Source organism: Peromyscus eremicus, chromosome 1 (assembly GCF_949786415.1).
Source record: "Peromyscus eremicus chromosome 1, PerEre_H2_v1, whole genome shotgun sequence".
Lineage (NCBI taxonomy): Eukaryota > Metazoa > Chordata > Mammalia > Rodentia > Cricetidae > Peromyscus > Peromyscus eremicus.
Window position 1 is genome coordinate 131,648,931 of NC_081416.1, and position 259,348 is coordinate 131,908,278.

At 48.5% G+C, this 259,348-nt stretch overlaps 2 protein-coding genes across 2 annotated transcripts; both read left to right on the plus strand.

The window, feature by feature from the left end:
• The first annotated feature begins 9,594 nt into the window (after positions 1-9,594).
• On the plus strand, positions 9,595-44,089 carry Aldh1a3 (aldehyde dehydrogenase 1 family member A3). The gene is made up of 13 exons (XM_059273218.1): positions 9,595-9,754; positions 14,347-14,451; positions 16,826-16,966; positions 22,815-22,944; positions 23,460-23,521; positions 24,250-24,378; positions 26,118-26,231; positions 27,369-27,471; positions 29,232-29,416; positions 33,440-33,604; positions 34,926-35,083; positions 36,208-36,282; positions 42,183-44,089. Exons 1-13 carry the CDS (start codon positions 9,656-9,658, stop codon positions 42,253-42,255), a joined length of 1,539 nt encoding a protein of 512 aa, XP_059129201.1. The 5' UTR covers positions 9,595-9,655; the 3' UTR covers positions 42,256-44,089.
• An 8,432-nt stretch (positions 44,090-52,521) lies between these two features.
• Positions 52,522-183,188, plus strand: Lrrk1 (leucine rich repeat kinase 1). Its single transcript, XM_059273225.1, has 33 exons — positions 52,522-52,733; positions 87,596-87,759; positions 99,114-99,285; positions 99,762-99,941; positions 100,694-100,842; positions 125,537-125,763; positions 128,133-128,260; positions 128,389-128,552; positions 129,944-130,081; positions 132,446-132,558; positions 134,176-134,252; positions 138,988-139,117; positions 139,711-139,823; positions 140,236-140,450; positions 142,772-142,936; positions 143,475-143,647; positions 144,648-144,768; positions 145,125-145,284; positions 146,840-147,116; positions 153,367-153,538; positions 156,007-156,170; positions 156,610-156,749; positions 158,691-158,940; positions 161,526-161,692; positions 165,887-166,084; positions 167,805-168,082; positions 169,987-170,181; positions 171,028-171,179; positions 172,885-173,002; positions 175,892-176,008; positions 178,459-179,300; positions 179,710-179,811; positions 181,841-183,188. Exons 1-33 carry the CDS (start codon positions 52,637-52,639, stop codon positions 182,016-182,018), a joined length of 6,036 nt encoding a protein of 2,011 aa, XP_059129208.1. The 5' UTR covers positions 52,522-52,636; the 3' UTR covers positions 182,019-183,188.
• The last annotated feature ends 76,160 nt before the right edge of the window (positions 183,189-259,348 follow it).

The window sequence follows — 259,348 nt, forward strand, 5'->3', positions numbered from 1 at the left end:
TAGAGTCCCCAACAGCTAGTTACTTAAACTGTCTACACTGAGAATGTGATATGGGGGAGCTGTCTCCTTGCTGCTTCAACCATCCACTAGCCATATCTGTCCCACTTCTGGCATTCTGAGAAATCAGCTTGCTATAACCTTTGCCCCTAAGGTTCACGTCCCATGATCCATCCATCTCTCCAATTGTCCTAGGACAAACCCTCACACTGCCCTGAATAGTCTTTAAGCCTGGCTTTCTTAGTAAAAGAACATTTTTATCTGCTACAGTGAAGACATAACCTCTTTTTAATAGTTTTGCCTTGGTGTTGGTAGACTTGGCTCTTGTAAAAGTATTAACTAAAAATCTCTAATGCTATCTCCTGGGAGATGATTGCCTAGTGCCTCCAAAGAGCAGGGCCTCAGTTGGGTGTTGAGCTTCCCTTCGGCTCACAGGGGAACATGATGCCATCCTGACTGAAATTAAGCCGAAAACTGAAAAGAGAAGAAGGATTCATTTCATCCCTCCTGATGAGGTGGGGCCAAGCTGCTTCCCTTAAAAGAATTAACCCGACCAGGCCCGGCAAGCTTTCTCACACTACCGTGCAGAACTGAAGTTTCTGGAGATCTTATCAACTTGCAGATTCTGTCTCAGTGGGCCTCGGACTGGGCCCAAGAGTCAGCACTACTTACAAGCACCCATACTGTGCTGATGTAGAGAGGATGTCTGTTACATGTGTGTTGGTAGCAGATTAGAGTGTCCAACTCCTGAGATGTCCTCCTCTGACTGTGAATGGAGCATGTCCAGCAACAAGATTCTAGCTTCCAACGCATGTTCCAGAGTGACAGGCTGATTTCTTTGGCTTAGATTCATCTCTTTATCCATGGCAGACATAGCTAATCAATCAAGATATTACGATGATCCTTCTCAACACAGCATTACTGTGCCAAGCATTGCCCGAGAGGCAGCCTAGGAAAATACCTTGCAGCTAAGTCTTGAGAAAAATCATCCCTGACTTGGCTAAATAAAACAGAGGAAGAGAAACAGGCAAAGGCCAAGTTGGCCTTTCAGAAGCTCGTCAGGGAGATTTCTAGAAAGTACTCCAAAGTGTCTACAATGTCAGATGAAACATGCGTACACACAAAGCTCTCTGAGTTCTCCTGTGATGGCCTCCCTTCCCATAGTTCTGAAATTGCTGGAACCCACCTGTGGCTGCTCATGAAGAAGACCAGAAAAAAAGTTCTCGAAAGGCTGAGAAACTACCCACCAGTCCAGGAGTTTCTTGGCCTGTGATGAAGGAACGGCCTAGAGTCTCTCTCTCTCTCTCTCTCTCTCTCTCTCTCTCTCTCTCTCTCTCCCAAGAGGGTCTCAAGAGACATAAACGGACTGCCCTCCACTCACCAAGCAGCAACTGGCCTTCCCACACCAAGGATGTCTGTGAGGATTCTCATTCCAGGAATGGGTGCCAGCATCACTTTAAAGGTGAGGACTCTGAGGTAAAGGAGGCCGGGTAACAAAGCTGGCAAGTGCCCAACAGGAACCACCACCTTCTGTCTGCCTGTCAGGCTGGCCTTCAGACTACACACAGTACCTCTTGGCACTTAGAACCATTTTGCAATTTCTTGGCCCATTTGTTTTTACAGGGTCCTTGCTTGTCATCCTTCAGGAGAAGCTTTGGGGGATAAGGATCAGGTGACACTCAGGACAGTGCTTTTCGTTGGCTCACTCAAGAGTCGGGCTGCAGCAATTGCTTCTTGCACACTGGGTACATGACATCTGCTGTCTAATCCCCATGACCCATTTGCTGGGAGGGAATCATCATTCCAAAGTTCAACAGAAGAGCAGAATGGCACAGAGCAGGTGTCAGGCCCAAGTCCATCCTGGCCCGTGATTGGCACCTCTGTCTCACTGACCTCAAAAATGGCAATCTGTCGGACTCCTGGTGAAGCCCACGAGGCAGCAGTTCTGATTGCACCTACGGCACACTGAAGTTTGGGGCTATGACTTCAATAACCTCTCACACTGCTGTTTGTCATTGGGAAGTGAATGCCTGTGTGTCTTCTCTATAGAATATGTTTTTGTGGCCATTTCCTACTCAACTTGGTCCCATGACATCTAGTGGCCAACAGAGGAAGTGCAATGTAGTCACTGTGACACAAGCAGGTGCAAACGCACACTGGTGTTTCATAGGATAGTAGATGGGCAGAAATTCATCATTAGCTGAAGTCTCTGTGGACTTCGTCAGATGCACATTTAAGCCATGAAAAGCCTATGTTTTTTCCTCATATTTATGCTGATTTGCTATCACCAATGGAAACTACCCTACATGTAATTTGTCCCTTAATTGAGAAACTATGTTTATAGTAACACAATAAGTATATGATACATAACATCATGATATAATGCAATCCAAGCCCAATGCTTGAATGCCTGCTCAAGAACGAAAAGTGTGATCAATTGGAAAGTGCTGTAGTCACTTGTGAAGCCAGTCCAGTCCCCTGGGAATGGGGTGAGGGTATTAGGATCATCATAAAGCCATATGGAAGAGTTAGGTAAAGAATAGCACAAACAGGCGTGTTACACCTTCAGACATGATATGCTGTACAGAGGAGTGTAAACTCTACCAAGGAATTCACAATCAGGGTGTGGTTACAGGAGGAACCCCAAGAAACCTCATGACAGCATAGACTTCAGCAGTCACTTCCCCCCACCACCATCTCCACCCCAGGATCCAAGTAGTGGCAAAACTCCAAGGAAAGATTCCTCAGAAATCTGTGCTCCTTTACAGCATGTCCCAGCTGAAGGGCAGGGGGACAGACTTCTCACTGTGGGGCCAGCAGAGATGAACCCAAGAGCGATTTGCCAAACCTTAACATACTCAAATTATTTTTCAAACATTTTCGGTTTGGCAAAACGTCTCCTGCTAAGTCCCCTTTCCCGGCATTCTTACACCCGTGTGGATTTCAAAGGAAATCTAATATGTATGTTTCTGATTCACTGGGGCCTAAGTGAACAACACCATTGTTCAGTGAGAATCACTCTGTGTCCAAGACTCTCCCTAGTCCCTCTCTTCTATCGGCCCCTTAACACTTTCTCTTCTAACCAGGAGGCCTGTTTTGTCTTGATCAAATTTTCAAATCATTCTCAAACATTCAAATCTGCTTCAAACCTGAGAGCCTTTCAAGTCTGACAATGTCTGAGAAGTTTGTGCAAACGGCTCCTGGCATCACTGAGGATGTCCAGTGATGGTTCTGAGAAGGGTGGGGTGCTGTAAGAGCGGCGCAGTGGTTCGACACAGTGATATTGTGTATCCTTTAAAACTGAAACCCTTGCCTCTTATTCTCTAGCGGGAGTGCCAGCCCAGCCACGCACCCTTCAGGGCTGGGTGGCACAGAAACCTTGAAATTCAGGGCAGCTCTCTCCTAGTGTCGCGGCTTCATTCAGAACACAGTGAACCCCAAGAAGGGGCTATGGTATGGAGGGCTGCCTGCCCAGCTCTGTTGGGACGTTTGTACCAAGCTGTTCTCTTCCTTGGGTGGTATCCCCCTGTTCAATTTAGGCAATGAAAGCTGTGAATGAGTCAGTGAAGTAGATTCATTTATTCCTTCTCAGGGTTGGTTTTGCCATTGTTTTAAAGTTCCTAGATGATTATAAACACAATATATCGACACCATTTTAAAAATTGGTGTGTGTGTGTGTGTGTGTCTGTGTGGGGTGTGTGTGTGTGTGTGTGTGTGTGTGTGTGTGTGTGTGTGTGGACACGTACATGTGAACATGTGGAGGTGCCTCTCTCCTTCCAGTGGGTTCCAGGAATTAAGCCAACGGGGAGAACTCAGCAGCACACACTTTCACCCATGGAGCCATCTTGCAGCCCTAGGGCATAAGCTCCGGATAGCTGACGGAGAGAACCCTTTTTTTAACAGGCTGTTCTTTTGACATAAAAATGATATAATTACTCCACTGGAGGCTTTTGGTTGTTGTCCCAGTGATGGGTTGGGTTTATACACCCAGTTCAGGTGGACAATCTCAACAGGAGTCTTTAATAAGACAGGGTCTAGCCTTTGCTCATGTGGAAGAAAGCCAGTGAAGGAAATCCAGAGCAAAAGGCTGGCTCCAGGCTCATCAGGGTCTAGGTTCTTCCTCTGTCTACTCCAAAATCCTTATCTTAGCATCCCACTTCGCAAGTGCTGACCTGTCACAGGACGGCTGCTGCAGGCTCAGCTCTGTGTCTGTGTTCCGGGCAACGGGAATGAAAGGGTCTCTGCCCTGAAGCCAAGACTTCAGTTTATATTTCTTCCACCACCTCTGTCTGCAAGAGAAACTGGTAAACATGTTTTATCAAAACATATCGCTGCCCCTGGTAATGTAGGGTTCTTATGGCCAGAAAGAAGAGAACATTGGAAGGTCAATCAGCTGTCATCCTTACCCGCATGTTCTTCCCTGGCCTTGTCACAACTCCTAACCACTGGAAGACAGGAAAGTTCCAGAAGCCATGTACTGTCAGACTGTATGTGTGAGGTCTCATCAAGGCCAGACCCACAAATATTGTGCTGTATTCTCTTTGTTTTTATATGATTGGTTCTCTGTTTGCTTCTGCCTGGTTGGGGTTTTGATTTACCTCAGGTCACTGTGTGTTCATGTGGAAGACATTTCCTTGGGATCGAAAAGGGCAAGCAGGGTTGAGGAGAGAGCAGCTGAAAGAGGCAATGGTAGTCCTCCAGCCTTCGCTTTGCTTGTGTTGGTCAACACACCTTCCTCCTGCGTGGGCTGCCTCTCCCTCTCATCATCCTGGTTACTGTGGTTTGAATATGTGATGGACCCCAAAGACCCATGTGTTACAGCTTTGGTCTTTATCCTGTAGTGATACCTTTAGTAGGCAGGGCCTAATGGAAGGCACATTGGAGGTGTGTCCTAAAGGGGTTATTAGGCCCCTGGCTACATCCTATCTTTCTTTTTCTTTTGCTTCCCAGTCAATGTGAGGTGAACTCTGCCACCTGCTCCAATCATGATGTGCTACCTCACCACGGGCCCAAGCAAACAGGCCCTATGGACCATGGAAGTATGAGCTGATATCCAGATACTTGTCCTAGGCATTTTGTTTCGGAACCAGAAAGCTGATTAGTTGTTTTTTTTTTTGTTTTTGTTTTTGTTTTTTTTTTTTTTCCTGACACAACCTAGAATCGTCTTAGAAGAGGGAACTTTAATTGAGGAACTGCCAAGATCAGATTAACCTAGGACCATGTCTGTGAAAGACTGTCTTCATTGGCCATTGATGCAGGAGGTTTCAGCCCACTGTGAGCGGCACCATCCCTATGCAGGTGAACCTGGGCTGTATATGAAAAGCAGCTAGCTGAGGATAAGCCATTGAATGAACCAGGAAGCAGCATTCCTCCATGGTTACTGCCTCTAGGTTCCTTCCTCGAATTCCTGCCCGACTTCCCTAAATGACTGATTGTGGCCTGGAAGTATAAGCCAAATAAACCCTTTCCTCACTCACCTAAGTTGCTTTTGATCAAAGTTGTTTTTTTTTTTGTTTGTTTGTTTTTTTTTTGTTTTTTTTTTGTTTTTTGTTTTTGGTCCCAGCAAAAGCAAACTAGGAGAACATAGGAAAGCAGATTCGTTTGCATGTTCCCACAAAGTTGTAGCATCGGGAAGGAGGATGTAAGGAATCATAATTTATAAAATTTGAATGGTAAGAAGTTGCCCGTTCAAATGAATTTAGTCAATATTGGACAGTTTCCACAAAATACAGACAATGCTTCAGTGATCCTAGTAAGGAAGTACTCATAATGAAATCAACCTTGCCTTAGTATTAGAGCACCTGTCACCCCCATTTATAGCCAAAAAAACTGAGGTTGGGTTACTTGTCCTGAGCCACCAAGGCCGCCTAAGAATAACACTGCCTTCCGTTTCTCAAAGAACCTCCTTGTTGGAAAAGCTCAGCTCTCTGGGAAGTCTTTCAGGGCGCACACCCATGGACCTGGATTAGGTCAGACTCCTAGCTGCCGAGTGAGGTGAGTGGTTTGGGCAAAGAGAGACAGTTCTGGGATGCTAGAGACCCCCAAAAGGTCCAGACACTCCTCACAGAGGCTCAGACACCAGGCTTGAAATAGAGTAAAATAAAGGGTGGATTCTGTCCTACCCATTATGAATTACGTTTATTATAGATTTCAACATCCCCCACAAACACTCACGGTTTGAAAAGGGAATTAGGTTGGGATGTGAGAGACATTATCTGTCCTCTTTCATCTCAGTTTTTCCGTCATGCGTATTTGTGTGGAGGCCGGACATTGACATCAGGTGACTTTCTCATCACTCCTCACTTCCAAGAGACTGACTGGCCAGTGACCTCCGGGAATCCACCTGTTTCCACCTACCCATCTAGTGCTGGGATTACAGGCACATGCTGCCTGCCGTGAAGAGCTTTTCCACACAGGTGCCGAGGATCCCACTCAGGTCCTCCTGCTCCGTCAGCAAGCACTGAGGTGACTGAGCCACTCCTCCAGTCCCCACGCTTTGTAAAACTATTTATTTATTCATTCATTCATTTATACGTGTACGAGTGCTTTGCCTGCACGTCTATATGCACACCGCATATGGGCAACAGCCACAGAAACCGGACAACAGTGTCAGATCCCCTGGAACTAGAGTTATAGACAGTTGTGAGTGGCCATGTGGGTGCTGGGAACCAAACCGTCTCTCCACACTGCCCTCATGATGCTTATTTCTATTGCATGTTTATCACACCAACAGGCCTTCAATGTAGTCCCAGATCACATCACACACACGCCAAGAAGCCCAGTCTCAGACAGGGCCAGCACCACCAACCTGAACACAAAAACAATGAAATTAGCAGCAAAGTGTGGGCTGCAACAGCTCCATAAGCCACGAAGGAATGAGGGCTGACATCTAAGGAGAAACGTCTGCTAGGAAATACGGGAGAATTAAGAACAGACCTGTACACAGCACTTTACAGTTTATCCAGTATTCTCTTGCTTGAGTCTTCCCAAGTGCTGGGAAGTAGGAAGGGGGTCACAGGAAAGGAAATGAAAGTTCAGCGCTCCAGTGTGCACCCCGTGAACACACAGCTGGGGTTGAGGGAGGGATGGGGGAGGGAGGCTGGGCCCTCACCAACCACCAGGCTCAGGGAGCTCCCAAACACCTTGTGACCCACTGTGCAAAGTAATGAGTCCCTCCTCCTTTAATCCCTAGGGCCACGACCCTGTGGCCAAGACCACGACTTTGGTTCCCAGTAGACACAGCCAGAAGGGACAACCCCACTGTTTTATCGCCCCATAAAGCACTTATTATCTTAACTGCATCGGGTGACATGGGGCCACCTTGGGACACAGGCATACCCTGGGGTGAATAAATGAGACAGAGAAATTTAAGAGGAACCTCTCCTCACATCCTGCACCACCCGCTCCCACTGTTTGCCTTTGGTTCCTCTAAGACAATGATGTCTAGGGCAAGTAGCCACCTGCCTCTGTTTACTCACCTGTAAAATGGGAACTTGAGCATCTCAGCTTCTCCCCGCCTGCTGAATGACAAGCCAAGGGGAGTGGAGGAAGAGCCTTCCAGTCAGGACAAGCCCAGAGCCAAGTTCATCCCACCCCCCACCCCCCACAACTGCTCTTTGGGAACTGCCTACTACAGGGAAGGTCTATAGTTGAGTGTTCTGCTCTGACTTCAGGGTCACATGGGAATCAGCAAGAAGAGTCAAAGGTGAGCTCTCTGTCTGTGGCACTGTCACTGACTCAAAGGCTCTGCAGATGCCACAGGTCCGGAGGGAGTCTTGGGGTGTGAGTGGAGGCTACCTGCATTACCCACTCTGCAGCTGGTGGTGACCACTATCCACCTTTGAGCAGAGTTCTACTTCCCAATCCCATTTCCCTCCCCCATCCGTCCAGCCGATTATTTAATAAATACAATGTCCTCTGTACATTTTTGGAGTTTATATTTTCTTAAAGACCTGACAAACTGATAACCCAGGCAGGATCTCAGATAAACTTGTGGGATGAGAGTTATGATAGGCTTGTGACAACTACCAGCCTTTGGTCCTTGGCCACTGCACAGGGGAGGGTCTTTTACTATTTCAAAAACACTCACATGATGGGACTCAGCATCCAGGGACCCTGGTGGGAGACATCCTAGATGTTTTCAGTAGACCAAGGTGAGAGTCATGGGACCAGCCACACAAGCAGAGAGCCCAGAAAGTGGCAGGGGAGATGAGGGGTGAGTGTTGGTCACCTTAGTGTCAAAGGCAGATTCTCAGATGTCTGTCAGTCCTCACTCATTTGGGGGCTCACAGTCCTCCTCCAGTCTCACTTGTGTGCTCAAACCTATAACAGCAGAAGACCTTCCCACCATCAGAGAGAGCAGAGCTCCAATGGGACCTTTCCAAAGGTTCACAGCTTTTTCGACTACAAAGAAGCCCCCCTAGTAACACTCCAGTGAAGACACAGAGAACAGAGATGGACACTAGAACAGGGGAGCCATTTCACCATCTCCCTTAGGATTCCTCACAGAAGGAGATGGCTGAGTCTCTCGGAGATTGTACCACCTCTCCTGTGGGGGAGTTCAAGCCTCACTCTTTGATGAAAGCACCCTATACCTGGGTGAGACGCTTTCCCGAGTTTCATATGGGGCTTAAGACTAGCTCCTGGGATGAATGGATCACTCCCTAAATGGCAAAATAAGAGGAGCTGGACATGCCTTCATCCCTACCCCTTCTTGGCAGTTTTGAGAAACAAACATTAAGAGCTTTGAGTCTGAAAGCAGATAGCTGCAAAGATCTCATGTCTTTTGTGTTTCTTTCCTTTTTTTTTTTTTCATTTTTAAAACGGAGATTTAATTCATGCGTTTCAAATATAAAATAATAGTCTCCCTTGGGCTGGGCCTGAGGGTGGTGTGTGCTTATGAAGATCAGAGGACCAGCAGCCGGAAGGCTCCCAAGTGCGGTACATAAGAGCTGTCGCCTAGCTTTTGCCTTCTTTCATGGGTGTGAAGGAAGTTCGCTGCCAGCCCTGCTCGGAGGCCACTGACGGCCCTAGCTTGGGCAGAATGGAGTGCAGGCGTCTGGCCCCTGGACCCCGAGCCGAGGCAGCGACGGGTGGTGGCCGCCCGATGCCCAGATTCCGGGCGCAGCGGAGGGCCCCAGAGAAAGAGCACTCGCTCCCGCCAAAGTTGGTCAAGTGCAAGGAGCCGCTGCGGCGGCCGGGGACCACAGGTGCCTCCTGCAAAGTCTTCTGATTGCCTGGAGAGGGAGGGGTCAGTTACCGCGATCGCGGCGCGCCAGCTCCCTGACCTGACTAGTGTCCGAGTCCTGCGAGTTCCAGGCCCTGAAGTCCCTCTCGGAGCCTCCTGGGCTGCAGAAGCCCGCGGTGTGGCCGCCCGGCGATACGCAGAGCTCACTCGGGCCGCAGCCCAGGTCGCCGTCCGGCTCCCGCAGGGGCAGGGACCGCGGGAGGGGTGGCTGCTGCGGCCGGGTCCCCTCCTCCCCTCCCGCGCCCGCCCTCCCTTCCTCGGTCCTGCAGCCAATTAGGCGGCCCCTTGGGCGGGAGGCGTGGGTGCTCATAAAGGCGCGGAGCTGTCACCCGGAGCAGGCTGCGCACCGCCCAGGCAGAGCCGGTGCGTCGGGGACTCGGGACGCCTCGGGCTGGGGAGCGCAGACCAGCCATGGCCACCACCAACGGGGCTGTGGAAAACGGACAGCCGGATGGGAAACCGCCTGCCCTGCCGCGCCCCATCCGCAACTTGGAGGTGAAGTTCACCAAGGTGAGGAGGGCTCCCCTTCTACCCGACGGCCTCGGACTCCCGCGCCGAGCAGTCTGGTAGGGAAAGCGGGGACCAGGAGCCAACCCTGCTGGGAGTCCACAGGGAGCTGCCCATACCTGAGAATCTCTGGTGGGGTCCGGCTCCTCGGAAACCTCACTTTTTCGGGGGGCACCCGCGCCTCTGGCTCGGCGATTTAAGCCCCAAAACCTGAGGAGCAAGGACGTAACTCCGCAAGCACCCAAGCTGCGAGTAACAGCCTGCAGAGGCCCCGATGTGCCCGGGCCATCGCCTACTTTGAGTGCTGGTCCTTGCCGCAGTGACTGGGTGCACAGGGACTTCTTGGCAGAGGGGTTTCTGGTCTGGAGGACCTGGGCTGTGGGTAGGGCTAGAGGTGCCTGAGGACTCCAAGATGAGTTTCAACTATGCGCCACTTTGGGAACTGCAACTGGGAGGTAGGTCTTCCTGGGCAATGAGAGAAGGATCTGGTATCTTCTGTGTGCTCAGCCTGAACCCAGCTTACCAGTCGACCTGAGGAGGGGGATGGAGATCACTGGTGAGCATCCGAGGACTGGGCCTAGGGAAGCTGAGCTGCGAGTTGAACGAGGCTATAGACAGTGCCCAGGAGCAGTGGCCTTTGCCCTTTCCTGGGAGGCTGGAACAGGCAGAGTGATGAGATACCTGCTCTGAGCTGCAGGGACAATGGTGATATGTGGGAACAGAGCAGAGTCCCCGGAGGAAGGACAACCGTGAACTCTGGGATGCGCTGCTCTGTGCCTGCTGCTGGATGCGGGGTGTCTGAGGGACTCAGATCCGGGACAGCTTTTGGCTTCAGGTCTGGAAACTTCACCCCATCTTATTTGCACACCGTATCCATAGCTCCCCTCCAGATGTCCCAATGCTCAGAAACCACCCTCATCAATTTTATTTTCAAAAGTAGCAATTATCCCTCTGGAATCATTTTAATCAAAAGGTGAAAGCGGCGGGCCGCGATGTGTGGCCTTCAGACTTCGATCCGTTGGCATTTAATCCCCACAGTTGTCCATGCCGACATATAAATTGCATGGCTTTTACATGAACTGTTTTCCCAAGGAAGGCTCTGTAATCAAGAGAGGCACAGCCCTGGAAGGTCTGAAAGTTTTTCAAATGTAGTTTCCTTAATCGTATCGGCTTTGGAGGGAGGATTCCAAGGCCAGCGCTGGGAACGGTAGGAATAATGGCTTCATTTTTCAGACCCAAACCGTGATGTGGCGGCTTTGTTTTGTTTTTACAGTTCTGTAAAACACCACAGCAACCAGAAAGTGAACAGGACTGTCCCTTTGCTTAGTGTCTTGTGTCTTCCCACAACTGGGAAGAGACCAAAAGTTGGCCTCTTCTTAGGCGAATCCCAGGAACACTTTTAAGGTGCCTTTGCAGCCTTTAGGGAGGGGATCCTGGGAGGCTCTCAGGGGAGTGATTGCTGTCCTGACGGAGCCCCCCTCCCCCTTTGCGGGTTGAGGGTGCGGGTGTGTCTGATGAAGGCTGAGGAAACATGGTAAGACTCAGAGGACCGAGAGCTGGGATCCTTGGAAGGTTCCGGGAGATACTTTCTCACAACAGCCTGACATCAGGGTACACCTTCCACCCCTTATTGTTTCTGCCTGCTCCCTCCTTGCTCCTTGAGTGCCTCTGAAGAGCCCGCCTATAAGAATTAAAAGGCCAAGGTGAGCCTTGTACTATCAGGGTGCCCTGGGCGACAGAAGGGAGCCAAAGATGGTGGAAGAGCAGATTCCAGGCCTGGGACACACAGTCGGCTGTGAAGCATGGGAGCCAGCCAGGGTGTGCGGTTTTCCTGACTCACCGTACTTGTACTTCTCCTACATGGAGGACCGGTTTGAGCTCAGGCCGTGGCAGGACGATCTACCATGACTATCAAAGCTCCTTCCTTTTCCTCAGATTTTTATACTGGGCATAGGGTCATGTGAGTGATTCTGGTGAGGAGAGGGAGGGGCCTCTGGAGGGTCTCCATACTGATCGTAGAAGATGGCAGCCCCTTCCATTTTAGGGACACATTTTCTTTATAAAATGTCTTCCAATAGCAGAGGCTCTCTTTCAAAAGTGTTTTAATTCACAAAAATACAAATCTTACTATCTCTTTCATGAGAAGTAAAATTCCCCCAAATCTCCTGAAAATGTAGGCATTTTGAATTTAGCTGAGTCCAATGGAAGTTGCTTTTGTGACCATCACCTTTCCCTCTATCCAGCCCAGCACGCCTTCCAGGTCCTTTGGTAAAACCTGAATTCTATTTACATCTCAAAGTATCTTCACCCTTATATCTCAGTAATGTCCTGTTCCTGCCGGTTCACAAGTCAATGAAGACAGTCTTTTTCTAGACCTGTCAGCTAGCATGTTATGATTCACAACAATTCAGCCAGCATCGGTGGTGGGCCACGCCCGGGACTGTTTCTTCATTTGTGTTTATGAGTTGCTTTAGTGGAAAAAAAAAAAAACCAGCAGTGGGAACCACTTACCAGATCACTTACTAGTGGGATAATGAAAACAGTTTCGCTCAATGAGAAACACTGTGATGGAGAAATATGGTCAACCAGGCTGGAGTTTTTATTTGAGGTTGCTGGTTGGCAAGGTCTAAGGACCAATGTCACGAACAACGAGGTAATATGTATATTTTTTGAAGAGTGTGTCTAGAGATGAGGTACATGGAGCAGACATCCGATCACTGCAGTCTGCCTCCATCCCCTGCTCTTTAGACTCTGTTTTGCCACCTTCTCATTTTCCCTCCCCCTTGGAATTGATACCAGGAAGGACCTAGAATCAGCAGTTTTCCCTGACAGTCTCTATTATCTAACCGACGAAATTTCATCTTCCTTCAAATGGGCCTGCTCCTGGCTTCACTTTCCTCTCCGCTCTAACTCCTTCTCTGCTTATTAATTTCTCGCTGTTGCCGAGTAATTACTTGCTGCATGGCAAAAGTGAACACTTGGATTTGGTTTCAGCTGGAAGAATAAACCTGTAATTGTAGCCAGGCCTTTTCCTCGCGTGCTTCCCTGGGGGCCTGGCCTCACATGGAAGGCTCTGAGCTTCCAGAAGTTGGATGGGTATGCCCTCCTGGAACTTCATGCTCTCGGCTCTAAACTCCATACTGAGGGTCTGGAGTAGCCTCTGCTCACCTCCCCGGCCAGTGTTTGAGGTTCACTCCAGAGGTAGCCTGAGTTGATTTCCTTCTGCTTCAAAACCTATACAAGAGAGTCTAAAGCAATGGCAACCAAGCCACGCACTCAGGGATGGCCGCTCTCACATCTGCTATCCGCCGGGCTTTGTCCTGTTCCAAAGGAATTGACTTCCACTATTGAAATGAGCTCCACGGCGAAAAAACTATCATTATCATTTGACTAACTTCCATAGTCATGTGATATGTTTTAGGCTGGAGAATTCAGGCAGGCCCATGACAGCCTCTCCTGTGGGTGGGCTGCATGAATGAGGCCCCAGAAACTGGCTGTCCTGGTGGCTGACAGTCCTTCTATGCCATCAGAACCTGCTTTGTGTATTATGGGTCCCCTCTGTTTCTGGTTCTTTCCAAAAGCCACCTTCTTTTTTTAATTTTGTATTTCATGTGCATTGGTGTTTGCCTGCATGTATGTCTGTGCGAGGGTGTCAGATCCCCTAGAATTGGCATTACAGATAGTTCTGAGCTGCCATGTGGGTGCTGGGAATTGAATCTGAGTCCTCTGGAAGAGCAGCCAATGCTCTTTACTGCTGAGCCATCTCTCCAGCCCCCCTCCCCCCCAAAGCCACAACTTTTAACGTCATCTTTTAAAGGTGATTAGAGCTTAGAAAAAAGTCAGAGGAAATCAAATGGGTCTGAGCACACCAATTTGATGAATTCTTTTTAAATACTGTATTTTCAGCTATGTTTTGGATAATTGAGGCTTCTATAAAATAATGTTTTGTGAGCTACTTATTTCTGGATGTAAATGGTGGTTTTCTATATCCCTTAATGTAATCTAAAAGGTTTCTAACCCAGATAGTTAACTCTGTGTTCCAACACTGGCTTTGTAAAAGGCCCCGGGATGCAGAGGCCAGAGACCATGCCACCGTGTGGCCTAACAAAGCCTGAGGAGTAATGGGAAGACCTCCAATAAACCTAGGTCCTGGGGGTCTTGCTTGGAAGCAGGAAGGGGTGTGCATGGCTTACAGCCTTTCGGGACCCGGCAGATTGTACGTACACAAGCCTGCCCACCCTCCCGTTAAAACCCTACCCCTAGGCAAGCTTCAGCGTGCACATCCCTTGTAACCATTTAATTCAGGTGTTCTTTGGCAAATCCATGCTATTGCTACAAACGAAGATGTAATTTAGAAAAATAACTCGAAAGGGCTTTAGATTAATTATGTCAAATTGGTTCTAACTGTGAGGCCATTCCCCGTCGGTTGCTTCGTGTGAGTCCGTGTTCTGCCCCCTATTCCATGTCTCGTTATAAAGCATCCAGGGAAGGGGGCAGGGAAGAAAGCGGACAAGACGTTACCTAAGATCCTTAGCACGTTGAAATTGTATGATTTTGATTTAAAGCTAATTTGTTGCACTTCCTTTCCCGGTTAGATATTTATCAACAATGATTGGCACGGATCCAAGAGCGGAAAAAAGTTTGCCACATACAACCCTTCGACTCTGGAGAAAATCTGCGAGGTGGAAGAAGGTGATAAGGTCGGTCCTCTCCGCCTTTTCTAAGTAATTCGATTAAAGAGACGTAAGGGCTGGGGAGGCCGTGTTGCTTGGCTGTAAGACGCATGGGCCCACCTCCAGGTAGGGCCAGGGCAACCACAGCAGCTGGTCGGTATGTGCAGCTCAGACACAGCCGAGCATGAGATCAATTACAGATGGTCTTCTGCAAAGAGTCACCATCTTTGATGGATGTTTCTCCATCTCTGAGGATGACCTCAGCTGTCTTCATCACACAGCTAAAGGGAAGGGTTTTTTGTTTTGTTTTTTTTTTTCAAATCAATTATTTCAACCTGTAAGCATTAAAGATTCTTTCAAGAAGGCATTTCCTGCTGGTGTGTTTCACCAAAAGTAGCATTCTGGCAGGAGACACATAAAAAGGGGGGGAGGGGGACTTGAAGGATGGGGAAGATGCTCCCAAATGATCCTGGCGGTAGTAATATGTCACATGACTGCTTGATTTCTTGGCTGTGGAAATGCACATGAAATGAGACTGTAGTCTGTGCAGACCTTTTTGCCTGGTGTAAGGTCTCCTTTATCACACAGACATGGAGGGACCTCTGCATGTAGCCTTTTTTACCTTTCAAGGCCATAAATGTGTTTTAAATAGAAGGGCCTCTAAAGAAAAGTTGATTAGGGTAACAGCCTCCTACAGAGGGAAGAAAAACATGACCCTCTGTTTAACCACTGGAGTACTGGATGGATCGTCTGCCTGCCTTTCTTCTGCTTTTCTTCCTTCCTCTCCTCCTTTTTTCTCTTCCCTTCCCCTTACCATCCCACTTCCCTTCCTCCATTCCCCTCTTTCTTTCTTTTCTCCCCCATCCGCCATTCTGAGACACCAGCTTGCATTATTTTCCAGGCTAGTGGAAAATTGCTAGGCTTCCGGGGATCTTCCTGGGATTACAGGTGCTAGATAATTTGGGGGGCGTGTTGCAGGTCAACCCAGGGCCTTTTGCATGCTGGGTAAGCACTCTAATGCTGAACATCACCCTCAGCCCTTGGTTTCTTGAGGTAGTTCTCACCATTAGGCCAGTCTTGCCTCTACCTCCCAAGCGCTGAGGTTATAGGTGTGCACATCACACCTGCTGAACAGATAGCCTTACTATGTGCATTGGTGAGGCCAAGTAGGTGAGGAAGACTTGGATTTTCTTGCACAGGTGACAGCTTTTGTGTGTGCAGAAAGCACAGTGGCTCACCTGTATAGACCCGGCTCCCTGTGGTTCCCTACATGGAAAAGGAAAGAAATGGGGAGCAGCTGGGAGGAAGCTGGCTGGGTCTGGCAGAGGGGGTATGTAGATGTTAAACCCCTACTTCCTAAAAGTAGGAATCCAGTGGCAGGCTCTGGTTCCCCCCATCCTCTGGACAAATATTTTGCTCAATATACTCAGAGACAGAGACTACACATTCCTTGCAGCTAGAGAGGCCCCGACCTCCCCTTGGGAACCAAGACAAGAACCACAGTGCCTAACATTTCCCTTGCTAAAGCTTGCCCTCACTCTGTGAAGGCTTTGGTGATGCTCTTGGCAGAGGCCTCTCCTGACTGGGGTCCTTCCTCATCAACTACCTGCCACATCACCCTAGGGAGACAGGCTCAGTGCAGGGTGAGACAGTGTCTCTCAGCAACCAGCTCTTCAGAGCCCATTTTCCTGAAATGAGGACAGGTGGGTCTCCTCTGCATACCTCTCACTTCTGTCCTTTTAAAAGATCAAGGGCAGGAGCAAGACTCTGTAGTGGAAGGCTTGTCTAGCAGGTTCAAGTCTCAGCATTAAAAAGCAAAATCACAAAGACCTGTGGTTGTTACTCGTCCGTAAGTAGCACATTGGGTGTGGAAATGGTGGTCTCTGTGTGTGTGGAGATGGAGCTGACAGATGGGAAATCTTTTTAATTTTTTTAATTTACTATTAGTGTGTATGTGGCATGTGTGACTGCAGACACTCCTGTGTTCACTGGGAGGTCAGAGGGCAGGTTGGGGGAGCCGTTCCTCTCTTTGCATTACGGATTCTGGGGATTGAACTGGGATCTTCAGGTTTCACAGCAAACACTTGCCAGCTGAGCTGCTGTTATCTCACTGCCCCGGAAAACCTTTCAGACCTGGGTCAGCCAGAAAAATATTTGAGGTCGACGGGTCTATGAAACATTAATATGTCAGAAATGTTTTACAAGACTTACCATGTAAAGAAAAAAAAAATTACTCGGAGGCCCCCCATCATGCAAGGGATTTGAAAACTCGCTGCCTGACGTTCTGGGCTGCCCCCTCCTTCCTTGGCTCCACGGCAGCAAGTCGCCCTTGTTTCTGTGCCCTCAGACTGCGGTGGTGGCCGGGAAAGTGACACTCTCTCTCTGTTGTTTTGCTGTGCAGCCCGACGTGGACAAGGCTGTGGAGGCCGCACAAGCCGCCTTCCAGCGGGGCTCCCCGTGGCGCCAGCTGGATGCCCTGAGGCGAGGCCAGCTGCTGCACCAGCTGGCTGATCTTGTGGAAAGGGATCGTGCCATCCTGGCCGTGAGTACCAGCACTGGGCAGGTGTGGGGGGACTGTCCTCACTGGTCCCCTCACTGAGGGGACCGTCCCCATGGGATGTGGTCGGAAACATCTGAGGTGCTTGTTTGGTGTGGCCATGGGTCTATTTGGTCTTTGGACATGGGGAGCAGGTGGGCATGCCCCAGGACTTCATCCTTTCAATCGTGCAGTCAGACTTTCTCCCCTGCATCTCAGCTTTGTGGTCATATTTTGTTTGTGCTCTAACAAATATTACCATACAGCTTCTTGGCCAAGCTGCATAAAGAAGTTCTCTGGCCTCACTAGTTTCTAGACTAGGGACATTCACAGAAAGAAGGTCACCAAAGCCTGAGCTCACCTGACCTCACCTGGACATTTATGTATTAACTGTTTTCTTCTTCATATTAAGTTCCTTGCTAATATAAATATAACCTCATCATAGGTATGCTAGTCTCCCCTTATCTGAAGTTTCAGTTATCCAGAATCACTCCCCCCACACACACCCTGCTCAAAAATATCACGTGGAAAATCCTGGAAATAAGCAAATGGCCTTGTATTGAGCAAACTGTTGTAATTTCATTTATTAGTTGCTGCTTCTCATCTCTTAACAGTGATTTACAAGCTAAGGTTTATTGTAGGAACTTAGTATCGGAAAGAATGCAGTATGTATTTAGGGATTAGGCACTACCTACAGTTTTCAGGCATCATAGAATATAGGTGAACCCACAGGCTTAACGAGTTGGTTGTAGTCCTTTTGTTTTCAATATTGAAACAAATGACACTGTTTATAGAACACCAAAGACCTTGTATTATCTAAATGCATTCCTGTATCACCCCTGAACTGGACAGTGGTGAACACATCCAGAATGTTGACAAGGACAAGATTTGATTATCAAAGACCCACAGCATAAGAGGTATGGGTTCAAATCCTAGCTTCACCACTTACTAATTACGTGCTGGTTTCTTAACTGCCTGGGATTTATTTCTTCAGGTAAAATGTCAGAGATAATGATATCCAAGTGTTGGGAAAAAGCCATTTTAAATCCTCAGCAGAGTCCCCAGCATACAGGAAGCACCGATGAAGAGATAGCTGTTATAAATAATAGCAATCATCATGTTGATGCCACATAAGCCCCAGGCTCTGACCCGAGCTGCCCACCTCCCTGCTGGCCAGTGGCTTTTGGAGACCTTAACTACTCCGCTAGGATGTAGGGACAGGGATAGTAATACAGCCTACTCATGGGTGGGACTCATCTATGGGGCTGGGAGGCCTTAATAAGTTGTAAGCCTGTTCTGCAGCAAGATTCAGCCCTCCTTTGGTCCTGAGGTAGATGACCAGAAGGCCTCTGGGTCCCAGGAAGTCTTTCGTTTTTTAATGCTTTCAGTTATTATTATTTGTGGGGGATGGGTGGGTGCATGTGTGGGGGTGTGCACTTGCCAGGGTGAGCATATGGAGGTCAGAAGACAACCTTCAGGAGCTAGTTCTCTTCTTTTACCATATGGATCCCAAGGATCCAACTCGGGTCCTCAGGCTTGGTGGCAAGGCCTGTACCTGAGCTGTGTCACTGGCCACACGGGGGTCTCGGAACCATGACCACATTCACTCTAGCTGTTTGCTGGACAGGTCGATTTCTTGGTTAAAATTTTGTTTCAGACCTTGAGGCCCATTTTGTAGGAAGGGACATCTCCTTTTTGGTCATTGATTTGGAAGAATTTTTTTTTTCTTTCTGATGTTGAGAACCAGGAGAGTAGCCACCCTTCGGAAGAACAGTATCAGGCTGGACACTGAATTGCTTTTGTCCTGAGTGTACTCTTTAGGGCTAGGGGAGGCCCTTCTCGAGAGGGGTCTGTGGACACCACGGCCTCCGCTTCCCTCCTCCCCGCTGCTAGGCCTCCTGTTCCCAGGAATGAATCTCAGTGAGTGTAGCTCCCTCCCAGGCTAAAAGCTCCAGAGAACCTCTGCTTTCTTCCTGCACCGAAAACCAGCCACACTGTCCAGGCTGCCAAACTGGCTTTTTCAAAAACATTTCTGTTTTCCCCCACATGAGCTCATCAGTCTGCAATGTCCGTGAGTACTAATAGCAGGCTCAAGAGGATGTGCCCTGGGCAACCCTCCCCGCCCTGTCCTCAAGTGTCAGTACCATCTGTGGTGCAAGCGGCGCAAGGCCACCTTCCTCTCCAGCCTGTCCCATCGCCCGATATGGCACGATAGCATTTTGATGGCGGACAAACACAGGTGGGAGGGATGAGGAACAGCACCCAGCACATCATGCTTACCACTGCAACCTGCTCGCCCACAAGAAATGAGATCCAGCTCTTGGCCACAACATTAAAGGGACCCAAGAATGACTGGGAAACATGGCTTTGAAACTTGTGACCACATCATAGGAGGGCCCCCCTCGCTCTCCACCTTGATATGGTTTCCTGCCTTTTTGAGCAGCAAAGTGCTTTATTTTGTCGTCTTGCCTTGCCAGCTCAGTGGTTTGATGGAGCTGGGTGTTTATTCAGTGTTCGAAGTTTGGAAACAGATGTGGGGGCCTCAGTGGCTCGTGGCTTTCTAGCTCTGTTGAGGCCCAAGCTAGGCTCCAAGCTGCGGCCTTTTGGGTGCTTATCCAGGTAGGTGCCAAATAGGGCTCCCCCCCACACACACACACCCGATGGAAGATCAACCTTCCGACCTAGGTACCATTTCCAGACCCTCATTTACAGTCTGGGTGTACCGGCCTTTGGGGCAGCCATCCCAACTTTCTCACCCTGTAGCATCTGAACGTGGAGATGCATTCACCTTTCAGAAGGTACATTTTTCTCTTAACAAGCTAAAGAAAGTAAGCCTGGGAATGGCTGAGGTGGCTCATGTTTGTATCACAGCAGTAAGTCACATGACAACCACCTGATTCCGTCAGAAGCTAACATTTGATTTCTCAAGCTCAGTCCTCTGACTGTCTCCAATCTCCTCCTCCTTTTCGCTTTTCCTTGTACATGTGAAGATGTACATGTGTCTTAGTTAGGGTTTCTACTGCTGTCATAAAAACACTATGGCTAAAACGCAACTTGGAGAGGAAAGGGTTTATTTCCGCTTACAATTCTCAGGTCACACTCCATCACTGGAGGAAATCAGGACAGGAACTCAAGGCAGGAACCTAAAGGCAGGAGCTGAGGCAGAAGCCACGGAAGTGTGATGCTTACTGGCTTCCTCTCCATGGCTTGCTCAGCCTGCCTTCTTATACCATCCAGGACCACCTGAGCATGGTGGTCCTGCCCAAAGTGAGCTGTGGGTCTTCCCCATCAATCACTAATCAAGAAAATGCCCCCACGGACTTGTGTAAGAACCAGTCTGGTGAGGGCATTTTCTCAATCCAGGTTCTTTCTTCCCAAAAGACTCTGGCTTGGGTCAGGTTGACAAAACACTAGCCAGCCCCACATGTGAGTATAGATGTAGTGTGTGTACATGTTTCAATGTGTGTGAGTGGAGGCCAGAGGTCAACATCCAGTGTCGTTCCACAGGAGCAATCCACTTTGTTTTTCATGTTGTTTGTTTTGGTTTTGGAAACAGAATTTCTGATCTGCTTGGAGCTCACCAATTAGGCAGGGCTTGTTGACTAGTGAGCCTCAGGGACCTGTCTTTGCCCCTTTCATGCAGGAATTACAAGACTTTGCCACCATACCTGGCTTTTCTTAAACATGGGTCCTGGGGATTGAACTCAGGTTCACACACTTGCAAAACAAGCACTCTACCACCTCCTTATCCTCCCCGCCCCCTCTTTTAGAGAATTTGCTGTCTAAATTTATTGTGAATTGGGTTTTGTTTGTACAAAGTCTTTACAACCAATCTAGAAAATTCAAGTTATTACTCTAAGCGATCTTGCCTAAGTTAAGGATTTAAAAATCTGTGGGCAATGCTTATTAAATGCCCTCCAAGATGCTGACTTGTAGGCTCTGGACTTGCAATATGTATTATCTCATTTCAAAATCAGGAAGTTGAGGTCCAGAAAAAGTAAGCAGCCTGTCCAAGGCCACCCAGCCAGAGGTAGAAATTCAGGATGGGAGACAGATGGTTGTCACGTCTCCTCAGAAAACGAAAGTACCGACTCGGATGCCAGTCCACAGGGTCCGAAGGCACAGGGTGCTGGGTGTCACGTCAGCCTCCAAGTGGGTGATGCCGCAGGTAGGACTCAGGCCTCAGTCAGATGTAGCCAAGTTCTGTCATCTCCAGCAAGTCTGAGTCCTTCCTCCTCAGGACACCGTCAGGATCACCTTGCCGAGTGCATAAGAGAAAGCCGGACTGTCCACCAGTTACCACCTGGACAACTGCCCTGGGCTGCTTAGATGAGTGCCATGTTCCCGATTCCCTTAACTCACACACCAGGCCCAAGAGGGTGCAAACGTTAACATCTTCACGTTACAGCAGAGGTAACTGGGGTGGAAGACATCTGGGGGGCTCAGCCAGCATCAGTCAGGGAGACTGCCCCATGACTAGGAGATGACTCGGTCCGCACAGTGTTTGCTGCACAAATACGAAGACCCAAGTTTGAATCCTCGGCACCGCTTAAAGAGCTGGGCACGGCAGGGTATACCTGTAAATCCCAGGGCTGGGGAGATGGAGACAGGAGGATCCTTGAGCCGCCGGACCAGCCAGTCTAGCTAAATAAGTGACCGCCAGGCTCACGGAGACACTGTCTCAATAAGTAAGGTGCCAAGCGATTGAGGACGCATCTACATGCATAAGCACCCATAGGCACATGTGTCCGTGCACACGTGAACATGTACACATCCGTACATACCACACACACACACAGGAAATGGTTGTTTGTTTTGGTTGTCTCTGAAGCAAAGGTCAGACAGAAGAGCCCTGAATATCTTAGGCCTTCCAAATGCCTAGGGATGCCTAACCGGTGATGGCTGAGATGGCTGAAGTCAGTGCTGGCTGGCTGGTCAGCCTGAAGGAGTCACCGGGTCCTGTTGTGAGTGTCTGCTCCTTCATCTTCTAATGGGAGCAGAGACATCCAGTACGTGATAACACACAGGCAACTGCTCTGGGGATAAAGCCCTGGGTGAGGAATGAGGAGGCGCCTCCCTTCCTCTGTCTAGCATCCTCTAGCTCCATAGACACTTCAGCAGGAATCCAGCCCCAGGCAACGCATCGGGTGGATACTTCCTGCGAAGCAGGATAACTGGAGGTTTCTCGAGTAGTGCTCCACAGGGCTGCTTGTGTGAGGGACAAAGGGGTCTCTTTCACCCAGGCTAGAAATAGAAAAGAATCCCAACATTGAGCAGCGGCACCCTGGCCTGGGTGACCGCCTCGTCCAGTCAGCTTGCCCTCCCTGCTCTGTTTCCGCATCCGGCCTGCAGCCTGCTTGGGAAGCATTGCATCTTTGTGCTGGCGGCTTGACCCTCATGTGCTCCATCGTTCTTTCCACTGCCACACTAACCAGCTCAGCTGAGAAGGAAAAGCCCACGTCTCCCCTTTCTCTTTTGTTAGAAGAAACCACCCTGTTGGTAGCCAAACTTCTGGAAGCTCCATGGGGTGCACGAATGTACGTGTCTGGATGGTACAGTGGAGACTGCTCTGGAGGGACTAGGTGGCTCCTAGCACACCTTCAAATGAGCAGCAGGGAGAGAATGCCCGTACTTCACCAGCCCTGACTCAGGCACCTGGCTAAAAAGGCTGGCCAGTCCTGGCCAGTAGGGGACAGGTCCATTTCACTGTAGAGGCAGGCTTTCTGAAGTGGCGTGTAGGGACTGAGGTGTAGAGCTATGCCCTGGGGTTGTGTTTTCTCCTTCACCCCTCTACTTAACCACCAGAAGATAAAAGAAAACTGTGTCTACCAAAGCAGCCGTCTTGTTCTTGCAGACCCTGGAGACCATGGACACCGGCAAGCCATTCCTTCACGCCTTTTTCATGGACCTGGAGGGCTGTATTAAGACCTTCAGATATTTTGCCGGGTGGGCAGACAAAATCCAGGGCAGGACCATCCCCACAGGTGAGCCTGCCCAGGATAGACTGTAGCCTCGCTTGGGTCTCCTGTGGAATCTGTCTTCTCCTCCCCCCCAGGCCCTTTCCCCATGGGGCCTCCTTCTCAGAGCCCTCTCCCCACATGGCGACATGCCAATGCCTCTAGGGAATTCTACTCATGTTTTCAACTTAAGCTCAAATCATTCCGCTGTGTAAGAGAGAAGAGCCCTGCAGGTGTCTCCATTTCTTTCTTTCAGTTTTACCATGTGGAATTCTTTTGTGTTTGTTTGTGTTTTTGTTGTGGTGGTGGGGTTGTCTTTTTGTCTTGGCTTTTGTGTTTTTTTGAGGCAGAGTCTTTCTATTATATAGCTTTGGCTGTCCTGGAACTTGCTATATAGACCAGGCTGACCTTGAACTCCCAGAGATTCACTTGCCTCTACCTCCCAAGTCCTGGGATTAAAGGTGTACGCCTCCACCAAGCATGGGTCCATGTGAAATTCTTAACCATGATCATGTTCTTTTCCTGGGTCGCCTCTCTTCCAGATAACAATGTTGTGTGCTTTACCAGGCATGAGCCCATTGGGGTGTGTGGAGCCATTACGCCGGTGAGTGTGGGACTTTTCTGTCACAAACTGGTTCTGCCCACTACAACCCACCTGACTGAGTGCAGGCTGGGGGGATGGGGCTCCATGCCCGAGGGTGCCCGTGATTTAGGGTGTTTGGCAAGGGGCGCAGTAGATTCCAGCAGAGTGGTCAGAAGTGGCCTGCTCCTTTGGGATGGAGAGTCTCTTAACTGGAGCTGGAGAATAGGAAAGTTTGGTCAACAGAGAAGAGGGCTTTGCAGGCCGTGGGACCTGCCTGGGTTGGCGGCCTCCTTGGAAGGAAGTGGAGGAAGGCTGGTGAATGGGAGCTTAGGCTAGGATGAACACACCTGGCAGATAGCAGGGCCCATTTCTGCAGCCCAGGATGCCAGGTCGCTGAGACCTGCACGTGTTGGGGGAACTCAACACTACCAAAACGTTTGGGAAGCCCCGGGCCACTTCCACAGCAACTGGGTGAGTGAGGATGGAAGAGACGAGGAAAATGTCACCCCTTTGGCAAGCATTTTTGAGAGAATGGGAAGACCCATAGGATAGAGCTTTCTCTGCATTAGCATCTCCAGGGTGCAGCTGAGCAAGCCCTGGGCTTCGGTAGTCTTGCACATGCCAATGCTATCCTTCGAGGCCTGATCCAGACCATGCAAAGGAAGTGTCCTCCATAGAGCAGGGTGGGCCCAGGGTTGGGGGCACAGTGGACCTGAGCCTCATGGTCCCCTTCTTGTACTCTGGCACAGTGGAACTTCCCCCTGCTGATGCTGGCCTGGAAACTGGCTCCTGCCCTGTGCTGTGGGAACACCGTGGTCCTGAAGCCAGCTGAGCAGACACCCCTCACCGCCCTGTACCTTGGCTCTCTCATCAAAGAGGTAAGAAGCCTGAAAAGAAGATATTATATATTCCAGATAGATCCCCATACCCAGGAGCAAGGCACCATGAAAATCTGTGACAGCAGCCATCAGCTCACGGTGCAGAGGGAAGAGCATGACTTTTTTTTGCATGGAGTAGCTGATCTGAAAGCTGCTGTTCCTCCCCACTGTCCTAATAAGACCCCTGCTTCTCTCATTAAGTCGCAAACTGACAGCACTGTTTTATCTAGAGCATTTGCAGGAGGGGGCCAGAAAAGGAAGCCCCAAACTCCACAGTCTTGGGCTCAGTGGCCATGAGATGTGAAAAGGTTCTTCCTCCTCTGGGAAGGGTGGCCTGGCCAGCTAGCCAGCTAGCTGCAGCTGTGCGTAGGTCCCCAAGAGCCTCCACACTGCCCTCCCCACCCCAAGGGAGCCACAACTCAGGGAAGCAGTGGCCTAGAGGGACACCTGCCAGACACACCTGGCAGCATATTTCAGCCATTCCATCATCAGCATGCGTATAGCAAAGACCGAAAGAACAAGAAAGGCCACCACTTTGCTCCCAGCCGGACTGAGGTGCCTGGGAAGTACCCGCTGTACTGCTGAGGGAGGCTGGGGCCTCTGGAACCAGCTGGGTCTCACCTCACCTCACTGGCCACATACTTATCATGTAAAAGAGACTCCAGGGTTCCAACATCACAACTGTTACAGAATTGTGTCTGGGAAACTAAGATTCAAACATTGTGCCCTAAAACGACATTTTAAAAATAAAGTCACAGACAAGACCCAGCTGTGTTGGGAACAGCACCTTCTACCCCATTAGGTTGGGGAGAGTCTTGTTAATGGGAGGTCTCCCATATGTGCCTTGCATGAGTGTGAGTATGGAAGAATCAGCAGCCCCCTGCCTCAGCAAGTGTCAATCCTGGATGAGTCCAGTGGGACTAGCAAGAGGAAGGATTTCTCATTTTACCTGATGAGGGTGGGGCAGAATAAGAGCCCACATTGGCTTGGCAAGGGCACAGATGCTCTAGATGGGGGTGTGACCAAGGTACTGCTCCTTACCTCAACACACACACACACACACACACACACATGTTCTCATATTCACATGTTTACACATACAAGCACACACAGACTCACATATGATCACTCACACACATACAGGTGCACCCATTCACACACTCATACTCATACATTCATACAAATACACACTCTCCCACAAATACACATATGTGCTTTCACATCCCCATGCTTTCTTACACCCACACGCACATATTCACAGACACAGTCTCACATATGCACATTCACATTCACATGTATACACATACAGACATACAAGCACACACACACACACACATACACACACACACACACACACACACACACACACACACACACACACACACACCTTGTATAAGAGGCAATCTTATACAAGAGGGCTACTGCCACCTAGTGGCAACCCTGAGCCTTTGCCCCTGAGCCCTGCTAGGGTGAGAGGCTCTTGGGGTGGGGGTGGGGGATGATCAATTCACTAAAGTGCTTGCACTCTTAGCTTGCAGCAGAGGATTAGGAGGTGGGTATGGGAGGGGGCGATGCTGATGTGGGTGTGTCCTGGCCAGTGTGACCCAGCTTCCCTTTGAGGATGCTGCTCTGCTCGGGGACATCACACAGCTACAACTCCTGCCACCCCTGCGGGTGGGTCTGCAGCTGCAGCTGGTGCTGTCCCTTGGATCCTTCAATGCCATTTCTGTACCTCCCAGGTCGGGTTCCCTCCGGGTGTGGTGAACATCGTGCCAGGCTTTGGGCCCACAGTGGGAGCAGCAATCTCCTCTCATCCACAGATCAACAAGATAGCCTTCACGGGGTCCACAGAGGTAAACCCTCTTCGGGAGCTGCTGGCAAACACAACTAGCACTCTGTTATTTGAGACCCACAGACATTTCCTTGAGAAGCTCAAATACGATTTTTTTTCCCCCTGAATCTAACAATGTTCTAACTATTAGTAAAATGCCACTGTTCCAGTTTCCAAACTAAATAAATAGTTAATAGAATGTGGAAGCCTTAAAAAAATAAATGAGAGATAAGATAAAATAAAAATGTAAAACATCTGTATAGTCAACACTATCATAAGTAAGGCTGAGAGATGATAAACAGACTGGTAGAAAACCAGTTGTACTGCATGTAGCTCTCCAAATGTTTATACATCCTTCATGTGAAAAGCACCGAAAAGTCAATGAAGAAAAAAAAGAAGACAGCAGAACGACGGGAGAGACGGACTTCTCTGTGATATCTAGTCTGGCTAGAGCTTGCTACCCCGCCCTGTCCTCCCCTTTGGCAGCCAGGGTGAGCATCCTCAGAGACCCTAGTCACAGTTAGACCACAGCCTACAACCACCGTTCCCCTGCTCGGCATTAAACAGTCCCGGCACTGTGCACACGGAGCTACCCAGCTCTAAGTTGTGGGGTCTGCCCTGGTCTCCTGGGTCCTTCCCAGCTCGCAAGTTCTTGGTGTCTGGCTAAACTTGTTACCAGGATGTGTCCGGAGGCATGCTAGGCCAGCTGTACCTCCATCTGCATATCCAGGGCACAGAGAGCCCCTGTCAGGGTATACGGGCATGTTGTCCTGTGGTACCATATCAGCTACCAGTTCTCACTCCTCCTCCCAAGGAGGGTTCAGTCTTCAAAGGGCTCCAAAGAACTGGCCACATGTCTTCACAAGGATGGGCCATCTTTGCTGATTCCCTAAATTGACAGTCCCCTCAAATCAGCGTGACCTCCATATCGGGCTGACAGAGTCTTGGCTGTTACTAGCAGGAGTGGAAGGTCACCCTCAGCAGGGTGCCCAGCGGCAGTGGCCAGCTCAGGGAGCCGAGGCTGTGTGACAATACGATGCATCAGGCCTGGGGTGCGTCACTGAGGCAGGTGACCACAGTGCCACCAGGCATGGCTCCATCTCCTGGGGCCAAGTTCACCATGTCTAAGAGTTAACAAAGCCTGATTCTTACCCTGAAGGTTGGAAAGCTGGTTAAAGAAGCCGCCTCCCGGAGCAACCTGAAGCGGGTCACGCTGGAGCTGGGGGGCAAGAACCCGTGCATCGTATGCGCCGACGCTGACCGTGAGTCACTGGGGCGATAGGTGTTTCCTCACTTCCTGGTATGTGTTCAGGCCTCATGAAAAGAGGAGCATGCTCACACAATGCGATACTTCCCCCATGGGATGGGCTGCCTGCTGTCCCCACAGGCCCAGCCTATGGAGGGAAGAACACCAATTCTGAGATAGGTAAGCCTGTGGCTTACAGGTACTGCACGGTCTACCCCTGAAGGCTAAGATCACCTTCCTGCACCTAAGAAGGTAGAGGGGGTTGTGAGGACCCCAAAGACCAGGTCCAGTTTCTCCTGTGGAGCCCTTCTGGGCTGGAGAAGGAGGAGGCAGGCTCCCCACTCTGGGCGTCCATTTTTCTATGCTTCAAGTCAGTATCGACGCAGGGCTCCCAGGCTCTTGAAAGAGTTGAAGTGTTTCTCCTTTGTCTTGGGTCTTGCTGACCCTTCAGAATGCAGAATAAAAACATGCTCTGGGTGTCATTCCCGTGTCACCTCTTCCCTGGGAAAGCCGCCTGCACAGCAGTTGGGAGCAACTAGTGTCTGCCAGAGCTGTATGACACAATACTAAAATGTGGGTTATTGTTGGCTGCTGTGTCCAGAAGAGGGCAGAGAGGACCACACTGGGCGTCCATTCACCTGATCACTAGCTCACCTCCCACAAGGTGTGACTCCTCAAAGACCTTAGCACACCCACGCTTTAAAGGACAGCCTCCTCCCCTGTCCACTGGTGCCAGAAATCTCTGCCACAGAGAACAAAGACTGCAGTGCCCCACTCAGAGAAGACCGGGATCGCAAATAGCCCTGAGAAATAATGACCCTGCTACAATTTCTCACTAAGATGTGAAGGATGGGGAGCAGTTCCTGTCCCTAAAGTTGGTTTTCAGTGGGAGAGAAGAGTGAGGAAGAAAGCCAGGGAGGCTGTGGAGAGGGACTGCCCGTCTCTCACCTGAGCAATGTCGCTGCTGGAGTCTCTTGGAACAGTTTTAGATGTTTCCCTACTGCGACTCACATTTGGGGTCCCAAACTCCCATCCCAAAGAACCAGGGCTGCTTTGTGTTCTTAGGCCACCACAGTGGGCATCCCACCTGCTGTCCACTCTGTGACCCGAACCCCCACAGCAAAGCACCAGAAACAAGCTATGTAAGGGCTGGTTTTCCAGGCTCTCGAAAACAGAGCCTGCCCCCTTCCCCCCCCCCCCCAGTTCCCCTGCCTCCTCCTCCAGGCAGCGCCATTTCACAAAATTAAATCCTGACTTAATGTCCAGGGTGTCACACACCATTCTGCCACTTCGGTCATCCTTTCTGGCTCTCATCAGGGACCAGGAAATGAATTGGTGTCTTGAGGAGAGGCATTTGAGCCTAGCTCCGGGCCCAGCTGCAGGGGTGAGGTGCAGGGAGGAACGAGAGCCTCGTGAGACTGTCCTGTTACAACCCTGCTGGGGTACAGTCCCTCCAGACTGTCCCCCGTTTCAGACAGGAAAGCTGGGGTGGAGGTTCCATGGACAGATGAACTGGAAAGTCTTCCGGCTCTGCACTCACTAGCATACTAATGGCGCTGAGAAGTCTTGCTCTTGGACTTACTCAACTCAGACTTGATGGATCTAAAATCCCTCCCCCGCTCTCCTCTCCTTTGGGAAGCGCTGAGAAAGAAAAATTAGTTTCTGAAATGCAGTCATCTGGGGCCTGTTTTCTTGTGGGGGCAATTAGAGCTGCAGCTGTCGCCAGGGCCTGCTGTAACAACTTAATCGCTTCCTCTCGCCTCCCCCGACCCCCAGTGGACTTGGCCGTGGAGTGTGCTCACCAGGGAGTGTTCTTCAACCAAGGCCAGTGCTGCACAGCGGCCTCCAGGGTGTTCGTGGAAGAGCAAATCTACGGAGAGTTTGTGAGGAGGAGTGTGGAGTATGCCAAGAAGAGGCCAGTTGGAGACCCCTTCGATGCTAAAACAGAGCAGGGGCCCCAGGTAACCACCAACAAGCATGTCTTCCAGTGGGGTGCTCCACTGGGGGCTGAGCGAAGCACAAGTATGGCCACAGACAGGTTGCCCCTCCGAGGAAAAGAGCTAGCTTGTGCTGTCACTCAAGGCTTTCATTAAGAAGCTGATGAACTTGGGTTTGTCAGGAAATGGAGCTGTAGTCATGGGGAAGAGGAAGGAGCCAGTGGACTGAGACACAAGGCCATCTGTGCATACCCTGTAGCCCTCTTGGTATGATCACCTTCAAACCCTGGGGACAGGTCACATAGAGAGTTTCTTGAACCCTGCAGAAGAGGGGTACAGCCAGGGCACTGACTGGTAAGTCTTGATTCAGGGACCCCCAAGGCCTCATGCCTTACCTCATGAGATAACCCTCGGGAACCAGAGGGCAGAGAGACTCTAGGGACAGGACTATATCCTGGGCAGTGGGAACAGGTTTCTGCCGGCCTGGTTTGGGAAGCCTGGACAGGATGCAAACGGCCGTAACCATGAAGTTTAATAACATTTGCAAAGGGCACATCCTGTGTGGCTTTCTTGCTAATGGTAAGTGAAGCTGATGGGCAGATATTCAAGAGGGCGGCCTGGCCACCCCTGCACTATCGGACCAGAGCATGGCGGCAGCTCTGTGATTTTTGCCAGACTTCAGCTCAACTCTCAAGTTTCTAGCCATATCCGTGACTTACCCACAGCTGTCTATCCCAGAAGTTCACTGTTGACCACTGAGTTGGCACCAAATGTTTACACAGGAAGCTGCTGAGCTCAAACTAGACTCTGGGACTTTGCTCCTTCCAGTCCTCAGTTTCCTCATCTGGAAAATGGGAGCAGTAGAAGATGTCACATCACTAGGAAGTACTCAACAGAGGGAATTTGTTCTAAGGGAGAAGCACTGACTGGCAGCTCTCTGACCTAGGAGGCACACACACATCCCTGTGTAATTTCAGGATATCTCAGTCAGTTTTGCCCAACCATCCTGTGTGGCTGCTGGCTAGGGAAGAAATGGAGGGAGATTTTCTGGCCAAGGTAACACCGACCCTGACCCCAGTCCATATGCTCTGTGGCTCTGGTGTCATGTGTCCCTGGTTGGGAAGCTGTGTACAGTCCTCAGCCCCAACCTCAATCACAGACTCCGAAGTCTTAACACAAGGCAGTCCATGGTCTCAGGGCAAACGTGGCCCCAGATCAGTATCAAATCCTTAAGTTTTAGAGTTAACCTGGAATGGTTGGGGGCACACTAAGGACAGCTTTTTCTCCTATCATTCCCGTCCTTTCCTTCCCAAGTCTCCAGTGTGGCGTTTGGAGCCAGACAGACACTTCTTCTGGGAAGTGGGTGTCCGTCCCTCCCGGGCTCTGCTGTGCGAGGTCGCTTTGGAACTCACACTGTCTAACCTGGACATTATGTCAGGATCCTAGTGATGTTCTTCGTCCTTCCAAGACCTTTGAGGTTTCACTCGGCAAGGATGTCCAGCTGCCTAAACACTCCTGTCTGTCTCGGGCCTGTGGAAGAGCTCGCTGACCTAGATCGGGGGCCGGGGCTGGAGACCGCTTGCTGGAACACTCCATCATCTTTCGGGTTAGCTTGGCAGACACGCAAGGAGGCCACCTGGCCCGTGCTCGGGATCTGGCGGCGTCCTCTGCAGAGCAAGCACAGCCGTGGATGGTCCTGCGGGAGCCATCTTTTCCCACTTCTGGTGCCGTGCCCTGCCCTGTCACTTCACTTCCTGCCAGATCTTTCTCTTCCTGTACTGTAGGCACCAGCTGACATTTCATGGATGGCTATTAGATTTAAACAACGTGTTTATGAGGACTCATCGGGAGGAGTGGCGTTTGGGTGTGTAGGGTTCTGACAGGGACCCAAGCTGCCTGCAGAGAAGATGGGGTCTGTCAGGACAACATAGTTCCAGCTAGCCGAGACCTGAAGCCTGGTGAAGTTACTACAGTGAGCTACGTCAGCCCCCTAGGAGGAGAGAGGTTTCATAACATATGGGACTTTTTTTTCACATTAAAAAAAAAAATGTTTTATGTGACTTTTTTTTTTTTTTTGATTTTTCGAGACAGGGTTTCTCTGTGTAGCTTTGCGCCTTTCCTGGGACTCGCTTGGTAGCCCAGGCTGGCCTCGAACTCACAGAGATCCGCCTGGCTCTGCCTCCCGAGTGCTGGGATTAAAGGCGTGTGCCACCACCGCCCGGCATTTATGTGACATTTTATTTATTTAATTTGTATGTGTATACGTTTGTGCATGATGTGTGGGGTGCACATGCCACAGTGCTTATGTGGAGACCAGAGGACAGCTCGGCAGGGCCAGCTGTCACCTTTCTACTGTGTGGATCCCTTGCCCAGCCCAGGATTGAGCTTAAGTTGTCAGACTTGATGGCCAGCACCGTTATTTGCTGAACATCCCACCAGCCCCATCTGGGACTTTTAAGCCAAGATGTGGTTCACCCAGAGAAAGGCTGAGAGGGCTTGGAACGTGTGTATTGTGGCTGCTTTCGTGGCTCTTCGTGGGTGTGTCAGCACGTGGCTCTAAACCCCTAACCATGTCCAAAGGACTACAGCGAAAGGGTTCCCCCAGCACCACCCCACCAACACCCTTTCTTACCTCTCCCCACAGTCGGGCCCCCATCTCTTTATTCCTGGAGCACCCCTCCAGGGTTTCCTTACAGGTAGGCATCTCTCTGTAAAAGAGATCATGGGCCTCCACCATTTCATTCTTTTATTACTGTTCCTTAAAAAGAAACTCAAAGAACTTTCTGTACTTGAAATGGGTTTATTTGCTTTTCATCCTTTTTCTATATTGCATATTGGTGGTATACGCATGTGTGTAGGTTCATGTGTGTGTGCAGCCATGCTTACATATGTGTGTGCATGTACTATAGGTTTGTGTGGAGGCCAGAGGTCAAGGTCAGGTTCTTCCTTTTTCGCTGTCTACCCTAGTCTTTGAGAGAATTATAGGTATGGGTCACCATGCCCAGTTTTTTCGATGGATTCCAGAGATCTGAACTCAGGTCCTTAAGTTTACTGACTGACCCTTCTCTTCAGCCCTGGATTTTTTTTTCCTACTTAATGTTACTGGAATGGAACCAAGTCTCTTATCTAAAAGTCGCAGTAACAGTGTATTTGCTTAAACTCCATCTCCCTCAGCCTGGGAGGGAGGACACCGTCAACTGGGTCACGATAAGAGCATTTGGGTATGAAGAGGACAGGAAGAGCATCTTCCACGTTGAGCCATCCCCAGGAGGGGTGGCCGTTTGACAGATAGTTGAGTACTGTGTCCCACAGCTGTGTGTTCATCTGTGGCTTGTGGCCTAGGGCACTTTGGAGCCAATGAGGAGGTAGCAGGAGGCAGAACCTTTCTGAGTTCGTTTCCTTCCAACCAAGAAGCAGCATCCATGCTCTACTGTGAGGCCCACTCCACTGTCCCCAGGGATGCTGCATCAAATGCTCAGCCCTTCCTCCTCTGCACTGTGATGGGATAAGTCCAATAAGTACCCACCCCCCATCTGTGGCGCACAGGTAAATAGTGAGACCACTAGACTTGACTTTTAGACAACCTGAAGGCGTCTTAGCTTAAGTATCTCCCAAATGCTGTTTGGTGTATACTTACAATAAAGCGATCATGTGTTGTATTTCTGATAGTCACATTTAGCTGGGCATCCTGTGTTTCTACTTGTGAAATCCAGTAACTCTAGCAGAATGCCAAGACCTAAGAGAATGCAACCATTTCGGAACCCATTTCACCCTTACACTTGACCTCTCAGCATAAGGACGGGAGTTAGACATGTGAATAAGGCCTCAAGCTGAAGGTGAGAACAGCCGACCTTCCCGTGGCCCCCAGTTCCAAAGAGCCCAGGTTTGTGCATGGGAGGACTATCTGCCCATAAGGCCGCCTGTGTGCTGATCTAGGACTTGACAAGGACACAGAGCAGAGGACCACTGGTGGTGCTCGGGGCCATTAGAACTACAACAGTCCCCTCCTGGAAGGAAGTGCTTATAATTCCCTTCTGTGTTTTGCAGATCGATCAAAAGCAGTTTGACAAAATCCTCGAGCTGATCGAGAGTGGGAAGAAAGAAGGGGCCAAGCTAGAATGTGGGGGGTCAGCCATGGAGGACAGAGGGTTGTTCATCAAACCCACTGTCTTCTCAGATGTTACCGACAACATGAGGATTGCCAAAGAGGAGGTAGGTGTGGCTACAGCCAAAACTGGGGCCCCAGGGGTCCTCCAAAGAATTCTTCTGGGGCCCCAGGAATCTCGGAAGCCTTCACAGGACGAACAGCTCCATTTCTGAGTGGCCCTGCTGTCCTTTGGGGCTCTGGTGCCTCTGGTGAACCTCAAGGCCTACAGCAGCTACAACTGCTACAGCCCAGTTTCTGTCCTGGTTCATGGTCTCCGGGCAGCCGCAGTCCATCCCCAACTCATGCACAGCCCAGGTCCAACACCTCTTAGCCTGGTGGGTGTTACCAGACACCAAACTATGGATTCGGGACCTGTGGCTGCTTCACACTCTTCAGACTGTCCTTAAACAAGTGTCCTTCGAGGAATGTGTCCCAGCTGTAATTCTCACGGACCTTTCTGCCACAGAACCTTTCTGTTGTTCTGGAGAATGATGGAGATAAAGCAGGCCTCCCGTAAAAGCGGAAATCTCCCTTTGCCTCTCAGTCCCAACATTAGACACATGGTTGCTGTTCCTGCACAGGATCAGTAAGAAGCCAGTCTGAGGCTGAATGACTAGACCTTTAAGAATGTCCATGTGAGGGATGGGCGTGGGCTTCCCTGTAAGGAGGTTATCTGGTACTTTCTCCTTAAGGTGTTGAAAGGCTTCTCACCTCTCTGCGGTAGTACAGAGCTCAGATCTTTATGCACCTCTTTTTAAAATGGTTCTTTCACTGCTGTTGCTGTTTTGCACACTTCTTGGTGAGATGCCCCAAGGAAGCGGAGAAGCCGTTCCCAGAGACTATGCGCTGTCCTGGCATGTAATCCTGCCCAGGGTTGACTCAATCACAAGCTCCCTTCAGAATCCTTCTAAATGGGCAACCCCATGGCTCCTCTCTCCCTCTTCTTTGCTGCCTGACCACTGGCCCCTTCCTTCCCCTGGGACTCACTACAGAAACAGTTCAAGTATCTTCATTAAGGGACAGAAAAAGACACCAGGAAAACAGTGGTCACCCACCCATGGACACCCTTCTAGAGGACTTTCCAAAGAGCTAGCCAATGGTTTTCCTTCTGTATACCCTGCTATACATGGGTTTTCCCAAGGCTCTGAGACTGACAGCATTCAAAAGCAGTGCTAGCATGGAGGGATCATAAATGCAGTGTATATATTTTTGGGCTATCTTCCATTTTTGTTCTGTCTTAATCCCCTCGTTCAAATTCAGCCATCACACAGTTACAGAGGTCTCGGGGGTTCTTTGTCTTGGGAGAAGGAACTCTGAAACTATGAAAGCCGGGTGCCTGACCTCACCTCACAGGCTTCCTCCTACTCTCCTTGTAATTGATTACAGATTTTTGGACCAGTGCAGCCAATACTGAAGTTCAAAAATCTCGAAGAAGTGATCAAAAGAGCAAACAGCACTGACTACGGACTCACGGCAGCAGTGTTCACCAAAAACCTTGACAAAGCCCTGAAGCTGGCTTCGGCACTGGAGTCGGGCACAGTCTGGTGAGCCAAGGACGTGTAACGAGCATTTGCGTTCTCTGAGCCCCTGGCTTGCTAGCTTCAGTTTTCTTTCACGTGATGCGCTCTCCCTGTTTTGAGTGCCTTGCTGACTGTCCTCTGAAATGGGTATCCTATGGCCTTAAGTCCTTCATTTTTCACACGAGGAAATCAAGGCATAAAGAGAGATGGAGTGACTTGTCCAGCATCACACAGCTAGTGCAGTCGGCCCTCCGTCTTTAACTGCAGAGGATTCAGTCCTTGCTGAGAGGCCCAAGTCCACGACCACTCAAGTCTCTCGTGTGTGCAGATAGCTTAAGAACATCCTCCAGCTTGCCTGCTTATTTGTTATTATTTATTTATTTATTTATTTATTTATTTATTTATTTATTTATTCGTACCATACTGGCACTCTGGCCCAGGACCTGGAACATACATACTAGAAAGGCATTTTATCACAAAGATATACGCCATCCCTCCTGCATACTTCAAAATCATCTACATGCTTTTCAACACCTAATACAAGGCTGTATTGATACTTACTGTACTGTACTATCTGTGCAGAAAAATAATTCTGCACAAAATCTTTGTATCTGATGGCGGTTGAGCCTGAGGGTGCAGAGCCTTTGGTTAGCAAAGGTCACGGGACATAGCCGAGGGGACTCCAAAGCCTGAACCTTTGACAGCTGTGTCACACTGCCTCTCTGATTGTGTCTCTGGTGGATCCTAAAGACAGCACATAACTAACCTGCAGGGTACGGATGCTTATCTCTGCACTGATAACTCCGCAGGTTGGATACTTGTGCCCATCTTCCAGAGGAATGAAGTGAGGCTCAAAGAGGTTGAACAAGCTTAGGGTCACGCGCATCGTCTAGGAAGCAGAACTCTGAGGTCAGGGTTGCATCGCTGCACAGCTAACTCAACCCCTGGCTCGCTTCCTCTGTATTTTCCAATTGTAGTTTCCAGCAGGAAGAAAGGAAGTAGACGTAAAGAGCATAAGGGGTGTGCTGTGTCCAAGTTATGGGGACTTTGCCCAAAGGCCGGGTGTTGGGCATCACTGTGCCTCCAGTGTCTCAAGATGCAGGCGAGTGTTCTCCAGGTAACAGGAGCACCTCTCCCCCTTTCTCTAGGGTCAACTGCTACAATGCATTCTACACACAGGCTCCGTTTGGTGGCTTCAAGATGTCTGGAAATGGCAGAGAACTGTAAGTGTTTCTGACCCCTCACACTCCCCTCTTCCATGAAGGCTGGTGGTCCCTCAGTGGAGGCTGCTCAGGATCTGTCCCTTCTTTCCACCCTTGTACCCCCTGACCCCCAGAACCAATCTGCAGCCTCAGCTTCTTGCCCTGCCTGGCGCCATCACCCTAGGGACATTCTACAGTTTTTTGGCCTACGATAGCGGCATGAGGGCATGGCAAATGAGGGTCTTAGGACACATATCTCCACTTTGGGCAGAGAAAGCAGACTGGCTCAAGTCAGGCTCTGAATCTGCCCACCTTTGCTTTCAGAGCCTGGCACAAGCTTTGAGGTCATACCGTGGGTGATTCTGCTTCCTCCTGGATACTTTTTTTTTTTTTTTTTTTTTTTTTTTTGCGGGGCTGTGGTGTGCCTCCATGGCTCCAGCAGAACATTATGGGCCTGAACAAGTTTCTCTGTGTCTCTTTCCTGCCTGGCCTCCTAAGATTCATAGATGGGCCATCTTGCCTCTGGCTCAGGCCAAAAGCTGGGTGGAGATGCTGAGGTCCCCTGCCACATGAAGGCATCTCTCTCCATTCCCTCTTCCTGGGTTTTATTAGCCAGTGTGGACAAACATCTTGGTAGGCACAATGTTCCCGGGGAGCCATCTGTGACAACACCCCAAGGCTGTTCCTGGACGTTTCTGAGGGCTCGTGTTCTCCCTTTTGTTTAAACAGTTTGTGTCATTTATATACAAATGCTTTACCTTCTCCACGTCTGCACTTGTAGTCAGAGCAGACCCTGGGCACTTTTCCTCAGCCTACGCCTCAGCGGGGACACTGAGCAGCTCCGCTTGTAGATCCTTGAGCCTGTTACAACAGGGAGGTGCTGGCTTCCACTGGCTCTTGACTGGTCTACATGGAATTGTGGCCCCTTACACCACCTCAGCTCTGTTCAGACCATCCCCAACGCATGACAGATGCTCAGGAGTCATCTGTGCACATGAGCAAAGACCACAGAGTGTCCTTCGGCCCCCGCCTTGGTCCTATGACTGCTTCTCCTGCACTAACTTACTGACTCCTGGCCACGAAGACCTGTGGCAGGAGCCTGGTGCTCCTGTGGCAGGAGCCTGGTGCTCCTTTGGCAGGAGCCTGGTGCTCCTGTGGCAGGAGCCTGGTGCTCCTTTGGCAGGAGCCTGGTGCTCCTGTGGCAGGAGCCTGGTGCTCCTTTGGCAGGAGCCTGGTGCTCCTGTGGCAGGAGCCTGGTGCTCCTGTGGCAGGGGCCTGGTGCTCCTGTGGCAGGGGCCTGGTGCTCCTGTGGCAGGGGCCTGGTGCTCCTGTGGCAGCCTGTTACGTTTGCTGTTTTGGAGTCTCCGATTCGTGGTCTCTCAGAGGAGCCTTTCGGCTGAGGCTGGGAGGCCAGAGCTAGGGTCACCTGAGGTCCTTCCAGGCTCCTCCAATAGTAACAAGGCTGGTGACAGCTGGCATTTGCTGAGCACAGGCTCTAGAAGGTTTTGTCAGAGCCCCTGCACAGTCATTCATGTTCTTTCAGAGACAGTCCGTGAGAGGGGATATCAGCTTTCAAGGGATGGTCCAGGAGGCTAGCAGGTCATAAGAGTTAAGAGTAGGGCTGGAGAGATGGCTCAGCCATTAAAGGTTAGGCTCACAACCAAAAGGACAAGAGTTAAGAAGAACACTGGCACCCTGACCTTTGGCTTCCCGTAGCCCAGGCCTTGCTAGGCAAGAATTTTGTTTTGGGAGATTTAGTTTTTGTTTTGCGGTACTGGGAATTGAACTTAGGTCATCCAGCATGTGAGGCAAGTTCTCTACCACTGAGCTAACCCCTGCCCTAGGAGTTATCTCTCTAAGCCACTTCAGATGAAGCCACCAGAGCTTATGAGGTCACGTGTCTCCTCTGGTCCTCTGTCTTCAGCCAGGTGGGTTGTAAGGACGGAGAAACTCAAATCCCTCACAGTCTTCCTTCTGGAGGCTGGGAGGCAGCAAGCACCCCAGTCCCCTGAGGGAAGGTCATTGGAAGGACACAGAGTGACTGGAAGGCGTACAGGGGACACCTGTTGCCTGGCCTTCCCTAGAACCACTGTGGATGCACTGCATAGCTTTCTTACCTGGGCCACTCCTATCCCTAGGTGTGGTTCGTGGTCCCTATGCCTGCCACGGAGTGGCGTGGTAAGCTCACAGACCTCAGTCATATTTCATCCTGACAACTGTCCTGGGGACTTTCTTGAATGGCTGTTTTTTTGTTTTGTTTTGTTTTGGTTTTTTTTTTTTTAAATGATGAAATATTTTCAGATCATTTGTAAGGAGCCTGGAAACTGCCTTGAAAAAATAATTTCTATTTTCAGTTGTTTCAAATTAATGTCTCCTTGTGGCAACAAGTTCCCCTTTTCTATGCTGGAGCACCATTAGATGGATTCCATGGTTTTCCCCAAACTAGTCACTCGGGCTGGGCTGGTTACTGGCTGTACACTCGCCAGCCCCTCCAGGATGCATTTCAGGGCTGGTCTTGGATGGAGTCTGAAAAGCCTGTTCCTCTTGGTGCATCCTGGCTCTTTGCTTTGCAGTGTAAGTAAGGCATCCAAGGCAGCCAACAAAGACTCATACGGCAGAGATGCGGCATGGTCAGACCTTCCTCCCTCCCTGGCCCTTAGTCCAACTCGTTAGAGGGGCCACTGCTTGCTCACTGTGTTCATTTCCTCGTTAGTTCACATGGCAAATATTTGTGTGTGTGTGTTTTTTGTTGGTGGTGGGTTTTGTTTGTTTGTTTCTTTGGTTTGGTTTTTTGGAGATAGGGTTTCTCTGTGTAGTTTTGGTGCCTGTCCTGGATCTCGCTCTATAGACCAGGCTCTCCTGGAACTCACAGAGATCCGCCTGCCTCTGCCTCCCGAGTGCTGGGATTAAGGGTGTGCACCACCGCCGCCTGGCACAAATATTTGTTTTGGTTTTGTTTTTCTAAATTAAAAAGAAATAATTTTAAATTAAAAATATTTTTTTTTAAATTTAATGGTGGAAACAAATATAAACCTAAAACCAAAACTTCTAGAAAAAGCATCTGTTAGCCGGGCGGTGGTGGCGCACGCCTTTAATCCCAGCACTTGGGAGGCAGAGCCAGGCGGATCTCTGTGAGTTCGAGGCCAGCCTGGGCTACCAAGTGAGTGCCAGGAGAGGCGCAAAGCTACACAGAGAAACCCTGTCTCGAAAAACCAAAAAAAAAAGAAAAAGCATCTGTTCTGGCTTGTCTTGTCTTGCTCTTCAAACTTGACCTTGGCCTCCCACCTGGCCTTGAGTCTCCCAGCTCTCTAAAGACACCCTTGATGACAACAGTTTGTCCAAGGGCGTATCCACAGCAGACCCTGTGGGCATGAGGTGAGTGCAGTCACACACTTCCCCAAAGGACAAAGGACACTTCCACGAGGACAGGGATTTTCCTCTTGCAAGTCTTTGCTGAGCGGTTTTACTGCTCCAAGCTTGGTGTTAAGTTCTGGGCATTTCTCAGCAGACTGTTATCAGTCCTTGTCGCCGTTGATATCCTAGGGAGGTTTATTAGGAGGAGGGCTGAGCTCCCAAATGGCTTTGGTTCCTGAGGTAGCAAAGACTGGGTGAGGGGGTGAATGAGGACAGCAGGAACTTGAACCAGAGCAACAGATGAGGAAGTAGAAAGAAGAATCTACAGGCTGTGTCCTGCAAGAACATGCTGACACTTCTGAGCTTGTTCAACAGGAGCTAATTCAGAAAGATTTCACCCCTTCTCTGTACAATACTATTTGCTCATTTTGAAAGTTTATGGTACATTTTCTGTGGATAGGCATACATCCACTCATTCTTTTCTGTTGGCTAATGTGGAAGCAAGCCACTTTTTGTCCTCAGAGATGAGTTTTGAATATCTCACAGTCTTTTAGCCACCCACAATGGACACTGGTGTTACATCCACAGGCCTTTATTATTATTATTATTATTATTATTATTATTATTATTATTATTATCATCATCATCATCATCATCATCATCATCATCATCATTATTACAAACCCTGCTTATAAGCTTCCTTGTGTATAAATATTTATGCACTTAGGGTGGTGGTTCTCAGAATGAATTCCTAGAATTCCGTGCTCAGCCACAGGAAAGTGTCTCTGTGTGGGTTCGAATGTCTTCAAGTGTGAGACAGTGTGTGTGCCCCTTTCACACTTATAGGAATTTGCATTTCTTTTTCTGCAAAAATGAGTGTGTCCTGTGTAGCATTTTCCATTTGGTTGCTTGTGTTTCCCCTGCTGCTCTGTAAGAACGTTCAGGACATCGAAAACAGCATGCCTTCTTAAAGGTGACATTACTTACTCAGCACAGAGTGGGGGCCTATGTGAATTCTCTCTAGTTGGAGCAACTGAACAGGAGTGGTGGTGTTCCCACGGCACAGTTGAAACAATCTCAGGGATTTCAATCAGCTTGACTCATCCACACGATCCTAAGCCTAAGTTGCTCTTATACTCAAGCAGGCATCAGAATCACCCAGGGAATTAACTCAACACAAATTTCTTGACTCTACTGTAGAAATTTCTGAAAAATCAATGTCTTAGGTGACACAAACATGTGACACCAAGCCCTACAGGGTAGGTGCAGCTCTCTCTGAGCTTAAAGGAGGTGTCCTCTAGGACACAGGCTGTGAGGACTGAGTTTCCTAGCCTTTCCCAGCCCCCAGAGGCTTACCTCATACTTGGCTGAAGGCCTCGGCCATCTTCCCAACCAGCCCAGTGGTACCTTTTGGTGACTTGTATCGTTTTTTACTCAACTCTCTTCTTCAATTCTTAGGGACCGTTGGGCCACCCAAAGGACCCAGAAAACTCTCTGTTTTAAAGTCAGTCGATTAGCCACAAGAGTCCCATCCCCAGCATTGGTCCTCCCTTGCTGTGTAACCTAACACATGCACCAGGACCGGGAGCAGGGTGTGGACACACTTTACTACTTTGCCTTCCCTGTTTTACCTGCTACAGTAGTCCCAGGTGAGGCCCGGGAATCTGCATTTCTAACACATTCAGAAGTCAGGCTGATGATGCTGGGCTGAGTAGCTCACCTGCAGGTCTCAGAGATGAGGTGAGATTATGGGTCAGATCTTTTCATATAGAGACTGGAGAGGCTGTTTCTACCTCTGTCTTTTCTGGAACTGGATTTTTTTTTTTTTTCTGCAATTGCTAAGCGTGTACTATGGAGGAATTCTCCATCTAAGTTGCCTCTTGGTTCTGGGAAGGGGATCTCCTCCAAGGATGGCCCATGATACCTAGGAAAGATCCCTGGCCCCTGTAAGGCAGAAGGGAAGGAAAAATACCAAAGATGCTAACCTGAGGGCCGTCACCTTCCTGAGCCCAGCCTGTGCCAGCGTCTGTTCCCTTCCCCTGCAGTCTGACCCAGCTCCTCTTGTAGCTGTGTCCTTCAGAGCCACATGTCCCTGTGGCCCGCTGGCCATCTCCTCGGGCTCAGACATAGCCTTTTCTGTCTATTCAAGTAGTAACAAATGGCCACTTAAAACTTACATAGTCAGTGCAGGCCTCACACCCCAGACCCCCCCTCCCCACTCACCTGCAAAGGTCCCTCTTCTGCAGCCACCCCCCTGGCCCAGAGAACTGCCCTGAGTTTATGCCCTTGTCTTCATCTCTCATGGTCCAGAAGCAAACCCTTCGTTCTTTTAACGGCTTCAAAAGCATCACACACAGGACCTTAGCATGTAAACTCACATTTCCAGTTCCCGACGCTTAACTAAGGGCATCATAGTGCCTCCTGCCCCTGCTACGGGCAGGCACCACCTGGTGCTCTGTCGCACAAACCCCAGCACTCAAACTGCAACAGAGGCCTCAGGCATTAGAAGAGTTTCCCCAGAACCATGAACTGACAGTGTGAATGCCCCCCTTTTTCTGTCGTCACAGAGGTGAATATGCTCTGGCGGAGTATACAGAAGTGAAAACTGTCACCATCAAACTCGATGACAAGAACCCCTGAAGGACAGACCGGTCTCTTCCTCAAAAGCTGGACAGCTGTCCTTGGCGACTCCAACCTGCCACAAGCAGAAAACAGGATGACAGTGCTCAGCTTCCCAGGACCTTCTCTTCGGGACACTCGGTCTACTAGAGCTTAACGGTTTTGATTTTCCCTCTCACACTCATGCTTTATGGACCAGACTGTGGGCGGCTGGCTGTTATGTGTGAAAACTGCAGGCCTGCCTGGGGGAGAAACTGGTGTCCAGCTGCCATTGCTTCAGACTCCGTGCAGGACACAGCAAAGACACCCGGGGCTCTGTTAATATGAGATGGTCTCTGAAGTGTCCCGCAGTTATTTTAAATGCTTTTCTGACCCCAGGAGGAATGTGGAAAGAGCTCACGGCATGGGCTGCAAGTGGATCTGCTCTCACGGGCTCCTCAGAGTCACCTGTGCACAGAACAAGTCCCTCCTCATTCTGAGTGGGACTATTCACAAGCAAGGGATTAGTGCTGGTATGAAAGGAGGATTTCAGGGACCCCGTGTGGAGAGCTTAGGGGGAACATACTCCAAGGGAAGGCTCCAGAAGTCTTTGGTTTGCGGGGGTGCCAGTCCCGAGGACTGCATATTGACATTGACTGTGGGATTCACCTTGTAAACAATCCTGACTTTGGAATGACCAAATCCACATCCCAAAGAGTCTGCCCTACAGTTATGAGACGGTCAGTCAAAACCAAGGCCCTTCTTAGGCAGAGAACATCCTTAGTGTCACCTTTGCCCCTGACGACTCATTTTAGAACTGCCACAGCAGAGCAAACCCTGGGTGACTGAGCTGCACACTTGACACTCAGAGCCATCGTTCACTTTCACAGATCGTTCACTTTCACAGATCGTTCACTTTCACAGATCACCCGTTTCTACCACCTTCGGCAATGGGTGTGCCCACTCCCTTTCTCTTTTCCCCAGCTCCATTACCTGTTTTAGATGAGCAAAGGGCACGCCACTGAGAGACAGCTGCACTGCTTAGCTCCATAGTTGTAAAGTCCCGTTGGGGTTTTCATTTCCGATTGATTAACTAATAACACCCGGGTCCCATAGGGGGACCCGGTCACCAGCCAAGTGACCTGGATATTTCATTCACATTATGACATTTTTCTTTTCCTCTTCGGTGTATCCATGTGATAGGCAAAGTCCACGTTTTAACTTGGAAAACTAAAACCGTTCCCACAATAGAACAGAACCAAACCCACTGGGTTGAATGCTTTTGGGCACTTTCACTCTTGGTAACATACACCTCTCTAACTGTCTGTGACGCTTACACTTAAGGATTAAAGTTGGACTGAGTAACAGTGAGAATGAACCCTCATATCAGAACCAGTGTGTGCATAAGGAATGGGATGCGTGAACTGGGGCTCTCAGCCCTGTCAGAGACAAGCAATATTCCACTCGCCTTCTTTCTCCCCCTCAGCACTTACACTACCAGTAACTTGTTAAATCGGGACTTGGCCTCATACACTGAATTTCCAGCATCTCAGTAACTCTAGGCACCACCCTTCACCATAGTACATTAGAGGGTTGCTATTCCTCCACTGTACAATAATGCCTTTAATATGAAATGTTACATTATTTATAATTGGTATCATTAATGTATCTTTTTATAGCTGTAAGTACACAGAGGTAGTATATTTAACCTTCTGTAATATACTGTATTTAGAAATGAAAATCTATATAATGTTAGATCTCACGTCTTTAAGGTTTACCCCTGTGGTATGGTTTTTCAATTGATTGGACTGGGAATTCTGATCCTAACTTTGGATTGTGTTCAGCAACGATATAATAAAATTGGACATTTGAGAAACATTCTTTTTTTTTTTTTCACTGAAGGACTAAGCCCATTTGAATTCTGTGGCAGAATCTTCTCTCTCAGACTTCTGTGTAAAGGCAAAAATAAAACTATACTCCTCCAGTCGGCCACACACAGGGCTTCTTTTCCTGATGGTAATGTCCATCCCTATAGTCTTGGATGTTGAACAGCCCTGTGCCTTATAGGCTAAGTGTAAGGTGCTTTCTACACTGCCCAGGCCCCTTTAATCACAAAGCAATGGTGATTGAGTACAGAAAATGAGGATTTAGGGAAAACGTCTTATCCCCAAATAGTGACCATGTTTTTTGTTTGTTTGTTTTTATTTGTGTGTGTGTGTGTGTGTGTGTGTGTGTGTGTGTGTGTGTGTGTGTGTGACTTTTCTCTACGATGATCTAAGGGTCTGGGCCTAACTTAGCTGAAGATCTTAAGGCTTCTAACTGCCTAGAAACGTCCGTCACCCGGTTGTGACCTGACGTTGATGCTGGAGCAGAAACCCTCACTGGACTTGGATAGGTCTGGGAAGACCAGACTGTGAAGTCAGTACCAAAAGCCCAGATGACTGACATGTAGAAAAGCACCACCCCCTTAAAAAGGGCACACAGGAGGCTGGACGAGACCTCTCTCAGTGTGCACTTTCCCATGTGTTGTGTATTTATGAGCATTTCATTTCTCATCCAAATGTGAACAGATGATATAAAAATGACATTTTCTGTTGTTTGATGAATTAGAATACGGCTGCCCGAAGAGAACCACTCTGGAGACGATAGGTGTGATGGCGTGCGCTTGTGTATGTGTGCATAAGGTGTGCAGGTGCATGTATATGTGCACTTGTATGACTGTGGTTGGGTGCATTCTCTAAAAGAAGACACTTTGGGATGCTCTAGCTCCACTTCTCGGCAGGTGGCTTCTTTCTAATGTTCACCTCTTGTTAGAATCCATGTAGCAGACAGTGCTTGCAGGTAGAGATTGGCGGGGGTGGGGTGGTGGGGGAGGGTGTTTAAATCATTGTTTCGGGGATATCAGAAGAAAGTGAGGATTTGGCTGAATAAAGACAACCATCAGGAGACAAAAAGAACAGTTAGCCTCAGTGAAGCGGCGTGGAAATTCAGAGAAGTAGGTGGCTGACCTACCTCTGACCATGGTCTTCCAGCTGAACCCCCTTGGGGAAGGTCATGTCAACCTAAGGCTTCTGAAAATCTGGGTGGGATGCGAGCAAACGCAAGAAGAACATGGATCTGCGGGAATGAAAAAGAAGCAAGGAGGAATCTTAACTGGGCTGGAATAGTCTCCTTCCTGACTAATGCACATCTACTGGGTAAAGTTGAAGGCTGGGATAAGGCCATACATGTGGCGAATGTTCCAGATGTTTTTTGGAACAAAAATGGGCATTTTTCCTAGCCTATTTCCAAGCTTGTTTGAAGGGGGAATTTTCTTGCCACAGTAAGCATTGGCAACACAAGTGCCCTGGTGTCTGTCCTGGCACTCGGCATGGAGTTCCTCCTAGTGTCGCTAGGTGGCAGCAATGTCTGCTCTGAAGGCGACACCAAACCAGGCTCTCCGCTAACGCCACGCCTTGTAAACTATTAGGGACTTTTCCTTAGCAGTCAGTCACACGGCTGCCCTTGCTAACTGGTCTGAGAACCTCGGTGGCGTGGCGGGGCGAGGGCAGGATTGCAGAACCACGCCTACTTTTTCGGAAGGGTGTTCGGTGGAGAGAAAGTAAAGCATAGGCTGCGAGGTAGTCCCCTTGCCAACCAGTGATCCAAACACCAACTCTAAGTAAACACTTGTGGTGCTCCTGAAGTAGTTCAGAAGGCCCACAGCTGCTCAGGTTCTGTGAACTGGTAAAGAGAGTTATGACGATCTGTCTATGTGCTCTGCACATGGTCTCGGGAATATTCCTTGTTACCTTACCAGAAAAGCGTCTAGGTGCAGAACCGCTTTTTCTGCAAAGGACTGTCCTTTCTGAGTGAAAATCAGAGCCGAATCGGAAGCCTGTCTGCAGCTTAGCCACTAGGGTCTAGCCTGCGTTTGGTTTTTATCTCAGTGGCATCAGTTGACACAACATCCCACCATGTTGTACCCCTCCCCACCATAATCAGCCAGGCAATGTGGCATGCACATTGTAGTGGCAGCTACTCCAGAGGCCGAAGATCTAAAAGGATTCACCAACTACTAACATCTTTGCAAATGTCCATAGTTAAGTTGGTGAACCAGTGGTTGAAAGGGTGCGGTTTACAAAACATCGACATTTAAAAGGCTGTTTCTGTAGGGCTCCCTAAAGACCTGCACACACATTAGCATCCTCATCCTTCTATATTCACAGCCAGGGTATATGGCCAGCATACAACATAGAAATTAATCTGTTACTAGAGCAGAGAAGGAAAGGCTGAGCAGAGAATGGAGCAATCTTGTCACTGTGTTTGTCCCCAGGGAAGACAGCAGGGGCTTCTGAACTTAGGACCCTACAAAGCTCCAGGGCCCTAGCGTCTACCGAAACAGGAGCAGTGAGCTTAGTCACCGACATCTAGCAGCTAGGGAAACCGAGGCAGGCCATCGGGGGACCGCATCCTCATCTGCGGAGGCCGAGGGGCAGCCGACCCTCTGGCGAGGGCCTGCTTCCGCGCCACCCGCCCTCTCCGCCCGCCAGGCGGCCGCAGGATTGAGGAAGTGTGTCTGGCCCCGCGGCGGCCAGAGCCTCGCAGGGCAGAGCACGGTAGGACCTGCAGGCCCCGGCCCGCCGCTGTCACCGGCCCGCCGCTGTCGCCGGCCTGCAGCTCCCCGACTCCACCGCCGCAGGTAAGTGCTGCTCCGGCCCGCGCCCTGTCCGAGGGACACGACTGAAGCCAGCGGCCCGAGAGCCGAGTTTCGCCCGCGCCTCCCGGACCCGTGCTCGGGTCCCCGCGTGCAGCCGCGGCCGCCCGCCCTGCGCCCCGAGTCCCGCGCCGCAGCCCCCCGCCCCGCTCCCAGGCTCGCACCCCGCACCCCAACGGCCGCGTGCTCCGGACCCCGGCCTGTGCCCGAGACTCGCAGGTCACAGCTCTGGGGGCGCCTGGATTTCGGGACGACCCGGGTCTCCTCGCCGCTTCTCTGACTACGCCGCGACCCTCGCCCCTTGAAGGGTTTAAGCGGGTGCGGTGCTGGAGCCCGGGAGCCAGGGAACCCCGAAATCCGGCGCGGGACCGGAGCGGAACGGAGCGGGGGCGGGGAGCGGAGTTCAGAAACAAAAGTAGGAAACACCAGGGCCGCTACAAAGTTCTGCGTTTGAAGAAAGCCTGACTTCTAACCTAGAGCAGGGGTCTGTCTGAGCGTGTGTGCGCATGGGAGTGCGTGAGCGCCAGTGGCGGGAGGCGACCGCCCAGCAGGCTCTCCACGCGCTGGGCACCCGGGTGGCACGGGGTGGCCTGGAGGTCTTCCCCTCCTCCACTCCTGGGGCGCGCTTCTGGACCAGCCGTCGCCTCTTTGTGGCTACTGAGAACTCTCCTCTCGGTTGTTTGAGCCTGCTGTGGTACCCAGTGCAGACCAGGGCAAGAATCCTAGGAGGGCGAGGGGTGGTAACAAAGACAGCGATGGGGAGACTCTAAGGATGCTGAGAGCCAGTTCAGCCTGGCTTTTCATAGTTTGAGGCCATTACGTTTTTCTCTTGCATGTGCTCACCCCTGCAAAGACTGGAGCACGATAAATAGAGTCCTAAGAGCTAAGCTCTTAGCAAATTCTCACCAAATACCTCATCTTTATTGAGCTGGTCACTTGCATAGATGCCTTAAAGGATCCACAATATGTACATTTTGAAAAACCTTAACATTCAACTCTTGCTCTGACTGGGTTTTTGTTGTCTTTGCTCACGTTCCAGAAAAAAATAGCATACCAACACCTAATTTGTCCCTAAAGGAAGTTTTAGGGCCAGCCAAGTCTTTCCTCCACCCAGTCTTCTACGTCTCCTTAATAGCTATAATAATAATAATAATAATAATAATAATAATAATAATAATAATAAATCAGCTGGAGAGATGACTCAGTATGTAAAGCATTTGCTGATCAAGTGTAAGGATCTGAATTCAGATTCAGAATCTGCATAAAGGCAGATGTAGTGAAGGCTGTAATGCCACATTGGAGGTGCCCAGGAGACTTCTTGGGAGCTCACTGGCCAGCTAGATCTGCATGGGCAGCAGGGAAGAAGAGACTGGGATCTCAAACATGGTGCAAAGCAAAGAATACACCAGAGGTGGTCCTGTGACCGACACACACACACACACACACACACACACACACACACACACACACACACACACAGGAAAGAGAGAATTAAAAATAAGAACCCTAGAAATTCTCTTCATCTCTGAGTCTAGCCTACTGTCTTGTTGGCTCCATCCCCAAAAAATATCCTGGTCTGGTCCCTTCTTCTCACAGCCTCCTCCATAGTCCAAATTGCCACTGTCTCTGCTATATGATCACAGCGCCCCCCCCCCCAGCTCTAGCTGGCAGGCACAGCGATATAATATATATACATTCTTTGTTTTAATATTTATTCTTTAAAATTATTTATACCATATATTTACCCTATTATTCCCCCCCAACTCCTCCCATAGACTTCTCCTTACCCACCCAACTTGATATTCTTTCTATCAAAACACTCAATTAAGCAAACCAAACAAACAAACAAACTCACAAAAATGTACACACAAAAAACTTGGAGTCTGCTCTGTGTTGATCAACTGCTCCTGGGCCTGGGGCCTGGCCCTGGAGTGTGGCTGAAAACTGATTTCCCCTATCCAGCAGGTATCACAGTTGCAAATAGCTTCTCGGTTGGGAGGTGGGACTTGGTGCCCACTTCCCTTTCTCAGGGCTGGGATTTTTGTCTGCTCTGCACCTGTGCAGGCCCTGTGCATGCCACCACAGTCTCTGTAAGCTCATGCGCACATCAGCCCTGATGCGTTTCAAAAATGCCGTTTCCTTAGAGTGGTCTACCACCTCTGGCTGTTACAGTCTTTCCACTTCCTCTCACCCATACATCCCTGAGCCCTGAAGAGTATGACAAAGACATCCCATTTAAGACAGAGTGCTCCAAAGTCTCATGCACCCTGCGTTGACCAGGTGTGGGTCTCGATGTTAATTCCCATCTGCTGCAAGAAGAAGCTTCTCTGATGTGGGTTGAGCTGTGCACTGATTTACGGGTATAGCCATGTGTCATTGGGAGCCATTTTATTGCTATGCCCCTTTAGCAGCATAACAGCTGTGGGTTTCCCACTAGGAACAAGACAGTGTACATATATTTCTTAATGGCTGGGTGGGATGCGTCCCCCCTCTTCATGGAGTCTTCAGTTCTCTCTCTTTTCCTTTCATTCCAGCCCTCTGCCATCCCACAGCACCAGGCCACTGCCTCCAGTCTCCCTGGTTGAGCTCACTCTGCAGCTGAAGCCTCTGCTTTGCTGGCCCATGTGACCTCCCAGGCCTTCCTTGGCTACGAGTTATCTACCCCGGCTCTCCCTTCCTTTCTTCTAGATTCTCCTTCATGTGTTTATCTTCTGCTTACTTACTCTGGGTCTCCTTAGGGCAGAGACTGTCTTGTTCACTGCGGCATCCTCTCCTAACCATGCGGGGAGGCATCTGTGAACGGTGGTGTGTACAGTGATAGAATATTGAGAATAGCCATAAGGCAGATGTGGCATCAGACAGGTGGACCATTTCTGCCCTCCAACCTTTCTGCACTTTTGTCGGGTTTCAAACAACGGATTTGACATCCGTATTTGTAGGCAGAGGATGCTGGAAGCACTAGAGGTATCTGCAATTATAGACTGTCCATCTCAACCAGGCTTTGATTCAAAAAGGAGCTAGCTGGTGTGAGCAGTCCCAGCATGCTTCACTCGGATATTCAACGCTCGTATTGACTGTCCTCCCCAAACTTTCTGCAGAGACACCGTGGCTCTCCTCGGTCAGGAACCTCACAGTAATGACTTGTTAGTCGTCTTTCCTCTCCTCCGGCATCACAAACTCATCACTATTCAGAATGAATGCCAGGCTCCTTGTTTTTGTTTTTCAATCATCATTTAGATATGTTCATTCATATAGGCGTGAAGAGTTGGCAAAAGGAAGTAGGTGGCATAAACACATTGTTAAAGTAGTCACAACTGAAGAAAACTTCTTGAGGCCCTCTGCAGGGGACAGAGTGGAAATTCAATTCACCACAGTGATCTGTGGCATTGTTCTGCACCTAAGAGAGGCAGGAGGAAGCACTGAGCTGTGGGAGGGCAACGATGGAGTAACTCCAGATGCCTCATCCTGAAGCCCCGACCTTAGGGTGTAAAGCCACAGATAACCTACAGTTTAAACGCCGCTGCTGTGACAGAATCCTCCATCTGTGGAGTGATTTGCAGAGAGAAACTGAAAGGGGAACCAAGTATGCTGGGTGAGAATTAGCCTAAAATATTTTAAAGTGCGTGTGTGTGTGTGTGTGTGTGTGTGTGTGTGTGTGTGTGTAGCTTAAATATATTACATGCCGAGCCGCTTCTGTTCTGAGAAGGAACATAGGAACGTCTGCCATGGGGGAGTCTTTGAAATGTATCCTGTGTTTGGTGGCTCTAGAAAGGCGTTCGGAAGCAGCTGATAACGATGGTTCTTGGTTTCTGGGTTTTTATGTGTAATGTGGAGCCTTTATTTTTAATCAGCTCTGTCTTGGTATTTTCCCTCTCTCTCTTCTCCTAGGCTGTAGAACTTACAGAGGTTCCAAACAGCTTCCGAATTTTGCCTGGCTCTCCTGTGTTTCCTCTCTTCTCTTAGACTTCTTATCTCTAAATACCTTTCTCTGGATGGTTGGTCCTCTGGTTCAGAGAAGAGTGGCTCATAGGAAGACCACTAACGAGGACTCTCTCGGTCACATACGCTCCTGCCTGGAAGAGTCCACCCCAGCCCCATCCTACCCCTGTCCCTACCACACCGCCCCTCAAGGGCAGGTGCCTCATTCCTAAGCATTTAGAGGAGAAACTAGAAGCACCCTTTAGCTCTTCTTTGTTTTGTGGCTTGCTCAGTGTTTACATGGTTTGGGGGAAGCTTCTAGAACCTGTGTGCTGGGACACTGTGATATTCTGAGTGTGTTCATCAATAGGGGGCATGAGACCCTGCTGACTTCCCAGGTCCTCGCTCTGTTTTAAATGCTGGCCACACTACCCCTGTTGGAGAGAGTGAGTATTCAAACTCTGTCTCACGTGAAGGCCCCCAGTAATTCTGTGATTTGCCAGGGGGTGTGGGGGTTTGTTCTCAGCAGATGAGAGAAAAAGTTTCAACTGGATGTCACACTGCTAATACCTAACAGAAACAACCCACAGTTTGACAGCCACGGCACATGTCGTGTCTGAGCTGTTACTTACAGGACTTAGTTCTTCTTATTGATATTTTCGGTTATGTTCTCACTCCCAATTTTAGGGTTGTCTTAAGTGCTTATGGCCCTGTACTTTATGTATAGGATGGATTATGGGAGCATGCAAAACATATATATATATAAAATGTGTGTGTGTGTGTGTGTGTGTGTGTGTGTGTGTGTGTGTGTGTGTTAGCTAGCACCTTCCTGTCCTGGGCCAGTTCTAAACAGGCCTTTCAAAATAGGTCTGGGCCTTTCTTCAGCAAAGCAGCATGGGCATTCATGTTGGAGGGCCTCCAGGGTCAGTGGGAATCCAAGCAAGGAAGAGCAGTGTTTAACCGCAGTTCAAACTCTGCTCAGTTTTAGTAGATGAGTCTTAATTTGGTCAGAACTCTATGTGGCCAGATAATTCACGCATGGGAAGTTGTTTAGCCACACATCTGACCTTTACCCACTATGTGCCTATAGCACCCCTCTCTCAAGTTGTGACAACCCAAATATCTCTAGATATTGTCAAATGTCACCTTGGAGAGAGTTAACCTTTACAGGGTTCATTTGGCATCATAGCTCCTCCTAGACCCCTTCTCTTTGGGGCCGTAGCCTGGCTCCCATTTGGGGATCACATGCGCACCCCCGGGCATCCATAGGTATCAGTCCTGAGCAAGGGACGGCCTTATATTGTGACCAACCGTGTGCCTGCCCCTCCCAGTGGAGGTGTGAGTCCTGCCAATAGGAGCCATGTTTTTGCAGTGTTGGTGGCACCGGGTTCCACACAGGGCCTGGCTGTTTGCCAGATAAAATGGCTAAGTGTTGATTGAACAACTGAATACTACAGGTGATGCTTTGGGATAATTTTGAGTTTCTTTTCACATAAACAAGATCTGAGCACAGGGTCATGGTGGTGTGGGGGTGGCATTGTACTTTCAATGTCCCTATCTGACAGAGTTGGCCAGATACATGAACTATGAAGAAATACTGCAGAGAAAGAGGGGAAAGCCAATGAAAACAGTGACTATCTACAAGAGCTTTCAAGAGAGGAGCTTTCTAATATGACGTCTTTTGCCACCAGGATGAACACGTGTCTGTGGCACCACGACTATGTGTCCATGCATTAGCCTACCTGCACAGTGGCGGTTGGGGTGACGTCAGCAAGACCTTCATTTGGAGACCTGCTACCTCGGGGGTTGATGGCTGGCACGTCACAGCGACCACCCAGTATGTACTGGTGTGTGGGGACAGAGGGATCTTCCGTGTGTCCAGGACGTGCCATGGAGACCCATAATGGTAAGTGAGGGGCTGAGCAGGGTCTGCCATGCTTGGCCTACAGAGAGCTTAGACTCACCAAGAACAGATATTTTCAACCAAAGGAAATAAAATAATGATTATTTGGTGCTTTGTCTATATCTTGGGATTCTCACTTAAATTCTTAAAATGGAGAGGCCATGTACAAAATTTATTATGCTTCAAAGATTTTTGAAAGTTGGGACATTGTACTGGCCAAGGGATTTCTTTTTTTTAAAATGGGGATTGCTGTTTATTTTCACACTATAAAAAATACTTGTGGGTTGGGGATTTAGCTCAGTGGTAGAGCGCTTGCCTAGCAAGCGCAAGGCACTGGGTTTGGTCCTCAGCTCCGACAAAAACAAACAAACAAACAAACACTTGTTTACCAAAGAAACACTGAGAAGAAAAGAGAGAAGTTTAGAAACAACACAAGCTCACCTGAAGTTCCATCACGCCAACAGCAGCACAGTCCATGTCTTGCCTGTGTCCTTTTGCCCAGCCCCTACCCATTTCTGACTTGCATGTGTCTAGGGTGGTTTCAGAGCTCATGTGTGTGCAAGCACAGACCCAACTCTGGCATCGTGGCAGGTGGCCTGTGTGCTCACCAAGTGTCTTTGCGGCACAGATGTGAGCCAGGAAGGTGTGCCATGCCTTAGTCTCATGAGAATCTCAGAGGGGAGCTCCCCTGAGGTGCAGGAGGCGTGTTAGAAAGGCTTGGTTTCAAAGATGTTGATTAGCGGGAGGAATAGTGTGCCCTTTGCTGGGCTAGAGCTGCTAGAGTCTAGCAGCTAGACAAACTCCTAGACAAACACCACATTAGATGTTCTTCTGTATGCCCGATACCAGCTACAGTGGAAAAACCTGCTCTTCCAGTTGAGGTGAGGCACCTGGGAAAGTAGAAGCTAGGAAACTTCCAAGTATTGCAGCCTCTCCTACACAGCTGAAGGTGTGTGTGGGGAGGGCCTCGAGGGGACATCATCTTTGTGTGAGGGTCCTGCCCTTGGCCCCCGAAAGGTCTGACACAGCTGCCTACCTCTCAAAGTACTACCGACTGCCAGACCCAGCATGAACGGAAGGAGATGGAACATTCCAGAGGGTCTTCAGATCCCAGGTTGTTACATAGATGCTTGAAATAACCTGTTCTGTTTTTTTCTTTTTTACTTCCTTTGGCTTTTAAAAATATGCACTCACTATCTGACGTGTTACTAAGTCGTAAGGTTTACTCGAGTGGGGACTCATCTTGCCTTCCAGGAAGAAGGAACCAGACTGTATTAGGAAATGCCTCTAACATGTTAGCCCACATCCTTCTCATATCAGTGTCCCGTTATACCTGCTGGGATGTGTGGGGTACATGGATAGATGGTACATTTCTAGCTAGATCACGGTCAGTGGAACCACCTTCTCCAACCTGAGTTGGAGTACAGGGGCACACAGAGCCTCTCCATGAAGCATGTTGAGGGTCAAGTAAGTAGTCTCTTATTAATCGGGCAAAGGAAGAGTGGCTGGGAGATGGCCTAGTTAGTCACGGTTGGTCCATGCAGGCGGCAGTTAACTCAGCAGCACCTCGTTCCTACAAAGCAGAGTCGAGCTATGTACGCTTTGGGGCTTGACGAGTCTTACAACACTTCCCTTAATCGGAGGTTAGAGCCCCGCTTAACTATCAATCTGAAATATGCTTGCTCACTTCTAGCAGCAGGGAGCTCCCTAGCCATGCAGTGGTGCCAGGCTTTCTTAGGATGTGGATGCTCAGGAGACTGTCAACCTGCTCCACCCAGTAAGATGACTTCAATCCCTTCAGCCCTTTCTTTAGGGACTAAATGCTCTTCCTGCTAAAAGCCAATACCTGGCTCTCCTTGCAGATTCCTTCTTAGGCTAACTCTTCCAGATGCTCTGAAGGGCAGTCCCCATGACATGTTCAGCTCCCATAGTGTTTAACCTTTTTCCAACCTCAGTCTGTCTGTGGTGCAATCCTTGGTCGGTGGTTTCCTGGGTGCAGGGAGAAACCAGCTCCCACCTTCTCCAGCCTGCTGAGTGAGGGTTCTAGGAGGGCTCCTACATGCCCTTCCCCCATTCTGAGTGGCCAGAACCTGATTCAAAGAGCCTCATTCAAAGCCTCAACCCTCCCCTCTTCCCTCTTCCCTAATCAGTACTTGCTCTCTGTGGTCTCACCCCCAGCGTGGGTGGGCAGAGCCAGCCCTACCTGATGACCTTTGTGCTGAGGCCCAACTCAGGCCCATTCGTCACGCTCAGCAGCCAGCAGAAATGTTCATTCCTGCCATCCATGATGGTAATGAGGAAGAGGCCAGTGTCCTGTGAGCATGGATTCCTGTGCAGAAGGACAAGGAGTTTCATGTCCCTGTTTGGATTCCTGATCCATATGAGTCAGACTTAGGAAGAGGCCATAACTAGAGCTTTTAAAAAAAAGAGAGAAAGAAAGAAAGAAAGAAAGAAAGAAAGAAAGAAAGAAAGAAAGAAAGAAAGAAAGAAAGAAAGAAAGAAAGAAAAGAAACTCTTTGGTTCTCCAGCAAGGGATCCCTCATCTCACAACATAAAAACCTCAGCTCCAGGGTGTGAACGCCATGCACATTCTATGGTACTATCTGGGAACTGTACTGAGCATGCAGTGTGAATTCATATTCTGTGGTACTGTCTTGGAACCATACTGAGCACACGGTGTGAATGCACATTCTGTGGTACCATTTTGTGGGAACTGTGCTAAGCACGTTGATGTTTTATTTTTTTTTTCCTGGGCTTTTGGTTTCTGATCCGGGTCTCTCTGAGAATGCTGGGCAGCAGCGAGAGCCTCACCTCTCCCAGTGAGCAACAGAGTCTCAAGGAAAATAATTGACTCTCTACAAGACTGTGTTGCTCACTTGTGATGTTCCACAGCTGTGTGCGGTGGAGGCGCTTCCCGCTGGATATATTTCCCATTTGTGGTGAGTTCAGCAGGACCTAACCCCATCATAAACTGAAGTTCTTCGGCCTCTCTCTGCAATATTTACCATCCACGCCACCCTTGTCTTCAATCTATCCAGAGTCTATTTAATCACCACTCTATTTATTGAATGATATTTGCATGGGGGTGGGTAGGAGCTATAAAATGAAAATGTACTTCTCAAGCAACATGCTCTCCCTGGACTCCTAGCTCTGATATTGTGGGAAAAATCACACATTAGTTAGACACTGTATTTTAGCAATATGGATGATTTCAGATTTCAGTTTGCTTTTCCAGTTCCTACTAAGGTTGGACCTTCTCGGCCCTCATCCGCCACCCAGAAACAAAGGGTGTGTTGCTAAGAGTGTCTTAAAAATCACTTACCTGGCCCTTTCAGGAGAGAACCAAAAGGAAATGTTTAACTTCTGTGACACTTGGAGCGTTTCAAAGACTCAGAGATATTTAAAAGCCCCGAGGACTTGTGGTCTGCTGCTGTAAATATAGAACTGTTCAAGGGTGCCAATATGGGGTTGGAATTTGAATACAAAAGACAAGAATGACACTGGGGCTCTGGACTTGAGAGGGTCGTGTGAGCACCAGAGACAAGGGGGTGGTTGCAGGTGGCCCTCACCTGTGGGGACCAGAGGCGGAGGAGCAGGGCCGTGGCTCTGCGGTGGTGCTCAGTGGGAGGAGGCGTGGCAGGCCCCCAGGCTTCCCACTCCTGCCCCAGCTGCCAGGTTCAAACAGCATCAGTGAGCAGCTGTTCTGCCTCTGTGCAGACATCAGCAGCACCTCTGGATTCCAGCCTAAAAGGCAAACCAAGGCCTCCCCACAATGGGCAGGGAGCATCCTCCTAGGCCCAGTTCCTGGAACAGACTTTCTTTTAGGCCACCCACCAGCTCCCAAATCACGACACAGAGACTGGTTATCAGTTATGAGTGCTCGGCCTAGCTTAGGCTTGTTTCTGGCTAGCTCTTTTAACTTAAATTACTGTTTCTCTTTATCTACCTTTTGCTTTTAGTTTTCTTTCCTTTTGTGTATCTTACTTTCACTGCTTCTCTTGTCTGTCCGTCTGGTGGCTGCCTGGCCTCTTGCCCTGGGCATGTCCCCTCCTTTTCCTCGTTCTCTTCTTTTTCTTCTCTCTCTTTTCTTCTAGAGCCTAGATTCCTCCTCCTACTTATTCCCTCTGCCTGCCAGCCCCGCCTATCCCTCTCCTGCCTAGCTATCGACCATTCAGCTTTTTATTAGACCAATCAGATGCCTTAGGCAGGCAAGGTGAAACAAACGCAACACATCTTTACATCATTAAACACATCCTTACACCATTAATCAAATGCAGCATAAACAAATGTAACACATCTTTGCCTAGTTAAAATAATATTCCACAACAAGTTCCTATTTGAAAGTTCAGGAACACAGGCATCTGTATGTAATTCCATACATTCCCACAGGAGATTGAAATAATACAGGGAGAGCCATGGTACTTGTTGACACTTCTCATCTTGTGTAGGGCTGGCACGCACACGCACACACACTGTTCTTGCACACTGTTATTCAGGTCTTGACATGTATGACATTCAGTTGTGCTTTTTTTTTGGGGGGGGGGTTCAAGACAGGGTTTCTCTGTGTAGCTTTGTGCCTTTCCTGGAACTCACTTGGTAGCCCAGGCTGGCCTCGAACTCACAGAGATCCTCCTGGCTCTGCCTCCCGAGTGCTGGGATTAAAGGCGTACGCCACCACCACCTGGCCAGTTGTGCTTTTTTGTGGTCCTAGAGTCTTACCCAGGGCCTCATGCATCCTCAGTCAGTGTAAGCTATCCCTTAGCTGTATTCCCAGCCCCATTAAGTATGCACATTCAACATGCAGCTTTTTCACCTGAGTGATATCAGAGTTCACTCCCTATGGGCCATGTGCATAAATACAACCCTATTCTTTCATCATTCCCTTAGTGGAGTGTCTCTAGACTCCCTACATTTTGCCCATTATCATAACAGTTATCACAACAGTTGAGTACTACTGTATATGCTCTAGCAGAATTGTGGAATACAGAGTAATCACATTAAATGTTATCAATATCCTATGTGTCCCTGGCCAAAGAGACCACAAGGACACGAGGAGCCATGATATAAGAAGAATAAAGAGCAAAGCCCTGTCCTGGTCTCTGCTGCCCAGTGGTCGTGTGTCCTGTTCCTGGGTTTCTTATTTGGAGAATATGCTTGTCGCTCTGCCTGGTCCACCAGGACAATCTCTATGGACTTCTAGCCATAAGCATCTCTGTCACCTTCCCGAGGACCACATTTCCTCCAGGACTCACTATTGGCACTGAGTCATCTCCATGTCACATGTGTAGCTTTGTGGATGCTCTCATTGCTAGGACTCCTGCTTAGAGATTTGGCACTGGTCTCATCCTGCGAGGTCCCAGTGTGTGCCCCCTGCCTTTTCCTTGTGCCTTTATCCAACTCCCCCTCCCTCCTGAACTCTTCCTTTGGGCTGTTTGACTAGAGTGCCCCAGAAAGAAAGTTCTTAAGATAGGCTTTGAGAGAGACCCCTGCCATGGGACTGTGTTCTGGGAGGCATCTTCAGCCTCACTCCCTGGGACCTGCTTTGGCCCCGGCTGCCTCTGGGTTTGGAAAAGCCTGTTCTTGTTCTCTGATGTGATATGTCTCTCTCCGTTCTGTCCCATCCACCTTCCTCTTCTCCTCCATTGAACATGCTGGGCTCTTCCCTGCTGGCTCAGTACGCTGAAGTGTAATAACGAACAACTCAGGTAAGGGTCCTTTCTCCTCTGGCTTGTTGGCAGTGGATAGGCCAAGGGTGAACTCCTTTCAGGCCTGGAGATTGCTTTGATACTGTTCTCTCCTCTGCTTCCTCTCCTTTTTTGTGTGTTTCTGCTCAACTCCTCTTGGTTAAGATGCATGTCAATTCACTTTGATACTTGTTTTTGTTATTTGTTTGTTTACTTCTTTATTTACATAGAGGGTCTCACTCTGCACCTCAGGCCAGACTGGAAGTCACTATGAAGCTCAGGCCTGTAGTGTCCTATAACTCGTGGACATTCTCCAGCCTCAGCATCCTAAGTACTAGAATTACAGGCACAAGGCCCCACTCCCGGCTTGTCACTTGTCTTGTGCTTAATTTCCAAAACCATTTTGTCCTTCACTGTCCCGTTCATGTGTTCTGCTCTTCTGTTATATGTATGTGTGATATGTTCTTGAATTCTGCAGGGAACTATAATTGGAAGTTATTTATTTTAATGCCAATTATTTTAATGTTTTCTTGGTTAGTTTTTATCTTTTAAATGTTAAGTGTATTTAAAATTAACATATCTACAATGAATTCTAGGTAAACCAACAATTGTGTGATATATTCCAAAGCATCTTCCCATCCTCTGGATCTTATATTCTTTCCACCCCCTCTTCTTAAATGTTCCGTGAGTTTAGGAGAGAGTGGGTTGGGATATCTGTCTCATCTACAGCTGAGCACTCACAGTTACTGGGTCTCAGCACTTTGAGCAATACTGTGGCTCTGCATTCAGCAGTACTCAGTGCTGTAAGAAGTTTCACTGACCAAGACTGAGAACATCACAGTCTATGAATATAATCAGAAATATCTAGAAGGCAGTTTGATGACACAACCATTCAACAAAATAACATCAGTAGGGTTTCCCCTAGGGACTAAGACTCCCCTAGTGAGAGAATTCTACTGTGTTTCTAGTACCAAGCATAAACTCCTTCCTATGGAACAGGCCTCAAATCCAGTCAAGAGAAAAGTTGGTTACCCCCATAAGCTGTCTTATCGCTGTTGTGCCAATGGAGAAGTCTTGCCTGGTAGGTCGTGATGTCGTGTGAAGGGTCCAGCTCTGAGTAAGACCATGCATGGCTTTTCTCTCTAGCAGCCTGCACAGTGCCTTCGAACACTTTGAAAGCTAGTCATCAAGAAGAGTTAGTTTCCCTATCAGTCAAGACTGGTTTCTCTGCATCCTGAACCCAAAATGTGTGGTGTCTTCAGCGGTAGGATCTTACCATCTAGTTATTATGGGACACCAAGAGCCATGAGGCTCTGTATTGTTTGGGTACCTTGGAGCCTCTCTGGCCAACAACATGCAGGGAGGTAATCCATGTCTGGCACTGAGAATTTCATTTAAAACACGTCAGTAGATGACGTAGGCTCTCAGATTTTCCTGGTTGACCAGAAGGAGGGAGCCGTGAAAAGGTAGAATCTACATTTGTTGAGCATTCTAAAAACAAGAGAGAATGGTGTGCCTAGCCCTCGTTCCTTTGACAATTTATTCACTGCACAGTATGCCAAAGCCTGCTGTGAACCAGGCTTGGGAAACCAGAAATGCCTTCCTAATGCTTGGAATCCGGGGAAGAAACACAAAAGCAAGAACTAATTAGCCTGATACAATAAATTGTCCATGATTGCCTAGGTTTGTCTGGGTCAACAGTCTGGGCGGGGCTCAGCCAAGCAGTTCTTGCTTCACCCGTATGGCTGGTGCCTCGATGCTCCTCTGTATGATTTTGTTCACTTTTAGCATGTTCTCTTGTCACCCAGTCAGTCACACAGCCCCAGGTCCTTCACAGCCTGCAGTTGAGAGTTCCAGAGTTGCAGAGATAGAAGCTTCTAGACTTGCAGAAGTCTCGGGTCCAGAGCTGAGGCAGTATCACTTCAGCCGTTTCCCACAAGTTAAAATAAGTCAGAAAGGAAGTTCAGATTCAGCCAGCATAGGAGATAGGCTCCATTTCTGCACAGGAGAAAGGGCAGAAAGTTAATGGTTATCTTTAATTTGGTAACTTTTCATGCGGCATTTATTTTTAGTTACTCTAAGTCATTTTGAACAGATTTCAAGTGTACAGGAGGATGTGCCTAGGTTATATGTAAATACTATATGATACTTTACATAAAGGCCATAGCATCCGTGTGTTTTACCATCCAGAAGGACTCTGGAAGCCATCCCTGCAGATGCCAAGGGACTGTGTATATTACATTTTCTAAGGAGAGACATGCATTATTTTGCCTACTTGGGCATTTATGAATTTGATATTTGGATGTGTTTTTTAAAGCCAGGTTGGTTTTGATTATTGCTTCTCTTTGTTGATGTGTGTATTTAGACCACTACTTCTTGAGTTGACTTTGTCAAATAAAATTTCCCAATGTTTTGGCAAAGAGAAATCAGGATTTACATAAATACTTTTAATTGTTTCTGTTGACATCAAATTCAAAAGCATAAAAGGAAATACAACAAAAACCTCGCCTTCCCACCTTCCCACCCCCTCCCTCCGTGTGCTCTAGTTTCCTTTTCTTCCAAAGAGCTGACAGACGCTTAGTTCCCCTTGTTCTTTTTTAACCTCAGAAACCACAGGTTCTGTCTATGGCATCCCACCCTGAGACCATCTGTTCTCATCTGATTTCAGAAGTTAAGCCGGGTAGGACCTGGTTAGCATTCGGATGGGAGGAATCACATGTTCTTAGGCTTACATTCACAGTGGTGGTTTTCTCTTTCACAAACCTTTAGCCTGTGCAAAATTTTATGCTTTATCTCCATTTTTTTTGTATTGTGGAAGTTTTGAGTGCATCACAAAATGAAAGAGACTAATATAATGAACCCTGTTGTACCCGTCACACAGCTTCAGCTACTTTACACATGGCCAGTCTGGATCTGTGAATGTTCTCCCTCTCTCCAGATGTTTGGGACCTATACACAGACTTATAGCTTCAGAAGTCGAAAAACATTCACAGCACATCACATGCATACTTTAAAAATAAAAAAAAAACATGATTAATACTATCTAGTCAATAGTCAAGTGTTCCTTGTCTATTAACTGGTTTCTATTGCTGTTTTTCTCCATTCGAGTTGGCCAGATCATTGTCTCTGTGTTCTGAGGATCAACACTGTCCCAAGACTCTTAACTTCTATTTTCTCCCTCATTTCTGTTTTCTGTGCAGTTTCTTTGCTGATAAAGTCACATGATCTTTGGCAGCTCCCACTGTCTGGATTTTGGCTTTGCGTTCTTGTGGCCTGGCATGTTCTACTCTTCCCTGTGGTTTCTTTGGACCTGGAGGGCTGGTTAGATTCAGGGAGATTTGTTGGCAACAGCACCTGATCATCTGTGTATGTCCCTCCTACTTTGCCTCAGGAGTTAATGATGTCTGCTGTCTCTCTTTGTTATTTAGATTTTTTCCCCAGAGATTTTAGCTGGTGTCAACTTGATATTCATTATTAAGGTACTGATGGGTTTTCCAGTTTTTACCCAATGGTTTTACCAACCCTTCATTATTGCTTGGATTATTTATTACATTCAAGTTTACAAAATAGTGAAGCTTTTTCCTCATGTAGCTCAATTGGTAAAATCCTTCACTGTCATGTGTGAAGTCCTGGGTTTGATCCCCAGTTCTGCCTGAAACCAAGTGTGGTGATGAACACCTGTAACTCCATCACCCAGGATTCAGAAGCAGGAAGATTAGAGGTTCAAGGTCATCTTTGGTGACACAGTGAGTGGAGGTCAACCTGGGCTACATGAAATCTGTCTCAACACGGCGGGGAGGGTGCTTAAAGCTTTCCTTTCTTTAGGTATAAGCAGAAAACCATTTCCAGATAAGCATCTTCTCTCTGTCCATCATTAACCTGTGGTTTCTTTGGCCACAGCTGTAGAGGAATGTCCGGACTGACGCTTAGCTTTTCCTCTGTTCGTTTTTCTAGAGTGAGTCAGATCCTGAGTACCTTTCACGGGCGACCAATGAAGGCGTTACCCTCTCGGTATCACTATGAGCATGTGGATTTGAGCTTCTTGATGGTAGATTGTTCCTCTTTGGCCAGTAGGCTCCTTGGGCTGGGTTCTCTGTCTTTGGCACGAACCCAGCAGTCTAACGGCACCCTTGCTTTCTTACCTGACAAGGCCACCAGGGTTCGGCTTGTCCCTTCCAGACCCTAGACATGCACCCCACTGTCTCTCCAAGGAGTCCCGTTTTCTCAGCTGATGTCATGATTTTTATTTTTTGGGCATATTTTGTCTTATTGCAGCTGCTGCTTGAGAAGTCTCATGTTTGTATCCCTGTCTCCCCACCTCCCTCTGTCCCACACCTTGGCCTCCGTGTCTCAATTTTTGTTAATCTGTCTTTCGTTAATATTATTTATTTCCTTAAGGCTCCCTTAAAAGACTACCTCTGGCCTTTTTTCTCTTTGCTTTGTGTACTTCTTTTCTTCTTTCTCTTTTTCTACATTTCCCACTTCCTTTTCCAATGTCTTGCCTAGTATCCAATCACTTCTGAGAATTTGTCTTACTCAATTTGGAAATTATTCTCACTGATTAGATTATATTCTTAGAATAGATTAGATACTTCTGAAATTTTTTGAGAGTTTATTTATTTATTATTTTATGTGTATAAGTGTTTTGTCTGAATGTATGTCTGTATACCACATGTAAGGCTCTGGGAGGCCAAAGGAGGCCATCAAATCCCCTGGGACTGGAGTTACAGATGGTTGCAACCCACCATATGGGTGCTGGGAATTGAACACAGTCCTCTGTAAAAGCATCTGGTGCTCTTACCACTGAGCTATTCCTCCACTCTCCTTTCTTAAATTTTTATTATAGATTTATTTTGATAAAAGGAGCCTGCATGAGCCCTTTCCCTATCCACAGCCTCTATCTGTACAGTCAACTAACTGAAGGTCAAAAATTTGTAGGAAAAAAATAACCTCTGTGTAGAGCATTTTCAGACTTCATTCTCCTCAGTCTTCAATAGAACAGCTGTTAGCACACAGTTACATAGTGTTAAGTGTCATAAGAAATCTATGGAGAGTTGTACTTTGGGCCATGTGTATATGTTACATCACTGTATAAACCAGGTTGAGCACCTGCAGTTATTGGTATTGAAAGTATTGGGTTCACCTTGAGCACATATGAGGACAGGTGACTCTACCCTCCATGTCTCTTACTTTCTTGTCTCTGCTTCCAACCCTGCCGTCTTCACGCTGCAGCCTCTTCTGGGCCTTCCCGATGACATTGCTCTCAGTCAGCCCCATTGCTTCTGTTCTACACCACACCTGCTTCCCTACTGTCCAGATCCACTGGTTTCATTTCTCAGGGTGGTTGGTTGGTTGGTTGGTTGGTTGGTTGGTTGGTTGGTTTCTCTAACAGTGGTTCTGGGTAGAGATGGCTCTCTGAGATGCTGGGAAGCTGGGGCCTGAGACGGTGCATGGGAAAGTTCAAGTGCAGACTTGTTCTGTCCCCCTGGGATGAAGGTGACATTTGCTGACAGCACGTCTTACCATGAGATCCCAGATCTCACCCATTTCAGTGACTACCTTATGTGTGTAGATTTCCCCACCTGGTCTGGGGTAGCAACAGCGGGATAGATCAAGAAATTTATACTCTTAGGTCCAGCCAGACTCTGCTTTGGACAGACACTGTCACCGTGAGCTGCCCATGTTCCCATGTGAACTCTAAGGCTCAAGGGCCATACCTGTGACGTGTGTCACATCTTCTGGGCTTCCAATAAGCACATATTCTGGGCTGAATACTGACTTCTCTAGCAGTTTGGTTCATCGCTGACCCTCCTCAAATGTTGTGGCTATCTAGTTGGTTGGCGCTCTTTGTGTTGGAGATTTCCCCATAGATTTCTGTCAACCCAACCTCAGTCCCTAGAGCTTGCAGGGAGGAGGCGAGGAGACTGTGGCAGACTCCCTGTGGGGGAAGCCAGAGCACGTCTCCTGAGGAGGGGCGTCTAGCAGGAGGAGGGGCGTCTAGCAGGCGTCTGGGTCTTGCCTCCCACCCTCCCTCTTTAGTGCAAATGGGACAGATCTCTTGGTTCCTGCTGCCCGGCACAGGCTGGACTAAGCCACAGGAACTTGTTCACTAGGGTCCCTCTCTGAGTCCCCCCCACCAGCAGCCCTCAGTTCCTCCTGCTTCTGTGATAGCCTGGGCAGCCTCAGAACACCCCAAGCCTTCTCCAACCCCATGTGCCCTGACTTCTGGTCCTCCTCTTATACTAATATGACTTTTGGTATTTCTGATAATTTTATTTAAATTTTTTTGATCAAATTTATTTATTCTGTATATGCGTGTGGATACATGCACCGCAGCATGGATTTGGAGGTCAGAGGACAACTTGCCTGAGTCGGTTCTCAATTTCCATCTTTGAGTCCTGAGGATTGAACTCAGATTGTTAAGATAACATTAATTCTTTTGCTTTGTTTTGGTTTTTTGAGCCAAAAATCTCTCTATATAGCCCTGGCTGTCCTAGAATTCACTCTATAAACCAGGCTGGCCTTGAACTCACAGAGATCTGCCTGCCTCTTGCCTTCCAAGTGCTAGGATTAAAGGTGTATGCCATTGCATCCAGCTGAGATAACACAAATTCTTAAGGAAATTAATGACATTAATCTCGTTCATTTGAAGCTTGCCGCCTTCACAAAATAATGCTTTTAGTCTCTTGTTCCATAAAATCTCTGAGAAAGTAAGACTTTCTATCTTTGTTGTTATCAGCCATAATAATATCTACAAATTTAAAGAAATCCATGGTGGCTTTAGGAAGTTGCCAAGACAAGCTATCTGAAACTCTTTTTTCTAAATTGAACCTAGACAACATCCCTTTCTCTTACTCATTTTTTATTCCTTAAAAATTCTTAGCTAGAAATAAGCACAGTTCTCCTCCTTCCTTGGCCTTTCTACGCTCGTTTGTTTGTGAGGGATGTTGTCTTAAATGTGCAGCCTCGGGCCCCTCCTCCTGGACACAAGTCATAGGAAGATCGAGAAGGGGGCTATGAGTCAGGGTTGACGGGGCTTCAGGCCTTGAGAGCAGAGTCAGGCATTCCCCGGATATTTGTGGTTACTAAGGAATCTTGGCGTGTGCTTCAGTTCAATAACCAGAGACAGACAGACAGACACAGAGAGAGACAGACACAGAAAGAAAGAGAGACAGATAGACAGATACACAGACACAGAGAGACAGAGAGAAAGAGAGACAGAGATACACAGATAGACATGACACAGAAAGACAGACAGACAGACACACAGAGAGACAGGCAGACACACACACAGAGATAGATAGACAGAAACAGAGAGAGAGAGAGAGCAAACATGTTACTGCCAGCCAGCCAGAGTTTGCTCTAAGGAAGTAGGTCTGTACTGGAAAACTGTTGTGGCAACCACAGAACTCCCAAGGAGCTGTGGATGCAGGTTGCTCGGCTGTTCAGTTTGTGCCTGGGGATGCAGGTGTTAACTCTGTGAGTGCTGTCTCCATGAGGACGGGTTGGGTCCCTCGGTTTTACATCCCAGCCATGCTGTAATCATCCATCAATGCCATCTCAAACCCACGAGTGAAACCCATCAACTTTGATTATTGCTGGTTCAGAAGCCCCCAATCTTGGCCTGTGTAGCGTCCTTGCTTTGGGTTCGGGAAGGTGGATGACCAATCCCACATTAGTGAAAGTTAGCCAGACTCAGTTTTTGTTGTTCGACTTGAGGGTGTTGATCTCTGAAGACATGGAGAGAAGGAAGAGTTAATGATCTTACGTTTTTCCCCTGACAACACAGGATTCACTCACCAATGCCACACATCTGGGAAATGTGTGTTAGGCAACTTTGTTCTCGTGTGAACATTATAGGTTACATAGACTTACACACATGGTGTAGCTGAATGCACCCCTAGACCATTGGGTATCCCTCTCTACGTGTGCATATATGTATAGAGTTATATTTTGTCTGGATAAATGTAAATGTATGCGTATATATATCACATACATAAACACACATTTATGGTGTAGCTTGTCCCTCCTACGGCCATACCAAATACAGTAAGAATAGTGAAGAAAGAAAATGATATAACCAAGAGATGCAGGGAGCATGAGCTGTACGAGCCGTTGCTGTGGTGATAACTTGTTTACAGGGCTTTCGTGCAGCTGACCATGTACTACAGTACAGGCGTACAGGATCGTACAGTAGGTATATGAAACAGCAACGGTGAGTCATTGTTCCCATCACATCACCAGGCAGGATGGAGTACTGTGCTTTGCAGGAGATTCACCTGCACCTGCATCATCACAGACACATGAACGGCATGTTACCATCCCATGTTAACATGGTTTTGGTGACACTGGGAGACAGGGATTCTTCAGCCACGTTATCGTCTCATGGTCCAGCATTGTCAAGTGTCAGCCATCATGGCCATGGTCATCAATCAATGACCAAAGCACCATTAGGCTTCATGACCACACTTCAAAACTTACTGTTTGAATCTGTAATATAATCACATGATTAAAAAATCTTAAGTATCAGTCTTTAGCTCTTAGTTTTCCTTCTTCCAGGATGTATTTTAATGTAAGCAAGCAAAACAAATGTAGACTCTTACCATTTTCCTTTTTTTATACAGAATAGAGTTAATTGCAAATGCTTGTCTGGGTTCCACCTGTTTCTTTCATACATTTGTACATTTGATGTTCTTTTTGACGACTGTATAGTATTCTGCAGACTATATGTACCACATTTTCTATTGGCAATCTTTTGTTAATAGACTTTGGGCTATTCCTAATATTTACTATAAGAAATAATCCTGGCTGTCTATTCCCGTGTTAATAAGTCGGTGCATACAGTAAATTCCAAAGTGTTATGACAAAAGGCACGTGCTTCTCAAAATCAGACAGATGTTGCCAAATTGCCCCCAAGAGCGAGTATTCTGTTGCCTCACAACTTCAACAGTGTTTAGTCTTGCCCGATTTCCCATAGGCCAGACAACAGTGTTTGCCCCCAAATTTGGGGGTTCTCCTAATTTCCTATGTGAAAAGTTGTCTCCGTGTAGACCCTTGGTTATAGCATAGCAAGCATGTGCTCCATCATTGAGTTGTGCCCCAGCATCCAGTACCTCTTCAATGTGAGTGGGCGTATTCTCTCCTGATGAGTCAGGCAGGGTGTAGTTTAGAGTGGAAGAGTGGGTTATATGCCCTGCTGGAGTCTCTCTCCATGTCCCTTGCCCGTCAATTCCAAGGAACTCTTTGACCTTTTTTACAAGTTTCAAAGCACCTCTCCTGTAGACGGTGGGTCTGGTTAACACACAAGATGCCCTGTCAAATCCCACGAGATCACAGAAACTGAAATGGAAACTTTCGATGTTCACAGGGCTATAAGAAGAGAAAAATCTGTTTTTTAAAAAAACCTGCCTTATTAAGTGAATTTCCAAATATAAAATTAATATGAATAAATAAAAGGCCTACCACAGGAAGCTTTAAACTCTGAGCATGAGAACTATTTAAATAAGTCAAATACTGTCATAGTTAGGGTGGCTTAATATCACTGATCCTTTCTCAACTCATATTCCTCTGACTTAATACTATTGATTCCTTTTTAAAACCATAGTCCTTCTTCTATGTATCAAAACTCATACTGAAGAATAGGTTGTTGTGGAAGACTCATCTTTGCACGTATGTCTCGGGCCTTTGTCCACCCGTTGAACAAACACATATAAGCATTATCAATATTCTCTTACTATTGTCAGTTCCCAACAAATTGGAATTGCAATTCAGGGCAAGAACAATTAAAATACAAACAGGACTTCTTTGGGGAGCATGAAAAAATACACTGAATTTTATCTAGAAAAATAAAGCCATCAGAATAGCTAGGAAATTTCAAATAAGGAGGGGCCAGGGGGAGGGGGACAGTTTGCTACAATGTCGCCACCATGAAGCAGGTTGAAAACCAGAAAGGACTGGAGAAAGATAGGAACCAAAGGCCGGCTCGGAGCGTGTCAGGATGCACACCACTTTGCTTTGCTGGCTTTGTTTGCCAGTGGCATAGGATGCCATGTTGTTTCCTGTTCTGCACAGAGGTCAATTTCAGAGTAATCAAATATTTAGGTGTAAAATTTAACCAAAGTCTAGGAAAGTTACTGAATTAAAACGGTTTAGGAGTGAGGTATTTTTCTCAAAGCATAACACAAAACCTGGGCATGATGGGAGAGAAAACGAAGGACCCTGGCCACGTACAGTTAGCACTGATTTGTCGCAAATCACTTTTCTGTGTGCCAACTGCCAGAACAAACCAGTTTCCACACATTAGCAGAGAGCTAACTTTGTCATCTGGAAAGAGCACTTGCGAACCGGTGTGGAAAAGGGTGCTCCAGTTTTTACATTAATGAAAGGACATTACGAGTGAGGAGTTATTCTAGTTCATAGACAAAATACCAAACCAAACAGACATGATCAATAAACACTGAAAACTGATAGGTGTCATTCTATGGAAACAAATGCCAATCCAGTCCTTTGATTGGGACATGCATGTCCCTTGGCTTTACAGATATTTAATAAGAGAGGGAAGTTTATTATCTAACATAAAGAGGGTGTGATTTTATTCACCTTGCCTTAGATTTTTTTCAGCTGATACTAACATAATTTTATAATTGATGGTTGTGCTGTGGTTTAAATATGAAATGGTCTCCATAGACTCATGTGTTTAGCCACTCAGCCTCCAGCTTATTGAACTTCTTAGAAGGTTGTGGAACCATTAGGAGATGGAGTCTGTCTGGAGGAAGTGAGTCACTGGTGGGACTTGAGGTGTTACAGCCTCAAGCTGGTTGAGCATGCTGTCCACTCTGTTTCCTGACTATGGGCACATGGGATCAGCCACTTCCAGTTCCTGCTTCCATGCCTTCTCCACAATGGTGTGCTACATCCCTTCAAACTGTAAGCCAAACCAGCCCTCCCGCCCTTAAATTGTGTGTTGTTGGGTGTTTGATGGTAGTAACAAGGACAATAGTTAATATAAGTTGACTAGTATGGACTTTGTGAAAAACTTGTAGGCTTGTTTGTGTTTTTGTTTTGTTTTTGTTTTGAGACAGAGAATTTGCTCTGTAGACTACTGTCTTAGTGTTTTGTTGCTGTGAGTGGCAGGACACCATGACCAAGGGCAACAACTCTTATAAAGGGAAACATTTAATTGGGGGCTTGCTTACAGTTTCAGAGGCTTAGTCCTGAACCTGTAACTGGAGAAACAGCTCAGAGTTGCATCCTGATCTACAGGCAGAGAGGGAGACAACTGGGTCCAACATGGATTTTTGAAACCTCAAAGCCAACCCCCGGGGACACACTTCCTCCAAAAAGATCAGATGACTTCAAAGCATACATAATGGCCGTGCTGAAGCTCGTCGGTTGTGGTGCCACATTATTTGTACTTTGTCTCACCTGCCTTTTTATCTCATCTGCATTATCACTGACAATACAAATGTCAAGGAGCTTTGCCCTATATTTCTTCTGGAAGTTCTGAAACTTCTAGACATTTAAGTCTTTAATCTATTTCAAGTTGAGTTTGGGACATTGTGTAACATACAGGTCCAAGTTCACTCTTTTTTATAATTAGATGCTCGGTTTTCCCAGTACATTTTGTTAAAGGGACTGTCTCTCCATCTTTGTACACTCTAGGTGCCTTGTCAAAAATTAGTTGATTGTGTATGTGCGGGTTTTATTCTGGACTCTGTTCTGTGTCACTTGTATGTGTCTGCGTGAATGATAGAAGCATACTGTTTTGATTACTGCAGCTTTGTGGTGTAGTTTGTAACCAGCAAGTGTAATGCTTTGAGTTTTGTTCTTCCACAAGACTATTTTAGCTATTTGGGGGTTTGGAGTTCCAATTAGTTTTAGGAGGTTTTGTTATTGTTGTTTGTTTTTTGTTTTCTATCCCTGTATGAAGTGGTGCTGGATTTTGATAGATGCTGCACTGAATCTCAAGGTCACTTTGAATAGTCTAGAAATTTTTACAGTGTTAATTCTTCCAGTCCAAGAGTATGATACACCATTCTGTTTGTGTCTTCTTTGATTTCTTGCATGCACTTTGCAATAGGTCTTTTAATTTCTGGTGTTAAGTAACAGTTTCCTCTGAGATTGAAACATTCCATCCTGCAGGGAAGGGCCTTAAGCATGAAGGTACACAACTCAAAACATCTTCAGGAAGTCCCTGAAACTAACTAGATTCACTAAACCCCTCCCTGCCAGAATAAACAGTAAGAGGTTGGGAGTCTCCCTCAAACAGAAGAAAGCTGAGCCTTAAAAACCCTGAGAACAGACAAGCTATCTAGAAGGAGCAGAAACCAGCCAGGACGCCTGGCAGAGGTTTACAACATCTGAGGCACCTGGAAAGGGCACTCTCCAGCCTGCTGGCTGCCTGCAGACTATGCAGTGTGCTCCAGGTTCCCAGCTTTTATTAGCTGTCACCCGTGCTGGGGTGGGTTTTGGTGATACAGCTGTCCTTCAGTCATTTCTTCTCCTGTAAGTAACCCTTCACCCATATCCTGTAAGTAACCCTAAAAAAGTCTCATTGGTTCACCAAGTTGGACTTGGGTGATACCCATACTTCACCCTGTCATGGGATCCCTGCCTGGGATGGATAAATTTGTGTGCTGTGTCTCCTCAGGAAAAGTTTTGTCACACAGTGTCTTGGTTAATTTTACTAGGTATTTTTGTAGTTTTTGTAAGTGAGAGTGTTTCCTTTTTTGTTTTTGTTTGTTTGTTTGTTTTTGTTTTTTTCAAGACAGGATTTCTCTGTATAACAGCCCTGGCAGTACTGGAACTCCCTCTGTAGACCAGGCTGATTTCGAACTCACTAAGATCTGCCTACCTCTGCCTCCCAAGTGCTGGGATCAAAGGCGTGTGCCACCACTGCCCGGCAGTGAGAGTTTCTTGAATTCATTTTCTATTATTGTGCAGAAGTGCAGGGGATTATTGTAGGTGGATCTTGTGTCCTCTAACTATGCTGGATCTTTTGTTAGTTCTAACGGTTTGTCATCTACAGAGATCATTTAAATCCTTCTTGATCTGGGTGCCGTTGTTTCTTATTCTCCCCCAATTGATCTGGCTAGGACTGCCAGTACTACTGTGAATAGAGGCGGTGAGACTCCTTATCTCATTGCTAGTGGTAGAACATTGAGTACGATGAATACGGCGGCCTTGCTATCTGTGGCCTTTATTGTGTTGAGGTTCTTTGCTTCTATACTTATCTCATTGACAGTTCTTACCCTGAAAATACATCGCACATTGTCTGATGGTTTTGATGTGTCCACTGAGATGATCTGTCAATGTGTGTCACTGTTATCATTTAGCACATGTAGAGTTATTCTTGCACCCAAGAATAAATTTCACTCTCAGTTGATCATGGTGTATGGTCTTTTTTATGTGCTGCTGAATTCAGTTTACAGTTATTTGGTGGAGAACATTTGCACCTACAATCATCATGTCTATTGACCTGTAATGTTCCCTTTTATTAATTGATCCATTGACAATTTCCTATGTGTATATAATATTCTGGTCACCCACTACTCTATCCTCTTCCCACCCCGCCAGCTCCCCTCCTCTCACCAAGTTCCAGTCCCACATTCATGCCCTGTCTGTGTGTTACTATGTGACCCACTGGGTTTAACCGGGGCCACCCCATAGTTGTGAAGCTAGTCACTGAACTTTGAGTAACCCACCTGTGACAACATCACTAAAAACAAAGGCTTCCTCTCTTCTAAGAGCCCTCTTCTGGCCTTGTGGAAGGTGACCCATGGGCTTCTCCCCATCTATGGCCGAATGTTTAAGGCCCCGTCTTCTGCAGACCCCATGGAGTCAATTCCAGTTGCCTGAGTTGTGAGTGCCACAGCCGTGACAATGCCTCAAGGGGACATTTCACAGCCCTCCTCCCCATCATCCAGTTCCTACATCCTTTCTAACCCCCTTTCCCGTGTTCCCTGAGCCGTGGAAGGGGTGATCTCGAGCGTCTCATTTAAGGCTGAACAGTCCACAGTTACCTTTCTCAGGGCTCTGACGGGCCTTGAGTCTCGGCTTTAACCACCCTTCACTGCGAAGAGGTTTCTTTGATGGAGGCTGAGGGCAGCACTAGTCCCCAGGCGATGGACAGTGAGCTCCTGTAATTTCATTTTCTTGTATTGCCCTTGTAGTTTCTTGGCAGGCCAATCTCATAACGTGAGTTTGAAAATCTTCCATCCTCTTCAGTGTTCGGACAGTTTTGGAAGTACTGTCATCAATTCTTTTTTTTTTTTTTTTTTTTTTTTTTTTTGGCCCTGGTGTGGACCCGTATCAGCCCTGTGTGCTACCTGCTTAGTCTCTGGGAGTTCGCATGAGCTTTGCTCAGTTGATTTAGAGGGCCTTGTTCTCCTGGTGTCCTCCATCCCCTCTGGTTCTCATGCTCTTTCTGCCTTCTCTCTCACAGTGAAAAGTCTCTTTCAGTCCCCACTCACAAGGAATACCTTTGACCTTTCACTTTTAGCCTATGCCTGTCTCTTGGGGGAGCAGCGCGTTTCCTATTTTTACCTACTAGGGCTTTCTCTACCTTCTGATTGGAAATTTTAATCCATTCAGATGGAAGGTAATTATGAATGTTAAAAAGGTTTGCTCTTGGCCTGGAGAAATGGCTGAGTAATTGGGAGCACCTGCTCCTTTTCTAAGGGGCCTGGGTTCTGTTCCCAGCACCCATGAGTTAGCTCACAACCACCTGTAACTCCTGCTTCTGAGGATCAGTTGCTCCCTTCTGGCTTCATGTGCACATATGTATATGTGTGTGTATATGTATGTGTATGTATGTGTACTTGTATGTATGTATGTATGTATGTATGTGTATATGTATATGTGTATATATGTATGTGTATGTATATGTGTATATATGTATGTATGTGTATGTGTATGTATATGTATGTGTACATGTACATGTATGTGTATGTGTATATGTATGCAGACATTAAATAAAATACATTATAAAAAAGATTTACTTGTGCCATTTTGTTACATTTCCCCACTGGTAGTTCCTTTCCTTTTCTTCCTGGTGTTGTTTTTTTGTGGTAATATTAAGTGGCATTTTAAGGTAAGGGCACTGTCAGCGTAAGCAGCTGGGGTGTTTTGCTTCTACATTTAGCATGATTGGGGAAGTGGTTGTTGTTTTCCCTGGGGTGGGGGCAGGACAGCATCTTTACTGTGCATCCCAGTGCGGACTTGAAGTCACAGTCTTCGTATCTCAGCTGGCCGAGTTCTGGGACCACAGGCATGTCATGTACGGCCACACCCAGCTCACCTTGAATGTTCATCGAGCTTCAGCTGCCCACCAGGCCTGTCTTACTGTGCTGCGGCTCATGCTGCCCTGCCTGGAGTGAACACTTAGGGAGCTTAATCCACCTTTACTTCTGCTCCCCAGCACTGTCCTGTGCTACGTGTGACCTGTTTGCCGACTTCTTGGCTTACGTCACATCTGACTCCAAGCTGAGTCACGAAAAGCCACCAACTTATCTGTGTCATTGACGTTGCCTGATCTCAGATGGCTGAGGAATAAGATAAGAACCTCAAACCTCATAGTTTCTGCAGAGGGGCAAAATTTCTAACTTAATTTTAAGTAGTGACAATGGCATGGGGTTTCTCCAGAGCCCAGCAAGGGTCAGGCAGTGTTCTAAGCACTGCCCACACCTTCGCCCTCTTGACCCTGAGCGCGGAGCCTCCGACCTAGCGAGGCTCCACCGGTCCCTCTAGTTTTGTGGTAGAGGAAGAGAGGCAGTAGAAGGACCCCAGGGACCCCAAGAAGGGGCCTCACAACATGAGAAGAGGGGAGAGTGACAGGTGTGTGTGGCTTGGTGGTCCCATTCCTCTGTTCCGGTCTGGAGCTCTCTGAGCTTGGGGTCTCCTTCCCCAGGAATGCTTTGTCCTTCTAGCATGGTGTATTCCTAAGCGTATGGTTAAGTTTCAGATCCTTGTATGAGCTGGAAAGCCCCAGAATATTGCCTTGAAATTGTGTAAATTTTGATCTGACAGGAGACCTGTAAATGTTGTTCTGAAACAGCCTGACTTGGGGAACAGAGGGGAAATTGGGGTGGGGGAGGTTGTAAAGTGATTCTTAGAAAGAAAATTCCAGAAAGGGCCTGAGTATGTTGTGATTGCCCTTCACCAGGAGACTCCGGTGCCCCTGGACCATGCAAATGAACTGCAGGTGGGCAAGGCTGTAGTAGAACCCCTCCTGGCATGCAGAAAGCACTGAGGACATTTTAGGTGGGTACCTGTTGTGTGCAGGGCATATTGCTATGCACCCACAGCAGTGAGGGAGTGGGGCCCGGCTTGAGGGAAGCCTGGGCAGATACTCTCCCAAGGGGGCAGGATCTGGGTCAGACCACATGTAGACAGAGGAAGGAGAAGGAAACCCAGAGGGAAAGTCCACAGTCTTCTGGGGACTCCCATCTATGGTGGCTTCCGGGCAGAGGAGAAGGCTGACCCAGCAGGGAAGGTGTGGAGACTCTTCCAGGGAAGGAAGGAAAATGGGGGTCCATGGAGGAAGTGCAGACCCACTCAACTGCCTCATACAGATCAAGTGGGAAGAAGAGGCCTGGCCCCTTTGCGTGTATCCGTTCTCTTTATTGACATGTGTGGTACACTCGGTGCAATCATTCATAGGTTGCATTCTAAAAAAGGTGAGATTCAAATATCCTGCATGCTGGCCAAACGCTGAGAAACTGAGAGTCAAGCTCAGGGCTTGAACCCCATTCCGACAACTTAATTACAGTTCTTTTTCTGTCACCCGGTGTTCTACTTACACAGTTATCAGTAGAAGTTACTGGAAATGCCTTGGGGTCTCGTCTTAAATGTTTCTTTTGTTTACTTTTTTTTTTTCTTCCTTTGGGCCTATCTCTGTTGTGAGGAGGTTGGCTTCTGTTAGAAAACTGACCGTGTGAACTGGAAAAGCATACTTGGAGAAATTTTGACATTTCAGTAGTAACAGAGAAATAACTGGGAAATGGAGAAAAGAGTTCTGCGAAGATACCCGAGGTTCTTCTAGGAAAGAAAAACCACTTTGAGAAATGGTTGTCTTGTCTGCTCCCCGTGTGCTGTGTGACGGAATGTCCACCTTCATTCACACATCTCAGTTTTCACAAGCATCAGAACTCACAGTAATGAGTGCGTGTGTGTGTGTGTGTGTGTGTGTGTGTGTGTGTAGGTATGTGAGTGTGCATGTGTGCACATGAGTGTGCGTGTGTGTGTGTGTGCGTGTGTGTAACATTAACAGGAGCGTGCGGGCTTACCTTTCTCTTATTCCCCATATTACTACCCTGAGATGGGGTCTCTAAGCCAGAAGCTCCCCGTTTCAGCTAGGCTAACTGGCACTGACTGAGCTCTCAGGACCTCGCTGACTCTGCTCCTAAGTGCTGGAATTACAGGCACTCACACACATGCCTGGGTATTATTTTATTTTATTGTATGTGAGTGTTTTTTCTACACACACATTTGTGCATCACATGTATGCCCGGTGCCCATGGAGGCCAGCGGAGGGTGTCTGATTCCCAGGAACTGAGTTACAGTTGGGTGTGAGCTGTCATGTGGGTACTGAGAGTTGAACCCAGGTCCTCTGGAAGAGCAGCCAGTGCTTTTACCCGCTGAGCCATCTCTCCAGCTCATTCTTCTTTAGTTTCTTTTCAGGGCTGGGTGTCAAACCCATGGGCTCACACATGCTAAGCACATGCCCCACCACTGAACCTCTATCTTGCATGGAGTTTTTAAATATGTGGAATTGTTCCCTTGGAGTCAGTTCCAAGCAAACAGGACCTCCGTGTCAAGAATGTTCTAACCTCCTGGCATTTGTAAGCACAACCACCTCAAATTTCGGGCTAGGAATTATGTTTTACCTTTTATATCTTCAGATTGGAGCATTTTATGTTGTGCTAGAGGTGTTGGAACTGCCTTTCCCCTGGGCTCTCACTCTCTCGGACCAATGGTTCTTTCTTTTCCAAATCTGCTCCTGTCTGCTGAGCATCCCAAGTCCTTCCCTAGTTGGAAAAGGAGCATGGTTTCTGCTGCAGGTGTTTAGAAGTCAACTCCAGGAAAAACACAGCATCGACTCAAGCTGTCTCAGCAAACTCTGAACCCAGGGTCAGCACATACGAGGTTTTAAATGTCCAGAGAACGAAGGAGCAGTACGTAAGCGAATATTTGGAGAAGGAGCTAAATTTAGGACAGAAGTCGTACATTTATGACTGTGTCTTGCTGTCTGTCTCTTGCTGCTGCAGGAGTAAAGGACAGACTGCTTTTACTTCCACCCTGCATTTCCATCCAATGAGACGGGACCACTCACCTCTCAGTTACCACTCTCTGGCCGTGCACACCATGCACAGCTTGTGTTAAATAAGATCTAACGTTTGGTTGGGAATGCACAGCCCGGAGTGCATTCTGTGTGTTCTGATGGCAAGAATCCAAATATTAGCTCTGCTGTTGAGGGCTGGGTCCAGCCAGCTTCCGAACCACTCCAGCCCTGGCTACCTCATGGTAGATGGTGATGAGATGTGTGGCCTTGCACGGGTGTTGAGTGGAAGACGTGTGTGAGCGGGACATCTCCTGGAATACCCGGCGAGACTGAAAAAATAACAAAACCAAAACACAGTTACTTTACCTGCTGAAGGCAGGCACCATTCTGGTTTTTTATACCCCTTAGTTCATATTTCTAAGTGAGAGAGCAGAAGGAAGGAGAAGGCAGGGGGAGGAGCGGAGGAGAAGGCAGGCGGGATGGTGCACGGTTTCCTGTGGTTCTTCCTTAGTTAACATTCTCATGGGACACAATGCCTGGCTTGAGCAACCTAAAGAGGAAAGTTTAACTGGCTTCGTGCTTTCAAAGGATTCGGTCCATCGCATGAGGAGAGCCATGGGGGCAGATTAGCACATACCATGGCTGACAGGAAATAGAGAAAATGCCTGTACTTTGGGCTTTCTCTTTTATTTCACACGGGCCCCTGGCTCCAGGGGGCATTTCCCCTTTTAGTTATTCCTCTGCAGAAGCCCTCCACGGACACTTATCTACTTACCCCTCAGGCACTTTTTAGTCCTTCAAGATTTACCATCCCAGGACTAGGGAAGATAGCCAGGTACGCATACTTACTACCATCCAGCCTGGCAAACTGAGTCTGATCCCTGAGATTCACATGATGGAAGGAGAGAGCTAGCTCCTAAAAGTTGTGTTCTGACCCCCACAAAGACACAAAAGCACATGTACACGTGTACACACACACACACACACACACACACACACACACACACACACAGAAAGAAATGTAAGGGAATATAAATTCACCACTCTTACACTTTACAGGATGTGCGTGGGCACCATGTTCTGTATGCTAGCATTATGCATTTTAATGGCTCATTTGGAAGTCCCAGGAGGTCCTACATTGTCAAGCAGAGCTGTGGACACTCCATGCTGTCTAGAGTCAGAAAGCACCATTTCTCTTCCTGTCTTGTCCCTATAGATTCTGGGAACTTTTAGTCACCCTCTTGGCCTCCTTCATTTGTACATGGCAGCCAGGACTTCTCCCTCAGAACAGTTGACGTAAGCCAAGCCCCAGTCTTGTGGGGGAGTCCCAAGCGTCTGCCTCCCTGGCATTTCCCTCTCCCTGGCTGACTGGTACTCTGCAGGAAGTATACTTGTAGCTTTTTGCTTGTGGTATGTTACTGTGCAGGTTAGTTCCTAAGAGAAAACCACAGGTACACTATTAGAACCTCTCCTTGGGTCTGGTTACATGGGATTTTCTTCTTGCTTTATGAATAGTCATGATATGGGGCTAGAGAGGTGGCTCAGAGGTTAAGAGCACTGGCTGTTCCTTCAGAGGTCCTGAGTTCAATTCCCAGCAACCGCATGTTGGCTCACAACCATCTATAATGAGATCTGGTGCCCCCTTCTGGCCTGCAGGCATACATGCAGGTGGAACACTGTATACATAATAAATAAATACATCTTTAAATAGGCATGATATTCGCAAGGTCTCCAGTGATGACAAATATACCAGAAGATATGCCAACTTCACCACACTGTCCCAGCAGTGAATTTTGTAAGCCTTTCCATTTTTCACTGTGTCTGATAAATATAACATGACATTATAAGATTGTTTGCTCTGTGTGTGTGTGTGTGTGTGTGTGTGTGTGTGTGTGTGTGTGCACATGCAGACCCGTGCCTACCATGGTTCACCTGTGGAGGTTAGAACACAACCTCCAATTTCACAACTTATCTTTCTACCCCCTGTGAGACAGAGTCTCTTCACCAGTGCTTAGCCAGGGCAGCTGGCCTCTCCCCACCTGCCATCTCTGGTAAGGGCATGCTGGGATTACAGGTGCCTGTGCTTCTGCCTCTGCCTTTTAGGTGGCTTCTGAGGATTTGAATTCAGGTCATCAGGCTTATATAGTGAGTGCCTTTACTTGCACTATCCCCTCAACCCACCAATTATGTTGTTTTTTTTTTTTAATCAAAGAAAATAGGTCCTTTACATGTGATAAATTTCTCCCAGTGAGCAGTCTGTATATATGACCACCAATCTCTCTTTTATTCATGAACATTTCCAAAGATTGGATGAGAGCAGCCATGGAGTTCTAAGTCTATCTCTGGGAGCTTTGCTGGGATGAGATTTGCTCACCTCAGGATTACAGCTGGTCCCCAAGCTCCCAGCTCAGCTCCTGCTTTGCTCTCTCTGCTGATGCTGGTGCAGCAGCTAGTAGGACGGAGCTGAGTAGTAGCCATCTGGAGCCAGGAGGAATCGCCTCGGAGGGTCACCTCCCTCCCCTGGCATCCTGTATCCTCTGCCTCTTCCCCCAAAGAAATAAAGGCTTGGATTTCACCGTAATGCGACCCAGAGATGAAAACTGCCACGGAAGCTGAAACCTTCCACTGGTGTCTGGGAAGAGAGATGCATCTTGCTCTCCGAAGGGTGCTAAAGCCAGGGTCACCAAGGCAGGCCCTGGAGTGCAAAGAGGGTGTCCCCTCTGAGGGGGCCTGGCCTTCTTTCCTGGTGCTGTGGCCACCTGGGGACTCGGTGGAGGAAGGTCATTAGACAACTCTGACCAGGTTGGTAGCATCCTAAAGTGTGTTTGTCTTTGTTCTGCAATGAGCTGAGGGTCGATGGGTCATTTGAACTTTTAACTGTTCTGTTGATGGAGGGGAATGCAGCCAGTGATGTCATGGATATGCCAGTAAAATGGCAGTGCCTTTTCTGAATGTCACAAACGTGTCTCTCAAATATGAAGACACCATACATTTTAAATGGGCAAATAGTCTTTGCCTCTTATCATATACATTTAATTTAATTCTAATGAGAGAAATAGCTCACACATGCATACATGCATGCATACATGCACACATGTGCAAACACACATGCTACGCACATGCAGTCAAAATTAGAGCTCACAGAATTCAATCCACTTTTATATAATTTCTCCATTGTCCTAGATTTGTAGAATAAGACAGTAGAGAATGTTTTTAGTTATTGTGTCAGGGGAAATGACAAATTCTGTTCTAGAAGAAAAGTTAAGAATGGCATTGAGGCACAGCATCCTCGGGGACCGAGAAAGAAGAGGCGGTCCTGCAGTGTGCCTGGCGTCACAGGAAGCCCCGAGGATAAGTTACAGGGTCACAACACCCTCGCGCTGTAATAGCCATGGAATTCTGTTAACAAATCCCTGACAGACGAGAATCCTTTCTGCTAGTTTGACTGTAGTCAGAATAATTTGTTTTTCTAAAACAAGAGTTATGTAAGTCCTAGGGACTGACTTATGGGCAACAAATTCATTTCAATTAGATGGGCTGAGGATGTGAAATACTGTGTGAGTCTGAAAGTGTAAGTAGAATGTTGAGTTGAAAGCAAGTATCAAACAAATGATGTTCTCTTTCTATGGGTTTTAAAAGATTTCACTTCTTTTAGCCAATAGTTCTTCACACAATGAACTTGAATGTACCACCCATGTCTGGAGCATCCAGGGTATTGGCTGGTAGGGACGCATGTGCTCACGAGCTCAGAGCTTACCTTAAATGTTTCCTTTTGTACTCCTGGGTAGCTCCACGTGGGCCGTGTCTGTAAGTCTTGCCAGGCACACATCTCTATTCTTCCCCCAGTTGTTCTCACTTCTAATGGACTCTCCTAGAACCTGACAGAAAGCAGCAGCCGAGTGCTTCTTAGAGGAGACAATCAGTTTGTCCTCTCCCTCTGCGTACCTGGGTAGGCGCATTAATTTGCGTTAAATGCTAATGACATGCTTGTTTATAGTTGTGTGTGTTGGAGAAGATCATTGTTATTTAGGAAAATAAAGTCTTAATAAAGAGACTGAGAAGGATTTTTAATATATGAAGCCAAACTCTTCAATATTCTAGTTTCATGCTAGTTCTTGCTCCTTGAGACATTCATGTTCTGTTGAATTAGAATCCGTTTGGGAAGTCTCTATGTTTTCATATGACTTTCAAGTGTATATGAAGAATACATTCATCCATGTGGTATTTTACTGTATATAAGAACAGTGTTATTTTAAGAAAGGTGATAAGTATAAATATCTGAATAAATAGGTAAAATATCTAAACAATCTCAACTATTTTTAAACTTTGTATCAAAGTAACCAATTCACAGATAAAGAACTGTGGTGTCTTGGATTTGAGCAATAGAAATTCTGTGGAAATCTTTACCTGTTTAAAAAAAAGGTGTCTGCTCATGGTAAGGCAGGGCTTCTATCTTTAACGGGAGGTGTTTCTGTGTTACTTATTTTTCCCCCCCACTGGCTTTCTGTTCATAGAGTACGTGTAATTTCTCTGCCATTTAAAATTAAACAGCCATGCCATTCCAACACAAGAAGCCTGGAGAATAATTTAGAAAACCTCCTCTAGTTCTCCTGTTCATCTCTCATGATCCATCCTAATGCTTGTTGTGGGAATCTCATTTTTTCTTTCCGTATGAATTAGTGTTAACCACCGTGTTCGTTATTTCTGGAAGCTGCACGGGATTGGCAGTAAGTTGTGTGCGTACATGCATTAGTACTGTGCGCCCCCCCCCCCCGTCTGATTAGGCTAGCACCCCAGCTCACAAGGGCCGTGAGAGTGGGGTGTTCATACAATTTAAGGAGATTGGGGACCGAGCTGAGAAACCACCACTGAGGAATGGGAAGAGAACAGGGCAGTTCCGGATTCCCCTGACATCTGTTTTTCTATGCACACCGGCATTATTAAAATGAAAGCACTCTTTCCGGTGTGCTGTAGACCTATGTAGATAGAGGACCTTCATGGTGCTCCTTTACTTCAATTCAAGATCTGACTGCCTTTATGTTTCTAACAAGAGCAGGGGCAAAGGCACACAGGCACAGTTTATGAAACAGCCGCTGCTTGTTTAATTCTGAAAGATGAGCTATGACATGATGAAGTACCAGTTCTGATGGAGGCACCAGAGTGATTCCACCTCCTCCTCACCCCTGCTAATGGCCCTTCCCCCACCAGCACTCTCTGCTGCCTGGGGTCACAGTCTGTGAATAATTGATGGGGACTGTCCTGTGTGTTGGAGAGAGAAGCTGCCATGTTCATACTGTGTAGCCACATACATGCAAAGCTTTCTTGTCTTTCCAAAAACAGAAGCTAGAGATCTCCCCTCAGACCTAGCTAGCCACACGTGTTAGGGATGCCGTCAGTCATGTATGATGATAGACTTTTCATGGACTTTTCAGAACAATTGCCTTGGTCAGATCCCAGCTCAGGGTGTGTTGTAAAGACCCTGGATGAGATTAAGGACTGTGGCTTTGTAAGCAGCTTGCCTTGGCTTCTACGGAGCAGGTTTGGTTTTTCTGTGTTGGTAGGGAAGCTCATAGCGTATGTCAGCTGGTGGGCCCTGCATGCAGAGTCTGACACTATGAGCCTCCTTTTCCCCAACAAATTGTTGTGAAAAATTCCCAACACACAGTAATACCGAAGGAATTGAACAATGTACACCTATACACCTACCACCTAGAGTCTGGCATGGGCCCATCCCATTTCTAATGATTTGAAAGTAAGTTGCCAACATCTATACACTTCACCCTTAACTACTAACATGTATATATGACGTTTATAACAGCTTTTTAGATAAAATGTACACAAAGGGTAATGCACATATCTTAAATGGACTTGTGATAAATTTTAGCAAATGCAGCACCCATGAAATGCAAACTCCATCAAGATCTGGAGCCATCAGCACAAGCAATGTCCTCATGCCCTCGTCCAACCAAGATTAGCACATCATAGAAATAGCATCACTTTGCAAGGTTTGATTTTCTCAGCATTTTGTTTTTGAGATTCATGTCAGCCATCAGAATGATCGATAGTTCATTCCTTTTTATTATTGAGTAGTTATGGCCCCACAGTTTGTTTATTCAACAAATAAACAAACTGGGCTACTTGAAGCTTGGAGGTATTATAGCTGCCACTTTGATGAGCGTTCTTGGATGACTTTTTTGGACATACTGCTTCTGGGTAAAAAAATCAAGAATGGAACTTTTAGATCATAGGTCAGTGTGTTCAGTTTTCAGAGAGACCACCAGAGCTGTCCATAATGTAATTTACACATTCTACATTCCAACCCATCAGGCCTGAGCACCCTGGGTGCTCACGTCTTTTTAAAGTATAGCGCTCTGGTGGGAGTGTAGTGGGCATTGCTGTGGCTTTTGCGTTTCGCTGATGAGCAATGGTATTGAGGTTTTTGGCTGTCTTCCAGTATTCAAATCTTCGACTATTTGTAATTGTATTGTATATATTTTTGTTACTGTGTTACGTATTTTATATTCTTTGTGGTAATCTATACACCATTTATCTTCAGATATGCCGTACAATATGACTCAAGAACCTACGTGAGCCCACCCTGGCTTAGCAGAGGTGGGGACCTTCTGGTGAGCGCCAGGCAGTCCTGTGTGTGCGGGAGCAGACGATCACATCCCAAACCATGACAACCACCTCTCCCTTATGACCTAGACCTCCCCAGAGGCTCAGCCCTTTCTAGCTTCCCCTCCTGCAGTAGCCATGTCCTGCTACCATTCCTTAAATTCCCATCAGACCCGAGCACCAGGAGGGACCTGGCTTCCTCTGAAGTCCTGAAGGTCGTCTACACGTTTTCCTAGGAGCCTTATAGTTTTAGCCTCTATATTTTAGGTCCATGATCCACCTCAGGTTAACTTTTGTGTACACTAAAAGACAAGCATCTTATAAATTTGTTTTGATCTTATATATGTAAGTGGTTTTGCCTGCATGGGTGTGTGCAAAATGGGTGTGTAGTGCCTACAGAGTCCTGAAGAGGTCAGGTCCCTGGGACTGAGTTACAGACAGGTGTGAGCTGCCATGTGGGTGCTGGGAACCGAACCTGGGTCCTCAGGAAGAGCAGCAAATGCTTTTAACTGCCAAGCCATGTCTGCAACCAAAGCGATGAGGGTACCCAGATGTGCTGGTACTGTCTGCTGAAAACCTTTCTCCACTGTGTTGTTCTGGCACCCCTGTCAAAAGTTAATTAGATGGCCAAATGATGAGTCTTTGTGTGATTGTTATATGTATGTGTTCATGTGTGTGTGTGTGTATATATGTATGTGCGTGGTATGTGTGTAGTGTGTGTGGTATGTGCAGTATATGTGTGCATATGTGTGGTGTGTGTATGGTATCTGTGTGGTATGTGTGGTATGTGTACGTGGTGTATGTGTGATGTTTATGTTATATGTATGTGTATATGGTATGTATATTGTTTGTATGTATACGGTATGTGTTTTAGATATATGCATTGTGTGGTGTGTGTGTGTGTGTGTGATGTATTGTGTGGTGTTTGTGTTATATGTATGTGTGTGTATGTGGTAGGTATGTGTGTGTGTAGTGTGGTGTGTTTGTATGTATGTGGTATGTTTGTGTGTATGGTGTTTGTGTTATATATATGTGTATGTGATATATATGTTCTTTGTGTGTGTGGTATGTGTGTTAGATGTATATGTGGTATGTGTGGTGTATGTGTGTGTGTGTGTGTGTGTGGTGTCTGTGTTACATATATATGTGTGTGTATGTGGTGAATGTGGTGTATGTGGTGTATGTGTATGGTGTGTGTATGTGGTGTTTGTGTTGTATATGTGTTATATGTATGTGTGTGTGGTGTGTATGTATGTGGTGTTTGTGTTGCGTGTGTGTGTAGTGTTTGTGTGTGTGTGTGGTGTCTGTGTTATATGTATGTGTGTGTATGTGGTGAATGTGGTGTATGTGGTGTATGTGTATGGTGTGTGTATGTGGTGTTTGTGTTGTATATGTGTTATATGTATGTGTGTGTGGTGTGTATGTATGTGGTGTTTGTGTTGCGTGTGTGTGTAGTGTTTGTGTGTGTGTGTGGTGTTTGTGTTATATGTATGTGTGTGTATGTGGTGAATGTGGTATATGTGGTATATGTGTATGGTGTGTGTATGTGGTGTTTGTGTTGTATATGTGTTATATGTATGTGTGTGTGGTGTGTATGTATGTGGTGTTTGTGTTGCGTGTGTGTGTGTGGTGTGTGTGTGTGTGTGTGGTGTTTGTGTTATATGTATGTGTGTGTATGTGGTGAATGTGGTGTATGTGGTGTATGTGTATGGTGTGTGTGTGTGGTGTTTGTGTTGTGTGTGTGTTATATGTATGTGTGTGTGGTGTGTGTGTGTGTGATGTTTGTGTTGTGGTGTGTTATATGTATGTGTGTGTGTTTTGTGTGTGTTGTGTGTGTGTTGGCCTGAGCTCAAAATCAGATGACTTCCGTGATCACTCTCCACCGTTTTCTTTTTTCCAATTTTATGTGTGTGATGTGTGTGTGTGTGTGTGTGTGTGTGTGTGTGTGTATGTGTGTGTGTGCATGTTCACATGTGGAGGCTTGAGGTTGATGTTGGGAATCTTCCTTGATTGCTTTTCTGCGTTATTCATTACGGTGGGTCTCTGTCAAACCCCGGGCTGACTGATATGGCTAGTCTCACTCGCCAGCTTTCTCTGGGGATCTCATCTCTGCCTTCCAAGCCTGAAATGCAAGAGGGCTGCCACCCACCTAACATTTGTGTGGGCTCTGGGGGTCCAAACTGTGGGCCCCATCCTTGGCCAGCAAGCACGCTAACCACTGAGCATCTCCCTAGCCCTTCTACATTACTTTTTGAGAAGGTCTCTCTCACTGGACTCAGCTCTCATGGATTCAGCTAAGCTGGCTGCAGCGAGCTGTCTCCGTTCCCCCAGCACGCATGGAGCAGACTGTGGCCACTGCTCCCGGGTTTCACTCAGGTGCTAGGGATCTGAACTCAGGTTCTCACGCTGGTGTGGGAATCTGAGCCATCTCCCCAGCCCCATGAGTCTGTTTCTTAACTCAGTTCTGCCCTCTGGGGCTGTCTATACTGGTATCAAATTGCCCGCTTATGGCAGCCTAATGGTGAGTTTTGAAATCAGGTAATGTATATCCTCCCATTCCCTTGTTCAAGATTGCTTTAACTATTTTAGGTTCTTCAAGTTTTCCGTACAAGCTTGAGAATCTGATATAATTTTATGAGGGGAAAAAAATCCAACCGGGATTATAGTTGGACTGAAATTGAATCTGTGCCTAAATTCATGGGGACTGGCACCTTCCTGGTGTTTATTCTCGAACCCATCAACATGGGACATGGGAGGTCTTTCTGGGTGTACAAATCTTCATTTTCTTGGCAATGTTTTTTTCCAGAGTTCAGATTTTACTCATCTTTTGTGAAATTTATTTCTAAGCACATAATTTTTGTGCTTTGTTAGGTAGCTAGTTCCTCCCCCCACAATAACAAAATACCTGAGATAACCAACATTCAAGAGAAAAGTGTTATTTTTAGCTCATAGTTCTGGTCCAAGACAGGTTGGCCCCTCTGCATTCAGTTTGTGATGTGGTAACGCATCCTGAACCAAAACTCTCAACTCATGGACTGAGAGGGAGCACAGAGAGGATGAGGAGGGGCCCGGGGCCCCAGATCCCCAAGTCTCCAGCTACACCTGTCATCTCAAGGTCCCTCCCACTGTGCAAACTTAGCCGTGAATCACAGACTCCTCACCTTATTTCTCCCGTCCCTCAACACAATTCAGAACTTACCTTCTCATTGGCTACATACAGCATTTCTGTAACATCTGTAGAGAGAAAGCTTTCACTTTCATTTCCCAACCCCTTTGGACATGTCACTGGGGCCTCAAATTTTCTTTCCAGAGAAATGTACACAGACAGAGAAACAGTTTTGTGCAGAACTTTAAAATGCTCAGGGACCTTCCAAAGCCTGTTGGTCAGCCTTTGGGACCTTGCAGACCTCTGTATGAACCCTTGTTCCGGAGCAGAACCCTGATGGAGGACAGTGGTCTCCTTCACTGGTATCTCTCCACCCAGTGTGGTGCTAGGCTGTGTCCAGCTGCTCCATAAGTACCCACGCACTGAGTCCTCGACAATGCTGCAGCCCCCTGCAGGTCTCTCCTCTCCTCCCAAGCAGCACCAGACGCTCAGCAGACCAGAGCATCCCACATCCCCTCCTCTGCCCAGGACAGGTCAGCACGCCTTATAGAGAACAGGAAGGACTATGTCTACCGGAAGCCACAGTTCAGATAACTAGAACAACAGGGTCACCAGGCATCTTAGAGACAAGGTGGGTCAGTCATATACATGGTCCAAGAATGTCCAGAGACCCAGAGTTTCAAAGGATTGATGGAGATACTAGGGTGGCATGTTAGTGCAGAGGCAAGGGTTATCAATCCTAAATCACTTGATCTTCTGAGAGTTTTCTTAGTAGAGAAGGGTTTGGGAGCCGTGTAGATTCCCACACCCGCGGTCTTAGCTGCTCCTTCCCCTTAGAGGGACACAACAGTGGAGCCCTTAGCCTGGGACCATCAGCTCTCTCAGCAGAGTGCTGCCTGCCTCCCGTTGCCCAGGGCACTGGAGCGACTCCAGTTGGCAGTCGGTCGCCTGCAGCCATCACCAAGCTGTGCTAAACTTCTCACTGCCCCAGGAAATGTCTTCCAACATGGCTGCCCATCCCCCAGAGAAACGGGCACTTGCTGACGGGAGCAATTCAGGACTTTATCTTCCTTCACCCGCCACAGTCATGTTATGGGGTGTGCATTCCTCCACTGTCACCTGCAACCACAACCCAGAGGTCACCAGCGCAGTGACACCATCGTGTCCTCCCACGCAGGTACCGAAGACATGGGCAGCAAGCTCTCTGCACCAGGCGGCAGCTCCTCGGCACGGTCCCCCAGCATGGAAGACATCCACACCGCATACAAGCAGAGGAACTTCTCCCGGGCCCGTGACCTGCTCAGAGAGGCATGTGAGGACACTGAATCCCCGCAGGAGAAGGTAGGGTGCATGCCTGCCCAGAGTTGCTATTCTAATCATGTGTGAGACTGTGTGTGATGGGGGTGTACACTTGCCTGTGTGTGCACATGGAAGCCTGAGGCCGACACATGGTGTCGTCTCTATCGCTCCCTACCTTATTTTTTTAAGATTTATTTACCTTTACTTTATGTATTTTGCCTGCAATGTGTGTAAGAAACACCATGTGCTTGCAGTACTCAAGGAAGCCAGAAGAGGGCGTAATTCCTTGGATCCCCTGGAACTGGAATTATGGACGGTTGTGAACCTTGATGTAGGTGTTGAGAATCCACTGAACCTGGATCCTCTGCAATAGCAACAAATGCTCTTAACCCCTGAGCCATCTCTCCAGCCCCTCCACCATAGTTTTTGATGAGTCTCTCACTAGAGTTTGTTATCTCAGCCGGACTAGGCTGTCCAGAAAACCTCCAGAATCATCCTCACTCCACACCTCTAGAACTGAGGTTACCAACATGCAGCAATGACATGAGTACTGGGTATCATTCACACAACAAGCACTTTGTCCACTGAATAAACCTCTGTAACCATCCCAACACACACAAGTCTCATGTATCCCAGGCTGGCTTCTAACTCACTAGGTAGCCAAGGCTGACCCCAAACTTCTAATTCTCCTGCCTCCACCTCTGGGCTAGGACTGCAGGCATGTACTCTCATGCAGTTTTTTGTCGTTGTTGTTGTTTTGGTTTTTTTCTCGAGACAGGGTTTCTCTGTGTAGCTTTTAAATCCCAGCACTGGTCTACAGAGCAAGATCCCATGCAGTTTTAAGATGCTGAGAATGGGTTAGATGCTTGGTGCATTCTAGCCAAGTGCTCTGCCGACTGAGCTGCATCCCCAGCCTGTGGGTTATCCTCTCGTTACCAGAGTCTTCATGGGTCTCCAGTGTTGGAGAATCCCTCGCTTAGCACATGAGCATGTGCCTGGCCTTCCTTTCCGGTGTCTTCAGCAGCATCACACAGTCATCTTCCATGTCAGACCTTGGAGGGATGTGAATGGGTTCATTTAAAGAACCAATGCCTTCTGCAGAATTTATCTACCGATCTTACACTTTCTTCCGTTATAAGAACAGCATGTACTCAACATGAAAGAAGAGAAATCTGTAAAAGTAAAGGGGGGGGGAGAACAAAAACTAAGCATATCCCTAATATATACCAACACTCCCTCATCTGTGTCTCAGTGTGTTTTCTTCTGGCCCACTGGTCTGGGAGGAGTGTTGCCATTTCTGATAATATATAATGTATTATGTATGTAATATAAATACAGATTATAGTTTTGCATATACTTCTTGTTTGCTTCTATTATATCAAGAACTATACATTCATTTTGAGCATCATCATTAATGGCTGCATAATATTCCATGTGGTAGGGAGAACATAATTTAAACTTAATCCATGCTTCTTATTGGATTTTTGGATTATTTCAAATTTCTTACCAATAATACTGTATGGGAATTTTTTGCCTAGTCATTTTCTTATTGGAAGGTTATTTTCTTAGCATAGTTATGCCAAACGGAATGTATAGGTATGAACAGTTTTTTGTTAGCACATTAGTATAAAATAATGAGTATCACTTTAACATTTTCATACATGATATTTAAAGTTTTAGAACATATGCCAAACTGTTTGCTAAAAAGCGAGTCCAAAATCACCCCCCACATACACCAATAGCTCAAAGGGGTAAGAGTCAGATGTTACCATGGAAACACTTCATCAATACTTCGTTTGCATTACTTTGATTAGCATAGGCTTAACCCATCTACATTTAAATAAAAGTTAGAGATGATTCTATTTTGAACTTCTAGCCTGCTTTCAGAAAAGTAAGAGATTGGGGGACAATGAGCACCACTGACAGGACATTTGAATTCACCGTGTACATGACCAAGGGCCACACCTGTGTGTGGGAGATGGCCTGACTGTTCAGTCCACAGGATGAAAAAGCTATGTGATCATCAGGGACCCCAGGCCATAGGCTGCTGTGAAGAATACCCCCTGTGTGTCAGAAAATGTCCCGGAGTGAATTGGAAAGCTCTCCAGTGTAACTCCAGTAAACAAGCGAATCACCTCTGCCTCTATTAAGAAGGGGACTGGGTGCAGGTATGTGGTGCATAGACACTCACACACAGGCAAAACACTAGTGCATATAAAATATAAAAAGAAATCATTCTTGAAATCAAATGGAAGGGCAATCAGGTGTGCTTTTCAACACTCCCCTCTGCGTGCACCTGAGAACTCTGGACGTCCCATACACGGCAAGGAACATTTTGACACTGGAGAGAAAAGACTGCTAGTGAGTTCAGAGCTCAAGAAAAACATGGCGTTGCGTTTCTGGGGGTCCTTTTCACCTTTTTTACATCCCAGGCTAATATGAAGAAGCTGGCAACCCAGACACAAACTGATAAAAAGAAGCTCCAGGGCTGTTGAGGCAGCCAGAGGACCAGGCCAGAGCAGCATGAAAAGACAGTTTATCGGCAGCACCCAGCCGGGCCACAGCCAGGCCCACAGTCGCGTGCCCACCACTCTCCAGCCAAGGCCGGGTGGAGAGACTAACCTGCCAGGCTGTGAAAAGCTGCCCTAGTCATCTGAGAAGGCTGTGGAGAGCTGGGGAGCTAATTGGCATTAGGTGGTAATGTAATAACCCCCCACTGCTCCAACTGGAGACCGAGTGAGCAAGGAGACCTTCCTGCCCAACAGGAACCAGGAGTCCATCCCACGGGTGGCATCTAATTCTTAGTTCCTGGTTTTCCATCCCACCAGGAAGTGATGAATCTGTACCACTGTTCACCGACCAAAGCTAATAAGAGTCCAAGGCCAAGACTCAAATAAGATCCCAGTCCTAAAATACATTCCCACTCATCGCCAGATCCTAATAAACAAACTCTCCTCGGGAAGCAGAAAAACATCACACAAACAAAAGGCCGTAACGGATGCCAGCAGCTGCATGGGTCAGATGGTTGAGCTCTGACAAGACTCTAAAGCAGACAGAACACTCCAGTGAGCAAACACAGCAGAAGTAAGTAAACACTAGGCGTCTCCCAGGCAGACGTGTCTGCGGAGAAACGAAAGGCGGATTAAATGGAAATTTTAGAGCCTCTAACATATACGAGCTGAAGTTTTCTTTTGTAGGCAGACTCAACTCTAGAATAGAGGAGGCAGAGGAAGGAATCTGTACCCTTCTGGTCTGAGCCCACGGAGGGAGGGAGGGAGGGAGGGAGGGAGGGAGGGAGGGAGGGAGGGAGGGAGAAGAGAGAGAGAGCGAAAGAGAGGGAGACAGAGAGAGACAGAGACAGAGACAGAGACAGAGACAGAGAGAGAGAGAGAGAGAGAGAGAGAGAGAGAGAGAGAGTACAGAACCTCAGAAGCACATGAGGATTTTAGCTGAACTCATGTCCTCAGTCAAGAAGGAAACACACTGGAGTGTAGTTAAGGAAACTGAAAACTCCCACCAAGTGGAGAAGACACCACCAAACACAGTGAGGAATCCAGAGGTTCCCCAACAGGGTAGAACTCAGCGACCCGTGCTCCGCACATATCACACTCAAACTATCATGAAAACCAAAAAAATAAATAAATAAATAAATAAATAAATAAATAAATAAATAAATAAATAAATACTGAAAGCAGCCAGTGAAAGCTGAAAAGCAGTCCAAATGACATCATCAGACACCATGGACCGAGAGGAAGTGACACCCAGTGCTGAAGAGAAGAAGAAAAAGTGTCCACCTACAGTCCCATAAGCTGGAAAATACCTTCCAAGAACGAAGAGAAAATAAATACATCTGGAATAGGGGAAAGCAAAAGAGAGCCAGTGTCTGGACGGCTTCCCTAACGGAACAGCTAAAAACAGCGAATAACAGGGTGAGGAATGCTGGGTAAACAGGAAACAGAACGTGGTGAGACTAAAACACAAATACACAAAGCAGATCGTTTCTTCATCTCTAGCTCTGTAAGGAGCTGAAGGAAAACGTGTAACCTCACTTAATACAGCTCTTAATATAGAGAGGGGGAATCTTTAAAAGCAAAACAATTATCTAATGAATGTCAGATTTTAATACGTCACTCAAACTGATAAAACACTGAAAACAGTATATTTGTGTAAGTTACATATCTATAATGCAATAGCTGAAGCAACCATTTACTACATATAACTGGGTACGGTGCTGCGTGCCTTTAATCTCAGCACTTGGGAGGAGGAGGCAGGCAGATCTTCAAAGCGACCTGCGGAGAGAGTTCCAGGCCAGCCAGGGCTACGTAGTGAGACACTGTCTCAAAATAAATATTAAAACTATACATACAGCTATATTAAAAATGCTATAACTTAATAAAAATGAAATTCAAAATATATCAAGTTGCTCACAGGGGGAAAAAAACAAAAATGAAAGTAAACAAAAACAAACAAAATTACATGGCAGACTTACACTTCAACATCTAAATAGTTATATTAAATATAAATGACTTAAGTCCATACTTAGTTCCAGTTAGGATTTCTAAAAAAGAATAAGAAAATGGATATTGTCTATGAGAGACTCACTTTAAGTACAATGATATGTGTATGTGTGTCTCTGTATGTATATGTGTGTGTATGTATGTGTTTATCTGTGTGTGTGTGTATGTATCTCTGTGTATGTGTGTGTATGTGTTCTGAAAGTAATTAGAAGGGAAAATACAGACCATGCGAACATTAAGCAAGAGAAAGCAGGAGTGGCTATGGAAATATCAGATAAAGTCAACTGCAGAGCCAGGAGAATTACCATAGGCGGGGAGGGTTAGTAACTAATAACAAAGGACTGGATCCCGAAGACAGCAATCTTCAGTGTTTAATGCACTGGATTACAGAGGATGAAATCTGTGAGACAAAAGCTATGATGTATCTTAAAGAATGAGATAAATCAACATGGTTGCAGGAGGTTTGGCATAGTCTCAACAAATGATAGAACGATCAAACAGAGAATCTCAAGGTTACAGAAGAACGCAAGGCCACCACCCCTAACAGGATCTGACATTACCAAAAGCACTACATCCAACACCACCAAGTGCACACTGTTTTCAATGTCCACAGGACATAAGCCAAGATAGACTGTGTCATGGGCCATGAAATAAACCTCAACACATTTCCAAGTAATTGAAATAACGCATATTGCGTTCTCTGTCTTCAGTGGATTAAAACTGAAGTCAATAGTAAGAAGTAATGAGAAAAATCTCCAAACACTTGGAAGCCAACAACATACTTCTAAATAATCCGTGGGTTAAAGATGGGAATCTAAAACACATTGAATTGGGTCTGGAGAGATGGCTCAATGGTTAAGAACTTGTATTGCTCTTGGAGAAAGTTTGGTTCCCAGTGCCCACGCCAAGCAGCTCACAACCTCTATGCTCTAGCAGATATGACACTTTCTCTTTTGTGGGTTCCACAGGTACCTGCACTCACGTGTGCACATACTTACACACAGACACACTTACACACACCAATGTCCTGTAAGATGAGGAACAAGGCAAGGATGTTATTCTCAATATAATTCTGGAAGTTCTACTTAAGAATAATTATAATTAATTCTCATCTGGCAAGGGAGATGCCATAATCATAAAAACAGTTTCCCAGGGCAAGACTTAATCTGTTGACTCTAGAGCAGCGATTCTCAACCTTCCTAATGCTGTGACCCTTTAAAACAGTTCCTCATGTTGTGGTGACCGCCAACCAGGAAATTATTTTGTTGCTACTTCATAGCTGTAATTTTGCTATTGTTGTGAATCATAATGTAAATATTTCTGGAGACAGAGGTTTGCCAGGGGGGTCATAACCCACAGGTTGAGAACCCCTGCTTGAGACGCCCTGTCCCCTGCCATTTCCCCAAATGTGGAAAATTTGACTGCATAATTTGTGATAGTGGGAGACTGCACTCATGCTCTCCTTTGAAATGAAAAAGAATAATTATAATCAGTAGAGTATTCTCCAGTAGACCACTTGATGGTCAAGCCAGGGAAAGTTAATTGAAGAAGTTAAATGAAACGTGCAGATGTGAAGAAAAATTAAAACTGTCCTCTATTTGCAGATGGTATGGTCTGCATGGTACGTCCATAAAAGGAAGGATCTAGAAAAAAGGAAGATAGATAAAGTGTATATTGCCAAAATTAGAAACGTAAGCTCTGAGGAACACTCTGTGAACTGAGGCTAGAAAGGAGGAAGTATTTGCTAAGTACATCTCTAACGTGGGATCCATTCTGTGAGACAGAACCTGGAGGGGTGGACGTGAAACAAACACTCCATGCTCAGGCAAGCAGCCCTACTCCACCCGGTGGGACACACACACACACAGACACACAAACACACACACAGAGACACACACACACAGAAACACAGACACACAAACACACACACAGACACACACACACACAGAAACACAAACACACACACACACACACACTCACACACACACACAGACACACAAACACACACACACAGAGACACACACACACAGAAACACAGACACACACACAGACACACAAACACACAGAAACACACACGCGCGCGCGCACACACTGCCTTTCTCCCTCCTTGCTTCTTGTTATGACGAGGTAGAGAATCCTGGTAAAGAAGGCATGGGGCAGCAAAGCTGTTTACCTCAGGGCAGCCAGGAAGAAGGGAGGAAAAGAGAGGAGGAGGAGCATAGTGGATCAGTGACGGGACACACAGTCAAGGGAATGTCCCCTAGTGACCTCTTTCCTGCGACTGGGTACCACTTACAGTCTATTCCACTGCGGACTGACGGGCATTGGTGCACAGCATGACAGAGGTAGAAGAGGTCAGTGGCTGGCAGTGTTGGGCTGGCGGAGTGGCTGAGCCTCTAGGAGGTAGCAGGGGCAGATTTCCTGGCAAAGGAAAGCCCTGTGTATCATGAGTCTACACTGTGATATTGTCCTGATACCACATCACTGGTTTTGAAACCGTGGACAGTTGTGAAAGATGTCTCCACCAGCATAAACTGGGTGAAGGGTAGTTGAGTCCTCTCTGCTCTACATAGGGACTTCTGGAATCTCAAAGTATTTCACGGGGGGAAAAAAGGTTTTAAAATGAGAAGACTATAATGCCACTCCGTAATGTTTGCAAACTGGCAAAAACGAATCAATTCATGGTGTTTGCAGTCAGGGTATTGAGTCTTCCTGGCAGGGCAGAGACGGGGGTGGGGGTAGTGGAGAAGGGGCAGAGATGACACAGTGGGAGCATCTTAGCTTTTGGATGTGATGACAAAATACCCTAGAAAGACAACTTAGGGGAAAGGGGTTTTTGTCTGCTTATTTTTCGGTTTGTGCTTTTGTGAAATTCAGCCCATTGCCAGCTGAATCTGTTCCTTTTTGGGGTGAGAAGGCCCAGGGACACAATGCTGTTCACCCTGGGGCTGCCCAGGAGAAGAGAGGAAGAAAGGCGTGGGGAAGGGCACGGGGAGCAGTGACCAGATCCATCCATCAAGCGTGTGTCTTCCAGTGACCTCTCTTCTCCAGGGGACCACCTATTCAGGGACCAGTCGATTCCACTCTGAACTGAACAGGATATTAAACCTGCTGAGGAAGTCAGAGCCCTCAGGATCTGGTCACCTCTGAACACCACCACCGGCCTGGAATCAAACCTTCCCTCAGCACAGGGCTCTTGGGGACATTCTCTAAACTATAACAAGGGGCTTCTGAGCTACATTCCGTTCCTCTGCCTGCGGGCCGATTCCCATGGGAGTTGGTGGCAGTTCATGAAATGGAATGATTTTTTTTCTTTTCCCTGTAGGCATATCACACCTGATAAAAAGCTATAAAGCATGAAAACCTAAGTTTAGATCCTCATCACCTGTGTAAAAGTGAGGTGTGGGTACATAGGCCTGAAACCACAGTGCCGGGGAGGGGATGGAGACAGGTGGATCCTGGGGACTTACTGGCCAGCCAGCCTGGCAGAAATGTGAGCTCTGTATTCAGTGAGAGACCTTGTCTCCAAAGGTAGGTTGGAGAGCAGTAGAGGAAGACAAGTCCGTCTCCAGCCTCCATCCAAGCACGCACGAGCAAGATCCTCCAAACACATTGGTGTGTGCACACACAAGTAATTAGCTGAAAAGCACACTCTGTTTTGTGCGGCTTCCCTATGAGTGTGTGTGGATAAACATACCCTAGAAGGCCATGTGGGAGCTTTCCTTTACAAAGGGAGATGCGGGCATAGAAGGAAGCTGGCCTTTTATTTTATACTGAATTAAAGACTTCAGAGCCACCAGGCTGTCTCCAGCCAGAGAGGCAGCTCCTGCCTTCCCTGCCTTCTGGGTCCCTCTTGTCTGTGGCCGGCTGTGACATCACCCATCACCTTGTGAGAATGGGGCTTTTAAGCCTGTGATGGACAGGAGTCTAGACAGCTCTTAGTCCTGTTAGTCGGTTAATCAATCACTTGTGGCTTTTTTCTCCATAATGCAAGTGCCTTCCAGGAATGGCTGGGCTTCTGGACCCCACGTGGCCAGAGTGGTGGTGGGTTTTTTGTTTTCTAGTTGCATTTAAGCAAGTAAGTCCAGTCCCCTCGCTTGCTTGTCAGACATACCATCTCTAGTCTGTTCACACCATTTACAGAACTCAGCCATTCCTCCGAGAGTCCCACACTACCCAGGAGGTCATGAGTGAAGTGAAGGTAATATGGATTTCAGCCACACAGACTGCAGTTCAGATCCAGGGTAGCTCTGCTGATGACGCAGCTCCCATCTGAGGGTTCCATGTTCACATTCCTGTCATGGAAATACAGATTCCTTGCGTGGCCACACTGAGGACGCATGTGACTGTGCAAATGCAGTACTTGGTGCGGCACCCACTCTCAGACAGAGCTTGGTGAACATCCGTCACTTTCTCCAGAGCTCCACCTACCCATCTTGCTCTGACATACTTTCTGGAGATGTTTGGTTTCTGAACGGTTGGTTATTTGATGCCCATCCCTACTGTGAACTCACCTGGAAATTCATGAAGGCCAGCAGTCCTCCCTGACATCCTCTGTGGTCAGCCCCGCCCCTTACGCATACAAGACTTCCATAAACATGAGCAGAAGCACGGATTGACTGGTCCTTGGTTGCATTTTTCCCTTTGCCTCCTTCGACATGCTAATGCTGGAGATCTTGGGAAGCAGCCATGTTGTAGGAAGGACCAAGATGTCGGTAGTGTATTCCCACACCGTGCCAGTCCTTTGGGCGGACCTAGGCCTGTGAGTTACTACTCTGCCTACCTTACAGAGCTTTAAATGCCGGTGTCTGGAATGAGGTTGGAACTCAGGCAGGGGCCAGTGTCCACTCTGTCAGTTTCTTCCTCTGCACTCAAATCAAGAATTCTGCTGTTGTTTCTTTGTCCCTGGATCCTGGTGTGTGGAGCCCCATTATCAGTCACATTCCATTTATCAATGACTTGTAGGGTGGTGTCTTAGTTAGGGTTTCTACTGATGTGATGAAACACCATCACCATGGAAACTCTTAGAAAAGAAAGCATTTAATTGGGGCTGGCTTACAGTTTCAGAGGTTTAGTTCATTGTCATCATGGTGGGGAGCATGGTGGTGTGCAGGCAGACATGGTGCTGGAGAAGGAGCTGAGAGTTCTTCATCCAGATCTGCAGGAAGAGAGTGAGACGCTGGAACTGACTTGGGCTTTTGAAACCCCCAGTGACACACTTCCTCCACCAAAGCCACACCTACTCCAACAAGGCCACACCTCCTAATCCCTGTCAAGTAGCCCCACAACCAAACCACCACAGGTGGTCCTCAGGGAGTTTGGTGCCTTCCCCCTCTCTAAGGTTCACAAATTGTCCTGTGGCAGTTGAGCACTGGCTCTTGGCTCCTACGGTGTCCATCTTCATGAGGCAAGGCTGACAGCAGTATTGTACTCTGAAGGTAGAATTCACAGATGGGGCAGGGTTTCTTTTAAAAAACATGTATTTCTTGACAATTTCATACATACATAATATTTTAAGGCCCGTCTAACCCCCTCATTACCCCTTCTATCTCCCCCCTACTTCCACTGAACCTCTTCTTCCCAACAAGCTACACTCCTTGTTTTATGCCTTTTTTAATCACCCACTGGGTTTAATGGCCTGCCAGAGCATGAGTGTGGGGTTATGTTCTGGCTCATGAGCACCTTACCAGTGGGCATGTCAAAGTAGAAAAATTATTCCTCCTCCCCTAGCAACTTTTAACTTCCAGTAACTCCTCAGGAAGGGTGGGGTGCATCCTGAGACCCTCCCCCATTCATAATGGAATCTAGATGGGCCCCATCTTCTGTAGGTCATATGCAGGTGACCACAGCTTGGTTGGTTCATGAGTTCACGGTTGTGTCGTGCCCAGAAGTGTGTCACAGCACTCCCTTCCATTCTCTGGTTCTTATAGTCTTTCTGCCTTCTCTCCATGGTGTTTCTGGAGCCTCAGAGAAGGTGGTATACATGTCTCACTTAGGGATGAGCACTTAACACTCATTTATTCTCAACACTTGGAAAGTTGGATTTTCTTTTTATTTTTTGGATATGTTCTTTTATTTTCCATGACGCTCATTATTTGTTTTTATTTATGTGCATTGGTGTTTTGCTTGCATGTATGCCTGTGTGAGGGTGTCAGATCCCCTGGAACTGGATTTACAGACAGTTGTCAGCTGCCCTGTGAGTGCGGGGAATTGAACCTGGTACCTTTGGAAGAGCAGTTAGTACTCTTAACTGCTGAGCCATCTCTCCAGCCCTAGAAAGCTGGATTTTCTAAACCGTGTTAGGAAAGTAAACAGAAACCAGAAATGTCAATGAAGTCTTATTGAACTTGAATGGACATTCTCCAATTTACAGTGGTCTGGCTTGACTTTTGAATTTTTCTAATGTGGAGAAATAACATGCATTCAGGAACAGTCACACTGGATTTTGAATTTTTTCCTGGGACAGGGGTGTGTGCGATTCACTCTGTGACACAGAGCAACCATGTCAACCGCAAATCCAGGTACAGTGTGGCTAAGCTGTGGTGTCCTGGATTAGGTAGACTCGGTGCATTGCACATGGAATTTTCAACCTCTGGGTTTATACCCGAGTCTAAGTTGGAAAGCCTTTCTATGTGTATTAAAATCATTGTTTCCACATGTGGTAACACAGAACTCCTGGTGTGCTGGTTTCTGTATGTGTGCTAAGTTTGTGAAGTTGAATATGGCTGCCCACGCTCCCACAGCCACGGCCCAAGCATGGCGCCGCAGCTCGGGGTGGGTGTTGTCCTCCTGAGCAGCTGAGCCATAGTCTTGCCAGGCTCCGGGAAACATTGGAAGAGACAGAGTTGGCCTCACTGACCCCTGCCCCGTTTTGAGCAGGGTCAGTTACTGAGCATCTCGGCAGCCCACGGAGATCTGGAGACCGTCCGGTTCCTGCTCACAGAGAAGCGCGTGGAGCTGCCAGTGGAGCCCACTGACGACAACCCAGCTGTGGTGGCTGCACATTTTGGACACACCGAAGTCGTGCATGAATTGCTGGAGTCCTTGTCAGGTAAAGCGCTGTCGGCGTGTGCGCTCCGTCACCGCTGCCCTTTCTTAGCTTTGCCTTCTCTGGAACACATTTGGAACCACATCCTTAGGCCATCTTCTCAGATCAGTTTCTCTCACCTAGCAATATGCGTTGAAAGTTCTGCAGTGTCTTTTCATCACTCAGTAACTTACTGTTTTTATAGCTAAACAACACTCCATTGAATGGCCGTACCATGGTATGATGCATTTGTAATTTGCCTCTGGCGAACTCAAGGTGTTCTAGTCTCCTATAACTTCCTTGTCACTTTGGCTCAGCAGTCTGTGTAGAGAAGGGCTGGGTGTGACTGGGGGTAGGGACACTCTCCACTTGGCAGAAGCATAGCTTCCAGTCAGAACTAGAATGGCTGTGTTTTATTCATGGCCAATGGGATGATGAGTGCGGGGAGCAACCAGTACCATCCAGGGGCACTTAGCCTCTGCCCCCTCTCACCCCTCCAGGTCCCTGTAGCCCCCAGCGGCTGCTGAACTGGATGCTGGCCCTGGCTTGCCAGCGAGGGCACTTGGAGGTTGTGAAGCTGCTGGTCCTGACACATGGGGCTGACCCCGAGAACTACGCCGTCAGGAAGAATGAGTTCCCGGTCATTGTGCGTCTGCCCCTCTATGCGGCCATCAAGTCAGGTGGGTCCCACACACTCAACCCTGCCCTGCAAAGTGTCCCGCTTTCTAGTGTGGGACTCCAGCTCCACCACCCCCTGCCACTAACTCTCCAGTGGCCTGTGAAAGGACTTCTGCAGCTCCTTCCTGTGTGTGTGTGTGTGTGTGTGTGTGTGTGTGTGTGTGTGTGTTGCATATGTGCAGCTGTGTATGCACACTTGTGTGTGGAGGGCCAGAAGACAACCTCAGCTGTTGTTCCTTGGGACAGAGAGACAGGGCATCACACTTTTGCCTAGAGTGTCCTTTTGTTCATCTCAGTTGGCTGGCTATCCATCCCCATGGATCCCCCTCTCCCTCTCCCTGTTTCTGGGATTACACTTGTACTCCATCATGGGCAGTATCTTTTTCATGTGGATTCTGGAGATGAAACTTGGGCCCTTAGCAAGCACTTTGCTGACTTAGCCATCCCCTAGCCCCGTTCTCAGTTTCTTTTTCAAAACAGCTGTTCCTCCTTTCTAGGTCCCCCACTGGGTGGCAGGGACCCACCATGGTAAGTGGGACCTCATGTGCAGCACTCAAAAAGCCAAGTCCCAGAAACTCTTACTGCCAAGAACTTGGTGCATCTGGGAGAGTAACCGGGAGCCTGCTCTCCTAGCCAAGGCCCCGCCAAATAGAGATGACCACTGGGACATCATCTGAACACCCCGAGCTCTCTTGGCTTTGTCCCACTGGGACATCTGAACACCCCTAGCTCTCTCTATGCTTTGTCCCATCAGGGAATGAAGACATTGCTCTATTCCTGCTTCGCCATGGAGCCTATTTCTGCTCCTACATCCTATTGGACAGTCCTGACCCGAGCAAGCATCTACTAAGGAAGTATTTCATCGAAGCCAGTGCCTTGCCCAGCAGCTATCCTGGGAAAACAGTGAGTGGCATGGCCTGCGGGCTGGGTCTGGGACACAGCTTTGGACAGGACTTTCTCCAGGCTTTCTTTACCATGTTTCTGAACTGGTTAAGTAGATAATTTTTTTTTAAAAAAAAAATATTCCCTTAAACTTAATAAGATTTTAAACTATGCAAGTAAGGTGTATTTGTAACTAGTGAAAACTCCAGGGTGATGTAATGAAATGTATGAGTCGTCTCCTCTTCTAATAAGTAGTCCACCAACCTAGGAAGGATCCCTTCATACACTTCCATAAGAAAAGCTGTGAGCCAAGACCAGGTGCTGGGCATGATGGTGCAGGGAGCTGGGCACGGTGATGTAGGGAGCTGGGCATGATGATGTAGGGAGCTGGGCATGGTGATGTAGGGATTTGGGTATGCTGATTTAGGGAGCTGGGCATGGTGGTGTAGGGATCTGGTTATGGTGATATAGGGAGCTGGGCATGGTGATGTAGGGATTTGGGCATGCTGATGTAGGGAACTGGGCATGGTGATGTAGGGAACTGGGCATGGTGATGTAGGGAACTGGGCATGGTGATGTAGGGAGCTGGGCATGGTGATGTAGGGATTTGGGCATGGTGATGTAGGGAACTGGGCATGGTGATGTAGGGATTTGGGCATGGTGATGTAGGGAGCTGGGCATGGTGATGTAGGGATCTAGGCATGGTGGCACAGGAGCTGGGCATGATGGCACAAGCCTCTGATCCCAACAACTGGGGAGCAGAGGGACAGGAAGATCAGGAATCCAAGGTCGTCCTTAACTACATAGAGTAACCTGGGTGCATGGGACCCTGACGAAAATCAAGCAAAGAAACAAGAAAAAAATCATGCCATTTATGTTACCAGCAAATTGGCTTTTACAAACATCATCAACATCTCCTTAGCTCATTCTTCAAAATGTACGCTTTAGGGCAAGGTGGTCTCAGCCCTTCTCTTGTGGATATGCACTTGGGTTTGCTCTGGGTTCTGGGGTCTGCCTCTTCTTAGGCAGCCTCATTTGGTAGGCTGTGTCTGCTTACATAGATATGAGCTCCTGAAGTGGGTGATTTGGAGTCCCAGCCGCCCACAGCATCTGAGCCTCTGCGGCCCACACCTTGGCCAGCACTAGATATCCCACCCAGAACCTTCTCATTCTTCCCAGCCTGTCCGGGGAACACAGCTAGCAAGTGTTTTCATTTCCATGTTTTATTAATAATACTATTAAATTTTCTCACACATTCATAAACTCTTTACATCCTTGCAATAATGAGCTGCCTGCTGATGTTTACTGATTGCTTTGCTGAAGTGTTAGCTTTTCATTTTCACGTTGGAAACCTCTTGTATGTTAGAGATTTGGAACCTTTGTGGGTCCTGTGTGTCGCCAGACTTTTCCCTGATCCGTTGTTTTCTTTTTGCCTGTTTTGCTAGTGCTGACATAGATGTGAGAACATACAGCCACAGAAGTTCATGTCCTTTATTGGTTCTATGGAGTCCGGGGTGTATAAAGGGGGCATTGCCAGTCAGGGTTTATAGAAATACTCTGCTAGAGACTCTGACGGTATTTTTATCCATTTAGTTTTGGTTTTCCTGCTATTCATTTCTGTGTGTTATGTGGGGTCGGGGGGGGGGGGGGGTGCAGCTCTCATACCTCTAGGTGGATAGCTGGTTAATCCAGCAGTTTCCAGGAGAAGGCTGCTAGATGTGGTGGTGAGCTTGTCTACAATCCCAACTTGGGTGGGAACATTTTCAGTTTGGGGCTAGTCTGGGTTCCCTAGCAAGGCCCTGGCTCAAATATAAACCAAAGTAAACTAATAAAAATGGAGCTTCCGCCGGGCGGTGGTGGCGCACTCCTTTAATCCCAGCACTCGGGAGGCAGAGCCAGGCGGATCTCTGTGAGTTCGAGGCCAGCCTGGGCTACCAAGTGAGTTCCAGGAAAGGCGCAAAGCTACACAGAGAAACCCTGTCTCGAAAAACAAAAACAAAAACAAAAAAAAAATGGAGCTTCCTTTCTCCTCTGGGTTACAATGTCATGGTTGGTGTTTTCATATAGATATTGGTATGTGTTTGGGGCTTCTGAGTACTGACTGGTACAGAGGGACCAGCCCTCCCTGGTAAAGCCTTGCTGTTTGAATACAGGTGCCTCGTTTCATCCTTACAGTCTTTACAATCAGTATAAGCTTCCTGCTCTTTTGTTTTTCCCAAAGTTAGAGTTATACACATTCTACTCTGTGCCATTTCCATGGGCACCCATTTTCATCATATCAAACAAACGCTTTGGTTGTGTTCACACATCTGTCCTAGCAACAGAACCTGTCACCTTCAGTGGCCACACTGACAGCATGCATCCCCTTCACATCAGTCTGGGATGGGTTTCCCGAGACTTCTGCTTGGAGTGCTCTGATCAGCCTATTTATATGTCTTTATGGATATTGTCTAGCTTTTCCCAAAAGGTCTCGATGGCTCTTGTTGATTTGTGACCTTTTTATTGCTTGGCACTATTTGAATGGGATGTACATTTGCATGGTTATCATCTCCTTTTCCAGCCTGGTGGGGAAGAGGGTTTTTCTTTTGTGTCTTTGGACAATCTCCTTACCAGCTTCCCTCACTAATTATAAGTCCAACCTCCTTCAGACTGAGTAATTCATCAGCAGATTCAAAAGAAGTCGTCTCTCCCTTTCCAGTGTATGTGTAACCTGTTTAGTCCAGGTCCATACATCACTAGGAACAGTAAAAGTTGAACAGTTGTAATGCAAGAGGTACCTCTCCTATGCCCCTGGCATTAAGATTTTAAGGGCAGTGGTTTATGAGCCCTGACTTTGGGTTTCTTGACATAAGCCCTTGTTATATTTAGGTAGTTTTATTCATTTATTTATTTGTTTGTTTGTTTGTTTGTTTATTATTTTGCTTAGTGTTGCATTAAAAAGGTTGCTGAATTAGGTCAAATCATATTTGAAGCTATAGATTTTCTACATTAATTCATTGATTAAATAAGTGATGATGGTAATTGCTGACCCAACTTTGAACTCTTACAGGAAATACTAATTGGTTTGTTTCCTGTGGCTGGATTTGAACTACTGACATGCTATACAATTTTTTATATCTATATCTGTAAATGAAATTTTCAGTCTCTGTTGTTTTGTTGAGGTGTGCTATGTAGTCATTCTTGCTTCTCACAAGTTTTAGGAATTTTTCATTGTTTCTCTGTAGATGTTTCATCAGAACCATTGTCAAAGTTTGGATAAAACGAGTCTTTGTTTTATTTTTGCTTCCTTTGAAGTCATCGTTCAGTTCACTTATATTTAGTTTAGATTAAGTTTTTGTGGATCAACACGCATTTCCTTCAGATTTTGGATGTGACATTTAGTGTTCACTTATGCTTTCTCAAGCATTCTTCTATATCTGTATTTTATTATGTTAAGAAGTTCAACTTTTTCTCTTTTTCTCTTAAGCAAAAACACCTAGTGATTGCATTTTAGTGTCCTGCGTTTTAGTTGAATAAAAACTAAATTTTATTCAACCCCTAAACCAATGTTCACGCATCTCTCTTTTGAGTATTCTGTGGTTGATGATGAGGTTTTGACAAGGTCTTATCTGTACCAAAAAGAGAAAGCCAAGAAAGTACTTGTCTCACAGGGATGCCTGGCAAGTAAATGTGGTTAACATTGGCAACATTCTAACAGCAAGGATTGGCCCAGAGCAATATATAGATTTTATATATAGACATTATAATAGACATTACCTGTTAATTGTGGTGTGATCATCCCTCTGTATCCTTAAGAGTGAGTTTCAGGATCACAGAAGATGATACCAAAATCCACAGATGCTCAGGTCCCTCGTAGGAAATGTCCTGGTATTTCTATATGACCTATACACTCCTTTCTGTACAGTTACATCACGTCCATGTGGCTTAGAACACCTAATACAAGGGAAAGGGAAGCCACTGGTCCTTACAATGTAGCATTTAGGGAGAGATGGCAAGAAAGAAAGGCTTTCACTTTTTAAAATTAATTTTGACATGGAATTAGGTGAATCCACATGCAGAGCCCATGGATGAAAGGGCTGCCTGTAATTCTTTTTCAAATGTCTTGAGTTGAATATTTAATTATTTATTTATTTATGTTTACCTTGCTGATCACATTAATCGAGTCCCTTCCACGCTGCCTATTTGTTCTTTACCAGTAATGTGGATACAGAAACATGTCCTACTGTATCAACATAAATATGCATGTGATTGTATGTCCATATGTATCTCCTACTGCTACTGAGTTCCTGTCTCATTCCTGTGTTCTACAAGGTTGCCTCACATATGTGTTTGATATCAAATAGCCATGTGCTGGCTAGAGTCATCTGAGAGGAGAAAACCTCAATTGAGAAGATGCCTCCATAAGCTGGGCTGTAAGCAGACAAACCTGTAGAGCATTTTCTTAATTAGTGATTGATGCGGGAAGGCCCATCCCAATGTGGGTGGTGCTATCCCTGGGCTGGTGGTCCTGGGTTCTATAAGAAAGCAGGCTGAGCAAGCCATGATGAGCAAGCCAGTAAGCAGCACTCTTCCATGGCCTCTGCATCAGCTCCTGCCTTGAGGTTCCTGCTCTGCTTGAATCTCTGTCCTGACTTCCTTTGATGATGAACTGTGATGTAGAAGCATAATCCAAATAAACTCTTCCATCCCCAACTTGCTTTGGTTATGATAATAGCAATAGTAACCCTAAGTAGGACAGAAATTGGTACCAGGAGTAGGGTATTGTGACAGACCTGACCATGTTGTTTGGGAAGGATTTTGGAAGGACTTTGGAACTCTGGGAGGAAACGCCATTGAATATTCAAAACTTGGTGAGCTGTTCTATTAGGGCTTGGAAGATAAGAACGTTGAGAGAAATGCAGAGGATGGAAGACGGACTTGTAAAGTTCCAAGGGGAAGTTTGAGAGTCACTTGAAGACTCAATCAGGACATTGAGTTTTTGAAATGAGTATCTGTGATTCTGGTCAGCTAGGGCTGAAGAATCATCTGTAATGAACCAGGAACCGGCACTACTGAGGTAAAAAACCTTTGCTTTACTAGGATAATTGATGCTGCTTAGCTGGAGATGAAAAGTTAGTGGTGATTAAAAAGACCAGCATCACTGAGTGACATCTTGGAGCGTTTCCTCAGAATCAGCACACAGAAGCTGTGTTCCAGAGGTAGCCAAGCTTGTACCTTGTGCTGCCAACCATCCTTGGTCATGTGTCAGAGTCACCCAGATGGTACTGGTTTTGAAGTCATGAAGGGATCATGGAGAGAAGCTGAGGCTTGGCACTGTGTGGCAGGGCTGGAGTCCCTAAAGAGAACCCAAGAGAGGCTGTTGATGAAAGTGAAGACCAGTTGCAGCAAGGGACCCCAGCATTTCAGAGATGCCAGTACCATGGGACAACAGCAGCAGCGGTGGAACCAGCCTGAGCTTAGGAGACTGTGTGTGTGTGTGTGTGTGTGTGTGTGTGTGTGTGTGTGTGTGCGTGTGCGTGTGCGTGTGCGTGTGCGTGTGTGTGTGTGTGTGTGTGTGTGTGTGTGTGTGTGTGTGTGTTTTGGAACAGGAGGCTCCCCCATTTCACATTTGCATGAGACCTCCCTAGCGGGGCCTTCTTTCCATCTCTTTTACATTTATTGCTCCTTTATTTTCACTGTTCTCTTATTCCTACTTGTTTCCTTATTCCTAAAGAAGATTGATATCCAAACCTCTGCACGCTGTTACCTCTCTATAAATTTCGTTGGCATTGGCGTTATCCACTATACAACAGGGAGAAGTACAGTGCCACCATGGAGGTGATTGTGTGCTCAGCACAGGACTTGGCATACAGTACACGCTCAAAAAGTTAGTTGTTATCTTCATGCTGCCAAAGGAAATGGCATCCTCTAACCCTGCATTTGTGTAGTACTTGGTTGTTTTTCTGCTCTTTCTTTTTTTTTTTTTTTTTTCTTTTCTGGTTTTTCGAGACAGGGTTTCTCTGTGTAGCTTTGCGCCTTTCCTGGGACTCACTCTGTAGACCAGGCTGGCCTCGAACTCACAGAGATCCGCCTGGCTCTGCCTCCCGAGTGCTGGGATTAAAGGCGTGCGCCACCACCGCCCGGCTTCTGCTCTTTCTTATCATATTAGTTCATGCAGCACAACATGAGACTATTGCAGGGAGTGCAGTGTGTCTTCCAAGCGGGAATATTAAGGTACAAAGACATTGTTACCGGCCCTCTTGCTGTCCAGCAACCAGACAGTGTTGCTGCCCAGACCACAGCCCACCTCTCCTGTTCCTGTTCCCCAGATCTCAGTTCCTGAAGCAGGCCATGCAGGTCTCATGATAGTGAGTGGGTCTCGCTTTCCTATGTGCTGGAATGCCCAAGGATTTCAAACTGTACCCTACACTGACCAATCCACACTTCGGAGGCAGGACCTGGCCTTAGGAGTTTTTTAAACTCTCCCAGGTGATTCTAGTGTGCCCCAGATGTTAGTTTTCTTGGTACAATGTTGAAGCAGAGAAAGCCAGAGATCTCTGACCCCTTCTGCAAGATGTCTCCCGCCTTATGTGCCAAGGTTAGCCATAGGCGTGGAAGTGATGAGCACATCTTGCCAATGAAAAGACAAAGAAAAGGCCACACTGCTTTTCCCTCTCCTGAGCTCTTCTGCTCACATCAGAAGAGGAAATGAAATCATAGCACACAAAGCCTGACTCATTCCAGCTCCCGGGCTTTCCCGGAACAGGTATTATTTTTGTGACTCAAATGAATCTCAAAGGCAAATGCCCTGGAGTGGGTGCATTGGGCTCTCTTGTAATCTGTGACCTGCAAGGGGACACTCCTTCTGTGCTGCCACCGAAGAGCAGAGAGGGGTGATGGCCCAGGAGGTCCAGGTAAGCTAGACACCTTTCCAAGTATCCTGTGGGACTGAGCTGAGCTGCTGCCGGTGGTGGTGTTATCATCCTTCCAAATACTGAGCCCCAGATGCTGGCCACTAGAAGAGCACTTTGCCCATGTGATACATTGCCTGAAAATGCCTTGGCTGTGTTGCCATTTTTGAAGTGGTCCAGGAAGGACACTGGTGATGGAGCTTACCTTCAGTGACACTTTTAGGGTGTGCCATCTTGTTTTGTGTGTGGAGCCTGCTTCCCCCACTGGTTCATGTGATGGGGCTTTGTTTGGGGACACAGGGTTTCATTGTGTAGCTCAAGCTGGCCTTGAACTTGCAACTCTCCTACCTCAGTACCCTGAGTGCTGAAATTGCACAAGTGCACCTTAGTGGATTTTTTTTTTCTGGTGTATTTGGGCCGGCTCTCACATAACCCAGACTGGCCACGAACTTGCTGTGTGTGTTGAGGATGACCTTGAACTCCTGCTCATCCTGTCTCTGCCTCCTAAGTGCTGGGATGGCAAGCATTCCCTGCCATGTCCATCGTCAGTGGGTTTTGTTTTCATGTCATTTCTGCCTCTCTGGAAGCCGCAGCTAACACGGGTAGAGCAGCCGTCCTTGGTGTCTCTGGGTCGAGCACCATTGGTTCTGCTGCAGTCCACCTCTGCTGGCTGAGTGGGAGCTGCAGGGAAGCCCTTGATTGTATTCCACAGACAGCATAAGCCTCCTCGGACTCTGTCGATGTTTGGGTAAGGAAGGTTACAGAAGCCACAACACGTGATCGGATCTGCTCAGACACACTTTTCAAACAACAGAAGAGAAGCCAAGTGAGACCTGGCAAAGCCATTTTCCTAGTCCTTGGTGTCCATCTTAAACTGCCGGATTCTGAGAGCCCGGTTCGTGATGGACAGCTGAACAGTGTTGTGCTGTTTTGCAGCAAAAAATAGCTTGTTGCTTTGACACCTAGAATAGAGAACTCATAAACAGCAGGAAAAGCTTAGCTGGGTTCTGGAACCTTAGCTGTCATCCTGGCGCAGCTGTCCGTGCCAGGCCAGAGGGCTTGCTGGGCAGTTTTAAGGGTTGGAAATAAGCAAGGACTGAAATTAATTGTGAAACAGCTCAGTGGAGAAATCATTTCCTCTTTCACATCTCTCAGCTAAGTAAAGACAGAGGGCCGTTTAGATCTTGCCGTTCATATTCGGCTTTGGATTGGCCCTGACTTGCATAGTTTGACCATTAATGACTCCCAGCTGTCTCCTCGATGGAACGGACCAGCAGGTAGTCAGTGCTGAAATAGGTCTTCGCCAGTGTGACCTGGGGAGGCGTCTTTATCTGCAGACTGTACCAGAAGGGCCAGAGGCATCCAGGGAGGCTTCTGCCTCTGCTGGCCCTGTGGGAGCTGCCAATTGCTCCAGCTGAGTAGGGGCTGCATGCTGATTAAACCTTGTGGTCATGGGCTGGAAACTTTCTTTTGGAAGATAACCAAGGCCTTTGGGGAGCACTGTCTTCCTAGGTAAGGCCTCACACTTGGTGCAAAGGATTTTCTTCAAGAATTATATGTAATTGAGATTCAGAACATTTATGTATGCATTGCTATCATCCTCATTCCTTGACCCTCTGAGTGGCTGAAGGTACTGTTTCTTGTGACAGAGGTGGAAATTAGCATTCTGGGGTTTAAGTCTCAGGATTAGTGAGTCTCCAAAGGGGTAGAGGCGGTGCTGTCAAGATCCTGGGTTCCCTCAGCCTGGCCTGTTCACCCCCTGCCTTGTGAGAGGAAGAGAAAGCCATTTGCTACCTTCAGAGGATCACAAAGCAAACTTCCTGTCGATTTTGCTTTTCCTGGTCTTGTACGTTGGTCCCTCATTACCTCCGGCTCTACTTTCCATGGTTTCAGTTACTCACAGTCAATTCTGGTCCAAAAATACTAAATGAAAAATGCTAGATAAAACCATGCTTAAGTCTTAAATTAGTATGCCATTCCAAGTATCATGGTGGGTTCTTACACTCTTCCAGTCCATCCTTTCCTGGGTGTCTCCATGTTGGAGTTTATACATGATCAATGGTCACTTGGCAACTGCCTCAGCTCCCAGATAGACTCTCAGGGTATGCTTAAGTAATCCTTATTTTACTAATAGTGACCCAAACACACAAGAGGAAAAGCTGGCAGTTCAGATATATACCAACACATTTCAAGAGAATGACAACATTTACTTGACTTCTGTTATAACTTTTTATTGTTATTCTATTATTAGTTTTTGTTGTTGATGTCTTACTATGTGCAATATACAAATTAAACTCATAATTTGCACACACACAGAGATAGATGATAGATAGATAGATAGATAGATAGATAGATAGATAGATAGATAGATAGATAGATAGATAGATAGGAGAGAACAGCATAGCCATGGGGTCTCAGGATATCTCCCCATGGATGAGACAGGACTACTGTGTTCTACACAGGTATTATTTTTTCTGATCTTTTTTTGTTTGTTTGTTTTTTTGAGACAGGGTTTCTCTGTGTAGCTTTGCACCTTTCCTGGAACTCACTCTGTAGCCAGGCTGGCCTCAAACTCACAGAGATCCGCCTGCCTCTGCCCCGTGAGTGCTGGGATTAAAGGCGTGTGCCACCACCGCCCGGCTTATTTTTTTCTGATCTTCACAGACTCTTTCTAGTAGATGTTCATCTTGTTCTGTAGGACGTAATACAAATGGAGCTGTCCTATAGAGCAAGGCCTCTTAAAGAGTTTTTCCAATCAAAACCTCTTTTAGCCCAACAAATTGTTACAGGTGTATAGTTGTATAAGATAGGTATACAAATCAAACATTTACTAGCAATAAATCATAAAGAATTTTATTTCAAAACAATTCTTTGTTATATATATAATTTACCAGTTACTAGAAATTAAAGCAGATTTTTGCATATTAATAAGGTGGATGTGCTTGTTCATTTTCACATAAAGAATTAAATCTCAGTTGGACATTTGATACTGCAGGACTTAGAGCATCACCAGTATTGTTCAGAAGTGATTTTTGATTTTAGATGTCACAAAGACCATGTCACATAAGTATGTAGTATAAGGTAGCAGAAGTATGATTAGGGCCATCTCAGGAAGTGCTAGAAATTCTGTCATAGTCCCCAGCTGAAACTCATTGAATGGTTATTTTTTAATGAAACTTGTCAGCAAATCAAACTACAGTTTCAAAAAACTCCCACATTCTGTCACAATGCAGTCTAAAGGTATTCTTATTATACTTACATGGGAAATGGCAGTGGGAACTCTTAGAAGTTTTTGTTCTCCTTAATTAAACCTTTACATCTCTGTAAAATTTGCATATGTAGTAAAAGCACTGCGTTTCCTAGTGCCGTAGTCCAGCCTGAGGCTGAGGGGTTTCAGGAGCTTTTGTTAGTGTGCTAGGACAGCGCTAGGTGCAAAGTGCCTGTGCTGTGTGCTTGTGCCTGAGACTGTAGTGAAGTCACATGACATCGCACAGGTGAGCCCAGGTTGCTCTGCTGGAAACAGCTCAGGTTCAAGATGAGGAGTTCCATTTGGAGCTGCTTTTCAGTCATTACATATTCAGAAGCCTTTTACTGTTGCCAAAGGTTTGTGATTCCCCCAACTCCCCTGCCACCCCCGTGGCCCCACAGGGGTTCACAAGTCACAGCTTAAGAAGCTTGGCTGTAAAGCAGTAGTTATATAAATTACTCGTATTTAATTAAGAGCAGGAAAATGATTGATAAACTGGACACGCCAAAAACTGTTGCTTGATCTTACATGACAAAGTGGAAAACACACAAAGACTAAGAAAGTGAATGAGAAGCGTTCACATGTTGGGCCTGCTGGGTATAGCTCGGAGGTTTCGGTTAATTATGGTGCAGGCAAGACTGCAGACAGGCTAGAGCTAAGCTCGGGAAACTCATCAGAATTATCCGACATCCATCTATTTCATAAATATTGAAAAGCACACATCAATTATATTTTTTAAAAAAGGAGATGGTTGCCATTACCAAATGTTAAAAGCATACTTCCAAATATAAAGACATAATATGGATGTATTTAAATAGTAAAGTTATTTATACTAAAAGTGTATTTTTAAAATAAAACATTTTTAAAAGGGGAAGTAAAGCCAGTGAAGGTCAGATCTGAAGTCTCACTAATTAGGAGGCTGGGTAAGGAGAACTGAGCCCAGGAGTTCTAGAACAGTCTAAGCAACATAGGGAGATACCATCTCAACAAAACAAAGGAACAGAAAGAAAACTGACAAAAATTTAAATCCAAAATAGATCATTACTCTATATGATTGATGCCTCTCGTGGATTGGGATTAATTTAATTCAATTCAGCTGAGGTCTATGAGTCATCTATGATGCTTGGGACTTCACAGCAGCCTGTCCACATCCACACCTCGGCAGTCACCTTGGTTATAGGTCCCACTAGATACAAACAAGAGCAATAAGCAATGAATTCATGTGTGAGGAGACTCGGATGACAAACCACCACAGGAAAACATACACAAGCTTATTAGCAATCCTGGAAACCAAATTAAAGCGCTGTCTCCCACCTGTTAAACCAGCACAAATAAACAGAAATGCTCCGTAAGACATTTGGTGGGGCCCAGAGCAGTGGGCACACCAGTGTCATGCTCCTGACACTACAGATTGGTTCCATATGGGCAAAAGTAATTGGCATGGCAAAGACTGTTCAACTTCTTTTTCTTCCAGTAGACTATTCTGAATTTGGTATTTCATTTCTCAAATCTATCTCTAGGACATTAGTGATTACCACAAACAGCTGAATCCTGCCATTTGTAAGAAGGAAAATTGAGGGACAAACCCCCAGTGTCCAGTAGCAGGGAGAACCTATGTTAACCATACTATACCACCTGGTGAATACTCCAGCCGGGGAAAATGGCCCTGCCTTCTCAATACGTTATTAACACACTGCGTTTTGTCCCCGAGGCACTGTGCAAACCTCAGCCCCACACAGTATCCTCGGAAAGGTCTTCCTTAATGCACAGTGGGAACACATACCTTTCATCTCTCAGAACTTCCTGTCTGCTTTATTCTTAGCCACATCTAGAGTTGACTCAGAGGATAACATTCCCATCTAATGCACTCCTGACCAGAAGCTTCCTGGAAGCTGGGTGCCTGGCCGTCTTTGCTCACTCCATGGTTGCCATTCAGGAGAGATCCTGAACATGCTTGGTAGATGGTTGGATGGATGGATGGATGGATGGATCATTGAATGTATTAATGAATGCATTTGGATGAATGGGTGGGTGGGTGATAGATGGAAGGGCTGATGATGAATAGATGATTGGATAGATGGGTGGATGATTAAGTGGGTGAACGGGTGAATAATTGGCTGCATAATTGTTGAATTTTTAAATTTTAAATAATATTCTTTCTGTTTATAAATGATATCATAGCTTAAATGTACTCTGCTAAATATTGTGCCTTAATCTCTCACATAATTGTGAGGCAAAAATCCTGTGTTGGGAGGCTCTTAATAATAAATTAAGGATCTTTGTTAACTACACAAGAATTTTCATATCTTGCTTTTTCTCTTTGTCTACTAACTGTTAGCCAAGTAGTGGGAGATTTCTTATAAATTTCCTATATTTTAAAAGAATAAAATAGTATAAGAAAAAAGGGGGGCTTTTGTTGTTTGTTTGAGACAGGGTTTCTCTAGGTAGCCCTGGCTATCCTGGAACTCACTCTGGAGACCAGGTTGGCCTCAAACTCACAGAAATCTGCCTGCCTCTGCCTCCTGAGAGCTAGGATTAAAGGTGTGCACTATCACTGCCTGGCTTATAAAAGGGCAGTATTGATTGGGGGACCCTCTAACTTCTTAAGAACTTTAGGGGCTTAGGGTAAAGTGTCTGTCTGGCATATAAGAGGCCCTGGGTTCTACCACCAGGGTGGAAAACCAGAGAATTAGTGAAGATGGAACCAGGCTTTCCTAAGAAGCGTCTAGCATCCAGCAACCTAAGGAGCACTGGGATCTTTTCCTTCATAAAATCAGCTGTGGCTGTCAGGGTCTCGGTTACCACCGTGCTAGGTTTCTGGAGAGGCATTAATTGGCTTGGGATTAAAATAGTTGAGTTTGGTTTAAATTATATTCTATTTTTAAAGATGTTATAGCAGTTTTTACATCCATGTACACACATGCAATTGACCTGGAATTTTAATGGCTCTTACAGAATTCCTAGTTGTGACTCATAAAATGAAGTGAGCCTCTATATTAAGGAACCATTTACACAACATGGGGACTGTTTGTTCTTTAAACTTTTACTTAAGAACGATTTATATTGAATTAGGACCTTTGGGAATGGCTCTCTGGTTATCTCCCTTGGGTCCATCATTTCACATGTACTTTTATTGTGTTGCTTTGGGGATTTTTATTTTTTGTAAGTCTTGTTTACAGTGTAGTCAGGGGCTTGCTAGCCCTGGCTAATAACAAAATCTCTCATACTTTCAACAATCATTTTACACCAGTTTTTATACTGACATTTTTACTCCTAGGTTATTAGTGTATTTTCTGTTTTAAAATATCTTTTATTTATCTTTACCAATTTTGTGCCTACATATGATATATCTTGATTAGATGCACTCTCAACTCCTCCCACCTCCCACACTTCCTAAACATCCCCCACCACACACACACACACAGAAACCCACTGAGCCCCAATCTTGTTGGTTTGATCCTGTACAAACAGCCATAGCTTTCATGAGGTCATAGATGCAACTGCTATGTCATATCCAAAAGACAGCATTTTATAGCAGTCCTCTTCACCCCCTACTTTACATTTATTTCCACCCCTTTCACTGTATGCCCTAGATTTTCAGGGAGGGGTGGAATAGCTGTCCTGTTGAGGGCTGAGCACTTGACTCCCACTTATCCTCAGAGCTTTCACCAGCCGCCCGCTGCCGAAGAAGCATCACTGCCCAAGGTTGAGAGCAACACGGACCTACGGGTGTAACCCTGACTGTTTAGAAGGAGGTTCCACGTGGCCATTTAGTAAACCAGTGATAGAAAGTTCCCCCCTTGGGCCTCCAGCCTCCCAAGGCAAGAGCTTTTGACCAGGTTTGCAGTACTTGACCTGACGCCCCCAGGGAGCCAGCCTCAGAGCCCATCAGGAAGTGAGCGAGCTTCATCTTTGTTGGTTTCTGAGAGATCCTCCACTTGATTTTCCTGGTCAAGCTCTTGTTTTCCATCTTAGCCTGGCTGTCCTTGATCTTCTGCTTTCTTTCATCTCCCTGTGCCGAGTCAGCACAGAACATTCTGGTGTTTCTCTGTGTGTTCTCCGCTCATTGTGAGGCTTTCATTGCCCTAAATGCCTGTTGTCCTGTGTTGGTTCTTCCTCTCCCCGCCACACATTGTTTAAAGGGGGGATTGAAATATCCAAATTCTTGGGCACCGTTTAACCCCCTTCTCCTGGCTGGTCATTGCTTTCCTTTTGCCTTTGTCTAGGCATGAGCTGTGTAATAGGGAAAGGGACGAGCTTGCAAGCCTGTCCTTTCAAGTTTCTTTGCCTTTGTGTCTCAGAGTTGAACCAGTTGAGGAGAAGGTTCCTGTGTGAAAACAGAACCCGTTCTCCGGCCTCTGCTCTTCAGTTGTCTCTCTCTATTACGTGATTCCCTGTTGGGTCTTTGCATATTTCGTCTTTCACGGTCTACTGTCATTGTTTCCCATGCTTACATTGACTTTTCTGTTGTCGTCTCTTCTGTCCTGTGCCAGGCCGTAAAGACTTAGCATCGTTGTATTTTGGGGTTGTAATAATTTGTGTTCTATCACCACCTGTCCCCCTGATGTCCTAGGTGTCACTGGTTGGCTGTCAGCTTTTCCATAGCCCCGTAGGCATGCAGGTGTAGCAGAGAGGGAGCCGTATCAAACACTGGGCATGTAATTGCGGTTGAGTCTGTTACAGGACTAGGTCACCCCTAGAGTTCTTTCTGTGCGATGGCACCAGCCTCCAGAGATGCTGTAAATGGTCAGCTGAAAGTGCTTCGTGTGCACTGCAAGGAGCTGCTGAGCACGCTGCCATCTGATCATCCGTCTCCACTGTGCTTGTGTTAGTCGGGGCTCCTCAGACAGCGGAGCCAGCAGGATGGATGGATGCATTATGGGTGAAAATAGATGGATATGGGCGATAGGTAAATAATAATGATGGGTGGATGGATGGATGGATGGATGGATGGATGCATGCATGCATACAATGCATAAATACATAGATAGATAGACAAATAGATAGATAGATAGATAGATAGATAGATAGATAGATAGATAGATAGATAGATAGATAGATAGATGATAGATAGATAGATAGATAGGTGATAGAAGGACAGGTGGATGGATGTATACAAACATGCATAAATACATAGGTAGATAGACAGACAAATGATAGATAGATAATAGATAGATAGATAAGTAGATGAGAGGGGACCCACTAGGGGACTTGGCTCATATAACTGTGGTGACTGAACAGCTCCTTGATCCTTTCTTCAAGCTGGAGGCCATGTGTCGCATCCGCCTCGACCAGCAAGGAAGACGCAACACCAGGCTCTTCTCCAAGCAATTTATTCAGGAACCTTGAACAATCTTCTGACCCCGGGGAAAGCCATCTTCTTCTTCTTTCACTCTCACTCTCACTCTCACTCTCACACTCACTCTCACACTCTCTCTTTCTCTCTCTCTCTCTCTCTCTCTCTCTCTCTCTCTCTCTCTCTCTCTCTCTCTCACTTTCACTCACTTCCTTGGGAAAGCCAGCCCACGCCCTTTATAGCCACTGGGCAATCAACCCCGTGGTGCCACGTGGACAATGCCGCTAGGGTCAGACATACGCAAGCAAGCCAGATTAGGTCCAGGTGCGCAGAAGCAAGCCAGATCCTAGCCTTAGCCAAATAAGGAGCACCTGCCATCGGGAAGGCGGAAGCCGGATGCCGGTGCCATCTTTGCGGCACGGCCGTGCACCGCTCTCTACAGCCATGGATGCTGATAACATAGCTAAGCTTGATGGGAAGGTCTGAGAACCCAGAGGACACTGGTGTAAAGTCCTAGAGGCCCCCAAGCTTGGATTTCTAATGTCAGTGAGGACAAGGGGAATGTCTCAGGCTGAAGCAGACAAAGAAAAAGACTTCTGCTATTCCGTTCTGTCTCAATCCCCGGCTGATGGGATGACACCTGCCCACACTAAGGGTAGATGCTCTGCACCCACTGATCTCCCTTGAACCCTCACAAACACAATGAGGAATGCTCTACCAGGTTTCTATGGATTCTTTCATCAAATCCAAGCCTGAGATTAACTGTCACAGTACCTAACAAGAACAGACAACTGGAGTAGATTTTTTTAAATATACCATTAGCCTTGGACTTCTAAGTTATTTTTGTATTTAACATTTTTCAATAATCTGGTTTCTATGGTAATGTTTCCTCTACTTTATATGATACTGGCAGCTAAGTACTATTATGTCTGATACAGTATATTTTAGCAGACATGCTGTCCTCAGAACTGACTTGTTTTTTCTCTCATTCAGTCAATTACCAAGTAACCCCTTTCAAGATTAGGAGGAACCCCTCTTTTAATCTCTCCCTTCCCTGCTCTCTGAAGCAGATATTCTTTTTTTAAAAACTTTCCTTGTACACCACAGGTTCGCAAGGCTCTCCCCAGACTGGGTGGCCGACTTTACATCATTTTCTTTACCTGGAAAACTTGCTTTCTCACCTACACTCTTGACAGGTGTCCTTTGGGTTTTCAGAAGCTATTTCTTCCTTTTTGCTTCCCACAAAGGTGGCACTTACGTGTGTGTGTGTGTGTGTGTGTGTGTGTGTGTGTGTGTGTGTACACACATGTGCATGTGTGTGTCACAGTGCACATGGAAGTTAAAGGACAACTTGTGGGAATTGGTTCTCTCCTCCTGCCGTGTGTGTCCTGGGAATGGAACTTAATCACTGGTGTCTGCTGATGGAATGATCTGGATTCTCAGTTTTGATTCCCTATCATTAGTTAGCTCTCCTTTACTACCACAGGGTATCCAAGAGAAGTCAACTCATGTGGAAAGGTTTGCTTTGGCTCAAGGCTTCAGAGGTTTCAGGCCATGATCAGCTGGCCCCAGCGCCTTGGCTTGGCACCCCAGTGAGAGTGTGCAGCGGGTGGGGGGGGGGGGCATTTGATTCCCAGCTGGAAATTGAAAGAAAGAGACCAGGAGAGGTGGGACTGGGTCCAGATATCCTCCTCAAGGGCATGCCCCTGATGACCAGGAGACTTCCCACCAAGTCCTACTTCCTGGTTTCCCCCCACTTTCCAGTAGCACGCCGGAGACAAGACCTTGGTCACTAGACTTCAAGGCTATTCCAGATCTGAACCACGGTGCCTTCTGGCTTTGCCTGACTGGTTACCGGTTGCTCTTTTCCTGGGGCTTTCGTAACAAGTCACCAAAGCATAGGCTGAAATGAACACAAGGTTCCCCTCACCATTCTGAAGCCCCGAAGCCCCAAACCAAGGAGAAGCCACCCTCAGACATTATCTGAAAACTTCTGCCAAACACAGAGAGTCTGGGGTTTGCTGTGGGCCACAGACCAACATGCAATCCCGGAGCATTCTGTGTGTCCCCCCATTTTAACACGTGTGTCATGAATGAACAAATCTCTGTGGATTGCCTCTCTCGATGTGTTCTGTCCTGCTGCACTGAGGAGCGGTCTGTCCTGTCAAGGGGTTTATAGTCTCTAGGGGTTACAGTTCGGACTCAGCTGTGAGTCCAGCAGACATGGCTGACATGACCAGTGGGAATGGGGAGGCAGAGCTGTGGATTCCACCCTGAGGGACAGCAGAGTCCCGATAAGGAACAAACATCAAGGGCCCCTCTCTACCAGGTGACCAGGTGACCAGCCGCCCGACCTAGCCCGTCTCTGAGCCAAGTCCTTTTCTGTGTCTGTCCCGGACCTGTTCTCCAGCCTCTGTCACTGGAGCACCGATGCCAAGCTAAAGCCATCGGAGACCCCAGTCCACCTTTGAATACCTTTTTCTTTTCTTTAGGCAGTAGAGTTGCTGTGACATAAAAATAAAAGTAAGGGCCGGCTAGATGGCTCAGTGGGTCAGGGTGCTTGCCTCTAAGCCTAACAGCTTGGGTTCCATCTTCAGGCCCCACATGGTGGAAGGAGAGAACCAATCCCTTCAAGTTGTCCTCTGACCTCCACACATGCGCCGTGGTACGCGTGCTCACACAGATGTGCACAAACAGACACAAAATAAGTAAAATATAATAAAAAACATTTTTTTGGGGAAAATATATCTTTGTGGCCAGTGGCTTCTAGAACATGTCGAGTCAGATAATGCCTCTGGGATACAACCTTCATCTCCAGATCAGGAGAGCTTTCTCTACAACACTCTCTACCCATGGCCCAAAATAAACATGACCCTTCAATGTTTTTATTTTATGTATTATTATTAACCTGTGTGTGTGTGTGTGTGTGTGTGTGTGTGTATGTGTAGAATGGTGTGTGTGCAATGATATGTGTACAGTGTTTTGTGGCATACATGTGGCCCTCTGAGGACAGCTTGTGGGAATCAGTAGAAGGAGCCATTTGATTCATGACTGAGAACAGAAAAAAAGGGAGTAGGGCTTGCATCCCAATATGTTCCTCCCAATGACCAGAAGATTTCCTGCAGGGAGACTTAGCAGTCCTCTCCTTCTGTCCTTACTTGGGTTCTGGGAATCAAACCCAGGTTTCCAGACTTGCATGGCAAGCATTTTATCCACTGAGAATCTCACCAACCCCCAACCCGACCCCTTAACAACCCGAGTCCCCACCACCACCCTGGAAAACAACTTTCCAAGCCATCCCTTGGTGCCTGTGTGGGGAGGCAGTGCTTCCTCTGGGCTCCCTTTCATTTGGCCAGCGTTTGAAAGGCTTGGAGACAAACGCCAGGACATTTTTCATGTGTTCCCCTGGTGCATGTGGCCTGACCACTGAGCTGTTGAGCAGTCCAGTGCCAGCTGCCTTTGATCTTTTGGTTCAGCATTCTGGGTCAGGGTTACGCAATGGCTGCCTGTGCTCCCTCAGAGCCTGGTTTGTGGTAATTCTGCCCAGACTGATACAAACAAACAATGATGGCTGTGGGCTTGCTGAACCTGTCTCTCTCAAGTGCATGGACGCAATTGTTATTGGGTGTTCTTTGTCTCTCTCTCTCTGGCACCTAGGAACACTTAGGTATCCTGGGTACCTGGGTACCAGAAATAATAATAATAAAACATGTCAATCTAAAATTTCAGTGTAACCCAAGACCAGGTAGAAGGCTTCCGTGTTTGTCTACAACATGCTCCATCTAACTCGGCATGTATCACTCTACAAGCCTGTCTGTCTGCCAAGAATGTCGTGTAACAGGTTTTCTTTTGGGCCACGAACCAGCTCCCAAATCATGATACGGAGACTTATTATTAGTTATGAATAACTAATTCGGCCTTAGACTTGTCCCACTAGCTCTTATAACTTCAATTAACCTGTGTTTCTTCAGCTACATTTTGCCTCAGGGCTTTTTACTTCTCTTTCATTCTATACGTCCTACTCCATGTCTGTCTGTCTGACAGCTGGCTGGCTGGCCCCAGGTGTCTCCCTCTCTCCCTCATTCGCTCCTCTCTCACATCCTCTTCCCTCGAGCCTAGATTCCTCCTCCTGCTTATTCTCTCTGCCCACCAGCCCCGCCTATCCTTCTCCTGCCTAGCTAGTGGCCACTCAGCTTTTATTAGACCAATCAGGTGCCTTAGGCAGGCAAGGTGAAACAGCAACACATCTTTACATAGTTAAACAAATGCCAGTGTAAACAACAGCGCACATCTTGGGGGAGTTAAAGTAATGTTCCGCAACCATATCGTCCTACCTTCAGACTTCCTCCACCTCGTCTCTCTGGACGTAAGTTTATCAGATGTCAGTTGTGAAGAAACTTGTGCTGATGGGACCCAGACCTGGTGGCAACCACTGCTTCCCCCTCTCCTGTGGGTCTGGTGAAGTCAGTATTACACACTGCACTCCTCTCTGGGGGTGATTTCCTTCCAATAGAATGGTCACTGTGGGAAAAGCACAGGCTTCCATACAAGCATTCTTTCTCTGCTAAATGCGTTCATCATTCACTCATGAGTCCACGAAGATCAAGAAATTTGAGCTAAGGCAACCAGAGGCTCACCAACCCACACATGTATGCACACAGGCACACACACACACTCGCCTCTGAACCCAGAACTCCCCGATCATCTAACGGAACAGCAGGCACACTCAGCGCTACACAAGAAAAGTGCTGGCCAATGGTGGGAGGCAAGATGGTGCCCTCTTCTGTAATAGAAACGCATGCTCCATCTGGGAGATAGAGGAATGGGTGCTCCACCTGGGAGATAGAGAAATGGGGCGCTCCATCTGGGAGATAGAGGAATGGGGTGCTCCACCTGGGAGATAGAGGAATAGGGGGCTCCACCTGGGAGATAGAGGAATGGGGGGCTCCACCTGGGAGATAGAGGAATGGGGTGCTCCATCTGGGAGGTAGAGGAATGAGGTGCTCTACCTGGGAGGTAGAGGAATGGGGTGCTCCATCTGGGAGACAGAGGAATGGAGTGCTATGGTGGATCTGCTTTGTCCTCCAAGGGTGTCTGTGCTGGAGAACTAGTCCCTAGCATGGGTGTTTCCGGAGATGGTAAGACTTTGCAAAGGTGGGACCTGGTGGAAAGTGTTCAGGTCATTGGAAGCATCACCCTCAGAAGCAATCAATGCTGGGTCCATGCGGTGAGTTGTTACTGAAAGCAAGCCAGGCCTGTGAATTCCTTTCTGATTTCCTTCTCCTCCCATTATCTCCCTCCCTCCCACGCTCCCACCAGGAAGCTTCCTGCTGTCCTGGAAGGTAGCCAAGGAGTGTCTCCCCAGGACTCAGGCAAGGCTATGCCTTGCTGCCCCAGAACCATGTGCCACACTGAGTTCTTTTCCTTAGAAACCTCCTACGCTCAGCTTGATTTTTCTAGCCACAGAAAACAGACCATTCTGTGGGATTTACAGGGGTAACAGAATTCGGCAGGTAACAGAATTCCTGAACTGATTTTATTTTATATATTTGATTAAAGCCAGCAATGCCCAGCTAAGGTAAAGGGCAGGCCAGCTGTCTGGGTATCAGAATGACTAGTGTAACCACAGAGCTGTGTCCAGCCAATGGGCTAAGACATGACACTACTCCAGCAGTGATTAGCACACCTAATGTCTTCATCTTGGTTTCTAAATAGCATTTTTCTTGAATGAGAATCAAAGATGAGGCCAGGACTTGCCCTGGGCAGCATCAGAGGAGCCTGGGATATCTGATTTTGCCAGGAATCATCACCCTAGTAACCAGAAAAAGTCAAAAGAGTACAGACATCCTCACCAGGGACTTCCCCCTGGACAAGCTGGGACACTTGGGCATCCAAAGAAAGTGTAATGATAATAAATTGAAACACTCTAAAGAATTGACAGTTCATATAAGGGACACTTTCATGAGGTGGGCACCTGGGGGCAGGAGAGATACTCTTACACAAAGAATGATAGAGAGTGAACGTAGGAAGGTAGTTTGGGGAAAACACCACTTGGCACCCACCACTGTATTCATTGATTCCGACCAAGATCGACAATGTTGAACCCACTCAAAGTCAAAACAATTATGCAGGAACACAGAACGCAGACACACACACACACACACACACACACACACACACACACACACACACACACACACACACACCGTGCCAGAATATCACTCTGCCTAGTGCTTGTGAGGACTGGAGATCAGGCAGGCACTACCTTGTCTGGAGATCAAATCTGGTCCCAGTGGTAGAATCACTTGGTGTCTCATGCCCCCTGGTGGTATATGGTGGAAAGAACCCAACATTGTCTCCAACCTTTTCCTAAAATGCTTAAACCTAAGTCTCAACTGACATTTTACTTACACAGTGTCTAGCCAGATGAGATTGGGAGATTATTCCCAAAGATTTGGAAAATTGTAGTGCCAGATTCAGAAGAACCCCAAAGGCATGAGGATGATTCCAGATCAAAGAAAGAAAGCAATTCCTGATCAGAACACAAACTAGTTTTTAAAATACATTTCTGGGGCAATGGGGAATCCTTGAACATGGGCCATGGACTGCATAACCTTGTGCTGCTGTTACGCAGCTTGAAGAACTAATGTTCTATGTGAAAAGATTCCTGTTCTACTGAGATGTGTGCCGAAGTGTTTAGGGTGCCATGCTGTCCTGGTTGGTTTTATGTCAGCTTGACACAAGCTAGAGTCATCAGAGAGGAGGGAGCCTCCATTGAGAAAATGTCTCCATAAGATCCAGCTGCAAGACTTTTTCTTTTTCTTTTTTAAGATTTATTTATTTATTATGCATACAGTGTTCTGCCTGCATGTATGCCTGCAAGCCAGAAGAGGGCACCAGATCTCACTATGAGTGGTTGTGAGCCACCATGTGGTTGCTGGGAATTGAACTCAGGACCTCTGGAAGAGTTGCCAGTGCTCTTAACCACTGAGCCATCTCTCCAGCCCCACAAGGTATTTTCTTAATTAGTATTGATGGAGGGTCTAGCCCATTGTGGGTGGGGTCATCCCTGGGCTGGTAGTCCTGGTTCTATAAGAAAGCAGACTGAGCAAGCCATGGGAAGCAAGCCAGTAAGCAGCACCACTCCATGGCCTCTGCATCAGCTCCTGCCTCCAGGTTCCTGCCCTGTTTGAGTTTCTGTCCTGACTTCTTTCAGTGATGGACTATGATGTGGAAGTGTAAGCCCAATAAGCCCTTTCCTCTCCAACTTGCTTTTGGCCAGGGTGTTTCATCATAGCAGTGGAAGTCCTAACTAGGACACATGTTATGTTGTACTATTCACAAATGGTTCAGCAAAAGTGAAGAGTTTTGATTTTGGTTTTAAATATGTTTGTGTGTGTGTGTGTGTGTGTGTGTGTGTGTGTGTGTGTGTGTGTGTTGGGGGGGGTATATGTATGTGAATTCAGGTGCCCTAAAATCCAGAGGCATAGGATCCCTGCAAAGCTGGAGATACAGGCAGATGTGAGCCACTCAACATGAGTGTGCTAGGAACCAAACTCAGGTTCTCCACAAGAACAGCAAGTGCTCTTAACCACAGAGCCATCTCCCCACCCCTGAGAGCATATGGTTTTGTGTCTGGAAAGAGCTGGGAGACAGCCAATATGATGTTGCTTTGGCAGCTGGTGACTCCAGGTCCGTAGGGTTCATTGGGTCCTAGTTCAGCTCTTTGGCAAATTTTAGATTTTTTTTTTTTTTAGACTTAAAAGTAAGTGAGAAAAGACAATAGAAAAAAATAAAAAGGCAAGCCAGAGTAATTGTATGGCCTATCTAACAGAATTAGCTGAGGCTAAGACTACTCTCTCTGGACCTCTCTAGCTGTTCATCCTTCTTCATCTAAACTAATAAAGAGGGAGATGAAAGTTGGAGGTTATTCCCTTGGAAGGGCAGGCACACAGCCTTTCCAGGATTTGGCTAAAGGGAGCTAAAGACAATGTACACACCACCACCTAGTGGCCACATATGGTCACCTCTTAGCTGCTGCCAATTGCAAAGGCCAATTCAACCCACACTATTGGTACCTTTCCCACAGTTCCTGAGGTTCTTCCATTTGTGAAACACTCATTTTTGTTTATATTTCTGGCCCTGTGATTTTTTTGTTGTTGTTGGTTTCCAGTTGCTTTGGATAAACAAGCCAAAAAGCATATTTCTTCTCCCCAGAAACCCAATCGAGTCCTGGATTCTTTAATGACCCTGAAGACAGAGGAAAGCCTTATTCTTACATATTTAACCAGGACCCATTTGCTGCCCAACAATAGTAAACCACTGGGATTTCTGACTTCCTCTTGTTAAAAAACAAAACAAAACAAAACAAAACAAAACAAAACAAAACAAAAATGACCAAATAAGGAACCTGTTCTGAGTTTGCCACAGCAAAGGGTTTGAGTTGTCGTTCACATGTGGCAGAGACTTGCGGCACGGAGGAGTGGGTAAGCTTCAAAACATAACCAAAGGGAGGGTCTACAATGTCCTCACTGGAGGCTGTTGTCTGGGGAAGCCAGAGACACCTGGAAGCAGGATCCCTGTGTATCTGTGTCAGGGCTGTACATGGCTTTCTCAGGTTAACCTGAACTGGAAGCAGGGCCCAAAATCAGGGAAGTTGCCTGTTACTGATATCATCCCGGTCTGTTACAGAAGAACACGTTGAACTCACTAGTTTGATACTGTAGCTATCACTGGCTATCTGGCTTCCTGGGCTATTTGCTAAGGGGGTTGGTTTCTTGCTGTGGGTTGTGGACCAGTGTTTCAGATTTCCATTTGGTGTGGCCTTTCGTCTGGAGGCAGCCGGTCCAGAATGAGGCTGGGCACAGGGCCAGGTGGCAGCAGACATTGGCTGCCTAGATCACACAAAGCGAGTCAAGAAAAGAGATAGTAGACCATGTTAGGACCCTGCCTGAGAAGAGGCCTTCTGAGCCTCAGTGGGCTTCCTATGTTCCCACAAGCCCTTGCTGCTGTGATGCACCCCTGTGAGAAATTCTCAGGAGTTGGCTCTGGGCCACCAGCATGCTCTGGAGGTGACTTGGAGCCATGAGCAGGTGACTTGTGCAGATCAGACTAGCCCCCGCCAGGTGGAAGCCAGGGAGACAGGGTAGACATGCTCCCAGCATCTCAGGACAGGGCTGCAGCTGGAGGAGGCACACAACCTCACTTGAACATTTTATTCCAGGCCCACCTGGGGCCCAGACTCACCATCCTTACGTGTTGTTCCTTCCTGTCCCACCCCAGGCACTTTGTGTGAAATGGTCCCGTCTTAGGTTGCCCTGGGTGGACCTGGACTGGCTTTTAGACATCTCCTGCCAGATCACAGAGCTCGACCTCTCCTCCAACTGCCTGCCTTCGCTCCCCTCCATCATCCCTTGGGGACTCATCAACCTGAAGAAGCTGAACCTCTCAGACAACCACCTGGGGGAGCTGCCCTGTGTGCAGTCATCTGACGAAATCATCTGCTCCAGGTGGGCCCGGGAGTGTGGACCAGGCCTTCCACACAGGTTCCTTGGTTGAATTCTGGGTTTTGGAGAATGAGCAGGTGGCAGTAGTGAAAGGACTGCTCTCTTACACGAGCTCATGAGAGCAAGGCATCAAGGCCTCGGATGCCTCATGAGCCAGAGAGGTCTGAATGGGTAGTCTGGGCTAAGAGTTTACCTCAGCTCATCCACAGCCATGCAGAGCTGTTGGTTCAAATTACACAACTGTGTCCTGCACAGTCGGGTGGCTGGAGGCTTCCTGGGATGGTAGAGGGGTTTGTCCCACCTCCCAGAAAAAGCTGGGTGGGCCTGAGGAAAGGGTCAACTCTGGGAATGTGGCCACACAGGAACACTGGTCACTGGGTCACTGCGTGTCTTTCTTAGAGCTCTGAGCCCTGAGGCGGCATGGCAGGGGAAAGATATCTATGAATTACTTTTCTCATCGTGACTAAATACCCTGACAACGTTAAGAAGGAAGGGGTTATCCCGACTCACAGTTTGAAGGAGCAAGTCCATTGTGGTGGAAAAGGCATGGATGCAGTGTCAGAGGTGGCTGGTCACACTGCAGCTGCAGCTGGTCACACTGCATCAGTTGCTGGTCACACTGCAGCTGCAGCTGGTCACACTGCATCAGTTGCTGGTCACACTGCAGCTATAGCAGGTCACACTGCATCAGTCACTGGTCACACTGCAGCTATAGCAGATCACACTGCATCAGTCACTGGTCACACTGCATCAGTCACTAGTCACACTGAATTGGTAGCTGGTCACACTGCATTGGTTGCTGGTCACACTGCATTGGTTGCTGGTCACACTGCAGCTATAGCAGGTCACACTGCATCAGTCACTGGTCACACTGCATCAGTCACTAGTCACACTGAATTGGTAGCTGGTCACACTGCATTGGTTGCTGGTCACACTGCATTGGTTGCTGGTCACACTGCAGCTATAGCAGGTCACACTGCATTGGTTGCTGGTCACACTGTAGCTATAGCAGGTCACACTGCATCAGTCACTGGTCACACTGCATCAGTCACTGGTCACACTGCATCAGTTGCTGGTCACACTGCAGCTATAGCAGGTCATACTGCATCAGTCACTGGTCACACTGCATCAGTCACTGGTCACACTGCATGAGTCACTGGTCACACTGCATGAGTCACTGGTCACACTGCATCAGTCACTGGTCACACTGAATTGGTAGCTGGTCACACTGCATTGGTTGCTGGTCACACTGCATTGGTTGCTGGTCACACTGCAGCTACAGCTGGTCGCACTGCATGAGTCACTGGTCACACTGCATCAGTCATTGGTCACACTGCATCAGTTGCTGGTCACACTGCATCAGTTGCTGGTCACACTGCATTGGTAGCTGGTCACACTGCATTGGTTCCTGGTCACACTGCAGCTATAGCAGGTCACACTGCATCGGTCGCTGGTCATACTGCATCAGTCACTGGTCACACTGCAGCTGTAGTCGGGAAGCAGACAGCAATGACTACTTGCTGGTACTCAGCCTAGGACACTAACCATGGAATGGTGTCACCCACATTTAAGGTGCTCTTCCACCTCAACTCACCTAATCTAGACAATCCCTCACAGACTGTGTCCAGAAGTTTGCTTCTCATCAAATTTTGACAGTCTCAGGACTGTACTTGAATTTCTTGAGGCTGTGTATGTGCAAGGCTTCATTGCAGAAAGGGTTTGAACTGACTGAAAAAGCTAAGTCTGGGGCTAGAAGATGGCCCAGTGGGTAGAGGTGCTTGCTGGCTAGCCTGGTGACCTGAACCTACATACTGGTGAGAGAAAATTGACTCCTAAAAGCTGTCCTCTGACTTCCACCTGGGTGGAGTTCATGGCACATTGGCTCACATGAGTGAGTGCATACACACAGTAAATACATGGAATTTTAAAAAATACATTGGGGGTTTAAATGTTGTAAGAGGCAAGGATTTTGGAAAGAGCTTGAGGTTAGTTCTTGGGCCTCATAAATGAGTTTTACAAACCCAACATGTAAAGAGCAAGTGTTAGCTGAGCAGGCTTCTTAACCTGGGTCAGATGGGTGAACCCGAAATCCCCAACAGGTTGCAGTCCTGCTCTGTGGCCTCTGAGCAGCTCCAGGGCATTCTCGCTTAGCATGGGCAAAGGTTTTAATCCCTGGATGTTCAGAAGAACCACAACCCACCAAAGTCAGATTCCATTGTCGTAGCAGTTCACCAAATAAGTGAAAAGCCAAGATTCCCACTTGCTTCTTAAACTGTGTGTGTAGAGAGAAAGCGTGTGCCTTGCCTACAGAGCGATCTTTATGTACTGCTACTGCTTTTCCGGTGCCCTGACTCCCTTCTCCCCCGCCCCAGGTTACTCGAAATCGACATCTCCAGCAACAAGCTGTCCCACCTTCCGCCTGGATTCTTGCACCTCTCAAAACTTCAAAAGCTGACTGCTTCCAAAAATTATTTGGAGCGGCTTTTTGAAGAAGAAAACGGTATGTGCCTCCATCAATGACCGGTATCATCAGTCACTTCCTTACTGGTCCGGATACTTGACGGTTCACAGCTTTTTTTTTTTTTTTTTTTTTTTTTTTTTTTTTTTTTTTTTTTTTTAACCTCACAGCTACTAACTGGATCGGCCTGCGGAAGCTGCAAGAACTTGACCTTGCTGACAACAAGCTGACGGAGCTCCCCGCCCTCTTCATGCACTCCTTCAAGTCACTCAGCTCTCTGAATGTCTCCAGAAACAGCCTGAAGAGCTTCCCTGATCCCTGGTCCTGCCCTTTGGTTTGTATCCTGAAAGCCACAGTCGAGTCTGAAAACCACTCTGTACATCCTCACTTCACCTCCTTTGGGGTCACGCTGTGCGTCACGAGTGCCGTTCCACATCGTAGCCGGGGCCCACAGCACTCAGTCAGTAACACCTGTAAGCCAGTCAGTCCGTCTGGCTCCAGATATAAGGGACACACGGTAGCCACTCCAGAGCTTTGTACGGCAGCAGCTCGTACCCTGACACAGGATGATACGAGGGATGGGGAACTGGCTCTTTTGGTAAAGTGCCTGCCACACAAATATGAGGACTTGAATTTGATCCCCAAGAATCCACATAAAAAAAGCCACGTGTGGGTCTGCAGAGACGGCTCCGTGGGGCAAGTGCTTGTTTATGCAAGCATCAGGAACTAAGCTTTTCCCAGCACCCAAGACGCAAAGACAGGATCCCATGGGCAAGCTGGCTAGCTAGACCAGACATTTATGAGCTCAGAGTTCAGTGAGAGATCCTGCCTCAGTATATAAGATGGGACGTAAACTAAGAAGACGCCTGCCGTCAACTCCTGGCCCCCACGTGCACACATGTGCACACATGCATGTGAGCACACATACATACAGGTCATGCACAATTTATAGAAAGCCAGGTATGGCAGCATGTGCCTGTAATCCTGGCACTGAGAAGTGGGGATAGGAGGATCCCTGGTGTTGTCTGGGCAGCCAGTCTAGACAACTGAGGGGCTCTAGGTTCAGTGAGAGACCCTGTCTCAAAATAATAATAATAAAAAAAAAAGATGGTGGAGAGCTATTGGAGAAGACAATCATCATTAACCTTTGGCCTCTACATGTATGTGTGTACACACACAATCCTGATGTACCCTGCATACGAACACAAATGCCAAAGTGGGGTGCAGTTCTTTGGTGCACACAGGAGTCTGCATGCACAATGCCGCAGACTAAAAGAGGTTTTTGTTTCTTGGGAATCTGGCCGGTTGAAGCCGATGAATAACATGGGGAATATTTGTGCTTTGTTGCTGTTGGTTTCCAACCAGGAAATTCTCCATCACGAGAATAAGCATTTCTAGTTTGACCATATGCGTGGGGAAAGCAGTGTCTCCCGAGAACACGGCTCTGAATCAGTCTGTTATTTCCCAGGACAACGGACCGGATGGTGACGAGGGGGAAAAACTATGAGCCACCTCTGTCTCCCCCAGGAAACACTATCCCTGCTCCCGCAGGACAGGACAACGCAGGCATGGAGCGTTTGAAGCCTCTCCCCTTACCCTGCACTATGCTCACGGAGCCCTGCCTGATAGCCTCACTTCTGACATCAAACTGACAAACAGACTTCTAGGCAGCGCAACACTTGGAAAACTACTTACGATTCTCCCCCTCTCTCCTCAAACTCCTAGAGATGTTGTAAAGCCTCCAGAAACGCCCTGGAATCGCTGCCAGACAAAATGGCTGTCTTTTGGAAAAACCACCTTAAGGATGTGGATTTCTCCGAGAACTCGCTGAAAGAGGTGCCCCTGGGGCTTTTCCAGCTTGATGTGAGTCCAGCAGTGTTTCATTTCTCATTGTCCACATTGGTAAGAGAAAAAAAAATCACTCTGGGCTGCAGGGAGTCTGTGTGCTTTTTCCAAGTTTGTGAAACACACACACAAAAGTCAGGGATAAGTTCGCCTACCAAAGACACACTGGGTCTTGAGCAAAGATGGACGTGAGGGAACAGTCACCATGGAGACAGCTATGTCGGGGAAGGGCTTGTTTCCCTGTGTCAGTCACTTCTCATTGCTGTGACGAACACCTTGAGAAACCAACTTACATGTGAGAAGGGCTTGTCGTGGCTCAAGGCTTGGGAGGAGGTACCAGTGCGTAGACGCATCCACCATGGTTGGTTCCAGGGTTTGGGGACTGTGATGAAGTAGTGCAGCATGGTAGGGCAAAGCTGTTCACCTCACAACCAGGACTTGAACTCAAGGGGAGGCAGAAGAGGTGTAACCCCAATGTCCTCCTCAAGCGCACACCAGTGATGAGCAGAACACCTCCACCACAACACCTCCACCACAACACCTCCACCAGGACACCTCTACCACACCTCCACCACAACACCTCCACCACAACACCTCCACCACAGCACCTCCAGAACACCTCCACCAGAACACCTCCACCAGGACACCTCCACCAGGACACCACCAGAACACCTCCACTACAGCATCTCTGCCACAACATCTCCCATCAAAACACCTCCCTCCAGAACACCTCCCGCAGACCCTGGCTCTAAAAGGTTCCACCACCTCCCAGTCGCTCCAAGAGACGTAGTGTCCACCTTTACTGGTTTTTTGTTTAACCCATGGACCTTTAGGGAGTGTTCCAGATCCAAAAGATCAACCCACAGGACTTCATTTCTCTGTGGAACTTTTGTTTTGCTTTTGGTTGTCCTGGGGATTGAACCTGGAGCCTCATGCATAGCACAAAAGTGCTCTCTACCACCGAGCTGCAGCCCCTGGCTTCATGTTGAAGCTTTGAAGCATGATGGAGAGATGACTCCATCTGTCCCTGGCACTCTTTCCCCCACTCCTAGAGACCCCACTGAGCACCACAAACTCCAGGAGGAGACTCTGTACCTACAGTACTTTACTGTTGCCTACCCTTCAGCAGGCTGTGAGGCCCTAGGCTAGTCCCAGAACAAGGGATTGCTAGCTATTCACCCAAAGCATTAGGATACTCCCTGGAGAGTCTCATGGTGGAATCACAGGCCAAGTTGCCCGGGAAAGGTGCCTATGTTTGAACACACAGGTGCAGCCCCTAATCTTCCTAGACCAGCCAGCTGTTCAGATCATCCAGAATGCCAAAGACATCAAGGGTCCCTTCAGTGTGCATATCTCTGAAAATAGGGGCCATCAAGTCATAGACCCGTAAGCAAGCATGGGACACAGAAAGGGACCCACACGTACTCACAGCCAGAGGAAATGGGAGTGCTGCTGACTGAGAACCATGTCACTGGTACCCACAGGGATCAACTGGCCATGAGTTCTTACCATTCACAGCCTCCCAACTCTGAGTCCAGTCCTCACAGCATCACCTTGCAGGGTAGCTTGGCCAGCAAGGAGGGATAGAGCCTCGTCAAATCTCACCACCCTGTTCTGTGGCATCCCAATTTTCCCCTTGTCTCCGGATTGGGGATTGGGCAGGCCTTCACATCTCAGCCCAAGCCCTGGGCTAATCCCTTGAGGAGGTTTTCATGGAAATGCAGGGGGTGACAACCATCCTGGGCCTAAGAGTGGGCCGTGGCATCACCCCTCAACAACAGGAAAGCAAAGCATGTAGAGGCTTAATGTGGTACAGCAGTGTGGCGGCCCTCTAGTAGGTGGACCTGTGATAATGTCATCAAGAAGAGCCATGGTGTGTCTCTGGGGCTCTCATTAAAGAAAAACATCCTCCAAGTGAGTAGGGACCCCAGTAGGCTTGCATACAGCAAGGCACAGGGATGAGCCGCCTATGTGGGGACCCCAAGGAGTCCATACTGACATCTGAGAACACGTGGCTAAGGCAGACCACCCATGGTCTTGTTGCTTCTCTTTGGGGACCACCCAAGAAGGAAGTCACCAAGAGGCAGCAGGTACCCAGCGTCACTCGACCACCTGATGATACCCTGTGTGCTCCAGGCAGGTACCCACTAACCATGACTCTTAAGAACCTTTGGCCTCAAGATTCTACAGTTCTCATTGGCCTTGAGGGAAAGTCTGAATGCATTGTTCATCCTCTCTGCTTGAAACCATTTGGGGAGTCTTGTGAATAGAAAGAGGCTGTGATTGTCTGGCTGTACGTTGACAGGGAGCAGACTGACTTGTCGCTCCATCTCCTCCCTTTCACGGTTGACACCGTCTCTTCCTCTCTCCTCCCTCTTTCAGGCCCTCATGTTCTTGAAGTTACAGGGAAACCAGCTGCTGTCACTACCCCCTCAAGAGAAGTGGAGCTGTCCACAACTCAAGACCCTGGACCTCTCCAGAAACCAACTTGGCAAGTAAGCACGGGATTCTTTCCCTCAGTGTGTAGAGAACCGGGGTAGGGGTCTCCATGCCCCCAGATATGTGTCTGCCTGCAGGTGAGCAGGAGAGGGCTGAGCCCCGGGCTGCTGTATCCCAGTCAGGCAGCACTGAAGGTCTTCTGGAACCATCGTGGAGGCTGCAGATCTGAGAGTAGGGCGTCATCAAGTCCTTGGCTTGTTAAAGTGGCCATCCCTGTACATCTCCACGATCATCCCCTTTACCCCCTCCTCTGAGCACCAGCCATATTAGACTAGGTCCCATCCTAATGAGCTTATGCCGACATAATCATTTCTTTCAAGACCCTGTGGATGAGTCTCCTTTATTCAAAATGCCTGGGACCAGAAGGGTCTCAGATTTTAGATGTCGTTGGGAGTTTTCAAGTATTTGTATGTATCCCGAACATCCTGTGGTTGGGACCCAAAGCTAAACACAAGACTTATGTGTGTGTCACACGCCCCCATCCCCAGCCTAAGGACAATTTCATGCAGCAATTTTAGCACACTGGAGTTTTAATTGCGGCGCAGCTCTGTGGTCAGGTCTGGAATTCTCTCCTTTCAACATCACACTGGTGCTTACAGGGTTGGGCTTCAGGAGGCATCTGGATTTAAACTTTTGGATGAAGGATGCTACTGTGTGACTTCTTCTGGGAAGAACTGACCACACGTCTTTCCCCATATGGCACACTAATGCAGACCACAGAAACAATCTACCCAGATAGAGCTTGAAGAACTGATGTCGGAGTCGCTTTCAGGGCCCTGGTGACTCAGAGGCACTGTCTCACCCCAGGCATAAGTGTCACCTCTCAAAAGCTGCATCTTGCCCACCTTACAGGCCGCTCTACCAAAGAGTCTCCTGTTCCCCAGCAACTGTGACTTGTTATATAACCTGCGAGGGTTGGGGGTTTGTGAATGGTATAACGTTCCCACACTTCCTGTGTCTTAGAAGTTGCCCTCTTCCCTCCAGGAGGGAATGTTCCAGTTCAGAGGAAGTGGGCACTTACATAATTGAGTCTCAATGTGTATTCCAATTTCCAAAATCCTGGATAAGGATTCCAGGGGACATCGTGCAGCCCGTGAGCGGGGGCCTTCCATCTGTAACTGTTACATACAATACAGACCAGACTAGAAGTCTATAAATCCTTTACCAGCTGCTAATGTGGTCATAGGTGGAAGGAAATGGATTCACCCAACAAAAGGTGAAAGGTTGAAGGTGAGAAAGCAGACCTTGGGGTCAATGGCTCGAGGTTACCCCGAAACATCAGCAGAGCATACACCCCCAAAGGCAGCCTCCCTGGAGACAGTGGACAGTGTCCCCGCCACCAGAATGCCACATACAGAAGTACTTGCCCCTGCTTGAAGCTGGAAAGCCTGAGAATGTGAGACTAGCAGTCGTGGCAGTTAGATTATCCTTTCTAATTGCTTCTTCTAGAAGACCCCTGAGCTCCCTCACATAAACTGCAGGAATGCCAAGCACCTGCTGATAGAATTTACTGCTGTCCCCATGGTTCTGTGTTATGTAGTCAGAGCTAATATACGCCATGTCGTTGACATGCTGGCCTCAAATTTCTGAGGGTTCTTTTTCTCCCTCTACAGAAATGAAGATGGGCTTAAAACAAAGCGGATCTCCCTGTTCACCACCAGAGGGCGCCAGCGTTCTGGAACTGAGGCAGGTGAGTGCTGGACTGGGGAGACGGTGGCATCCTGGTGATGAGGCAAGGCAGGGTAGCCTTATCTTCTTGTCATATGTTGGGTTTTTCTTTTCCTTTCCCTGTTGGAATGTCAGAGGTGGCTATGGTCAGCTGAAACGCCTCCCAGTAAGTAAATGATGACTGCTAACTCATGTCACTTGTGTGCACGCCTGTGGCCCTGTCTCCCCACCTGGAGCCCAGCAATGCTAGCAGCTATCCACCACATACAGAGAACTTCCCTACACCTGCATGCACAAGAGTCTCAGTGCTCATGGGAGGTGGACAAGGCCATCTATGTTGCACATAGGGAAACTGAGGCTCCCCATGTACCCCAGTCATCATAGACCAGTGGCTCATACCATAGATACTTCCTCCTCCAAGTTCTAGAGGCTGGAAGCCATGTCAGGGTGCATTCATGGCTGGGTTTGGGAGAATCAGGCTTTCTAACTTGCCCACAGCTGCCTGCTCACTCTCACTCCACCCACACATGGTGGAAAGTCTCTCCTAACAGGATTCTTCCATCATGAAGAACCCACCCTCGTGACCCCATCTAAACCTAATGCCTTCTTCCCAAAGTTCTGGTCTCCAGATCAAGGGTCAGGGCTTCTGGGTATGCTCAGTGTTTCTTGACTAGTTCTGACCCTGTGATAGAGCCAGGCTTCCACGCAGACTGTGGGAGTCCACTTCTGGGGGCAGGACCAACGCTACCCAGTCCTTTCTGCTGTATCGTGACATCTGAGACCCATTAGAGGCCACAGCCACACTAGCTCATGGGCTGAAGTGTGGCAGAGGGGCTCAAGAGCTTCCCAGGGCTTCAAAAGTAGAACTTTGCCTGGAGTTTATGTTTTTGTCCCTCATATGGCCTGTGCCGGGTAGGGAATTTCTCAGGAAAGACCTTTTGTCCTTCAGTGAAACCCTGCCCAGTGGCAAACAACTGGCCCTCCACTATAACCCCAAGTGGTAACTTCTTCTTATTCTTTGGCTATAATAGAGGGGTGTGTGTGTGTGTGTGTGTGTGTGTGTGTGTGTGTGTGTGTGTGTGTGTACACAGTGGTTTGTAGAGTCATATATGAGTATGTGGGTTTCATATCATTGAACAGAATCCAAAAATAGAAGTAAGTAAATGCAGTCTACCTTACTGTGTCTGTGATCAACTAACAGCTGACTGGAAAGTGCATGAGAAAAGTCACATCTATCCCAAGCCTGTATGCGTGTTTCTATTGTTCTCTAAACAACGCCATGTAACAGCTATTCCCTCCACATCCCCAGTGACGGACAACACAGGTCATCTAGACATGATTTGAAGGCTGCAGGAGGAGATGTGTGGGTTCTTGCATCTTTACATAAGGAACTTCAGCATCCGTGGATTTTGGTAGCTGTTATAGAGGGGGCAACCTGGAACAAGTTTCTCGGGGTTTCTGTGTACTAATAGAATTAATATAGAGCGAAGGTGGCATTGTGAAAATACTGTTTTCAGGTTTTAACAAATAGTGGTGGTGTAACCAGCTAGGAGGGAATGCAGTGATAGTGTCCTTTCCTTCTGTCAGTGATAGCAATGCCCATACGGATAGCAGGCTTGTGTATATAAAGAAAAATCACACTTTAGAGGACACTTGCGTGGTTTGGGGTTGGGAGAGACCTTTAAAAGCTGGCTAGAAATCTTTTCACTTTCTGGGTTTTTTTTTTTTTTTAATATTTATTGTGTATACAGTGTTCTGCCTGCATGTGTCCCTGCAGGCCAGAAGAGGGTACCAGATCTCACTACAGGTTGTGAACCCCCATGTGGGTGCTGGGAATTGAACCCGGGTCCTCTGGAAGAAAAGTCAGTGCTCTTAACCACCATCTCTCTAGCCCCTCATTTTCTTTTATTTTTATACGTGGCTTCACGCTGTAGCGTAGGCTGGCCTGGAAATTCACTCTGTAGCCTCAAAGGCGATTGTCCTGCCCAACCTCTCAAGTGCTGAGATTATAGGTGTGGGCCACCAGGCCCCCCAAAAACATTTTTAAGGCCCCAAATCTTGGTTTTGTAAAACTTGAAAATTTTTATTTGGTGGAAGACATTATAGACAAAGGCTTCCTGCAAACTTCTGAGAACTATTTCCCACAGAAATCACTGTGACACAGATCGGCACACAAGTCTCTAATATACAAAGAATGCTTATAATTTATTCAGATATGTTCATGAATATACATATGAATATGACAACCCCATAAGAAAAAAAATAGCAACAAAAAATAAAGTTTTGAAAAATAAGTCCAGGCAGCCCGGAGACAAATAAAGGGACCTGTTTCCGTGCCGATAGGGAAATATAGAATTTTCGTAACTGGGCCTTTCTCTTTTATTTTTTTCCTGTGTGTGAGTATAGGACCCAAGGCTTTGGGCATACTGGGCAAGTGCTCTGCCACTAAGCCATCCCCTCAGCCCAACTGGCTCCTTTTTAAATGGAAGCCCCTCAGCCTTGGGAAATTGAGTACAGATGTAAGGATCTCACTTGGAAAGAAAGAGAAACAGACACTATAGTGTCCCTGGTGCCAAGTGGGACAGTGGACAAGAACATAGGCTGGGAACAGTCTTGGTCACTGGGGCCACTTGCTGGAGGCCACTCGTGTGCTTTGCCTTCTACTCAAGCATGTGGGACCCTTTTGGGGACCAAGGCGGTGTCACTGGAAGGTAGACCAGTTGCCACAGCCTGTAGAAACTGCGTAGGAAGGTCAAGCCGCACAACGAGAAGGTCATTAGAGTGAGCTGGTAGCCAGTGGAGGCCACACCTTCCAAGGCTCCCTGGTAGAGGGCATCACGGCGTGAGTAGATGACAAAGGCCTCCTGCTTTTTCAGTTGCATCTGGAATTTTGAGGGCCACCCCTGAGTGAAATCCAGGCAAGGTGCCCTTGCCAGCTCTGTTCCTCAGCAGAGTTGTTCTCCCAGGGCGGTTGACCTGGGGTAAAGAGTTATCTATAAAAGACAGCTTGTGTGCGTGTGGACAGTTAAATTCCAGGGAGGTTTACGTACATTCAAGCAGTCATATTTGTGCGGTTGCCTTGTCCAAAAATAATTTGGATGACCGTTTTTTACGGTAACACTCAGACGAGCCGAGTCATAAATAACTTATGAATAAATAACAGTTCATAAATACCTCTAGCTGTGTTCTCCCCAGCCTAGTTTCCACAGTTCCCAGCCGTTGGCTGGGGGTGTGACAGGTGTTGCCTCCATTCAGAGGTGTGGCTCCTTATTCCCCTCATCCGTCACTTAAGGAGACTTCATAAACACCAGGGTGAAACTTCAGACTTGGCCGGCCCCACGGCCAGCTGCTCAGTGTTCCCTCCGTGGGCAAGAAAGCACGCCTTTCCACTCCTAGAAAAACATGAAGCCATTTCATCGAAAGGGGAAAGAAAGCGCTTTTGAACATCTTTCTCCAGGACGAGGTGTAGGACCAAGTCGCCTGGGCAAGCTGCTGCAATGTTATTTCCACAGCTGCAGTGAATCCAGCTCACAGCACAGTGGCGAGCTGGGCAGGGTTTTCTTAACGTTCATCTTAGTAGTCTGGCATTGTCTCTCTCCCAGGATGTTCTCTGAGGCCAGGTTACCTCATGGCCATCAGTACTGCCGCTCCGTGGGTGGAGAGATGCCCTCGCTGAGGGAGGTAGTTGTATCTAGGTAACTGAACATGATTTCAGGCCCTGACAAGAATGTTGCTTTCTCTATCCTCTACATCATGCTGGCTGGCAGTCTGTCCCAGCAGGGAGCTTTGAGGCAGAGCTTGCATCTTGGATCCCCTGTTTTCCAGTGGGATATCCTGTCCATTCTCTTTGCTTTTTGAGGAAGCGGGTATGGGGGATAAAGGTTCCTCAGAGATCCTGCTATAGTCTAAACCCCTGAATCCCATTAATGTGCGTTTCCAAGCTTTGTATGACATTCTTTCTCTGCACAAAGGCTCGGGTGCTGTGGAAACAGCAAATGTGACGTGATCTTAATGGTAATCTCATAATTAGCCTCATGAGTGAACTTACTTGAATACTAAAGAGTTGTCTGGTTTTTCAGAGAGTAATATCTTAAGGAACATTTATATATTAAAAAAAACCAACTTGGTTCATATGTTTCTTTGTTGATTAGCTTTTTCTTTCATTGAAGAGGGAATGCTGTATATTTTAAAACAAAATGGGTATTTGGCTCTCTAGTAAGTTCTTCTCTAGATGTGACTATGAGTTTGTGTGACATACACACATGCATGTGTGCATCTGTGCATGTGTGTTGTATGTGCACGCATGCATATAACACTCACATACTTGGTTGATACACGTGTGCATATCTGCAGATATTTTCTGTCACACTAATAAGCCCTTTTAGGGACATGGTTCTGCTCCTGGCTTTTCCAAGTCTCCAGAAGTCATCACTTTACATACACGTGACCTGCACCATGCTTTGTAATCATTGCACATTATTCTATTGTTTAGCAAATCCCCTGCGGACATGTATCTATGGAGGATATGCCGCTCTCCTTTCTCGATGGTATTGCAAGCAATATGTCACCGAGGGTCCCTGTCCTTATGTCTCTGTCACATGTGCATACAAGAATTAGAATTGATAGGTAGGTCAGGAGGTTGAGCCCAGTAGGCTTCCCAGCATGCTCTGCAGACATTGCAGCGATTTGTATACCACCTCCACACTGCAGTCATCCGGACGGTTCAGAAGCATGGTCTCTTTTGACTTTATTGGCAGCGTGCATGCTAGAATTCCCAGCTTTCCTGAGTGAATCTTTGGAGGTCCTTTGTCTGAATGAGAATCATCTCGATGCCGTCCCTCCGTCCGTCTGCCTGCTGAAGAACTTATCAGAGCTCTACTTGGGCAAGTAAGTTCATGTCAGGGCAGGTGCAGCCCAGCAAAGCAGAAAGTCCTCCCTTACATCACCGGGGACCAGAAGCAGTAGCGCTGCTTTCCGATTGGGTGGGATGTGAAAGGTAGAGGGAGGAAGGTGAGGGACCACAGTTGGTTGCTTGGCTGGGGGACAGTGAGGAGGACAGCTGTGTCCCTGACCCCTTTGTGCAGTGAACTTCACCGTGTACCAGGTCCCGTCAGGGGCTTAAGAAGCAGGTAAAACTTGAGTGCCGTAGAAAGTGTTGCATTAAGGTTGAAAATGGAGAGGCTTTGCAAGAGGAAGTAGTGGCCGTTCGGATGATGGTAGTGTCATTAGTGAAGGAGGGAGGGTAGTTGTGGACGGGGACTCAGTGGAGACTCACAGAAGTCAGAACGAATGTTTCCATCCTGGTGATGCACGGGTGTCATGGGCATAATGTTTAAGTGGAATATTGAGATGAAGGCCCAAGGCACGTGGCTTGGATCAGAACTTGGCAATGGCCCCTGCAGACTGCGGAGGCTTAGGAGAGCTGTAGACCTGTGTGTCCACGTATCTGCTTGTCTCTCACGGTGACTTGTTTGCTGCAGTAATCCTGGCCTCCGAGAGCTCCCTCCTGAACTAGGCCAGCTGGGAAACCTCTGGCAACTGGACATTGAAGATCTGAACATCAGCAATGTGCCTGCAGAAGTCAGGAAAGAAGGTAGGGCCTCCCCAGCCCTGTTCCAATCACTGCCTTGGGAAGATAACTCAGGTCCCTTGGTAGACCTGAAGGGACCAGTGGGTGAGTAAACTGTGGGGCCCAGCTCCAGCTCAGAGTTGGGGAGATGCTAGGGAACTGGCCCCAACACAGTAGCTGGCAACAGTCCCAAGACTGAGAGTGGCTAGGTAGTAGAGTGTGCCGACTAGGGCGGCAAGGACATTGTCCCTCAGGCCTGACTTTCACACTTAATTTGGGGGGTAGTTATCATCATCCCTTCCCTCTCTCAGACTCCATACCTTCCCTCGAAACACACAGAAATTGGGACGGAATTTGGCCTCCTAAGGAATGTGAGTGCACCCCCTTTATACATCATCTAGGGTATCCACTTTTCTCCTCTTCTGATTTCTCACAGGCCCCAAAGCAACACTGTCTTTCCTACGTGCTCAGCTGCGCAAGGCAGAGAAGTGCAAGCTAATGAAGATGATCCTCGTGGGTCCCCCACGCCAGGGCAAGTCCACACTCCTGGAGATCTTACAGACGGGCAGGGCCCCCCAGGCAGCACACAGCGAGGCCACCATCAGGACCACCAAGTGGGAGCTCCAGAGACCAGCAGGCTCCAAAGCCAAGGTGAAGGGTGGTGGACACACAGTGGGTGGGAGGGACCTCCCTGTGGGCTGTTCTCCATTCCCCCGGAGACCCTGGACATTCTGAATCCAGGGCCCAAGACGTTCCGAGCTGCTTGCTGTGCACTAGCCCTTGCCAAGAGTGACGAATCAGTTCTTTCTGTGACCTTGTATTTTTCTGTCAGACTGAAGTCAAGGCTCTGGGCCAGTGGTTCTTGACCTTGCCTGTCTGCTGGATTCCCTGGGGGGCTCTTAATGAGCACATGCTCAGACTTCAAAGCTGGCCTCCAGAGACTTAGATTCAAACAGGGGCTCCCCTAGGGCTAAGAACAAAGGACCACGGCAGACAGGGAGGTACACCTCAGCATCTCTCAGCCCCCTTAAAAGGAGACTGAGGAGGTACCCCAGGAGCCAATGCCCGGTCCTGCCTAATTCCTGCTTTCATTCAAGCTCTGAAAAGGTTCCATTAAATAGCCTGTTTAAAATGAATTCTTCACCAACTTGCCCATTCAGGTCCAAGCGGCTAGAAATAAACCTTTCTTTTTTTCTTTTTCTTTTTTCTTTTTCCTTTTGAAGCAGAAAAGAAACTGTAGGATCTTAGCCTGGTGCTTCTGTTAGTTATTTTTATGTTGCTGTGACCAAAATGCAAACTACCCATCAGAAATGACTTAGAGGAGAGCACACGTATTGGCTCATGACCCCAGAGGTTCCTTCCACTGTTTCTTGGCCGTTCTATTGAGCTGATCATGGAGGTTGATATGTGTGATGAGGATCGCACCTGACCATGGGGGACAGGAAGCAGAGGGTGACAGGAAGGGGCCAGGATAATACACTCCCAAGGACCTGCCTCTAGTGAACTGCTTCCTCCATCTAAGAAGTCTCTAGAACTTCCTAAGATTTCACCAGCAGGGCACCAAGTATTCAAGACATAAGCCCCCAGCAGACATTTCAAATCCAAACTCTAACAGCACTCCATCCATAGCACACACAGAGAGTGCTTTTGCCCTGGGTGCCAGACAATGCCATCCTCATCGGCTGAATATGCGTCTCTGCCTCGCTGTGGTGATTCAAGGACCCAAGGTGGAGAAAAGTTTACAGGGTAGAAAGCCAAGGGGCTCTGTCCAGCTGGGGCATGGTTTTCTTCTCCAAGCCCAGTACAATGAGAGCTAAGCTTGATTGCAGAGTTTTTCCACATAAAACCTTCTTCCAAATCAGGGGACTCCAGTTTGAGAAATGGAGCCTTCTGAAGGTGTAAGCTAACATACTCGGAGCTGGTCCTCCTAAGAATGGGACCCTTGGGGCTAGGAGTACACATCAGTGGGGCAGCCTTTGATGAGCATTGCAAGGCCGTGAGTTCAATCCCCAGCACCCAAAATAAACATAAGAGCAGGGTCCTGCCTGTGGGGTTCAGAACAGTGAGCTAATGAATCCCAGGCCCACTCAGAACAGACAGGGAGTGACTCTCGCTGACTCACGTCTGAAGGTCCTCTAAAATAACCAGAATTTTCTACAGTACCCTTGGCTTTGCTGTTTTGACAATGACTCAGTCACTTTTGTTCCCATCTGTTATTCAGTGAATGGGTGCCCAGGCTTGAGGGGTGGACGGCATGAAACCGCCTTCCCTCCCTTGGAAGCCATTACTGCTCTTGTGAGCACCGAGGCCCATCCCGCCCTGTGCGGCTGACCTTTAGCTGGCTGAGAACAGCTGTCTGCTTTCATCTTTATACAAAACCAGGTCAGCACGCTGTCTACAGCTTGGAGGCCAAATGCTGCCTCATGGAAATGACTCCTGGCTACAGCGAACTGTAGCCTTGGCTTCTAGGTCAGCTCTGAGCTCATGCAGTGATACAGAAACTGTTTCCACAGCCTTCCTGGCAGCCCGCTTCCTGTCATTGGATTCTCACGTCAGGGGTGTTTCCCAGCCTTGTTGGTGGGCGCTAACCTTTGACCTACACAAGTTCAGGGACGCCGCCACCGTTTGGGCCCCTGCACAGAGAGGGTGGGAGCCATGAGGTCAAAGTGGGGCCCTCCCACCAGATGTCTCCCAACTTCGGAGAGCCTAAGATAACCAACACAACAGCCCGTGATCTCCTCAGATGCCCGACTCTGTTAGCAGCAAATGGAAGCCCCCAGAAGTCTATCTTTGGGCCACTGGGCTCTTTTCCCTTGCCAGGATTGCTAATTTAGACGCCCTGGAGTCTGTAACTTTTCCATAGCCATGTCTTTCTGAGATGCATTCCACGTTGTAAATTTTTTTTGTGGTTCACTCGCCTCCCCCCCTCGGTCACTCAAATGCCCCCTTTCTGTGCCTTGTTGCTCAAGTAGGTTGAATCCGTGGAGTTCAACGTCTGGGACATTGGGGGCCCGGCCAGCATGGCCACCGTCAATCAGTGCTTCTTCACGGACAAGGCCTTGTATGTGGTGGTCTGGAACCTGGCACTGGGAGAGGAAGCCGTGGCCAACCTCCAGTTCTGGCTGCTCAATATCGAGGTGAGCGGCTGCCATCTTTGCCTCCCGGTGCTCAGGACGCAGCACCCCAGGTTCTGTGTCCTGAAGCATTGTGTGGATTAAGAACAAAGGGACAGTGGAAGGGGAAACACTATTCTTCTGGAAGGCCCCAAATCCTGGCCTTGATTGAGTTTCACACCGAGAACTCAGAGGCCTCCTGGGCCTTAGAGCCCAATGCTCTTGCCATGTCTTATTTACCTCAAACCTAACAGCCCCGTGCATGCAAGACAGACAGCACTCCCTCCCCGTGGAAAGGTGCCACTGCCTGGCGTAGGCCTCTCCCTCAGGTGGTTAGAAGGACCGGACATCCCTCCCCATGGGCTTTAAACTGCATGGAGTGGGTCACAGGGCACCTCAGTTCATAACTGGCCCATAGCATTCAAATCCACAGGATGGTGCCTGAGTGTGGGCCACTAACACCTGGGGTTGGCACATTTGCACACTGAGGAAACTGTTTCCCACTCTTTATTCAGGGGGCGGCAGGGGATGCAGGACTCAGCTGTGGGATTCTCTGTTACAGGCCAAGGCTCCAAACGCTGTTGTGCTGGTGGTCGGGACACACCTGGACCTAATCGAAGCCAAATTCCGAGTGGAGAGGATAGCAACACTACGTGCCTACGTGCTGGCACTCTGCCGCTCGCCGTCGGGGTCCAGAGCAACCGGCTTCCCAGATATCACTTTCAAACACTTGCAGTGAGTGTCGCCTGCCTCTCGCTTGCTGCCGCCGCCACGTGTGCTCTGTTCACTAAGACCGCAGCTCGCCTGGCATCTGTCCTGGGGATGGGCCAGGCTCCTCTGCACAGAGGGTGGTACCCTGAGCAGGGCTTGGCCCACTAGGTGACTAGAGACAGGTCCTGGAGACACCCTAACTGTGCTTCCTTTCTGGGCCCTCTCCTTCTATCAGGGCTAGTACCAAGAGCACACAGCTCCCATGGAGCAGAGTATGAGTTCAAGCACCATCCACAGTGTTTGCAGATCACTGATGGAGGACAGACATCCCAGTCCTCGCATTGGATCCAAGTAGATCTGAGAGCGACTGTTGAGTCTGAAAGTAGCGGCCGAGTATGGAGGGGGTGGGGCTGGTACGGATGAGACTAGCCACCCTGGGTGCGCCACTCAATTTACCTCTTGTCTGTAGCCATCACAGTGTCGGGACTCTGGAATTCAGACCATGAATCTGAGGCTTAGTAAAGGAAACCAAGATCCCTGGTCAGAATCGAATGTGCGTCGTGGCAGCTGCTCTTGGATTCCCTCACTCTGGGTGGGATGACATGGGTGCAGGTGTTCAGGTCAGGATGGCCTGCCAGCCTCACTCATAGTGCAGCACCAGGATGTTGGGGACTCCTGGTACACCCCAAGAAAGATTTGGGGGGGGTCTTTAATAACAGGAGTGCTGGCTGGTTCAGAATCATAGCCTCAACATGTACCTGTCTCACCCAGACAGCACCCTTGGGAGTGCCAGGACCTCTGGGCCCCCCTCTTCCGCTGTGAACTCAGCATACTGGGAAGACAGACCAAAGGGTGCCCAGCCTAGGGCTATGCACAGAGCAAAGCCTCCAGAACCTTCTTGTTCTCTCTTTAATGACTTCTCAAGACTTGTCGGCGTCTGGGACAAACCTCCAGGAAGACGGGGTGCTCTGTGCCCCCAGACAGAGAGGTGGTATGTTGATTAAGCCCCCTTTTGCACACACAGCGAGATCTCCTGCAAGAACCTGGAAGGGCAGGAGGGGCTGCGGCAACTGATTTTCCACGTCACGTGCAACATGAAGGACGTGGGCAGCACTATCGGCTGCCAGAAACTCGCCGGCAGGCTGGTAAGTGTCCCTTCATCCACTTAGGCCAGAGGCTCCCACTTCCCACTGCCGGGATCCAGCTGACACCTTTACAGCCATTTGCTGTAAGGCATATGGCTGTGTTTGAAGCCAGTAGTTCCAGGCGGGAGCAGGGCAGGGTCGTTGGCCTATCACAGTAGTCCTGGCATTACTAAGTCTGTAGTCACCTTGTCTGTGTGCCTATCCCCAATGGAGGCGGAGCAAAGCCACGCTCTGACTCCTTTTTGCATCCTGTCAACGCATGTCCTCTGACCCTGGGACCAGACAGTGGGGTGGTGGTGAGTGTTGGTGCACGCTGCGTCCCGTGGACCTGAGAGCCTCGCCCCACCCGCACGCAGATCCCCAGGAGCTACTTCAGCCTTCAGGAGGCCGTGCTGGCTGAGCAGCAGCGCCGCAGTCTGAGCGATGAAGTGCAGTATCTGACCGACAGGCAGCTGGAGCAGCTAGTGGAGCAGACGCCTGGCAATGACATCAAGGACTACGAGGATCTGCAGTCTGGTAGGTCAAGAGTGGGTACCCGGGGGCATTGGTATGGGGGACCTGAAGGTCGGGCCGAAGTCAGTCCAAAGCCCTTGAGTAGGGTAGGGTAGGGTGAGCCACCGATGAGGTCCCAGCTGCACCTGGACCCTCAGCTCAGCAGACTCGCAGGTTTACATGGTAGCACTCAACACGGGGCCAGTGTTCTGCCGCCTGCCTCCACGCTTCCTCCCTCCACTTCTCTTTGCTGCCGCCATCCCCCCAACCATCCCTCCCCTGTGCCCTTCGCTCCTTGGACAGAGACCATGGCAGCCGCTCAGCAGAGGATGCACACGGGCACAGCCTCTGTGTCACCACCCTCCAGGACCTCGGTCCAGGAAGATAGCCAGGTTAAACCATTAGAACCAGTTCTTATTATTCGTGGTACTTAGCATCTAAAAGGTCACCACAACTACTGCATTGGCAGATATGAGACCATTGCTCCTGGAGAAATAATAGGGTTAGGTTCCTGACTGCCTCTGGTCACATTGTCACCCACGAAGCAGTCAATAACTGTTTATTGTTTCACGCCCGCCTCTGTTCTATATTGTTCTGGTTTATTTATTAAAATACCCTGGCCCCAAGCAGCTTAGGGGAGGAAAGGGTTTGCTTGTCTTACAATTCCAGGTTTCAGTTCATCACCCAGGGGAAGTTGAGGCAGGAACCCTGGCATCTAGTCACATCACATCTAAGTCAAGAGGAGAGAGAAACAAATGGACCCCTGCTGCCTGGGTGCTCAGTTTCTTGCTAGCTTTCTTTATTCTTAGAGTATTTAAGACTCCCTGCCTAGACAATGGTGCCGCCCACAATGGGCTAGGTCAATTAATAATCAAGACAACCTCCCACAGACATGCCCATGGGCCTAGGAGTGATCCAGATCATTCCCCAATTGAGACTCTTCCGGGTGATTCTCGGTTGTATCAAGTTAACAATAAGAACTAGCCAGTGCATATATCTTATTAGTTATTAAACATGTATTATTGATTTATTACCTCACGCAGTGGCCTCTATAGTTTATGCCTAAACATTGCTTATAATTAGGCTATCCAATGCCATATTTTCTCTATAAATCACAGTCTTGTGCTTAGAAAGTTTAGCCCTGTGTTGGAGGGTCATTTTAGACAGCAAAAATTATCCCAAACGCACAGAAACATGGCAACAAATAGACCATAGAATGGGCATTCGCGGGATGAGAGCTCAGTTAGGAACATGCACACAGGACAACTTGCATTTTTCCCACAGCTTGGCATATGTCTACACATAACTATAGAAGCACCTCAAGTGTTGTTTTGTTGGGGGATGGTCATAAGCAAATTCCATCAAGCGGTGAAACTTACAGTCTGAGAACAAGGATTACTGGTCGTCAAGCCAGGACATTGGCAAGAGTCATGGTGTGTCACCAGGCTCCAGCTGCCCACCCTGTCTGATGGGCCTGGAATGCCAGAAATACTGGTTTCTTCCTGGGAACAGGGTCATCACTGAGTCCCTTTTGGTCCCCCTGTGATTCTGACCCAGTTTCCTCCCTCTCTCCCTGTAGCCATCAGCTTCCTCATAGAAACAGGAGCCCTGCTACACTTCCCAGACACGAGCCATGGCCTGAGAAACCTCTACTTCCTGGACCCCATCTGGTTGTCGGAATGCCTACAGAGGATCTTTAACATCAAGGGCTCACGGTCAGTGGCGAAGAACGGGGTGATCCGAGCCGAGGACCTCAGGATGCTGCTGGTGGGGACAGGCTTCACACAACAGACTGAGGAGCAGTACTTCCAGTTCCTCGCCAAGTTTGAGATCGCCCTCCCTGTGGCCAATGACAGGTGAGGACACAGCCCGGAGGAATAGGGTCTGAGGACACTGGTAGCCTCAACAAGATTTCCGGCATACCACCACCAGGATAGCTAGCTCCTGGGGACGGCCAGTTGTCTAGCCTAGGTCAGCAGGAGGGTAGATGCAGCAGGGCCCGCTTTGACCACCTCCTATCTGGTGCCGTGGGCTGCTCTTTTCAGGCAGTTGGAAGAAATCCACTTATTGAAAGGGGTTAGGAAAACGTGCAAGGGGAGCTCTCCTTGGGGGCAGTTGTTGGCTTGGTAAAATGATGAGTGAAAACAGTCTGTGACGTGGACATCTGTGTTAGCCACGCAGCTTCGGAATGCACTCACAAGTGATTAAGGGTGGCTGGCTTGACAGGCTCAGGCCTGGACCTCCACAATGCTGCTTCCTGGAAGGCTGGTGGAACACTCAGAAGCATGTCCAAGACCCCTGCTTTCTCTCCTCTGCTACCTCATCTCTCTGGGCATGTCATCCACACTGCCCAAAAATTCTTCTCCAGGCCCCTGTTTCTCACCCCATGCCTCCACTGTATGACTCTACAATCTCCCTAGTGCTATTCTTCTGCTCATACTGAGAACATCTACAGCAGTCTCCCCTCATCCAGGGTTTCACTTTCTACAGGTTCATTTACCCGTGACCAGCTGCAGTGTGAAAATACAGAATAAAAAATACTATAAACAATTCCTTCATTTTTAAATGCTACAACATTGCCAGCAGCATAATGAAATTTCTCAGCATCCTACTCTGACCCAACTGGGACATGACTCATCCTTTGTCCAGAGTATCCATGCTGTATAATCTACCCGCCCCTCTGCTAAGTAGCCACCTTGCTTATGAACTTAACCATTCTGATATATTTAATTCCCCCCATTTATTTACTAAAGGCCCAAAGCACAAAAGGTACTGATTTGGAAATTTATGACAACATGTTGTTATAATTGTTTTGTTGTTATTTCATTGTAGAGTGTCTCTCATTACTTAGATAATATTCTCATTCTTGAAGTCCATTTTGACTGATTTTAAAATAGCCACAGACCAGCTTTGGAGGTCTTTAGCTTTTAACTACAACTGTCCTCCTTTCCCCCCAATTCTTTTATTATAAATGTATTTGGGTATTTATATTACAATGAATATCTTATTGTCCATGAATTATCTAATCTGATGCTCTCTGTCTTAAATAGGAATACTTAGCTCATTTACATTAAGTGATTAGTTTTGTAGGTGGATTTAAGCCTAGTAGCTTGTCACTTGTCTTATATTTATACCATTTAGTTTGTTGTGCCTTCTTCTGAGTTAGTCACATACTCAGTCTTTTTATTCTATCTATTCTTGGGGTGGTCTTCAGTGGTCCCACTGGGTATTGCATCCTCAGTAGTGTCTTGACGCTTTCTTCTTCCCTCAATCACCCACATGACTCCATGTCAGCATTCATCCTCCTGAACATGAGATCGGCCAATGCCCCAAACCCTGAAGTGGGACCCCGAGAGGGCTGAGAAGAGCACATGGGGACCAGAGCTCTGGTGGCTACCCAGTCTCCACTGATGTCCGGGTTGTTTCATCCACTTCCTGGGTTTAATGGCAGCAGCTGCTATCCCACCTTTATGATGCACTTGCCCTAGAACATATCGTCTCTGTACCCCAACTCCAGAGCCCTACAGTGGTGCCACTAGAGACTTCTGGGGAGCTGGCTTGGTCCCTGGGCAGCCATTCTAGAGACTCTGTTTATGTAAACCAGCTGTCCACAGAAACAGCCCTACTTTACACTTGACCATATGGGCTTGGGAGTGGGAGCAAATTCAAGACCTTCTTGCTCCATTTGTATGGGGCCATGAGCAGAATCCTAAAGAGAAAAACCTCAAAAAGGATTTCAAGGTCTGTCTCATGGCCTCTCATTCCATATCCTTGCTATTGACCAATAGAAGCTCAAGGTATCAGTTTACACTGCCATGATCTAGCAATATTCTGGTTTTATCTATTATCAGTGGATTAAAGGAGTAAGGATATATTATATATTAGCCTTCAGTAAGAGTTTCGTGTGCGTGCGCGTGTGTGTGTGTGTGTGTGTGTGTGTGTGTGTGTGTGTGTATTATTCTGCCTATATGGTTGAACAATAAAAATCAGCCAGATTATTGCCAAGTGCAGAGAAGTTCCTGCACAGTGGTTTGCAGCATGGAACCAGACAGCCTGAGAATGAGCCCCAGGTACTTTTTTCTCCCCTGCCGAATAGCGATAATCCTGTTACCTACTATTATTATCCTTGTTGTCGGGAGTAAATTAGATTGTATTACATAGAACAGTGTCTGTTACACCTAGCAGCTCCCGGGATGGCAGGAATCAATAGCACTGTTCTTACGGTTTCTTCACGTTGAGTCCTGTGGCCCATATGTCTGGGTCTGCACAAAGCTGTGAGGAGCAGAACATTTTCCATCCTAGCACAGACATCAATTTCCCTTGTGCCCGAGGTGAATTCCAGCTCCTTACGTCATAGGTTTTCATGCATCAACCATGCAACTATGGTCCCTAGATCTATACAGACACAGACCTTAGATGCTCCTTCGGGACCTGGGTCTTCCACCTGCAGTCTGTGAGCCATACCGCACCCCTGCCAAGTCCTTCAGAAACTCTCGGGATTGATGAACCTCCAAAACCTATCCTTTGCAGCATTTTTGTTTCTTGCTGGCAGTAATGTCTTAGCTCTTACCCATCTCTGGAAGGCCCCAACCCCACATCTGAGGCCATCTCAGTGGAGTGGCATTCACTAGCCCGTCTCCTCAGAGGGGACACTGTGCCCTGCCCAGGGTTCATCAGCTGATTGATATTCATCAGACACAGGAATAATTCACTTCTGTAGTCCAATCTTGTTTATCCCTTGGGACAGCCTTTCTGATTCCTACTGTTCTCCAGCCAGGTGCAGTGGTCTGCCCAGGGACTGCTCCCTTTAAGATCTGTCTTCCACAGCCAGTCATATTTCAAACTCTTCCTTTGCTGTCTACATTACCCCTGGGCTTAAAATTCTCGACTAGTGCCTGTTCTATGTGCAGACACCTCTCTCCAACACACACCTACAGAGAAAAGGAAAAGCCAGAGTCACTTGCATGGAGCATGGCGTGTGTGTTAGGGGCCCAGACTGAGGAAGCACAAGTAGGCACTTCTGAGAGTCTGCTGTTCAAAGAGAGGGACTCTGCACAGGGAATGATAAGGAACTGTTAGGATGTAGGGAGGCAAGGCAGGACGTTGGGGTGGAGGAGCAGAAAGGCATCATCCCAGGTGGTGTAGCATGTCCTTCACCCAGGACCTGAAGGGGTTAAAGAAAACCTAATGCCCCACCACCCCTGTGTGCACCAGCTCACCTGTGCAGCCCTTGGCCAACCTCTCTAACTCATCCCTGTAGGCATCCCTTCCTTCCCCACAAGACTCAAGATACACAGGCTGCCAAGTCAGTGCTGAGATGTGCACCTAGGTGGTGGGGGTGGAGGGGCAAGCTGTCATTGAATTTCCCTTATACAGCTGTCTCTTGAACCCATGAAGGATCAACGCCAGGACACAGGATGTTCAAACACCTCATGCAAATAGCATAGAACCTACATCCGCTCTCGGAATGCCTAGATGTCTTAACACGCCTTCTGCTGTGTACCTGCTCCATCAGTTATTGCTAAGGGAATACTTACTATAAAAGAAAGAAGTCATGTTAAGTAAAGACACAATTTACACACACACACACACACACACATATATATATACACACATATATGTTCAGCCCAAGACTGGTTGACTACATAGGTATGGAACCATGAATCCGAAAGGATAATTGTATCAAATGTTAGGAGAGTCTCATCTAAAAAGTTTCAAAGATTTTTATTGTACTTAAACAGTTTTATTTTTTGTTTTAAATAAAATACAATTACATCATTTGCCCCTCCCCTTTCCTCCCTCCAACCCCTCCCATGTCCCTCCTTCCAGTCCCTCTCAACCCCCCTCACTTCCTCTCAAATTCATGGCTTCTTTTTCTTTTGTTATTATTGTTACATATGTATAAATGATATAAATACATAAATAGAACCCGATGAGTTTTTTAGCATGGCAGGTATATGATTTCAAGGTTGACCACTTGATATTGTGGCCAGTAAAAGGCTCATCCCTGGGAAAGATTAGTTCTCACTCTCTCTGAAGTCTCATTAGTTGTCTCTAGGTTATTTGTCTGAGGTTGGGGCCCCGTGACATTTCCCACTTCCAGTTGGTGTTGTCATTGTTCAGGTCCTACTTGGGTGACCATATTGTCGAGGTATCATGGGTATAGCTTCCATGTGATTTCTAGGAGATGCAATCTCACGCGGACTTCGTGGTCCTCTGGCTCTTAGAGTATTTCTTCTCCTTCTTCTTCAGTGTTCGCTGAGCCTTAGGTGTGGGTGTTGTGTTGTAAATGTATCCTTCTCATCTGGGTAACCTACAATCAGTTGATCTCCACATTTTGACCACTTAATGGTATTCTGTGATAGCCTCTGTCAGCTGCAAAATGGAGCTTCTTTAATGAGGGGTGAGAGCTACTCTTATCTGTGAGTATAAGTTTTAGAAATCCTTTAGAAAATTTTCTGGTCTGTTTAAGTGACAGTAGTAGGTAGGTTCGCTGCTAAGAGCCATGACCTCACTAGCCCCAGGTCGTGGGCCAAGTTTCCAGCAACCAGGCATGTTTTTCTTCCCGTTGACCAGGCCTTAAATTAGACAGCTATTGGTTACTGCCAAGACACGAGTGCCACTATCGCACACTTAGGGGTATCTGGCTGTGCTGGTGATTGTGGTTCATAAGCATCACACCTGTCGATTGCCTCCCTCCCTTGGCAGCTTGCATAGTACTTTCTGGAGCTTTGAAAGCTAGACCTTAGGAAGAAAACTTTGGGGTTAGAGCCTGTGTCTGAAGTGTCTGAAGTGTGTGTCTGCAGCAACAGGGACTTACCTTAATCCTTTGGGAAGCAACTAAGGGTGACAGCAGTAGCCTATGTTGTCTTGAGAATCTCTTGGATTCCCTTGACCAACAACTTGACAGAGGGTTTCTCGTGTCTGGTGCTAACGTGTTTTGTCATGTGGTCTACGGCTCTTGTGGGGGCGTTGTCAGCAGGACTGGGGTTGCCGAAGGCAAGGCCTTTGTTAAGAAGTAATTCCAGGTGCTGTACATATGGCTCAGCAGTTAAGAGCTCTGGCTGCTCTTCCAGAGGACCTGGGTTCAATCCCAGCACTCACATAGAGGCTCACAACCATCTACAATTATAGTACCAAGGGTTCTCATGCTCTCGTCTGGCCTCCATGGGCACTATATACATGCAGCACACAGAGATACATGCAGGCAAAACATCCAAATTCATAATAATAATATTTTTTAAACATTTATTTATTTATTATATATACAGTATTCTGTTTGCATGTATGTCTGCAGGTCAGAAGGGGGCATCAGATCTCATTTCAGACAGTTGTGAGCCACCATGTGGTTGCTGGGAATTGAACTCAGGACCTCTGTAAGAACAGCCAGTGCTCTTAACCCCTGAGCCATCTCTCCAGCCCAATAATAATATTTTCAAGGAGGAAAGAATCCAGCCTCTGCATTGACAGGCTGATGTGTGCCTGCCCTGTGCCTGCCCTGTGCCTGCCCCTCAGCTCACATCTCATAGCACATAGTAGATGTCACTTTCCAGATGCAATTGTGGGGAGGGACTTCCTGGCTGCCAGCTCTTTAGCATGACAATAAACAAGAACACCTAGGTCACACAGTGATACAACATTTTAACGATGGCTATGTCCACTTATGTTCCCATAAAATGTCATTTGTTTTGTGCAAAATCACCATGTTCTGATTTTTAGGGCAGTTGTGTTGTTTTAATTAGCCAAGAAGAGTAAACAGCTTCGGAGACCAAGAGAACAGTTGCCCTGACCCCAATATCTGCATTGTCCTCAGAACCATGCAGCTGTATTTATTTTCCCTCCACCAACCAGAGTCAGCGTTAAGTGATTTCACAACCACAACCCAGTTTTCTGAGAAGAGACTCTGATTTGCTGCGTCTGGCATTTTTAGGTCTTCAGATCTTTCCCTCCACGTCACTCTAGTTTCTCGAACTCTATAGGGAGGGGGCCCCTGGCAGCCTGAGCTTTGTCATCAGAGGCCTTCCCACAGTCCAGCCTCTGCAGGGACCAGGATCCTGCCGCAGAATCTCAGGCCACGATCATCGTCTCTCCCCTTATGTGTTTCAGCTACCTCCTACCACACCTCCTTCCATCCAAACCTGGGCTGGACACCCACAGCATGCGGCACCCCATGGCTAACACCATCCAGCGGGTGTTTAAGATGAGCTTCGTGCCTGTTGGCTTCTGGCAAAGGTTCATAGCACGGATGCTGATCAGCTTGGCCGAGATGGACTTGCAGGTAGCTCCAGAGAGGGGGAGGCGTGGGGGTGGAGGGGCTCCTAAAAGCACACTCTTGGGGGGGAAGACTACAACTTCCGTGCTAGGGAGACTTCACTGAAGTTTGCTCTTCCGCACTGAGATGATGGATGCGGGGTGGAGATGCAAACGTACCTTGAATCCATTGGCCTAGGCTGGCAATACCAAGTTTGCACCCATATGACTTACCTACTCCCTCCTGAAGTTATGGTCGTCCCAAACGTTAGCCACTTCCAAGTCACCAGGGAGCTTGTTCTAGCAGATGCAGAATTCCCCCCCACCCCCCGCCTCCCACTAAGTCACCATAGTTTCAGTACAGCAGCTATGAGCTGGGCCGAGAACTAGCATTTTTAATCATGCCCCAGAGCCCCGACTTCATGGTCTTGCTGTCCTGACTGTATACTTTAACTTACCTGAGAGGAATCTCTAATTGACACAGCACTTCTCACATGACCCAAATGTAAAGTCTTGGTTGTAAGCACCCATACCTAAGGATCATCGTAAGGACAACTTACAGGAACTGGTTCTCTCTTTCCATCACGTGGGCCCTAGAGACTGAACTCAGGTGGTCCGTCTCAGTGGCAAGCATCTGCCCTGAGCCATCTCACTGGAGAATCTGAGCACTGGAGTTAGATATGCATCCCATGGCCAGCTTACATCATCTAGGCTTTGTAAAGCTCCCTGGTGATGCCACTCTGCAGCCAAGCATGGAACCACTACTTTGGTCCCAGTGAAGAGCCAGCCCATGGATTGTGTTCTGTGGGTCCAGCCAGAGTCATGGAGAGGCGGCCCGGCCGTCAGTCAACACTAGTTTCATGCGAGACAGTAACACAGAAGTAATATTTGCCTAGAGCAGCAGTTCTCAAAGTGGGGTCCCCAGACCAGCCAAACTGACCTCACCTGAGATCCCGTGAGAGATACTCATTGTCCAGCCCCAACTCCAGATCTACCACCTAGGAAACCTCAGGATGGAGTCCAGCCATTTGTTATTGACAAGACCTCCAGGGGATCGTGACACGCCCTACAGTTTGTGAGTCCCTGGCCTGCGCTCCAACTGTCGAACTGTTGAGTCTTTTTGACATTGATCTCTGCCTGAGTTTGCCTTTGCCACCCTCTAATTAGAGCGCCCTTATTGAATTATAACTTCTTGGCTCAGTAGAGATGTTCTTTGATCTTCCCATTTATGGGAAGAAAAATAAACGCAAGAGGCTGAAAGTCAATCAGAGCAGTTACAGCCTGTGTTGTGGACCTCTCGGGGGAGGGGTGTCTCTTTATGATGCCAAAATGATGCGCTGGCTAACCGAGTGGGTGCTGGCATTGCCTCGCCTAGGGTTCCATCTGTCCCTCTGTCCTCCATTTGAACTGTGTCCTGCAGTGTTCTAAGTGGGAGGTCACCGAGCCCCCGCATTGTGGGAGGCTGAGCTCACAGAGGGGGGCCCAGCTGGGTGGGAGCACCAACAGCGTGCCTGTCTGAGAAATCAATGCAGAATGAAATCCTGTTAAAATTCAGATGGAGGACAGAGGGGAGAAGAGGTCAGCCTCAGCATTCATCAAAGACATGCAGATTCCCACAGCAATAGCTTCTCTATTTGTAGATCTGTCAGACCCACAAAGAACCCAGCAAGATGCCCAGCCCTGGTGGCAGTGGCTGGGATGATAATCTCTGCTTTTCCAAACCTTGCGATGCACCCAGAGCTTAAAACTGTCAGACCCTACACCAGACATCCCACTGCTGAATGTCTAAACAGAGGGAACCAGAGAAACCCTCATGCGTTTTCCATATCCACAGCACTGTATTTTGGAGAGAGCAGAAACGGGTGGAGAAATCACTATCATCGCCTTAGGAAAATGAATTTTAAATGAGTTTTTAATGGCATGGTAACCCCGACGTTTTCAAAGCATACCTTGTTTTTCAATCCTTGTGATTCATGCTAGAGCCTGGGGCATGGTGGGCAAATCACTGAACTATACCCCCACCCCCACCCTGCCAGCCAAAAAGCATACAGCATGAGAAACACGAGCTGAATCGCTGTTTTTTACACATATGCGTAGTAGGAAAAACTCCTGGACTCGTACCTACCCAAATCTTAATGTTCTCCCTTCTGGGTGTTAAGTTGTCCGTTGTTTATTTTCTCCATTATATTTTTCTGTCCTGTCCATGTTATCTAATTAAACGCTCACTTGTGAAGTCAGAGAAAAAAAGTGTGCAGAGAAGAACAGCCTATTTGTAATCGCTTGGAAAGTCTGTTCCCAGGGTACCCTGGAGACCCTTCCAGATCATGTGGCCTTTGACTTGGCAGCAGGGATGAGCCACAGGGCATTGGAGGCGCGGGTGGGAAAACGGTGGCAGGGATTTATCACGACGGGGCCAGGCCGGCCTCCTCAAGCGCTGCGCGAGGCCAGTGAGGAGCTCGGAATTCTTAAGCAGGGTCTTTTCTCTCCGTCTTTCAGCTTTTTGAAAACAAGAAGAATACAAAAAGCAGGAACCGGAAAGTCACCATTTATAGTTTTACAGGCAACCAGAGAAATCGCTGCAGCACATTCAGAGTCAAAAGAAACCAGACCATCTACTGGCAAGAAGGATTGCTGGTCACTTTTGATGGGGGCTACCTCAGGTGAGATCATCCTGTCCTGCCCGCTGGGTCAACGTGGTACCCAAGCAGGGGCCCTGTGAGAGCCCTGACAGAGTGTTCTTCCACTTAGAGTCAGAATTCTGCTCCCGAAAAGGGTTTATCTTGATAGCTTGCTAGAAACAGAGACCCTCCCTGTGGTTGTCCTGAGGGCCCCATCTTCCCACACTCCCTCCACACCTTCTGAATAGGCTGAGGACAGCCACAACCCAGGATTTGAGTTCACTCCTGTTGGAGAAGCAGGGACAAGGGAAAGGCTGGTCATAAACACAGATACATAAACACGAGAGTCACCCCAATATCCTGCAGGGCACACAGACCCTTAGGGTCCCCGAGGGTTAAGTCCATCCTTGGAAGCAGGGAAATCCACCCCCCAGCTCCTCAATAGTTTGGCTACGGGCTCCTTTTCATTTCTGGCTTACAGTGTGGAATCCTCAGACGTGAACTGGAAAAAGAAAAAAAGTGGAGGAATTAAAATCATCTGCCAGTCAGAAGTGAGGGACTTCTCAGCAATGGCTTTTATCACAGACCATGTCAACTCCCTGATCGATCAGTGGTTTCCTGGTAAGAGAATATTCTGGAGCCAAGCTTTTGACCATGCTTAGAGATAAGTATTTTAAATGAGAATGAGGCCGTCTCTTTGAGAAAGTGAAGTTGCCACCAGGATTCAGCCCTTTGCTCAAAGGCTCTGTGGGAGTCCTGCTCTGGGCTGAGGCAGGAAGTGCTGTGGGAACAGTGTGACCTACAGGAAATGGAACAGAACCAAGTCTCCTGGCTGCCTACAATATATGGGGGCGGGGGGAATCTCTGAGTCCCACACATGGACCAAAGATATGTTTACTGTGAGCCATATGTATGTCTCATGTAAGTTGAAGACATATGTGTGCTTGACACCAGGCGGACCCAAGTGTGGAGGTCTGTCCCTGGTGTCGGGGACAGTGCGGGAGGAGGTCAGTGCTGCAGTACCCTTTCCTCCTCGGCTGCTCATCCAGGTGGTGATCAAGTCACCCATACAGCCCTTCTCGGACTCTCTGAATACATTTCCCCGCTGACAGTTTACCCAAAGAAAATAGTTTTTGAAGCGAATCCCTTGGGGTCCTCTGTTTGTTTTGCTACCAGGGTGGACAGAGAGTGGACAGCAGGGAGAAGGCTGTGGGGGCAGCCGCAGGAAGGGAGCTGTGGGAAGAACCTGCTGAGTGAGCGCTGCCCCCCTACCCCCGTCCTGCAGCCTCTGGTTTCCAGAGGCCAAGGAGTAGAGGGTGGATTCAGGATACCCTGTCTGTCACATGAGACTCTATGAGCTGGTCTACTCACCTGCCCCCAGAGCCTTCCATCCCAGGAGGACAACAGGACAGACAGTGCTTAAGGATGCGGCAGGATGCCGCTGGATACTTAGTCCAGACATGGAGTCTGGCTTCTTAGCATGTTGCTTCAAACAGTGACCAACATGGAAAATGGCTTAGGTAGAGCTTCTCAGAGAAAATCAACCAGTGTGTGAGTCAAGGTGACTGGAGGGCTCTTAGCCAGCCAAGCCTCTCCCTCCGTCCCCCCCCCGCCCCCCTCCCCCAGCCTGTATCAACACTGACCACTTGGTAGCTCCCTACCAGCCCAGGCCCCGCCTCAGTAGGTGCTGGGGATATGGCAGATAGACCAAGTAGACAGTAATCTGAGACAGAAGAAACTTGGCCAAGTGTTTGAGACAAGGTACCCTAGAGCCAGCACCAGGAGCCAGTGGCCAAGAGTCTCTCACTGTGGATACCTGTGAATGTCAGCTACATCCAGGACATCTAGGAATCCGCACTGTCTTGTACAAAGCAAGCCACTGCCCTGCCCCAGGGTACTTTCATGGGTGTTTTCTTAGCACTTCCTAATGAGAGGGACACAGGAACGATGTATCTCCCAATAGGTGAACCTGTGTCGTGTCCAGCTTTCCTGTGCTCTTTGATACCCATCATCCCCTGCATTTGACTTCCCCAGAGCACTGCGACAGGCCTTCTCTTTCTCACCTGTACTGACTGTGGTTAGGATAACGGAGTGTCGCTCAGATTCAGCCCCAGCCACGGCAGTAAAGGCCTCACCACTCTTGTCTTGCCCACCTCCGCCAGCCTTCCGAGGGCTGCAGGATACTTTTACTCTGGGTCTAGACCGTGGGGAAACTCCTCCCTGGCAAAGCCTTTGGGATCAACAGTTTTACTACCCAAAAAGTCACCAGAAGGCAAGTATGGTTGGAAAATGCTGTAACCCCAGCATTTGGGGAAACTGAGACCAGAGAATCCTGAGTTTCAGGCCAGCCTCCGCTACACAGCCAAACCCTGCCTTAAAATCAAAACCAAAGAAACAAAGCACCCCAGAATGGTACCGGATTTCTGGCTCCCTGGGGCCCAGGCAGGAGTAGGCAGGCCCTCTGATGTAAAGCCAATGAGGCACAGGGTTGTAGGGTACAGCTCAGAGGACCCACTCACATCCGGTTCACAGGAGCTGTCTCTGCCTCTGTCCCCCATTTAGCCCTGACAGCCACAGAGAGTGATGGGACACCGCTAATGGAACAGTGTGTTCCCTGCCCCGTCTGTGAGACGTCCTGGGCCCAGCATGCAGGTCCGAGTGAGAGGTCAGAGAGCGTGCAGTACTTCGATATGGAAGACTGTGTGCTGACAGCCATTGAGCGGGACTTCATCTCCTGCCCCAGACACCCAGACCTCCCAGTGCCACTGCAGGAGCTTGTCCCAGAGCTGTTCATGACTGACTTCCCAGCCAGGTATGCTCCGCGGCCCCTCCCAGGACAAGCGTGCAGGCTGTGCGCCTCTCCTACCATCTCACCGCCCGGTGCCCTAACCATGGGGTGCAGCAACTGTCCAGCCAGTCCTTCCTGCCGGTCTGGGGCGACTTCCATCCGAGCCCTCAGCAGGCCCTGCTGCACACAAAGGCACAGGGGCAGCGGCTCTTTCTGCCCCACTATGGGCTAGCACTCCCTTCTGCTGAGCTGGCCCTCCTCACATGCCCACTTTGTTGCTCACTGGAGGACAGAAGGTTGGCGAAGCTGTTCACCGGCCTTTGTGGAAAGGGCACATTCCCACACCTGCACATTCCCGTTTGGGGGGCAAATGCTGATGCCCTGTGCTCCAGACACACGCTAACTCGGTTCTTCCAGTTTATTCTGCCTCCATCCTTCCAAGATAACTGGAGAGGGAAATACTGTGGAAAGGGACCTTGCTGGTCCCTTCCAAAAGGAAATGGCCACAAAATGTAAGTCCTCCATAAAACAGACCATCTTTAGTGGATGGGAACCCACTCCTGTGATGTGGACTCTTGGGGACAGTCCTTCAATCATTTTGGATTTCATCCATTCCCAATCATTTTGTAGTTGTGGTCTATGATCACTGCCAATGGCATGCTATATTTGGTTTCTTTAACTTCCTCCTCCTCCTGCTCCTCCTCTTTCTTCTCCTCCTCTTTTTATTCTTCAGGAGATCTATTTTTTTTTTCATGTTTCTGCACTGTTCCTAATGTCCATGGGGCACTCTCTGAATGCACAGCATTGCTACTCCACATCCCACTTCCAGGGATCTATTGAGTCTAAGATGGGCCTGGGAGGTGGCTCAGTGGTAGCACATGAAGCCCTGTGCTCAACACCCAATGGTAAAGGAGAATAATTAATCAACAAAGCCTCACCCAGGCTCTTCAGTGTCTCCAGCAGCCTTGTGATGGATTAGCAAGCGCCACTCTGCTGCAGAATGGTTTTTCTTCCCTCCTGGGTTCTTCATGGGCATGCAATTGTGTATAAGCGTGGATCACATGTTTTGAAAGGTGCTAGGTTAGGCACCCCTAAATACAAACCTTTACGGCATGTATTCCTCAGAACAGAGACACCAATTAGAGAGCTTCAGAATTCCCTCTGTGACTTCAAGAAGCCAGACTGTACGGTCTTTGCTGCTTTGGATCTAATCTCGGGCACAGTAGGATGCTGAGATGAAGTTACCTGTTAGGAAGTGGAAAATCCCAAGAGCCTGAGCAGGAGTCTCTCCAGATAGAGGCTCAGGCTATCAGCTGGGGCCCAACCAGCCCTGGCAGGGGAGTTTGGCAGGCAGAGCTCTGCCCTGTGGCTCCTACAGAACCCTGCACTTTCTAAGCTTGCCTAAGCACCAGCAGAAAGCCCTAGAATGGCCCATAGCACTCCCCTGGTTCCCATAGTCCATCTTAGGTAGCTCCCGTGTACCTGTACTTCCCAAGCAAGGGTCTTATCAGGGCACTTGAAAAACACCCCCAGACCATGCTCAACCATGTGCCCAAGGCTGCAGTGGGTACAGGTGACATGATTGATCTGTGCTAAGTCTGGGCAGCTACAAAGCCTGTGCCTGAAAGGTGCAGAGAGCAAGTGCATCTATGGGCCTGGGGGAGCTTCCAGTCACCCTTGACCTGGGTGACAGGCACCTGGCTCCAGTCCCTGATGAGGACCTGCATGGACCTCAGTGGAGTGGGCTGCCTTTCTCCTCCCCGCCCAGCCCTCTCTCTCTTCTTTGCTTCATGTTTTGTTTTTCATGCCACTGCTTCTGAAGACAGAGAGGAGTCTCAGGAAGTAAGAGGCTAAGGGGTCCTGGCGCAGGCCCAGAGTCGGTGAAGGGGTGAAGAAGGATGCCCCACCTCAAAGTACCAAGCCCTGCATGCTAGCCCCAGCGTCATTAGAGCCAAAGTCGGCACCTCTGTCCCCACAAGTCTCATCCTGTCCCATCCTCTATCTGAGCTTTGTGAGAGGCTCCAACTCTGTCCCATGCTCCTTAGCTTCTTACTCCAGAGCCATCGGGCCCAGAGGTTTCCACAGAAGGCTGAGGGGGTCAAGGAACAGCAGCCGTATTTTCTAGAAGCCCACAGAAATCTTGATTTCCACAAGGCTCAGAATACACAGAGCAGCACAGTGGCTAAAACTGTGAAGCCCTCGGCTCCCGCTGTGGAGACACCAGCTCTATATGACAGAGGATGATCTCACCTAATAAGAAGTAGAGAAAAAACTAAGCTAGCAGTAAATAGTACAGTGTACCCCAGGGACAACAGCTCTCAAAGCACAAAAGCTTCATAGTAAAACGCAGAGAGGGATCTTAGTCTCTGCCCACTGTTATCAGAGAGCTCCCCTAAGCCAGGCTTCCTCAGCATCTCTCAAGGAGTCCCTGTGACGTGTCCACCACACAGAGGAGGAGAAGGAAGCTTGACAAGACTGCATAGGCTGCCCAGGTTGACTGCCCCAAGTGCCTTGGAACTGCTATTCTCCCAGATGGGAAGCTGTCCGCTGAGTCCAGGACACACGCTGCCTGAGGTTGGAGGCTAACCCCTACGCCGTATGTGCCGCAGGCTCTTCCTGGAGAACAGCAGGTTGGAGCACACGGAGGGCGAGAGCAGCATCCTGGGTCAAGGCGGCAGTGGCACCGTCATCTACCGGGCCCGGTACCAGGGCCAGCCTGTGGCTGTGAAGCGGTTCCACATCAAGAAGTTTAAGAATTCCGCTAACGCCCCAGCAGGTAACGGGGGTCGTAGCCAGCACTTTTGTCTTCAGATCCGTGAACTCTCTTGCCTCCAAACTCCAGGCCACCGTAGGGAGGACAGAGGCCATGCATGCACCTGGGGCAGGAGGTTAGGAGGACTGGGGGGGCTGGTACGGCTGGTGCAGCTCTGCTTTGTGCCTGGCCTGACAGGTTGTGGAATGCAGGTTAGGGATCCAAGCTAAGCGAGCCCTGGATGTTGCTACCTGCCTAGACAGAAGTGCGTGTCAGCAGAGACCACTCCTGCTATTTCTGTCAGCTTTGCGCCCACCAGAGGCCTGGCGCACGTGGGAAGAGCAGTCGGTATCAGGCAGAGTCCTCATCTGCAGGGCTCCTCCAGCCTTCTCCTGTGCAAGCAGAAAGCTGTACAATGAAACGTAGTTGATTTTTTTTTTTCACTCTTTGGGGGCCGGTGACCCAGCTCCCAAATAAACACACAGAGAGACTTATTCTTACCTATAAATGCCCAGTCTTAGCTTGGCTTGTTTCTAGCCAGCTTTTCTAACTTAATCCTATTTTTTTCTCTTTAACTATGTTTTGTCTCTGGGATCTTTACCTTTCTTTATTCTATGTATCTTTCTTCCCTTCTTACCTCCACAGCTGGCTATGTTGCTGGGTGGCTGGCCCTGGCATCCTCCTCTCCTTCTCCTTTTCTCCTTCTCTTTCTTCTCTCGTTTCTTCCTATTTCTCTCTGCCTGGCAGCCCTACCTACCCTCTCTCCTGCCTAGCTATTGGCTGTTCAGCCCTTTATTAGAACAATCAGGTGTTTAGACAGGCACAGTAACACAGCTTTACAGAGTTACACAAACGGAACATAAAAGAATGCAACACATCTTTGCATCATTAAACAAAAATTCCACAGCATGAAAAATGTAACGCATCTTCAACTAATATTCCACAACAATGAAAGACAAGAGATGGGGTAAATCCTACAGCTATTTGGAATGCGCTCTTCCCACTACCCCCACATCCTACACCCCTCAAAGAACGCCACCAAGATGCAGCACACTCAGATCTGCATATCATATGCAGTCCAAGAATGTTTTCCAGGGGGACGGACCATCAGTACCCCTGTTAATCCATTTCTGTTGCTACCACAGAATACCACATGTTTGGTAACTGCTACACAAAAGGAAATTATTTGGCTCAAGGTTCTGGGGTTTGAGAGAGCCAAGCCCTTAATGCTGGAGGGTCTCCATACTATGGGATCATCCCAGAAGGCAAAGAGTGAGAGAGTGGTGAGCCAGAGATCAAGAAGGGGGTGGATTTCCTTTTCTAACAAGCCCACTCCCGTGATAACTAACAGTCTTGAAATGGCTACATTCAGTTTTCTACACATGAACGTTGGGGGTGAATGGGTGGGGAGACACATTCTAACCATAGCACCATGCAGTGCCCAGCCCAGGCCACCTCACTCCAGCCAGCTGAACTGCCCCTTGTTCAGGATATCATAGAACCGATGTATGTTCTTTGGTAGAAAAATTAGAATCATAGAAAATTACAAAGGAATCAGAAAGGAAGAAACCAATTTGCGATTCTTTGAAGGGAATGTAGTTTTCTGCACTGGTCTAAACAGACTTGGTTGACATACCTCAGACTAATAAAAGTACCCTGAAAGTCCTGGACATGAGCAGGATATTAGAATTCAGTGGCGTTCCCATGCACAGCAGTGACCGTTAGAAAATAACCGCCATATCAGTAATTAAAAACATTTGGAATTATGATTAATCCTGGTATCTGACTCCCAGCCGGGCAGTTTGACTAGGGGACCATCAGATGCACATGTGCTGAGCCAAGGCCAAAGCTGACAAAGGAATGAGGCCAACCTCACAAACGTCACAAAGAAGTCTACAGGGCTCATGGCCAGTTTCTTCCAGGGCTTCACGCAGGCCTGCCTAGGAAGCAGAAGAAGTCTGTGGGCTCAGGAAGTCAGCACATAGCATCGCTGGTCAGAGAGAAGACAGCACACTCACTAACTGGGGTAGAGATTAAGATCTTATCCACCCTATAATAAAAAAAAATAAATTCTCAATGGGTTAAAGAGCCAGCGAGATAATGGACCCCTTCCCTTAGGAGGCAAATGGCCAGCCCACTCACAGTCTTGCACAACCAGGGAGTGGACCACTAAGGCTTTCGTGGTGCTTGACTTTTCACCCCAATAGTCACCAACTTTAAAATCTGTGGGGAAGGAATGCAAACAGGAAATAAAACGGTCAGGACTTGACTATACCCCACCTAGCCGCCTCAGAGACAGAGGATCCTCTGTGGACTGGCCACAACCAGGGGTGCTGTCCCGAGCCTCCAGGGTCTCCTGCAGGCCATCATATAAGAGATGCATGAATGTCAGGGGTGGTGGAGGAACTTGCAGCATGGCTGAATTTCACTCATCCCTGCTATAGGCCTTTCTCCTCTAATGTGAATGTCACAGGCCAGTAGCCATGGACAAATGTCTCACCAGCTGATGATGATGGTGGTGGCTCCCACCTTCAGTGGCCCTGGCTACTTGGTAAGGAATAAGGGACCCTGAGGGGGGAGGGGACTAATTATATTCCAGATAGTTCCTGGGCCAGGCTTTGAACAAGGTAAGGGATGCAAAGAGAATGAGGTCACTGGCACCTCCAAGGGAATGGCAGCTGTGTGGCTGAAGTGAAGGGCAGCTGGGTGGCTGAGAGCTGCAAGGGCACTCTCTGAGCCGTGCGGGTAGAGCCCTGTGGTGGTCCTCCCTTGAGCGAGCCAGATGGGACTCGGTGAGTGCCCAGTAACTGTCACAAATGGCAAGCCACATTAGCTCTTGAGAAAGGAAGAAGCTTGCTTGTTATCATTTGCAGCAGGAAGACACAGTCCAGCAATAGCCTGAGGACCACCCTTTGGGGTCCTTGAGTACAGCACAGAAAAGGGTTTCAGGACGAGTCACAGTGAAGCAGAGTTACAGAGAGTTACATCTCTGTCTTTATAGAGACAGAGATGGTGCACACTATAGATGGGGGGGCGGGACACAACAACACGCAGACAGAGACAACCATGGGACACACACACACACACCACACACACACACACACACACACCACACACACACATACACACACACACACCACACACACACATACACACACACACACACACACACACACACACACACACACACACACACGGATAGATGGATGGACAGACAGGACCCTGAGACCACTCAAAAGAGTCAGCCCTTAACTGCCACTGTGGTGTGTGTGTGTGTGTGTGTGTGTGTGTGTGTGTGTGTGTCTAATTTTGTATCTGAAATTTATAACCAGGCTCAAAAATTAAGCAAAGTTTAATTATTAAGTACAAAAATATGGTCCAGTTCACCTACTTCTCCCATCTTCAAACCTCTTCCTTCTTGCCGAGGAAATCACTGGGTGCTTTCACTGGGTACTTGTTGAGGGTTAGTGTCACTGGGTGCTTTCACTGTGTACTTGTTGAGGGTTAGTGTCACTGGGTGCTTTCACTGGGTACTTGTTGAGGGTTGGTGTCACTGGGTGCTTTCACTGGGTACTTGTTGAGGGTTGGTGTCACTGGGTGCTTTTACTGGGTACTTGTTGAGGGTTGGTGTCACTGGGTGCTTTTACTGGGTACTTGTTGAGGGTCAGTGTCACTGGGTGCTTTCACTGGGTACTTGTTGAGGGTTAGTGTTGAGAGAGGATACTGAGGTAGGTAGACTCAAAGGTCTCATCCGTTCTGTCCTCAGGCAAGCAGAGTCTTTTGTCAATTTGAATACTCCTTTTAGAAGTGCTGCTTAGGGACGGGAAAAACGTCCCTGAAGTCACTCTGGGTGGCTTCATCAGTTGTGATGAAGTTTTTGGTTCCCAGTCTGAGGCGAGGTAGCCAGACCCGGAGTGAGGATATTCCCCTCTGTCAACCCGACACTTCTCCCTGACTTTCTACCTTAGTCTCAGCCCCACCCTTTAGGGCCAAATCCTGGCCACTGGTATTACAATCCCTCGTACAATGTGTACGTTAAGATAGAACCCTGTCTGACCTTACCCAAGTCCCTGTAAGTGTAGCAGGCCCCCTGTGCCATGTGGCCCTTAACTCACCTGGCCTGGACCTGGGTCTACCTTGCCTTGGTCCTACAGGGAGGCCCATGCCCCGCAGCTGACATTCTCCCTGGATAGCTGATGGCCTTGCTTTGTCCTGCAGACACCATGCTGAGGCACCTGAGAGCCATGGATGCCATGAAGAACTTCTCAGATTTCCGGCAGGAGGCCAGCATGCTGCACGCCTTGCAGCACCCCTGCATCGTGTCGCTCATCGGCATCAGCATCCACCCACTCTGCTTCGCCCTGGAGCTTGCCCCGCTGAGCAGCCTCAACACTGTGCTGTCTGAGAACGCCAAAGGTACCGCCACTCTGAGAACATCCCACAGGGGCATGCCTGCAGCCTTCTCCTGCGAGGCCAGCAGAGCCCTAGTGCAGGACAGGTTTCTGGAAAGCCTTGGTCCAGTAGTTTCCTCCTATCTCACATGCCTAACTTGGTTGTAAAAGCAGAGTGGTGAGTGGCTTCAGCGGGCCAGGGTATGCCCAGCTCCCGAGCAGGTGCCTTGTCAACTCCAAACGTGGGTCAGGGCATGTTGGGGGAGTTCAAGAGCTCACACTCTGGGGTCAGACAGAGACAAATTTCAAGTCCTATGAAAGGAAAACTTCCTCAACTGGGAAGACACAGAGCCGTAGATGAGGCAGCACCATTGACCCAAGAGATAGCAGCTGGTACCCTGAGGCCCATCACCAAGTCCCACCTGTAGCCACATGTACCACTAGGCACCAGTTAAGATGGAGCCTGGGATCCCTTCTGCCATATCTTATTCCTCAGAGAAACTTCAGAAGAATTCTCCTGAAGGAGTGGATAACCCCCCACAAACTGCTGCCAGAGATGGGGAGGTGTCTGCCTTCATTAAGAAAAAACTTCTGTGAAACCAGGCGCTTCTCAACCTCGGTGAAAATGGAAAAGATTTAGGAAGTTTCTGTACCTTTAGTTTACCCTTGACCGCAGGACGAGATTGGCCTGAGATTAGTTCCAGAGTGCTTGAATCCTTAATGAAAACACCTGCAACTTCACGTGTGGTCTATCATGGAAGGATCACTAAGAGTGAGACTTTCTATCCTAAATGCATACCACCTCACTTAAGGTCATTTTCTGTCCCTTCTGGCATCTAGCAGGAAGAAGAGAGAGAGTGTATCTAGGGACTTTAAAGTATTAGGGGGATGTGTTACTCAGTTGTCTGTCACTGTGACAAAATGCCTGAGACAAACAGCTTAAGAGAAAGAAGGGTTTGTTTAGCTCATGGTCTTAGAGATTTCAGTCCATGGTCGGCCGGCCTTGTCCTTTGGACCTATGTGGTGCACTATGATGGGGTCACGTTACAGAAAAGGCGGCTTATGTCATGCCATCTAGGAGGTTAAGAAAAGAGAAAGAGAGAGAAACGTTAGAGTCCCGATGGCCCCTTCCAGGGCATGTCCCCAGTGACCTCACTTCCATCTGGGTGGCCTGTCTTCGTCAGGGTTTCTATTGCTGTGATGAAACACCATGACCAAAAGCAGGATGGGAAGGAAAGGGTTGATTTCAGCTTACAGCTGTCATCCCTCATCTTAGGGAAGTCAAGGCAGGAGTCTGGGGGCAGGAACTGATGCAGAGGCTGTGGAGGAACACTGCTTATGGGCTTGCTCAGCCTGCTCTCCTATATAACCCAGGACCACCTGCCGAGGGTGAAACCGCCTAAAGGGGGCTCATGTCATGCACCCCCCCACACATTAGTCATCAATCTAGAAAATGCACAACAGGCTTTTCCACAGGCCAGTCCAGTGGGGGCCACTTTCTCAAGTGAGATTCTCTCTTCCAAACTGACTCTATCTTGGATCAAGTTGACATGAAACTAGCCAGCACAAGGCTCCATCTCTTGGAGGTCTCGTAACTTCCCAAGAGCGCCATGCAAGCCAACCTGTTCACCCCATTCAAAAAGTAGGGGAGACAGAGGGGAAAATGAAAGACAGATTCCAGACTGCTACTTTGATTGGATCTTAAGTTTGATAAATTTGAACATAGGTACTGTTTTCTTTGCAAGATTCTTCCTTTATGCCCCTGGGACATATGCTCACCCAAAAAATAGCCTACCAGATTGCCTCGGGCCTGGCCTACCTGCACAAGAAGAACATCATCTTTTGTGACCTCAAGTCAGACAACATCCTGGTGTGGTCCCTGAGCGTCAAGGAGCATGTCAACATCAAGCTTTCGGACTATGGCATCTCACGGCAGTCCTTTCACGAGGGTGCCCTGGGAGTGGAGGGCACCCCCGGCTACCAGGCTCCGGAGATCAGGCCTCGCATTGTGTACGACGAGAAGGTATCCGCCTGTCCTCTATCATCCCTAAACCCAGCTGTGCAGAGCAGGAGCCCAGGTCCCATGAGAAGCCAGACAGGCAGTCCTGGGGCGCCAGGCTCACCCCCACCAGTGTGTGTTCTCGTTCTCTCTCTCTCTCTCTCTCTCTCTCTCTCTCTCTCTCTCTCTCTCTCTCTCTCTCTCTCTCTCTCTCCTATGTTCAGTGAGGGAGATTTTGGCTCTGACCAGAAGGTGCTGGGGCCTGTGGTCTGCCTGCTTGTTAAAAGGCTAACCTGTCCTTAGCTTTAGATGTTTTTTTGTTTTGGGGTTTGTTGTTGCTGTTGTTGTTGCTTTAGTTTGTGTGTGTGTGCACAGGTGTATGCAGGTGTGCTTGCCCATCCATCAACGTTAGTGTCTTCCTGTCACTCTCCGCCTTAAGTTTTAAAATAAGCTCTCTCACTGAACCTGCTGCTAGCTCCCTGATTGACTAGGCTTGTTGGCCAATGAGCTCCTGGGAGCCTCCTGGCTCCACCCCCCAGTGTTGGGATTCCAGACACACACTGCCACACCTGACTTTTATGTAGGTGTTGGGGATCCGAACCCAGATCTTCATGCTTTCACAGAAAGCACCCTACCTACGGAGCCATCTCCCCAGCCCTAGCTTCACACTTCGGTAACTTCGGTTCACAAACATCACACAAACTATAAACTGTGGACAAAGAGTCTGGGAAGGAAATGCATCTGCATTTAGATCCTGACTATCGAATTTGATGCACAGAATGGGAACCACCCTTGCAGGGTGCTCTTGAGAAGCACCAGATAAAGGTGATAGAAGTTCCTGGTACACAAGGTGCTGGTTAAGTGCCAAGCCAGGAGAGAGCGGGTGCTGGGAAAATGAGTGTGGCTTCCCAGGCAGCTGTGCAGCCAGCTGTGGCGTGAACAGGGGCTGAGTCCAGAGAGCTGCTCTGTAGATGTGTGTCATGCCAGCCTGTCCATTCACCTCCCCCTTGACTCTGACTTATTTTTATTATACCTATTTACATGTGTATTTATTTAGCGGGGACCTGTGCATAGAAATCAGTGTATGACAGTTTGCAAGAGTTAGCGCTCACCTTCCACAATCTGGGTTCTGGGGATCGAACTTGGCTCATCGGGCTTAGCAGCAAGTGCCTTTACTGGCTGAGTCACCATCTTACACGCTCTCTGATTTCTTATTAGTGCCTTATTTTCAGATGGGCCATGGACCTTGAGAATGACCCAAGCTGGCATGGGCTAACTCAGCACCTGTGGCTGTTGCCCAAGCTGGAAAAGGGCAAAACGGAAATGAGAAGCTTCTCAGTAGCTGCAGACCCAGACAAGGTCTTCACCCAAGAGGCTGTGATAAGAACAGTCACATAAAAACTGCCAGCTCTATCTCAGACATTCTCTTGTGAAAGATGTTCCCCGACTTATACAAGGAGTCTGTGAAACTCTTCCCTTGCTGGGTCTTTCGATGATAATTAAAATGAGAAAACAAAGGAGTTACAATCTAGGAGACACTCCCCTTTTTATGAGTTTCTCGTACAGCCCTCTGGTGCCTTGGTTCTGGAGCCCTTAATTGGTGCCTGGTCGTTAGTAATTTCTGTGTGTATGTCTAGAAGATGGATGGAAAAATGGATGAATGGGAGGATATGTAAATAATACAGGAGGAAGTAAGGGTAAATGGATAGGTAGATGGACAGAAGGACAGGTGTGATGGCTGACTGGATGTTTGGACAGATCAGGGTAGATAGATGAATTGATGGATGGACTGATGAGGATCTCCCTTCGGGGAGATCCTATGCTTTCCTTATCTAATCATGCCTTCCTGTTCCTTTCTCCTCAGGGCCAGCTTTCTACCTTGGCTGGGCCCAGGCGGGAGACCTAACTTGACTTGCCTTTCTGCCCAGGTAGATATGTTCTCCTATGGAATGGTTCTGTATGAGTTGCTGTCAGGACAGCGGCCTGCCCTGGGCCACCACCAACTTCAGATTGCCAAGAAGCTGTCCAAGGGCATCCGCCCAGTCCTGGGGCAGCCGGAGGAAGTGCAGTTCCATCGACTCCAGGCGCTCATGATGGAGTGCTGGGACACCAAGCCGGAGAAGGTACGTGGACGAGAGTGGAGCCGGGGCCCCTCTTCCCCTGGTGGTGGGGGCTGTGGGTCTCCAAAGCACACGCGTGCCTGCTCACCCACCCTCCCTAGGGACAGCTGGGCAATCGTCTCTGTTTGTCTCCTCTAGACGGAGCTTTAGTTCCCATAATATACCTCCCAGGCTTGGTGTGTATGCACATGCACATGCCTGCATGTCTGTCTGTCAGTCTGTCTGAGGAAAAGTTACCTTTTTCTCCCCAACTTGTGTACTCCGGACCAGAAGTATTTCAAATTTTGGAGTTTTTCAGATTTTTGGAATATTTACATGTTAGCTGGACATCTCCAATCCAAAGATCCAAACTCTCAACACTCCGAAATCTGGAGATTTTTTAGTACCACTCAGTTTGTATATCAAACCCACTGTGGCAGTGTAGTCCCCATGGAAGAGCAGGGGGAAGGCACGCATCTCTTTGGAAGTTTTGCTTGTGAGAAGCAGGGACCCTGTTACGTTATTACGTTGTTGGTCAGAAGAGGCCCCTACTATCAAGCTTAGCCCTTGTCCATCAAATCAGATAGCTAATGCAACACATTGTGAATACAATCTGAGACAGATCTCTTACAAAAGTTTATGTCCTGGGATTAAGGTGGGACACAATGGGCCTTTGATACCAGACCAACTGAGCCTATTACTGTGGCCATGATGACCCAGAGATTATGAAGGGCCTTTGTGTTTTGGAGTGGGAGGGTTTTCTGAAGACTTTTCAGTCAGGTTAACCCTAGTGGGAAGATGCTCATACTCCCCTGGCTGGTGCCCAGGGAAACCGCAAAGCTGTGCTCACTGGGGACCTCTCTCCTGCAGCGCCCACTGGCCCTGTCTGTCGTGAGCCAGATGAAGGACCCAACCTTCGCCACCTTCATGTACATGCTGCCCTGTGGGAAGCAGTCAGCCTTCTTTACATCCCAGGGTCAAGAGTACACTGTGGTGTTCTGGGATGGGAAGGAGGAGTCCAGGTAACGTCTCCAGTCTGTCCTTCCCTGCTTATATCTTGGGTGGCACTGGGAACAGAAGGGGAACCATGTCAGTGGCACACACTATGTGGCAGACAGCAGAGCCCAAGCCTGGTTAGAGCACAGTGGAGAGGGAAGAAGAGAGGAAACAGATCGACACAGGCACAGTTTTGAAGTTAAGGGAAGTAAAGAAAGGGCGAGCTTGGGTGTGTCGGGAACCCAACTCCGGGGAGAGTGCTGCTTCAAGATGAAGTTGTTCACACCCTGAGCATGAAGGACATCAGATGATGCTGAAGGTGGGTGAACATAGCAGCCAACGGAGTGGCGTGAGCGAGGCAAGGGACCAGAGCCCAAGGGTCACCCTGTAATAAGTGGCCACAGGCAGTGCCTTCCAATTGTAACTCGTTTTCATAGCGAAGGGGCAGGAAGGAAGTGAGAATGGGGCCGTGAGATATCCCAGAAGAAAAGAGAGAGCCCAGAGCGGCCACCGTGGTCTGTGGAGCCAGGACGCCTGAGACCCATTGCGAGCTGTGGTGAAACCCACCAGCCTGGCTGGGCGGCTAATGCTCCCAGGTTCCACTCAGCCCAGCTTCCAGACTGCAGAGGGTGGTTTACAAACCTGAATGTTCCACCAGGAAGGAGAGAGGGAACAGGACTTGAGGGCCTTTCAAGGGAGCATTTAGAGAGAAGGGCCATGGGGCCTGAGACCATAAAATGGGGAGGACACAGAAACGGCCCTAGGAAGCAAGAAAGGTCCCCAGCTAGATATGACCCAAGGTAGAGCGAGCAGAAGAGCTGAGAAAGGGCAGGGAGGCCGTTGATGGTCAACGTTGCGTAGCCCAGAGAGCGGTCAGCAGAAGAGGGCAAGGTGTCTGAGGTAGAGTGGAGGGAAGTCCCACTGGGAGGGGGAAAGAATTCCTGAGACCCAGAGGCAAGAGCACCAGAAGGGGCGTGGCAAAGGCTGGAATCTCCACGGGATCAGGGTCCCATGACGGCCCGCAGGGTTGGCCAGGGCATGTTATCCGTCCTGCTCCCAACGTGAGAGCTTCGCAGGCTAGAGTCGTCTTCAGATGGTCCCAGGAGAACGCACTTGCTGGTGTCGCAGACTGGGGAGGCTTAGACAACGTGAGACTTAAGTAGGGTGGGATCGGTGCGGTGGACGCTGCCGTCTCCCTGAGATCAGTCTGGTTGAAGTTTCCGTGGATCTTATGCTCTTAGGCTCGCAGCGGGGAGGCGTGGACAGAGGGGAAAATAAACCATTTTCAGTTCTGTCCATTGCAGAGGACTGAAAACCAAAGCCAAAGAAATGTCATGAGTACCCCAGGATCGGGACATGATCTCTAAGTACCAAGGGAAGCAGCGTTCATCCTATGGCTGACTCCAGGCCTGGGCCTGGAGCGTTTGACACAGGAGAAACAAGGAAGCTGGTAGAGGCTTCTGGGAGCATAGTATCAGGACTCCAGAGCCAACCTAATCTGTGGGTGCTGGGACAGACCCTCCTTCATCTACTTGAGGATGCTTGCTTTGCCCTCTGCCTCAGACACAAGCAGGAGTGTCTATACCTGGGAACCAAATCTTTAAAATATGAGCCTGTGGCAGACCCTTTATGCCTATATGATTGTACCTCTTCTAAGGCCATTGCACCAGCCTGGGGAAGGAGGTGGCCGCTGGCTATCTGGAACTGACCACAAGTTGTTGCCAACTGCAGGAATTATACAGTGGTCAACACAGAGAAGGGCCTTCTGGAAGTGCAGAGGATGGCCTGTGCTGGGATGAAGCTGAGCTGCCAGCTCAAGATCCAGAGCTCAGTATGGATAGCCACCGAGGTAACTGCCAGCCTGCAGGGCCCATGGCAAGGTGGGCTTGGGGGGGTGCAGCTCCCAAGAAGACCAGATTTGTGAAAATACAAGGTTTCCAGGTCAACTTGACTATCAGGTAACCCCAGCTTATCCCTGAGCAATCCCTAGAACAATGTCATCAGTCCTGTGAGGTAAGTCACCAGAACTGTTGCCACTGCTCACCACCAGCTGGGTGGTGAGGACAGGTTGGATACTCTCAACAGGAGAAACTGGGTGTGTTGGTGGTGTGCCGTGTTTCCTTATAACACTGTTAGTGCCGCAGAGCATAGTTCATCCCTAGACCTTTTGGCCCCATATCCATTGGAAGACCCAAGTAGCTGTCTTGTGAGAAATCCAAAGACTGCCCCAAACCACATGCTCGGGGACTATGGTCATTGCAGTTCATCTACATGACTATTTAGAAGTATGGCTAAATATGGACGAGATCTCCAAAAGTGCCCATTCTACTGAGACCTCAAGAATAAAGAATTTGCTCTAAGAGAATATACTACAAAGAGAGATCTCTAAGAATGCCTATCCCAATGTAATTGTTAGTAGCAACAACAAATTCACTAAATATGTTAAAAGGAACCTGCACAGTACCAAACTAGGCCCTCTGAATGTGGGTAACAGTTGTGTGGCTTGGGCAGTTTGTGGGGCCCCTGGGAGTGGGACCAGGGTTTATCCCTGGTACATGAACTGGCTTTTTAGAGCCCATTCCCTATGGAGGGATACCTTGCTCAGCTTCCATACAGGTGGGGAGGGTCTTGGTCCTGCCTCAACTTGATATGCCAGACTTTGTTGACTCCCCATGGGAGGACTTACCCTCTCTGAGGAGTGGATGGGGTTGGTGGAGAGTGGGAGGAGGGAGGGAAGGGGTAACTTGGTTGGTATGTAAAATGAAAAAAAAATTTTAAATAAAAAAAAAAAAGGTGATGGACAGGGGAGTTGACCCCATATTGACTGTAAAGGGAGTGAAGGGCTCTGACTATGGCACAGTGTCATTGTCTTGTGACCCCACTCTGATAGTGACATGTTCATGCACACCCACAGCAAGTATCAGAATTTTCCCAGGGGCTTGCCCTGAGAAAATCCTTCCCAGAGTCCTGGGGAAGACACTACACCCAGTGTAGGGCTATCTGAGGGAAAAGAATCTATGTACACCATGTTCTTTCCTCTGTTTACTTTATTTCTCTAAGACAAAATTTTGTCTATATAGTTTCAGCTCTGTCCTCATACTCAGGATATTGGAATTTTCCCAGCTCTGTCCTCATACTCAGCTCTTCTCTGTACCTGCTTTTCCTGTCCTCTCATAGCCCCAACTAAACTCTTCTGCTGTCGATCTCATCTTCATCTTCCATTCCTCCGTTTCCCATGTTCCCTTCCTCTCCTGACCTCATTCAAATCCTCCTACAATCTGCAAAAGCTTTTCCTTGCTCCTCTCTCCTCCAGCCTTGTAATATTTGCCCTACCATCTACAGAAAACTCTGCCTTGTTCCTCTCTCCTCTAGCCATGCAACTCTGCCTGGACCAGGAATTCTGCTCCAGTCTTTACTGCCCCTGGTTATGCAAAAAAACCTTTTGTTCTAAGAAGGTGCTCTAGGGCTGTAAGAGGAGGGGGAGATCCGAACTTGATTTGCACAAGAAGCAAAGCTATGTACCTAGGAGCCAGGCACTTAGCCTAGGAGCCAGGCTGTCTCTGAAAGGATATTTTACCTTAGTTCAGGGCCTTCAGGCACCTAGCAGGTGGTCTGGCCAGCTATCCTGTTCATCACTTGTCCTTGGATGCTTTTGTCTGGAGCTGGCCCTATCTTTGGATGTAGCTAAAGGAGATATTTGCAAAAGACAGATACCCAACACAAATGCTAAAAAGGGAGCAGGGAGCCTGGAGGCAGGAAGCCCTGGCTATGTGACCTTACCCAAGTACTTTGAGCATATATGTCCATACACATTGTTCTTGGGGAAATTATGAGCACAAGAAATTCATAGCAAGAAGCAGATGAATATTAAAAGCTGAATGACACCAAATATTCCCTAATAAATGGCTTCTCTCTGGAAAGATTCCGTGGCCTTTCTAGGTATAGCTTTATTATATACAGCTGAATTTTTATAATATATTCTTGTGGCTTTCAGCAACCAAGCTTCTGAGATGTCATGTCCTCCACTCTTTTTTTTTTAAAAAAAGATTTATTTATTTATTATGTATACAGCATGTATGACTGCAGGCCAGAAGAGGGCACCAGATCTCATTACAGATGGTTGTGAGCCACCATGTGGTTGCTGGGAATTGAACTCAGGACCTCTGAAAGAGCAGTCAGTGCTCTTAACCTCTGAGCCATCTCTCCAGCCCAAAGAAAGCATACTGATAGTGGGACTGGATCAGATAGATGTCTTAACTACAGAGCTAGATTTTTTTTTTTTTTTTTTTTTTTGGAGCTGAGGATCGAACCCAGGGCCTTGCGTTTGCTAGGCAAGCGCTCTACCACTGAGCTAAATCCCCAAAGCCCCTCCATTCTTAAGGACTATCAATGAGTTAATTTTCTTCCAGACTGTTCTGTATGTCTTAGAATTTCTACAAAAAGCAGAAATTTCTGGGCAGTGGTGGCGCACACCTTTAATCCCAATACTCGGGAGGCAGAGGCAGGCGGATCTCTCTGAGTTTGAGGTCAGCCTGGTCTACAGAGTGAGTTCCAGGACAGCCAGGGCTACATGAAGAAACCCTGTCTCAAACAAACAAACAAAAACCAGAAATGAATAGCCAAACAAAATGCTGCCTTTTTAAGGTACAAAGGGGTTCCCCAGGCTGAAAGCATCCTACTAGGACATGCCAGTCACTTATTTCTCTGGCTCTCACAGTGGGCTTGTCTCCTTTTGTAGGACCAGAAAATCTATATCTACAGTCTTAAAGGCATGTGCCCATTGAGCATGCCCCAGCAGGCCCTGGACACTCCGGCTGTCGTCACTTGCTTCTTGGCAGTGCCCGTTATTAAAAAGGTAAGGTGGGAGAGAGGGCTGTTCAGGCCAGTCACTCAGTGTGGGAGGCTCTCCTTGCTGGAGACCACGGATCGAGCTGGGGACAGCAGAGTCACACCTTCCTGGACCACCTTGCCCAGGTCACAGTCGGCTTTAGAGACACAGGTGACCGTCATTAACATGGAGTACCTACTGTCCGTGAGCAAATGCCAGAGCCCCTGCCTCAGATGAGGTTCAGGGTGGGGTAAATGATGAAACAAGCTGTTGCAGATGGTCGCTTCCCCAGATAGGGGCATCAGGAGCCTCTCCCCAGCCTGCCTTGGCACTGTCTTTCCTGATTACTGGGGCAGCTGGTTCCCTTCTGTCAGTGTGTGCCTCCTCTCAAAGACCCAGCACTGCCCAGCATTGCCCAGAAGACCCACTTCCTCACCCTCCTGACCCATCCACTCAGTGTACTCCCCATCCCTAGGCTAAGGCAGCTCCACCACATCTTGGCATTGAATCCTGCCTCACCAGGGCTGGCCAGGCCACCACGGCACTGGCCCTGGGCCTTCTCCTCCAAACATCAGATGCAGGGCCTTCAGCTTCCCTGCCTTGTCCAGGAGCAGTCCTCCTGTTGAACTGTCAGGATCCAGAGTCATGACCCCTCCTCTGACAAGGTGTGGGGCATTGCCTGCTCTCCCAGGTTCTGCTGCCCTCTCTGGATCCAGAAAGGCTATGGGGGCCTGTGGATGCAACGGATACTCACCCCCAGTGCATAAGGAGCACCTCCTTATACCGCTTTTTAGGATGCACTGACTATCCTTATGTGATCCCCATTTGTCTATATGCAATGGGGTGATAAGAGTAATGAAACAGGTCTCTGACCCTGCGGATCCCAGAGTCCTAGGCTGGGCACTTGGCGACTAAGTTACTGTGACTTCCTGATAGTTCCCACATCCGTGGGCTCTTCTCTTCCTGGTGCTGTAGTTTCATTTCTTTATAAAAGGGAAAAGGAGAGGTGCAAATAGGTATGAAATGAGCCTTAGAATCATTTATGGCTATTGCCCCAGGGGCAGGCCTGGGCAGCTGGGATCTCCCTGCACCGTAGCCTGGGAGAACCGGACACAAAGCATTATTGAAGGACCCCGACGGCCAGAGCCCCAGCCAGGGCGCACCTCCTGCCTGAGCAGGGAGAATAAAGCAGACTCTGTGTGAGCCTCCTGTACAGGGTGCCTGCCCCCATGGAGGTTGTCCTGCAGAGGCCACACAGGGCAGACCCGTGTGTTCCTGCACACGTACGCTCACATCCCGCCGGACGTGGTGTTCCTCACGCTGGCCAGCAGAGCCAGGATCCAGAAAGACTTACGGCCTGTTTGCTCTGGCTGCTTTATCGACCTAAATCCTGAAGATGGATTTTGAGAAACTTGCTTAGGGCTCCCTACTGTGGATGCTGAGTGAGAGGTCACTCATCCACCATCCTGAACAGCCGGGCCACCCCTCTATACACACACACACACACACACACACACACACCCTGACTCCCAAAGTAGTGGCTCTCTGCCATCCCTCCTGGTTGGAACAAGGCTGGGATCCTGTTCTGTCCTGAACTCTGACTTGGTTCTGTGGTGCTCCACCTGGCCTACTGCGCCCTGTATCTGTTCGGGGGAGATGCCCCGGGAAGCCTGCATGTGGCTTTGTACCTGCAACTTTGACCTCTGCGTGGTGACCTCTGGTGGGTGGCTACAGAGGAAATCATGCTTCATGGTAAGTCAGAGATCCTCACTCGTGTCAGCCCAGGCTTTTCAGAGTGTGTATGTGGACGCCTGGGGCCAAGACATGCTTGTAGGAGAGTTAAGTTAGAAACTGTTTCTTCTAGAAACATACGTTGTCTACTTGATGGGAACAGTGGAGTCCGGGGCCAGAAAGATGAATGAGACTTAACCCTTTCTAGGCCAGTCCAGTGCCAAGGTGGCAGTGGTGGGCACAGAGATCTGGCCCCTGCTTTTCTGGAGCACTCTACCTGGTGTGGGCAATGAGCACTCCACCTATTGTGGGCATGCCCACAACAGCTGTCGTATTGATAAGTTGTTTACAATAGGGAAGACATCCTGCCCTGCCTTTCAGTGAGGCCTTCCTGGCATCCAGGGAAAATAGCTCCCTGCTGCTCATGCAGCAAGGGACCAGTCCCAGGTGGTGTCACCCTTGCCGGATGCCCTCAGCACTATGGACACAGTTCCTCCCTGGTGCATCCCTTGCCTTATAGCACCAAGGATGGACATGGCTCTGCTGGGGCAAGGCCACATCTTTTCTAGACAGAGGCCTGAGACTCCTGAGCGGATCAGGATTGCAAAGGCTTTACTTCTCTGGGGCATTAAGGGAAATCATGGGCCCACTTGAGGTACAGATGGAGATGAGTCCAATGCCTGTGGTTTCTCTCCCAGAGCGTGTGACATGAAAGAGCATCATGTATCCCTGTTCCCTCCCCACAGAACTCCTTTCTGGTGCTGGCTGGCCTGGCTGATGGACTTGTGGCTGTGTTTCCTGTGATACGGGGCACCCCAAAAGAAAGCTGTTCCTACTTGTGCTCACACACAGCCAACAGGTCCAAGTTCTGTATCCCTGATGAAGACTCACGCCAGAACCCCTACCCAGTGAAAGCTATGGAGGTGGTCAACAGTGGATCCGAGGTCTGGTACAGCAATGGACCTGGCCTCCTCATCATTGACTGCACAGTCCTGGACATCAACAGGCGGCTGGAGCCCTACGCGGCCCCTTCGGTGGTCACGTCACTTGTGTGCAGCTCAGACTGCCGAGGGGAGGAGGTAGTCTGGTGCCTAGATGACAAGGCCAATTCCTTAGTGATGTACCATTCAGCTACCTACCAGTTATGTGCCCGGTACTTCTGTGGGGACCCCAGTCCTCTGAGGGACACGTTTCCTATGCAGCCCTCAGTCCCAGAAGCCCCAGGCAGTCACATAATCACCTCAAAGGAGCCTGAGGAAGAGTGCATTGCAGATGTGAGCATCATGTACAGTGAAGAGCTGGGCATGCAGATCCTGAACCACCAGGAGTCACTCACTGACTACTGCTCCATGTCTTCCTACTCTTCGTCCCCACCCCACCGAGATCCCAGATCCCCTTCCAGTCTGCCCAGCTCCCTGACCAGCTATTCCAGTGTGCCTTTCTCCACGGATTATGAAGACCCAGACAGGCCCAGTGTCACCTCTGACAGAGCTGAGCCTGACCTGACCCCCATGGATGGGGAGACGTTCAGCCAACACCTGCAGGCTGTGAAGGTTCTTGCTGTCAAGGACCTCATTTGGGTCCCTAGGTAAGTTTTTTGATGTGGGACTGCCATTTCTGAGCTGTCCGATGCGCTTGCTTTGAGGCTGGGGTGAGTGGAACCCATGGATTCTTAAAAGATTCCCAAATCCTTCTGGGCAGTTCTCCCAAGAGGGCTTTGCCATTCGGTTTTAGAATTGGGAGTGATTTGTCAGAAAAACCTAAGAATGTCCACACAGAAGCTCATCTGTCCATCAGAAAATTCAAGATGCCCCTAAACAAGAACCATGCCCAGGTTTCCTATAGAAGGTCCTTCCCTGTGTCACACTGCCTCCCCTCCCAATTACTCCATTCACAAAAACATCAGGCCCCTTGCCTGCCTACACACTGGTCCTATCCCCACCAGCGAGTACAGCCTCCTGAACAAACTCTGCCCCTTCTTGGCTTTGTTTTCTTAGGCATGGCGGAGATATCATTGTTATCGGCCTGGAGAAGAACTCGGGTGCCCAGCGGGGTAGAGTCATCGCTGTCTTAAAAGCCCGAGAGCTGACATCACACGGGTAAGATACTGAGAACCATTCTGTGGGGCCTGGGGGAGGAGTGTAGGGGACCTCAGAGCTAACATGTCCACTAGATAGCACAACAGCCCTGCCGTCCCTGTGTTCTCACAAATAAGCATATGGATTCACCAGTGTGGCCATACCGCAAAAACTGAAGCAAGACGGGGTCCTCCAGGCAGCTCCTGAGGCTCAGCATGACAGCTGACTAGAACTTCAGCCACCTGCCCAAGGATATCTGTTTTGGGGGTGTCAGGGTACCTGTGGATCAAGTACCTTGCCAAAGGTGTGTCTCCAGGGCCAGATTCAGCTGTGTTCGAAATGATAGTTCCTCCAAATGATCACTGTTCTTCCTGCCAAACAGGAGAACCTTGTCAGGGAACCCACCAGCCCATGAAGCACCAGACAGGGCCAAGTGACATGGTCACATTCTGCTACTGTCCTCTCTCAGCCTGAGAGTGTGACTCAATACTTATCTGCAGTGAGTACCACTAGGAGACATACCAGTCCCTGCTGTGGGGACGTCTGGGTTGGATGCCAGTTCAAGGCACAGTCTTCAAAGCCAGAGGGACGGGAGCCTGGTGTTAAGCCTGAGTTCCTGGCCATGTTTATACCTTACCAGGACGCTCCCCATGAAAAGTCCTGAGTTCAAGCGTGTATGCACTTTGGAGTATTTCACATCATAGTAGATCTGCTGGAAGCATAGACTGTCACTCATCATTGGGCAAAGGTTTTTATTCATCTTTAATATCATTCCGTGGTCCCATTGTACCCAAAGCAGGATGGACAAGCCGTCAGTCACTGGTGGTACTTCCAATCCCTGCCGGCAATGAGATTCCTCAGTGAGTCCTGGGGCAGTGGATCTTTTCTGTGAGCAATTCTGGAAACAAGATCAGTCTTTGCTCCTGAACCCTGACTGCCCTGGTAAAAGGAAGCCTTGTGCCAAACTAGTCCCCAGCTTCCAAGCTGGGCTTCTGGGAACAAATAGGTCTTCAGAACCCAGGTCAGTTGACCTTGGCATGCCTGGCATCTTTGTCTAGTCATCCCCCCGAGAGGTGGGTCTTATCAAGAGTCAGACACATTTGCTAGAAGGAGAAAGACCCGAGCTGGCCAGTTGAAAAAGCAAGGAAGGATCAGAGATTCTAGATATATTGGTCAAAGGGAGCCTCGGTGTGCAGTGGGACTCAGTCATTGGTCACAGCAGGAGGAGGCACAGCTAGACCACAGATGGGCCACCAGCGCCACAGAGACACCACCAGGGTGGGGAGGCTGCAGGGAGCCATCCATTGTGGTCTGAGAGGAAACATATTGTACGCCCACAGACCATGCAAAGCAGCCCACAGCCTCAAAACAATGTAAGCAGGGATGGCTTTGAGGCAGCAGGTTTTCTGGGTAAGCTGTTCTCTGAATTTCCTAAGTGTGTGGGGACAGAATGAGAGGAACCTGCAGCAGGGACCCCGGCAAATGTAGCTGCACTCATGGGCCGCTCTTTGATTTTTTTTCGTTGTGGGGTACAGGTACATGTCACGTGTATATGTGGAGGTCAGAGGACAACTTTATGGGGGTTGGTTCCCTCAAGTTTTTACATGAGTTCCAAGGATTGAAATCAGGTGGTCAGACTTTCTTCATAGGGAGGCCAGCCCCTTTACCCACTGACCTTCATAGGTCATTCTTGAACAGTAACACTCGGTTGGCAGTTCATTAGCAACACCAGAATTCCAAAGAGAGGCATGGATGATGCGGGCTATGCTTGTATCAGTCAGGGCTTCTGGGGGTTATTCTCTTACAGCCAATGCTTATAATGTGAACTGATGCCCTTGGCCTTTTGTGGGACTTTATAAGACCTCGGTCCATAGATCAGACCACGAGGATGTACTGGGACCTTTAAGTACATTCCAGAGCCAGGCTGAGCTATTTATGACAGCCTCCTAGTAACCCCACCCCTTTCAAAAATGTACATGAAGAGGGAGACCCCCCCCCCCCGACCTAGAGAAGACTCCTGTGGGTGTTCTCAGACCCCATCTCTCTGCAGGGTCCTGGTGGACGCAGCCGTGGTGGCAAAGGACACGGTAGTGTGCGGCTTTGCAAACGAAAACACAGAGTGGTGCCTGGCTGTCTGGAGGGGCTGGGGCACCAGGGAGTTTGACATCTTCTACCAGTCCTATGAGGAGCTGGGCCGGCTGGAAGCTTGTACGCGCAAGAGAAGGTAATGCCCGTGGAAGGGCCTCCGCGTGGAGCCAGCAGGTCCGAGCCGCTGCTTGACCCCTCGGCTACAGCCCTCCAAGGGCACAGAAGACAAATGGGTTCTTTGCTAACCCTGTGCAAAGAAGGGCTGAGAAGCTAGTAGCTACTGGTGGTTTGGGAGTTCTCAGGTTCTATGGGGAGAGTTACCAGCCCAAGGGAAGCCACAGGGTCTGGTTGAGAGAGGCCTTCCCTTGTCTCTTCCATGGGCTTCCAAGAGCTGGGGAGAGTGACCCCATTCCAGGCCTTCCTGGCATAATGAATGGGCCTGTCCGTTTTTATCGCCAGGCCTCAGATGGAATTACACTAGAAACTCGTGGTTGAGGAGCAGTTCAGGGCAAGGTGGGAGGAGGGCTGGGACCCCTGGCCCTCCTTCCCCAAAGACCCCAAGCTCTCAGCCTGTTTCACAAGGCTCTGAGTCCCTGGAGCGTGGGGCCCAGCCTGGTCCAGCTGAGATCGAATCTCCTGCTTGGCAAGGGCTCTGTATGGGAAACCCCAGAAGGACCCTGGGCAGGCAGCATTGCCCAAGAGTGGGGATGAATGGGTTCCTTCAAGAGCCCCAGCCGGAAAGCCCGGTGAGTGGGCTCCTGCTCCCCCTTACATTCTTCTCCCCCGACAAAAGGAAGGAGAAACCCAATCAGCGGGCCTGGAGAAAGGGCCTGTGTTTATAGCTTGGTAAAATAAACTTGGACGCAGCTGGAGCACAAGCCTTGTTTGTTTGCACATCATAATCTTGTTTATCACTTTAACAAATTAAGTAATATCTCAGCGGTTAGGCCTGGTTGTGAAATCCCATCGTATGGGACTTATATTGAATTATGTATTTGCCAAACATTTACTGCCCACATGGACAGCAGATGATGAAAAGTGAAATTGTTAGCAGGGTGTATGGGTACAAAAGGGAACATTTTATAAATTCTGTGCACACATGTGCACACACACACACACACACACACACACACACACATCTTTGCCAAGCAGTACCCTCGGAGGCTGCTTAACCTAGAACTCAAATTTGAATGTGAGGTTGTGCTTGGCACATGTGATTGAACCTTTTCTAGAATTAAATTATAAAAACCAAACTCCGGATTTGCTGGGGTGTGCAAGCTGGTGTGACTCCCGTTATCTAAAAATAAACAGACCTGGAATGAAAACACAGCCTCTGTCTCCTGAATGTAGCACAGTCTCTGGCCTTCCCAGGTTCCCCTTGTGCCCAGGGTAGACACGGGCCACCCTTCTCTGCCCACAGCTGGGTAGCTGCCCTGTAGCTGTCTGTGGGCAGATGCTTCTCTGTCAGCCCCAGCTCTGGGGAGAGCTAGTCCCCCACTTCCTTTTGTGAGTCAGGCCCTGTGAGGGTCTTGATCTTGAGGATCAAGGCTCTGTGCCGGCTGCTTACCCCATCACCGCTTCCCACCCTGATCCCTAAGGTGAGCCATGGGGGTCACCGGTTCTCTCCCAGTGTCCCAAAGCTGCCTGCTTAGATCTCCAGACACAAACCTGGTCCTGTCTGCCCTGCGCCTGACCCCTGTGTCACTTGCTGTGGGGCAGCTGGGCTGACAGCCAAGCTCCCCTACCTCACAGACTGAGCCCACCTTTAACGCCTCATCTTTTCCTGCCCAGATGCAGCCCTAACTGAGCCTCACAGTCATGGGGGTCTGGGGGTGTGAGAGCTTTCACATAACCCTGGGAACATGGAAGAAAAGGCTAATGAGCTTGGCTACTGAAGACTTAGAAACCTGGAAGGAAGGTGGGCCACAAAGGTAAACAATAACTGGAATAAAAACAACAATGAAACATCCACAGGGCTGATGAGGAGGCTTAGCAGGCACGGAAGCATGTCAAGACCGAAAGCCTACGTTCAATCCCGGGACCCACATGGTGGAAAGAGAATCAACTCCAACAAGTTATCCCTCTGACCTAGACACACTCCTGCACAGGTGCGCGCGCGCGCGCACGCGCGCGCGCGCGCACACACACACACACACACACACACACACACACACAAAGTTAATAAATGTCATTTTTAAAAATATATTTATAACACAAATGAAAGATGAGCAGTTCAACTATCTTCTATGCAAAATTCATATTCATCAATGAAAGAAAACGCAACTGGAAAACAGATACATTGGCAGGCACAGGCCAGTGACATAAAGAAACACAGCCCCTCAACAAGATAAAATGGCTTTTGCCCTCCTTGAGTAACAAGGATCGAAGGACCAGCCACGATTCTTGAACTCTTGCTAAGCCTTAGGCAGTGCCACCAGGACACGGTGGCAAGCACCCAAACAAGACACTCTGCTGCTGGGACCCTCTGAGGGCAGGGGTGACCCTGGACACACAAACAAAATACAGAGCTAGAGAGGAAAAGTCAGGAAACCAGCAACCCGTGAGCGGGGCTGGAGGAGGCCCAGATTAGGCAGTGCTGTCTGAGAAAGGGCGTTATGTGAGGTCTCAGGGTCCCACATAGGAGAGCTTACACGCCCAAAGGCCCTGTGGAGAAGGAGATGGTCACAACCGGCATGCCTGGAGCACCATGAAGAAGGGAACGCCCAGTCTGCCTCCACCCCCACCCCACAGACCCAGCACACAATTACAGGTGTCCAGTGCAGCTACTGGGAGTGAGGAACAAAAACATTGCCTCTGGAGGACACAAAAGGCCTAAGAAGCAGAAGGCGTTTGGGGAAGGTCTGTCGAAGTTTTGAGAACACATGCCCGTGACCTAGGAGCATCTCTTAGGCATGTGGTACTGCAGTGTATGTGAACATGTGCAGAAGTACAGAAGAAGCATGCTCATCACAGATTGCTCATGATGCCCCATGCAGAGATCAGCCCAACCCTCTCTCCAGAGGAAAGTCGTAAAGTTCCTATACCTGCAAAAGTGCTCTCTGAGGTATAATAAGTGAACTGGTGTTTTGTTTTTGTTTTATTTATATTTTTTTTATTTATTCTTTGAGAATTTCATACAATGTATTTTGATCATATTTATCTCCCTCCCTAGACTGCTCCAAGGCCCTTCCCTATCCTTACCCCTTCAACTTCATGTTCTATCTCTTTCTGCAAAACAACAACCTCCTCCAACAAGTCCAATTTTTGTTGACCAGCTACTACTCCTGGCCATGGGGCCTGCCCTAGGGTGTACCCAATAGACCAGGAGTCGTTCCATTGATGAAAACTGGCTTTTCAGCTCCTGGCAGTAATCAAGTGCCAACGCTTTTCAGCCAAGCGTGGGACTTTGTGTCCACTTCCCGTCCTCCGTGCTTGGATTTTGTCTGGTTTGAACAGGGCAGGTGTGTGCTGTCACGGTTGCTGTGAATTCGTACATGCACCTGACCTGTTGTGACTAGAAAACACTGTTTCCTTGGAGTCTTCCATCACTTCTGACTCTAAAATCTTTCTGCCTGTCTTCCAAATAGATACCTGAGCCCTGAGGGAAGGCCTGTGATATCAACCTCCCATTTATAGCTCAGTATTCCGAAGTCTCTCATTCTCCACACAACGACAGAACTGGCATTTTCAAAAGCAACTTATGGCGCAGTACATATTGCGTTCCTACTGGTATAAACAGTATTGTAGCTCTGCATTCTGTGTGTGGAAATGTCTCAGCTTCCGGTGCTCAGGAAGCTGGTAGACATGGCTGCCTCTGGGGAGGAGAAGTGTAGGCTAGCATCGAAGACAGGGTTTTCATTTTTCACTTCACACCCTCCACCTTGCACTTGAAGCATGTGATTGCTTTTTTTTTTTAAACCGTGGTAAAAATCCAGCAAAGAAGACATCTTCTCTGAGCTACTGCCACCTTCCCCAGGCTTCTGACGGGTTGCTTAGACCTACAGGTCTCTGTGACAGCACACACAGAGCCTCTAGCACAGTGGTTCTCAACCTGTGGGTCACGACCCATGGGGGATCAAATGACCCTTTCACAGGGCTTGCATATCAGGTATCTTGCATGTCAGATATTCATATTGCAATTCATAACAGTAGCAAAATTAGCAGTTTTGAAGTATCAACAAAATGATTTTACTGTGGAGGGTCACCACCACATGAGGAACTGTATTAAATGGTAGCAGCATTAGGAAGGTTGAGGACCACCGCTCTAGCAGGGTCTACCTGCCCGCACTCCTGCTTAGAGTCTCCAGGATGGGAGCACATGCTGCTGCTGGCATCCTTCCTCATGAAGAGAACATTTGGGGAGCACCATGGGAGATGTGGCAATATGAAACAACCCCCAAATCTCTGGAAAGCTAGAAAACGTTGAAATACCTCTGGATGCGAGCAGGCTGCTGCCTAGAAAGCTGTGTCTTCCAGAGACTCAGAGCTTGGGGCTCCCAACTGCGCCTCTAAATGGCTAACAGCATCTCCCACTCAAGGAAGAATTGAGCAGTCTGAGGAGAAACAGGTGGAGCGTTAGTCATGGTAGCTGTACCCCCTTGTGCTCAATAGCTTATTGTTCTGGTCCACCATTTCCCAGATGCCTTTGCAGGTAGTAGGGCTGTGCTCTATTTGGGTGCTTTGGTGGTGGTCAAGTAGGACTCTCCAGAGCATCATCAAGAAGTCCAGAGCCAAGGCAGGCATGGTGGGACCTTTAGTCCCAGCACTCAGGAGGCAGAGGCAAAAGGATCTCTGTGAATTTGAGGCCAGCCTGGTCTACATAGCAAGTTCCAGGACAGCCAGGACTACAAAGAGAGACCCTATCTCAAAAAAACAAACAAAACAAAAAAAGCAATAAAAGAGAAGAGCCTTTGACCCTGCCACTTGCCTTTCTGTTCCTTGCAAGACCTAGGAGAGGGTTCCTCCTGAAGGAACTTCTAGAGCTCTTGTGGTGACGACAGGTAGCCCTCCGTGCCATCCCTGGCTCCTGACCTCCAAGAGTCTCATGACGTTGTGGAGAGAAAAGCTCACTTCCTTCTTTAGGGCCATTATCTTTCAGTAATTAATCACTGAAGCCAAGTGCTGGTCCTAAGTGCTCAAGCAGCCCGACCAGAGCCAGTGAGTATTACAACAGGTGAGCTGGCCCTAATGAACTACTGGGCAAGTGTAAGCAGAGGAGACTGAGCAAGGGAGGAATGGAACACAGTGTAGCCCCAAAGTTCCACCTTCCAGGAAGCTAGGCATGGTAGGGTCTATAGCTCCCCATCCCCCATCACCTGGGCATTTTGCCTCAAACTATAGAGACAGTGTGGTCCAGGGCTACAACCTAGTCACCCAAAGGCCCAAATTTGGGATATGGTGTCTTTGATGTCCTATCAGTTGCTGCTTTCCATCCTGGGCAAGCTATCACCTCTGTGGCTCTGGTATCTCCTCTGTGGAAGAGTAATGACTTCTCTTTCTCCATCCGGGCCCAGAAGTTGCTCTGTATATGAGTTAAAGTCTGGCCCCCAGCCAGGACCATGCCCCATTCACCGTTATCCAGCCACAGAAATCATCTCCCTGCTTGGAAAGAATGTCTGAGGAAGCACAAGTCTTCCCTGAGAATGGCTTATGGGACAACAAGGCAGTACTGTTGTCCAGTAAAACACTGTGGTCATTGACTTCACTGGAGAGTCTGGCTAAGGTATAGGATGTGTGATGTAGCATGAATCGTAGAGGTCTTCTTAATAAAATCAAGACTGAGGCCAGTTACTGGGGTGAATGCTGGAAGATCAGAGAGATAGAACAGGCCACAGCCTCACCTTGCCGGATCCTCAGCTGATCCTGTTTCCTCAGAGTGGAAGCCTCTGAGTCCTCGTATCTGAATGGATCTCAGCTGAACTAATGCTAGAAGCCTAAAAGCTTAACCAGCCAAATGCTTCTAGTTCCTGGTCTTTATGCCTCATATATCTTTCTGCTATCTACCATCACTTCCTGAGATTAAAGGCTCACTTCTTGGGATTAAAGGCGTGTGTCACCATGCCTGGCTATTTCCAATGTGGCCTTGAACTCACAGAGATCCAGAGGGATTTCTGCCTCTGGAATGCTAGGATTAAAGGCATGTGCTACCACTGCCTATCCTCTATGTTTAATATTGTGGCTATTCTGTCTCTGACCCCAGATAAGTTTATTAGGGTGTACAATATTTCAGGGAACACAATACCACCACAGCGTGAGAATAAACAAAATCATGCTGGTAGTTCTGTGGGATGAGAAGGATATTTAGAAGTTTCATTTTTAGAATTTGTATTTTTTAAAATGAAGTAGGAATCATGGTTTGGGTACACATAAAATAAGTATCACCTTGCCCAGTGGTGTCTGCCAGCCCTAAACTCACTGGCTCTTCTGAGCCAATCATCAAGTGCCACATCTTGGTCTTCAGCAGGCGGGCAGTCGGTGGTGGGGAGAGGTCATGTGACTAGAGCTGGTAAATCAGATGAATGGACACCAGGCCCTCACAGTGAGAGTCCTGCCTTGTGTGAGCCCCTCCTGCGTTCCATTCCTCTGCCCTGAAAACCGAAACCTGAACTAGGGATAGCTCAGTCTCCTGCAGTTGAGAAAAGGACCCAGAGCACCCAAAAAAACCTGCCATGGATGTGTGTCAAGAAGAAGAAGTGAAGTTTGTGGTTGGAACCACAGGGACTTGGGGTTCCCTCTCTCCCAAGCAGTGACGTGGAGCAGCCAGCTGTCCCAGACAGTCGTAAGACAGGGCTCTGCCTGCACTTTGACTGTGTCCAGGAAAAGGAACCTGGAGTCAGCCTGCCAAGCAGATGCTAACAAGATCCATTTCCACGATACTAGCAAAGTAGGTCAGGATATCATGACCACGTTTTGCGTGTTGGGAGACAACCAGCCCGAGCGAGAAATGGTATGAGACAAAAGCACATGGCTGTTAGAGCTTCGCAGAGCTCCCAGACACTGTCACTGCACTCTTGGTACAGAAAAGACACTCACCTTTATGCCTGAACTCTGTGCCATTCACCCTGGAGGAACAGCCAACAGCCCGCTCCAGGACAGCTGAGGACACCCAAGCCCCATCTTCCAAGGCCTGGTCTCTCCTCCTCGGGTCAAGGAAGGTTGTTGTGACACTAGGAAGGCTCAGACAGCCTGAGAAGAGGTATGGACACCAGTGAGTGTGGAGCAAGAGATCCTTGTGCACACAAGTGAGCACTGGAGATGTCAGGAAGGTTAGACATGCATGCCTGTCTCTTCAAAGGAGGGAGAGATTAACCTGTCTTCCTCCTGGAATGCTGGGAAAGGATGTAATTTACATCCTGGTGATCTTTGCTATCTGTAGGCCTAGGCTTCACCCACATGCCCCAGAATACTGTGTTTGTTTATCCCAGATCTTTCCCCCCTAATCTTGAGCATTGTTTCTAAGTCCTTAAAACCCATCCTTGTGAGAGATGTCGTGTGTACTTTACAATAGCCTAAGTGACTTCTATGTTATCTTAGATAGAGCCCAAATCCTGACTCCCTGTTTACCTCAGTCATTCTCCACAGACCCTGTCTTCAGCCCCTTATCTTCAGCATTGTTTCTAAGTCAACAGAACCCATCTTTAAGGAAGAAGCCATATGCACTTTGTCAAGAGTTCCAATGTAAACACATCTTAACTTTGCTGTACACTGGGACTGAGTTAATCCATCATCAGGAAACTTTTTTCCCCAAATTGTGCGGTGCTTAAATTTGGTTAAAACAAAGGCGCACGCCTTTAATCCCAGCACTCGGGAGGCAGAACCAGGTGGATCTCTGTGAGTTCGAGGCCAGCCTGGGCTACCAAGTGAGTTCCAGGAAAGGCGCAAAGCTACACAGAGAAACCCTGTCTCGAAAAACCAAAAAAAAAAAAAAAAAAAAAAAAAAATTTGGTTAAAACATACTGCTTGGTGTCAGACTCCAGAATTTTGGCCCAGCACTGGCCAACCTAGTCAGGCTGAACCAAGTTTCATTCTTGTGTCTCCACAGATCATTCCACTGTCAGGTGTAGAGCTTGCAGGGACCCCCACAAATAAGGTTAGCACCATGGTAGGGAGGCAGTTGGAACTCTGAGGCTTCAGAGTTTTCCAGTGAGTGGAATAAGTCTGCCCTCCACAGCTACAAGCTCTAAAGTGTCAATCAACTTCAAATGGAAAACATTAGGAAGGATGTGGCATGGTGCATGTACCAACTGTATCTCTATCATTATTCCTCAAACAATACAAGCTAGCATTTCCGTAGTATTCACTCTCAGTCACCTGAAGAGGATTTGACGTCTATGAGAGGACGTATTCAGGTTCTATGCAATTACCAGACCATCTCATCTGAGGGACCTGAGCCTCCACAGACTTGGTCCACAAGTGGTCTTGGAGTCAATTTCCTGTGGACGCCTAGGGAAAATCAAACTCTCTTGAGTAACTGGTATCACGCAGTAGGCTGTTTCTCAGGATGCTCAAAACATTGGTGATAGTCTGGTATTTTAAACTTGGATTTTAATTAAATGTTGACAAGTGCAAGTTAGTTATAGGTTTTAAGTCATTGTTAAAATAGAGGGAGTTATGTGTCCAGTGTATAAGCAGTATGTTTTTATTTTAGAGACTGGCTCATTTTTCTATATCTCATAAATGTATGAGCCTCATTCATATGGCATCAGCAGCATATAGGCAAGAACCACAGCACTCCACCCCACAGCCAGGCACTGAACAATGCCAGATCTGCAGAGGCAGGGATGCCAAAGTATTAGCATTTATGCATCTCTTTGGCCTAGGGCCAGAAAAATCCAGAAGACAGCATCCAACTCTTGCCTCCTCTGAAGGGTTCGTCCACACAGCTGCCAGACAGCAGCCCCACCCCCTGATCCTTGGAGCTCAGAAGACCCAGGAGAGGACCCAGGGTCAGAGGGAAGATCCACGCAAATGCTTCACGGTGGGATCTTACAGAGTCTGAGGCCATCATAAGTCACCTCTTGGAGGCAGGAACAGCCCACATCATTCACCAGTTCTCAAACTTCTAGTGTTTCCTTCCACATCCCTGGTAATAGCAGAACAGACCTGGATCTGGCCTACTGTGGGTTTGTCACATTGCACTGGAGTCACTTATGACATTCTTAGGATGGCTGTCACTCTCTGTCAGCCACGGGAAGCCTGACCTGTGGTCACATTCCAAAGAACTAGGGTAAGGGCTTCAGCTTGGGAATCCCGAGGGGACGTAGTTCACAGCTGAGTTCACAATGCTCTCCTTGTTCCAAAGGCTCCACGGTGGCACCTTTGGAGCATAAAACCCAACCAACTAAAGGCAAGAAAAGGTATTCACAGTGTTCTAAGTGAGGCCTTGGGTGCATGTTAATAAGAAACACACCCATGGTATTTTCTTCATTTAGAAATGTATAAAAGATTTGAAAGATAAGAAAGACACAGACCAAAATGTGATCTATGACCATTTCTGGCTCCTGAGGTCACTTACTGGCTTTTGTTGGTTTGTCGGAATAACTTTTTTAATAAGACTAAGATCTAAGTTACAAAAATGTTCACATTGAGTACTCTAAAATGACTGCTGTGCCTACACATGGACTGTCTTGTTGTGACTGGTCTGCCTTGGGACCATGAGCATCATAGCAGCCAACGACAAAGGAAGACGTCTGTCAGTTACTTCCAGAGTACAGAAAGAATCCAGTACTCAAGTAAGACCCCGGTGCCTTGCTCCTTTAAGCCTGAGAGGAAATGTCATTTTTCCCAGGGGCAGTGTGCACAGAGAACATCCGGCGCTGTAGATAACGCTGCCCTTGGAGTAGCACAGACTATTTCCTGGAGCTGAGCCTTCTAATTGCCGTTAGCCAGAGCAGCAGCTGTCCCAGCCAGTTAGAACCAAGGAGCACTTTGGCCCTGGAAGGCAAGTAGCATAGGCCCCCCTCTCAAGAGAGTCTCCTCGGGTCCAGAGACACTGTAATATCTGGAAGGAGGTCCCCGTAACTTTCCAATCCATCTCCTGTCGGACTTTGAGAATGACAGAAAGTGGTTTTTTGAGTACCACACCTCCGACGGACATGGGTAGCAGCCATCAGGCAATGGCAGACCACCTGACCAGCTGGTACAGCTTTTCTCGGCACTGGAAGCTGGCCTCAAAGCCAGGCCTCTGACATCCTCACTCCCAACCAGAGCCCAGTTCACCTTCTACTGCCTACGAAACCTGAGGCAGAGTCTGGACTCACTCACATGACTGTCTCTCCTCTCTCACAGGCTGCTGGCTCCTTCCCAGCTGAGCTCTTAGGAAGCATGTGGTACGTTTTGGTGGCCCTGTGCTCAATTCCACTGCCTGGACACATGCCCCTCAGCTTCCGGCTTCCGAATCTACTGTAGTCTAGGCATGCTGCCCTGAGGCTTCTCTCAGGTCCAGGACATGCCAGCTTCCACGGGCTGCTTCCAGGAGCCACAGACCCTCAGAGTGCTCAGTGCATCCGAGCATTTTCTGTGTAGTGGGGCCACTGTCCCCGCACAATGAGACTTGCCCTTTTTCTGTCTCCACTGACCGACACACTCTTTAGACAGACTGGTAGGCTCACTGCGGCCAAGTTCTGAGGCCTCATGGGCACTCCTGTCCTTTGGGGGACTGAGCATCGAGCTCCATCAGGCTGCTACTTTGTAGCTATCAGGCGCGTGTTACTCGGCTTCCTTTCTCTATAGTGAGATGCCTGATTTAATTTTAAAAATCTTTATCTCACAGTCCAATACTGTCCAGGTCCACTGTTTTGGATTTCTGGTGAAGGTACCTGTTGGTAACAACCCAGAAGGAATAGCCAAGCAAACTGTTCACCTCGTAACCAAGAAGCAAAGAGAAAAACCAGTAAGGCCCCTAAATCTCTTCCAGGGTGTGCCTCAGAGACAGAAGGAAACCCCCACTCGGAGACTGATGGAAACCTCATCTCCTAAAAGTTCCACAGCCCCCAGTAACACCGCCCTGGTAACCAATTCTTTAACACGGAGGGCCTGGAGGACCCTAACTGCGGCAGGGCCTCAGTCTCAATGGGAGGAGTCAAGGGAAAGAACTCCAGAATGACTTATCCCAAAGGGGCACAAGAAGAAGAACAAGTGCCCACTCCATACCTGGGAGCACGGATATCTTTTCCTCAGCTCCGGCTACACACCCCGAGATCCTCAGATACAACACACCACCCTCATATTCCTAACACTGAGGCCTGTGGAGTCCAGGGGTCACCATCACTCCCTCTCTCCTTCTCTCCCTCCCTCCCTGTCACCATTCCTCACACACAGGGCAAGCATGAGATCTGTCTTCTGTGCTCTTGTGGCCAGTCATGGTGTTACAGGTAGCCCACCAGAGAGGACCACTCAAAGTTTATAGCCAACTGAGTCTTTATTCCAGCCAGCTGGGACCCTGCCCAAGTGTTCAGGCACCTAGGTGTTGTCCTGAGTGTCCAGAACACGGGATTTTGAAGGGCAGAGACCTCGTCCAGAAACCTGACTGGGCAGCTGCAGGGGACCTTCCACAGAGTGAGCAGTTTGAAGCAAGCAGTTTTAACAGAAGCTAAGATAAGCAGTTAGCTAGCCCTGAGGGGGTCCTTCACAAACAGGCAACTAAGGTGAATGGTTAGCTGGAGGAGGGTCCACACCAACCAGCAGCGTTAACAAAGGTTGAGATAAGTTAGCTAGCGCATCCTGACCTTTGGTTCCTGGAAGAGAGTTGGGTAATTTTCCATGGGATTCTCCATCAAGAGGAAGACCTGGGAACAACCTCGGCAAGAATTTAAGATGGAGGAACCTCCACACTGTCTTGCCCTGTCACGGTGAAGAGTAGAGACTCTGATCCAGAGTGAGGTGTGTTTTCTGCCTTAGCTCCTGTCCCTATTACAGGGACTCCAGGCAACAAGGCCCTACAGAGGAAGGCCAATTGCTCAAAGCAGGGCTGGCTGACAAAAACGGAGCCAAGACCTCCCTCATCCTTCAGTTCTCAGGAAAGGATCACACTGAAGCCGCAGCCTGGGGTGGGGAGGATGAGAACCTAAATGCTACAGAGAGACAGAAAGATGAGGCCTGAATGGAGGCCCGGGCTCCCTTGTAGCCAAGTAAACATGCCACTCCTCCACGTGGACAAAGGCAGTCAACCTCAGTCATCATTAGCTCTCAGACATGGCAGGGCCTCGGGGAAACAGGAGTACAGCCTCTCCCACAGCAGGGGAAGGACACAGGTGGCCATGATGGCCAGCAGGCAGGGTTGGCCAAAATACAAGGTTTGCTTCCCTGGGGCCTGGTGGGGAGGAAGACCATAGGTGCCAGCCTCCCTCGCCTGATCCTCCCAGCATCAGCCCAGCTCTCCCTTGGCCAGAATCCTGGAGCAGTTCCCTCAACAGCGTCCAGGGGGCGCCCATATGCAGCAGCCCAGCCACTCTCCAGCCTGCCGGCTGTCTGTCTATCCCCAACAGGAGAGGACCCGCTAAGAAACGGATGCCTCTGCACTCGTGGGCCCTCTGAGAAGGGTCTGTGGGCTTGATGAATTTACTTTGCTGAGTATGATATGGGGAAGAAGATATGCTTGTGTGTGGATGTAAATATAGACACCAAGGTGACCAGACAGCTAGGCACCCAAGAAGTCCTGTGTGCCTGGGGACCAGGTTAGAGGAGGAGTAAGCACGGAACTTTTTTTTTGAAAGACATGACTTCTTTGTGTAGCCTTGCCTGTCCTAGAACTAGCTCTGTAGACCAGGCTGGCCTCGAACTCAGTGATCTGCCTGTGTCTGCCTCCCAGAGTGCAGGATTAAAAGAGTATGCCACCATTTCCCAGCCGGAACTTTTTCCTTAACACTTTGCATTCTCTGCGTAAAAAGAAAATTGCTAAGCCAGGCGGTGGAGACTCACGCCTTTAACCCTAGCACTCAGGAGGTAGAAGCAGGTGGATCTCTGTGAGTTCAAGGCCAACCTGGTCTACAAAGAGAGTTCCACGACAGCCAGGACACAGAGGACACAGAGAAACCCTGTTTCAGAAAGAAAGAAAGAAAGAAAGAAAGAAAGAAAGAAAGAAAGAAAGAAAGAAAGAAAGAAAGAAAGAAAGAAAGAAAGAGAGAGAGAAAGAAAGAAAGAAAGAAGAGAGAGAGAGAGAGAGAAACAGGTTTAATTTGTCTTGACTTTTCCATATCATAGGCTTCTACAATCTGTTCTCTACCTTTCCCTTCTCTCTCTGTGTCTTTTTGTGTCTCTTTCTGTCTCTGTCTCTCTGTATGTCTATCTGTCTCTATTTCTTGCTATCTCTTTGTGTCTCTCTGTATGTCTATAGCTCTGTCTTTGTGTGTGTGTGTGTGTGTGTGTGTGTGTGTGTGTGTGTGTGTGTGTGTGCGCCAGTATGCACACTGTATATTGTACAGACCCAGGTAGGACCCTGTATCCCCTCTGGGGTCTGAGGGACAGAGTCACACAGGAACGGGGGAACAGTGGAAGAAGCTAAGACTCTGGGGGAAGACGTTTCCTATGGAAGTTTTCAGGTAAAACTCATTTCTAGAAGTGCAAGAGCCCCAATACCCACGGCAGCCACACAGAAATATGCTGTAACCGAGAGCCTGTCCTTCACCATGCTGGTGTGCAACAGGAAGCAATTCTGTCCCAAAGCCCCTAAATCAGATACAGAAGGGGGTACTGGATTCTCTGCAGACCCCATACCACCTGGCTCCAGGAGGAGATTCTGCCCACATGACCTCATTCAAGAACCACAAATTGAGATCCAAGAAGCATGAGCTCATCGCTTTATGAACAACCATAGACAGATGGCAGGCTAGCCAGGCAAGCTGATCTACTCCAACTCCATGGTCCTTTGGGCTCCAGTCTACGCTGAACTTGCCCACTAATGTGCAAGAGAAGTGCAATGACCCCCCCTACACTACAGAGCCCCCAACCCCCACCCCCAGCAGCCACTAGGGTAAGAAGAAGGCGAAGAAAAGACTAGACCAGGCCTGTCTATCCATGCTTGAGGCCAACTGGGAGAAGCCAGAAGACAGTGCTGACTGCCATATTCCCCCTACCCATCATGCCTTTGTCTAGAGACAGGTCTCTGTATCATCCCTTTGGGGCTTGTGACTTTCTTACTACCCACAGAGTATGGTAGAAATGAAGGAGCGTGACTCCAACAGTCAGTCAAAAAAAGCAGTGGAACAGGCACTCACCCCTGAGGTGCTCAGACACCAAGCAAGTTATTTGACTAGGTCGACAGTCAGTCAAAAAAAGCAGTGGAACAGGCACTCACCCCTGAAGTGCTCAGACACCAAGCAAGTTATTTGACTAGGTCGAGGCCATCATGCTGACAGGGTCCACCTACCATACAGAGGACACACAGATAAAAGTCAGCACCAGGTCCCAGATAAGAGCCAGCACCCAGAGGTAGAATAAACATAGAAGACATCTTCAGAACATTCTACCTGCTGCCGAGGCCTCCTCAGCCACAGCCTGGTCATGGGCTGAGACCTCACGCATTACATGGTAGGGGTTAATGACCCCTACTCTATCCTAATCCCAGGCCCACAGACACACAGCCTGGAAAGACAGTAGCCACACACTGAGTTCTGGGATACAGACAACCAAAAATGTTCAGAAGCCCAATCAACTTTCCACTGTCACGAAGGCTCTAGGGACCTGGGAAGCCAAGGGTTAGGGTGCTGGGAAGCCAAGGGTTAGGGACCTGGGAAGCCAAGGGTTAGGGTGCTGGGAAGCCAAGGGTTAGGGACCTGGGAAGCCAAGGGTTAGGGTGCTGGGAAGCCAAGGGTTAGGGACCTGGGAAGCCAAGGGTTAGGGACCTGGGAAGCCAAGGGTTAGGGACCTGGGAAGCCAAGGGTTAGGGTGCTGGGAAGCCAAGGGTTAGGGACCTGGGAAGCCAAGGGTTAGGGACCTGGGAAGCCAAGGGTTAGGGACCTGGAAAGCCAAGGGTTAGGGACCTGGGAAGCCAAGGGTTAGGGACCCGGGAAGCCAAGGGTTAGGGTGCTGGGAAGCCAAGGGTTAGGGTGCTGGGAAGCCAAGGGTTAGGGACCTGGGAAGCCAAGGGTTAGGGTGCTGGGAAGCCAAGGGTTAGGGACCTGGGAAGCCAAGGGTTAGGGTGCTGGGAAGCCAAGGGTTAGGGTGCTGGGAAGCCAAGGGTTAGGGTGCTGGGAAGCCAAGGGTTAGGGTGCTGGGAAGCCAAGGGTTAGGGTGCTTCCCCCTGTCTTGCAGGCGAGGACCAGGGTGTAGAGTCTTGAGCTCTGTGTGTTGGGGACAAGCTTAGCCCTGCGCCATCACAGCCCAGGCACAGGAAACCATGAGCAGCAGGGCCTGCCACACAAAGCCACCTCTCTATCCCCTCTGAAGGCCACTGGCAAGCATGTCAGCTGGGCTGGAGGCTGGATTTGCCAGGATGTGTTCAATGCATCTGGACCTGATAGATGATGAATGGGGACTCTAGAGTCGCAGGTTACTACAGCAACCACAGAGCCCCAGGAGTTCCAAGTACACAATACCGGGCCGTGAGCTGGTGGACTTGGAGAGAAATGTACCTTGGCTTTGCCACTTGATTCTGGCCCAGGCTGCTGCTGGGACTCTCCCCTCCATCGGCCGCTTTGATACTCTGGGAGTAGATGGATGGAAGTTTCCAGGAAAGAGGAAAGGATGACAGGCAGTCTCTCCGGCTGTGGGGGTGGGGTTGGCAGGGTGCTGCTAGGCGAGGCTCCCAGCTCTGGGGTCCAAATGGCCAGCAGCAGCCAAGGCCATAGTGGTCAGCAGCTTCCCTCACTGGTCACCGGACTGTCTGTTTTCAGGCAAGAGCCCCTGGGAAGCCACGACACAGACACTTTTATTCTGGCTGCTGAGATGCCAGCCAGGGGACCAAAGGGCAGGAGAGGCCCCCCGAGGTGTGGGTTTGGCCTCTCAGAACGTGGGGCCCGGAAGCAACCTTGACCTCCTCCTATCCACGCTGTGCGCCCGGGGAACAAAGGCCCAGAGAAGCCACCAATCCAAAATGTGTCGTTGCCAGGGGCAACCTGGACACAGCGCTGACCAGCCTGGGAAAAAGCTGTTCTTCCCAGCAGGGGACGGGTGTTTGTCTTGTTTTAATTTTTTTTTTTTTTTTTTTAATGCTGCTCCAGGGCATGGCGTTGCCTGAACACCACTTGAAAAGGCAGGTCCAGGCAGAGCAGGGTCGCTGATTCTTTTGGAGAAAAACTCTCTCGGATTGCAAAACGTCAGCGCAGAACTCCTGTCTCACTGAACAGTGAGTCTGTCTGTCTGTCTGTGCCTGCGATGAAAGGGTCGCCTCAGGTCTGCCTATGCTAATGGATGAACATGGCCTGACTCCTAGCTCCTGGAAGAGGTCAGAACACACTCGCTTTGGGTCTGCACCAGGCCTGGGTCCCAGCGGTGGGTGCACAATGCAATGCCAGGCAGGCGTGCAGAAAAGACAAGAGCGCATAGGCAGCAAGGTGGAGTGAATCAACAAATAAGCAGTGGGGTGACCATACAAGGCCGCTGGTAGGCACAAGCTTTGGCCTCCTGCTCCTGCCCTTACATGCTGAAAAACGCAGATTTAAAAAAAAAAAATGCATTTAAGAAAAGAAACTCTGGATTTTGAAGGTCATCAGAATTGTCCAAGCAGCACTCCGGAGGCAGTCTTTAGTACAATCTGTCTTCGATCCTGTAGTCTTCAGCTTGGAGGAGATGCAGGAGCTGGGGTTTTGATGGATGAGTAAGAGTTCACCAAATTGAGGCTCACCTTCTCTGCAGGGGCTTATTGACCCTGTGGGAAGCACGGATGCTCAAGAGACAGCATTGAGGCTGGAGAGCAGTGTGTCCACCCTGGGTCTAGAGCGTAGTAGCACAGGACACAGGGCACTCGCCTTGCGTGTGTGAGGACCATGTCTGATCCACCACCGCAAGAACATGTTCACTGTGGACAGGATTCTATGCATCCGACACCAAACAGAAAGAAACCTGGACCATGATGTGCTCTCTCTGGGTGTCACAGTCTCCCTTGAGATGTGGTTCCCAAGAGAGTCAGCTGTCGAAAGCAGAGAGGCCTATGTATGGACTTTAGTTGGGCTCTGTGGCTCTGGGAAAATGTCTTTCCCACTCTGTGCCTGAGTTGTCTGTGTTTACAAGTCAATGATGAAGTACTCCCCATGCACTAGATGCTGTTCCTTTTGGTTTCCTGTTCTACGTGTCATCAGCACTGTGTGGTCCGAACAACTGGAGCTCAGGGAGGCCAGAGGCTTGTCCGTGGTGGTCCAGGGAACGGCTCCAAAGGGCATCCGCCTGGCCCTGCTGTGAGCACAGGCAGGCGGGGCCATCGGAGTGGGAGGTCTGGTGTGAGTCCCCCATGCTGCCCTGTGACCCAGCAGGCATCTTGGGTGGCTGGTGAAGTGACTCTGCCCACCTGGCCAGGGGGAATTCCAGGTGCTCCAGCCCTGTCTGCACTCTCCCTGACCCCCCAGTCTATGCTGCCTGGACTGGAGGAAAGACCCAGTCTGTATAATTCACCCTACACCGATCCTGGAGCTGGCAGTGAATAAAAGCTCACGTTTACAACAACATCCATCCGTCCATCCATCCATCCGTCCGTCCGTCCATCCATCCATCCATCCATCCATCCGTCTGTCCGTCCATCCATCCATCCATCCATCCATCCGTCCATCCATCCATCCATTTCTTGGAAGAGCTGGGGTAAAGAGAGTCATGGCCAATTGTATTTCCTAAAATGACTGAAAGAGATCTTCCATCCCCACATTTTAACGCTTCTCTTACAAGACATTCCCACACACTTCCCACCCAGTCAGCACTGGGTCTCTGCCTTATCTACAGCCTGGTGGGGCTGTGACTTCTGAAGTGAAGCCATACGGCAAGCCAGGCTGACTCCATTGTACCCATTCACCACGCTGGGAGGACACCCAAGACACCTGTGGAAATGGCACGTGCCGGTCGGTGTTCCAGCTGCTGCACCAGACGTGCTTAACTTCCACCACTGCTGACTGCAGTCCCTAAAACAGAGTGGCTTGCCTGAACCCAGTTCACCCCAAGGCCCCTGAGAGAACATTAAGAACAAGTGCTGTGTGAAGCCACGGTGTTTCAGAATGACCTGTTGCTCAGTAGCAGACACCCAGAACATAAGTGCCCTTCATGCACCAGGGTTAAAAGGAGTTGGGATCCAAATGAACAAGGAAACCAAAGTCCCAATTTCAGAAATGGTGGAAGGAACTTTGGAGAAGCTTCCAGTGCATCCAGAATAGGCACAGGGGATGGAATGAAGCCCCAGGTTTGGGTTGCTAAATGAGGGTCCAAAAGCCTACTCAGTGCCCCCCCCCCTCCACCCTCGCAACACATGCCTGCCTATTACACCATTGCTGGGAGTGAATAGATAAACCACCCACAGAAGCATCAGAGACCTCAGTCCCGGGTGAGCACTTCATGAAGTCACCTCAGATAGCTAAGGAAAGCTCGCCACAAAATAGAGATCAAGTTCAACCAATAAAATACCAAGAAAGGGGGGTTGTATGAGAAAGAAAATGTATAATTAATACATTTATAGAGATCGAGACCAGCAGAGAGCTCACATCTGCAGAGAGTACACTGGGAATGGCGTAAATCTTCTGAAACCTCAAAGCCCACCCCCAGTGACACACTTTCTCCACAAGGTTACACCTCCTAATCTTTCCCAGTTTCACCAACTGGGGACCAAGTATTTAAACACATTTGCCTATGGGAGCCATTCTCCTCCAATAGGTGGGACAGAGAAACTTCCGGTTAATCTCTCTCTCTCTCTCTCTCTCTCTCTCTCTCTCTCTCTCTCTCTCTCTCTCTCCTTCCTGGCTGCCATAGAGTGAGAAGCTCTGTTTATCCATTGTCTCCACCATGACACTAGTTCTTCCACAGACCCACAGGAGTGGGGCCAAGCGCCCACGGGCTGAAACATCTGAACGAACGAGCTAAAATGAATCTTTCTTCCTTTTACATAGTTTCATTCATGCATTTGTCCCAGAGACAAAAAGCTAAGTGACACACAGCAGTCCTGATTCCAGGTTACAGATCCTTAAACTGTATCACACAGGACTTTTTAAAACAGATCTAGTAAGAACATGTGTATGGGTCACATGGCCTAAGGGAGTCTTCAATAAAATGTTTATGTCTTCTTGTTGGTTGCATATATGTGTGCGCATTTTTTTTGTTTGTTTTTTGAGACAGGGTTTTTCTGTGTAGTTTTGATGCTGGTCCTGGATCTTGCTCTGTAGACCAGGCTGGCCTCGAACTCACAGAGATCTGCCTGGCTCTGCCTCCCGAGTGCTGGAATTAAAGGCGTGCACCACCTCTGCCCATGCACATTTAATTGCAGGAATGATATTCAGAAATTAACTTTCCCCAAACGAGCATATGTCCATGCCACATCTACTCAGGAATCTTCCACAGCACCAAGCTCCAGAAATGCCAAAGGAACCGTCTTTCCAGGTGAAGGGCTGAGAGTTGGCAGGAGAATTCAGTGAACGGGCGACACACAGGAACAGTCGGTGGGGTTTGGCATAGCCATTATATTGCCGTTGCTGCCACCGCTGCCATGACCACACTTCACTGACACCAGAACACAGCTGCAGCTTCCAACATGGACTGACAACCAGTGACTCTCCAGTAATCGTCCAGACTGCAGCCTCCCTCAGATTGTACTCCCCTGGCTTCAAGCACTGAGCAGCTACTTGTTCTGAGCCTCCCTGCCCTGCAGATAGCTACTGTTTGACTACCCAGCTGGTATCATGTAAGCCATTTGATATATATTGTCTATTTTCCCAGAGAACCCTGAGTAATACAATACATTGCTTGCCTGCTACCTATTGTGCTAATAGGAAAACTGTGAGCATCACAGGGGGTTGGGTGACTTGCCATGGATCACTCAATGTTGGCAGGCTCTGAGTTCCAAGCGAGAGCCTTCCTGAGAGCAGGATTCCTACACTAGGCGCTGGAGGCAAAGGGTCTTACATTTGGGATTCAGGAAAGTGCTTCAATAAGCTGATTTGGCAGGAACTCCCCGAAGGAAAACTTGCCTCTTTGTCCTGTTCTTGCTGGTCCCTAGCCATGACAACACCCTTCTAAGTGCACGGCTTGGGACATTACAGACTATCTGTGGCTGAGCCCTGACACAGCATCCCATGCCAGGCACAGAGAGCAGCTCCGTGGGGGTTGGAGCCTGTTACAGTCACTGCTGGAGGGTTGGAATGTCACTGTCCTTTCAGACCAAATGGTCATCCTTTTCAGAGGGCTAGCCAGGGGCCACTTGCCTCAAACTGAGGGTGGCATAGCTCCTAGGGTGTAGGCGGCTGTCTCTAATGCTCCTCACGTGGGAAGTTGTCTGTCACAGGCATTGTGGTGCTTGCGCAGCCAGGTCTCACAGGCAAGGCTTGCCCTAGAACTCTGCCCCTTTTGACAGCTGGAACCTTGGCATCATCGGGAGAACCGGAGCAGATGTAGACACAAGTCTCTAGGCATGAGGCCAGAGACAAGTATGAGCTGAAGGCAAGCTGGGCTCAGATCATTCAACCTGGACAGGTTTGGAGATCTGGAGGAATGCAGGGTCCTACCCAGGAGCAAGGGCAGAAATCGAGGGTGGGAAGCTCTGGGGTCTCTGCTTCTGCCCCTAGAGTGCCCAGCACTGACCTACTGAGGATAGGCCGTTCTCTTCCAGCCTGCTCCCTGAGCAGACACGCTGCTGGATCTCAAAGTGACAGGCAATGCCATAGTTCAACGACACCACCCACCCTCTGCCCAAGAATCTTAATGATTTAATTTTCAGAGGCTGAATTATTTTCCCAGAATGTAACAAAACACCAGAAACTTAGTGGCTCAAAACTGTCGACTTACAATCTCACTATCTTAGGACCAGAAGTCCCAAACAGATGTCGCAGGGTTGTGGTCCTCATCGTAGGCCCAGAGAAGATCCCTCTCTGTGCCTCTTCCAGCTTCTAGTGGCTCCCCATGTTACTTAGGGCCACATCACTCCAGTCCACATCATGTGGTCTTGTGACCTCCCATTCTGTCTCTTATAAGACAGGCATCATTGGATTTAGGGTCTACCAGGTAATCAAGGATGACCCTATCCCAAGATATGCAGCTTAATTGCATCTATAAAGACCCTGTCCCCAAACAAGTTTTATTCACAGGTGTCCCGGAATTTGTGCATAGACAGATCTTTACAGAAGCCACCACTCAGCCCACTAGAGGGACCGCCTTTCTCATGATCAAACTATGAGACAAAATCCACACACTTCCAGCAGTCAGCAAGTGCTTTGATCCAAAGTGGTTGGTAGTGTTCCCTCAATGCTCTCAGGGGACCTTCATCGTGGACCAAAACGCATTCAGGAAGTTGATCATTTTCTGTTTAGTCCTGACTATATTTTGACAAATGGCTGTCTTTCAAAAACCAGTCTTATCATTGAATTGTCCATGGCCAGCTGGCTTGTTTGCATACTACTATTAGCCAAGTGATATTGTCATTACCCGTTTATAGGCATTTGGTTTTTTGTGTCAGTTAGAACTACCTCCCTCCAATACACACTGCTCAGTACTGCCACTGTGAAGCAATCTTCTCTTCCCTTTCACACAGGTACCAGGGCAGATCACACCCATCACGGCTGCTGGGCCATGGGGCCATCGAAACACCGCGTTCTATAGTCATTTAGGAAGGAAATTCCATGCAAAGCACTGCCTGGAAATACATCAGAAATAGGGGCTTTGTCTCCCGCTGCAGGCTGAATTGTGCCCCCTATTCATATGGTGCAGTCTTAACTCCCAAAACTTCAGAAAATGACTGGATTTGAAGACAGGATCTTTGAAGAATAATTAAGGTAAAATAAGGTCATGTGGATGGGTCTTAAGCCAATACAACTAGTGTCTAGAATAAGAAAAGATCAGGACACACACAGAGACTATGTGAAGACCGAAGCAAAGACCGGTGTCCATCAGTCAAGGAGAGGGACCTCAGAAGAACAGCTCCACCAGTGCCCTCATCTCCCAGGGACTTGCTCTCCTCCAGACTTGAGGACAGTGAGAATTACATTGCTGTTACTTGAGCTCCCAGTATGTGGCACTTTGTGACAATTGCCTGCTGTGGACTGCATATGTCCCCTCAAATTCCGTTAGGTTGTAACCTAACTCCATGTGACAGACAGGGAGATGAGACCATGACAGGTGATTAGGTGATAAGAGTGGAGTACTCAGCCGGGCGGTGGTGGTGCACGCCTTTAATCCCAGCCCTTGGGAGGCTGGGGCAACAGATCTCTGTGAGTTCGAGGCTAGCCTGGTCTACAGAGTGAGTTCCAGGACAGCCAAGGCTACACAGAGAAACCCTGTCTCAAAAAACCAAAACAAACAAACAAACCAAAAGAGTGGGATGCTCATTCACTGGTTTGTTCTTGTCTTTCTCCTGCCGTGTGAGAACACAACGGAGAGACATCCATCTGCAAACTAGGAAGCAAACCTTCACCGGACATCAGATCTGCCAGTGCCTTGACTTTGGATGATCCAGTCTTCTAAGCTGTGAGAAGCAGTAACTTCTGGCTAAGCCTTCCAGCTTAGCATAGCTTGTTAAGGCATCCCCAATTCACTGGACTCATGGGCCAGCTCCTCCAGGCTGACCATCATTCCCCAGACACAGTCCTATCGAATCAAAACGTGCTTAGGACTCAAGGCCACGGTCTGGGTCAACGAGAGATGATTCTGGGGAGTTGGTTAGAAACACTATGGGGAAAGGAGTTTTCTCAGAGGCGACTGTCAGTGTAAAGCTCCTGGAGGAAGCTGACTTTCCCAAGAGTAAGGTCGCTAAGGACCTGTGATGCCATCACCCCCTAGAGGCAGCAGTGCCTGAGTTCCACCAAGGCTTCTTAATGATGTGGGGGAGGGAATTCCAATTGACATCATTGTATTAGAAATGTAATACATACTACAAATGTAATTGATGACAACTACAATCACATGCATTTAGTTCTGTACCTACAGATTCAATCAACTACTGACCAAAAATATTTTATAAAGGAAATTGTGTTCATCCAGAACATACACTAACTTTTCCCACCATCACTGTTCCCTGCACAGTGCAGCATGAATACTTAGGCAGCACCCATGTGTTGAGCATCAGACATGGTATAGAGGTGGCGTGGAGTGCACTAGAGGATGGGTACAGATTCCATGCAACCAGCAAGCCATTTTACAGTACAGATAAACATCCATACACTTCGGTATCTGAAGAGAAATCCTGGCACCAATCCCTCATGGATGCCAAGGGACAACCAGAAATGTACACACACACACACACACACACACACACACACACACACACACACTCACATATACTCACACACATACACACACACACTACACACACATACCCTCTTTCTCTCTCTCTCTCTCTCTCTCTCTCTCTCTCTCTCTCTCACACACACACACACACACACACACACACACACCATTATCAGGATATGAAAGATGGGATTTTTTCTGATATTTTTGGTTTGGGTTTTAAAATAGGGTCTCATGTGACCCCTAGCCTGGCTTTGAACTTTTGTCTGTCAGAATGCCCTTGAACTGCCTCTGTCCCCCAGGTCCTGGGTTTACAGCTGTGTGCCACCACACTTGTGCCACACGCTATTTTGATTCTAGTTTAGTTATTTTTTATTTAAAACTTTTCATACAATATAATTTGATCATGTTTTCCCCTCCCCCAACTCCTTATCTCCCCAACTTTATGTTCTTCCTCTCAAAAATAAAAGGAAACACAAAAAGAAAAAAAAAAAAACACAAAGGCAAAAATCAAAACAAGCAAAAGACCAGCAAGACAAAAAGAAACACTAAAACAAAGCAAAATGAAACAAAGAGTCAAAACAAAAACAAAAACAAAACCCACTGAATTTATTTTGTTGCCCCACTGTTCCTTGGCATGGGACCTGCCCTGGAGTGTGGTTGCTAGACCTAGAGAGACTCCACTGGAGAACATGGGTTTCCTTTTGACAGTGTGTATCAATTGTAGATAGCTTCTGGGTTGGGGTGGAACCCGGTGTCTACTCCCTGATCTCAGTGCTGGGACCCCATCTGGAGTGAACTGTGCAGGTCTTGAGTCTGTTGCCACGGTCTCTGTGGGTTCACATGTACATCAGTCCTGTGGTGTCTGGAAGACACCGTTTCCTCGGAGTCCTCCACCACCTCTGGCTCTTACAATCTTTCTGCCTCCTCTTCTACATAGATCCCTGAGCCTTGAAGGGAGGAGTATGACAAAGACATCCCGTTTAGGACAGAGTGCCCCAAAGTCTCTCACCCTCTGCATTGTCCAGTGTGGGTCTCTGTGTTAATTCCCATCTTCTCCAAGAAGCAGCTTCTCTGACAGGGGTTGAGCGATGGTCTCTATTTTAAATTCTAATTCCTTGCTCCTCCATTGAGTCTCTCCCCACAGACATCCACAGTCCCAAAAGTGTTTTGATATGAGACCCACACTCTCATCAAGAGCTTGCTCTGGGCTGGCTACGGTGGGATTTTCCTGTAAACCCAGCACTTGGGATGTGGAGACATCAAGAGTTCAAGGACACACTCAGCTATATAGCTCATTTGAAGCCAGCCTAAGTTACATGGGGCCCTATGCCCCCCCCCCAAAAAAAAAGACCAAAAACCAAACCGAAACAACAAAAACAGAGTGCCTGGTCCATGCTGATCAAAAATCATGTGTATTCTAACATATGAACCTCCTTAGGCCACCGATTAATGTTGACAGAGGAAGGGTCTGGCACAGAGTCACTTGGTGTCACATTTCAAGAGTCCTGAAATGTCTCCTCTGACCTAAATCTTTTCGGTCTAACGAAATATTATTAATAATAATAATAAATAAATAAACATGTTACCTTCCTCCTGATGTTCATTACTGTGTTACCTATTCTAGCCACAACCGGAAATCACATCAATGTCCAGGGATAGGAACTGGTAAAGTAAACGGGGATGCACCTACTGGAGAGAAGAACGTAGCAGTCGTTAAGGAACGAACCACAGCCAAGCATGGTGGCACACACCTGTGTCTTGGCCACATCCACTTTGGAAGCTATGGCAGGGTTGCTTGAGCCAGGAGTTCTGGGCCAGCTTGGCCCTATCAGAAGGAACAGAGGAAGCAAAGAAGATCGAGGAAAGAGGGGAGGAAGGGAGGAGGGCGGACAAGAAGGAAGAGAGAGAGGAAGGTCACAGGAAACAGCGCGGGGCGCTGGGGTGACCAGCGTTTTCTTCCTCTTTCCTGGCATTTACTGCCAACACAGCAGCCTGACAACGGACAGCAATCAATGTCCCGGAGTCCCTCGGGCACGTCATGAGACACTGTGACATCGTTGGTGCACTTTTTATCAGTTGACTCCAAGTGCTTCCCGGAGAAATCAGGAGTGGAAGCATTTGCACAAAAGTGCAACAAACACACCCTCCTCGTGGAGGCACATGCTAGAGAGACACTAAGCACACCAGAGGACACCGCGTATGGAGAGAGTGTCGCTGTTTATTTACACCGGGACTCACAGTTCCCGGAATAAACAATCTATCGCATTCCTCCTAAACTGTTGCAAAGCAAGACCACAGCATTCCAGCCTTGTCTCAATGACCTCATGAAGTGGCTCTTTTCAGCCAGGCCTGGGCGGGGGAGGGGGGGAGCAACTTGAAGGAGCCAGCTCCTCCTCGACCAGGGGCGGGGACCCAGAACCAAGAGCTAAGATTCTTTGTAGCCTAGGCTGGCCAGGTGCTGTGGCCCTAGAGACTCCGGATTTGGTGGTGGGTTTATCTCCATCCTGGCTGAGATCATTGCGTGATAGCCAAGATACAGGAACAGCCTGGAAGTATCCGGAGCTTCGAGGGAGGCACTAGGGCTCTGCAGCAACTGCTCTGAGGCCCCCACAGCTCCCATGGGTGCTGGCGGAAGGCGGCCAGTGCTGAGACTGCAGGATGTGGAAAGTCTGCTGACGGTGACCTTTTGTAAATGTTTACTGGACCCTAACCAGTAGGACAGAGCTGATCCTACTGTCCTTTGTCTTCAGCCTAGTATTCCAATTCCCTAATGTAGTGTTTGGGGCTCTCCTCGGGGTGATTAGTGGGACCAAGTGTTTCTGGGTGTACACACCTGTTTCTGACTTTGGCCCTGTGACAGCCCCTTTGCACCAGCCTAGAATGTACCCCATCTTCCCCCATCCCCATCCTCTGCGATCATCCCACCACCTCACCTTCCTCCGGGAATAACCAGATGTCCTGACTTTTCTGAGACCATCCCCTCCTCAGTAACTCCAGCCTGATGACTCCATGTGTCATTAAACTATCTTTTGCTGGTCACTAACATGAGCAGACAGAAGCATGATCCAGCATTACAGCGATGGAAGAAAGCCCATTCCCTTGAGGCTATTACAGACTGGACCACCCCAGAGCCTTGAATGTTGTTGGTAAGAATCTGGACATTGGAGCCTTGAAAAGTTCACACGCTTCTAAAACACAGGCTCAGAGTTTTAGGGACAGATTTTTAGGGGAAGTCTCTTGCTCAGCTGTCCTTGCACCTACCAGAACGAGAGGGGTAAGGAGAATGGTTACAGTCTTGGCCCTGACAGATAAGCCAAGGTTGCCCGTGTCCAGCTCGAACACCTGAGCTGTGTTGGTTTCCATTCAATACAGCGGCTGCACCTTAAGCAACCGTTGTCCCAGCTGATAGATTCATAACACGGCCCCATGGTCGGGCATGGTTGCACGAGCCCGGTGGACCTAGACACTTCCGCCTAGCCACTTCCAGGTCAAAATAGCCACTTCCGAGTCAAAACATCTCACGTGACCAGGACCCCGTGGCTTTGCAAGGTTGCGTAAAGCGCGTAGCGCAACCATGTGATCTACACGCATGCGTGGAGTGGCCACATGAGCCTGTGTACGCAGGCACGACCCAGCCTTTATAAGCCGGCGCCATATTCCTGGCTTCCCTCCTTATGCACATGTCTTTCCACAGGCCTGAGCACATCTGTCTCTTTCTCTTATCTTAATAAAACTCTTGCTAGTGGATTCTGTCGTGTTTCGTGACATTTCCTCGCAGGGTAAGAGCACCATCAAATAACTAACACCAGCCAGCAATTGTAACTGGGCAGCTACCAACAATGGTTCAGCTTTATGGGCTGCAGCCAGGCAAGAGTTCTGTTCTCTCAGGCACCAGCTCTATCACGACCGATAAAGGAAACTTTATCTAAACCTCTAGCCTACTATAGAACTCAGGATTCAAAGGTTGAGGTGAAATCCTGCTAGCTTAGAGAGGCTAAATAGCAAGTAGCTAACTTTCTCTCCTTGCTCGTGTCTCAGGGGAAAAGGGCCATCCTTCTGTTCAACCCCCACTGTAGAACCCTCACTACACTTAGTTCCTCCCTACCACTTCCTGTCAGCTAGTTGCTGACTCAGCCTCATGACCCCGGGTTGATTTTATTTAACCAAACAAATGTAACACGTCTTTGCATTGTTACCAAAAGCAGCCAGAACAAATGTAACACACCTTTACGCAGTTCAAATAATATTCCACAACAGAGCGGCCCACTCCAAATGGATCTATGTGAGGCTTAGCCCTAGCCTCTGGGGCAATGTGAACAAGGTGGATTGCGGATGGCCCACTTCAAGGCACAGCTTACAAAGCAGAGCATGGAATGTTCAGGTTGGGAGGGTTCTACCCCAGCAAAGGCCGCATGCCCTGGACCCATACACCCTGTCCTCAGGAATGTGGCCTGGGGCAGTTTGGGGGGCATACAGTGGTCTAAATAAAATGTGCCTGAATCCTCTGAGCTAGGCTCTGTCCAAAGTCTGCCAGCTCCTCCTCACCCACAGGCTCTCAGAAGCCCTAGCCCTTGGGCTAGCAGGAGGCTTCTCTTACGGGTTTTTCTGCTCAGCTCACTGAGCCCAGGGGCTCCCAGGAGTGGCTTCCTCACTGAGGGTGATGACTCAGCCTCAAGTCAGCTGTGACATCTCCTGCCTAGTGTGGAGGGAGTCCACCTCCACACTCACTGGATCACGTAGCACCTGAGGACTAGGCACTGTCCTAGACCCGCCTGGGATGGTGCAGATGGAGGTCATAGGTCAGGTCCTTACCCAGAGAGACCCGCACAGGTGGCCAGACTACCAAATACAGACAACAGCACAAATAAATGACTGGGATGCAGGTGCCTAGACTGTGGCATCCACCCACCACGGGTGGTCAGGAAGCTGGAACCCTGAGCATGAATCCAGCCGGTTAGCCAGAAACATTGGGAGTCACTCTGAGCAGCTGTCCCAATCCAAGAGAAGACACATGGAGGCCAAGGCTGAGCCAGGCCTGATTCACCTCCTTCAGCACAATTGGCCAAAGTCCCCTGCCTTTGTTCCCAAGGCTGGGCAGAGCTGGAGTGTGGGGCAGGAGCATAGGCCGCCTTGGCTTTCCAGGGGGTGAAAAGATGCCATTTTGAGCTGTGATTTCCAAACAGGCTGTCACAGAAGGCTTTGAGGGACTCTGAGAAGCTCTGATACCTGGGCCACACTGCACCTAGTGGTTTAGAATACACACACACACACACACACACACACACACACACACACACGCATGCACACACAGAAGAGAGACATACAGACAGACAGAGAGAAAGAGAAGGGGATTTACTAGAACTGCTCGTATTATTGGAGCTGGGTACCCCAACAGTGGTAGTCTGCAGAACAGGAGGCTGAGAACCCAGTAGCTTCTCCTCAGTCTCTGAATGCGGATGCCTCAGCAGTCCCTCTTCAGTACTGATGCCTGGCAGGTTCCTGGTCAGTATATGGTCATTCTGTCGGGAGGCTGAAGAAGCCGGAGTCTGATGTCAGTGGCGGATGACGCTGTGACAGCTTCAGCAGCAGCCACAGAATAGACACACTCGCCAGCAAGAAGCGAAAGGCAGGAAGGGAGCAACGAGGCCCTTCCCTTGGATCTCTTTCTCTGGGTCTCTCAGAAGGTGCTGCCCACCCTAAGGAAGTGGTTTCTCCTCACAGTTCATCCTTCCAGGAATGCTCCTCAGACTGCTCAAAGGCATGTCACAGTAATTCTGGATCTTATCAAGCTAACAGTAGGATTAACCATTGAGTGTCCACCCCATCAATCTGACACCCAACAACATCATTTCACGGCAGGCTCAATTTCCAGATGATGGCAACAGCAAAAGCATGGTCTACCCAGCATGATACAGCTATCCCATGTATAACCAAACTCACTAATTCTCCGTCTGGAACATTCCTTGCGGAATGCTTGGTTTTCTAGTATGCCTTGACTTAAACATAATACAGATTCAATAACACTTAACTATTGATACAATCTCAGTTAATAGTATATAAAACGGTAGAAGAACAGGAGATAACAGAAAACCTCTTTTAATAAAGGTGTACATATCTGTGTGTACAGATACATTGTTGATGAAGTGGTCCAGAAACTCTCGTGTCAGCATCAATCCTCCTTTCTACAACTGGTCACATGGCCACAGTTGGTATTTAAAACCAAAAAACCTTCCTCTACTAGCCATTCTGCATTTCCTCCACCCTCAGCAAGTACCTCAGCAGGTCTTGGTTCTTTACCTGGGAGGGTGACCCACATCTTCGTCCCTGGAGGATCCATGCCTGTTGGGGAATATTATTTTAAAGTGTGTTACTTTTGTTTATGTTGCACTTGTTTAACTCTGTGACGCTGTGTTACAGTGCCTACCTAAAACAACTGATGATCTAATAAAGAGCTGAATGGCCAATGGCGAGGCAGGGGAAAGGATAGATAGGCTGACAGGCACAGAGAAGAAATAGGAGAAATCTGGGATAAAGAAATCAAGGAACAAGAGAGAAGAAGGAGGAGGGCATCAGGGGCCAGCCACCCAGCTACACAACCAAAAACAAAGTAGAAAAGAAAGGTATACAGGAATAGAAAAGGAAACTCTCAGAGGCAAAAGATAGATGGGATAATTTAAAGTTAAGGAAAGCTGGCTAGAAACAAGCCAAGCTAAGGCCAAGCATTTATAATTAAGAAGAAGCCTTTGTGTGTGATTTATTTGGGAGCTGAGCAGCAGGCCCCCCTAAAAAGAAAAAAAAAAAAACACATGCCCTTTGTCATCCTGCCTGGATTGAGTTGTAGCTTGTGATTGACTTGAATCACAGGACATGGTAACACCGTGAGAGGCCCTAAAGCAGAGGTTCTCAACATGTAGGCCACAACCCTTTTAGGGTTTGAATGACCCTTTCACAGAGGTCACATGAGACCATTGGAAAACACAGATATTTGCATTATAATTCATAACAGTAGCAAAATTACACTTACGAAATAGTAATGAAAATAATTTTATGGTTGGGGGTCACCACAACATGAGGAACTGTATTAAAGGGTCACAGCATTCGGAAGGTTGAGAATCACTGCAAGAACTCAAATACTCTAGACATACTCCTCCTTGCTTCCATTGCGGAGAAGCAATCAAAGACCCCACCACCCACCACCCACCCCCAAACAGTCTGGATCAATCACCCCTTCTAACACTGTCATTCTTAGCCTGTTGACTCAAGGATATCGGGGACCCAAAGTATTCAAGGAGAAGTCTGAGCTTCCAATTCAAGGAGTGTTTGTCGTGTCTCTGGGCAAAAGCACTTCCCCGATTTGGAACCAAGGCTTTGGGCCAGCAGAACGTAAGCCCATGGGACCACAGTACAGAAATTTTCAACTCCAAAGTGTACCTTCTCCAACCATGCAATCTGGGACCGGGGAAATAACCACAGGATGAGAGAGGTTGGCTTCACACTGAACCCACTGTGAGTCAGATTTAGGTAAAACTCCATTACCATCTGACTTCCACAAGCCTGCTGGAGGGCCATAGTGCTGTCTGGGGCCTCCCAGTCAACTCAGAGCCGGTATCTAGTAGGCCCAGAGAGGTCTGATTATTTCATTTTCCCCCACGTACACTTCCCCTGGTAAAAGGCTTAGGTCCCTTTGGTGAAAGGTGGGAGAAAGATGAACAGCAAAAGTGTTCAGTACTGAAGCTAGAGTCTTCCTCAAGGGGACATGCCATCCTCTTCACTCGAGGCGTCGTGGGTCTGAGAACTGGCTCATCTGGAAATTGGTTGCAGAGCCATGATCCTCTGTGCTGTGACTCAAGGTAGCCTTTTGTTCATTTGTTATGCTTAAGCACATAGAGCAAGAACTTAGTAGGCTTCCTATCTGTCTCCCTGTTGGGAACACCACAATTAATTAGCTGGTGCCGAAGGGCTCCATGAGGCAGACATTATCACGCTTGCCTGGCCTATGCTGTTCAGTAAGTACACTCACCTTGCCTTTAGAGACTTGACTCTTGCCACCCCAGGGTCCTATCAGCGCCATTGCTTTTAAGTCATCCAATAGAGCAGCCGCAGCTTCCACTCTAAGCCCTGACACACTGGGAAGTGACAGAGCTTCCCAGCTATGCTGGTTTCTGCCCAACAAATCTGGTTCTGGCCAGTAGTAGTGAAGAAAAGAATGTGGCTTCTGGACCCTGTCCTTGTGGAGGATCATGGCAGAGCCACTCCAACATCTCAACCCGAGCTTTTAAATCCCTTCATCAGCTAAACCAAGAGGTATTGGACACATTAGATCATTCACATCAGGTCATCTTTTGACAAATACTACACCTAGCCAATCAAAGAAGCTCCTGGAACGTCTTTTTAACAGTGTGAGCTGCAGCATCAAATCCAGGCTCTCCATTCAATGGTCCTCTCAAGTTTCTATATGCCATGATCTATAGTTCCTCTCCTTTCCAATTAGTGCCCTCATTTCATCCAAAAAAACAAACAAAAAAAATTAAACAGGACATCACTATGTAGCCCTGGCTAGCCTGGAACTTGCTAAGTAGACCTGGCTGGCCTCAAACCCAGAGAGATCCTCTTGCCTCTGCCTTCCAAGTGCTGGGATTAAAGGTATGTGCCACCATATGTAGCCACAGGGCCCTCATTTGAATTGTCAACCCCTTCCAGAGCTAAGACTTAAGGTTGCTTTTTTTTTTTTTTTTTTTTTTTGGTTTTTCGAGACAGGATTTCTCTGTGTAGTTTTGGTGCCTGTCCTAGATCTCGCTCTGTAGACCAGGCTGGCCTCAAACTCACAGAGATCCGCCTGGCTCTGTTTCCCGAGTGCTGGGATTTGGCTTAAGGTTGCATTTGACACAGCCAGTTGTCCAATGAGGGCTTGGGTTAGGTTTTCAGCAACTTGAGTCCTATGGCTGGAAAGAAGATCTCTTCCAGGCCACACTCAGAAACCTGTAGGTTGATCACGCAATGTGAATTTTTTTCAGCTCTAAACTAAAGCTTGTCCTTTGTTACTTTGGCAGTGGATGCTGGAAGCAACCAGCCAGCATCATTGAGTTCTTAGTTTTCCAGGAATGTTCGAAAGGTCTCTGTGTAGAGACACTAAATTCGTTGAGTGACATAAGAGGTGACTGGGGAGTATCAGATGTGATTATTTCACGTATTTCTCACAATGGCTCATAGCATGAATTTCCAGTGCTCGCCACGCTACCAGAAGACTTCAAGTTTAGTTGAGTTGGAGAGTCAGCTCCAGGTACCACCAAACTCAGATTCATCCTTACAATTCTGTTTTCTCTAGAACCATTCTGAACACCCCATCTCTACCAGGCAGGGTTCTCTGGAGAGGCAGAACTAATAGAGTGTATGTTATAAAAGGGGATTTGCTAGAATGGCCTACACACTAGGAGATGAGTGCTCCAGCTACGGTCATCTGCACACTGAAGGGGCTGAGAACCAGGTAGTTGGATGACTTGGCAGTACCAGTCTGGCACTGAAGGCCTGAGAGTTTCCGAGAGAGTTGCTGGTCTTCAGTCCTCAGTGGAAAGTAGAACAGGCTACAGTCTAATGTCAAGAAGGACAGTGGTCACAGCAAAGGGGACAGCTGTACCCACCAACAAGAATTGATTGTAGCCGGGCGGTGGTGGCGCATGCCTTTAATCCCAGCACTTGGGAGGCAGAGGCAGGCGGATCTTTGTGAGTTCGAGGCCAGCCGGGGCTACCAAGTGAGTTCCAGGAAAGGCGCAAAGCTACACAGAGAAACCCTGTCTCGAAAAACCAAAAAAAAAAAAAAGAATTGATTGTGACAGCCAAGCAACACTGTCTTTTCCTTGAATGTCTTTTTTTTTTAAAGAATTACTTATTTATTATGTATACAGTGATCTGCCTGCATGTATGTCTGCAGGCCAGAAGAGGATATCAGATCTCATTACAGATGGTTGTGAGCCACCATGTGGGGGCTGGGAATTGAACTCAGGACCTCTGGAAGAACAGCCAGTGCTCTTAACCTCTGAGCCATCTCTCCAGCCCCTTCCTTGAACCTCTTTAGAACCGGGGTCAACCCCCTGGAAAGTGCCACCCACTCTCCCAGTCTAGGAAAGGGTCTTCTCCCTCAGTTAATGCTTGTAGGAAATGTCCCCACAAATCCTCCTAGATGTGTGTTCCTGTCAAGCTGACAATGAACCATCACTCCTACCATGTAGATATGGTGTGCAGACCGAACAAGGTAATATGGTAATATAGGCAGTGTGTGTGTGTGTGTGTGTGTGTGTGTGTGTGTGTGTGTGTGTGTGATACACGGCAGACACATGCTGTATTTGACTGTCCTTCACACACACACAAGATGAAGTGTCCAGACTTGAAGGCAGCATGCCTGGCCTGGTTCACAGTCTTCACCTTGACAAGATTAGGATGTCTTGATATATTGTGTACCCTAATAAACTTATCTGAGGATCAGAGGACAGAGCCAGCCACTAGATTAGACACAGAGGCAAGATAGTGGTGGCACATACCCTTAATCCTGTCACTCAGGAGGCAGAGATCCATCTGGATCTCTGTGAGTTCAAGGCCACACTGGAAACAGAGCCAGGCGAGGTGGTACACACCTTTAATTCCAGCATTTGAGATCTCATGCCTTTGCTACCAAGTATTTGGAAAGCACACATGTCTTTAATCCCAGCACTAGGAAGGAAGTAAGATGGCAGGGCACAGAAAGATATATAAGGCGTGAATAAACAGGAAGTCTCACTCTTGGGCTGAGGATTTCCTAGCGGTAAGAACTTGTGGCTGGCTTGTTCTAGTCCTCTGATCTTTCAGCTTTCACCCAATATCTGGCTCCAGGCTTTTTATTAATAAGGCTGTTTAGCAATTTGTGTTACATTAGGGGGCCCCAGTTTCCATGTGTGTGAAATGGGTAGAATGGGGCTCTGTCTTGCATTGTAGAGGACCACATTGGATTGGTGGGCCTAGGTAGCCTGCAGCATCCCATAGTGCATGCATGGCAGCTGAGATGACCAGCCTGAGGTCACGGGGACCACATTTCCACAGTGGCCTTTCTGGCGACACAGAAGCCAGTGTTCCAGAAATACTTATTTCCATGTAAAATGGCGTGAGCAGGGGCCACACCCCTGAGTGGCACTTTTCATAGAATGAGCTCTGACTGTGCCAAACGTCTTCAGGGCAAGACGCAAACGTCCTAGTCCCTGACAGATGCTTATCGGTGAGCTAAACCACCAGCAATGGTGTCAAGAGACAGACCTCCGGTCCCCAGAACTTGCCCACAGTCTGGTAGCCACAGGAGAGGCTGTTTCTGAGAAGTCTGTGTTTCTGAGAGGCCTTGCCAGGAACCTGCATCTGGGCCTGGCTTCTGCTCCGCAGGGCTCTGCAATCAATGCTCTGGGATGATTGGGAAGCCTGGGGCCGGTCTGAGGAAACCTCTCAGACGTCCCACCTCTGTCTTCCTATGAGTCAGCCACTGCTTCTCCCTTCCCCTCTGGCTACTCTCCACATCTGCCAGGGGCAGCTGTGTCTCTTTGGAGGGGTGGAGGGAGGAGGGCAGCTCTGATCTTTCCCACACCCCTCCAGCTCCACTCTTGGTCTTCTGCCTTGTCTCAGCATCACCCTGGAGATGCACAAACTCATCTTTGGCTTCCCTAAAAGAGGAGCACAGGTCCCCAGTGTAGACCAATTTCTAAATGGTTTTATTAAATAAAAAACACGGAGCCAATTATAGGGGTGAAAGCCTTAGAGATCAGGGAAATAGTGAAAGCCACCAACCTTACCTCACCAGCTCTGCATCTCCCAAAAGTGAGCTACTTCCTGTCTACCTGCGCCTTTATTGCCTTGCTGTTCTGCCTTCTTGTTGGCTCTCTTAGCCCAGCTACCTCACTTCCTTGTCACTGCCTGTCTGTACAGACCTCCAGGTCTCTATGGTTGGTACTGGGATTAAAGGCGTGTGTCACCATGCTTAGCTCTGTTCCCTAGTATGTCCTTGAACACACAGAGACTTCCTGCCAAGTGATTGGATTAAGGGCGTGTGCTACCACTGCCTGACTTTTGTGTTAATGGCTTGCTATTTCTTCTGATCTCCAGGCAAACTTTATTTATTAACATACAAATAAAATACCACCACATTTCAGCACAAATAAAATATCACCACATTTCCCCTTTTTTGTCTAATAAAAATAAAAAAATTTAAAAGTTATAACTAAAATAAAAACTATATACAATAAATACAATAACTATATACAATATATACAAGCAATAAATACATCAACAATGTCTAGTCCATTTTCATTTGACAAATTTAGAGAAAATATTCCATTATCTATCCTATTTTGGTGAGTCCAAAATGTACCTAATTCACTTTCTACCTTGTATAACCAACAAAAAACTATCCTATGATGTCTTTCAAATATATATACTTTACACTTCCTTAGTGAGTTTCTTTTCTGAAATTTCTTTTTTTTTTTTTTTCCTTCGAGACAGGGTTTCTCTGTGGTGTTTTGGTGCCTGTCCTGGATCTCGCTTTGTAGACCAAGCTGACCTCAAACTCAGAGATCCACCTGGCTCTGCCTCCTGAGTGCTGGGATTAAAGGCGTGCGCTACCACTGCCCAGCCCTTTTCTGAAATTTCTTAACAAGGAAAACTGTAACTACAACTATCTAATCTTCAACTCCCTCAGAGACTCAAGAAGGAAATAATATTACCTAGTAAACAGGAAGCGCAAACAAGCAACTTCCAAAAATATGTGAGTTGACAGAAACAGCCAGCTGCCTGGACAGTCACCTGAGGTTTCTCTACACATTGGGGCATCATCTTCAGCCTACAGGCTTAACGTATCTGACAGACTCATTTGTGAAGTAGGATGTACACAAGGCCTACAGCTCAACCTCACACTCAGTGTGAATATTCCATGTACCAGATAAACCTGAATTCCACTAGTGTCCTGTCATGATTCAGGATTTTAAATTCTGGAAATTGCTGGTGTTTTTGGAATTCAGCTGCCTATTCTTCTCCGCTTGTGGATGGCTTCATCTCCTTTATTAAATGCCAGTCTACCATTGAGAGGTTAGACTCCATCAGCCTAGTTACTCTTTCAAGAATAACTATTTCAGCTACTGTTCTACTGCACACCAGAAGCCATCGGTCCACTGCCTGTTCAGCTGCCTTTAAAGAAAGGAGCACTGTACCTTTTCCAGATTGCAAAGCCACTTCAGCAATGGTGCCATATTGTCCTGGCCTCAGAGGACACCTGTTGCCAAAGCCGCAACCACACTTGTTTTGGCAAGGATCGGCAGTTCTTTGTTTTGTGTCCTGTCTGTCCATTTTGGATAGCATACTGTCAGCAGTTGATTCGAGGGCACTTTGTTGCCCAGTGGCTAACTTTTGCCACAATGAAAGTTAACTCCATATGCAGTTTTCTTCAATGTCCATATCTTCTCTGAAGTAGATTGGTGCTGCCAGGAACCAACATGTTTCATAGTCACAAAAAAAAAGAAAAAATTCTAAGTTATTGAAACATTTTAAATGCCATATTCTGTAGATCTCTGAAGGACTTGAAGATGACCTGTCTATCTAAAATATATCTCTGTTTGACCTTGAAAACATACTAATATGACTACAAGTTCAATTGTAATGTCTAATAATTAACTTTCATCTTTTTATATCCAAACAGTTGGTAATAATAACATTCAAGGATTAGCAAATTAAATGAACTGTATAGGTACAATATCCTGAACAAGATTAGAAATACACATACAGCATTTTCTAATGATATCAATCTCAATATATATAATTTGTATACAATATATAAAAATCCAATCCAATGTAAAGTATTTAAAGCTAGTAGTTGTCTTTTAAAAGTAGATTCAATAATCTACCTTTTTATCTATATCATATCTATATCCTCCCTTTTTTCAGAGTAGATTCAATAATCTACCCTTTATTCTATCATTTCTATATCTTTTTTTCAGAGTAGATTCAATAATCTACCTCTTATCTGTATCCTTTTTTTTTCTCAAACAAGAACCTTAAATCTAATCTCCTTTGTTTAGACCTTTTCCTGACCATTAACAACAACAACTTGTAACCAACCCTCCTAAACAATGACAACTATCCCAAACCCAAAACCCATTGAAAGACCAAAAACCACCCGCCCCACCCCACCTCTTGGGAATGTGGGCATCGTGTTCTTAAAATTGCTTTTTGCTGTTTGTTTTGTGAATCCCTGCCATACCTTCTCTTAATAGCAGTGCTTGGCAGGGGGTGAGGGGGTGCTCAACACTCCAGACAAGCTTTCCCATCTGTCTGTGGTGCAAGGATGGTTCCACCAAGCAGGAGGTGTCCAGGGTGGGGTGGCTTCTGTGTCCCTGTGCACTGTGGACCCTTAGCTGGGGCTTTCCTCCCATCGGGACCATACTGCCCAAAGGAACAGTCTGGACTGGGGAAGGCTGGCTGCCCTGCTCAAGGCTGCACAGGATCCTGAGGCTTTGACTGAGTCCCAGATTCTTGCAATCCTCTAGGGCCTGGGATCACACAGAGGTCAGAGGCTAGGCATTGGCAAGCTCCGGCTTTAACTGGTTTTATTTGTTTGTTTGGCAGTATTGGGGACTGAACCTAGGGCCTTGTACAAGCTAAGCAAGTTCTCTACCACTGAGCGATGTTTATTGTTTGTTTTGAGACATGGTCTTGCTGAGTTTCCAAGACTGACTGGGAACTCACTCTATAGCTCAGGCTGTCCTTACACTAAGTATCTTCCCACCTCTGCCTCCCAAAAATGTAGCTAAGATTACACGCCTAGATGACCAGGTCTGGCTTGTTTAAAATGTCTTTTTCTTACACCAATGCCTAGCTATTCAAACTATCAGACATTTAAAAGCACAAGCTAGGGCACGGAACGCTGAGCCCTGCCCACCTTATGTGAGCCATTCTGAAGAACTGAGCAGACTCCTCTGATTGAGACCAGTCAACAAAAGCCAGGCTCTGAAGGTGGGGAAATCAAGGCTCTTGGACAGGGTGCATTGGGGCCCTTGCAGGATGAAGTGAGTGTCTGCCTTCTGCCCCAACCCCGTGCCCCATCTACCCAGTTCACACTGGAAATCCAGAGACCTGGCTTCTGCAGCCAGTGGCCTGCAGGAACCCTGCTGCGGACCATATTTCTGCCCTGACAGCCAGGCGTTTTAAAATCCAGCCTCCTGCTTGCAATCCCGCACAAGTTTCCCCTTGGAGGAGCTGACTTTGAACTTACAGAGAACAAAGACCCCTTTGTGATTCGCCTTCGGGACGGGAAAAGGGGGAGAATTGCATAAATAATATGAGAAGCACCAGCCCCAGTTCTCTTTTGTAACCTCTCTTGTGACTATGAAATGAAAACCACTTTATTTTGAAAACTGCAGCCCAGCCAAGTTTCTCTGGCTGGGTGCAGAGGCCGGGGCCCAGGCAGGGCCAACAAGACAGCAGTTGTAGTATGGGTAGAGCCAGGCCAGCTGTGGGCACATCAGACTGCTCAGGCTCTGCTTGGCCCAAGCAAGGCATCAGTAAAACACAGCACGAATCTGTTCCCTCCCCAGCCGTGGGAAGACGCGTTCGTGCAAGAAGAAAGCCATTTCTTTACCACCGGGGCTAGAATGAAATGGCTCTGCCCCCTCCTTTCTCCTGATGCTCTCAGCCACAAGTGTCTTCCTGTGTCTCCCCCAAGCCTCTTCCTGCCAGCACTCCAGGCAGAAGGGCTGGCCTGGGGCCCCTGCAGCAGCAGCAGAGAGAAGTTTTCGCACAGAGTTCTGCTTTCGGTATTATTTTTCACACACTGGTACTCATCAGCCACGTAGGCTCTCTCCACCAGTTTCCACTAGCTCTCTGAAAAACCTCACTCACCCCCTCTGGAGAGCAGCCCTGCACAGTTCCCCCCAACCCTGCCTCTCCCACAACTATCAACACAGTAGGTCTCTTTTTCGTACATCTGTCCCGCAGTTGACATGTGTGTATAGTTGAGGGTCTCGCCTGTCCTTGGTCCCCAGCACCTAACCTAGGGCTTGGCACAACAGCAGCAGGAGATGGGGATAAAGGTTCACATGCTGTGTGTTCCTCTTAGCACGCCCCAGGCCCTGAACTGGCTTCCCGGCCCTGAAGAGAAGAAAAAGGTTCTGCTCTTGAGCCATCAGGAATGATCCTTGAGTCAAGATGCAAATCGCCCAGCAGGGACTTAGAGGTTGATGGAACTGAGATGTATGAGCAGAAAGCTTCAGGTATGGCTCAGTCCAGGGCCTCTGTCTGCTGCTTGGCTTTTTCACGGCCCTCTCTCACAGCAGAGAAGTTAAAAAGCTAGCTGGACCAGCTCAGCCATGATGCTGAAGAAGAAACAGCCCCGCTGCTGTTTTCCTGGCTTGGCAAGGTGAATGCTCTGCACCCACCCAGGCCAGGGGCCTGGAGCCAGATCTTTCCTGGGAAAGTAAAGGCTTCAGCCATTCTGGTGGAGCAGAGCTCTGAGGGGATGGAGACTGTCTGTAGCTCACACTGTGCTCCCAGCACGGGTCTGGGTACAGACATCCTACATCTTCTTTACTAATAATCCATACCTGAGTTTGGCCCTGCCTGTGGTTTATGCAAAGGGTTCTCCTACAGCTGCAGCTCCGTGGGGCATCACAGTGAGGAACGAGGCCCAGAGGAAGTGCCTGCCAACAGCTTCCCAACCCCCACCGTATGCAGGGTCAGCAGGACCAAGATTCTCCTGCAGGAACTGAGTTGCTGCTTCCCATTGTCCCCGGGAGACAAGGGACAAACAGTTGCAATTGCTGTCATTCAGCCTCAGCTTGGTCCCCACTGTGATCATGTAGCTTACCTTCTTAGAGAGGCAGAACTTGCAGTTCCAACATGGTCCTTAATGTTGCTGCCGTTCTGGCTTGGTAATGAAAATGGTCTCTCTCTATATATGCATAATCATACATATATATGCATAAGCAAAAAGGGAAGGATACAGTGGGGTGCAAGGGATTCCACCCTTGGGATCCCTGCGGTGCTCAGGTGTGGTTTGATCCAGAATACACACACACACACACACACACACACACACACAGACAGAGAATCTAACATAGATGATACATGTTACCTCATGGACCCGTTTTACAGATTAGGAAATGGCTTCCCAGAGAGGATATCTAAAATTGTTCAGATAAGTCTAACAAAATCATTTAACCTGGGTAATTTAACACAGAGAAACCCATTTCCTCACAGTTCCGGGGATGGACATCCAAGATCAAAGTGGCCCGGTGTCTGGCAAGGGTCTAGTGTTCAATTCTGAAATGGTGTCTGGTTGCTGTTCCTCCAGAAAAGACAGACCCCTGTGGTGTCTTCACATATCTGAGGAGATGGAAGAGGACAAGCTCCCTCCTCCGCACCTTTTACACAGAGGTGGTCTGTAGAGGGTAGAAACACCAGCTCTGGGCTGGGGACAGGGACTTACCTCCACTGAGTCAGTTTTCACACCTGAAAAGTGTGTTGAATTGGGGCAGCAGTTACTCACGGAGATGCTGGCGTGGCCTGAGGCAGCCCAGCAACAGAGTGGTCCTTCCCCTCCAGACACCCCCATCCTGAAGCAGCCTGGCCTTTATTTACTCTCATCCTTTGAGAAGTGCAACTTGGACCTGAGGACAGCGCTCCCACTGGGGATGTCAGCATCAGCAGCCAGCAGACAGAAGGTCCCACTGAGGGCCTTGGGGAAGTGCCCCCAAGACCTACCAGGGATTATCCAAGCTCCAGCCATGCAGGTCACACCCTCTAACACCAGAAAAGTGGGGACCACTTGTTCCTATCTCCCAAAGCCAGCTCAGGCTAGAGCTGGCTAAGGGAGCCCATCTTGAAGCAAGAGCTGGTCCCTGCAACAGGACACAGATGGGAGACATGGACCCCCTGTACCTGTCTCCGCCACAGCTCCCCCATCTGACTAACACAGCACGTAGCCTAGAGATGCGGGGTGCTGAGCCCGTGAGTCCACCCAACAAGCTCTGGGGTGATGAGTGGCAAGGCAAAAATCCGATTTATTTTTACTTTTCAAGATTGCTTCCACCAAAATGAAGGCTGCTATTTAACTAGCGGCCACTAAAAATAAATGTTTAAACACCACGTTGGTGCAGCCGAGCCAGGCCACACCCGCCACCCTGCCTCAGAGGCATGCCTTCACCCTCGGCTGGCCCCGACAGTGACACCCTCGCACCTTTGGCAACCCCAACATTAGAAGGGCCGGGCCTTGGCCCACTAAGAGGACAAACTCTGATGTACATGGGCATCCTTGTTCCCAGAGTCTTGAGTAAAATAGCAAGCAGATAGAAAGGAGATCAAAGAAGACATCACTTCTGCAGAATGCCCCCCGTAATAGTGCGGCAGACCAGCAAGGGGAGCCCTGCTGGGGGTACTATGGCTTGCTCAAGCTGTGTAAGCCCCACTGAGGCACCAACACCAGTGCCCTCCACTGCTGAAGGCAGAAAACACCCACAGGCATCCATGCCAGGGAAGGCCTTGCTCCCCCTGGGATGGAGCTGGCCTGGGTGGAGGAGAGGTCTGACCCAGAATTCTCTGTGACTTCTGTCATCAGAGGCCAGGCTGTGGAGTGACAAAAGGTCCTGCTTCTCAGAGCCTGGGAGATGAATGACAGACAGACGGAAAGAGACAGAGGAAATGACAGGAGAGGACAGTGAGCAGAGGGGGAGGAGAAAGAAAAAACAAAAACAAAAACAGAAAGAATAAGAACAGGCCATGGTCCTGAACCCCCGTGTGTCTGAGCTGGTCCCTGCAGAGTGGACTCCCTCACCATGTGTCAAGGGAGCTTCCAGCTCCCACTTCCTCGGGGGTGATCACAGCAGGCTACAGAGAAGTTTCTGGTGACAGGCAATCCGATGGAGCAGGACCTAGGGTCACATCCACCTCCAGGAGGAATTGAAGTCCACTCTGCCCACCTGGTTTCTGTCACCTTGGAGCACCTGTGGAGTCAGCTGTGACTACGTGAAGGTATTGATCTCTCATTTGTGCTGTGTGGCTTGAAATGTTATCTACCGTCAGCCCTTGTGATGCTTAGTCGTGATTATCAGTATGATAGGATCTGGAATCCACTAAGGCAATCCCCTGGGAGAGTCTGTGAGGGCCTTTCCAGGAAGGATTAACTGAGCGAGAAGACCTGCCCCCAGAATGGGCAGCACTGCCCAGGGGTGACTCAGCGATGAAGAGGTCTGAAGAAAGCAGGGCTGCTTTTGCCTGCCCACTTTTGTTTCTTGCTGGTGAGTGCATTTACTCTGTTCCTGCCTCTGCCACACAGCCACTCCTCACTGACTACAGAACCCCGCTTTCCAGCGTGGACTGAAGATGGCTGACCCTCCAGGAATCCTCCAGGCCTTCAGCACCAGCGGGGGACTGCTGAGTCACCCCGCTGTGTGGACGCAGCCGCTGTGGGTTCTCAGCCGGCAGACAGCCACGTGGGACTGCCCGGCTCCTATTGTGCAAGCTGACATAATAAATCCCCTGTGGTAATAAATATTCACTCTGTTGGTTCTTCTCCAGAGAACCCTGACTAATGCAAGCATCTATGCGAAAAATGCGCATTGGGGCCAACAACACTGCTTTACCAGGTCTCCTACTGTTTTTAAAATGTGCTTACATTAGCTTTCTGTCACCGGGACAAAATGCCTGAGATAACTGAAGCAAGAGAGCTAAGTAGATAAAGGTGCTTGCAGCCAAGCCAGGAAGCCTGAGTTCAACCCCCAGGACCCACGTGGTAGGAGGAGAGAACCAACTCCTGCATGTCCTCTGACCTCCACATGTGCGCCATATCATCAAATTCATTCATTCATTCATTCATTCATTCATTCATTCATTCAGTGTGTATGGTGGGGGACACTATGCACACTGAATGAATGAATGAATGAGTGAATGAATGAATGAACTTGTAATAAAAAGAAGAGAATGATTCCTTTGGGCTCGTACTTTGAAAAGTTTTGGTTTGTGGCCATTGGTCCTGCTGCTTGGGGCCTTGTGGTAGTACAATCCAAGGCAGGAACATGCGGGGAGAAAGTTCCCAAACATCACAGTGGCCAGAAAGCAGAAGAAGAAGACACCGTCCCCGCCACATACCAGTGACCTAACTTCCTCTACCTCACCTCCCAAGGGTTCTACTACCCTCTGAAAGCGTCACAAGCCAGTAGCCAGCCCTTTAGCACGGGGAACTCTGGGGACATTTCAGATCTAAACTGCAGTATTCTGAATGTCACAAAACAGAGCTGCCTACGTCTGAAGCATGTCTGTGGTCCCATATGTACCACGGCCCCCAGGCCCTGAACACACTGTGTTCCCGTGGAGTCCAGGGCAACTCCTGGGCAGGCTCGACACTCTCCCATCAACATCTTTGACCTCGTAGGTCCCACTGGATCCTGAGGTTCAGCACCTCTGAGAGCCTGCCTGCTGCAGTCCATAGCTGGGGCCAAGCAGCCTGGAGGGAAGGGTTACTAGCAAGTCCCGGGGTGACTGGCTGGGGTTCCTGAGGCAGCTCCCACTGTAGGCAGAAGTGGCAGTATTACGACACTCAGGGGCGTGTGGTGTCCCAGAGACCCCTGACTTAGATGTCACTAGTGCAGGTAGCTCTTCTTCTGTCCCCTCTATCTCTGGAGATACCTTGAGCAAAGTGGAGTGATGAAAGCTAGCCCACCTTTCTATTTGTCTTAGTCAGGGTTTTATTGCTGTGAGGAGACACCATGACCACGGCAACTCTTACAAAGGAAAACATTTAACTGGGGTGACTTAGAGTTTCCGAGGTTTAGTCCACTATCATCATAGCGGAGCATGGCAGCACGCAGACAGACGTGGCGCTGGAAAAGGAGCTGAGAGTTCTACATCTTGATGCTCAGGCAGCAGGGGGAGTTTAGAACACACTGGGCACAGCTTGAGCATAGGAGACCTCAAAGCCCGCCCCCACGGTGACACACTTCCTCCAACAAGGCCACACCTCCTAATAGTACCACTTCCTATGGGCCAAGCATTCAAACACATGAGTCTGGGTGAGGGGGGTGCATATGTATTCAAACCACCACACTATTCTATATTAAAATAATGTAGCAGACATAGTGGTGTGCTTCTGTGCCACAGCACATATGCCCTTTCACATACCCTGTCCCATCTGATACAGACAACAGCCCCACCCTTGCTCCCTCCTCACTTGTGTGTTTCTTGTATGTCGGGTACACCAACAGCCTTCCTGACCCGGGACCTTTGTGCGTGCTCTTCCTCCTGTTTTCCTGTGGGTTGCCGACTTGATCAGATCTAGAACACATAGATGAGTCTCCAGGCACCCCTGGGAGGGATTATTTACATTAGCTAGTGTCCTGGTGCTATTTATGTTGATGCGACAAAACACCATGACAAAAATCATCTTAAGGAAGGAAGGTTTTATTTTAGCACACAATTCCGGGTTACAGTCCACCATCACAAGTCACAGCTCACAACAATGAGTCACATCACAATCAGTCAAGGGTTAGTTTCTGTGCATGCCTGGGAAGGGTTATCTGGATTCGGTTGTTTGGGGTGGAAAGACAGACCCTGAAGGAAAGTGACACCATCCCCGGGGTGGGGTCCTAGACACTACAAAAGGGAGAAAGTGAGCTGACATGAACGACCATCGGCCTCTGCTTCCTGACTGTGGACACATCATGACCGGCTGCTCTAGCTGCTGCCGGGACATCCCCACGTGATGGACTCCTTGAACAGTGAGCCAAAGTAAACCTTTTCTCCTGTAAGAAGTTTTTGTCAGAGTACTTTATCTCGGCATCAGGAAAAGAAACACTGGATCCGTGCTCTAGCCCCTCTCACTTCATGCAGATCCCAGTTACTACTCCATTCTCTTAATACTCTTACTATACAAGCATGTATGACTCTCCAGAAAAACCATCTCATTCTTAGGAAATACACACTGATGCGTTAAAACTATAATGAATTAAAAACCATCACAGGGCTGGAAAGATGGCTTGGAGGTTAAGAGTGCTTGCTGCTCTTGAAGAAGATCTGGGTTGGGTTCCCAGCACCCACGTGATGGCTCACAACTGCCTATAACCCTGTTCCAAAGAATCGCTCTCCTGGCCTCTCCTGGCTCCTGCATGCACAATGGTACACATAAACTCCTACGTGCAAACACACATACCCATAAGTAAACAAATAAATCTAAAAAAAAAACCTTCGTCAGGCATGGGTGGCACATGCTTTTAATTCCAGCACTCAGGACACAGAAGAAAGTTGACCTCTGTGAGTTCAAGGCTAACCTGGTCTACACGGGTGTTCCAGACAAGCCAGGGCTACATAGTGAGGCTCTGTCAATAAATACATAAACAAACAAACAAACAAATAAATAAATAAATAAAAGATGGTCCCAGACTCTTTGCATTCTTTGCCTTTTCTCCATCAAGAGGCACAGTTGAGGGGCTGGAGAGATGGCTCAGTGGTTGAGAACACTGGCTGTTCTTCCAGAGGACCCGGGTTCAATTTCTAGCGGCTCACACCTGTCTGTAACTCCAGTTCCAGGGCTCTGACACCCTCACACAGACATACATGCAGGCAAAACACCAATGAACATAAAACTTTTTAAAAAAAATAAATAAAGAAGCACAGTTCATTTGCTATCCTTGCAAGACTTGACTGATGGACCATGAAGGGACAATCCATCCACAGACTAAGATAAAAGATTTCTCTATGGTACAGCTGACAAAGGACTTGCTTCTAGAATATATGAGTTCTTAAAACTCAACAATTAAAAGACAAATCGTTCATTTAAAGAACTGCTCTAAAGAAGATACAAATGATTGGGTAGCACACAGCTTGTCATTAAAGGAAAGTTAATAACGGCGAGGTATTACACCACACCAGACTAGAATTACTACTGTTTCTTTTGCACTGCTGGAGACTCAACCCAAGATCTCACACATGCTAGACAACACTGTACCGCTGAGCCCTGCCCAGTCCTGGAACAAGAAGAGGTTTTTAAATGCGGTACCCACGTGTGTGCGAGAGAATGTAGAGGAATTGAAACACATATGGACAGCTGGTAGACTTCACAATGGATGCAGACATGTGGGGAAACAGTTTGGTGGCACTTTAAAAAGTTAAACCGAGTTTCCATGTGAGCAACAATTCCACACATGGAAAATGAAAACCTTCATGGTCGAGGGTCATTTCTGTTGCTGTGTGTTGTGTGGCAGTTTGCTCCGAATTAAACATTCCCTCCAGGAGGGCAGAGAGGCTCACGGGACTCAGGAGGTAAACAAAAAGGATAATAAATGCTTGGAAGATTCTTGAGGGCCCTCCCTGGCAGAATAAAAAGGTGTAAACAATGGCTCAGGGAAGGGACGCAGGGCAGACTCCACGCTGGAGAGAGAGAAAGTGTTCCTGGACTGCGAAGCTGCCGACAAGCAGTTTAGAGCTTCGCCATGGCAGCTTTCATGAGCTATCACCTGGGTCGGGGTGAGCTTTTAGGTGGTACAGCTGCTTTTGAGTCATCCCTGTGCTGGTAAGTAACCCCTCATCCGTATGTCTCTCAGGAACCCCAATACTCAATAAAAACACACTGGTTTACCAAATCGGATATTGTTACTTTGGTTTGTCTTGAGTCCCCTTTCTGGGGTAAATAGACATGTGCATGTTGTGCCTCCCAAGGAAAATTCTGTCATTTAACACTGTGATAAAACACCCTGATAAAAAGCAGCCTAAGGCCGGGCGGTGGTGGCGCACACCTTTAATCCCAGCACTCGGGAGGCAGAGCCAGGCGGATCTCTGTGAGTTCGAGGCCAGCCTGGGCTACCAAGTGAGTTCCAGGAAAGGCCCAAAGCTACACGGAGAAACCCTGTCTCGGGGGAAAAAAAAAAAAAAAAAAAAAAAAAAAAAAAAAAAAAAAAAAAAAAAGCAGCCTAAGGCAGAAAGGGTTTATTTTAGTCCATCTTTCCAGGTCCCGCCCATCTTGCGGGGAAGTCAAGGAAGGCAACAGGAACTGAAAGCAGCCGATTAGCTGGTCACATCACATCCAGGGGCAGGAGCAGAGGGAAATGAACACACGCATGCTCACCTGTCCGCTGGTTTGTGCTCAGCTCTGTTTCTCCCCCATATAGTTCAGGGCCCCTGCATGGAGAATGGCGCTGCCCACACTGGGCTGGGCCCTCCCACACCAATTCGCATAACTAAGACAATCATCTACAGACGTGCCCACAGGCCAACCTAAGGGAGACAATCCCTCATGGAGACTCTGTTAATTTGACAAGGAAGCTGATCATCACAGTTGGCTTGCACAGCATCATGGACATGAATCCTCCCCGTTGTGTCATTTGTGGTGGGCCAGGAAAGCAGTGATTCAAATGCCTATTAGCAGAAGAATGGCTAAACCCATACAGTGGAATATTAGCCTTCAGAGGAAATTCTGACATGCCGCCGTGTGGATGAATCTGGAAAACATGATGTGGAGTGAAATAAGCCAGACACCGACAGTCACATAGCCTGTGACTTCATGGATACTGAATGCCAGAGAAGGCCAACACATGGAGACAAAGATGAGTGTTGGCCTTGGGGGGATCTGTAGACAGGAGAAGCAACGGCTACTCGTATGAACTTTATTTTTTTCAAGTAATACCAATGTTCTAGAACTAGACAATGGCGATGTTTGTGCATAGATTAAAAACCACTGGGTCTTGCAATGATAGCATTGTGGGAATACGGATTATAATTCACAATAAAGCGAAAGCACATATAAAACATAGAACTCGGGCAACTGCAGCATTTCTTGTAATATTTAATTTTCTTGATTTGCTCCCGTAAGTTCAGCATGTGTTTCAGTTGGGTAACAATATTTTAAAATAACATGTTCATTTTGAAAGACTTTGTTCCGATTTAGTTAAATATTTCTCATTTGGATTAAAATTTGCAGACCTTGCAGTTTGTGCTCTTGAATTGTCTTCAACTTTAGCCCAAATAAGAGCTTCAGTGGTCTCACAGAATGACTGAATTGAACTGACTCATTCCTGGCCGGCTCTCTAACTGCAGGAACCCATACATACAGCTCCGAGGGCTGGAGGCTGAATCATGTCCCAAGTCCCCTCAGAACCCTCAACAGCTTGCACTGAAAAGTCCATTCTCTGGATCAGCAGTATAGTCAACAATTCTCCAAATTAAAGTTCATGCAGGAAAAAAAACAAGTTTGTTACAAGATGAGCAATAAAACCTCGTGGATTTGCGGCCTGTAACTCACAGTAGTCCCCGCCGTTGTTAAGAATTTAGACCAACAAAACATTCTCCTTGGGAGGAGTCTGTTGTCCTGCCTGCTAATCAGAAACAGTAGTCCCGCTTGGCCAGTTGCTCGGAGGCAGGACAATTAAGAGGGCATGGGACAAGAAAGAAGCCCCTGGCCCTAGGGTCTAGCTCACCCTCAGATCCAGTCTGTGGCTGTCTCGGGGCGAGGGCAGGTGAGGGGTCGAGAAAACTTCAGTACAAAGTTAACAAAGCTGAAATTGTTTACATTGATAATGTGTGCTTTCTTAAAAACATCTCAATCGGGATGTGAAAAACAGCAAAGGAACCATTGTTGCTGAGGGCCAAATGTTTGTGACCTTGGGTTCAACCGTATCAGCACACCTGTCTCAGCCCTAAACCCAAACAACGGGCCTCATAAGACAGTACACGTGTGTGTGTGTGTGTGTGTGTGTGTGTGTAGGTATGTATGTGTGTCTGTGCCTGTGTGTCTGTGTGTGCATACGTGTGTGTCTGTATGTGGAGCCCAGAGTTGAGCCCCTGGTGGTGTTTCCCGGGAGCCATCCACCCAGTTTTCTGAGACAGTCTGTCACTGAGAGCTGGGACTCACCAGTTAGGCTAGCTGGCTGTCCAGCGAGGCCCAGGGATCGGACAGCCTTTCCTGGATTATGACACACACCACTATGCCTGGCTTTTTAAATCAATGCTGGGATCAAACTCAAGGCTTCGTGCTTGTGAGGGAAACATTTTACCAACTGAACCACCTTCCCAATGCCCTTACTTTTTAAACTTCAGACTTTGTTTACTCTTTAAACCTCGGTAACTTACATCTTTGACTGTAACCCAGAGAACCATGGGATCATATAGATCTATTGTGAAGATACCTAAATGTAACTCTCACTCTTAGGTAGCTGGCACCTACGTCGTGAGGATTTCACTGGCCTTTTCTTAAGTGTCTATCCCCTCTCTACCCACGCTTAAACCTGAGGCGCACGCTCGTCGTTCCCTTTAGTTACTAAACCCGTTAACTGCTTCACTCTGGTTTCTCTTCAAGTTCTGCTCTGCAGAGTAGTCAAGGACTGGGCTTTGTCTGAGTGAAGGCCCCTGAAGGGTGGACCCCTCAAGCTGCTGACAGCTACACTGGGCTTCACCTTCCTGCCATACCTGTCACCACTGTCCACTTACTGCATGATGCGTTCCTTATCGCCCGAACCCGGGAAGACGCCCCCCGCCACTCTGCCCCGACTCTCCCCAGCCTTCATCTCCAGTCTATCCTACTTCCTCTAGGAAGTGAGGTGTGGCAAGCCTCACTTTATAAACGACAGCAGAGAGCTGAGGAGTTTGTCCCAGGACTCCAAGTCCTCAGGCATGTTGTCCCGGAGCTCAATGGCCACTTTGAGGGGCTCCACCCAGAATGACCCTTTTTAGGGAGACCCCTGACTGCTACACTCGCCATCATCCTGGCTGTCAGACTCACAAAGGCTGTGTCTCACTCCCGGGACACTGACCCTTAGAAAGAACCTGAATGTTCACTTGGACTTAGAAGCCGAGAGCCGACGCAGGATCTTCCTCCAGGAAACATTTGCCTGTAGGAAAAAAGAAAGGAAGAGAAAAAGAAAAAGAGAAAGAAAAGTCCCTACAGGTGCCATGTCAGGTCTGCAGGGCCATCTATATGAGAAACACCTCAGGAGACATGCTGTGCCCAGGTCATCCCAGCCTCAAAGTACACTTCACTAACAAATGAGCCCTAAGGAGCGGGAAGGTCCTTAGGAGTCTCATGCTAGGGTAAGGGTGAAGCCAGGAGCCGGGAAGCCGGTGAAGCCGGGAGCCAGAGAAGGACCGACTGTCTCCTAGGGAGAGATCTCACACACTTCTGACCACTTGTCAGACTTGCAGGAGAGACCAGAAGTGAGACAATGGCAGGTCATGGCCGTGGTGGACAGGACCACTTTGGACCAGGATTGCTTAGTTATTCATGCCTCCTGCATAAACCTATTGTCAGGACCCCCAAAAGGATTTGGGGTGACCAATGTCTTTCTCTGTTCTTCTTCCTAATGTGACCACGTGGACTAGTGTCCCCCCCCCGTCCCCCCCCGTCCCCCCCCCCCCCCCCCCGCTTTTCCACATTACTTGTCTCTTTAACGGGTCTTTTGGGGACAAGTGGCAAAGCCTGCTCTGTTAGAGTTCCCAAGACCCAGGCTGTGACCCTAACAATTGTGACAGCTGTTTCATCCTTCTTAGCTCAGACAGGTGCGGAGCAGTGGAGTTTAACAAACCACGCGAGGCCAGTTTACTAAAGATTTTTCCCAAGTGTCTCAAACCCGTTGAATTCTTCTAGCCAGCTGGGTTAGGGAGAAGCCTGAGAACAAAATCCAAAGTGGTTTCCAGTTACACTTTATTATATCTCCACGCTTTAGCTTCAGAGCCGTCTCTGCAGTCTCCAGCCCAAAGGACTTCAGGCAGGAAGTGAGGGCCTTGCAGTTTCATTGAGAGGGTGAGAGGCCAGACCCACTGATGCTCGCACACAGCCTGGGAACCAGAGTCGTAAGTCTGTTAGCCAGCACGGCCAGGAGGCCACCGGACCAGCTTTCTCACCTGCCTTCTGACCCCTGGAAAAGACCCTGGAGCTCTGCACAGGAAAAATGACCTCACGGCTTTGCTTGCCAGCAGAAACAGCCGAAAGCAGCAGGGAAGAGTCTTGGCAGTGAGGGGAAGTGGTATGCAACGGATTTGCAGTGCTGGGACGGGCTAGGGCTGGTTTGCACCTGTGAGACTCGGCTGTCGTGGCAATCCCAGCTCCACTGTCACTGATACCGCTGACCAGCATCCTAGACATAAATGAATGCACCGTGATGAACGAATTTACACAACAGAAATCAAGCAACGCTCACCAAGGCGCTTTCCCTTCATTTCTTTTCCTTTCTGTTGGGGGCCCTCCTCCTCCTCCACCACCACCCTCCTCCACCCCCTCCCCCTCCCCCTCCTCTCTGAGAGCATACTGCTAGGCCAAAGGGTTCATACCGGAACCCTAGCAGCAAGGGAGGCGGGAAACACAGCTGCTCCCTTCCAGACCCTGAAAACACATGAAATGATGGTAGCTGCCAAGCCATGCCTGTGACACACATTTCTAAGAATGCGTCTGACAGTGAAGTCTTACCCGTGGGGCCTGATGGATGACCGAGGCTGCACAGCACTGTGGGTAATTGTGTAGAATCATCATTTCTTGGCATGGATTGCTTTTGGGTACATGTCAGAGTGTATTAACCCTCTAACCGGGAAACTGGTGAGGTGACGGAAGAATGAGCTGGTGCAAAGAGGAAATTGTTGATGTTGCATTGCAAAGCAGCTAAATCAAGAAAAAAAAAAAGGCAGCTAATGAGGCCAAGGTTCTCAGGTGTATTTAACGCGACTGCTAACATGCCATTTCCCTATTAGCTGGACCTAGCGGAATGCGAGGCCCGGCAATCTCAGAGGCAGTTTCTTGAGAAGCCAGGCATCCATCAGAAGTAACAAGAAATACATGCAAGACACACCACATCTGTGGCTGATAATCAGACAGACGAAGCTACATTCCCTGGCAGAGCCAGAAAACAGCCCCCAGGCAGCCCAAGTGTCCAGCAGAGGCCACAGCAGGGCACCAAGAAGCCAGGGCCTGCTCATCCTCTCAGTGTCTAACCTCCAGGTCCGAGATGCCAACTAAACCCACGGGTCGTCACTTCACCTTACATGTTGACTGTAATCAGATATGGCAGCTAGCTGCTGGCCCCCACGCTGTGGCCTTCTACCAAAATGTACATGAGGTCCCCACCCAATGTGACTGTTATCTGGGCATGGTAGCACGAAGCTGTAACACCAGCACTTAGGAGACTGAGGTAGGAAGACTGCCTCCAGTTCAAAGGCCGGTGAGAGCTCCACAGTATGACAGTGAAGTCAACCCTGGATGAGGTCAGAAGAGTGGCCTTGGTCCTATGGGGCTGCAATCCTCATAAGACCTGGGAGACAGGGGGTCCCCTCACCAGGAAACAGCCAGATGACACTCCAGCTGAGGCACTGGTGGCTGCTGCAGGTTAGTACTCAAGTCCTGTGCTCATTGGTGAGGACCAGTCTGCAGTGAAAAGGTGGGTGGGAAGAAATACCTGTCATTCACACGGATGTTGAGGGCCCTGCTTGGCTGAAGCAAATGTGGCCTTCTCTTCCCACCTTCCCCTCCTTCCCAGGAGGAGCCTTTCTTCTGCCCTAGGAGCCCCACATTCTGCCTGGAGAATGATCTCTGTGTCATCACCTGTTGGAGGAGAGGTCTCTCAGACCCTTGACCCACCCTTGGGCCTTTTTACCTCGAAACCTCTTTAAGGACACTTGTGATTCCCGTGGTCAAGTGGGGAGATGGGCCTGAGAAGCTCTGTCAAGAGGTCCCAGCTCTGTGAGCTCCACTCCTAACTCCCTACCTCTAAGAACAAAGCAAGGGCCAGAGGTCACAGCTTCCAACACACACACACACACACACACACACACACACACCTGAGACCACCATGTTCCAGCAACTTCAAACCTGGTCACTGTCAACTAGGAGATACTAGGCCAGTCCCATCTGCCTCTTCCAGGCTAAGGCCTCCCTGGGGAACTGAGTGAGGAAGTTCCTAGTCCTTGTCACTGTCCCCAGTGCCAGGGAGGGAGGACCTGGTGGCCAGCAGCACCTCCTTCAGTTACTTGTGAATGCTCTTCATTTATGCCAGGAAAAGTCCCTTCGCTTAACAACCCTCTCCTTGGCCTCACCTGAGGAGTCACATACTCCTGAATTAGGCCCTGGGAGATGGGCAGGACCCAAGTGTCCCAGTGGCAGGGTCTGCCCTTGTTTGGGCACGGTTTTGTATGGGTAAGAGGTCCTTGTACACACAGGTGAGCACCGGAGAGGTCAGCAAAGTTAAACATGCATGCTTGTCTCTTCAAAGGAGGGAGAGATTAACCTGTCTTCCTCCTGGAATGCTGGGAAAGGATGTAATTTACATCCTGGTGATCTTTGCTATCTGTAGGCCCAGGCTTCACCCAAATACCCCGGAATATTATGTTTGTTTATCCCAGATCTTTCCCCCCTAATCTTGAGCATTGTTTCTAAGTCCTTAAAACCCATCCTTGTGAGAGATGTCATGTGTACTTTACAATAGCCTAAGGTGACTTCTATGTTATCTTAGATGGAGCCCAAATCCTGACTCCTTGTTTACCTCAGTCATTCTCCACAGGCCCTTATCTTCAGCCCCTTATCTTCAGCATTGTTTCTGGAAGAATCCCTATGTACTTTGTAAAGAGTTTCAGTGTAAACGTGTCTTAAGTGTTGTTGCACACCCAGGATTAACATAAGTTAATTGTCATCAGAAAACTTTTTCCCAAAATTATCCTGTGCTTAAACATGGCTAACATAAACAACCTGGTGGCACACTCCAAAAATCTGGCCCAGCACTGGCAAACTAAGTCGGGCTGAATTGAGTTTCATTTTTACCTCATGCCGACCATTTCCCTGCCGACCATGATGCTTGCAGGGACCCCGACACAGTTTGAGTGTATTTGCTAGTTGAATGCCCCAATGGTTGCTTCTACTCTACCACTGATAGAGCTATGAGGAACATCCATATGCAAACTCTCATGTGGACATACATGCTTTTCATTTGTCCTGGGTGAATTACTAGGAGTTGGCTTCCTGGCCATATGGTAGAGATATGTTTAACTTCACAGTAACAGTCCAAGTGGTCGTCCAGTCTATCTGCAAACTCATGGTAACCCTCAGGCACCCAAGAGCTGGGGTTACAGGCATGTGCCACTGTGCCTGGCTCCAAAATGTTTTCTGAAACAACTGTAGCCTTTTACGTCTCCCTGCAACACACTGGAAGGAGTTACATCTCTACCATGTCCTCACCTGCATTTAGCACCTTGACCTTTGAGCATGTGCTCTTTCAATGGTGTGTGTGTATGTGTGTGTGTGTGTGTGTGTGTGTGTGTGTGTGTGTGAGTGTGAGTGTGGTGGCACCTTCTCATGGACTTGACACGCATTTCCCTAATGATTAACGACACTAAGCTTCCGGGAACCAGTGGCCATCTGGCTATCCGCTTTATCTGTTCGGATCTGTGCCCTCCCCGTTTCTCAACAGGCTTGCCTTGCTTCACAGGGGCAGCTTGCGGCTGTAACTCGGTTCCAAACCCGGCCAGGTCTGGAAGAGCCCCATTATTCGGCAAGGGGAACTCAGCTCTCAGCTGCTAGTGTTCAAATGGACTACTCCAGAGATGAAACCAACAGGAGAACCCATGTCAGCCACAAGGAGCCTTTACCCTGGGCTACAGCCCTGGCCCTACCTTTCCCTCTGGAAGGTACCCCCACAGGAGCCCTGGAAGAGAAGACATCTAACCACAGTCTCCTGAGAGATAAAATAACAGTATAACAGTGTCTGTTGGGATAAATTAGTTGTTCTTTTTTTTTTTTTTTTTTTTGGTTTTTCTAGACAGGGTTTCTCTGTGTAGCTTTGCGCCTTTTCCTGGAACTCACTTGGTAGCCCAGGCTGGCCTCGAACTCACAGAGATCCGCCTGGCTCTGCCTCCCGAGTGCTGGGATTAAAGGCGTGCGCCACCACCGCCCGGCTAGTTGTTCTTTTTTAATTTAAAATTTTTATTATGGTTTTTAAAAATTCTGTGAGAATTTCATGTAAGTGTATAATGAAACATGATCATATCTACCCACCATTTTGCTCCTCCAAAACTTCCCATATTCCCCTTAACACATAACCCCTTCCAATTCCATGTTTTCTTTCTTTTTAAAAAATAATAACCCACTAAGTCCAATAAATGTTGCCCATATGTACATAGGTGTGGGGAATCCACAGGAACATGGGAAACTTATACTAGTGGCCACAGCCCAGAGAAGAATGATTCTCCCTCTCCCAGAAGCCACCGACCGACCGCCAAGAGCTCCTTAGTAAGGGGCGGAGTCTGGAGAGCACCCCCCATCTATGCCTGAGTTTTGGTGGCTCAGTCTTGTGCAGGTAACCACAGGTGCTGTGACTTCACGAGTGCAATAGTCACACCTTGTCCAGAAGTCGACATTCCAAGGCACTCCTCCACATTCTGCAGCTCTTACCTTCTTTCGGCCCCTTCTTCCTCCATGTTCCTTGAGCCTTCGCAGTGAAGGGTTGGTGAGTTGGGAGGATTGGTATCGATGTTCAGGGCTGAGCATCCAAGTGTCTTGGTCTCGCACTTTGACTAGTTATGAGTCTCTGCACTGACATCTGCAGGAAGAAGATGTCTTGTCAGGCTTCCCTGACTGTCCTAGTCGGCGTTATCACTGCTGTGATGAACTCCATGACCAAAGCAACTCGGGGAGGGAAGGGTTTATTCGGCTCACACTTCCACATCACTGATTGTCACTGAAGGAAGTCAGGACAGGAACTCAGACAGGGCAGGAACCTGATGCAGAAACAGGAGCTGATACAGAGGCCATGGCGGGGAGCTGCTTACTGGCTTACTCCTCCTGGCTTGCTCAGCCTGCTTTCTTATAGAACCCAGGACAACAATGAGCTGGGCCTCCTGCATCAATCACTAATTAAGAAAATGCTCTACAGGCTTTCATACAGCCCAATCTTATGGAGGCATTTTCTTGAAGTTCCCTCCTCTCAGATGACTTTATCTTGTATCAAGTTGTCTGTTTTGAGATATTTGATTACACTGTGTAAAGATATGTCACTGTGACTGGTTTAATAAAAAGCTGAAGAGCCAATAGCTAGGCAGGAGGTATAGGCAGGATTTCTGGACAGAGAGAGCTCTGGGAAGAGGAAAGGGAGAGTCACCAGCCGGATGCAGAAGAAGCAGGACATGCAGGAGGAGAGGTAAGAGCCATGAACCACATGGCAGCATGCAGATTAATAGAAATTGGTTAATTTAAGTTATAAGAGCTAGTTAGATACGAGCCTAAACTGAGGCCGAGCTTTCATAATTAGTGAGAAGTATCTGTGTCATTATTTGGGAGCTGGCTAGCAGGACAGAGAAAGATGCGTTACAGTTGATATAAAACTGTCCAGCACACTGACCCAGGTCAAGAGCAACCCAAGTCCATGGGTATGAACATAAATATTTAGAAGGCAATTTTACAACATGACCACTTATCAAAATAATAATATTATGTTCTACTTAGGACCTAGAACCTCACCAGCCATCTGCTTTTGACCAGGATTACAGTAGCAGGCATGAAAATCCTTCCTGAGAACAGGCCTAAAATTCAATCAGAAAACAATTAGTTACCCCACACCACTATTGAACCAGTGGGCATATCTTGCTTGTCTAAATTCAGATAAAAGATATGAATTAGCCAGCCACCCCCGCCCCACCCCCATGCAAACAGCAGCACTCAGTACATGTCAGCTGTAATCCTTGCTACAGTCAGGTCATTCAGAAACTGATGGAAAGGATTTCAGTCAGGAGACCAAGGTTAAGTCCCAGGACCAGTCTGCAAGTCAGAGACCCAGCCAAACCTAAAATGTCACATGTTCCAGGCCCATTCATCCCTGGGAAGCTGAGCACAGCTCCCACCTGCTGCCCAGGTAGTCTCGGAGGGCTCTTGATCACCAGAAGTCAGGTGTTCGTCTCTCTGCTAGGAGCCTCAAGTGTCACCCACCCTACACACACAAGCACATGCAACTCTGTCCCTCCGTCATGAGCATCTCACGTCCTCAAGACAACTCTTCTAAAGGGTCCCTAACACTGCCACTCCTCCAAATCCCAAGGGCAAACATCTCCTGAGCACTCCCAGGGCCAGTGCAGTGGACTGAACTGCTACTTGAAGGCCAGGAGCCACAGGCTGCGTGTGTGGGAGGCAGTGAAGGCTGAGAACCAGAGTGAAGTCGATAGAGGATCTAGGAAGCCCCCCAGAGACAGGACCCCCTCGCCAAAGGCAGCCATTCATCAGAAAGAAGAGTGTGGGGAAGTGGCTGCCAGGAAACTCCACCTCAAGGGAAGAGGGGGACTGGAGTTAGGGGCCCAGCTCAGAGCAAGGCTCCTCCCCAGAGGACTCTCACTATGCATAGGCTCACTGAATTATCCAGGAGGATTTCTGTTTCCTGTGGCTACTGCAGCCTTCTGCGGTCTCCTCCACAGGTTTAACCACTACACATGGTCCTGGTTCTTCAGTGAGTCTGTATCTCAATCGTCTTCTACTTTGCTGACATTTTTCTATGAAAAACACGACTCCACCAGGGTGGATAGGCACTCCTCCAATGCTGTCCCACAATGGTGACACATGGATTCTTCTTCTCCCCTTTCCTTCTTTGCCTGTATCACGATGGGCCCAGTGATTCGTCCACATGATGCTTTGTGCTCAGCCACAGGTATCCTTTCTTCCAACGCCCCACTCAGCCCAGGGACTCCTCAGACTCACCTAGCACAAGCTGTTCCGGGCACACCTTGAACTGTCATGCACTAAACTCAGAAGATGCCAGGGTCCCAACCAGGCCCCAGGATATGGTCTTCAGTGTGCTGACTGCCACCAGGTGACCCCTTCACCTGCCATAAGAAAGATCGGACACCAGGGCTAGGGGGCTATAATGTTCCACAGGCACTTGGGGCAGAGGGGAGCTAACCCCCAACTCCTGCCCCCTTGCCCAGCTCTCTGTGACAAGGAGCAGTTGCTAGGCTGGCCTCTGCTAGCTCACAGTGCTCTAAGGGTGGCTTCTCCGGTGCTCTTTCCGTGCACTTAAACAGACCCTGCTGCCAGAGTCATAAGCCCAGATGGCAAGTAACCTCACCAATACCGGGAGAGGCCAGGCCAGAACTACAGCCACGTCTCCACTTTGGCTGTTCATTCCTTAAACATGGAGGTTTAAACGCAGCCTCCTTAAGGATTCAACTTTATGTGTTCAGGTGTCCCCAACAATAGCAAATGCTGAGGTCATGGGCATAAGCCTGAGGTCCTTGGACCTCAAAAGTACAGGGAGGGGTCACCCTGAATGAGGAAAGAGCGTGGAGATCTATACAGATTTGGGGGATATTATACACATATGTTACAACTTGGCAGCTTTAATCCCCTCCCTCCCCACTGCTATAGGAAAAAATGCATCATGCCTTGAAACCTACAGATCCCCAGAGACCCCTAAGATTAGCCACAGAGCACTCAGCTTCGGTGGGGACAGAGGGCCTTGATGCCGAGATGCACTGAGCCCTGGAAGGGGATCAGTGAGGAGACTCCTTTCCCTTTCTCTTGGGATCTTAATGTCTCCAGGGTTGACCAGGTACAGATGGAGACACCATTCCACAACAGAAGTGAGAAGTAGGAAATGAGAACATGAAACCAGACAAAGAGGGAAGTGATCAGTGTGTGTGTGTGTGTGTGTGTGTGTGTGTGTGTGTGTGGTGTGCATGTGCGTGTCTGGGTGCATCTAGGTGTGTCTGTGTTTGTGTGTATTTCTGTGTCTGTAGGGATCTGTGTGCATACAAGCACGTGTCTCTGTGTCTTTATATATGTCTCTGTGTGCGAATGTGTCCATGTGTCTCTGAATATGTCTTTGTGTTTGAGTCTTTGTGTGTATCTGTGTGTCTCTTTGTATGTGTCTGCATGCCTCTGTCTCTGTCTCTCTCTCTCCCGTGTGTGTGTGTGTGTGTGTGTGTGTGTGTGTGTGTGTGTGTGTGTCTGTTAGCTTGACCCGAGCTAACATCTGCTTTAAGGGGTGGATACCAAAATACTTCACAAGGGGATAACTGGCTTATGCCAACACTCCATTCTGTGTGCTCCATCTGTCTCCATGGGACTCAAACACCATTTTGGCCATGAAGCACCTACCCCATTAAGAGGGTGACAGCACTTCAGAAATAAAAAACCGGCCAACTCACAGGCATCTATTTCTGTTTGTGGTGGGATAATACATCACCCCTTCCCCCACCCCTTACCCAAAGTTTTACTTTCTGAAGTTTCTGTTACATGTGGTTAACCTCAGTCTGAAAATAGAAATGGAAACTTCCAGAAATAATTCAAAAGTTTTAAATTGCATGCCATCCCCAGCATGAAGAGACCTTGCACTGCCCCACTCCCATGTAATGGAACTATGAACCATCCCATTGTGTAGGCCAGGGTATCCACACCATATATGCTACCTACCAGTTAGCCACTGAGCAGCCATGTTATCAGACGGATCGCTGTAGTATGCCAGTGCTTACGTTAGAGGGCCCTTTGCTTCACCATGACTCCAAACAACAAGAGCAGCAATGCTGGCCATTTAGAGTTTATTATTATAATTGTAGTGCTGGTTATCAATCTCTCCCATCTCCTAATTCATCTAGTACCTTTGTCATAGGGTCTCTATCCAAAGAAAAGTGCATGTAATGTAGGTAAAGTGTTCAACAGCTGTAGTTCCAGATACACGCTGCCCCTTAAAACGCATCCTTCATAAGCAAGAAGAACCTACTATATTCTGAGCTATTAACCAAGTGCTTTGTTTTCTGCCTGAGGTACTTTTTCCTTGACTTCATGCTACCCCATCATTTAGGCCATTCAGGTAGGCAGTTAGTTTAGACTCGCTGTCCTCAGGCCGGGGGCAACAGGACGGAGAACAGAGCACTTATACACACAGACTTTCCAGAGGTGACTGTGACTCTGGAAACTGCATCAGGAGTGGAGACTTAACTGCAAGAGCCTGGCTCCTCAGAGAGAAAAGTTCTTGGCTTTATGTCTGGGTTTCAGTTGTGAGCAGCTCAGAAGATAAAGCTGAGACCATAAACAGTAAGATAGAAAAAAAGGTATGCTGGTGCTTCACTCGGGGGCCAGAGTTTGCCTGCAGTGGAAGGAGGGGCTAGCTGGGAAATGAGGGAGGCAGATACTGGCTCACAACCTGGTCCCGGCCTCTCCGGTCTAGCTTGGGCTATGTGCTGAAGGGAAATGCAAGAAATCCTGGAAGCATAGTCCCACTGCAATTGCTCAACGGGGCCTGGGAGATAGTTCCACTTAAACATGAAGTTGAGGCTGCCTCAAGCTATCGCTCCATCCCCGGGGCTGCCTCAGGTTGTCTCCCCATCATCCCCGGGGCTGCCCCCAGGTCCTCATGTTTACATATACGCTCTAGCCATGCCATCTGTGCTCTGAGAAGCAAGGTTCAGGAAGGGGGAAAGGAGCAAAGAAGGACATGTCTGAGGGATGTTTTCCAATTGCTGGCTCAGGGTTCTGCTTTCATTCTATTCAGTGAAAACGTTATCTCCAGAGAAGCTGGAGCATGGGGTCTTTATTTTAGGAGATCGGGTGCCCGGTTCAAAGTCACAAGTCTTGAGGTCCATTGGAGAGCTATGTGGTAGGTCACCAGCAGTCTCACCAGGATATGTTAAGGCACAAGAAGCTCTGAGCCTGCCCATCAAGGCGTCTGCCAGTGCAGGGCATGTGAGACCTCATATGATTGTGCCCACACATGCCACTGCTGTGTGATGCCCCGTCTAACTCTAGCATGGGTTCTCCAGTTTGGAAGTCTGTGACCTCACTGTCTTGGGACTCTCCCTTGAATAAGGATATTTTACAAAGAAGAACTAGCCCCAGGCCTGTCAAAGTGGTGAAGTCCAATATGGCAGCCACTCCTCATCGGCCACTTTTGAAATATAAGGTTAAATTGATTCAAACCATACTAGCCATAGCTTCAAGCATTCAACAGCCACATGGTGCTAATGGCTACCGTATCAGACAGGACAGACACAGAACACTCCATGGCAGACAGCTCTATTAATGGCTTCATTAATGCATGGATAGATGAGTGATATGTAAATGATAAGTTGGTAAGTAAATGGAAGCATGGGTACATGAATAAGATAGGTGGGTGGATAGATAGGCAGGTGAGTGAATGGGTGTGTGGATAGATGCACAGATAGATAAGTGAATGGATGACATAAGAAACCAGAGTTCAAAGGCTCTTGCTGAGCGACCTAAAGCAGTGGAATTTACCTATCACCACCCACCACTGCTCTCATCAACATAGCTCCATACTCTGCCTCTACCTCTGCTACTGGATAGGTTGGATACTCTGCCTGATCCTGAGGCCTAGCCAAGAATCCAAATGCCAGCCAAGTCATGGATCCCAGTGCGGGAAGAGGGAGGGACCAACATGAACAGTCATTGAATTTAGGACAAGGAAGCCTGAGATGCTGTTGGCCTCTGTGATGCCTGACTGGACAAATGGAAGCAAATTCTTTCTCTGCTTTCAATTTTTTCTTCCTTCTACCCATCTATCCATGCACCTCATCATCCATTAACTCACTCATCTATCCACATATCCATTCACTCACCTGCCTATCCATCCAAGCACTCATCTATTTACCAATGCTTCCATTTAGCTACTCACTTACTGATCCATCCACCCATTACCCATTTATTCATGTATCCATGCATCCATCTACCCATCTGTCCATTTATTCACTCATCCACTCATTCATTTACTTACTCATCCACCCATACACTCAGCTGCCTATCTATTCAGTCATCCATACACTCACCTGCTTGAATGAGAATGGCTCTTATAGGCTCATATATTTGAATGCTTGGTTCTCAGTTGGTGGACTGTCTAGGAAGGATTAGGAGGTGTGGCCTTGTTGGAAGAGGTGTGCCACCAGGGTCATGTTTTGAGGTTTCAAAAACCCATGCCAGGCCTAGTCTCTCTGTCTCTGTCTCTCTGTCTCTCTCTCTGTCTCTGTCTCTCTGTCTGTCTCTCTGTCTCTTTGTCTCTGTCTCTCTCTGTCTCTCTCTGTCTCTGTCTCTCTCTCTGTCTCTCTCTCTGTCTCTCTCTCTCTCTCTCTCTCTCTCTCTCTCTCTCTCTCTCTCTCTCCTGCTTGTGGATCATGATGTGAGCTCTCAGTTACTGCTTCAGCACCATACCTGCCAGCTTGCTGCCATGCTCCCCACCATAATGGTTGTGGACTCACACTCTAAAACTATAAGCAAGCCTCCAGTTAAATGCTTTCTTTTTAAGTTTCCTTGATCATGGTGTCTCTACACAGAAATAAAAAAATAACTAAAACAGAAGTTGGCATCAGGAGTGGGGTATTACTGTGATGGGTCTGACCATGATGTGTTTTGAGACTTTGGGAATTTTGGTTAGGAAAGTGGTTGAATGCTGTAAATGAGGCTTTTAAAAGGCCATACTAGCAGGAATTTGGGAGACAGTGATGCTGAGAGCAATGTGGACTATGGGGGCCGAGCTCAAGAGGTTTCAGAGGGGAATAATATTATCATCTGAGCTAGAGACCATTCTTGTGATCTTTATGCGAAGAATGTGGCTGCTTTTTACCCTTGTCCTTAGAATGTGCGTGAATGTGAAGTTTTGGGTTAATAGCATTGGCAGATGAGATGTCAAGACAGCCTAGTATTGACCTGTCATGTGGTTATTAATGATCACTCTTTCGCAGAGCCATAATAAAAAGAGTAAGTGGGCAAAAGAAATATGAAGTGCACAATTTGAGGAGAAAAGGAGCACTAGGGAATGTAGTGTTGAAGCCAAACTCTGTGCTCAGAGAGATGAGAAGTTTAAAAGCATGATGCTAAACAGGATAAAGGAAATGGTGAGCTCCGGGTGAGACCCCACCCAGTTAATACTGCAACTTGTGAAAGAAAAAGACCTGAGAGATTTCCTCCACTGAAAAACAAAACAAAACAAAACAAACCAGCTATAAAGTAAGGCTAATGCAAATGAAAGTCGGGGGGGGGGGGGATTCCAGCCCAAGCAGGCAGAAATTGGCAGCTTTGGCCATGTGGTCCTGGTTTTAGAGTCAAGGACACAGTAGTAAAGGCTGTGGAATCTTCCTCATGGTTAAGGAAAGCCACTGAGGCCAGGTGTGTGGCAAGGGAGTCCCTGCTTAGAAGCCTGAAGAGACCACTGAGTAAAGCTGTAAGTGGAGTCTGGATTGCACTGCCCCCAAGATGCTGCAGATGCCAGAGCCATGGCATGTCTGCTGAGAGCTGCAAACAGGAAGTGGAACCAAGCCGGGTGCAGCTCATCTTAGTTAGGGTTTCTATTGCTGACGAAGAGACACCACGACCATGGCAACTCTTATGAAGGCAAACATTTAAACTGGGGCTGGCTTCCAGGTCCAGATGTTTGGTCCATTATCGTCACGGTGAGAAGCACGGTGGCACAGATGTGGCACTGGGGAAGGAGCCAAGAGTTCAACATCTGGATCAGCAGGCAGCAGGAAGTGAGACACTGGGCCTGTCTTGAGCTTCTGAAACCTCAAGGCCCAGCCCCAGGAGCACATTTCCTTCAACAAGTCCACAACTATTCCAATACGGCTATACCTTCTAATTGCTGTCAAGTATCACCACTCCCTAATGACGAAGCATTCATATCTATGAGTCTATGGGGGCCATTCCTACACAAACCACCACAACACTTATCTACCTGTTTCCATTTACTCACCCACACATCTACTCATCTACCAACCAACCAATTTCCACTTGTGTAGCTATTTCCTCTTAATTGAAACATTTCCTCCTGGAGGAAGGAGAGAGGCTCATAAGACTCAGGAGAAAATGACATTTACAAGGCTCAAGATGTAAATAAAATTTATAAGGTTCAGGAAGTTCCTGAACCTTACAAGAGTCACAAGGCACCTCCCCAAGGTACATAAGCTGTAGCAATTGCTGGTGAGCGGAGACAGTGATGGGCAGAGCTTCCTGAAATGTATGCAAAAGGCTCTAGAGGTGTAGCTTCCATGAGTTGTCTGTTGCCTGTGCTGGGGTGGCTTTTCAGTGATACAGATAGATGCCTTTGGGTCTCCTGTGTTCCTCTAAGTAACCCCAATAAGCTTACTGGTTGACTAAGTTAGACTTGGTGGAGTCATTTCTTTGGTTAGTCATCCATGCCCTATCTGGGGTGAACAGATACTTGTTTATGTCTCCTTAGGAAAACTAGCAGGACAATTAGCAACTGTCTTAGTTAGGGTTTCTGTTGCTGTGATAAAACACCATGATCCAAGGTGTTTAATTCTTGGAAAAGAAAAGGTTCCTATTCAGCTTACATCTTATAGTTTGACATCCAGGGAAGTCAGGGTAAGGACTGGAGGCAGGAACCTAGAGGCAGGAACTGATGCAGAGGCCGTGGAGGAATGCTACTTCTCGGCTTGCTCCCCTAGGCTTACTCGGCTTGCTTTTTTATATACCCCAGAACCACTTACCTAAGGGTGGCACTGCTCCCATGAGCTGGGCCCTCCCACATCAACTACTAATTAAGAAAACACACTACAGACTGGCCTAAAGACAAATCTTATAAGGGCATTTTCTCAGTTGAGAGTCTCTCTTCCCAAATGACTCTAGCTTGTGTCAAGTTGACATAAGACTAACCAGGACAGCTCCCAAACAAGGACCAACATAACCAAAGATGAGTAGTTATGAGGAGTTGTTACATGGTCCCTAAAATGGGTGATGAGACATACAACTGTGGCTGATCATGTGACAGTGGAGTGTCTGCTGGGGGTGGGGTATGCTCCGTTTATCTATCTACCCACCCATCATCCATCTATCCATGTACCCATGCCCCATCCACCCTCCCACCTATCTACCCATCCTATCCATTTGTCCATCCATCCATTCATAATCTACCCATTCATCTCTCTATCTATCCATCCTAGCAGCCACCAGTCACCATACATCCATCTACCTGTTAACTCACCCATGTGGTACCTCCCCTTCCTGCTTTCCAGACACTGCAGGTACAGAAACAAATGAGCCATAGTCACTTCAGTATGAAAGTAATTATCAAAACAATAATTGGTAGGGCGGCACGATAAGTACCCTGACAGATGTGGCTTGAATACCTTGGAGACACAGTAACTTCTTCCTCAAAGAGTGTACTGCCTATTTTTTCTGTCCACTTGACACAAGCTGGAGTCATCAGAGAGGAAAGAGCCTTAATTGGGAAAACGCCTCCATAAGATCCAGCTGGAAGGCATTTTCTTGACTAATATTCAATGGGGGAGGTCCTAACCTATTGTGGGAGGTGCTATTCTTGGGCTGGTGGTCCCAGGTTCTATGAGAAAGCACACTGAACAAGCCGTGAGAAACAAGCCAGTAAGCAGCATCCTCCATGGCCTCTGCATCAGCTCCTGCCTCCAGGTTCCTGCCCTGTTTGAGTTCCTGTCCTGACTTCCTTTGATGATGAACAGCAACATGGAAGTGTAAGCCAAATAAACCCTTTCCTCCCCAACTTGCTTTCTGGTCATGGTGTTTCATTGAAGCAACAGAAACCCTAAGACAAAGAATATTTCCTCCATGTGCCGAGACTGGGGAAGTCTTCAGAATAACAGAGCAAATAGACTGTCCTACATGCCAGTAATCTCTGAAAATATCCCCATCAGTACACAGGGGAGATTTTTAACAGACCTAGACAATTGCTTAATCCAGTCAAATAGACAGCATGGACCAACATCACAGCGGTCAGTCAGTCCAAATGCTGGGTCTGTCCCCAGACTACCAAAGGGAGGCTTGCGGTGGCCAAGAGACACCACCCCCTAGGACTTGCTCTGACCAGACTGTTCTGGCATCGTGTCTCCCAGGTCAGTGACTCACCTACGTGCCCTGAGGCTCCAGGTCTCAGGTTGTCAAGTCTCCACCCTCCAACAAGAACAAGCCCAGGACTTCCTGAGACATGAGCTCGCCTGCACAGGAGCCCGGCAAAGGCACTCCAGCTCCATCTTCTTCTGAGAGGAGATGGAAGGGGCTGTGGCTTTTGTCAAAGGTTCAGCTGCTGGGGCCTCGTGTATGAAAGGTCGATGAACTTGACTTGCAGGATTGAAGAGGGCGTGAATGACTGTGGGTGGGATTGGCCTACAGCTAGTGCCTAATAAATAATCCATGTAGAGCTGTAACGTGAGAGAAGTCCCTTTACACTCTGAAGATATAAGCTAGGGTATGAGGCGCACAAGATCATCTCCGAAGCTTGACAAGCCTGAACGAAATCATCTTATGCCCAGGCTCTCTGGTTTGTACTGGGGGAAAGGACAACACATGGTGAATCGAGCCACCTTTGACCTGGAAGGGAGATCAGCTTCCCCCACACTTCACCTCCTCCTCAGAGAGTCTTCATGACACGTATCACCAGGCCAGACAGCCTGGAGATGTAAGATCCCCAGGGAACTGCCATTTACAATCATACGATTGACCAGGGAGCGTCGATTCCTGCTGGTGAATGGCAGCGCCCAAGCACTCCGGAGGGTGAGCTGGTTGGCTGCATTTCACAACTGGATGTTTAAAGTTTAAGACCAGATCGATTCGCTGTAAACACAGCTTGAGAGCTGAGTGGGCCATGGGGTTTGCACACTCATTTCTCCCCTATAAAAACACACCCCACAGGCAACATCTGCTCAAGAGTTTGGGTCGAATAAGCCGATGGAGTTTTCAGAGAGCACCAGGTGCTGGGTTCCATTTGTGGGAGGCTGTGGAATCACTCAAACAGCTCTGCATGGAGTGCTCGCCTTCTTGTTGCTAGGCAGCAAGCTAGACAGGTATAGCCCGGTACTGAAGTTAGGGAGCAGATTAAAAAAAAAAAAAAATGGATGAACTGTGTATAGAACAAGTAACTATCCAAGTACTGTGAAGACAAGGAGAACTAGGCTCCTGTGATAGTGTGATAATGAAACTGAGGTGACCCAGTTGATAGGTTGTCATATAACCATGAAGACCTGAGTTCAAACTCCAACACCCTCCTAAAAATCCAGGCATGCTGCAAGTGTTTGTAATCCCAGCGAGGCAGCAGAGATGACAAGCCCTGAGCCCCTGGGTCTCACTGGCCATCCATCCTTTCCTAATTGGCAATCCCCAGGTCCGATGAGAGAGCATGTCTCAAAACAGCAAGGCGAACAGCTCCAGAGGAATGACACCCAAGGTTGATCTCAGGCCTCCACAGCCATGAACATACACGGGAGACACTCCCCTGCATGCACACACACAAAAGTGAGCAAGCAAGGAAGGGAGAAATTATAAAGCAAGACTTGGAGACTAGAGAATAAGTCATTGGCTGAATGAAAACAAGGGGGAAATAAAACACGAGACATGGGCACGATATGTTTAAACGGCCCGAGGCAGAAGTTGGCTTGCAAGATTAAGCCAAGTGGAGCACAGAGAGGAAGCTGGGAGAGGAGGGCGTGGCCAGTCAGCAACCGTAGGTTTAATCCTTAGTTAAATGAGAGGGAGACTTGGTGCAAAGGAGCCACGCGCTCCGACCTATGCCTAAGGGGTAGGTAGCCCTTTTCTGTGGCTCTTAGGGGGAATGGGGAAGAAAGAGCAAAGGTGGGAACAGATCTGGCAGGAGGCCTTGGGAACTACAGAGCCAAAATGTGCTACAAGATAGAAGCCAATGCCACTCGCCACTGGACTGGCTACAGCGGAGGAAGGAAAGAACTCAGCAAATCATAACCTCCTGGCTTGAAAACAACGGCACATGCTGTGTGTCTGTGGTGCGCGGAATGTGGGTGGACACATGGGAAAGAGAGATTCAAAGGGCTGAAGAAAGGGCTCAGTCAGTAGAGGGCTTGCCACAGAAGTGTGAGGACCTTAGTTCAACCCCCCCCCCGGCACCCATATATACGGGCATGGGGGTGCACATTTGTAACCTCAGTGTTGTCAAGGGCTGGGGCTTGCTGACCCCCCCGTCCAGCACAATCAGGGAGCTCTGGGTTCAGTGAGACCCTGCCTCAGAAAACAATGTGAAGAGTGACTGGGGGAGATACCAACCCTGACCTCTGGTTCCCACACAGAAACACACACAAATGTATCCGTGCACAAAATAAATAAATAAATAAATAAATAAATAAATAAATAAATAAATAAATACATAAAATAGAAAGGAAGAAGAGAGATCTCTGCAATTAGAGACGGGGGAAATGACCAACTGCCCATGTCAAGTGGCCTAAGCGCATCAGGAACTCAGAGGAGAGAGTTGCCTGGAGCCAGCCACGTGTCTTACTTTTCTATGGCTATGATAAACACAATGACCAAAAAAGCAAGATGGAGAAGAAAGGGTGTATTTCAGCTTACAGTTGTAGTCCATCATGAAGGAAAGTTGGGGCAGGAACTCAAGGCAGGAACCTGGCATCAGGAACTGAAGCAGAAGCCATGGAGGAATGCTGTTTACTGGCTTGCTTGGCCTGCTTTCTTATACAATTCAGGACCACCTGCCCAGAGGCGGCACTGCTCCCAGTGGGTTAGAATAATTAATCAAGACAGTGCTTGAGTGGGTGACGGTGGCGCACGCCTTTAATCCCAGCACTCAGGAGGCAGAGCCAGGCAGATCTCTGTGAGTTCGAGGCCAGCATGGGCTACAGAGCGCGCCTCAGGACGGGTACCAAAACTACTACACAGAGAAACCCTGTCTCGAAAAAAAGATAGTGTTTGACAGACTTGCCTATGTGCCCATCTACGGAGACCTTTTCTCTTCCCATATGACTCTAGCTGTGTCAAGTTGACATAAAACCAACCAATACACCATGGAATCGCCTAGGTGCAGAGATGCTTCCAATTTAAGAGTGGGAGGGGGAAGAGCAAGCTAAGAAGACAGAGGAGACATCTCCCCGGGAGCGGGAAGAGAGTGGGAGACAGTAGGAGGCCTGGGAAGGGCTTCAAGGAGGCCAACGGGGCACACACCTCCAAGAGCCCAGCAGCGCAAAGACCAGCCGGAGACTTGGCATCAGAGGTCACTGCTCTTATCTGACCAGAGCGGTCCCATCGTGCCCAAAGGACAGACGGTGGACAGGATCAGAGCAAAGAGTAAAGGAGAAGCGGGGAAGCAGGGGCAGCATGTGGGGCGACTGCCAGCTTTTCTGGATGCCCATGTGTTCGAGACAGTCAAAATGACGCGTCTCTCCCAAGGAGATTCGGTCAGTAGGAAAGCATTGTTCAGAAATGCTAGAGGACTTTGTGCCAACTCTGGGCCTTTACTATAAGCATCGTTTTTAATGTTTACTTTTCCTTTAAATCAGCTGTTGGGGACCAGGACAGCTTTACTTCCCTCACTGACAGCTGTTGGACCCTTCCCTGGTACCCCAGCTGCCTTGACATAAAACCATCAGCCGAGCAACTGTCAGATTTCCCTCACGCTACTCCAGCTGCTCTGAACGCTCCTTGGATGTCCTGAGGAAACTAGACTCCAACCACATGCTGTAACCCTCATTGACACCATCCACCACTGTCACTCACCATTCCCGGAAGCTGAGGACCTCAATAGCTGGGTGTCGACGGTTAAAGTGCAGAGCGCTAATTTTCCAATCCCTTTCCCAAACCCCAAGACTCTGGCTTCTGAAACCTGCAGCAGCAATAGGCACCTAGCTCTAGTCCAGCCCCCAGGGCTGAGGCACTGCAGAGCCTGGGACGGACAGCCCTAGCAGAGCATCTCTTCCTCCACCTGTGATTTTTACCCAGGAAAGGCAGAAGGTCCCGGCCAGCTGCTTGGTGAGCACTTCAGAACACTCCAGCACTGTTGGGAGCATCTCTCAGCTTGAAAACTCCTGTCTCCCTAGAACAGAACTGGGAAAACTTCCTTCCCAGATTCCTTTGCAGACAGGGAGGGGACAGACATGCTAGGGGATGCCTTTCTGTACGCTGTGAATATACGTTGTTCCCATTGGCGAATAAATACGCTGCTTTGGCCTATGGCAAGGCAGCTTAGAGGCAGGCGGGAAATCCAAGGAGAGAGACAGGAAAAGGAAAGGTGGAATCTGGGGAGACGCCAGCCTGCCGCCCAAGGAGCAACATGCCAGCAGACCGCTAAAGCCACGGAACACATGGCAAAACATAGATTAATAGAAATGGGTTCGTTTAAGACGTAAGAGCTAGCTAGCAAGAGGTCTGCCATAGGCCATACAGTTTGTAAATAATATTAAGCCTCTGAGTGATTATTTTATAAGCGGCTGCAGGACTGTGGGGCCCGGTGGGACCGGAGAAAACTTCCGACCACACAGGCATGTGACCTGGATCCACTAGTCTGATTCAACCTCATGAGATGCCAGTGCAGGACAAGGCTCGTGGCGTTAACCTCCAAGTCACCAGGGACCTGGTGCTGGCAGCAGGGCCCATGGAACTAAATGCAAGCTCCAGGCAGCACATGCACAGGGACAGGTGTCCCTGCTGTGTGGTTCTGTCCAGTTCAAGGGTTGTTGTTTTTTTATTTTTTGTTTTTGTTTTTCTTTTCTTTTTTGGTTTTTCAAGACACGGTTTCTCTGTGTAGCCTTGGCAGTCCTGGAACTCGCTCTGTAGACCAGGCTGGCCTCGAACTCACAGAGATCTGCCGACCTGCCCCCATGTTCCCCCCACCCTCCCACTCCCCCACCCCATGTTGGGGTTAAAGGCATGCGCCACCATCACTATAGAGTGGAAGTCTGATGTTGGGCCCTGGGACTCTTTTCGGAGTCTGCTGCTCTCACCTCCAAAATTCCATTTAGTGAGCGCTCCCTTTGTTTACTCATCTTGACCCACATGTCATCCATTGTTCCAATCAAGAACCATGCCTGGTTGGGACAGACCGTGTGGGAGACAGGAGGAATGGAAGAGCTTCTTGCTCTTTCTGTGAGGCTCAGGCTGGAAAAGTCTACCCGTGGTCACTCTCAACGGCTAAAAAAGAAAAGGTAAACCCAAACACATCTTTTATTACTGCATTTCCAAACCAGGTCAGCCAATACTCATACCAACAGGAAGCTGTGTGGCCCCCAGAGAAGGTCCGGCCCTTCATAGGTGAACACAGAAAATAACACACAAGCACCTCTGTGGGTGGAGCTCAGTGGAAGGCAAAGGCCACATTGAGTTCCATCTCCAGCACAGAAAAAAGAGAAAGCGGGCATAGGAAGGAACACCATGGAGAAGCTCCCAGAGAGCAGGACCAACCCCACAGGGGCAATGGCTGCATGGAGTCTCCAGGAGCCAAGCAGGCCCCTGATACTGCTCAGGAGCTGCTCCCTGCTAACCAGCCTTCAGCTGCAGGCACAGTACATGCTCCCTCCTGTCCTCTCTTCCACAGTGGAGGCTGCCAGTGCATTTTTTACCTGTGACCAAGGCTCTTGGAGCACACAGCTGGCCTGCATTTCTAGGACCTCGGGAAGTCTCTGGGGGTGGGGCCTGCCCTATAGCCTGTCTGGGGTGGCAGAATCGGCCAGCTTCGCCTTGGGAGGCACTGTGTTCTCTGCACAGTGGAGACCAATCTAGGCAAGTGCTGACCCGCAAGGGGGTGGACTATAGGGCAGACTGCCGGCAGCTATCCAGGACAGAGGTCCTTTCATTCTGACGGAGCCTTTCGAGAAAGGAAGTAAAGCATGCTTGTCTACAGTTCTCATTTCTCAATTAGAAGCCCCGTGGCCCTCACCCAGCCAATGAAATACAGGTGAAAGGCTCCAAGGAAAAGACTTGTCTAAAAGTATGCTCAAGTCTTCGCTGGAAAGAAGACCGCCTTTGTTCCTCTGCCTCTTTCTCCTCCCTCTTCCCGCTGGGAGAGATGTGATGATGGTGATGGAGGAGCCTTCCTTTGACTGTGTGATCTGAAGGGGGTGGTGTCAGTCAGTTGAGGAGAGCTAGGAAAGAGAGGAGAGCTAGGAAAGAGAGGGGAGTTGTAAGATGGTGGGCATAGACGGGGTACCTCGCTGGGGAAGGCAAGTGTGGACGACCCTCAAGGTACCAAGTAGGAAGTGCTGAGCGAGAGGCACACAGCCCCATGGGAACAGAGAGGACATGGGGAGACGGGAAATTCCTTTATCGTTATTTTTCAATGTCCATTTATTTGGGGAGCTGGTGGATGTGCACACATACTACAGTGCAGGTGTGGGAGTCAGAGGACAACTCTTGGAGCTAGATTCTCTCCTTCTCCCGTGTGGGGCTCTGAGATGATCAGGCCTGATGGCGGGCGCCTTTACCCACGGAGCCATCTTGCTGGCCCCCAATTCCTTCTTCTGGATAGGGCAGCCAAGGAGAAAGAGAGCCATGCCAAGCCAATTCTAGACTCCCCATCATTTGAAATAGGAAAAAAATGCCATCCCTGATAGTCGTGGCACAAAAGGCCATCCACCTGAAATTCTCCCCATCTAGTTAAGTGGGGCAAAACATGAAACCGATACTTAAGTCAGCACTAAATTTGCATGATGTCAATAAATAGGAGACTCTTGCTTTGGCCAGACAGGTTGGGTTTCCATAAAATAGGGATGCCGCAAAGACGGTTTGTTCCCAGGCAGCCCTCTGGAATTCAGAGGTAGTCCACAGGGGAAACTAAATACAGTAATTTCTTCTTCAGTGTTACCCATGGTCAACTCCAGTTAAATATATATGTAAAATAGAAGATTCCACAATATTTTTTTTTTGCAAATAACTTCCATTACAGCATATTGTTTACATATTCTACTTTATTAGTGATCACTGTTATTCATCTCTACCTGTGCCTGACTTTGAAATTAAACTTTGTATGTCCAAGAAGAAACAGTGCTGTGTGCATAGGATCCTGACCATCTGTGGTTCCAGGCCTTCCTGGGGTTAGGAGCACAGACAGACGGATGTACTCAGTCAGGAGCCCCAAGGCCTTCTGACAACATTACAGAACTGAGAACGGGGCTCCAGGCAGCTCAACCTGAGAGCCCCAGTGGGCAGCCGAGGCCGGGAGAGCATCATTCCCACCAGACTGTGCTCGCCTTCCGGTACAGCAGGAGGCACAGAACCACAGCTCCAGGGAGGTACTGCCCCTGCATTCAGGACACTCCCAGGACTTCCCGAGGACAAGAGAGAGGGCTGCTGACTGGGGAGAGAGCTCATATTCCCTCTGCATCCCAGGTGGCCAGGGAGGCCACAGACAACTGTTCTTCCCATGGTGGACCTCTGTAGTCCTCAGTGCCTGTGGGGCTTATGCGTCCATGTCACAGCCACAGCCACCAAGGCTTAAAGAGCTACAGCAACTGGCCAAAGCCACTCAGCTTCAGTGTGATCCAGGAGCCCCTGCTCCACCTCCACAGCTGGCACTCGTGAATTCCTTAAAGTGGTGCCTGTGTATATCCATCACTTCACAATGCCGAGAGGCTGTGTGACGTGGTCATGTGACCCTTGGGCTCTGGAGCCGGGTAGTCACAGCTTGGCCGTCAGTTCTCACTGACGGTGTGACCTGGGACCAGTTTTCGACCTCGCTGTGTACTTTGGGTTTCCCCTCTGCAAAAGGGGCGTGGTGGGAGCAGCCTCTGCTCCCACGGAGTTCAGATTTGAGCGGCGCAGTCTAAGGATTAGCTAACTGCTGTTTCATTTTGTCACCGTTGATGCTGATGTGAAGCTGTGTGGCTTGGAGACAAGCCTGGGAAAGCATCCTGAATCTGCCCACTTGAGAAGCCCGGAAATCTGCTCTCTGACACCCCAGCTCTACCCTCCCCGGAAGTGGTTTCTGCTCTGTTCTGAGGGGCCAGGTGGAGGCTGGTCTCAGCTCTGGTCTCCACTCAGCCTCCCACCCCAGAGGAAGCGAAACAAACCCTGGTCAGGCCCTGGGTGGGAGGCCGTGGACTTCCTCTGGGCAGATTCCACCCCAGCCTCCTCCACAGGGTTGGCTGCCTCTGCCTGAAGCCATGTGTGGGCCTGAGGGCTAGCTACTGTGGGGAAATTTGCTCCCTTCCCTGAGCCCTGTCTGCCCAGAAAACCCAGAGCCCACAGAGATTGTGTGGTGGGTGGGGTACCTGCCCTGCCTGTCTGCAGGCTGGGCTCTGACTCCACTGGGATCTCTTCTTGGTTCTGTGCTATGTTTTGTCTGGACCCAGCTCTCCTCTCCCCACGGGTTCCTGGTGTACCCAGCTAGGCTGCTCAGAGGTCCCCACCCTCTCAGGACAGGCCCTGGGCCCACCCCCAGCCATCTCTACTTATATCCTATAGGCTAAGGCAGGGCCCTGGGATGGTGGGGATGAGGGACTTCTGGACAGTGGGTGACAACCTTCAGCCCTGTTCCTCTTGCTGAAAGGCAAGCTCTGAGCCAGTGAAGCCCCCGCCCCCGCCCCACACCCAAGCCCTCTGACTTCCCCAGCCCCAAGCTGTACAACAGGCACTTGACCTGCCAGAAACAGTCCCCAGATAACCTTATCAACCACCCAGCCGCAGAGCCTTCCTGCCGCCCCAGCTACCCACAAAAATAGAGCTGCTGATTAGAACCTTCCAGAAACACGGACACTGGAGCTTTCCAAAAGCTGAAGAGACATCCTGGCGACTTCTGCTGCCCTGCTCTATCTCAAAGCAGCGCAAAAAAATTATTTTGGGTTCTTCAAATTGACTCTCAAGATCTTTAGAAAGAAATGTGCCAACCAGCTTTAAAAAGCACGACAAAAGTATCCATCTTCTTTAACATCTTTCACTCCATTTCTGATAGGAGCGCTTAAAGAAATAATTGAATGAAAGGAAAAAAGTACTAGTTAAGATTGTCCACTGATGGGCCAGGCAGTGGTGGTGCACGCCTTTAATCCCAGCACTTGGGAGGCAGAGCCAGGGGGATCTCTGTGAGTTCAAGACCAGCATGGTCTACAGAGCAAGATGCAGGGCAGGCACCAAAACTACACAGAGAAACCCTGTCTCAAAAAAAAAACTGGAAAAAAAAAGTTGACCATGGCATGTAACACCTATAACCCCGGCACTGTGGAGGGCGTGGAAACAGAAGAAAGACTGGCTTCCTGACTGCCGACCTAGGTCCTGGTTTAGTGAAGGACCCTGTCTCAAGGGAACAAGGGGAAGTGATACAGCAGGGCACTCCATGTCCTCCTCTGGCTTCACGCACACACTCACACACGTGCACATAGATGTTCTCTCTCTCTCTCTCTCTCTCTCTCTCTCTCTCTCTCTCTCTCTCTCTCATGCATGTACGCGCGCATGAGAGAGAGAGTTTTTAGTTTTAATTTTATATGTGTGAGTGTTTGCCTGCATGTATGTATGTGCACCGCATGTGTGTACAGCCCTTATAGGCCAGAAGAGGGTGTCATAGCCCCCTGGAAGTGGAATTACAGATAATTATGAGCTACCATATAGGTGCTGGGAACCCAAGCACCCAGTGTTCTTAACTGCTGAGCCATCTCTCCAGCCCCCACAACTGTGGGTGTGTGTGTATGTGTGTGTGTGTGTGTATGTGTGGTATGTGGTGTGTGTGGTATGTGTGTGTATGTGTGGTATGTGGTGTGTGTGGTGTGTGTGTGTATGTGTGGTATGTGGTGTGTGTGGTGTGTGTGTATGTGTGGTATGTGGTGTGTGTGGTATGTGTGTGTATGTGTGGTATGTGGTGTGTGTGGTGTGTGTGTGTATGTGTGGTATGTGGTGTGTGTGTGTGTATGTGTGGTGTGTGGTGTGTGTGGTGTGTGTGTATGTGTGGTATGTGGTGTGTGTGTATGTGTGTCCCCTGCTCTATCACTCTGTCCTGTTCTCCTGAGACAGCCTCTCTCACTAAATGTGGAGTGAAGCTGGTAGCCAGCAAACGCCAACAGTCTGCCTGTCTCTGTCCCCACGAAGCACGTCACATCAGGATTTTTATTCAGGTGCTGGGATCCGAACTCAGGTCCTGGTGCTAATACAGCAACCATTCCTGCTCATGAGCCATCTCTCCAGCCTGCTATCAGCTTTTAAAAAGTGACAGCATACCGTTGACCAGGAACAAGCCAGGCAAGCTATATAAAGCCTTGTCTGGAAATCAAGTCCCCCCACTCCCCACTCCCCACTCCCAGTTCTCTAGGCTCCAATCTCAGCCCAGGGAGACTGCGACATCATGGGGGACTCTGCCAGCCCTGGTGGCTTGGGCATGCAATGCCAGTGCTTGGGAGGCAGAGGCAGGAACATATCACATCCAAGGCCAGCCTGGGCTACTGCGGGGCAAGACTCAGGGGCTTTGTATCCACCCCTGCTCACCTCCAAACTGGGCCACTGTGCCTACACTCTGAATGTCTTACAAGGACCGGCCTTGTGGTCCCTGAGGAAGACTCCAGTACCTACCCCCTGCCCCTCATTGGCCTCCATTCAAGGTAGAGCCACTCCCTAGAGCATGGCCCAAGCCACTGGATCTCTTCAAAGACACAGCACACACACACACACACACACCACCACCATTCTGACCCCAGACTGACTCACCAACACCCATGGGTCCCAAGGGACTGTTCAACCTTCTATGACACCTGTAGGCGGCTTCCTCTTCCTGAGCCGGGGGTGAGAACCCTCCAGGGAGAACACAGCTGTAAAGGAAAAAAGCCACCCCAAGCTACCAAGACACCAGGTCAATTGTCCCTGGTTATTCACCTTTTCCCACCCTCCCCCTGAAAGCCTCTGGGGATCACATCCTCCTTTGCTTGCTCAGCCTCCGCCTCAGCTGCCTGAAGGGGTGGGTGGAAGAGGATGCTGGGACTGCCCTGGGGGCCTGGGCAGGAACGGGGCTGCTGGCTGTCCCCTTGACCAGCTCACACCAACTAGCAGAGGATGCCCGTTCTCTTAAACTCACCCAAGGTTCAGGTAGAGCGAGATCAAAAGCAGGAGCTGTGGGATGAGGACATACGGAAAACAGCCTCCCCACTCGGCCTTCTGTGTCCCTGGAGGGAGCCATTCTTCACGGGGGACATGAGAGAGAAGAGGGCAGGTTGGAGCTGAGTGGGGTTAAAAGAGGAAGGGCAGGAAGATGACCACCTGGGGACAGATAGAGAGCCAAGGAGGAAGACATGCATTAGTCACATGTTTTCTGTTGCCAGTGACAGAAACTGACTCAAACCAGTGTTCGAAAAGAGGACGGGGAGGGAAGGAAAGAGAGAAAGAAGAGAGAGAACTCTTAGCTCACACCCCAGCTAGTTGGTGCAGAAGTGGAGAAGGCAGAGTCCTTGTGCACTAACAGCTGCCGTGTGGCTTTGCCTCAAATAA

What these genes read in the sequence shown, in the direction of transcription:
- Lrrk1 (XM_059273225.1), top strand. Translation starts at nt 52,637, where the DNA reads ATGGCTGGCACGTCACAGCGACCACCCAGTATGTACTGGTGTGTGGGG. An exon ending in AGAAACTCGCCGGCAGGCTG is followed by an intron (nt 144,769 to 145,124) that starts GTAAGTGTCCCT and finishes ACCCGCACGCAG; the next exon opens with ATCCCCAGGAGCTACTTCAG. An exon ending in GGGACACCAAGCCGGAGAAG is followed by an intron (nt 170,182 to 171,027) that starts GTACGTGGACGA and finishes TCTCTCCTGCAG; the next exon opens with CGCCCACTGGCCCTGTCTGT.
- Aldh1a3 (XM_059273218.1), top strand. Translation starts at nt 9,656, where the DNA reads ATGGCCACCACCAACGGGGCTGTGGAAAACGGACAGCCGGATGGGAAA. An exon ending in TGGAGGTGAAGTTCACCAAG is followed by an intron (nt 9,755 to 14,346) that starts GTGAGGAGGGCT and finishes TTTCCCGGTTAG; the next exon opens with ATATTTATCAACAATGATTG. An exon ending in GGGCAGGACCATCCCCACAG is followed by an intron (nt 22,945 to 23,459) that starts GTGAGCCTGCCC and finishes CCTCTCTTCCAG; the next exon opens with ATAACAATGTTGTGTGCTTT.